Source organism: Dipodomys spectabilis, unplaced genomic scaffold (assembly GCF_019054845.1).
Source record: "Dipodomys spectabilis isolate Male_0828 unplaced genomic scaffold, ASM1905484v1 ptg000197l, whole genome shotgun sequence".
Classification (NCBI taxonomy): Eukaryota; Metazoa; Chordata; class Mammalia; order Rodentia; family Heteromyidae; genus Dipodomys; species Dipodomys spectabilis.
The window spans coordinates 732910-980302 of NW_024870874.1; the positions used below are offsets into that span (position 1 = coordinate 732910).

Below are 247393 nucleotides of genomic sequence, written 5' to 3' on the forward strand. Positions count from 1 at the left end.
TATCCTATGTGTAAGTAAAGACACAAGTTTATGATTGTCTGACCTTTCTGCAGTTATCTGGCCAAAAGATTGGGGGACTCTGTGTATATACTTATGAGTGATTCCTGGCATCCTGGTTGTTACTTAAAACTTCTTAGTGTTTTCTCATTTTTTGTTATCTATCTTTTGGGATGTGCCCTTTTGTTGATTTCTTGTAACTACCTTAAGGAACCCCCAGGCCAATCTGACCCTCTAAGAGTGGAAGATTGGGGTGATATCTTCATTTTAATCATCTCCCTCAGTTAAACTCATTCCTCATCCCATGATGGCATTGGGATACTAATTATTTATGTATTTATTTTTTCTTTGGAAGTCATGGGGCTTGAACTCAGGTCCTACGTACTGTCCCTGAGCTTCTTTTTGCTCAAGGCTAGCACTCTACCACTTGAGCCACAGCTCCACTTCGGTCTTTTCTGTTTATATGGTATTGAGGAATTGAACCCAGGGCTTCATGCATGCTAGGCAAACACTTTACCACTAAGCTGCATTCCCAGCCATGGGTAATTATTTTTTAAACAATAATCTGAGATTCTGCTGCAAGAGCATCTCTTCATCTGTTGCTCTGGAATCTGCTGGTCAGAACTAGCAACTCCAGTCCTTTTTGCTTTTTTATTATTTTTTAATTGTCTTGCTTTTTTGCCAAGGATGTTCTGGGCCACAATCCTTCTATTTATGATTTCAGCATAGCTGGAATGACAGGTGCATCCCACTTGTACAGTTTTTTATTGGTTGAGAGGGAGGTCTCATAATTTTTTTGCCTGGGCTGACCTCAAACTGCAATCCTTTCAACCTCAGCCTCCCATGTGGTTGGATTATAGACATGAGACACAGAGCTTGGCTACTTCATTTTTAATTAGATGTAATGTTCTCTCAAAATAATCAGCTTTATATCCTCTCATTCAAAAGAGAAAAACAAGACTTTCCCTTATTGTTTAACTTGTATGAGTTGAAAATGTTTTCAAATTGATTGCAGCTATACAATCACCAAGGGATGTAGTACTTCACAGTAAAAGTCACATCTGTGAAGTCAACACAGACATTTTTTTTTACTATGACCCAGTAACCAGGAAACTCGAGCCAAATCAGGTAGTATCTCCTAGCTTTGATTTTTTTTTAGCTGAGAAAGGATGGATAGGGATACTATTAAATGTGAGAAAGTACATACAGTTCATAAGAAGTCTTCCAGAATGGTATCTATTGTTAAGGCTGGTAACTGATTTGGAAGCTATCTTTTTTGTAATTTAGTTCCAAATAAGTTACAAAATATACAAAGATCAGTTTTTCAGATTTAAATATTTTCTCTTAGTTTCCCAGTGTTCAACTAGATTGTCCACGCAAGTTACTTAGGATAATAAGATATTAATTAGTTAAGAGGGCTAACAGTACTGTCAAAGTAGTCTTAATAATGGTCTTATTTCAGATATTTTTGCCATAACATTTCTTAACATATTATACTTTATCATCTTCTTGTCATTGGGATTTATCGTATTTCTCAGTATTTTGACTATTTAGATTTTTAGGGATAACATCTAGTTACTTGTCTTGAGTATATTTTCAGAAACTAGTAGGTCAATCTGGCTTAACATATAATTAGAATGAGTCATAGTGAGAAAAGAACCCTAATTATCTTGAGAGTTGCCTATTCCTAAACAAATCTGTCTTTAATTTTTAATAGGAAATTTTCCATGCATATTAGTATTTTCCCAAGCAGCAGAACCAATATGGAAATATATTTATATCTATTCATCTATCTATGTATATGTAAATATACGTAGATGTATATATATACACATATATACATATGTGTATATATGAGGGAATTTGTCATGGGAATTAACTCATTATTACTAAAAAGACTAATGATATCCCATGACATGCTATCTGCAAACTGAAGAATTAGACAGTGCAGGTAATTGTGTCTAAGTCGGAAGTACCAGAGAGTGAGGGCATTGGTAAAAGACCTGGAGTCTAAAGGCCTGACAATCAAGAGCTGATGTCCAAAAGCAGTGTAAGATTGAAGTCTCAGTTTAAGATAGGACTCACTTTTCTAACACTTTTTTCTTCTATGTGGTCATACAAATGGATTGAATTATACCCACCACATAAGGATGGATTAAGGTACATCATCTTTACTCCATCTCAATGGATTACTTCCACCCACTGTGTGAAGCTGGATCTTTAGCATTTAAATCTTTACTGATTTAATAATTTAAATGCTATATTTTCCAGAAACACCATCACAGACACACCCAGAAATGATGTGATAGCTGTCTGGGTATCTTTTAGCCCAGTCAAGTTGATAAATAAAATTTATCATCGAAACACGGTACCAAAACCCAGGAACAGAAAAGGGAACAATATAAAAGGAAAAAAGATTTCTTTTCATTTACTATCTTTGAGTTCCCTTACTCTGTTCTCATGAAGTTTGTGATACACTGGAAAGATAGACAAGAAGTATGATTATATATTAAGTCTTCCGATATCAGTGATTTGTGGGTTCCCTGATTCAGAGAGAAGTGTTAGAATCCTAGACTGGGAAATTTTGATCATGAGTTTTTAATGTTTGCCAAAGAGAGAGTTAAAAAGATTTAGAAAGAGCTAGCAAAACAAACCACCACAGATGAAATAAAATGGTTCCTTGGCCTATTTCTCTGGACTGTCTATATCACTTATCACCTATGTGTACAGCAAGTTCCTGGAAATTATTTACTGAAAATGTAATCTAATAAAATTTAGGTTAATGTTACTTGAATGTAACCTAATGTTAGCCATGGTCACTTCTCATTAAAATATGTGGATTAAAGGTAACAGTAATACTTCTGTCTAGACACTGAATCTAGCTAAGAAGATATTTATAATTATTGAATGAAATTGTAATGTGTTGTTAGAATTATATGTCATGCATATTGTATATTTGTTTTACAATATTGCTATGCAATATAATTGCAATTTATTTTATTTTTTTGTCGGTCATGGGGCTTGAGCTCTGGGCTTGGGCTCTATCCTTGCGCTCTTCAGCTCAAGGCGAGCGTTCTACCGCTTGAGCCACAGTGCCACTTCCAGTTTTCTGTGGTTTATTGGAGATAAGAGTCTCACGGACTTTTCTGCCCGGGCTGGCTTTGAACCGTGATCCCCAGAACTCAGCCTCCTGAGTAGCTAGGATTACAGGCGTGAGCCACCAGTGCCCAGCTGTAATTGCAATATTTTAAGATATAGATGAAACTTATGATTTTACCTTTATGAGAAGTTACAGAATTGAATAGATTAAGTCTTGTACAAAGTTTATAAAGCCCATTAAAATAATGGTGGCTGAATTTTCCCATCAATACTTTAGGCATTTCTCCTAAACAAACAAAAAAATCAAAACCAAAAATACGGTCTACTTTTCATGAAAGTTATTTACCATACATTTTTTTTTCAGTTTAGTCTGCAATCTTTGTTATAAAACCTCCATGCTGCATAAGTGAGGTAATCCATTCCTTGTGCAGTTGGAAGGGAAATGCTTTCCTGTACCACTGTAATTTGCTTTGAACAATCATTGCTATTTGTAACCATATCTTGTGATCACAAGACACATGTAGCTGAATTTAGAATCTGTTGAGAACACAGAAGGCGGCAGTACTGTTTCTAAATGTCACTGACTTAGTGATTTTAACTCATAAAAATGTTAAGTTTAAATCAAAATCATCCATTACTAAATTGTACTCTAGATAATAAGAGCTATTTTTATGTGTTATTCCATTTCCCATATTCCTGTGATCTCTTCACAAATTTGTCAGAAAACTGTAGACCCTATTCTTAGGAATTACCCAAGCCAAATGTACATCATGTATTTCTCATTGTTTAGGCAGTCATACCTAGATGCACATGGTTGCCTTTACATACCTTTAACTAAGGAATCATAGATGTGTACATAATGATGCCTTAGATATAATGTATAAAATTTTTCTGGCATCTTTTCTGGAATTTTTATTTTTTTTAAGAACACGGACTTACAGATTAAGGAGTAACATTATTTTCATTTAATCACGTTTTAGATTCAGTTTTAGAGTTGATATACACTCACCATGTATTTTTCTTTGACCCACTTAAAATGTATTCTTAAATGCGTTTAGGCTATACTCAGACTAAAGGAAAAAAAGCCACATAGAGCATAAAAATATTCCTCTTGAAATGTTATTTTTATTTTCTTTCTAAAGGTATAAAGCAGGATAATAAGTGACAATTTTAGCAGACAAATGACAAATGACAGCAATGAATTGCCACATATACCATCCACTGGTAACTGAAGTTTATTTGGGAAATATGAGAAAATGGAAAAGATAGAAATCTTTGCAGCTGTGATAAATTCCTTTTTGGAAACAAGAACAGTACAAGAAATATCACATCACATCATGAATTGTTTTCCTGACTTAACAGTACTGTTGAGAGTGAAGGAAATTGCCTAGAGGACCTATTCCTTGAGGTCAATGGTTTCCAATAGAATAAGTTTACAAACTCTCCTAATTTGGAAGCAATGATCTCTAATTCCTAATTCATCCCCAGGTCCACACTATGTTCATCTGGAAAACATTTACTTATTTCTGAGGAGATTCCAGAATGAGGAAATCCCTGGGTCCACTATCTGTCACTCATAAAAGGTCAAATACTTTGACCAACTAAAACATTCAATTTCTGAGACATATGGAAGAAATAAGTGACCTGAAGGAGCTCTGATAACTTCAGGTTAGATGCACCTCTAAAACAGAAAAGTGTGTTCTCTCCTTGGACCCAATGTTTTCACAAGGCCTAAGGCTTCTCAGAAAATAAGGAAAGTGTTAAAAATATTTCAAAGAAATGTACTAGTTTTGATTGTCTGCAGGTATGTGTAAAATGTAGTTGTCACAATTTAGCTTTAAATGATCACAGAGCATTAACTGGAATTAAAGAAATGATAATAAGCATTAAGATCTAAATAAACCTATGATATCTAAGGTAAAAATTATATTAAATGATGTGACTTTTAGTTAACTATTATTTTTCAGCAGAATTTCTCTTTGCTGATTATCTTCCAAAATCCAGGTAACAAGATACTGTAATCTTTCAATGAAAACGAATTTAAAACTGTCATTATATGTTTATTACCTTAAGGTTGTGTGGTATAAGATTATTAGAGCCACAGTCATTAGCTTCTCTTCCTAGGCAATATTTCAGACCCCTGTGAAAAATTAATAGTTGCCTTTGAAGGGAGGCTAATGAAGTCAAGAGTGTCATCTATGGCATTGTCCCAAACTGCCATTCTATATATACTTCCTTTTTCCCAGATACAGTACTTATGATTTTCTGACAACTGTTAGGAAGCTTTATCTGCTCACCCTCCCCAATAAAGTATTTTTTATTATGTAAAAACCACTGTATTTTTGAAATGAGGAAGAAATACTACAGAACACAGTACATAGCTGCTGACATTCTGTAATATGCCAAGTTGAAACAATAGCATACTAACTAGTTTTAATCCTAGCAATCAAGACAAACAAATTGCATTACGTTTGTAAGTCTAGGCTCTGGTCTTGATTTGTCATCTTATAACCCAATGCTGTAGGTCAAATAGGGTCATAAATAACATAGCTTACTTCAAACAACATCACTCTTGGGAAGTAATTTAAAACACATGGTTTATTAGTACTCTAGATTTAGCATCTTCTTCATAGGAAAGACAACTCGTGACACTAGAATTCCCTGTGAATTAAATGAGGAAAAAAAACAAAACTGAGTTTCAGAAACTATAACTACAGAATTTGGTTGTTCTTAATCCTACTGGCTTTTTTTCTTAGACCACTTAAATATTACACAGGTAGTAAGAGATGATGCATCTTTTGAGATTATGCTAGAAAGCTGTAGACTGAGATTTCAGAAAGCCAGGTTTTGTTTGTACATATCTTTAGCAATCAGTCTAAGATGACACACTCAGAGCACTTAACTCATCTTTGAGATGTTTTTGAGTTGTGTATAATTCCCAGATTGCCAAGTGAAAATAAAGCAAACATTTGAAGGTGTCTTTAAAATAGGCACTTTAGATAACCAATTTACAGTTCATCACCCCTCCCACCATAATATTCCTTTTATAGTTTAATAACAGGAAAATATTTGATTTTTCTAGTCAACTGAAGCATATTGATTTTTTTTTTTTTTTTTGGTCAGTCGTGGGGCCTGAACTCTGGGCCTGGGCACTGTCTCTCAGCTCTTCAGCTCAAGGCTAGTGCTCTACTACTTGAGCACAGTGCCACTTCCGGCTTTTTCTGCTTATGTGGTGCTGAGAAATCAAACCCAGGGCCTCATGCATGCAACGTAAACACTCTACCAGAGCCACCTTCCCAGCGGTATATTAAATTTTTTTCCCTAGGTTTTTCAGAAAGACACAGAACTAAATTTAATGCCTAATTATATTTTGTATACTAGGTGTTTTTGTAGTTATTGCCTCTTTTCAACATGTTTCTCATTTTTGTAGCCTAATCCTATTTTAGAAATAATTATGCTATGTACTAAATGTTTTATCCATCTTTCATTTTTAGCTCCAATTATCCTTTGGGCTTTCATTGTTTTAAAGTCATTCTTTGTCTTTCATATTTCATCAGTCAACAAATATCTATTAATTCCTAGGTGTCAGGCACTGTTGTGATTCTTCTGATTCAACATTTACTGTCATTCTCTTTACTCTCTCTCCCTTCTGCTCTGTCAATCTCACAGGGCCACTGTGATTCTCTCATTGCTTCTATGATTTTCTTACTCTGTAATCTGTCCTATGGTTTAGGAACAAAGTCTTAGTAGAAACTCTTGGGACCAAATGTGCTTCAGAATCCAGAAATTTTGGATTTTAGACATATCATGTTTCTTCACAAAAGGACATATCCACTATTTTAATTTGAATCAAAAGAGAGTCACTGTCTCCCAACTCATTGGCCTCTTTTTTGGTTCTTGGTGATGCTCAAGCATCATCAGTGAGTTTTATGGCATCAGACAATATATTGAATTTGCTTCCTATCCTTGCTACACCTATTACAATTCAGGTCCTTTCTCTCTTCTTGGTTTTTGTAGCTTTTCAAACTAGACTGAAGTGACTTAACCATGCATTATGTTAGAAACTGAGAAACAAAGACATTCTTTGGGTTTCTTATCTACAGGACTTCTTGGTGGGAAAGACTAGAGGATTGGTTAAATGAATTAGTAAATAGAATATTTTTATAACCATTAAGAATGATGAGTTTTGTCTGCTAAATGCTAAGACATATTAAGGAGAAATGTGTGTTGCAGAGCTGTTGAAGTCCCATAGACAGTTGGTATAACGCTATGGAAAATACATATCAAACCATAGCAGTGCTCTGAAAAGATACTGGGAACCTTTATTTTGATTTTTTTAAATGTTTAAATAAAAAACTGAAATTATGTATCTTAGTCTGAAAAAATAAAAGGAATGAAAACTGGTACGCTTGTAACATGAATTCTCAAACATTATGCCAAGTGAAAGAAGCAGTCACAAAAGAACACATAGTATGATTCTTTTCCAAATCTAGAGTTAGAAAAGCACAATACACCCCCCTTGCCTGAAGAGGAATATACATCAAGACCCTTAATAGATGCTAGAAACTGTAGATGTACACACTGTCATATTGTCAGTAGATGAGAGAACTAGGAAAACAAAATGCTAACAAATAGTCATATAGAATGGACAAAATAATTCAGTCCTGGACAGACTAGTCCAAGATGGCCTAATATATATCATCACACTACTTAGAAAAGGGAACAATTTAAAACTTATGAATACTTTAACTATTTTAGTATTTTGAGATGGTAATTGAAACCCAATGTGGGTAAAGGAGATCAATGTAGGTCAGTGATAGATTAAGGTTTGGAAAAGGATAGCAAGGCAGAGGGATTGAATTATTATAGTTGAATGGTATGGAATTTCCTTTTTGGAGTTAGAAAAATGTTCTAAAATTGATTATGGTGATGGGCATACAACTAAAAACCACTTAATCTTATGCTTGAAATTAGGTGCATTGTATGCATGAATTATATCTCAGTGAAACTGTAAGAATAATCTGGAACATGTGGCAAGGGAACTATACTTTTCAAATATTATTCAAATTGCAGTGCTGGTAAAACATCCTGGTTTAGATATTGACCAGCTCACTATAGGGATGGAATCTAACAGAAACAATTCATTCATTCAACAGAAAGCAAGATCCTAAATTCATAACCCAGTTTACTAGTACATAGTAATTCAAGAGGGCTGGGAAGGTGGCTCAGTGGTAGAGCGCTTGCCTTGCATGCCTGAGGCCCTGGGTTCGATTCCTCAGCACCACATAAGTAAAAAGAAAAAAGCCGGAAGTGGTGCTGTGGCTCAAGTAGGTAGAGCGCTAGCCTTGAGCTTAAGAGCTGAGGGACAGCGCCCAGGCCCAGAGTTCAGGACCCACGACCAGACCCCCCCAAAAAAACAAAAACATAGTAATTCAAGAGGTTTAAGCAACCATACTCCTAACTACTCAGGACAGTAAAGTTAGTCAATTAGTCAGTAAAATGCTACACTGGAAATGTGGTTCACATGGCCAGAACACTAGCCTTTAGCAAGCAAGCTGAGTGAGCGCCGAGTTGAACCTTTGGTGTTGGCATAAACAAACAAACAAAGCAATAATTAACATGTTAGAATTTGTGAAATGTTAAGTAAATTCTTAACATAGCTGACCCAGGATTTTACTTGGTATACCTAAGGCTTATGAAGTTTGGAGTTTGTGTTGAATACACAACTGAAAGAAAACGAAATGAGCAGTAGTATATACCATTTAAAGCTTTATTAACAAAACAGAAACAAACTCAAGACAACTGTTTTGTTCTTGCTTCTTATCTGACCCTATATTGACGAGATTTTTTTTGTTAATAAAATGACTTTGGTTAAAAAAATCAATATTCTAGTTTCATCAAAAACAAACTTCAGATGAAAGTATCTACAGTTCAGTAAGTGAAAGATTTACAAAAGCATGTCAATGAAAACTCAGTTCTTTCCTTCAAACATAAAGATGAAGCCCCTTCAATATAACTCACTTGAAATCATAAAACAACACAAATCAAGATCATGAGTGTTCTATAGCCCCTATTGGAAAAAACTGAGGAAACTCATGGATAATTTTCAAAGCTTCGTTGTAAAGTCCAAGATCTGAAAGAAGCATAGAAGTAGACACTTAATTTACAGTGGAAAGCTGCATCATCTATCATCTAGAAGTTTTCTACCTATTTCTCTTTTAGAGTTTATTTTCACAATTCAGTTTCTATAACTGAGTTAAGAACCATCACTTTAATTTTACTGTGGCTCCCAGACCAAAAGAAGGCACGTGGGAATACATGATCATCCACTTGCCTGTATGTGTATTACCTTACCCCAGGCTTTCGTGTATCAAAACAAAAATCATTAATATCCTATTTTGAAACATTTTTCTTTATATCTACAAAGACCTTTCAGAAGCAGGACAAAATATCCTCATATATTTCTTTGGGATCGGAAACCTCCTATAGAAAATAGGAAACCTCTATTGAAAATATGGGTAGACTGAGAGTTAAGACCAATACATACCAAATTAATAAAACCATTGTTCTCATAATGACATAAAATCACTGAATACCAGAAAGATTTGCTTACCAAAAGGAAGAATATCCTCTTTAAACTGGATGAAAGATGCACACATGATTGTTGCCTTGGGGGTTACTCTTCCAACTACTTCCAAGACTCCAGAGATTTCTTCAGTAAGCTAAAACATTGAACAAAATGTCAACTTATTATCTTATTTTTAGAATTTGGAAAATGACACATCTTTCAAATGATTTCACTTTACCAAATTTCCATGGGAAAAAAGTAACTTTAAGATTTGACAATACTTAGGGCTGGGAGGGTGGCTCAGTGGTAGAACACTTGCCTTGCATGCCTGAGGCCCTGGGTTCGATTCCTCAGCACCACATAAACAAAAAGAAAAAAGCCGGAAGTGGAGATGTGGCTCAAGTGGTAGAGTGCTAGCCTTGAGCTGAAGAGCTGAGGGACAGCGCCCAGGCCCAGAGTTCAGGCCCCATGACCGGACCTCCCCCCCCCCCCCCAAAAAAAAAAAAAAGATTTGACAATACAAAACATTATACAATTCTACTCTGGAAGACAGTGGGACTCATAGGGAACTGGAAGTTCATGTCTTAGGAGAATGAGGGCAGAAGGATTGTTGTTCAAGGCCTGACCTAGCAGAAAAGTTTACAAGAACCCTTTCCAACCTGTAACTGGGTAGAAAGCCTCTACCTATCTTCCTTAAACATGGAAATACATGAAGTAAAACAGGCAGACTGCGGTCCAAATGCCTGCCTGGGCAAGAAGCAAGGTCCTACTCAAAAATAAAAGGGAGGGGCTGGGAAGGTGGCTCAGTGGTAGAGTGCTTGCCTTGCATGCATGAGGCCCTGGGTTTGATTCCTCAGCACCACATAAACAAAAAGAAAAAAGCCATAAGTAGTGGTGTAGCTCAAGTGGTAGAGCACTAGCCTTGAGCTGAAGAGCTGAGGGACAGCGCCCAGGCCCAGAGTTCAGGCCCCATGACCGGACCCTAAATAAATAAATAAGTAAATAAATAAATAAATGGGAGAAGAATGGCTTAGCTGTTGAACACCTGCTTGGTGAACCCTCAAGTTCAAACACCAGTACCTTTACAGAAAGGAAAAAAAAAAAAAAGCTCATTACTTATCTGATAGTCTATATAAAGCTTGTTACCTGTATGTGTGTGTGTGTGTGTTTGTGCCAGTACCAGGGGTTAAACTCAAAGCCTCATGTTCTCTCTCAGCTTTCCTGCTCTTGGCTGGTACTCTACTAGACCGATGCCTTCAGTCTGGATTTTAACTATTTAAATAGAGAATCTCACGCATTTTTCTGTGGGACTGTGATCCACATCTAAACCTACTAGGTAGACAGGATTACAAGAATGAACCACTTGCAACTGGAAAGTCTTGTTACTTTTTTTCCTAGTAGCTTCCAGTCCAAAGTATCAGTTAAACATTTAAGCTAAAGATCAACTCAAATGAACTGGGAATTTCTTTCTTTCTTTTTTTGTCAGTTGTGGGGCTTGAACTCTGGGCCTGGGCACTGTCCCTGAACTCTTCAGCTCAAGGTGAGCATTCTACCACTTGAGCCAGTGTCACTTCTGGTTTTCTGGTGGTTAATTGGAGATAAAAGTCTCATGGACTTTCCTGCCCTGGGCTGACTTTGAACTTTGAACCTCAGGTCTCAGCCTCCTCAGTAGTACGATTACAGGTGTGAGCCACCAACTACCAGGGAGAATGGGGATTCCTGTAAGCAGTTTAGTATTATTATTTTTGGTGTTCATCATAGAGCTTGAACTGAAGGCCTGGGCCACTGTCCTAGAACGTTTTTTGCTCTAGGATAGCACTCTACTACAGCTTTCTTGTCCAAGCTGTCTTTGAACTATAATCCTCAGATCTGAGTAGCTAGGATTATAGGTGTGAGCCACAGGCTCCTGGAAGAAATTAGTTTTTAAGGACTCTTGAGAATGACATGTATAAATCTATTTACCAAATAGCATATGGAATTGTCTGCATGGAAAACTAAGAAAATATTTTTCAGCAAATTAAGCATAAAATACAGAAATAAATGACGCGTAATAAAGACAGTATTAGAATAGACCTATAGTGCTAGCTGCTTAGGAGTCTGAGCAGGAGAATCTTTTGAGCCTAAGAATCAAAAGACCACTGGGTAACAAATCAAGACTGTCTCAAAAGAAGAAAAATAGAAAACTCTTGAAAAAGGAAGGAGTAATATGAAGGGATTTTTCTCATGTAATTTTTCTACATAAGGATGAAGATTTTTGTCCATCCAACCACTTAAGGGATACACTAATAATCATGGAGCCCACAGAATCATTGGTTAAGAGATATAAAAAGAAATATGATATATATGACAATTTTAAAGTTCATTTAAGTTTTACAAGCACATCCTTTATATATTCTCTCCAAAAATCAGAAATAGCAACAATGCAAAACAAGATAAAGAGACCTAATACTTAAACATACTGGCTCCATCAACTCAACGTTCCCAGTTTTCCCTTCTCCATCTGACAGAATAAACATTTTTCCAGAGGGATGAATCTGAAAAAGAAAACATAATTTAGTAACAAACAAACAAACAAAAAAACAAACAAAAAAACCCACATGAACCTTTAAAAGTTTCAAAATGTGAACTAAAATGAGCAGATTGACCCTAATTTACTTTAGCTTTGAATAAAGCAATCGTTTTCCCAACGGTTTATTTGGTTCAAATCACCCTATTATAAAAACAAATTAAAGGAGGCCCAAACTATTCAATAGTGGGAATGTGCTGGCCCTTATGATTTAGGTAGTACATAGCTCCTTGAGGGAATGTTTTAAAAATGGAGTAAAATAAGTGGCTGCTCCAGGATTTGGGTTCTGTTCCAGGGAGGCACCTGCAAGCAGCAGTGGTTTGCATGCCACTTTTGCTCTTTGCTGTAGTGGAGCATTTTAGTTAACTACCACACTCTGGCTCAGTCTTCCTATATGGAGTGGGAATAACATTCATTCCCTGTGGGGGATGTGTGGTAGAAACGAGTTACTAAGTGAGTCTTTATAAATGCTGTTCTTTCTCTTGGCTTTCTCAATCACTGATTTTGAGTTGAGGCTTTGGCCTGTTTCTCATCAGTAGGATGAGGGGGTTTGGGGCAAAATAGGTAGTTACAAGTTCTGGAAGGGATGATGCAGAAATGTTTTCAGGAGACGTGAATACGAGAGAACGAGGTCTCAGAACAGAGGCGACCGTAGACAACAAAGAGCAGCCTAGCTGGCATCGGTCACGTACTGTGAGAAACGCAGAAGGTTATACATGGGGGAGTCAGCGGTACAATTCCCTTTAGCTAAACAGAACGGGCGAGGGGCACTGGAACTTCAGACTCCAGAACATTCGAGAACACTTTTCTGTGCTATAAAAAAGGCGCGAAAATACGGCCGCAACCACTGAGGTATGGGAAAACTCTCCTTGGACAAGATAAAGCCAACCGGGAGGGCAAAGCGGCTCTGAGGCTCTCCGTCCTTCACCCACCATCGTCTACTTCAGGTCACCGGGGCCCCCACACCGGCTACAATCCGGGGGGAGCGGAGGGAAACCGGGAGCGCGCCCACCTTTTCCAGCCGTCCTACGAAGCAGACTGGCCGGTCGATAAACTGAGGTACCATACTGGCGTTGATGCGCCACTTGGGCATTTCCATTAGGTCCACCATGATAGCTCCAAAAGCTGTGCACCGATGAGCAGCTGGTAGAACCAGAGCAACTCCGCGGGATAATCGAGTTCCCGGCGCCTTCCTTGATTGGCGTGCCCGTTCCACCAATCAAAAGGGAGAAACTTCTACCGACCTCACGTTGCCCCCTCGGAGGCGCCCGGAAGTGGGAGGTGACGGTTTTGTGACTCGCGGCGTTCCGGAAGTTTCACGGGTGCTAGGCAGATCAAGCGAAGAGGGCGGGACGTGGGCGGGGGAGGGCGGGGCCTGAGGCTGAACTCTGCCGGGATTTTGGGTGTCCCTGAGGAGGCCGTGACCCCGGAAGTCGGGCGTTGGACTCGGGTGCCAGTGTGGCGGCGGACGGCGGCGCGAACCCCAGGTACCTCTTCTCGCGGGAGTCGCCGCTGTTTCACCGCTTCATTTTCCCCCTGCGGACTGATTGTCAGGGCCGAGGCGGGAGTCGGGCGCCGGCGGCGGCGGGGCGGTCCGCGGGCGGACCAGCTGTGACAGTTCCCCCGCCTCCCCCTTCCTGGCAGAGCGGGGCGCGCGGGGCGGGGGGGGGGGAGCGGGCTGCCGGGGGAACCCGGGTTCGGGCCGCCCGAGGGCGGGAAGGCGGGGCGCGTAGTTGCCACGGCTTTCTTCAGGCCGCAGTTGCCTGTGGCCGAGCGTCTCTTCTCCCTCCCCCTCCTCGCGCCACTGTGACAGTTTCTCCGTCGGCTGCTCTACCTGCGATCCTTTCTAGATCCTTCGTAACAAGGTTTCTCAGACCCTAGGCGTTAGCAGCGTCGGGTTGGCCCCGGAGCCCCAAGCGAAGGCTACGTCTTGCACTCCTCTATCCACCGAACGAGGTCCGACGAAGTGATCTCCTGGGGAGGTATAACGGACTGACTCTTTTTTTTTTTTTCTTTAACCCCGGACAGTCTTTGTACCGTTACTCTTACCCCCAACACTCTTGAAGGGGCACAGCTGGAAGAGAATCTATTCCGAGAGGATTGGGGGAGGGCAGTATTCTCGAATCTGACACTGGCTCACCGTGGGATGTGTAGCTGGGTTGATTTTTGGGGTTTCCTCTGCCAGAATTGGTACCTACCTTGTCCAGGAAGTTTCCGAATGAGTGCTCATTAAAAAGAAACAATCAACAAACCCAACTCTCTCTCTAAATATATATATATATACTCTCTCTCTCTATATATATATATATATATAATTAGGTCTTAACCATTTTATGGAAACCGAGTCTTGTTTTTCTCCAAATCTTTTTTCCAAAGGAATTGTTATGATTCATATTCAGGTACCTCCCTGGAGTCTCCCATTTAGTCCTGAAATTACCTTAAGCCAAAGAAATTTGAGATTTCATATAAAAGATGTTTTGAGGTATTCTATATATGATTGAAATATGATAAATCCTTTGAATGATAGTATTTAACACTTAATATGTCTTAGTTATGTTGTCACTGAAACAATTTCATTAAATGTGGGGTGTATTTTGTTTGGTGTAAAGAAAAAATGTTGAGGGTACAGGTCAATAACGTCTATTTTTGCTTAAAGTCGTTTGCACTTCAACATTGTTTTGGGAAGAAATTTGATGTGTATTATACATGGTAGGAGGCATATTTTTAATGTAATAACTACTTTAAAAAACAGCCTGAAGACTAGATGTTTACATCTTCTTATTACAGTTAAAACAGCACTTTTAAACAGACATTAAAAAAGATAAGCAAGAGAAAAGTTTAAACAGCTTTTTGTGAGGAGGCTAGGGCAGGAGGAGCATGAAGTGAGGCCAGTTAGAGGAGATGTCTGTCTGTCCATCTGTCTATCTAATCTACCTTCTTACTTACCTACCTACCTACCTATCTATCTACTGTATGAAAATTGTTCAGAAACATTAAACCAAGCCAAATAACCAAAAATGACTTCAGTTTGGGGGATTTTTTTTGCCCCTAAATTTTATTATGAAATGGATGTCTAAAAAAGGTTTATACTGGGGCTGGGAAGGTGGCTCAGTGGTAGAGCGCTTGCCTTGCATGCATGAGGCCCTTAGTTCCGATTCCTCAGCACCACATAAGCAAAAAGAAAAAAGCTGGAAGTGGTGCTATGGCTCAAGTGGTATAGCGCTAGCCTTGAGCTGAAGAGCTGAGGGACAGCACTCAGGCCCAGAATTCAGGCCCCACGACCGGACCAAAAAAAAAAAAAATATCTATCTATCTATCTATCTATCTATCTATCTATCTGATAATGTACTTTTGAGACAGTTTAAGTGAACCAATGTGAATCTCTCATTCATCTTAAGACATGAAAATACGGTTAGTGGTTTGCACTTCCCAGTTGTCTCTTCCTTGCTAATCTATTTTAAACGCTTAACCTTGCAATCTGTACTAAGCTTCTTAAGATGTCTCCACAGTTAAATCACATGTAGACATTTCTAAATGGTATACTGATTAGCTTTGTCAGTCTTTGACCTTTATATGAATGGAATCATGTATCATTGTTTCTTTGGTTGTTGATTAATGGAGGCGAAGTTTATTCTTTTTATGCCTTTTTATTCTTATTGACAGTGTATTGCAGTTCGTTTCTATTGTATACAGAGCCACTTTGATATTCTTGTACTTCCTTGTGTGCTTGGCAAATGCATACCAGTACAATTGCTGGAACATAGGATGTGAATCTTCAGCATTACTACTAAAAGCAAATGATTTACTCAAATGCTGAGACCAATTTATCTTTTAGACATACAGGAGAGTTAGTTACAATTGACCCACATTACTGACAATCCTTGATGTTTTTCCATCCTAGCATGGGGATATTTAGTAGTGCTTCCACCAGATGAGTGGGAGTTTGTTGTTTCTTGAATCCTGTTAGTTTTTTCGTAACACCTAATGTTTTGGATTTAGCATCCACTTATCAGGGAGACCATGTACCATTTGTCTCTTCGTTCTTGGCTAACCTCGCTCAACAAGATTCCTTCTAGCTCCATCCATTTCCCTGCAAATGCCATTATTTTGTCATTTCTAATGGCTGCATAATATTCCATTGTGTATAGATACCACAATTTTTGGATCCATTCATCTGTGGTGGGGCATCTAGGTTGTTTCCATATCCTAGCTATTGTGAACAGTGCTGCAATAAACATGGAGGTGCACGTGTCCTTGTGTATTGGTTCCTGTTGTTCAGGGTAGATGCCTAGAAGTGGTATGACTGGGTCGTAAGGGAGGTCAATCTTTAGCTTTCTAAGGACCCTCCAGACTGCTTTCCAAAGTGGTTGTATAAGTGTACATTCCCACCAGCAGTGTAATAGGGTTCCTCTTTCTCCACATCCCCTCCAGCATTTGTTGTTGGCTGATTTGTGGATGTGGGACATTCTGACTGGGGTAAGGTGGTATCTCAGGGTTGTCTTTATTTGCATTTCCTTCACCACCAGGGATGATGAACATTTCCTCATGTGTTTCTTTGCCATTTTTATTTCTTCATTTGAGAAGTCCCTCTTTAGTTCCCTTGCCCATTTAGTAATTGGTTTGTTAGGTTTGGGAGGGATTAGTTTCTTGAGTTCCCTGTATATACAGGATGTTAACCCCTTGTCTGATATATTGCTGGTAAATATTTTTTCCCAGTTAGTTGGTTGTCTTTCTAGCTTAGTTGCGATAGATTTAGCTGTGCAGAAGCTTTTTATTTTAAGGTAGTCCCATTTGTTGAGTCTCTCTCCAACTTGTTGTGACCCTGGGACTCTGTTCAGGAAGTTCCTTCCTGTGCCTATTAGTTCAAGTGTCTCTCCTACTCTGTCCTGCAGTAGTTTCAGAGATTCAGGTTTAATGTTAAGGTCTTTAATCCATTTTGAGTTGATGTTGGTGCATGGTGATAGCTGGGGTCCACTTTTAGTTTTCTGCATGTGGCTGCCCAGTTTTCCCAGCACCAGCGGTTGAAGAGGCTGTGTTTCTTCCATTGTATGTCTTTGGCTCCTTTGTCGAATATCAGCTGGCTGTAGGTCTGTGGATTTATTTCTGGATCTTCTATTCTGTTCCATTGGTCTTCGGGTCTGTTTTTGTGCCAGTACCATGCTGTCTTTGTGATTATAGCTCTGTAGTAGAGTTTGAAGTTCGGCATGGATAGCCCTCCCATATTGTCTTTATCCCCTAGAATTGTTTTGGCTATTCTAGGTCTTTTGTTGTTCCATATGAATTTTTGGACTGTTTTCTGTATTTCAGTGATGTACGTCATTGGGATTTTAATAGGAATTGCATTGAATTTGTATATTAGTTTTGGAAGTATTACCATCTTTACTATATTAAGTCGGCCTATCCAGGAGCATGGGAGGTCTTTCCATTTCCTAGTGTCTTCTGCAATTTCTTTCTTTAACTTTTTATAGTTCTCATTAAATAGTTCTTTTACATCTTTGGTTAGGTTAATTCCTAAATATTTTATTTTTTGTGAGGTTATTGTGAATGGGGTTGCTCCCTTTATTTCCCTCTCTTCCTGTACATTATCAGTGTATAGGAAGGCAACTGATTTTTGTGGGTTTATTTTGTATCCTGCTATTTTGCCGAAGTGATTTATGATTTCTAAGAGTTTGGGGATGGAGTTTTTGGGATCGTGGAGGTATAGTATCATGTCGTCTGCAAAAAGGGATAGTTTAACTTCTTCTTTCCCTATGCGGATCCCTTTAATGTCTTTTTCTTGCCTTATTGCCCTGGCTAAGGGTTCTAAGACTATATTGAAGAGGAGTGGAGACAGTGGGCATCCTTGCCTTGTTCCTGATTTTAGGAGAATTGGTTGTAGCTTTTCCCCATTAAGTATAATATTGGCTATTGGTCTGTCATAAATGGCTTTTATTGTTTTTAGAAATGTTCCTTCTATTCCTATTTTCTCCAGAGCTTTTAGCATGAATGAATGTTGAATTTTATCAAAGGCCTTTTCTGCATCTGTGGCGATAATCATGTGATTCTTGACCTTGGCTCTGTTGATATGTTGGATTATATTTATTGACTTACGTATGTTAAACCATCCCTGTGTCTCTGGGATGAAGCCTACCTGATCATAGTGTATTATTTTTTTTATGTATTTCTGGATTCTGTTAGCTAGAATCTTGTTAAGGATCTTTGCATCTGTGTTCATCAAGGAAATTGGCCTGTAATTCTCCTTTTTGGTTGGGTCTTTGCCTGGTTTGGGGATGAGTGTGATATTGGCTTCGTAGAATGAGTTTGGGATAGCTCCCTCCTTCTCTGTTTCTCTGAAGAGCTTGAGGAGTATGGGTATTAGTTCTTGTTTAAAGGTCTTATAGAATTCTGCTGTGAATCCATCTGGTCCTGGGCTTTTTTTTGTTGGAAGACTTTTGATAGCTTCCTGTATCTCATTATAGGATATTGGCTTATTTAATTGGTTAACTTCTTCTTTGCTCAGTTTGGGCAACTTGTATTTCTCTAAAAAATGCATCCATTTCCGCCAGATTTTCTTCCTTTAGAGAGTATAGCTTTTGAAAGTAGTCTGTTAGAATTGTTTGGATATCTTGGGTACGTGTTGTGATGTTTCCCGTGGCATCCCTAATCCTATTAATATGGGTTTCCTCTCTTCTTTTTTTAATTAATCTTGCCAACGGGCCATCAATTTTGTTTATTTTTTCAAAGAACCAGCTTTTTGTTTGGTTTATTTTGGTTATGGTTTTCTGATTTTGCTATTGCTTTTAATATAGTTACATTTTTCTAAGTCTAATATAGTTTAAGAAGTCAATTGAAAGCATTAATGTATCAAACCTTTAAAGTTATTCTTTTTTCCTAAATTTTTTTAACTTTGGTCCTCATATGTAGTATTCCATGTTGTTAAATAGGTACTTGCTTGCATTTTCTTTTTATTTCAATTGTCTCATCCTTTGTTGACTTTATCAGCTTTTGCCTCTAAGTTTAGAGGTATGTATGGAGTCTATTCCTGCCTCTTCACCTGTATGATCTAGTTTTCTATCCCTGTACCACTGCCCATTTTCTTTAATGGTGTCCATAGCCTCATCCTAATTTTTGAGGTCTGACTTTCAGGAAGGTCTTGTTTTTTTTTTTTGCCATTCTATATTAATTTTCTAAGGTCTATATTTACTTTTCTAAGTTCCTTTGTTGGGATTTTGTTTACAATTTTACTGAGTCATTAGGTCTATCTCAGGATGAGTAATAATGGCAACTATTGCTATTCTTAATCAAAATAAATCTTTACCCTTGCTGTCTTTTTAAAGAGTATAAAAATTTTAATTCTTTTTGTTTTTTGTTTTTGTTTTTTTTTGGTCCAGTTGTGGGGCTTGAACTCTGGGCCTTGCCGCTGTCCCTCAGCTCTTCAGCTTAAGGCTAGCGCTCTACCACTTGAGCCACAGTGACACTTCTGGCTTTTTTCTTTTTGCTTATGCGGTGCTGAGGAATCGAACCCAGGGCCTCATGCATGCAAGGCAAGTGCTCTACCACTGAGCCATTCTTCCCAGCCCAAAATTGTAATTCTTATGTTAGATATATTCCTTTTTTTTTGGGGGGGGGGTCCAGTAGTGGGGCCTGAACTCTGGGCATGGGCGCTGTCCCTCAGCTCTTCAGCTCAAGGCTAGCGTTCTACCACTTGAGCCACAGCACCACTTCTGGCTTTTTTCTTTTTGCTTATGTGGTGCTGAGGAATTGAACCCAGGGCCTCATGCATGGAAGGTAAGTGCTCTACCACTGAGCCACCTTCCCAGCCCCTTGTTAGATATTTTCCTGAGTATATATCTTGTTTTTATTAGTTATTAATAGTATCATCTTTAATTAAAAATTTTAACTGATTGTTGCTAGTATTTAGAAATACCAGTTAAAATTCTTATTTAAAATCATTTTCAATGAGATTCTTGTGTTTGAGTTATTGCAGTTTTGTTTATTAATAATTCTTATGTACTTATTTTTCTTGCCCACATTAGAACCTCAAAGTTCTATTCTGAATAGAAACACTTTCAATTAAGAATGGGTTTGTTTGGGTAAGTAAAAGTATCATAAACACAAAGACTTATTCTCAAAGAAATCCAGAGACATACAGCTCAGAACTTGTGTGGTAGTGCCTCTAAGATTCTAAAGTCTCTAAGAATTGAGAGATCTGATTTCTAGAGGTTTGCAAACATCAGGGTTCCAAATTCAAAGGCTTCTGACTGTAGGCTGGGAGAATTACAGGCTTTGGGCCTTAAGCTTTGAAACCTGGAAGTTTGTTACTTCTGGGTCAGTGCTCAAGACAGAGGCTTATAGTGCTCTCTGCTTAGAATGCTAACATCCAAGCAGCTACAGTTCCCAAGCCCTGATTTCAGAAACCTTTGCTCTAGAGCCCTTGGCATCTCTCTCAAACTCCTATAGCAGCAAGATCTTGCAGTCCACTTATCTTCTCAGTCTCTTTGCCATCTCTTTTTTGCCTCAATACTTCTACCCATCCCTCTTGGTTTTTATAGCTTCTTGTACATCTGGGATAAACTGTCCTTCTTTTTGTGTTATCTCTGCTCTGTAGAAGTGCTTTTGGTGAGATTTTTCCTAGTAAACTGCCAGTTTGGCTATTCTAGTCCTCAGAAGATAATTGTATTAACCTGTTCATGGTATAGAATTTTAGTTCATTTCTCTCAGAACTGTATTGAAGTGATATTTTGTTCTTGAGGCATTTGCTTTCTTTTGTTGTGATAACTTTTATTTGTATTCATTACCCTTAATTTCTCTTTAGTGTTCTTTAATTGTGGTATACAGCAGCCTGATATGAATTTTTCTTGTTGGTAAATACATTGTGCCTTGAGTCTGATAAGGCTTGTCTTCATTGCTCTTGGATTGTTTCCAAATATTATCTCTTTGAGTTTTGTCTTTTTCCCCATTCTCTCTGATTCCTCGAATTCCAATTAGATGTAAAGAAGGACCTCACTCGTTCTTGACCTTTGTTTTCTCATTACAGTGCTTTTGATTCTATGTCCTCAATTCTAAGTATTTTTCATAGATTATAATGGTGATAATAATTCCTTGTAAGTGCTCTTCCTAATTTAAAACTTTTATGTCTAAGAGCTTTTTATTTTTTTTTTGTTTTTTTATACAAATCTCACTAATTCTCACTCATAATCTCTCTCTGTTTTGGTATGTGTCACATCTCTATTTCTTCATCTGTAACAGAATATAAAATGTATATTTATATTTTGCTGTAGTTTTTATGGGTCTGATTTCATAAAGTTCTTGATTCTAGTGACTATTGCTGTGGCTTTTGTTTCTTCATTTACATGGTAATTTAGAATTGTGAATTCCTGTTTCATGGAATTTTTGTTGATTTCTTTGAGGTTTGGTTTCAGAGTGTGTTTCTCAGGAAAGGACTTATGTTTCCTTCTTCCCACAATGTTTGGGCCCCAGGCTTTTTGCCTCTTCCTTGTGGGACAGGGATCATTAAAACCCAGGCTTTTATCCATTAGAAATCAGCAATGGACATAGGGAAAACATTAGTTCTGGTACTCATACCCTGTAGATTTGTAGATCTTCCTCCCTTTTAGCTTCTGTGGAATTTCTTTATCTTTTTTTGGGTTGGCCATACTAAAAAAAAGACACTTAAAAATACTTAGTCTAGCATTTTTAGATCCTGAGAGTGATTTCTTGAACATCTGATTTGCTCTGTTAACCAGTAATGCACATTCTGGCTTTTTTGGCTGTTATTGACTTTTTGTACAACTGTAAGAGAACTAGTATGGGAATTATGCTAGTTGCTGAAGATAGCAAATCCGGCTATGTGCTAACCAAGACTTCCATGCTAAGTAGTTCAGGCTTAATAGTAATGCTATAAGAGAGACTAGTTGGAGAATCATCAGTTTCACATTCTAAATTCAGAATGAAGATTGACTTGGAGTATCCCAGTGTAAGTGCTTTTGGTAAGAGTTACATTACCACAATTTAAACTTTTATTAACTTTAATAATATATATGTAACCTAAGAGTTAGCATTTAACCATTTGTAAGCAAACAACGTAGCAAACTATGTACAATCACATTGTGTGCAACCATCATTACCATCTATCCAGAAGTCAGTTTCTCAAACTCAAACACTGTATCCAAATGAGAGTATAAGGCCCTGACTTCAAGCCCAAGTTCCAATACCAAAGAGAAAAGAAAGAAAGAAGAGAAGGAAAGAGAGCCGGAAATAGGAATTGATGAACAAATAGAGAAAATTCCAACACTAAGTAATATATTTTATTTATTCTAGAATCCCTTGTGCTGTGGTTGTACAGAGGTATGACTTCACATCAAATGACTTTACTCTCCCTTAGGGCATTATTGAGATGTGTTTATCTCACTGAAGATAATTGTTTTATGCTTTTTGTTTGAGTTTTATTCGGTTTTCCCCCAGATTTTTACTTAGAGTTTCAGTGTTGAATCTCACTGAAGATAATTATTTTATGCTTTTTGTTTCAGTTGTGTGCAGTTTTTCCTCAGATTTTTACTGAATTTTAGAGTTACAGTGTTGAATGGATTAGGTAGTATTGTACTGATTAACAATAAGCACTATTATAAATGTAAAATAGTTTGTTGTTGGCAGGTAGAATTATACAAGTTTTTTAAAGCATAAAAATATATTATTGCACTACAGATTTAGAAGAATCAGGATGATATACGTGCAGTTTGATAGATTAGGAGAGATTTGCTCAGTGGTTAATACTGAAGGATTCCTTTTCACCTAATTCTTTGGTTCTCAACAAGGGCCAGTTTTGCTTACTAGGGAACACTTGGCAGTATCCAAAGACATTTTTGGTTGTAATAGCTGGGGCTTTCCTTTTTTTTTTTTTTTTAAACAGGTGGCTTTAGTTTTATGAAGGCTTATAGGCCTGACAAAAAACTTGGGCAGATGTTTCTTCCTTTCTTCTTTCCTTTCCTCTAACTAGTGTTTGTGTTATGTTTAGTGGGTGAGATCCTTCCAGATTCTAGTGTTACCTGTTGATTTTGGTTTTCTGTGTAGGGACTTGTTGAATTATTTTCTGAAGCTTCTGAAACTGAAAGGTTCATTATAGACTTTAAGGTATGGAGGATTTTAAACAGTGAGTCCATGTACCTTAATTTCTAGCTTTGTCTTAGGATGTTCATAGGAAGCTCATGGTCCTAAGTTGTCAATATAGAAGCTCATGGTCTTAAGTTATCAATATAGAAGCTCATGGTCTTAAGTTGCCAGGACAATTCCTAAGATTAGTTACTGTAATATTTTAAATTTGGCTTTTTACTAAAAAGGGTAGACGTTTTAAAGTTTGTGTTTCTGTTTCAGATAGCAGCAGAAGCTACAATGTTTAACTTCTTCCGAAAGCGGCCTGAGCCTAAGAAACCCTCAGTAGCAGAGACAGAAGCAGATGGATTTATCTTTATAGGTAAGTCTTCTTAAGGAGTAAAAAAATTATATGCATTGTTCCCTTTAAAAATTACTTGGTAATCTTATGATTAATTTTTAATTTCTTACTAATGTCAGAATGACTTTATATGTATAATTTAAAAAAAACAAACTGTAGAAATAAAGATCAGCAATTATTTGTCATCAGATCTGGATCTTACATTTTGGTTTGGTTGTATAGTTCTCATTCTTTTTGTAAATCACCAATTTTTACCTGTGGAAACTAAAAGTCTTAAACATTCCTTGAAAAATGTTTTCTCTTACTAATAGTATCACCCTGGCTTTGTAAATTAAATTAGGTCACATGAATATTTGCTGAAAAAAGGACTATTTTAAGTATGAAATGGTTAGTGTTTCATGAATATTTGGTTAGGATTTATTTTATATTATAAAATTAAAGTTTTAAAGAATTTTTAATTTAATCTAATTTTAAACATTTTGATAGCTGTTAAGTTTCTTCTTTCAATCAAATACAGTATAGAGTATGTTATTTCTAAAGGGAATTTTGAAAAATAGAATTTCCTTCATGTCACTATATCTTTCCCTCAGAGAAGAGATTTGCTGTCTTGGAATGTTCTTTCCAGATGCCATCTCCTGAGAAGGGTGTTTCAGTAACCAAAACACAGTATTTCTTTCTTATGTTCTTTCTTATCTACTCTGGGCCTTCTCCCTCCAGATTCTGACTGCTCTGAGAAGATTTGCATTAACTCATGTGGTGGTCACTCCCTAGGATGTTTCTCTGGGTCTCCTCTTGCAGGTACTGATTTCTTTCTTTTTTGTGCTGATTCTGGAACCTGAACTCAGGGCCTTCCTTGTGTGTTCTTTCTTTCTTCTTTTTCTTTCTCCTTTCTTGCTTACAAGTATCACTCTGCCACTTTGAGTCATGAGTCATGCCTCTAACCATATTTCTAGTTAGAGATGGAATCTCCCACACTTTTCTATCTGAGCTGGCTTTGAACTGTGTTCTCCTAGATCTCGGACTTCTGAGTAGGAGTGGAGTAGGTAGAGTGGAAGCCTGAGCTGCTGACACCTGGCTACAGGTTTTTATTGATTTCTTACCTCTTACTTCATTTATCTTACTTCATTTAGCAGACTAGGGTCTGCTGGTTTCAGCCAATACTCTGTATGCCTTGACAAATTAAGGATGGTTCTTTTAGACTCAATAGTGATCCTGAATTTTCAGCTTTGGCTCTGTTTTGGTTGCTGCCATCCCTGTCACAGCTCTGATTACTACAAGTTTAGTAGAAGTAGGTTTGGGTGGGTCTCCTCCTCATTAGCTCTTCTCTGTAGAGCTGGCTTCTTCACCGAGGACAAATGGATTTTACTTATCTGGCCCTCTTGAGCCTACTCTCTGGGAGACTACAAAAACTTTCACTTCAATAAACTTCTCCACAGAGTATTCCACAGCCAAGTTCTGGCAATCAATGTATAATTCAGATTCTGTCTCATATAGTATAGGCCAGTGTGGTGGCTAGGATAGTCAGTTATTGTAGTCCTTGAGTATTGTGGTCTTTGAGCAGAAATGGCAGCTTATCTAGATGCCATTCTGAATGGAATAAGGTGAAGTATGATGGGTATGACTGCCTATCTGAAATTTTCTTTTCATCAGAAATTTGCTCCTAGTTTTCAAGTCAGAATTGGCTCTGTCAACCTCAGTGTTAGTTCCTGAAAAGATGCCAATATTGTCTTCCTTCCCACTCCTGATTAGCCTACCAGAAAAACAGATACCTTCTCTTTTCTTTTCTCCTCTTTTCTTTTCTTTTCCCTTCCTTCCTTCCTTCCTTCCTTCCTTCCTTCCTTCCTTCCTTCCTTCCTTCCTTCCTTCCTTCCTTCCTTCCTTCCTTTCTTTCTTTCTTTCGTTCTTTCGTTCTTTCTTTCTCTCTCTCTCTCTCTCTTTCTTGTGTGTGTGTGTGTGTGTGTGTGTCTAGGATTACAGGAGAGTAGCTAGGATCATAGGTGTGAGCCACTGGTGCCCAGCTAACTGCCTTTTTTCTTTAGGAGTTTAATCTTTCTCATAGAAATTTGTTCCAACAATGAATGCCTAGTTTTCCAAACCCTTCTATATTCCTTATTTTAATATCTCTGTGGAGTTCAGATGTATGTAGAGAACTTTGTTCGTTTTTGTTGTTATGTGATTAGAAATTAATGTTATTCTTTTGCAGTATAGTCATTTAAAGAGTATGAGTGGGGTGAACTGGCATCACACAATTCCTGATGCTAGACTTCAAATATACAAGAAAATATACAAGAAAACTCTTTAATATACAAGAAAAATATTAATATGTGTATATATGATTATTTTACTTTTTAATATACAAGAAAAATATTAATATGTGTATATATGATTATTTTACTTTTACCTCTGTTCTGCCATTTGGAGAATTTCAGAGGCGAGCTTCGGCCATAAGCACAGTAGATCTTCATGCTGATTTTTCCGAGTTCTCCAATTTGTATTGCAGATAGTCTTGACCATATATTATTCTATTTTCTGTTTTATACTGTGGGCCCTGGTTTTAGGGCCTTGTGCCTCAGCTGGTGAGGTTAGCTGCTGAGGACCTTCTCTCTTTTACCAAGAAAGATTTTAATTTGAAAAAGTGCTTAACTGAACCTCAGAAGTTTCACATATTTCCAGTTTCTGTTCTATGACGAAATTTCCATTTTTCATGCAGTCAGCACCAGATGCAGATTCTTTCTTCATTTCTTCTTTCTCTCTCTCTCTCTCTCTCTCTTTTTTAATCCTACCCTCTTCTTTCTCTTTTTATCAGTCATTTCATCTCCTTTCCTCAATACTCCTCTGATACTCCTGAAATAAAAAGTGCTAACTCTAGAGTTAGACCCCTTCAGTTGACATTCTGGCTCCAGAGGTTTCTGTGGGGAAGTTATTAACTTCCTATATGATTAGCTTATCTAGAAAATTATCTTCTCATTACTATCTATTCTATTTTTTTTGGGGGGGGAGTCCGGTCGTGGGGCCTGAACTCTGGGCATTGGCGCTGTCCCTGAGCTCTTCAGCTCAAGGCTAGCACTCTACCACTTGAGCCACAACGCCACTTCCGGCTTTTTTCTTTTTGCTTATGTGGTGCTGAGGAATCAAACCCAGGGCCTCAGGCATGCAAGGCAAGTGTTCTACCACTGAGCCACCTTCCCAGCCCCTACTATCTATTCTATAGGATTTTTTTTTGGGGGGGGGGGGTCCGGTCGTGGGGCCTGAACTCTGGGCCTGGGCGCTGTCCCTCAGCTCTTCAGCTCAAGGCTAGCACTCTACCACTTGAGCCACAGCGCCACTTCCAGCATTTTTCTTTTTGCTTATGTGGTGCTGAGGAATCGAACCCAGGGTCTCAGGGCCTCAGGCATGCAAGGCAAGCGCTCTACCACTGAGCCACCTTCCCAGCCCCTTCTGTAGGATTTTTGCAGATATTAAATAAACTAATGTATGTAAAACATCACCATCTGAGGTAGCACTATCTCTACAGAGGATAGGAGGACTTAGCTTGTCCAGGCTCCTCTATTTAACATAATGCAGATTTGTAATTAGTCTAAGCAACTGATTCTAGAGACTGTCCTTTTAACCATTAAGCTATCTATCTTAGGAGGTTGTTTTTGTTTTGGAAGTCACATTGTCAGGTTTAATAGTTTTATACATATACATATATGTGTATTTAATAGTTATACATGTGTATATATATGATAGCTATATATGCATATATTTAATAGTTATAAATATGTAACATGTATATGTATATGTGTAGACACACACAAACACACACACACATTTATTAGTGCGGTTTGAGCTTAAGGCTCATGTCCTTGCCTGGCAGATATTTTAGCACTTGAGCTATACTCCCAGCCCCACCTTAAACTTTTACTATTATTTTAAATAACTTCAAAATATTTTTTGAATGTAATTTCATTGTTATTGTTAAGGTGGTGTATAGAGGGATTACCATTGCACAATTCAAGAAATGTATACATCTTTCTTTTGGACAATGCTACCTCTTCCTTTGTCTTTTACCCTCCAAGGTATTTTAAAATATTTCAAAAAACTGTAATGTCCTTGAAGTTGAGGATGATGGTATAGATTAGTTATACTTTGGGCTTTTTCTGCTTATGTGGTACTGAGGAATCGAACCCAGGGCCTCATGTATGCAAGGCAAGCACTCTACCACTGAGCCACCTTCCTAGCTTTAGTTGTCTGGTTTAGCATATCATTTTGTTCTGCTGAGATGCTCTTTTATATATATATATATATATATATATATATATATATGTATATAATATGTATATATATATGTATATAATATGTATATATATGTATATATGTATATAATATGTATATATGTATATAGTATGTATATATATATATGATTCTATACCAACGTATATATTATCTATAGTCATAGAACATATTATACAAAGTATTTTGGAAAATGTCAACTAAGTTCAATACTATACATGAAATACTTTTAAAGCTGGTATGGTACCATATTTGCATTCATGTATTTTGAATTGTGTATGTCCACATAATTATTTTTTAGGTCTCATATGCAATGAGCACATTAAAGGGAAAAATATGATTCATTTTGTGTCCTTATCTGTTGACTCCTTGGTGACAAACCTAAATACTTAGAGTTATAGTTATATTTGTAGCATAATCTTGTCAATATGGACTCTGCTAAATCTGTTAAATTATTTCCTTCTGTGACTTTTATAACTCATCTGTAAAAAGGTCATAGGAGACTACATTGTTGAAGCTATAAATGATTTATTTTTTTCTACTTGAGAATACCCTGAGGCCAGTGTTCCTGTTTAACACAGTGTTTCTGCTTAATGTTTTAGATCACAGTTATTAGAAGTGGCATTGTTGAATTGATAAAGCCAATATATGAAATTCAAGGTTCAAACCCAAGGAAGATTATAATAGATAGTATACATTTACCTCATTTACCCAAGTGTTTTTTTTTCTCTGTAAGATATTTAGTGTGTTGAAGAAGAATAAAGAGAAAAAAGCTTAGTATGAAAACATTTTTCCCCGTGTAGCCAGTTTCTATTTACACAAGGTAATAGTTATTTGTTCATTCAATAATGAAGTTGAATAATCCTCCAGGGTACTCTTTTTACACAAAAACAAATTGCAGTTTTCCTTTGTGTCACTGGGTGGCGATTTTTCATAGTCTTATACTTCGGTTAAAAAACCCAGCAAGCATGGAGCTATTTGTAATTACCAGGGTTTTCTTCTGTTATGACATGTCTAATTGTACTTTTAACACATTATCTTTAAGTTGATTATAAATGTTGTACTATAGTGTGCAATCTCAGTTATTTTAAATTAGGAAAGTGTATTGCCTAGATGTTGGCATATCATTCCTTCTAAAACCAAGACAAAGGCATGAATTAGCTTATTATGTTAGAGGAAAATAGCAAACATATACATATAACTATGTATGTTTATGTACAAACACATACATATATATGTAATATATAATGGAAAAGAAATAACTAACATTGTTGACCAAATACTGAACGTAAGTTTGAAGCAGGAAGAATGAAATGGGGCAAGATATTACAGAGATGAAAGGAATTGGGTTACAGTATAACTGAAATTCATCATTTTTCAGAATATGCAGGTGTTTCTTAAAGTAGGACATCAGACTTCCAACTTCCATTAAGTTAATTATTTTGTAAAACTCTCTGACTTTAGAACCAGCTTAGTAATAACAATATTTAACAGATTTTATCTTTTAATTATTAATATTTTGATATTTCAAGTTATGTATTTTATTGGTATTAAAATATGCAATTTAGCTCTGCTCCCTTTATTTTCTAGCCTAAATGATGAGTGACATTTTTGAAGATAGGGAGATATTTTAAAGATTCTTTCCTCTTTCAGTCTTAGAATCAAAGAACATATACATATATCAGCTAAACAAATGTATTTTTATTTGGAACTTTGCAAGGTCAACTTTTCATCCTTGTGTTGTTTACTTTATTTGAAAAGAGAAACTTACCTGTCTACAATGGAAATTTACATTTCAAAGAATGAGGGGCAGTGAGTAATTTGGAGAGTTAAAGGTTTTAATTAAAACAACACCAGAATACTGGAGGTTTTCAACATGTGCTTCCTATTCTACTCCTTGTTCTTATAAACAAAATCTACCAAATCCTAGGGGGAACAAAGGGGACAGCATTTCATTTTTGAGAGAATAAAGAGGATGAAACTCTAAAACGTGCAAGTATAAACATTATACGAAAGTCATTCAGGTAGTGTTGGAAGGCCTAAATAAGTTCTTCTGTAACCTGGATAATCCTCTGTATATGTGAATCAAAAATGCTGAGAAAAATTACATTTGCACTGAATATATACAAACTATTTTTCCACATCATTACTCCCTACAATACAGTAAGACAACTATTAATATGACATTTGTATTTACTAGGTACTATAAGTAATCGAGAGGTGATTTAAAAGTATATTTGAGGTATATAGCACCAGTGGCTCAAGCCTATAATCCTAGCTACTTATTAGGCTTCTGGAGGATGGGGGTTTGAGGCTAGCCTGAGCAAAAAAGTCTAAGAGACTCCTTCTCCAAAATAACCAGCAAAACACCAGGTTAGAGATGTGGCTCAAATTGTCAAGTAACAGCTGATCAAGCATACCAAGCAAATGTAAACAGCAAGTGCAAGGCCTCCAGTTCTGGCAAAAAAAAAAAAAAATGTATGTGAGGATACATATAGTTTATATAAAAATATGCCATTTTATAAGAGAACGTGAATATTTGATGATATCTTTTGGGAGTCTTGGACTCCCAAGCCCCTTGGACTGAGACAAGACTACATCAAGTAATTATTAATTGCTGCTCCATTCTGGTTATCATTTAAATTTTGAAGGACTGGGTGGTAGAGTGCTTCCTTAGCATGTGTGAAGCACTGGGTTTCATTCCCAGTGTTACACAAAACAAAATGAAACAAGTTTTTTTTTTAACTTATTAATAAGTAGTTGTACAAAGAAGTTATTATTATTTACTTATTTATTTTTTGGTGCTGGTCCTAGGGCTTGAACTCAGAGCCTGAGTATACTGTCCCTGAAATTTTTTGCTGAAGGCTAGTTCTCTTGAGCTACAGCTCCACTTCTGTCTTTTTTGTGATTAATTGGAGATAAGAGTCTCATACAGACTGGCTTTGAATTGTGATCCTCAGCTTTCAGCCTCCAGAGTAGCTAGGCTTATATGTGTGAGTCATCAGTGCCTGACAACAAGATTAATCTTTTACAATGGTATTTTCACAAAAATGGCATATACATATTATGGTATATACATATTGTTAATGACAGTTAAGTATGTAGTATTAGTAATTTAAATAATTGTTCTTAATTGTTTTTAGTATTTTAAGTCAAATAGCTCTATAAACTTATGGAATAACTTATTTTTATTTCTGGCACCTATCATTTCCTGATGTATGAGCTAATAATATGTTTGGCAGCACCGAATGAAAACTAACCCTTAAAATAGTTTGTTGATGAATTGCTTGATCAAGTTGATAATTGTAATAACCAGCCATTATCATGCTGTTATTGTTACGGTAGGTTTCTTAACCCAAATCAGCTTGGGGAGCTTAGTGGAATATTGTGCAAAGCTCTGAAAGTATGTTTCTGGGAAGAAGAATTTACATCAGATTCTTGAAGTTCTGTGATCCCAAAACTGTTTAAGTATTACTTTTCTAGATGTTAATATTGTTTTCTTAATCACTTGGAGTATAATATTATGTTAGACAATTTTCTGTTTACTCTAATAATACTTAAGGTAATCAATTTACAGAAAAGAAAGGCTTATTTTTTCAAGAAAAAAACCTCTTTTTTCCATTTCCAGGAGGTCATTTTGATAAATATTATTTTATATGATCAGAGGCACAGAGGCCTTGTGCCTTTCTTTTCCTTCCCTAAGAGAAGGCTTATTTTAGCTCATAGTTTTGGAGGTTGTGGTCCATGATCAATACTTTAAGCCTGTGATGAAGCAGCACATGAAATGTGAGCCTGTGGTAGAAGACAAATGCTCACCTTACTGCTAGGAAGTGAAAGAGAGGTGAGGCAGATGCTAAGGTCCCACTGTTCTCTGCAAGTATGCTCTTATAGGTGCTCACAAAAGTGATCTGAAGACACTCCGTCTGAAATCTCCACCATTTCCTAAAAGTACCAAGGATCAAGCCTTTACTGCATGACCCTTTAGGGGACATTTAAGAAATACACTAATTGGAAGTGGCACTGTGGCTCAAAAGTGGTAGAGCACTAGCCTTCAGTGAAAAAGCTCAGAAACAGTGCCCAGGCCCTGAGTTCAAACTCCACGACTGACAAAGGAAACGTACTTCTTAATTTCTGTTTTCAGAAATAGGTTAGTGAGATTATACAGCTGATTCTGTAGTAATTTAGACCAGGTACTTCATTAGGTTAGCAGTACTGCTAATGATAATGTTGTCTTACCTAGTATCTTACATATTCCCCACCTGTCTTTATGTGTTGCGTAATTAGAAGTGTACCATTTGCAAAACCTTTGGAGGCAGTAGATAAAGTGTCATAACCCTTTGTAGCATGGAAATTTCAGAGAAAAATAAGTTTGTCACCTTTTGTCACTTCTAAATTTGTATTTCTAAAGTCACATTTGTATGGCTTAAACTAAGCCTGAGGGGCTGTACTCAAAGGAAGTGTTCTACTGCTGAGCCACAGCTCCACTTCTGGAAGTTTTCTGGTGGTTAATTGGACATAAGAGTCACATAAACTTTTCTGCTGGACTGGCTTGGAACTGTGATCTTCAGATCTCAACCTTATGAGTAGCTAGGATTATAGGCCTGAGCTGCCAGCGCTCTGCTAAAGTTCCTTTTCAAAGTTTAAAATGAGCTATGTATTTTTACTTGAACACTAATAGTGGTCACATTCTAAGAAAAGTATGTTTTTACAGCTGATAACCTATTTTAAAATATTTTTTCAGTACAAATTGAAGTACAAAATTTTAAAAAGTGTAATTTCTGTTTTCTTTCCTTTTTTTTTCCCTAGTCCTGGGGCTTGAACTCAGGGCCTGTGTGCTGACCCTGAGCTTCTTTTGCACAAGGCCAGCATTCCACCACTTGAGCCACAGCACCACTTCTGGCTTTTTCTGTTTATGTGGTGTTGAAGAATTGAACCCAGGCTTCGTGCATGCTAGCTGAGCACTCTACCACTGAGCTACATTCCCAGCCCTGTAATTGCTAAAAAAGAAAGGAAACAAGTTGCCTTATAAACAGTGCCAAATTGTGATATGTACTGTTTATATTTAAAAATTCCCTCTCAATGAAATAGTAATGCCTTTCTTATCTATAAGTATCTTTTTATTACTAAAGTTAGATTAAATATATCACTGTAGAAATTTAGCTATGATTTATACCTGTTAAGAAAATATGCTAATGCATTAATACTCTTAAGTTCACAACTATATAAATATTTTCCATTCCCTAGAGGATATTTTTTTCAGCTCTTTGAGGTTTCCAAGGTCTCTTGGATGCTCAGGGTGGTACAAACCTGTACTTCTCAAGTTATGTTCCATGTGCACCTTCCTAGAATTGCCAGAAGTGTTATGCTGCCAAAGTTGAGTAATAGTGGTGTTTTCAGTTTGTAGGGAAAAATAAGCAACTGGTAGGAACATGTTCATGTAGTTTTTCGGAAAGACAAACTAGCAATATATATGTTAGAAGCTTTAACATTGTAGATTACTTTTACTTTAGAAATTCTATTTCTTGCAATGTATCTTCCAAACATAAGCAAATACTACTTCTAGGATGCTATATTTAAAATGAACTTTTTTTTTTTTTGGTCCAGTTGTGGGTCCTGAACTCTGGGCCTGGGTGCTGTCCCTGAGCTCTTCAGCTCAAGGCTAGTGCTCTACCAATTGAGCCACAGTGCCACTTCGGCTTTTTTCTTTTTGCTTCGGTGGTGCTGAGGAATCGAACCCAGGGCCTCATGCATGCAAGGCTTGCTCTACCACTGAGCCACCTTCCCAGCCCTAAAATGAACTTTTTTCTTATATGTATTTTATATGCCTACCATATCTCTAGAAGGAAAAACATATGTTTACCTATGGTTGCAGGTAAATTTTCTTTTCTTTTTCTTTTTGATTACTTATATTTACTTAATTATTTTGTAGTGAGTATGTGTTATTTGCATAGCCATCAAGTCAAAAGGATCCCTAAATACACATACTCCTGAATCCTTGATTCTCTCATGAAAGTTGTAATTCTCCTAAAAGAGTAAGTGTATTTCCTGCCAATCTGAGATTGGTTATATTTTTTTACTTCCATTATAAATTTCAGTTCACAAAATCATTTACTGAATGACTATAAATACTGTTTGCTTCTCTCAAAATTGTTACATCAATGTTTGTAAATCTTTTGTTTATAAATATTTAAGGCCAGTATATATTATAGGAAAATGTTATCCTAGACTTTTTGCTTTCTTGCAATACTTTAATGTTAAATTTTAGTATTTCCACAAGGAGAAAATGTGTTGGGAAAGATCTTAACTAATATTTAATTTGGATTCTCCCTAATGTTTTCCTGGGTGTTGATAATCCTTATATTCCCAGAATACCTACATGAGACTTGAACTTCCTATGTATCAGGAGGCATCTTTAAACAGTAAGCCCAATTTTAAGGTGAAATTTCACTATATTTAAAAAATGCTTATTTAAACTGTTATTTTGTGGATTAAATGAATGTATACCATTTACTTTTTGTTAATTTTTATCAGTTTCAATAATTTGACAATTATAATAATAGAAATGTTAAGTTTTATATCCCTTGCAAGATGTTTCTTTGAAAATTTAAATTTAAATATTTAAACTCTAATCATAAACCACAAGTAAATATGACTATCTGTAATTACTTTACAATAGATTTTGAATTGACTAGTCAGTTACTAAAGTAGAAATCACACATTATTTTTAAATGCTGCATATTTAAAAGATTTTTAAAAATAGTCATTGATGACAAGTTTAGGAGCATTTTGCCCTGTTCATTTTGTGTACTCGTGGTCAGCTTATGTAGAGCATAGAAATAAAGGTTGGGCTGGGAAGGTGGCTCAGTGGTAGAGTGCTTGCCTTGCATGCATGAGGCCCTGGGTTCGATTCCTCAGCACCACATAAGCAGAAAAATCAGGAAGTGGTGCTGTGGCTCAAGTGGTAGAGCAGTAGCCTTGAGCTGAAGAGCTGAGGGATAGCGCCCAGGCCCAGAGTTCAGGCCTCACAACCAGCACCAACAACAACAAAAAAAAAATGAGGTGGACATTGACCTTTATATGAGACTCATAAACGCTACAGTGTGTATCTGTGTCTTATTGATATAATTTGTTTTCTGCTTGGACACATATGAGAACTTTTAGAACCCAAATTGTTAGGTACTTTTCTTGAGACAGCGTCTTTTTGAGATACCTGAGGCTGTTTTGGAACTCATTGTGATAGCCCAGGCTGGCCTGAAATTCCTGATCCTTCTGCTGTGGCCTCCCAAGTGTTGGTATGACAGACTTGGCCCAACATGACCAGATTATTTGAAGTATTATAATAAAAAAAATTTTTAAATGGCTTGAATTTATACTAGATATACCTTAGTATAGAATTATAATCTAGGAAAATTTTTTAAAATTAATTTTATTGTCAAGGTGATGTACAGAGTGGTTACAATTACACAAATAAGGTAATGAGTACATTTCTTGTCGAACTTGTTACCCTTTCCCTCATTTTTCTTCCGCTTTTCCTCCCCCAGTTGACCCACCCTGAAATGTATTTTTAATAAGACTTGCGCTTAGTGTCAGAAACTTGCCTTGATGCCTGATTTTGAAATAAATAACTTGTATGAAAAGTAAAGTTGTGGAAATTCAGATGCTGTGTAGCCATGGGGAAACATATTTCTTCCTACGTACTAAGCAGTACTATCTCAAGGCTCTTCACTTGCTGCCAGTAGCTCTCCCTCATACAGAACAAATTACTCACAGACTATAGCTAAATAAAACACTCTTTAAAGGTTTTCTGCCCTTAGAACTGCTCATAGTTCTGAATAATGGATACTGATTCTTGCCAACTGGTTTACCCATCTTAACTCCGTGGATAGGGCTCTGTCAGACCAGACTCAGATGTAGCACTCCTACCACCAAATCCCCAACCCCCTTTTAAAGACTACTCTTTCCAGACACTCCATCTGAAATCTGTTAACAAGTAAGACTGGTCACAGATTTATTGATTTTTCCTGGGCATTTGACTGTGTGAAGTGGAACCAGCTATGATCTAAGCTAAGCAAGCTCAGTAAACACTCTCTACTCCAAGGTCTGTATAAATTTCATCTTAGTACATGTTCTAAGTGATCTGGTGGTAAATCAGATGATTTTCATTGTGAGTAAATCAGATTATTTTACTTTTTTAAAATAAAAACATTTAACCTTTTAAAACCCTAAGAAAGGTATACCCACTTTCTGCAGTCCATGTGCCCAAACCTTAGATGTATCCAAACAGCCTGCTGTTTTTATGTTTTTGTTTATATATTTGTTTTGATTTTTATAGAGCCTTATTTTCTTAATGTACTGCTTAATGTTTGTTGCTGTGATATAAAACTATTCTTCCAAACAAATTGTAACACTTAATTTACTTACTTCTAAAAGACCTATGAATGAAATGGATAACGTATCCATTTTCTCTTGAAGGGGTATTTGCTTAAAATAGGTATTTTCTGCATTTCTGTTAAAGATATAAAAAATGAGTAATGTAAAATTCAATTTGAAAAATCAGTGTGGCTAATCTCTCTCTTATTTCATACTACATTATTAAGAAATAAGCAAGAGGTAGCCGGGCGCCAGTGGCTCACACCTGTAATCCTAGCTACTTAGGAGGCTGAGATCTGAGGATCATGGTTCAAAGCCAGCCCGAGGAAGGAAAGTCCATGAGACTCTTATCTCCAGTAAACCACTAGAAAACCGGACATGGGCGCTGTGTCTCAAGTAGTAGAGTGCTTGCCTTGAGCTGAAGAGCTGAGAGATAGCACCCAAGCCCAGAGTTCGAGCCCCACGACAGACCAAAAAAGAAAAAAAGAAATAAGCAAGAGGTCAGGCACCAGTGGCTCATGCCTGTAATCATAGCTAATCAAGAGGCTGAGATATGAAGATTGCAGTTCAAAGCCAGCCTGCAAAGGAAAGTCCGTGAGACTTTTATCTCCAATAAACCACCAGAAAACTGGAAGTGGCATTGTGGTTCAAGTAGTAAAGCACTATCCTTGAGCTGAAGAGCTCAGGGACAGCACCCAGGCCGAGTTCAAGCCCCACCACCCACAAAAAAAAGAAAAAAAGAAGAAATAAGCTAGAAAGTATACCTACTAGGACTGTTCAAAAAGGTAGCTAGCTTCAAGGAATTTTTGTAAACTGATCTTATATGAATTTTGTATAACTATGGTTATGTTAAATTAAATAAGTTATGAAGCAAGAAACAGTTAAGTTCCATGATAGGAGATTGGCTATGTTTTTCCTATATTGCGATGGGTTTTTCCCATGCCACTGTACTCCCAGTAGATACCATTTTTCAGTTTAATTATAATTCAGATTTCGTCAGTTGTTTAAATGACTTTTGTTTAATGATACCAGAAATGTTTTTTGGGGAAAGTTTTTATATTTCTTCAGCTCACCTTCCTGAGTGCTATAAAAATGCCTGAGTTTGGAGACTTTCTTTTTTTTTTTTTTTTTTGGGTCCAGTTGTGGGGCCTGAACTCTGGGCTTAGGCGCTGTCCCTCAGCTCTTCAGCTCAAGGCTAGCACTCTACCACTTGAGCCACAGTGCCACTTCTGGCTTTTTTCGTTTTGCTTATGTGGTGCTGAGGAATTGAACCCAGGGCCTCAGGCATGCAAGGCAAGCACTCTACCACTGAGCCATCTTCCCAGCCCTGGAGACTTTCTTATATTGGGTTCTTTTCTTGATGACACTGTTCATTTGATTGTTAGAATGTATAATTCTTTTGATTAGTAGTAGAGAACTTCTGCACTTTGGGTATTGGTTAGATAGTATGCTAAGTATTTTGTTCAGTTCTTACCAAAATCTCAGTAGCAAGCAGTAATATTAGTATTAGTATACCTAAAAGGTAATTCCTCTATAACTCACATTGTCTCACCTTAGATATGGATTATATGATAATCTGATGAAAATTCTCAGCTATGCACAGGCCCAGTATTTTACTTACAATTTAAGTCATTTATTTAATAAATGTCTGTTGAGTGCCTTCTTAAGTGCTAATTAAATGTCCATGAATTAGACACCATGCTGAGAGTCACTAAGAATAAACAGATGCTTCGATTTCTTGTGTGATTTTTATCGTGAACTATATACACCGGGCATTTTATGATCTTAAGATAGGGCAAATTTATTTCTATGAGAAGAGTACAAATATAACAATTATTATTTAAGTAACTATAGCGGATTATCTCTATAATTTAAAAAGTAACAGCTGGTGTTGGTGGCACACACCTGTAATCCTAGCATCTCAGGAGGCTGAGAACTAAGGATTATGGTTCAAAGCCAGCCTGGGCAGGAAAGTCCATGAAACTTTTTCTAATTAATATCACAAACATACACAGAGTAGTATGTGCAATTTCACCTTCATTTCTGCCCTCAGTTTCAGCTAGATTATTTAGAATTTAAATGAGAATTGCCTGTAGGTTGACTTCCTATGTTTTCAGAACATGGCGTCTTTCTTGGAAATCACTTCTTGAACCAAATATACCTCACTTAACAAAAATTGTTTTGAGGTTGAACCACTGCAGACTTTATTCAGTGGGAGCATTTTTCTTTCTTAATAGTATAGCACATAACTAGAGCTTCTAAGCTGGCAGTTCATGGCAAGCTTTTGACTGTCTGGGGCCCAGTTGCACTGTGGATTATTACAGCTTCAGCTTCACAAGTTCCATTTGGCACAACCTTCAACTTGTCTCTTCCAGCTCTCTTTATTATTATCTCGTCTTCCTCTTTACTGATCACTTAACAGTAAGGCTATAGGAATTTGATTGTAAAATGAATTCACCTCCAAGTTATTTGGAGCCAAATACTAGATTATGTAAATGGTGAGTTCTGCAGATGTAGCTTTCCCTACCTCTTCAGGAACACTGACTCTGTGGATTATGGAAATGCAGAACTTACTTGTTTGTTTTTTTGTTTATGTCAGTACTGGGGCTTGAATTCATGCCTTGAGGCTTGCTCCTCTTGGTTGTGCTACTGGCGCTCTGCCACTTCAGCCATGCTGGCTGATTTTTTGCTGATTGTTTTGGAGATCATCATGCACTATTTTGCCCAGGCTTGCTTCCAACTGTGGTTGTCTGGATCACAGTCTGCTGAGTAGCTAGGGTTATAGGCATGCCTAGCTTCAGAATAATTTTTGTTTGTTTTTGCCGGTCCTGTGCTTGAACTTAGAGCTTGAATGCTGTCTCTGAGTCTCTTTTTGCTCAAGGCTAGTCCTCTATCACTTGAGCCTCAGTGCCACTTCAGGCCTTCCCTGAGTGGTTTATTGGAGATAAACATCTGTTCAGGCTGGCTTCAAATCATGACCTTCAGATCTCAGCCTCCGGAATAGTTAAGATTACAGGCATGAGCCACTGGTGTCTGGCTCAGAATAATAATTTTTTTTTTTGATTGGTTGTGGGACTTGAACTCTGGACTTGGGCGCTGTCCCTGAGCTCTTCAGCTCAAGGCAAGCATTCTACGGCTTTAGCCACAACGCCACTTCCTGTTTTATAGTGGTTTATTGGAGATAAGAGTCTCACGGACTTTCCTGCCAGGCTGGATTTGAACTGTGATCCTCAGATCTCAGCCACATGAGTAGCTAGGATTACAGGTGTGAGCCACCACGCCCAGTTAGAATAATTCTTTATAAGCTAACAGTATTAGGTTTTAGGCCTCTTAAATTCTTTTTCCAACAATGGTGTAGAAGTTAAATATATTTATGCTTTAACCATTCATAAATTTGAACTTCAAATAAAAAGTTTAGCATCTTTAATTTTTTAGAGTTTTACGGAATGTATGAGCTTGAAGCACAGATTTGTTTAGTTATTATTTGTACTAAAATAGGAAAATCATTAAACTGTTTAAAAATAGTAGAACCAAACAGAACTAATGGGAGAACTGAATCTGTAGGGTAATTTGTGGATGTAATGTTTTAATTTGTAAGGTCATCTTAGAAACAAATTTAGTTCTAAGTTTAGTCCTAGACACAGCTACTTTATTTCTCCAGGCTTATCACATTTAGCCCCAAATCCCTGTTGAGAGAGAAAGATGTATATTTCTATCTACAACTGTTAGACCACCACTTTTCTAAGACTTTGTACTTCTGGAGTTTATATAATGCCTTACAAATTTTATATATTCAGTAATTATTTGTGATGTGTGAATGATAGATAAATTTGTATGACAGGAGTTCCAAACTGAGCTCAGAGTTAAAATTTGTATCACTGGAGATATTTTAAAAAATTTATCCATAGTCAAATTATATCCAGAAAAGTACACTTAAAAATAAAGGGAAGGTAAAAAGTAATAATATACTTTCTTCTTGTTGTCTTAAGTATAGTAATATTTTATCCACTTGTAAATGATTCAGATATTTAAAGATGCTCACTGAGTAAGTACTTCTTTGGAAGATATTAGTGTTTGTTACTATAACTATGTATTGATAATCATTTCTCATAATTCTAAAGGCTGGGTAGTTCAAGGGCACGATGGTGGCAAGTTAGCACTCTATACATTTGTGGTTCTCTCTGGTAGAAGGGGCATATAGCAGCTTTCTGGACTCTTTTTCATAAGGATATTCATAACATTTATAAGAGCTACACACTCTCAACACCTAATTACCTCTTAAAGGCCTCCTAATACAATCACCTTGGAGGTTAAATTTCAATAGGAGAATTTGGAGGAGGCACAAATACTTAGTCCATAAAGAGGGAAAAGCACCCAGAGTCCTTTTACTTAAGTAAAACTGTTAGCCAACGGTAGCTCACACTTAGATCTCTATAGATTTGTTAAGTGTTTCAGTTGTATCTCAGGCATTTAATTATATGTTCAGTGTCTTCACAGAGAAAACAATATGAGGTATATATATATATATATATATATATACATAATATATAATACTATATTAATAACTACTATATAATAGATATGAGTTAAAATAGACTAGTCTCTATATATAACCTAGTCTCTATATATATGCACACATATACATTCATATATATAAGTAGTTTTGTTGGGCAGAGAATTAATGCTATACAGTCCAGACTAGAACTCACTATGTAGGCCAGTCTGGCCTGAAACTCATGATTCTCCTGTATCAGCCTTCTAAATACTAAAATTATAGGCATGTGCCTCTATGCCTGGTATATACATAGAGTTTTATAGGAATAAATATGTGATTTTTTTCTAATGCTGTGGGTCTTCAGGCCCTAAAAACTCACATGAAGATGAATTTTGATGAAGTAACTTAGGATCTTAAGATGAAACCAAGGTTGAGGACCTTAAGTTGGAAATATATCTGACATTTTTTGTATTGGGTGAGAATAAACAATCCTCATTAAACACAATCTGTGTGACATCTTAAATTGGTGATACTGAAAGTTGTACTGCTTCATTATAATCCCTTTTTTGGTAGAGACTTTCCTAGATCCCACTGTCCTACATTTAGATTTGGGCAGCTCTGATGAAGATAAAGTAGTTATGAAACAGTATTTTTCTATACCTCTTCTATTTTTGTGCTCTGCTCCCTCACCATACTCAATGCCCCACCCCTTTTTTTTGTAGTTCTGGGAGTTAAACTTAGGGTCTCTACCACTGGGTTGTCCCTGTCCCTTTTCTGATTTTCTAGTTCTGTTTCTGGTCTTTGAGAAGTACGATTAGGAGTCTGATTAAGAGCATTAATGGACAAGAGATCATTTTCCTCTGCTTAGTCTTTTTTTAAAATCTGCCCTTCACTATATCTAATTTCTTTAGTTGTAGGTCTTCCTATAGGAAGCTCTTTTGCTTGAGCCTCTGACTACATACTGATGCTATTGTGGCATGCTTACTTTCTTCTATATCTTTGTACGTTTGCTAATAATCCACCATAATTGTCTCTACTACTATTAATCCTTTGCCATCATCCTTTCCTGTTCTGTTCTTGAACTCTCTTGCTATGTTTGATTGAATTTTCCCAATAAAAGAACATCATTATTTATACAAAGAGACTAAAATTCTTACTAAAATTCAGGCAGGAAAAGTATACAGAAATATATCCATATACAATTGAATTTTATGGGTGATCTCAGGGTCAGAAAGAGATGACTATATATATTTAAGTAATTATCTCCCATTTCTATTATTTTTGTGATTGAAAGTTAGATTTTAGAATGATTTATTTATAGTTTGGCTTTAAAATACTGCATTTAATAATACTGGCTGTTTTACATTTTAAAACTATCAATCTTTACTAACTAGCTTTTTCACATGTATAACATTATTGATATTCTTCTTTGGAGTATGGAGTTGCCTTCTAGTTTTCAAAGAAAGATAGAACTATGTTTAACCCAATTTCAGTGTTGTAGTTTTGTTAAAACTTACTTTTTTGGGGGGAAGGGGTCCGGTTGTGGAGCCTGAACTCTGGGCCTGTGCGCTGTCCCTCAGCTCTTCAGCTCAAGGCCAGCGCTGTACCACTTGAGCCATAGCGCCACTTCCGTCTTTTTTCTTTTTGCTTATGTGGTGCTGAGGAATCGAACCCAGGGTGTCAGGCATGCAAAGCAAGCGCTCTACCACTGAGACACCTTCCCAAACCTAAAACTTTTTTTTAATTGGTATTTTAATGAGTCTTTGGAAATAATGAGAAAATTTTAGGCTGGGAGGCAAAATTCACTTATAGCTTTATATAAAATTCAGAAATTAATTTTCTTTTTTTTTTTTTTTGTTTTTTTTTGTTTTTTTTTTTTGGTGCCTTCTCTGAGGCTCATTTTCTTTAATACTTAACATAGCTAGTTGAATTTTAAATAATTTTATTCTCTATATTTTATCCTCATACTTAACATTTTTCTTATTACCAAACAAATGGTTTGTAAGAATGAATTTAAGTAAAAGGAAATGTTTCTTAATGTATTATAAGTACATTTATATAAATTATGTGTTTTTTCTTTAAACCAAATCTTATTTTTTCCAGTGATACTTGTTATAATTTATGGATTGTTCCCATGAGTAACCTGTATTCTTTATTTGTAAAAAAAAAAAAAAACTAGTTTGAGGATCGGTAAATAGTTATTGCTATACTTACTGTAAAATGTCATTATCTAGGTAGAAGAGAAATGACTTTTTTACTTGTATCATTCTTCACTGTTGTGGAATATTAATTTATTATGTGTTCCTTGAAGCCCTAAAAACAGCCACAGCAGAATTTTAGGAGAATGCCATCAGCTAGTCTTCTAGTTAACACTTTACTGAATTTACTGCCTACTTTTAAATTCTTCCTTGCCAAAGTTTCACTGAACGACTCTTCTTATAATTGAGTACAGCTGTAGTTTATTTTACTTGCCAGAAATGCTATTTCCCACTTAGATGGTGATTAAGATCCACTTGATGTTTGTAAAAAAATTTTTGCAGAGATTTTGGAAATGCACTTAAAAAGGAGACTTTTATATAATAAAAATCATGTAGTTCTTTCAATTATTGAGTGTGTGTGTTCTTTAAGGTTGCTGATATAACTGATCTTTAATCAAAGCTTAAAGGGAAAAATTGTGAATTCAAATTATTACAGTGTAGAATTTTAAACCTTGTAAAATGATCCATTTTATTAGTACTCTTATTTCTTATTAAGTAAAAGGAAACTAAATTTTGTTCATAGATGTAAGAGCCTACAAAATTGCAAAAAAAAATTGTGTTATTTAAAGAAAAAAACAACAAAAGCATTTTTCTAACTCGTATGGAAATCTTAGGCTCTGACTTAGGATTTAAACTTCAAAATATGAGAAATTATATTTCAAGGTATGCCAAAAGCTTGTTCTAATTAATTCAGGTCCCCAGGTTCAGTGCCTACTTTGGCCAGTAGTGTTTCTGAACTGTGACACATTGGTTTTTCCAACTCTCACGGAGATACTTTGATTGAGCTCATTAATTCTTCCTCTGCTTTGTTTGTATATCAGTATGTGAGGCTGGGTTTTCTTTAATATGCTTTAGCCAAATAGCATCTGACAACAAGTTGGTTGGATGCAGAAGCAGATAATAGAAGCCACCTATCTTCTATCATGCCAGAAATTAAGGACATTTGCAGAACTGTAAAAACCATTCTTTTCACCACATTTAAATTTTTTTTCATTAAAAAGCATTATTTACACCAACATCACTTTAAATAAATTGATGAATACATATGATAATCAATAGTTATAACTGACATAAGCAAAAGACCTTAGAACCCTCAACAATTTTTGACAGTATAAATAGGCCTTGAGGACACAGGATATGAGAAGTCTTGCTCCCAAATTCCAGTCTAACTTACAGATTATTTTTAATTGTGAAATGTTCCTCAGTTGAAAAAAACTGATGATGTGAGTTTTCTTTCAGGGGGATTAGAAATAAATTAGACAAGGAAGATGGTGGAGATCTGAATACTTTCCATCATCTCAATGAAAACGTATATTCTAATTAACTCAGCATATAACTGCAGATGAAAGAAATGGTGCCACTAAATGAACCATGATGATTCTTGGCACCCATGACCAAGAGTACTAACATTGTTGTTTTTTTTTAATAAGTTTTTTATTGTGAAAATACTGTACAGAGGGGTTACAATTACATGAGCAAGGTAATGAGTACATTTCTTATCAAGCATTGTTGCCTCCTTTGTTTTTCCCCTACCATCCCTGCCCTCCCATGTCCACAACTATACTCCCTCCCTCCCCCAAGTTGTAAAGTTCGTTTTTCGACATAGCATCTTGTACATCTCGTTGCAATGGGTCCACCTGTATCCCTATTTAAACAATATTTTGCAGATGGAGTCTCAGATGTGAGCCACTGGTGCTTGAAAAACTATGGGTTTTTTCCTCCTTCCTTCTCCTTCTCATCTTTCTCCTCTAGCTCTTTTTATTTTATTTGTTTTTGAGGTATAAATATTTGAACTCAGGATTTCACACTTGCTGAACAGGTGCTCTATTGCTGAGCCATGATGCCTCCTACCCACAGTTTTAAATATATATATATATATATATATATATAATTGTCCAGGTACAGTGGCTCTCAACTGTAATCCTAGCTGCTTGGGAGGTTGAGATCACATCCTAGTTCAAGGATTATTCAGAAAAAAGTTTGCGACCATATCTAAACAGAAAATGCTAGACACCATGTCACCCCAGCACCAAGTATAAATAGGGGATCAGTATCCAGGCAAAAAGTGAGATCCTATTTCAAAAATAAAGCAAAAATAACTGGAGACATTGCTTGATTGGTAGAGTACCTGCCAACAAAATGCAAAGACCTTAGTTCAAACCCCAGTAATGTGCCTTCCCCTTTCCCCCAGATGTCTATGTATGTATATATGAAATTGGATTAGGTCACTGTTATATACAAACTGTACCCAGTGTTCACATTTCATGAGTTACCACAATTACTTGATAGCTATTTTATATAATCAGCTGGCTTTCTGTGCTATACTTAAATAATCCATATTTTTTTAAGTCATGACTATTTCCATTATAAGGGCAATATAAATGATTTTAATTTTAAAATACAGTTGTTAAATTTGTTAACAGAACAATATGATTGAGGATTTTAAAACAGAAAAATGATTATGGTTCTATGATGGTAGATGCATGTAGTTATTAATTTTTCTAAAGTCATAGGAGATACCATAACAAGACTGAACCCTAATCATAATGTGTCAGTATAGATTGAACAATTGTAACAAATGGATCACTGGAGTGGAAGTATTGATAAAGGGGAAGGTCATTATTCATGTTTGATGGTAAATACTTGGAACATCTATTTGAACAGAATATGTAGTCTGTAATCTTTTATGAGAACTCTTTTTTTTTTTTTTGGTAGGTCGTGGGGCTTGAATTCTGGGCCTGGGCACTGTCCCTCAGCTCTTCAGTTCAAGGCGAGCGCTCTACCACTTGAGCTACAGCGCCACTTCCGGTTTTCTGGTGGTTTATTGGAGATAGGAGTCTCACGGTCTCCCTGCCCGGGCTGGCTTTGAACCGCGATCCTCAGATCTCAGCCTCCGGAGTAGCTAGGATTATAGGCGTGAGCCACCAGTGCCCGGCTTATGAGAATTCTTTGCGTAGAGAAAAATCAGATAAAATCACTATTCTCTATAATAATATCTGAATCACAACCTTTTAACAAAGAAAATAGAGGATTACTTTGTCTGGTTTTTGCTGCTGTAATTGAATACCTAAGACTGGGTAATTTAGAAAGATAGAGACTTAGGGCTGGGAAGATGGCTTAGTGGTAGAGCACTTGCCTTGCATGCCTGAGGCCCTGGGTTTGATTCCTCAGCACCACATAAGCAGAAAAAGCTGGAAGTGGGGCTGAGGCTCAAGTGGTAGAGCGCTAGCCTTGAGCTGAAGAGCTAAGGGACAGTGCCCAGGCCCAGAGTTCAGGCCCCACAACCGGACCCAAAAAAAAAAAAAAAGAAAGATAGAGACTTATTTCTTACAATTTCTGGAAGCTTGCAAGTCTTAATGTTAAGGAAGTCTTAATGCTGAGAAGATTTTCGGTGAGGACTTCTTGCTGCATAGTCCCATGTCAGAAAATGGAAGAGAAGGTGTGTGTGTATGTGTGTGTGTGTGTGTGATTGAAACTAGTCCCAATAATAAACCCGCTTCTACAGTTAAGCCATTAACTCATGAAGCCCTTATGATGTAATCATCTCTTACTAGGCCCCATCGCCTAATGTGGTTGCACTGGGGATTAAGTTTCTAACACATGAACTATGTTGCATAAGAACAAAATGGATAGCTGTTTATTGAGGGAAAAATATAAATTCCTAAAATTCATTGGTTTAGGTTTTAGGAAAGGCTAGAAGAGTGTCTACTATGTTATCATCCCAATTTGGCTTTGCTGGTTAAAATATGTGTATACAGAGAAAAGAGAGACAGGTTAAGGAAATAACATCACAACATGGATGTAATGCTGTATTTCTGATTCTAATAAGAAAAGTAAAAAACATAATAATGTCAACATGTGTAATATATTAGGTTATTTTTTAGATAGCTTAAAATCTCATATTTTGTTTGAAAATGTTAAATATTGTTACTTTGAAAGTTGAGGAAAGGTACACTAAATCTTAAGTAGTTCATCCAATGGCACAAGCCTCTTAGTAGACAATAGTAAATATCAATTTTATTTGTATGACAGCATTAAGAGTATTATGTTTGAGTAAGTTGAATCACTTGTCAAAGATTGCACAGTTAAGAAGTGACAGAGCTGAGATTTTTAAACTAGATTGCCTGTTTGTCCTCTTATAGTATATTCTCATCTTGCCTGTTGTTTTTATATTTTTACTTAGGTTTAAAATAAAATACAGTACAGTGCAAAGACTTACAGTGGTGGTTAAGGTCCTAGTGGATCACCTAGGGAGGTGACATCTAGTCTTTCTAATGGTAGAATATTCTCATTCCTTCTTATTGCTGATATTAAATCTAAAAAAAAAATCTAGTAGTAAAATGACTGTGAGGGCACTAATTAATTAGTATTGAGGAGTAGTTTTCTGATTGCAAGTACTTAGCTATTGCATTAGCATTCTTTGGTAAGATTGCTTTGAGAAGTTGGAATAAAGAGGTAGAAACCAGTTTCAGCAGCTGTGTGAATACTGGTATGTACAACAAATACTGTATCTGCTATAGTACTAAACTCGTCCTGCTTGCAATATTAATAGGGAATAAAGCTTATCAATTATAACAACTTGGAAGCATGAGAAAAGATTGTCATGAGTATCAAAAGTAAGTTTGTAATTATGGCACTTTTTCCTTAAGTGACTTCCTTGGAAGCCCAGAGCCTGTGTTCAGTTTTTAGCACTATCATCAATGTTACCTTGGGTATAAATCATTTCAACATGTGAAACGTATGTTCTGTTTGGCAATGGGGTTGCCATATGTTCTCACACTGTTTCAGTGTGAATTTTTAAAAGTGAAATTATTTTTAAATATGAATACATAAAGTGATTGTATCACTTTATGTTGTACTGTATGCTTCATGAATCTAACAATCAATAAAATAATATTTTGGAGCTTAAAAATCCTCTTTAGTTTTCTAGGATCCAGAGTTCAGCTTAATTTTGCCTTAAAGCCATTGTTAGTCATTTTTAAAGATCAGCCACAATATCATTGTGTACTTAAATTCCTTTCAGAAAATGTCATTAACTTGAAATATAAAGATGCTTTCTAAGGAAACTGGGTTGCCTAGCCAGGTCTTTTAATGTAGTTATTTTGCAATGTGAGCTGTAAAACCCAAACATTGAGCTATTTTGCACAATGCCTTGTTGCCCAGACAGTGATGTCATGTTTTAAGCATGTTTAGTTTGCAAAGGTCTTGCTTTTGATCCTTTAGTTGTCACTTTTTTTAATGCAGCTCCTCCTGAATTACAAAGGTTCTGAAAGTAATTTGCTTCTTTAAGGTCTGTTGCTGACACTGTTGTATTTCATTCATCATTCTTCTCCTAGCCTCCTTCATTAAGACCTTATTCAAATTGGGATCATGGCTCCACTGAGACATCCATGCCATTATCATCTAAATAGCAATTACATATTCAGAAACAACAGCTTCTCCTTAACTGTCTGTAACTTAACATTATACATATATTCAAGTGGGAATTAAGAATAAAATTAATCTTTTCTTTGTGATTTACAACACTCCTGTGTCACCCTTGATTTACTAGTTAATGTTGAATAAGCTACTTGTACATGAAGACAAAATTGATTGCTCAGCTTTAGATTTGTAGATATATAGCTTGTTTCTGTATTGAAACCCATGTGATAGTAACCTTGTTTCAATCACCTATATATTTGTTAGATAGCATTTACCATTTTGGATATAATGATATCAGGTTTTAACACTCTATTAAGAATTTTTTAAAAATAATGAACCAGTACATTATAATTTGAAATGTTTAAAGGAAACCTTTTAACATGAGTCAGTCCTTTGTAGGACAGACCTCAAAAATACAAATTGTACCATTAAAATAGTAATGTACTTTCCATACGACTGTTTTAGCAATCTTAAAATTATATCATATATTGAATAAATACTAAGCTGATGACTGAAATCAGAAACTATGGTTACTAGAGATAAAGGATTTTAACATCTACAGTGGTCATTGTAAGGTCCGCTCCTGGATGGTTAGCAGACTCCACCCTCCTCGCAGCAAAGTCTCCACCCAGTACCTGCGTTACCTAGGCAACTGGGACACCTGGAAGAGGTCACATCTGCATCCGCTGAGGTCACATCTGAATTTGATGTGGCCACACCTTTCCCCACCCATACCCTAGATAAGGCCTAGCGCAGGCCCAGGCTCTTGCTCTGTGTTCTATTCTAGCTCTCTCTCTATTCTATTCTAGCTCTCTCTGGTACCTAGCTCTCTCTGCCTTTTTCTAGCTCTCTCGCTCTCTCTGTTCTTTTCTGCTCTCTCTCTGTTCTCTTGCTGCTCTTTTCTAGCTCTCTCTGCTCTCTCTCTGCTCTCTCTGCTCTTTTCTAGCTCTTTCCTCTCTTTCCCAGCTCTCTCTCATTCCCAGGCCTTTCTCAGCCACGTGGAGTGCCAACCTTGCCTGGTCCCAGCAGGTCTACTGAATAAACCTACCCTTTACCTGAATACTACATGTGTGCTGGTGCAGTTCTTACTCGGCTACCTCCTTTTAAAAACCTAACAGTCATAACTATTACAAGTTTTGCCATTATTTTGTGGCGTAAAGATACCACAAAATGGCACACCTGTTATTCTAGCCAATTGGGAAGCTGAGATCTGAAGATTGTAGTTAAAAATCAGCCTGGGAAGAAATGTTTCTGCCTCTTATCTGCAGTTAACCACCAAAAAAGTCAGAAGTGGAGCTGTGGCTCACATAGTAGAGCACTAGCCTTGAGCAAGGAAAATTTCTCAGGGATCCTGCCTATGCCCTGAGATTAAGCCCTGGGACCAGCACAATAAAAGAGATAGTACAAAATACCAAAAACACATTGTACATATACAAGCCTAGAAATTCTTAGCCAGCAAAGCTTTATTAGTGTTTGGGGTAGGAGGAAAGAGATGGATATAGAGTAGAGGAAGAGAAGGAGGAAAAGAGATAAGGTAGGAAAATAGAGGAGAAGAGGGAAAGAAGACATCAGAAGAGAGGAATATTGTAGTTATTAAAAATACTAAATGGGTTGGGAAGGTAGCTCAGTGGTGGAGTGCTTGCCTTGCACTCATGAGGCCCTGGGCTTGATTCATCAGCACCACATAAGCAGAAAAGGCCAGAAGTGGGGCTGTGGCTCAAGTGGTAGAGCGCTAGCCTTATCGAAGAGCTGAGGGACAGCACCCAGGCCCAGGCCCAGAGTTCAAGCACTGTGACTGGCAAAACAAAACAAAACACAAAACAACAAAAACCTAATTAACTGTCATACCCAGTTTTTTTGTGCCTTACGTAATGTTTCCTTACATCTCTCCCCTCTACACACCCCCTCCCCGAACTAGGGCTTGAAATTAGGGCTTGGGCACTGTCCCTGAGCTCCTTTTTTGTTTGAAGCTAGTGCTATAGCACTTGAGCCACAGTGTCTCTTCCAGCTTTTTCTGTGATTAATTGGAGATAAGAGTCTCATAAACTTTCCTGCCCAGGCTGACTGCTGACTTCGTACTATGGTCCTCAGCTTTCAGCCACTTGAGTAGTTAGCCATTGGTGTCGAGCATTTCCTTATATGGTTTGTAAATTTCTTCATGATTAAGGAATTTTGACAGTTGCTTGAAATGACTTATTATTTGTTTTTCTATCCATGCTCTGAAATATTTCTGGATTATTTACTTATTATATATGAATAATTGTATAATAAATTGAGATAATTCTAACATGGATTTGTAGTTGTAAGCTATTTTTGTATAGATAAGAATCTTAATGACATGTCCAATTATGGATCCTCATCTAGAGTCAGAAGATTCATCCTTTGTCCTCTTAGGAGACAGGTCCTATGAATAAGCTGGAGAGGTCAAATGTTGGTGTTCATTTCAAGCAGTATCAACTGAAGAGAGCAGAATGTAGCAGAAGGCCCTATCTAGAGAAAAGGTGAATTTCTGAAAGGTTTGGTGTTGAAAGGAAAGTCAGGTACTGAGCATACAAGGATAAGTGAAGCTTGTGGTGATGACTAGGGTTTACTGAAAAAATCATCTTCCCCTAAAGAAGGACCTGTTTGATGTTACCCTGTATTCTATTTTTGTAGTGCTTTTTGTCTTATCATGTATTATTTTTAGCTCTTAGTTATGCAAAATCATTTTTTGTCTGTATGGTGCTAGAGCTCAAACTCAGGGCAAATGTAATTTTTTTTAGGAAATGTTAAAAATTTTAATAATAGAAGGTAACCAGAGAGATCAAACTTAGGAAAAATATAATTTAAAAAAAAAAAAAACCTCGTTTAAAGGTTTCAAAAAATAACATGAAGGTATTCAGGATGGTAGTATAGTAAACACTTGCATGCTCACCTCAGTTTATCAGAATTTCCCGATGTCATTACCACTAATACCTCAGAGGTAAAATTCTTTCTCTCAATTCTATATGTCCCATTTTCCTTTTAAATATTTTCCTTGTGTATACTTGTTTGTAACTCCAGTTTAATTTTATGCTTTAGAACTACATAGAAATAGAATCATAATCACAATGTATATATAATATTCTTCAGCAGTTTAGTTTACTTCAGGAATGCAATATTTTTCAATATTAACTCATAACACTAATAAAGGCAAAAATGATTTAGAGATGTATCTATTTTACTTTCTTGATGAGAGTTGTAGATCTGTTATACCATGTACATGCAGCAGTTTTTTTGAAATGATAACAGAAAAGTCAAGTGTGTGGCAAAAGTAAAAAATAATCAGAAGGAAATATTAGAATTGCCATAGACAGCAGTGCACCTAGAACTAAGCTAGGATTTTTGTTGTTGTTATAGACAAATGTACGAAGCCTTATGTTAAAATACATTGTACATTTTTTAGTTTTTTAGTAGATGCAGTTTGGATTATTTAGTTTTCCCCCATTAATAATATGCCTTCACCATAGCAAATAATTTTCTTCAACTCTATGAAGAAACAACCATGCTCCCTGCAGTAAATTTCTTAATATTCCCTTGCAAGAGCACCTGGGACTGGATTTATCAGTGAAATTTCACTAGTGATCTTGGTGAGTAGTGAGCCTAAACTTTATAGCTGTTAGTATAGCAAGCTTAATGAATTTATCCTAAATCAGAAACTTGAAGTTATTGACAACCAAAGTTAATTTCCTGATAAGAAGGCTGTTATTCCAATATATGCAAATACCTCCTTATTCCAGTCCCAATACCAAGCTTAGGCAGGAGGATTGTGAGTTCCAGGCCAGCCTATACTATATTAAAAGAAGTATCTTAGAACCTTTATTTCATTGCATAGTTTTTTTTTCAGTAAGAATTTTATTTCAATAAATTTTGCATTCATGAAAATATGTAATTGTTTATACATTCAAAGGATGAATACTTTCTATTTGCTAGATAAACAATACAAACAAGATTTTTGTTTTCATTTAGTTAAGGTTAGAGATTTTAAGTAGCAGCTGTTATTTTTTAAAATGGAAACAAAGATCCATCAGTTTCTAGGAGAAACCGTAGTTCTACTTATTGAATTTATTGAATGTAATGTCCTTGTTTTGATCTGTGTATTGGGATTTTAGAGTACTAAGAGGGAGGGAGAAGAAGGGAAGGAGAAAGATAGAAGGAGCTAGAGCTAGAATAAATATACATACATGTTCTATAACATAGATAATATTTATCAGACATTTAAAAATAATATAGTGATCACAGAAATCAAAAAGTTTTGGTGTAGAAATGAACCCACAGACCTATAGCCATCTAATATTGGATAAGAGAACGAAAAACACAGATTGGAAGAAAGACAACCTCTTCAACAAATGTTGCTGGCAAAATTGGCTAGCCACATGCAGAAAAGTAAAGATAGATCCTTATATATCACCTTGTACCAGAATCAATTCAAAATGGATCAAAGATCTCAATCTAAGGCCAGAAACCATGAAACTATTACAGAAAGGGATAGAGGAAACATTAGGGCTCTTAGGCACAGATGAAGCTTCTTAAGTAAAGATCCTGAACCAAACAAATTTTAAAAAGACTGTATAAATGGGTTTGCATCAGTCTTAAAAGTTTCTGCATGGCAAAGGACATAGCTAGCAAGATAAATAGAACATTCACAGAATGGGAGAAGATTTTTTACCAGCTATGTATCAGACAAGGGCCTACTATCCAAAATATACTTAGAGCTCAGAAAATTAAACCCTTACAAAATAAACCTTCAAGGAAACAAAACCCAGTTGATAAATAGGCTAATGACTTGAAGAGAGACTTCTCAGAAGAATAGGCTAATGACTTGAAGAGAGACTTCTCAGAAGAAGTAAGAATAGCCAATAGACACATGAAGAAAGTGTTCAATATCTCTGGCCATAAAAGAAATGCAAATGAGATTCCACCTCCCCCCAGTTAGAATGGCCATTATCAAGAAAACTAACAATAACAAATGCTGGCATAGATGTGGCCAAAAATGAACTCTGTTACACTGCTGGTGGGAATGTAATCTTGTTCTACCACTCTGGAAAGCAGCAGTAGAATGGAGGTTTCTCAAAAGACTAAACATAAAGCTACCCTTTAACCCAGCAATTCCACTTCTGGGCATTTATCCAATAATACACAAACAAGGCCACACTAAAACTACCAGCACAACGATGTTTATTGCAGCATTATTTACCATAGCCAAAATATGGAATCAGCCCACATAACCCTCAGTGGACGAATAAATCAAGAAAATGTGATACACATACACACACACACACACACACACACATATAAGGAATGATATTGTACGATTGGTAAGGAAATGGAAAGACCGGAAAAAGTGATAGTAAACTAAATCATGGTTTCCTTCATTTGTAATAGCTACAATGTTCCTATAAATCTACAAGTACACACTGGATGTTTAATTTATGTATATATATATATATATATATATATATATATATATATATATATATATATGCTGGGACATGATATATTATACAGGTCTGTAGGCATTCACACAGTTGAGACCAAAGGAGGATATTCTTAGGAGAGGAGCACAAAGGGGCATCTGATCACACTGATCACATAAAATAGTGTTTATCTAAATGAACTTGAGCGAATGGAAATGAGGTTTCTTTTTCTGTTTTGTTTTCTTTTTGTCTTGTTTGTTCATTTATCTGTTTTTGAGAGGGAAAAGGGGGCACAGAAATTGTGGGACAAAGGGTGAACAAATGTGTCAGTGGTACTCACTAAATACTATATTGAAAATGAACTATACAACTTGTGGGTGGGGATGGGAGGGAAAAACTGAGAGAGGAGGATGGGTGACATTGTTCAAAAACAAATGTACTCTTTATCCAACTTATGTAGCAGTCACCCTTCTGTACATCACCTTTATAATAACAATAAAAATGAATGGAAAAGGAAAAAAATTTCAGGTGAAAACTGTGACTTAAGAACATATGAATCACAAGGAGTTAATGAAAAACATAGTTTGTTGCTGTTTTGTACTTATTTTTAATTGAGGTAAGATGAAGACTGTCAGAAACTAAGTATGAATCTAAGTATGAAGAAGGGGAAAGGAGCAATTTAGAGATAAAACCTCCTATCATGGTTACAAATGTCCTAGAAATAGTCTTTTGTTATATTGAATAGTAGACTGAATAAGAAGTAATATTACAACACGAGAAGGAACATTGCTGAGGAAAATGTTATTTCTTTCATATAATTTCAAGTTTACATTAGTAGATGAATATAATTTGTTTTGAATGAACATAAAACATTTAAGATACATTCATCCTTTTTATGGTTTTCTACATTAACTGTGTTTTTATTAAGTGAAGAAATAGTTCAGTCACATCAACTAGAATGGCCTTTACTTAATTCATCAATTTTTTCCCTATTTTAGGGCATAAATAATACAAAGCATTTATAAGACAGCATGTATTTTTAAAAGAAAACTTACAGTTTAAATAGATAAATTAGTTTGTAATCAGTGATTTAGGAACTGTGGTCTGGGTGAGTGTCAGTTTGAAAGTTTGACCTCAAGATTTTGTATAGATCTTAGTGCTATTGCTTATGCTTGAGCTTACAATTGCCCATCTGTTACTATCTACTTAATATAATCTGCTATGAAAATGTGTGAAGTAAACTCTATTAATTAAACATAGTGTTTGGTTATTTTAGAATATTAAGGAAAATGAAAAATACTATTGATTCTCTTTCATGTAGTTATATAAGAATTTAATACTAGAGGCAATCCAATTTTAGCTTTTTAGCTAAAAGGGTATTTAGTTAATAAGACTTCCAGAAGTCTATGAAACTCTCACTTCCAATAATCTACCAAAAAGCTGAAAGTACAGTTGTAGTTCAAATGGTGTAGCACTAGGCCCTGAGTTCAATATCTATGACCAACACCAAAAAAAAAAAAAAAGTAAAGTAAAATGTATAATTTATACTTAAAGGATGCCTATAATACCACATTTGTAAGTTAGTTTGAGGAAGCAACTACTTTCAAGAAATTGAAATAGGTACCATAAAATTAAGACTATATGAAATACACATTGTACTCTCTTTTTCATTAATTCTCAGAATTTTATTTCTTTGGTTTTAAAATTATTCTGATTATCTTTTTTTAAATAAACATCATTCTTGACACACATATTAAATATGGGCAGATGATAAAAGTGTCCTGCGGAGATAGGCACTTTTTATGACTCAACAGGACTAGGGTAGAGCTAGGAAAAGGAATGTATGTATATAAAAAAGGTTTAGAAATGAATGATTAGAATTAATTTTCTTAGGTTTTGTTAGTACATTTAATTTCAAGCAGGGAGAAAATGGGAATTTTTTTTTCAAATATAAAAGAGGATTTTTTTAGAGATGACATACCTTCTCTTTTATTAAAAAAAAATAAGAATAATTTTTCTTGCCCTATTATTAATTGACATGGTGAATCATAGCTAAAAAACAACTTTGAAGTAGATTTAGAAGATCCAAAAGATACAGCAATGAAATGTGATCAGGGAGCTTTAGGATAGGATCAAAGTGTGTGATTTTGAGGTCTTCATTTGAAAGTAACCCAGTCTTGAGTTTGATCTAATATATAGTATGCTATGAATAGAAAGATTAAATGGGAACAATATAATTAGGGTAAACCATTACATCTGCACTTGTATCGCAGCAACTGAATTTGAAACCAGCTGCAAAATGGTGACTAATCTCTTTGGCAAACCCGCAGGAGAGTGTAGTACACTAAGCCAGCTTCAGCTTCATGAGCACATGTTTCTTCAACTTGCCTCTGAGCAGGTGATGGTGATGATGCAATCTGATTATACTTTTGAATGTATTCTAACCACAGTCAACAGTTGAGTCTCACAGGTATCTCACAGAAAACTTCAAATCTATTTTTTTTCAGATAGTTTTAGCTAGAGAAGGCCATAGAAATAGTATTTTTTCCCACTACAATAGGTATGTTCTTTAACAGTACCTTACAGTCTTAAATTGGAAGGCTTTGGTTTTCACATGTAAAATAATGAAGAAAGAGGCTCTTATTCAGAATTGTTTATAACTTACAATGGTTAAAAATAAACTGTTCTGACTCTAATTCTGTGCAAATAAGAGATGGTAAATCAACATGCCGTTTGATGTTTAAGTGGTATACTAACATTTCAGTATTCAGAGATGCATCTTCTGGCCTATTAACCTGTTCTGATGAGGCGTTATTTTAAATATCTTAAAAGTGTTTAAATAATCAGTTGGACTTGGATTTGAGCCATTTTTTTAATCTTTGAGAAGAATAATAGTTTCATCTTCCAGTATACTTCAGGGACTTGGTGAGAATAAATAAAGCCATCTGTTCGAGAGTATATGTCATCTTTGGAAAGAGGTGTTACCACAGCTAAGATGTAGTCACAAGTATTCTTTCCAATGGGTAATTCAGAAGGAAATACTTAGAAATTGCTTATTAATCTTAATTATAAATGCCCCAAACTATATGATATGGTTTTTAGTTTTTTTTTTATGGACTCCATAAGACCATTAATATAGAATTTGGAAATCACTCCTGAGAATAAAGGGGGAAACAGTATATAAAAGAACAAAAACATCCCCCATGGTATAACCCCTGTTTTCACTGTATTTGATATTGGTATAATTTGTGGAGGTAAAGGGAAAAAACAAATTGTTTAAATAGGGATACAGGTGTACCCATTGCAACAATGAGATGTACAAGACGTTATGTCAAAAAACAGACTTTACAACCTTGGCCAGGAGTCGGGGGAGTGGAGGTGGGAGGGGAGGTGGGGAAGGGGGGAGGGGGGAGATGGGAAGGGATGGAAAGGGGAAACAAAGGAGGAGGCAACAATGCTTGATAAGAAATGTACTGATTACCTTGACCATGTAATTGTAACTCCTCTGTACGGTATTTTCATAATAAAAAAAAAGAACAAAAACAGTGAACAAGCATAAATCTATGAATAGATACTCTTTTTCATTTCCTTAGCTTGGGTAGTCACCAATTGATATTCATGTTGAGTAAGTCTACCTGAACAACAAGCTCAATAGTCTGTGGTGACAGTTAACTCCCCAAAATGTGAAAGAGCACAGGTAAAAATTTCCCAATTAAATGTTTTTCACAATACTGTAGCTAAGATATGGAACCAACCCAAGTGCCCTTCAGTAGGTGAATGGATCAAGAAAATCTGGTGTGAACACACACACACACACACACACACACACACACACACACACACACACACACACACACAGGAATTCTATGCCTCCATCAAAAAGAATGACATTGCCCCATTGTTAGGAAATGGAAAGACTTGGAAAAAATTATATTAAGTGAAGTAAGCCAGGCCCAAAGAATCATAGGTCCCATGGTTTCCCTTATTTGCAATAACTAGTATATGTCTAGAGCAAGCAGAAGAGGTCAAGAGCTATGTACCTATAATCATATAAGATGATGCTAAGTGAAATGAACCCCAAAATAGGGACACAAGAGGTTTTTATCATTCTTGATGCTGTTTCTAATGTATTTATAATATACTATGTGATTTTTTTTTTTGTTTCTTTTGTATGTTCTTCCCCCACAGTATAACCCGTTTTCACTGTATTTGATTCCGGTGCCCTGCATCTCGTATATACATTTTTCTAATTTGGGGAGGGGAAGGGAAAAGACAAAATGCTTAAATAAGGATACAGGTTGACCCATTGTAACAAGGAGGTGTACAAGACATTATGTTGAAAATGAACTTTACAACTTGGCGGGGGGTGGGGGGGTGGGGGGGGTTGGGGTAGAGGGAGGAGTTGGGGAGGTGGGGCCAGAAGGGATGGTAGGGGAAGAACAAAGGAGGGGGGGTAACAATGCTCAATAGGAAATGTACTCATTACCTTAATCATGTAACTGTAACCCCTCTGTACAGTATCTTTATAATAAAAAATATGTGGTTAAAAAAAGAATTCCCAGTTAAGCGTATAAAAATATGGAAGAGAATAATGTTATTTTATGCCATCAAGTGGGGTACAGTTTGTTACACCATAAAAGATCAGACAGTGGTAATAAACAAAAAGGAAAACTACCGCCTACATGTATTCATGGAAGAATTGTAAGTTGAAGGAAAATAGAAAATATTTTAAAATAAGAATAGCTTTTCTTCTCTCCCTGCTTCTTTTTCTTTACAGATTTATTGGCTGTAGTTTCTTAGTGATGGCAAAATAACTGGGAAATATATTACTAGGTGATTAGGTCATTATATGTGAACAAAATAGAATGTACTTACTGTATTTGGCCTCTTGATGCAGCCAAGAGATGTGGTATACTCTAGATAATATAATTTGTTGTCAGTATAGTGCAACACACTGTTTCACAGCAAACATGGTTTTTCTAAGTAGAAGTGTATACTCTAAAATAATGATATGAAAATAAAATGGCAGCTGTTTTATGAGTGAGCTTTCAGAGAATAGGAAGTAGAGCTTCCAGGAAGTTAAGAGTGACATTCAAACTGGTATTACATGATTTACAATATATTCCATTAGCCATAGTAGAATCATGGTGTTCCCAGATTTAAGCATATAGACTAATGCCAGCTCTTAATGAGGAAATAGTGTAGTAGGAGATGTTATTGTGTCTAACTTTGGAAAACAAAATTTGTCACAATCAGTGAATATAAACAGGTAAAGAGGTAGGTGATTTAAAAAGTAACCCAACATTTTCATAACATTAAAAATATTACATTTTATTTTAGAGTAATTTTAAATGTAGAGAAAAATGGCAGGGATTATAGGTAGCATTTCTTTCTATTCTTCCCCCAGCTAGTGTTAAATTCTTACCTAGCCATGGTAGATGTCAGTACTAAGAAATTAATATTGATTAAGTACTGTTAGTTAAAACACCAACTTTATTTGGATTTTTACCGATTTTTTCATTAATTTCCATTTTTTTGCAGAGTCCAATTCATAATACAATTACATCAAACCACATATTTTAAAATGCTAAACAGTCTATCAGATTAAATTTTTTTCTCCCTGTTGTATAACTCATTAGGAAATAATTTACTTTCAAATATTCATCTTTATAGTTGTAAAAGCTTAAAAATATTCAAGACATTTGGAAAATTAGTACCTCTAATATATATTTTAACCTTTTTTAGATACTATAAAATGTTTGCTAATGGCTTAACATGAGTCTTCTAAAATTAGAAAAATAACATAGTTTTTCATATATATGTATATAGCATCATAGACATTTTAGATACTAATTTTTTCCATTTAACTTTAATCATTAATGTATGTTGTATTTGTAGAATAAAAATTTAAATGACTGGAATCAGTATGTGCAGCATTTTAACACTGCAGTTTAAATTTATAGGCTTCAACATAACCACCATTTTTTGGTGATCCAACATTCAGTCTGATTTTCCACCTCATTGAAAACATTCTCCAGCTGCTGCCGAGTGATTTCATAAATTGCATCCATGATTCTGGCTTGAAGTTTCTTTAAAGAATGTGGTCTGGATGAATACACAGCAGTCTTAACACAATCCCATAAAATATAGTTCACTGGGATAGGTCAAGTTTAAAGTTGCACAAGCATTTCATAAACACCCTGACTATATGGGCACTAAAACTTTGAATGTGTTATGTGGAAAAACCTTATAAATGGATGGCAGTGTTCCAAAAGTAGATTAAGTTGGTCATCTATGAAACAATTATGGTTCTTAATAGTACCACCTGCTAGTTCTTTCATATTAAATTGTGTGAAATAACACATTTTGTAAACTGATGAACTACTATTTATTTAATATACACATCAATGAAAGAAACCTCTGTCATAAGAAATAGAATTATTTATTAGGCCCCAAAGGTCTTAAGCTAGAAATGTTAGGCATTTTTGTAGACAAAAACTATTGTAATCTAGCATTTTTCCCCAAAGAAACAGCAGTGGTAGTGTACTATACTTAGTTGGTATATTTGTCATTTATTTGGCCAGAAACTCTAGAATCTCAGGGTGGTCAGCTGTGCCAAGTTAAACCCAGAAAGACATCAGCAATCTTGATGTATTCTTTAGATACCACAAAGTTATAAGTATTCATTTTGGGTACTTTCCTGAAGGATTTTCTTTGCTGAGTTTATTTATTGGCTTAGTGAGAATATCTTTCACCCAGCCATAACAACTGCTATCCTAGAACACAAAACAAAACAATATAAATCTGATACGCCTAAATTAGAATTTTAGTCCCTTGTTAGAATAGATAATGCCCATGTTTTGAAATGAATATGATGACATGAAATGAATGATATACAAAAAAATTAGTGGCATGTGGTAATTGTGACTATACAAGATGTCATCAGACATTGTGTAGAATTAATCTCAAGGCAGTTTTTAATCCTGGCCAGTCATGAGTTGAATATTCTGTTAAAATACATTATTGACTTTTAGCTCTGTCACTGAACTTTTCTTTAAATGTTTGTGATAACATCAGTTTATACTTAGGTATTTTATATTTCACATACTCCATTTGTATTAGTAGCATGATGCTACTAATACAATACATACTAATACTAATACATACTTGACACACTTTGCCCATGTATTTGTAAAATTAATTATAGACAAGCATCATGTGTAGAACATCTTGCTTTAGAGAAGAAAATAGGAATTTTAATTTTCTTGCATTCTTTAAGGATTACATAAGCTCCCTTTTCATTTTTTGTTAAGAATTCAAAGTATATATTTTCATTCCGAAGTATAGAGTTATTGTTTACCTCTATTTAAAAATATATAATAGTTTTAATCAATGGTATTAGTGAATGGTATTACTTTTATAATAATAAAAGTACTGTAGTGCTATATTCTAGAACTTTTCCTTTTTTTAATGGTACAGGGGATTGAACTCAGAGCTTAGAATTTCTTTTTTTTGTTTGTTTGTTTTTTGTTTTGGTCGGTCGTGGGCTTGAACTCTTGGCTTTGGCGCTGTCCCTGCACTCTTCAGCACAAGGCGAGCGCTCTACTGCTTGAGCCACAGCGCCACTTCCTAGAATTTCTTTTGAGGTATTGTTTCTAGTTTGGTTGTCTTGGCTAATGAGTTTCTCAGTGCTTTGAGTCCCCTGTAAAATTGTTTGGGGACATTCTAGGCCATGGATATGAATCATCTGTTCAGAAATTCTGTAGTTTCTGTAACTTGGGTTTGCACCTGACCTTTTTTTTTTTTTTGTCACTCATAGGGCCTGAACTCTGGGCCTGGGCGCTGTCCCTCTGCTCTTCAGCTCAAGGCTAGCGCTCTACCACTTGAGCTACAGCACCACTTCCGGCTTTTTTCTTTTTGCTGCTTATGTGGTGCTGAGGAGTCGAACCCAGGGCCTCATGCATGCAAGGCAAGCACTCTACCACTGAGCCACCTTCCCAGCCCCCTAATTTAAGTTTTTATTTTTTTTAAAGGACTCTTTTTATTGTTTTGTCATAATTATCATTAACTAATGAAATGAGACAATGCATGAGAGAGCTTAAAATAATCACCACAAAATACATGCTTTATGAAGACATCAAGTTCATTACCTATGCGTGGCTGATACGGAGAGGCTTTTAGAAACTGGAAACTTATTCAGTCCGCAGGTGATGTGGAGAATGTCTGCCACGCTTTCAGGGATCGAAGAAGAGCAGCTCCCACTCGCCGGCTGTGTGCGCCGTGCCAGGTAATCTGCGCCACGCGAAGTTTTGTGTCTCACAACCCCTCAGTCTTCATGGCACCCCTCTGCGGTGGGCACCGCTGTCACCATCACTGTTTTTGCAGATGAAGAGATGGACATCCTGAGAGATCAGGTGACTTCTCCAGGATCACAAAGCCAGCATGCAATTAATTTAGGAAGCTTATACTTTTGAAATTATTATCTAATTTTAATCTTTAATTAGTCTTTAATAACTAGCCCAATAATATTTAGTACTTTTGCCGGGCGCTGGTGGCTCACGCCTGTAATCTCAGCTACTCAGGAGGCTGAGATCTGAGGATCGCGGTTCAAAGCCAGACCGGGCACGAAAGTCCGTGAGACTCTTATCCACAATAAGCCACTAGAAAACTGGAAGTGGCACTGTGGTTCAAGCGGTAGAGTGCTCGCCTTGAGCTGAAGAGCTCAGGGATAGCGCCCAGGCCCAGAGTTCAAGCCCTACGGTGACAAAAAAAAAATAGTGCTTTTACTTTCAATTTTAAAGCTATCTGTATTTCATTTTTATTCAAATAAATTTAGAATATTTGTTATCCTCATATTTATAACTAGACTTACATATATAGACTTAAAGTTTCATCATAAATATCAAGATCGGTGGAGAGCTGGGCATCAGAGGCATATGCCTATAGTCCTAGCTACTCAGTTAGGTGAAATATTGATTAGAAGCCAGCTAGGGCAGAAAAGACTTCGAGATACTTTCTCCAAATAGCCAGCAATACAAGTAGACTAGGGATATGGTTCAAGTGATAAAATCACCAACCATGAATGGAAAAAAAGTAGTGACAACAATTGGGAATTTCACAAGTTCCTAAATTTAAGCCCTGGTACACACAAAAGCAACAGCATGAAAACAGTTGTGAATAGAATGATAGTTACTAGAGACTGATGAGAGTAGAGAGAGGGAAGAATGAGTTTAGGTTTATTTATTCTAAGTTGGAGTTATATAGGGAAAAGAAACTCTGGTGTTCTCTTACACAATAGGATGCTTGTAGATTATGCATTGCATTTTTTTAATCTATAAGAAGGTATTTTAAATATTTGACCATAAATTAATGGTGTATGTTTGAAGAGATAGTAATATTTACCCTAATTTGAACATTACACATTACATACATATATACATATCTATCTATATATCAAAGTATCATATAGACATCATCCAAAAGGAAATGTCTTCATTAACTCACTATGTAATTGTAACTTTCTATGCATTACCTTTATAATAACAATAAGAAAATTTAAAAATAAACATCACATAATACCTGAAAAATATATGTAATATTAATATATTTATGTTACCCACTATACTAAAAAAATTGAAAAAGTTTTATTAAAATCTTGTATGTAGGGTAAAATATTTGTGAAAATATTTATCTAAATATATGTAATGATGGTTTAAAAAGATTACAAAGATTATTAAAATAACCATACCACACTAAACCATACTTAAATCAGATGTCTAGTCTAGAAGATACCTTACGATTTACATTTTTCCTAAATTGAAATTGTTATATATCATTCCTATTAATTCGCTTTGAGTACCTTGTGCTATATCTTTGGTCTTTAAAAGCAAAATGCTATCTCACTTTTTCATTTGTTAAGCAAAGTTTTAAACTCCAAATTCATTAACTAAAAATGTTTTGCAGTTTCCCACAATGTTCTTAAAATATTTCAGATTATAACTACTATAGAAAAAAACATTTTTGTTCAATCTAAACTATACATTTGTAAATATGGTATATTTGGTAAATGCACAATTATAATAATGTTCCATGTACACTTTTAAAAATGTGCTTAATAAAAATTTTGTAGACAAATGCTATTTTAACTAATTGTGATATGTTACAGTTGGGTCTCACAATATCAATGGTGATGTGCACCTCATATAAATAGAACAGCCGATAAATTGTTTAAAATAAGAATGATTGTGCCGGGGCTGGGAAGGTGGCTCAGTGGTAGAGCCCTTGCCTTGCATGCATGAGGCCCTGGGTTTGATTCCCCAGCACCACATAAGCAAAAGGAAAAAAGCTGGAAGTGGCGCTGTGGCTCAAGTGGTAGAGCGCTAGCCTTGAGCTGAAGAGCTGAGGGATAGCGCCCAGGCCCAGAGTTCAGGCCCCACGACTGGACCCAAAAAAATAATAAATTAAAAAAAAAAAAATGATTGTGCCTTACATCCATATTGTTGCATGGTCAAAGAGAAAAGTTAATATAGGTACTATAGCTAGAAATAACACATCATGGGATTAGATTAGAAGAAAAGTAATTTTAATTTATTTTTCCTAGAGCCTCTCACATTCTAGGCAAGCACTTTACTATTGAGCTACATCCCCAGGCTTCAGGCCAACAACTTAAGGCTATAATGTATGTGAATACACATACAGAAAACTGCAAATTTTTAACCCAAGTGACTACTTGTCATACATATTTTTGAAGAGGCAGTGTGGGAAATCCCTCACACTCATTCCAAATATTGGTATTTTCATAATTAATTTATACGAAAGCAATTTAAATTGTTTTGCTCTAATACTTTTAGTTAGGGGGACTTGGGAATGCCTTTGATTTACCTTCCATAGAATTTTTTTAATTAATAAATTTTTTAAATTGTGAAAATACCATACAGAGGGGTTACAATTACATGAGCAAGGTAATGAGTACATTTCTTTTTTTTTTATTGTGAAAATACTGTACAGAGGGGATACAATTACATGGGCAAGATAATGAGTACATTTCTTATCAAGCATTGTTGCTTCCTCCTTAGTTTCCCCTTACCATCCCTGCCCTCCCAGCTCCACCGCCCTCCCTCCTGCCAAAGTTGTTAAAGCTCCTTTTTCGACATAATGACTTGTACATCTCATTGTTGCAATGGGTCCACCTGTATCCCTATTTAAACAATTGGTTTTTTCCCTTCCCCTCCCCAAATTATACCAACATCAAATACAGTGAAAACAGGGGTTATACCGTGGGGGAGGGACATACAAAGCAACAAAGAAATTATCTAATAAAGATGTTAGAAACAATAGCAAGAAAGAAAGACCATTTGAGCCCATATCTTGGGGTTCATTTTGCCTCACATCAACTTACCTGACCATTTCTGCTTGTTTCAGACATTTACTAGTTATTGCAAATAAGGGAAATCATGGGACCTATGTTTCTTTGGGCCTGGCTTACTTCACGTAATATATTTTTTTCCAAGTCTTTCCATTTCCTAACAAATACCTTCCATAGAATTTTTACTATTCAAGTCATATTCCTGAAAGTTTGTTATTAGGAATGGATTTCTCATCTGTCCATGATTAGAGAATTGTTTTCTCTGATAAAATATCTTTACATCTATTAAGCTGTGGTATTTCTTACAATACTTTTCTATTTGGTGAGAGAAAGCAGGGGATGTCTTTTGAACATTGTAGTAACATGGATCAAATGTGTGCTGTTTCCCAATGTTACATGCATTCTCTTGCGAAGAAGATTGATTGCCATTGGGAATTTCAGCATTCATAGTTCAAGCTGCTCTTCTTCTCTCTTTAGTTCCAGTATGGATATTGCTTATTAAGATCTGACAAGCTTAGTCTTTGGAGATATCTACCAGTAAGATTCTCTTGCTGAGATTGATCCCTTCTGGTTTTTGTTGTTGTTGTTTTATTTTGTTTTTGTTTTCAGCTCTACTTAGAAACTGGCTACTTTTCCTCTTTGTAAGTTCCAGCTTTTTGTCTAAAGTAAGCAATATTCAGGTTTCCACCTCCCATCTGATGTGGATGTTCATTTCTCTTCACCTGCTGAGCATAAGGGAAGGAGTCTTGTTTAAGAGTACATCTGTTCTCTAGTTCCTTCAAAGAATCAGTTGTCTTTATCCATCATATCCCAAATGTATTTGAAATTATCTCTTATAAATATAGACCTATCAATACACAAGAACCCTTGAAAATGTATTTTTGTTAGTTTCTATCAATATTGCATCTAAAAATCTTTTCCTTTGAATCCTATAGTTGTACAGTGACAGAGCAGCACAGAATATGAAGTAACAGACTTCTTCCTTAGTGTATTGAAAAGTTAGTTAATATTATGAGTTTTTCCACAATATAATGAGCTACCAGTGTCCCTATAGTGGCTTGAGGCAGGCTTCGAGTGCCTACCTGCAGAACTGGCCACTTTCCATCCCCCAGGGTTAGGAAACATTCTGAAAACAGCCTGGGTAACCAGAGGTGATATGGCCCCTGTTTCTTCCATAGAGCTTCTCCAATCTTACTGGCTGTCTCTCTTCTTCAGAGGTTTTCCAAGGGGTTTTCCTGCCATGGCTTGTGTACACTAGGTTAGCTAATGGTGTATTTTTAGAATCTTGTCATCTTTAGGAGACAAAGTAATTAAGCTTACAGAAAACATATTTTTTTAAAGGACCCTCCTCATTGTTAACTAAATGAGACATCTAAATCTGAATCTCAGTGCTGCTACATGCCAGCTGAGATTTTGATGAGTTAATTAACCTCTCTGGGCTTCAGTTTTCTCAGCTGTGAAAAGAGGATGATGACATGGTCTTAGTAGGGCTGTTGTGATGTTCTTAGATCTGATAACTTGTGTAAATAGGTATCCTAGCACTGGACACAGAAAAGGAATGGGTTATCAATAGAGTTTCCTTTGCTCTAATAGAGAGCTGAAGTGTACCATTAGTTTTTAAATTTGGATTCTGTTTTGTGCAGTTTTTAATTTCCAGAACAAATAATGTTTAGTCATGTTGTGGATTCAGGGCCTGGAGAAAACAAACAACTACCTCAGCTTAGGTAAAAAACTAACTCACTAGGAAAGACTCTGCATTACTTTATTAATTTTAAAAGTAATAGTTTTATTTAGTTTTTGTTTTTCTGAAATTCGGCAATACTATTAATATATCTTAAGGCTTAGGCTTACCCTCAATATTTTTGTATATCAGAAAATTATTGATTTTGCTTTATTTACCTAAGCAATTTTGTTATTTCTCTCCCTGAAGCTGTGTATCTTGTTGTTTTATGTAGAGCAAAACAAAAACAAAAACAAGTAAAATACAGGCAAGTAGCATGATTTCCATTAGCTACATTTTGAGACAGAGAAACATGAAAGTTGGTGCTTTTTTTTCTTTTAAACTAACACAATACATTTTCTTTTTTATGAAATGAAAAGTGTTTTCTCTTTTTTTGATGTTTTTTTTTTATTGTGAAAATACCGTACAGAGGGGTTACAATTACACGAGTAAGGTAATGAGTACATTTCTTATCAAGCATTGTTGCCTCCTCCTTTGTTTCCTCTTACCATCCCTGCCCTCCCATCTCCCTCCACCCCCCCCCCCAAAGTTGTAAAGTTCCTTTTTCAACATAATGCCTTGTACATTTCATGTTGCAGTGGGTCCACCTGTATCCCTATTTAAACAATTTGTTTTTTTCCTTCCCCTCCCCAAATTATACCAACATCAAATACAGTGAAAACAGGGGTTATACCGTGGGGGAGGGACATACAAAGCAACAAAGAAATTATCTAACAAATATGTTAGAAACAATAGCAAGAAAGAAAAACCATTTGAGTCCCTAACTTGGGGTTCATTTCGCCTAACATCAACTTATTTGACTGTTTCTGCTTGTCTCAGACATATACTAGTTATTGCAAATAAGGGAAATCATGGGATCTATGTTTCTTTGGGCCTGGCTTACTTCACTTAATATAATTTTTTCCAAGTCTTTCCATTTCCTAACAAATGGGAGGATGTCATTCTTTCTGATGGAGGCATAGAATTCCATTGTGTATATATACCATATTTTCTTGATCCATTCATCTACTGAGGGACATCTGGGTTGGTTCTTACAACTATGTTTATTGCAGCATTATTTACCATGAAGAGTGTTTTCTTGGCTTTTCTTTCATCTCTTTTGAGTGCTTTAAATAAGAATCTATAGATTTTATTTTAAAAACTCATTCTGAAGTTGAATGTAAATATTTCTCTTTGAAAAAGAAGTGTTTCCTCAGGTGCTTTCTGCTTTATAAGAAAACTTGAATAATCTTTGTTGAACCAAAGCATTTCCTACAGGTTTTGTGTGGCAAATTACCATGCAAGAGTCTGTTAAGAGCTATATAGATTAGTACCCAGGAGCATGGCCTCTGGAACTTGTACTTTTTTAGTAGAGATCACTCTGGTTCCCAAGATACTAATTAACTGTGCATCTTTGGGCCAATCAGTTATTGTATTTAGGCCTTGATTTCCCCATTTTCAAAATATAATAATAATTCACTTAATTTTACAATTAAGTGAAATATTTTATCAAGGCATAGACCTGCACTTGTAGACATGTTGGTCAATAAATGTTAGCAATTATTATGCAGTGAAAACTTTGTGTTACTAAAACTTTATCTTACTGATCATCTTAAGACAATGACATAAGCTAGTTTTTCATATTATCAGTTAAGAAATAGATTCTATAGACATACTAATAAAAGTACCATTTTGATAGCACTTGGTATATAATTGTTTTTCATTGATTAAAAGATTTATGTAACATGAACAGCAGTTACTTAGCAAAAGAATTAATTTAGTTTCTTTTTTTTTTAATCTTTTTTTTTGGGGGGGAGTCCAGTCATGGGGCCTGAACTCTGGGCCTGGGCACTGTCCCTCAGCTCTTCAGCTCAAGGCTAGTGCTCTACCACTTGAGCCATAGTGCCATTTTCGGCTTTTTTCTTTTTGCTTACATAGTGCTGAGGAATCAAACCCAGGGCTTCAGGCATGCAAGGCAAGCGCTCTATCACCGAGCCACCTTCCTAGCTAATTTAATTTCTTAAAGGTATTTAATATGGCCAAAAATCAGTTTAGGTATTGAAAGAATTTAGTATACTTTATTAAGTTTTCTATTATGGGTCTGACTTGCTGAATTGAACGTGAATCAAACCAAATGGAGGCTTGTTCTCCCTGTACTTCTGTGCCAGAAAATCAATCATTGCTGTATTTATCAAGTTACAAAGTTTAAATCATCTCTGTTTGAGTTGGATACCTTACTGTAGTATTTAGTGTTAACCATGGTACAAGCAGGACTTGGTGATATTTAATGGACTATTGTTCAAAATCAGTTAACACTGAGCTAGTAGATCAAAATTAATGTATTGAAATTGAATATTGTTGTTTAAAAAATATGTTCCATCAAGCAGTAACTGTAAATGAACTTTATTTCTCCTTCTAACCAAATACTATATACATCAGTTTTGCTTTTTTTGGAGTTTATTTCTATAAATATTTTATGATCAGAGATAGACAGGCATTGCACCTTTGTGTTCCTCCCCAAAGAGTATCCTCCTGTGGTCTTTTATTGTATGTGAATGCCTAGAGTCCTGTCTAATTTATCATGTCTTAGCATTTTGTTTTTGCTTTAGCTTTACCACAAATTTGTTCTTTTACAGGAACAGCTTAGGCTGTGACTACCTAGGTATGAAATATTTAGCTAATTTTTAATGGGTTTCTCCTGCTTTCTTATTTTCTGAAGCATCCTCTCTGAGGATCCAAATGTCATCCTTTCTGAGATGGTGCTGGTGTCTGAAAGTTAGCATTGCCTTTCCCTTTGTCAGTGAAACAGCAGTTTACAGCTGCCATGCCATAGGTACATTTGGAAGGTAGTTGATAGCTGGAAAAGGTTGAGCCATTAGCTGTTCTAAGTCCTAGGTGAGGTACAGAATGGGAAGAGGGTGAGAAAGGCAGGATAGCAGAAGTAAAGAGTACCGCAGTGAATGGAATTTTGTTTAATTCCTGAAAGAACAGGCTGAAATTTCAAGAAAAACAGTGAGAAATTATTTTAATTTCTTAGTGTCATTATTTAGGCACAATATTTAAACAACTTACAAGCTTTTAAAACAAAGATATTATTTCTTGTTACATTTTTATCTTTTAAGTAGCTTACATTACCTTGCTGTATGTAGGAAATAGCATAGTTTTTTTTGGGGGGGCGGTCTGGTCGTGGGGCCTGAACTCTGGGCCTAGGCGCTGTCCCTCAGCTCTTCAGCTCAAGGCTAGCACTCTACCACTTGAGCCATAGCACCATTTCCGGCTTTTTTTTCCCCTGCTTATGTGGTGCTGAGGAATCAAACCCAGGGCCTCATGCATGCAAGGCAAGCGCTCTACCACTGAGCCACCTTCCCAGCCTGAGCATAGTTTGTTAAATCAAACTTTTAATTGGATAGATCACAAATGAGGACACAATAAATACTGTGTCCTGTCAGCAGCAATTCAGACTTAACCATTCAGTTTGTTTTCTGCAATAATTTTACTTATCCTGTGACCGTTTCCATATTTTTAGTAAATTGAAATAACAGGTAAGATTTGGCTGAAACCCTTCTAATTCTATTTTCAGGCTGCTTTTTGGTAAGATTGTTCTAAAATGCAGTGAGAAATTATTGAAGGATTTATAAGTACAGGATATGTTTGTTTCTAAAAGACCTCCCTGATAGTTGGAGAGGAGAAACAGGTAGGAAGTGGCTTCCTAATAATAAGTATGCTAAGTAATAGATGATGGTTAACACTGACTACAGACAGAAGAACTAATGGAGTTTATTAATTAGTCCAATACTTAGGACCTACCATTTAGGAAAGTAAGTTTTATGATTGTCAATTAAAAATACTAAAAATATGAATAATCACATATTTGAAGTTCTGTACAATAAGCTTGACTGATATGAAAGTGTCTGTTTGATTTTTTTCTGGTTTCTGATATTGATGCTTGATTTTTTTTATAAAATACCATTATTATAGGATATTCCCAGCCGGGCACTGGTGGCTCAAGCCTGTAATCCTAGCTACTCAGGAGGCTGAGATCTGAGGATCGCGGTTCAAAGCCAGCCCGGGAAGGAGAGACTGTGAGACTCCTATCTCCAATAAACCACCAGAAAACCGGAAGTGGCGCTGTAGCTCAAGTGGTAGAGCGCTCGCCTTGAGCTGAAGAGCTGAGGGACAGCGCCCAGGCCCAGAGTTCAAGCCCCACGACCGACCAAAAAAAAAAAAGGATATTCCCTATTTTCTATCATTATACACAGGGTTTAAACCCATCAAAGTACTATCTACTCAAAATAAAACCATATTCAGTTAGTCATTCTCAATATGCTGAAAAAAAGATTAGTGGAGAGATTTATTTTATTGTAAGGGTGATATACAGAGGACTTACAGTTACATAAGTAAGGTAACAAATACATTTCATGTGAAACATTGTTACCCCCTCCCAGGAAAAATTGTTCTTATAAAGCACATATCTTTTATAGTGCAAATACTAGGTTGGTCTTGGTGGTCGTATGTTCATATGTGTGTTTATATTCTTGTTGAACTTTGAAGGAGATAATATATATGTACTTATATATTAGATATTACTTTAATTCACATCAGCATGCATTTTTACTTGTTTCTATCTAGAACTGGTTGATAAATAGAATCAAATTTTGTTTGGAAGACCAAAATGAAATGTATACAAAAACATATTCTTGCAATAAGTTTCTTTAAATGAGATTAAATGTAGCATGAAGTGTTTTGTGAAATTCAGGAACTGGGTAACTAACCAAGGGTAGTAGGAGTGCGGTTTGTTAAAACTTGCATTGTAACAATCAATTAAATTCCTAACAACTAGAAATAGCAAAGGAGTTAACAAACATCATCTATCAAAAAAAGTAAGGCAGCCTGAAGAACCAGATATGAGTTTATAAATTGTAACATTGAAAAACAATATTGGGGGGGTAGGATGCTGGGAAGGGATGTGAAGGGTAAACAAAGCTGCAATGCTTGATAAGAAATGTACACATTAACCTGCTCATGTAATTGTAACCCCTCTGTACAGTGTGTTCACAAAAAAATAAAAATTAAAAGAAAAACAATATTCAGTAGTATTTATTTTGATATTCATTACAGGTTTTTATTATATACTATTTGATTTATTTTAATACGTTTGCGAAAATTATTTTTATTTTTTTCTTCCTGTTTTTGTACAGGCTTCTAAAATCTTTTTGAAAATTTTTCTACTTTGAACAAAGTAAATCTGTTAGAGAAAGAACCTACTCATAATTAAAGCTGGGTCAACTAAGCTTATAGAAGCCACCACTTTCCCAAACAGAAGCAGTTTAAAATAAAACTCCTCTTGAGATAAGGTTCATATGTAAAATATACAATTCAGTAGCTTTTAAGCTGTTTACATAGTGGGATAGCCATTACTGTAGTCACTGATATAGTTGGACATTTCAATCACCCAAACACACACACTTGGGCCCATTATTAGTGACTCCCTCCCTACCCTAGTCAACCACTCAAGTGTTTTCCATCTATGAAGACAGATTTGCCAATTCTGGGTATATCATACTGAAATCATACACTATGTGATCTTTCACTTTTCTGTTTTTAAGATACATCCATTTTGGAGCACATATCCTTACTGTTGCTCAATAGTAAATTGTATACCTACACTACATTTTATTTATCTGTATATCAGTTGGATGAACATTTACAGTCTTCATTTTTTGGCTGTTACTAATAGTACTGTCTTAGTAAGTAACCATAGTGGCTCATTTGTAATCCCAGCTCCTTAAGGCAGAGATCAGGAAGATTGGAGTTGGAGACTAGCCTGGACGAAAAGTTAGCAAGCATGGTGTTACATACTTGTATTCCCAGCTATGTAGGAGGCCCAGGTGAGAGGATCACAGTTTGGGGCTGGCCTGGACAAAACAAAAGACTCTACCTGAAAAATAACTGAAGAAGAAAAGGGCTGGGGAGTAGTGGGTCAAGTGGTAGAGCATTTGCCTAGCCAAGTACAAGACCCTGAGTTCAAACTCTAGTGCCAATAATAATGATGATGACAAAGACAACAACAATAACAATATTGGGCAACATTGTTTACAAGTTATATTTAAATGTTTTTTTTTTCCATGGGTATATAACTGCAAGTGGAATTTCTGCGTTATGTGATGATTCTGTTTTTAACAAGCTAAGGGATTGCTTGGGTGTTTTGTAAATGCTCTGCCCCATTTTACAATCCCCCAGCAGTATGAGGGTTCTGTTTTCTGTACATCCTGGCCCAAACTAATTTTTTACTATTTCATTGAAGTCATCCTAGTGATTTTGATTTTCATTTACCTCATGATTGCTGATCATCTTTGCATTTGCTTATTAGCTTATTTTCATTGGTTACATGTCTGTTAAGATCTTTTGCTTCTTTTTAATTGGTTTGTCTTTTTACTGAGTTGTAAGGATTGTGCGTATATATTCCAGATAGAAGTCTCTTATCTCTTATAGGATTTGTAAACACTTCCTGTTCCTAGGGGTGGCCTTTTCATAATAATTATTTTTGGGATTCTACTCTTTTTTCTGATTTTTAATTATTATTGTGATTTTATTTTGGGTAACTGAACTCCTTAGGGGACCTATCCATGACAAACTTGTGTGTTGGTGTAATCCATTTCCTTCTTCTCTTCTTCAGTATTCAAGAAGCATTTGTTTTTTAGTATCTCTGAGTGTGTTAGACATGGAGCCATGTCTGGCGATATAAGATGCACCCCATGTTCAGTAAGCTATTCTGTAGTAGAACAGTTGGAAAAAGTTGAGTTGTCAGAATAAACACTATATCTTCACATACCATACAGAGTTTATTATATTTATGACATAAATTTATAAAACTTGGGATCATTTTATGATCTGTAAAAACTAGTCTAGTACAGTGACAAATGGCTGATTTTTTCCACATTTCCCCCATTTTCTACTTATGTCTGTCTCTCGAGGCCATGTCTTATATCCAGTCATCATTCTTGTTTGCAGAGCTGTTTCTTTTTTCTCCACCTATCTAAGACTGGCACCCAGATTTACCTTTCTGATGACTTTATTGTGTCTTAACTAATAGCCTCAAAGTTTACATGTATAATAGAGTTTGGACTCTTCTTTGGGGCACTGTATGTGGTAAAAGGTGTTTCTTTTCTAACTTTGCATGTTCAGTTTGAAAAGTGATACAGGGAAGTATACTCTAGGCCAAATCAAAGAAATGGATTAAGAGGTTCAGGAAATAAATAAAAGAATAAAATGAGATAGATAAATAATATAATACAACAATATAGGATATATTAATATATAATTATAAAATAAAGAAGAGATTCAGTGAAATAAATCAAAGGAAATGCTAAAGGCAAAGAAAACACACAAATGATTATATTTTAAACAATTTAAAGTTTCTCCTACTCTTCTAGCTCCCAGCTCTTTCATTGGCATTTTATTGTGTTAACTTGGAACTCAAATAGATTTAAAGTGCTCAATTACATGTTCCCTAAATATGTGCACATAGTTTTTGCTTTAGCTACTGACCTAATAAAAGCCTCTTGTGAATGCTTATCACCTTGTAAAGTAGTTACCAGAGCTACAGTAAAATTTGTTTGCAAGTGAAAAGGCTTTGACTTCCCTAGAGAGAGAGAATAAAAAACATATGAGACAAACAGCAGTAACTGAAATTATCTAGTGTAGGAAGTGGCAGAATGCCAACAAATGTCCTGTCCCTAAAATGTTTTATACTTTTTATCTCAGCTTGCTAAGAAAAAAAAGCCACCTTGCTTAAATAACTTCAGTTATAACTTGGAAATTTATCTTATATCTCTCTTTGTTTACATAGATAATCCCTTACCTTATTACTATTGTCAGATATTAAAGTCCTATAGATTTAAGTGTTTTAAAAATATCTCTATTCCTTTGAGGTGAAGTGTGTGTAGGGGGGACTGTTTCTGAAAGATACTGCCATGGTTATTCTGTATTTCACATATCTAACTAGAAATATGTCAACTGTTAAGTAGGCAAAATGGCCTTAAGTGCATGGTGAGAAATAGAAATGAGACACTAGCTATTAGACTATTGTGACTTTTCTCTAAATAATGGACAGAGATGAGTCTGACAAATCCTGGTATTGTTTTGGAGTTGTCACAGGAGAACAGACCATATTACATAGTTATGTTTTGATACCTATCCTAGGGCAGAGGAAGTGTACCCTTATTTTTCCTCGAGTGTTTATTGGAAGTTACTGTTAAAAAAAAAAAAATCTACTCTTTTTATTTGTATTTTTTTAAATTCTTAAGATCAGAGAGATCCAGACGGCGTCCTTAGGGTTAGACAGCATCGTTAGGGTTAGATATGTGTTATTTCTAGGCGTGTGCTCTAGCACTTTGAGGCACTTTCACAATCTTATTTCTATAATTATTGTTTTTGTTCCTCTTAATAATACTTTGTTTAACACTTTTTGTATTATAGAGTATTTCTCTGATCCTTTAAGAAATCTCTAGAACAATGTGGGATAAATATTTCATCCTAGTTTATGAATAAGGAAAAATGAGGCCCAGGAATATGCAGTGACTTAGTCAAGGTAACAAGTTATGAAGCAGAGGATGTTCTCTTCTCATTATAGAACCATTCAAAAAGTCTCAAATCTTGCATGATTGTGGCATCGAGCAATTAAGAAATATATTTTCCCAAGATAATAAACCTTTTAGCCAATTGAAGATATAAAGTCTGCCAAAACAGTAACTCAACACAAAACAGAAGTGGAGGGTTTGGGTCCTTCCATCTTGATCTAAGCCCAGTGAATGAAGATTTTAGAAATTTAACCATCTTCATAGCTGCTTTCTAAATTGTGGAATTTCTCCTTATAACAAAAAACTTCATTATTTTTAGTTTAACAAAAACTTTTCCTTGAAGAAAACAAGTTTGCCTGTAGTCATTTGCTAATGCACAGTATGTTTTAGCTTTCATTCTGTGATTCATAAATATATTTGACTTACGCTTATGATTTATTATTTAGTTGTATCATAAAATTATATGACAATTATATATAATTCTTTATGATAATATCTATTCCATTGATTGGAACATATTGTAAATTCAGCATCCATACATGAAAGAAAGATTTATAGGAATATAAACCAAATAACAATTTTATTTTGAAATTAATGCTGCTATGGCAGTAGATTGCTATTCCCAGAATGGAAATCTAGGTTAATCGTTCAATCTTATTGTCAGAATTTCTTTAAATATAGCAGGAATAAATGAGGTAGAACCTATTTTTTTTTGTCTAAGATTCACTGTTTCCTTTTTGTTTGTTGTTTTGTTTTGTTTTTGGTAGTCCTGGGATTTGAACTCAGGGCCTGGGCACTGTCTGTGAGCCTTTTTGTGCTCAAGGCTACTAGTGTTCTACCACTTGAGTCACAGCACCATTTCCAGGCTTTTCAGAGTAGTTTATTGGAGATAAGAATCTCATGGACTTTTATGCCCAGGCTGACTTTGTACTGTAATTTTCAGATCTCAGCTGCCTGAGTAACTAGGATTACAGGTGTGAGCCACTGTTGCCCAACCCTAAAATTCACTTTTTTTTTTTTTAATTTTATTTTATTTTATTTGAGAACATACTGTACAGAGGGGTTACAATTACATGGGCAGGATAATGCATACTTTTCTTACCAAGCATTGCAGCCTCCTCCTTTGTTTACCCTTCACCTCCCTTCCCAGCCTCCCCCCTCCCCCCCCACCCAATCATACCCCCCCCCCCTCCACACCGACATTGTAAAGCTGGTTTTGACATGACATTTTGTACTTCTCATTGTTGCAACAGGTCCACCTGAATCCTTAAACGACTTGTTTGTCCCCGTCTCCTCCACATGTTATACTGACATCAAATACAGTGAAAGCGGGGGTTACACTGTGGGGGAGGGACATACAAAGCAACAAAGAAATAATCTTATAAATGCCTTAGAAACACATGCATGAAAGAAACAAAAACATTAAAATACATATTTAAGGGTTCGTTTTCCTAACATCACATTATCTGACCTTTTCCGCTTGACTCATACCTATACTAGATATTGCAAATAAGGGAAACCATGGGACCTATGTTTCTTTGGGCCTGGCTTACTTCACTTAATATAATAAAATTCACTTTTATGGCAAAGATAATCATCAATTTTTATTAGGTCTGATATATCAATAATGTGGTCATAATGGCTACTCACTCATTTACCAAATTTTATTAAATATTACTTTTTTCTGTTAAAATTATATACAGTATGTTGCTCTTTTGTGAATAACAATACATTATGTACATTTAAATCTTTATTTTTAGAGTTGTGGAAAACAATGTAATATTTCTCAATATTCTTTGTAATCTTGCTCTATCAACATGGAATTAAGTATGATCACCAATAAACATAGGAACTGCCAAACTTCTCACACTACTCATGCCCCTTTGCTGCTGTACTGGAGACATCGCACTGTACATGATAGTCTCCTATGTGGAGTCCTCTTTACCTCTATTAGTGTTATTTCCTCCATATTTTATTTGGTTCTTTTTCAAAGATTTCCTTCGATAGTTCTTTAATAAGGTAACCTTTCCCTGGATGCTGGGGCTCACACCTGTAATCCTAGCTACTCAAGATACTGAGATCTGAGGATTGCCTGGATGAAAGTCTATGAGACTCTGTCTCCAATTAAGCATCAAAAAAGCTGGAAGTAGAGCTGCAGCTCAAGTGGTAGAGTGCTAGTTTTGAACAGCAAAGCTCAGAGATAGTGCCCAAGCCCTATATTCAAGCTTCAGGACTGGCATACACACAAAAAAATGGTAACCTTTCCATACTGATGTTGAACCAAAACTCTTTGGGATTATAAGGTAAATTCAGTTTATCAGTTACTTATTTTTAAAGTATAAATAATGGCAATGAATACAGTGAAGTTTAATACCCTAAGTTACTTCACATGGTCTGACTCCTTTTCTTTGAAGGACTATTCTGGCATTATATAATCTCACCAAAGCGATGATACAGTAAGGTTCAGTTACTTTCCAACAGTGTACTCTGTCATAGCCACCAGTCCAATTTAAAGCCATGTATCTTCTTTGGGTTTGTTTTTACCTAATCTGTGGAAAAATATTTGAGGGACATTAGTTAATGCATTTTCCAGTAGTAGGAGTGGGCAAGCATTTTTTATAGCTTATGGAATATTTAGCAATTTCATTCTAATATTAATTTTATAGCATTCTCAGTACTCGTGGCAAAGGCTTCTTACAGAACAGTAAGAAATTATGTGAATTCTGTTTTTGACATGCTTAGGAAGAGACAAGCCATAAATCTTTAGTTTCATATTTCTATGAAATAAAACTTGGCACTGATACTTGCTGTGACCTAGTATACAGATATGATGAAGAGATTAAAAAGTAATATATTGAAATTTTTGAAAGTTTTTATAAAAGATGCTATATATTATACACAGAAAACATCTAAGAACAAATTAATGTTTTCTATGATAGTTTATCTAAGTTCTATAAAAAATTTAACAATGTAAGTACATTTTCATTTATAAATAACCATAAAGCATAATTTTCACTAATGTTATTTAGTCTCAGTCAAGGGCAAGGTCTGACATTGATTGTTTGACAGTCTTAACAAAAGTGAATAGAGATTATAAATTTTCTTAATTATACTGCTAGAATGGTGAAGGGCAGTGTGGCCTATAGTATATAGCATAATATGAAGATATTCACTACTGTTTAGTGAATATCTGCTAGAAACCAGTGCATATATATGTATGTTTTATATAATTTTAATAGATACCTTAAGAAGTCAACTAGAATTACACCTATCTGCCCATGTCTTGAAACTGAGGCTTCAGGCATGCAGCTAGGGTTCAGGACATACAGTAGGCTTCACCAGACCAAGCTTATGAAATGTTTGTCCACCCTAAGATCAAATAGATATGGTACTAATGATGTAAAAATTTGTTTGGTTTAGAACTGTGTTTGTGCTTTTAATCTGAATAAACTGTTTTTCACAGTTTGGTATTTATAACCCTTGCAATGGAAAGTACTAAAACTCTTCTCAACTTAGTAGGAATACTACATCTCTGCATTTTGGCATCTTTGGCCCCTCATTTCATATTGCACATAGATTCATATATTTCTCATATTTAACATAGTGTGTTAACATCCCTATTATGTTTCAGATCCCATTCTTAAATATTTGCAAACATGAATTCATTTAATCCTCATAGTATATCCCCATGATGTAGATATTATTTTAATCTCTATTTTACAGATACATAACCGAGGCACCTAGAGGTTAAGTGACTTACTCAAGATTATAGAACCAAAAAGTAGCTAAGAATTAATAGGTTGGCTCCAGAGTTTGTGCTCTTAATTGCTTATGTTCTTACGATTTTACAGTATTTAAAAGCAATAATTATTCTAATCCTATTGCTGGAGCTTAATAGTATGAGAGAATAAATGGAGATAATAAAGAGTATCAATAAAATACTTAAGATGTAATGACCTTCAGCAAAACCTTAAAATTTTTTTTGGTCAAAAATAAAAGATAAATTGTAAAAACAAACTGAAACTCAGCTTTAACTGAGTTCAAAGGCAGTTGAGACTCATACTTTATAGACATGCTTGATGTTCCTGAGGCAGGCTTTCCTCTGTGAGTATAACTGAGCAGTATGAATATAATATTATTTGCCTTGTTGTTCCACAGGTTACATTTGTTCAACTTATGAAGTACTGAGCCATGTGATAAATATTTCTCACCCCCCTGGTTTACATCATAGGTTTAACGCATATTTTGTAAAAGAGAGAATATTTGATATTTATAGAATCTTTACATTAAAATAAGCTGAAATTTTCCTAACTTTAAGGAGAAAAAGGCTAGGTTTGCTAATCAAAATAATGGACTGGTGAAGTTGAAACTGGAGATGTTTCTAAAGCATCAGAAACTTTGGGTTAATTAAGATTACAATTTATGAAAATCTCAATCTGGCAGAAATTGAGTTAAAGCAATTTTACCTCTACAAGGTGGGAAAGTCAGGGAAAGTAAATTAGGGTTTATAGTAGCATTTCCTATAAGTGTACTTCAGCCTGAAATTGAATCTTTCACATAGGCTAGAGGGACAGGTGTAGAGAAATACCCAATTCCTCTGGGATTTGAGCTAAGTAATTTGGGCTTAAGTAGATCTTCTAGCTACTCTGTTTACCTGTAATCAGAGGCAAGTTGACCAGACATAATTTACTGGGACTTAGGTTTCAGAGGCTTACAGAAGCCCACTTGGCTACCCTGGGAGGACTTCTACCAAAGTCTTCACATAGGCATATAGTTTTGCAGAATTTGAAACATTTTAAAATATTTAAACCACAATTGGTTAAGACTACTATCCCTTTTCTATCCTGACTTTCCTTCTCTTACATTTCCAAACATGTGATTGCTTTGGAATTATCAAGGGCATTTTGGATCTGGCTAAAGGGAAATTGAGTTGGGAATACATAACCTTAACTGACTTTGCATTTATTAATTAAAGAACTAGCAAAATCCAGATTAGGGAAAATTCTGGAATTAAAAAGTATATTGTGGAAAAAAAAAAAAAGGAGCCAGGCACAGTGACTCATGTCTGGGATCATGGTTTGAATCCAGCTGAGGCAGAGATAAGAGTCTCAGAGAAAAAGTTGCAAGTGTAGCTGTGGCTCAGGAGGTAGAGTGCTAGCCTTGAGCAAAAAGAGGCTCAGGTACAGCATCCAGGCCCTAAGCTCAAGCCCTCAGAACAGTGCATGTACGCTGTGTACATACACAAAAAGGTATGAAAGTACATTGTAGTCAGGCTCTGGTGGCTCATCCCTATAATCTGAGCTACTCAGAAGGCTGAGATCTGAGGATCATAGTTTAAAGCCAGACAGACAGGAAAGTCTTTGAGACTCTTATCTCCAATATACTACTCAAAAAAAGCTGGAAGTGACTCAGCTGGTAGAGCACTAGTCTTGAGAAAAAGAATCTCAGGGACAGCACCCAGACCCTGAGTGCAAGCCCCAGGCCTGGCAGCAAAAGACAGACAAACAAAAAGTACATAAAAAGGAAGGAAGGAAGGAAGGAAGGAAACAAGGAAGGAAGGAAGGAAGAAGGGAGGGAGGGAGGGAGGGAGGGAGGGAGGGAAGGAAGGGAGGGAGGAAAGGAGGGAGGGAGAGAAAGAGAGAGGAAGTGTCAGATTATACCAACAGCAAGTCATCAGAAATAGAGAAATTATAAATAAAAGTAATAAGTAAGATTAATTTTATTTGAAAATCTAAGCAAAATATTTGGATATATTGAAAAAAAGATTTAATTTTCTTGTTCATTTGACCATCAAATACTAATATGGAGAAAGATGACAATAATTTATAGCTACAGTGAGCTTTATAATTGAAGAATGCTTTCAATTCAGAATATTTACATTAATTACCACATAAAAAATTTGGAAATGTCTCAAAAGTTTACAGCTTATAAATGAAAAAAAAATTGAAATTTTCTGAAACTTGACAGTGATCCTAAAAGTTAATTGGATATGAGTTGTAAAAGTCAAGAAAAGCTTTCCTAAGCAAAATATTTCTAAAATTTGTTTCCATATCATAATTAGAAGAAACATTACTTATTATTCATTTTATACTATGAAAATTAATATTACAATATCATTTGTTAAAATATGAGTAATAAAAATTTTAAGAGAAATTTTTTTGGGGGAGTGCTGGACTCTGGGCTTGAGCACTGTCCCTCAGCTCTTCAGCTCAAGGCTAGCACTCTATCACTTGAGCCACAGTGCCACTTCGGATTTTTCTGCTGTGGTGCTGAGGAATTGAACCCAGGGTTTCATGCATGCAAGGCAAGCACTCTACCACTGTGTACCATCCCAGCCCAAGAGAAACTTTTATAGTAGCTTGCCAGATTGAACTTCAGAGTGAAGATCTTTTTCTGGATTTCATAGTATCTATCTATGATATTCTTCAACTATTTAAAGTGCCCAGTTTTATCTAAATTCTATTTTACTTTTTCATCTAATTTTATATTTATAATTGTACACTTTCTTTAAAATCTACATTGTTTCAGATCCCTTACAACCTGGACCCAACTTTGTGGTTAATAGCTTTGATATGAATATGTGTTGTGTATTTATATAGTTTCATATATATATAATATATAATTTCATAATAATATAGCACACATATTACAGAATGCATAAAGTGAGAAGTATCATCCACACTTATTTTTAAGCCTAAACCAATCCTTCTTACAAATTTTCTGTAACATTTTAGATCTGTTTTGTTTAATAAGGTAGTCACTAATCTCTTGAGACTAGAGAACTTGAAATATGACTAAGGTAATGAATTTTAATTTATAATGATTTATTAATATTTAATTTTAATTCACATAAGTTTAAACTAATACCAAGTTTTGTTATTAGAAAACACTTGAGTGTATTTTTTAAAGCAACTAAGATATGAGAATTGCTTTTCAGCTCTAAATTTTTCAAAGGACAGAAGTAGTGTGTTATCCATGTTTTGTTGAGAAAACCATAGTCTGCATGCACTATACTGTATTTTAGCTTTTCTTTTACTGTATGGATTACACATCTTTTCATAACAATATATTATTTATTTCTTATGTTAATTGTTTATGTAACATTTATTTGAACCGTCTTTTCACACAGCTGATTTTTTAAATGAATAAATGAGAGCATGTTCTGTGTTCAGAATCTTAATAGAAGTTTCAAATCCATCTCCAAATTAAATCCTCAGGTTTAGTATGCACCTAAGGCCTGCTGATCTGTTCTCTCACTGATATTTGACTCAGTTTAGGGTAGAGTGGAAATATATTCATCTGTAAAATAGGAGTTGGACATGCATCATATTAGCCTTTTAAAAAAATACAGAAAGGTTATTAGTAAAGCAAAGTCTCTCCATTTATGAATTTAGTCTTGCTTGGTTTTTCACTTATCTAACCTTCTTACTTTTAAAGCAAAGATAGATATACAGTTTTACCATCAGGAGTTACTAACACTCATCGAGGTACTAAAACCTTGTTAAGCAAAGTAAAAAAATGATGTAGGCCCTCTCTAATCAAGAGCACATTGAAAGGAAGAAACAGTATTATGACAGATAGCTATAGTCTACTGTGTCTTAAGAATTGGTTCTTCTTCATTGCTAGATTGAATTTCAGAATTCAGAGTCTAAATTTTCCCTTTCACATCTGGTGGTACTTTGTTTTTTTTAATCAGTGTGCAAAAGGGAGAAAAATCTGTTTATCTTCTCCCTGTGCCTCTCCCTACAAACCATCTTATGCCAGGCTTAAGGAAAAGGATTTTGCACTGGCAAATATATTCCAAAATTGTTTCCAAGCCTATAAAAGTAGAGATTTACTGACATTTTTAAGAATTAAGAAAAAACTGGAGTAGTAGGACGTAGGAAACTACTTCAAAAACTAAACAGTGATAACCAGGCTGTATCGACTAAGTTCATGTGTGATGTTAGTGTCTCACTGTTACTGCTAGTGCAAGACACATCCTTGTATCTCCTACAATTTAAATTTCAAAAATGTAGAATTGTATTTCAACTGGCATTCCATGACACATACTTGGGAGTCCTAGCTACTCAGGTGATTTAAGTATGCAGGATTGAAGTTTGAAGTCAGCCTGAGTAGAAAAATCCTTAAGATTCCATTGCCACTTAACCATCAAAAGGCTGCACTGGAGATGTGGTTCAAGTAGTGGAGCTCAACTTAAACAAGCAATCCAAGCAAGTTTGAGGCCTTGAGTTCAAACACTAGTACTGGCAAAGGAAAGAAGAAAATAAAAAGGAAAAGAAAAGAATAAAAGTTAAACAAGAGAGTAAAAGTAAAAAAAAGAGAGAATAAAAGAAAAGTAGAATTTTATAGGATTTAAGATTGCTTGAAACAGGGTTCATGACCAGTAATACTGGCTACTTGAGATGCAGAATGCAGAGTTTGAGGGGGTCACATTTTTTAACTGTAAAACTACTGTACAGAGGAGTTACAGTTACATGAGTAAGGTAATAAGTACATTTCCTATTGAGCATTGTTACCCTCTCCTTTGTTTTTCCCCTACCATCCCTTCCTGCCACACCTCCCCAACTCCTCCCTCCACCCCACCCCCCCCAAGTTGTAAAGTTCATTTTCAACATAGTGTCTTGTACATCTCATTGTTAAAATGGGTCAACCTGTATCCTTATTTAAGCATTTAGTTATTTCCCTTCCCCTCCCCAAATTAGAAAAATGTATATACAAGATGCAGGACACCAGAATCAAATAAAGTGAAAACAGGGGGCTATAACATGGGGGAAGAACATACAAAAGAAACAAAAAAAAATTCACATAGTGCATTATAAATACGTTAAAAACAATAGCAAGAACCCCTATTTTGGGTTCATTTCACTTAGCATTATCTTATATGGTCATATGTAGATAGCTTTTGACCCTTTCTGCTTGTCCTAGACATATACTAGTTATTGCAAATAAGGGAAACCTTTGCGCCTGGCTTACTTCACTTAATATAATTTTTTCCAAGTCTTTCCATTTCCTAACAAATGGGAGGATGTCATTTTCTGATGGAGGCATAGAGTTCCTGTGTGTGTGTGTGTGTGTGTGTGTGTGTGTGTGTGTGTGTGTGTGTGTGTGTGTGTGTGTGTGTGTGTGTGTGTGTGTGTGTACCATATTCTCTTGATCCATTCATCTACTGAGTGGCATCTAGGCTGGTTCCATATCTTAGCTCTGGTGAATAATGCTGCAATAAACATAGTTGTGCTGATAGCTTTAGTATGGCCTTGTTTGTGATCATTTGAGTAAATGCCCCAAAGTGGGATTGCTGGGTCATAGGGGAGCTCTGTGTGAGTAAATGCTGCAAAGTGGGATTGCTGGGTCACAGGGGAGCTCTATGTGGAGTCTTTTGAGGAACCTGAGGGAGTCACATTTTGAAGCCAGCACAACCATAAAGTTTGCTTCAATCAATGATTGGGTGCAGTTCACATCTGTCATACCAGCCACAGGGAACCCAGAATGGTTGAGCATATGGGATTGACCTGTCAACCTCATTGACACCAAGAAGCATAAGCACAAGAGGGTTACAGCCCAGGCTAATAAGGACATAAAGTGGAACCCTACCTTAAAGATAACCAATATAAAAGAGGCTGGAGGCAGGACTGATAAGTAGAGTGCCTGTCTAGCAAATATAAGGGCCTGAATCACGAGTACTGCCAAAAAATAAAAATAATGAAAGTCTAAGGGGTTGTGATATATGGTATGTATGAATGGAATAAGTGTGTTAGATGAACAAATGAGTAAAAAAGTAAATCATGCTGTTTTGAGTGTATATAGTTGTTAGAACTTTGTGCCCAGGCAGCAGGGGACTAGAGAAAGCAGAGAGGATTAGCCAGAAAGAAAGGGTTATGTAGTGATGGCAGAAAAGCAATAACCACTAAAACTGAGATAGTGTCAAGTGGACCCTTGAGGTTGAAGACAGTTATTAGGAAATTAAAAGATCACGTTTTGTGTGAAATCAGGAGAGTAACAACCTCAGTTTAGATTTACTAGTACTTTTTATGGTTGTAGTGTTACTGAAATGACAAATGAGGAGATGGTGGTATGGGCCTCGTAGATTTACCAGAAATGCAAAGCTTGTCAATATATTTAGAGGAGTTGACAAAGTAAATCCAAACTATCACATGAAATTATTAATGAAGAAACTGACAGAGAAACTTCACTTAAATTTGACTTAAAATGAATAGGAATAGCTAACAGAATAGTCCTTAATTGGGGCAGACTTTTAGAGCATGCTTTGAGTTGAGGTTCCACGGATGATTCAGAATCTTTCTCTTTGCTCTCCCTTACCACTTTGTATAGGCCTGATCTTCAGTTTGGCCAAGATGGATGACTACAGCAGCTTCTTATCTGTTGGTCATTTTAGTTTCCCATATTGTATTGTTTTCCCGTGTTACATGGATCTTTTGATGTATAAAAAAGTTTTTAATTTTAATGTTGAATTCATCATCTTCTCCTTTTTGGTTAGCACTTTCTAGGTCCTGTGCAAATCATCTGTCTGACCCCAAATCAAGAAAACACTCCTTTATGTAATCTTCTAGACACTTTTACTGTTTTACTAATCACATTTAAATCTATAGTCTGCTTAGATTTCCTTTAAAATTTTCTGGCTGCAGAGTTGCAGATTTTTGGCATCAATGCTAAAGAGTTTTCCTGAGATTTCTGAGTATTGCCCTAGTATGAAATGTCTTCCTATCTCAGAGGAAATGATAGAATCTCTGCACATTGATCTGTTTTGCCATACATTAGTGTACATTTCTTTGTTTAAATACACGGGATTTTTGCCTTTCTTTGGGATATGTGTTACTACTTTTAAGAAGAGAGGAATGATCTCAATGTGTTAGTGGTTGGAAAAGGAGAAAAAAATTAGGAGACAACATCTATTTATAACTAATTATCTGTTACATTTTATATTCAGGGTGTCCTCTTGAGTGTGCGATTCTGAGACTGTGAACTTCAGGATTCCTTGATCCTTTATTTTTTACATTGTCATATTTTGAGGTAACCAAAATGTGAGAAAAGTATTCCAGATGGTATTTCTTTTTTCGTTTTTTTAGAATGTTTCCATCTAATCCTCTCCATCAAAAGAAAAATTCCTCTTGGAATTGCCTCTCTTATTATTTGTATTCACTTTTAAACCTTGACAACCATTTGAACATATTGCAGGCTTTTTTTTTAAGAGAGTGAGGTATTAGGTCAAGTTCTTTATGCTGTGTTGCAGAAAGGAAATTTAGATTAACCAAAGAAAAGCTATTTTAAACCCCTTCATATTCCAAAAAATAAAAATTAAAGTATTCACATGTTATAGAAAAGTACCATGCAGTCTGATGTGTGTGTGTGTGTGTGTGTGTGTGTGTTTTCTTTTTTTTCAGTCTTGGGGCTTGAACTCTAGGCGTCGGCCCAGTGTTCCTATTGTTCAAGACTAGTACTCTACCACTTGAGCCACAGCATATTTCCATTTTTTTCTGAGTAGTTTGTTAGAGATAAGAGTCTCAAAGACTTTCTAGCTCAAGATGGCTTTGAACCATGATCCTCAGATCTCATCTTCTGAGTAGCTAGGATTACAGGTGTGAGCCACCCATGCCCAACTGTGTTTGGTTTTATACAACAGATGAATTTAGGGGAAGGGCTAGTCATTCAGTGGGTCTTTTTTTTTTTTTTTTGGTCAGTGGTAGGTCTTGAACTATGGGTCTGGGCACTGTTCCTGAATTCTTCAGCTCAAGACTAGCACTCTACCACTTGAGCCACTGCTCCACTTCCAGTATTCTGGTGGTTAATTGGAGATAAGAGTCTCAGGGACTTTTCTGCCCAGGATGGCTTTGAACCATGATCCTCAGATCTCAACCTCCTGATTAACTAGGATTACAGGCATGTGCCACCAGTGCCTGGCTTCTTTTTTTATTGTAAGATTGGAGTACATCTTTTTTAGCTCAAAAGGTACTACTTACATGATTGGTTAAACTACAGTCTGAATGGATTTTGGTATCAAGATAACGTAATAGTCTCATTAATGTGTCTCTATAGTAGATTATGTGAGATATGGGTTTTCTCTTCAAATTGAAAGTCCCATTCTAAATTTTCTTACAAAATGAACCAGATTTTATTATGGCACTTGACAATAAATTATAGAAATATGGCTTAGTCAGAACAAATTCATGTTTTATAGGTGAAATAAAATGAGGGGTGTTTATATGTTTTATTTTGATGGGGGAGAGTAGTAGGGTTTGGATCAGTAGCAAACATTGGACTTCTCCCTCTGGTATTAGTTGATGGTCCACTTTTTGTACTCTTAACTGTTTCAGTGTTAAAGTGTGACTTCATATTCTCTGACACTCTCCCTTGAAAAGTTTTGTCTCTGTCCTCTCCTTTTGAGTCCAGACAGGTTTATGACTGTGTTACCCAATAGAGTATGGTAGAGACTGACTGACAGGGGTTAGTGATAGATTCTGGCCTGTACATTGGAACATTTACCCTTAGGACCCAGAACCATCAAAGAGTCTCAAAGACTTTCTAGCTCAAGATGGCTTTGAACCATGATCCTCAGATCTCATCTTCTGAGTAGCTAGGATTACAGGTGTGAGCCACCCATGCCCAACTGTGCTTGGTTTTATACAACAGATGAATTTAGAACTCCTAACTAGCTTGAGGTTCACATTGCTGAGGACCATGTATGTAAATGATATGGGCTGTCATTCCCCACTGAGCTCAACTCTATTCTGTCCATTCATTGCCTGTATGAATGAAGTTTTCTTGGACTCTCCAGATCACTTATTTGTTAGCTGAATGGTAAATTTCACCATAACCTCTCACATCAATAAAGAGAACAGTACTTAGGTATGCCTGAATTTCTGAACTACAAATTTGTGAGGTATGATTAAAAAAACAGTCATTGTTTTTGAAGTAGCTTGTTATATACCAATAGTTAATGGAAATACTAACCAAAATTAGAGGGAAGGATTGGGGTTTGCTACTGACAAAATTCATTTATCCAAAACATCACCCCTAATGTACTGCTGAATATAATTTAGAGTTTCTAACAGGAAGATAGTTTGGAGATAATTCAGAAAGAAGAAATCGTATGAATAAGAGTAGAAAGACAAGGTCAGGTGCCAGTGGTTCATGCCTGTAATGCTAGTTACTCAAGAAGCAGAGATCTGAGGATCACCGTCAGCCCATTTAGAAAGTCCATAAGACTCTTATTTCTAATTAAGTACCCAAAAGCCAGAAGTGGAGCTGTTGCTCAAGCAGTGGATTGCTAGTCTTGAGCCAAAATAAAGCTCCAGGTCCTGAGTTCAAGCCTTGCCACCCGCATAATAAACACATAAATGAATGAAAAGTAGGAAGGATAAGGCATATATAAGACAGCGAGTAATTAGATTTGAATGTAAGTATAGGGTATCTTTAGTGAAAGATTAGATGAAAGAGAAAATTAAGAACATAGTATCCAAGACTTGAATGTTGATTTGACAGAATTCTGCACTTGGAACCACTAAAGACTTTTTGCAAAGAAAAGTTTGATCCCTCTTTCAGTGTTTTGTTTTTCTTTTTGGCCAGTACTGTGGCTTGAACTCAGGGCCTGGGCACTGTTCCTGAGCTTTTTTGCTCAAGACTAGCACTCCACCATTTGAGCCACAGTGCCACTTCAGGCTTTTTTTGTTTATGTGATGCTGAGGAATTGAACCCCAGGCTTAATGCATGCTAGGTACGCACTCTACCAGTGAGCCACATTCCTAGCCTTTTTTGGTGGGTTTGTTGTTGTTGTTGTTTTCAGAGGTTTGTGGGATAGGATTTAGGAAAGTGCTTTTTTGTGACATTGTTGTTATATTATTAGAATAAGACACTTGACTGCCATCTGCTGGAAAGTGGTTAAAACAAATACACAACATATACCTGTGGTGTGGATGCTCTTCTCAGATGTAACACCCTTGTGTATTCCAAAACAATTTATTTAGTAAACAATCTGTAACCCTAGTTACATATAGTTGAGAGTGTTTGGATTTGTTAACAAAGGGGAAGGAAGAAACTTCAAATCTGTGTGATAGCAAAATTGATAGTAACCTCAATAGAAGTAGAACCTCTTCTTTGGGAATAGGTTTACAAAACAAGAATCGTTCCTAATTCAGGCATTTCATTAAGCTTATCATTTTGTTTTTTTATTCCAATGCTTTTCACTTATCTCTTCTAGAATCTCAGCTCTCTACCCATTAGGACATCTGGGAATGTTGATAGATTCTTTTGTGTTGCATACAACTTCTATCTTTTTTAAATTTTAACTTTTAAAAATTTTATTGTAAAACAAGGGGGTTACAGTTACATAAGTAAAGTAATGAGTACATTTCTTTTTAAATACTGTTACACCATCCTTCATTTTCTCACACTTACTACTTCCTTCTATCCTTTCCTTTATCTGTGAACATTACTTCTTAATCTCATTTGTAGGTACTCAGATCTCCATGCTTACTCTTTTGTACACATTAGTTACTTAGGAAATATACATTGATTTGAATTACAAATTGTTGCCTTTAAAAGATCATTTTTCAGGTTTTCCAGGAGCTATTGGTGTCCAGAGCTAAGGCAAGACTGATCTTAAAAACATTTGTTTTAGAGTATATTTTCTACACAATGGGTTATCTTTATTGGAGCACCTATTCTGGGATTATTATAAATTATTTACCATGTCTCTGTCATATGGAAGCATCTCATTCAGAAAATACTTTCAAACAAAATTAAAGCTTCCCAGCCTCTAAGTTAGGGAAGAATAGACAAGTTACTTTTTCAAATGAACTATACAATTTGTAGTTGAGATGGAAGGGAAAAACTGGGAGAGAGTGAGGGAAGATGTCACATTGGCCAAACAAAATATATTCTTTGCCTGACTTATGTAACTGTAACCCCTCAGTGCATCACTTTTACATAATAACAATTAAAAGAATAAAGTAAAAATTTAAAGGTTACTTTCTCTTTTTAAATTTTTATTTTGAAATTGGTTTAAGTAAATTAATTTTTTCACATTTTAATATTTTCATTTGATGTTACTTATAACATTCTAACTACTACAATTCACTCATCTAAGTTAGCTTTTTTCCTTATTTGTGGTGCTGTCTATCAAGGCAAAGTTAAGAACTTGGCTCTTCTGATAATTTGACATTGTATGGGTACTTTGTGCAAAGTGCTATGAGAGGCTTCAGGCAAGATACAAAGGGTTTAGTTTGCTTCTGCCTTACAGAAAAAACTTGCTTAGTAGAAGTAGACATATGTAACTGCTTCAGGGCAGGCGATGACAAGGGTCATAATATAGTACAGAACCAGGAGTCCCTATGTAAACATCACTCTATACTGGCCCACATACATTTACTTGCCATATTTCTTTCCTGAAATGCACATTTAACTCGTAACTTTCCTAGGTTGTATTAGTGTATTTTTTCTTCAAAGGTTGTTTTAAGTCAAAGGCACACAATCTGTACTTATATTTTAATAGAATATAGCTTTAAATGCATTGAATAACATTTGATTTAGCGTGTTTGATTTTTAAAATGCTTTTAAGCTAGCACAATCAAAAGAAAGCAGAGTGATATTAAATAAACAAGAATATAAAACAGTTTTATGTTTATGTAAATTCAATATTGAAGAAATACATATCCTGAAATTCCCTAGCCAAATTGTGTCTTAAAATGTTTTGAGCACAGGAAAGAAAAGTTATAAACAATCTAGTAAGATTTTTTTTAAGTATATGTAATGTTCATAAGTCCAATTATGTAGTAATTAAAATATTGAATATGAATCATTGATAATTAGAATTACTTTTTATTCACTTAAAACCTGATACTTTTGTAGTCATTGGAAACTCAGTGTTATTAAAATGTTAATTTAAATATGTATTTAAGGTCTGATGTTTGAATTAAAAAGCTACTATTGCTTCTTTTTAAACAATCATTATCTATATATTAGTTTAATCTCAAAACCTGAATAAAGAGATTGTAATTGAGCCAATTATACACATCATATAAAATCAAATGCTACTGGAAAATCTTGATGTTTGCTTAAAGCTGGACATAAAATTAGTAGTATTGGGTGATGTGTATAATAAATAAACCAAGCTTACTAACCTATTAATGATGATTTACTATAACTAAATAAATACACTCTTACTAAGTTGAAGCAGCTTTTTCCTTACTGTATATTTTCCTTTATATCTTCATTAAAAGTAAAAAATTAGAAAGGAAGAATGTCATTCAATTTACAGAAAATAATAAAGATGGTATCATCTCAAACAGGCAAGTGAGAGAAGTGTCCAATGATGCTGAGAAGTGTTTAGATATACTCTAGGAAATACTGAGATTCATTCTAAGAAAATGCAAGCTAATACACCAAGGTGCAAACAATGTGAAATTGATATTCAATAAGAAAAAATGCTTTGTAATGTGGAAAGGGAGCTCAGGTAATATCAGATAGCAAAGTAGACAGGAGGTTGCAATGGGATATGGCAGTCACAAAGAACCCTTGACATTTGGGAGGTCATCTTGCAAACTCATTATAATAAAGTAGAAAAGCAGAAGTCGTTAGGAATTGTCAATAGTAAGACTATGTTTGTCTTTTACCAGCCCAAGAACTTGCAAACCAGCATTTTGAGTAATTTGGAAATTGAAATTATAGTATTTGGAACTTAGGGTATGGCTCATTGGTAGAACATTTGTGTGGCATATGTGAAGTTCTGGGTTTTTGTTTTTGTTTTTTTTTGTCAGTCATGGGGTTTGAACTCTGGGCCTGGGCACTGGCCTCAGCTGTTCAGCTCAAGGCAAACACTCTACCACTTGAGTCACAGCTGCCACTTCCAGTTTTCTAGTGGTTAATTGGAGATAAGAATCTCACAGACTTCCCTGCCCAGGCTGGCTTTGAACTACGATCCTCAAATCTCAGCCTCCTGAGTAGCTAGGATTACAGGTGTGAGCCACCAAAGCCCAGTGAAGTTCTGGGTTTTATCTCTAGAGTTTTATCCCTAGAGTACTTCAGTAACTGCCAAAAGAGAATAATTGACTTAATAAAAATAACATTTTAAAGTGAGATTTTTTTTTTACTTTGGTTAAGAAATAAAACTATACCAAGTTATTACTTAGATACAAACTCTTTGAGACAGTTTGCTTAGATTAAGATGAGCAACCTTGGAAGGGTGGGATAGTATGAACTCTTTCATAGTAACTAGGCCAATTGTACACATTGTGAAATTGCATTTTAAGGCAACGGTGGAAACTGGATTACTTGAAATAATTTGGATTTCATGAAAAACTCCAGTAGGTAACAGTGCCACAAATGATTGGAAACAGCGTGTTTTAACAATGAGATCATATTTCTACTGTTGTCTGTACTGGTTAGATTACTCTGCCTCATTGTTTACAATCTGTGGCTCAGTGTATACACTCAGGAACACTCCAGATGTCCTTGCCAAGGAACTCTGCCCTTTCTCTTAGCACCCCTTTTGATCTAGGCATCTAAAATTTCTTTGACTGTGTTACCTCTTATCTCAGCAACTTGCCTGCTGTTTGTTTTCAAAGCACTTCCTTCCCTGTGTATACCTGCTATTCTGTCCTGGTGTTGATTGTACTTATACTTCATCTGTCACTGCCTACTAGTGATGACATTTTTTTGCTCTCATTCTTAATATGACTCTTATTTTTTTATGTATAGATAAACACGATGTTTTGACTTCTCACATGTAGGTGATTAAAGTCCTATTCCTAGTGTTCCCTACCAACAATTTAAAAAAAAAGCAACAAAACACAGATTTCTTCTTAATACCAGTGAGGACAACATTCTTATTGATCAAAACTGGAATTAAATTTAACTCTCACTCATAGCCTGTCACTTAACACTTTACTATTTGTTGGTCTCTCTCTTTACCAGTGAAATACGCAACGGGTCTTAAAATCTTTCCCTTGAAATACTCCCTTCAGTGCTAGCAGAATATTCTTGTGCTAAATAATAATATTTAATAAAATCCTGATTGTCTCAGAAACTAATTTAGATAAAATTTACATTCTGTACTAGTTTATAAAAAACCTTATGAAAAGATATAAACTATAAAGAATATTTAATAATTTTATAATTTCATACTAAAACCCTAAAATTTGCCTCTTTAAATTAGAGACTGTAGTTTTTAAAGTTTTATTTATGTACTCATTTATCATTTCTTAAAAAAATATATATATATGCTGTACAGAGTGATTACAATTACATGAGCAAGGTAATGAGCTCATTTCCTATCGAGCATTGCTACCCCCTCCTTTGTTTTTCCCCTAACTTCTGTTTCTGTGTCAGGGTTAGGCTTGTACTGAGGACTGTAAATGAGGTGTGTGTGTGTGTGTGTGTGTGTGTGTGTGTGTGTGTGTGTGTGTGTGTGTGTGTGTGTGTGTGTGTGTGTGTGTGTGTGTGTGTGAGAGAGAGAGAGAGAGAGAGAGAGGTTTTCCAGTACTAGGGCTTAAATTCAAGGGCCTAGGGCTCTTAACTGAGCTTTCTTACTTATGGCTGGCACTCTACCACCTTGAGCCATGCCTCCAGACCAGCATTTTGCTGGATGATTGGAGATGATGTTGAACCTCATAATTCATAGTCACAGCTTCCTGAATAGCTAGCATTACAGGTATCAGCAATCAGCACCTAGTAAAACTCGCATTCTTGTTATGAATAACAATTATGGTTGGCTGATAATTCATATATTTCATAAATATTTATTGATCTGATTCTAAGCATTGTGCTAGAGTGTGGGAATATAATATGTAGTAAGCAAGATAGATAAGAGCAAGCAAGATAGAGAAGAGCCCTGTCCACATGGCTTTCAATTGTCTGAGACTGATTATAACAGTTAAATAAAATGGAAGTCCAGAGGTGGTGTACATTTAACCTAACAGATGAATCCGAGGAAGGAAGTCAGTAGCAACATTGAAGAGCGCTGCAGAACACAGTGTACTTAAAGCAGAGGAGAAAGACTGGTGTGAGTATCCTGAAGATCTGGTGGTAGAATAGAACGATGAGATGAGCTTCTTGAAGATAGGAGAGAAAAGGAGCTGCTAATTAGAAGTGAGCCTGGGATTCTTACAGGCGTATTCATCCGTACGTATCTATTTTATTTGCTAAAACTAAAATGTCCTTCTAAAACTTTAGAAGACTTCCCCTCATCCATCCCCGGGATATTTTTCTTTGGGAACATACTTACTAAACTTAGCCAAGGAAATTCTCAAGCATGTAATAAATGGTTGAACACCAGTCTCCTTAGTTACATATCATTCTAATAATAGAAAAATAACTTTAGTCAGATTCAGAACATTTGTTTCAGATAGACTTTTTTTTTTGCGGGGGCAGGGGGGGGGAATGGAGGGGAGAAGTCTGGTCATGGGGCCTGAACTCTGGGCCTGGGAGCTGTCCCTCAACTCTTCAGCTCAAGGCTAGCACTCTACCACTTGAGTCCCAGCACCACTTCTGGCTTTTTTCTTTTTGCTTATGTGGTACTGAGGAATCGAACCCAGGGCCTCAGGCATGCAAGGCAAGTGCTTTACCACTGAGCCACCTTCCCAGCCCCTCAGATAGACTCTTAAATTAGAATTTAGATGTAGTAGTTAGAACTCAACTGTGACAGTTTTCTTACTTTACTAAAATTGTGACAGTGAGTGTGCTATGACATGGGATTATACTGGAGCAGGAAATGGAAATGAGTTCTTTTTGTTTCCTTTTTGTCTTGTTTGTGTATCTGTCTTTGGGAAGGTATGGGCAACACAGAAATGGAGGGACAAAGGATGAACAAATGAAGCAGTGGTAGTTATTATAATGGAGCAACCTTTCAAATAAGCAGCAGACACTTTTTTTTTTCCTCCAGAGGGACATAGGTGATTAGTTCCATCAATCAATTTTCAAAAATATATTTTAAGTTGTTGCTTATCCAAGACATGTCCCTTGACATAATATTTATTACTTACATTTTCAGGCTATTTATACTTGGAAATAAAACTTTTACTGTTTAACATTAAGTTCATTTGATCAATAAATTGATATTACCTCAGGTTTCAAACTTGGTCATTGTTAGGTTTTTAAAAAGAGTTAGCCGAGTAAGAACAGCACCACACATGTGGTATTCAGGTAAGGGGTAGGTTTATTCATCGTTCTGGCTGGCACCAGGCCATGTTGGCCCTCCACATGGCTGGGAAAGGCCTGGGAATGAGAGCTGGGAAAGAGAAGAGAAGGAAAGAGCTGAAAAAGAGCTGAGAAAAAAGCTAGAAAAGAGCATCTAGGCCTGGGCTAGGCCTTATTTAGGGTATAGGTGGAGAAAGGTGTGGCCACATCAAATTCAGATGTGACCTCATCGGATGCAGATATGACCTCTTCCAGGTGTGCCAGTTGCCTAGGTAATGAAAGTAACTGGGCGGAGACTTTGCTGCGAGGAGGGTGGAGTCTGCTCCCCATCCAGGAGCAGACCTTACAGTCATGAATAAAATAGGTTCTCATGTAGTTTAGAAGTAGTATACCAGGTGCAAGTGCAGGAAACACTTGCTGTTACTGCATAATAAAGGAACCCCTGCTCCCCTTATAATTTATATATTCATAACTGCTTCTTGTTGAATTGATTATTCTAAATGGTGCAGGTGCGGCTTTGGTGGAAAACATGTAATTCTCTTTAGGCAATCACCACCAGCTTCTCTAAGGTGCTTAATTTTTTCTTTCCTTTGATACTGTAAGCTGGTTAATATTGAGAGTAAACTCAACATTTCATTTGAAGCTCAAAGATGTGATTGTTTTGAAAACTTTCCTAACACTCATTTTTTCATTACTATATCTAGAATTTCCTATTTGATCATTTGTATGTTTAGACATTAATTTGGAAACACAATATTTATATTATGCCTTGTTTCAGGCACAGACCTAGATGTTGGTGACACAATGGTGAACAGGACAAACGCCTTCATTTCGCTTACTGGGGTTCATATTCTAGTGGATTCTATAGGCCTGCTTCCTCATTCTGCTTTTACAGAACCTCTAGATTGAAGAAATGTTTCAGACAAATGATTCAAGTTGTGCCTTTCACAATCCTTTCACCCCCTAAAGATGACATGAGTGTGTATGGGCATGACTTTATTATGAATAGTGAGCATTCCAAGAAATTAAGCTCTTAGCCAAAAGTAAGATTAAACAATCTGCATTGCTAATATTTATTTTACCTTCAACTCTAGAGCATTAGTACTGCACAACAGCATTTTCATAGAGTTAATAAGTAGCTAAAGATTTTTTTCCAGGAGATCCTTAGAGGCTAATATGGATACAGTACTTAGTCCCAGGATATAATGGCAGTGATGACCACTGCTACTTCAATAACAGTTAATGCTTATGGGCAAAATACTATTTTTAAGACCTTTGCATGTATCATTGAGTTTAACCGTCAAAATGTTTCTTTGAAGTTGATGATGTTATTGTAACTCCATATATAAAGGAGCTGAGATTAAGTCACTTGCTCAAGATTCCAGGAGGCAATGTTAAATGAGATCTCAAGCAATCTGGCTGACAGCCTCTGTCAGGCTTTCTTGCCTTTTTCCACTTTTAGTAATTTGCTTTCTTGTAGATATATTAATTTCTGACATACACATTACATACTATGAGTATTAAAGGGAACATGCTGGCGTTTATTTTGGCAGCACATATGCTAAAATGTAACAATGCAGAGAAGATTAGCATGGCCCTTGTGCAAAGATGACACACAAATTTGTGTCATATTTAAGATAATAAATATTATTTTTGTGTGGGGGGGTCCAGTCGTGGGGCCTGAACTCTGGGCCTGGGTGCTGTCCCTCAGCTCTTCAGCTCAAGGCTAGCGCTCTACCACTTGAGCCACAGCGCCACTTCCAGCTTTTTTCCTTTTTGCTTATGTGGTGCTGGGGAATCGAACCCAGGGCCTCAGGCATGCAAGGCAAGCACTCTACCACTGAGCTACCTTCCCAGCCCTACATAATAAATATTTTTAAAAGAATTAGAAGAAGCAAATAAAAGGAAAGAAAGAAAGAAGAAAGGAAGGAAGGTAAGAAAGAAAAAAGAAAGGAAAAAAGGGAAACATACATGCTGACTTTTTTCATTATGATTTTTTTTCCTTATTCAGAACTAGTCTACCTTCAAAATACTTTTTCCCCATTAAACGTAATTCTGACATATAGTGGCCTATGTATTAATTTGTTTCAGTTCTTAATTTTGTTTGCTTACTTACTCGTTTATTAGTTACCTAGTACTTGGCAGGTTCATCCAAATTAAAGTGAAATATTAGTCAAAATTATTGCCTACAAAATTTTATTTTTTTTAGAAAACAAAAACACAAAAGTGGCCTTCATTTTTTTTCATAAAAGAAAACCTAATTTTTTCGCCCTCACAGTTTTAGAAAGATTTTTCTCTTTTCTCAGAGTCTAATGGAAGGGCATTTGAGGTAGTATCACCTCCATCTTCCTATCTCTGCAGTTTGCATCCTGGACATACACTACTATTCTTCTATTGCCCATAAATTTCTGTTCATCCTCCAAGGTTCAGCTGAATTGTCTTGAGGACTCCTGCCCTCAGTTTTTGTTTCATTTTGTTTGATCATTTATTAATTCAGCTCTTTGATATTATTTTTGTTGTTTCCATTTTTTTAATTGCTAGGTCCTCAACATAATGGTTGAGTGAATGTACAAATGTATTAGAGCTCTTACTATGATGTATTTAATAATTATGTACATATTTTAACGATGCTTTCCTCTTTCCCCAGACTGTGACCTTCTTATTTATTCATCTTTGTATTTCCTCAATATCCAAAAATTTTAATTTATTAGGAAATGTTTATTGAATTAATCATTCAACAATTAATTAGTTCTTTTGCATCTGTGTGTACTGGATGGAGCTGATTGGAGTGTGAGGACTGAATCAAGAATTGCTGAATGAGTAGTGATCTTTTACTGCTTTATCCAGAAGTTTAGCATTTATGTGTGCGTAATTTACACATTTGGGCACACCAGTCAGAATGAATCTCAGACACTTATTTCAGGGCAACCTGGTAAGTGAAATAGTAGACATAGTGAACATTCCATACATCTGCTCTTTTAATTCAGGACTCTTTTAATTCAGGACTTTAGCTTCCACAAACATTTCAAAAACAAGTGTTCTTTATGTTGTTTTTGTTTTAAGTTTATTTTCTATTTTAGAAATATTTTAGAGAACTTTAGAGAATTGTGTTTTCAATTTTAGAATGGATGTGTTATGAAAAGGACTTCATTAGTAATATTTCACATTTATTTTATTACACACAGTGAATACCTATTGTGCCTTCCTCTTCACTTGACTGAGAAGCAGATCAGGGTGGGTTTTGCTTTGTTTGATCCCTTCCCCAAACAAATGCTTATGGAGTGCCTACTTTGTACCCAGCTCATTGGTGGAGTGGCTGATCAAGTGAGGAGAAACAAGACAAGCATGAGGTATATTTGTGTTGTGTTCACACACATGTGTGTTCACATGTGTGTAAAAAATGATTGTTTTGCTTTTTGCAAAAACTGGTACAAGTGGTATTTACTCAGAATGTATCATTTGCATTGCCTTTTATAGGGACTGGTTAAAACAAGGAGCTGTTACTTGGAGAACTCTTTTGTCTGAAATACATATAGCTAAGGTTTCAGGAAAGAATGGATTTGTAGATGTTCTAGGAAGGTAAATTATCAGCAGGTGACTTATGGAAAAGGCCAGCATGGTTAGAGGGTACAGTTACTTGAAGCAGCTTCTAGATGTTGTTTTCATAAGGAACCTATTTGTCGTTTAGGTGATTTTGGTTGTGGTTTTGAGGAACCTTTGGCAGCTTCATATCAGCAGTTTTTCATTGAAGTAAGGGAGGGACTTATAGACCTGGTCTTTTTGTTTTGTTTATTTTCCTTGTTTGATAACATTTAAGTTCCATTGCAATCCTCATTATGAGTCTGAATTAAAACTATTATAAATTTTATATCTTTAGTTTTCCACGAAAAATAAAACTTTGATAGCAAAGGTAAAATTTACAGAATCAGTATTCAGAGAATGTGAATGAAAGAATTCATCCACAGGCATTCAAGATATAGCTTGGCACTTAGGATGCACATGGGTGGGAAGGAAGGAAGTGGTGTGCCAGGAGCCATTTGAACGTACTTTCTAGAAATGTGCAAAGTCTTAAAACCTTTATTGTGAATTATTTCTAGTCCATTCTTAACAATTGTCTACTTTCACATATGTTTCAAATGTGTATTACATATTAGTACAGTGCTCATGTTTGTAAGTAAGCAGATTATGTATGATTTATGTAAATATAGAGGAGTAAGTATAGGTGAGACATACTCAATATTTTTAATTGCTAAGTATATGATTAAAGAAAAATACTTTGGAGATCTCAAGTTTAACTATTGGAGCTAAGTTGGGAGCATTTAGAATTTCTTAACAAAGCTGTATCATCAATTATTTTGACTGTTATCAGATTTCAAGTGTTTTAGTTGCAAAATGCAGATGTGTGCCTTGACCTCAATTTAATACTATGGATTTTAGTAGAGACTGTTACTATACAAGTTCAAAAACCATTTGTTGCACTTTCTGTGAACATGCTGAAGTTTCTCATGAACTACCTAATGCTTCCCCACATACCGTATGTTCTTTGCAGTCATCCTTTAGTCACAGGCAGTTTAAGCTGTTAAAGAGTATCTTGCTTTAAAAGGTAGGCTGATGGCGTTTCTATCTTCTGGTACATCTGGTAAGTTAATATATACAGTCTGTGAGTATCCTGCAGGGACCTGTTTTTACATGCATACAGGGACGTTTATGTAGAAATCAAAGGCCATGAATCAGAAGAACACAACTCTTGTTTCCAATGTACTGGAGGCTTAAAAAAATTGGCTTTGAAAAATTGAAAGTAGTGTGGTTTGTTTTTATTGTGGAACCGATCAGGAAGAACAATTTACAGTCATTGCCATTCTTCACAGCTGAATGGACTAGAGGTGCCTGCCTCGTGAAATGGAGCAGCTGCACCCGTTTTCTCTGGGCTCACAAAAACCCTTGCTTTTTAATCGAGAACTTTAGATGGTAGGGTACAGTTTGTTTTCATGATGGAAGTAGTCAGTTGTGCCTTACCAGACAGCTGTAGTGTAATTAAGAAAAACTGTGTGAAAGTGGGTTAAATATAACAGAAGCTTTATTTTTAAGAAAAGGTTTCACCTTCAATGTATTCATTTTTAATACTTAAAATCAGAAATATTGTTATAATTCTGGTAGCAGGATTTTGCTTTTTCGCAGTATCATTTTAGCTCTAGAAAAACATGCGATGCTCTCTATAGAATAAGTCTTTGTTTCTGTAAGAAGTCCAGACTATAAAGTCCAGTGTTTAAGATGATGTAGCTTGTGAAAGGTCTGCTTTCAAAATAATGTTTACAATGACAAATTGTACAGTTATATTTATGTTAAGTTTAATGCAATAAGCAATTTAGTGATCTTTAGGATCACTTTCTATATGAATCACTTTCTATATAAATGCTAGAGTATTGTTGTTGAAACTGGAAACTATAAGAACTATAATTTTACATTTTTCTTGATAAGTTTTAAAATGTATTAGTCAAATAATAATGAAATAAAGCTGCAGAAGTATAGATTTGTTGTAGTTAAAAGTGCAACCAACATTAGATTGTCAGCTGACTTTCTTTTGGGGGGGGGGGTCCAGTCATGGGGCCTGAACTCTGGGCCTGGGTGCTGTCCCTCAGCTCTTCAGCTCAAGGCTAGCACTCTACCACTTGAGCCACAGTGCCACTTCCGGCTTTTTTTTTTCTGCTTATGTGGTGCTGAGGAATCGAACTCAGGGCCTCGAGCATGCAAGGCAAGCGCTCTACTACTGAGCCACCTTCCCAGCCCTGTCAGCTGACTTTCAAAAGCATATACTTACTTTATGCAGCAGACTGAAATAAGAATAGAAATGCCTTAATTTACATCACAGTCTACAGTAGCAAAATAACAGTTTCAAGGTCAGAGAGCTGAATTAAAAAAAAATAAAACTAAACAGTTATATTCACAAATAATCAAGATTTATTATTAGACACTTAACCATTGTGAGTTTTTATACTGGATCTTCAACATACTTTAAAACAAAAGTTTCATGCTAGGCAAAATAAAGGTACCAGTTTCAGGTTTGCTGAAACCCTTTATCATAGACTGGTTTTCTCCCACTCCTTCTTTTTCTTTTTCTTTTGGACAGTATTACAAGTCTAGGTTGATCTCAAACTCTATCCTGCCTTTGCCTCAAAATGCTGGGATTGCAGGTATGCAGCACCAAACAACATACTATATGGATGATTTTCTAAAGGAGACTCTAAGACTTGATTTCAGATAGAGTTTAGAGAGCTGGATGAAGGGATGAGGTGTTACTGCTTAAATATTGCCACTCTTTCAACCCCAACCTGGGAGGCATTATGGAAGAAGGATCCTATAGTGGACTGAGGTTTTAGAAAAGAATTGGTCCAGCTGTAATTTCTTTGACTCTTGGGCTGATTCTTTTCATCTTTCTTACCAGAAATCCTAGAAAACAATTGATCATCAGGCCCGGGTTCATTCTAAATGACAAACAGGACTTCAGCTTGTTACTTGGTTCCTTTTTAAATGACTCTGATGGGCACTAAATTTTTCTTTCCCCTTTCTGAGCAGCTGTGCAAGTTTGAAGCCATTCTGTGACTTCTGCATAGACCCCTGAGTCTGTAGAACATGGACAAAGTAGTGTACAAAGGCGAGTGTGGGATGGATTGAAAAGATAGAATAGTAATTAAGGAATTGGTTTGGGTCAGGTTTCAGGGTAGCAGTGGTGGAAGACAGAAGCACAATGCAGTGGGAGTTTACTGGAAATCCTAGTTACCAGAATTAGAATACAAAGATCTGGATTCAAATCTCAGCTAGCCGAATACTCTAGAAGAGCTATTTTCTCAGTCTTTGTTCACGTGTAGAGTGGAACCAGTTTTACATACAAACAAAGAAAGACAGTTAAATACTACATAGTTATGGTGCTGCTTGGCTCATTTGCTTTTCCCCCCAACCCTTGGCAGCTAACGAAAGAGAATATAGCCAATATTTAAAAATTAAAAGAGATTCTTTGTCTGTGAGTACTACAAAGCTCCTTGATAATCCTATAATTTATCTGTATTTATTCCAACCCACCACTTTCCTACAAGAGTAAACCCAAACCTCTTTACTCTGGCAGACACCAGCCCCAGTCCCCTCTTTCTTAGACACAGTAGATAATCTCCTACTGAGTTTTGCCAGAAAAGGTGAGCTTCCTAGCTTCCTTGAGCTTCCCTAGCTACCATCTGACACTGTCTCCTGTGCCACTTCATTTCCTTCTCACCTTTACTTTCTTTCATCACCATCCTTGCTTTCTTGTGATGCATTTCTGTCTTCTTCATTGTATTGAAATTCATAGGGCAAAGCTATCACTAACCTCATTGTCAAATCCAGTGACCATTGCTTTCATAGTAATGATCTCCATGAATACTTTTTATATCATTTTTAGTGGTTCTGGGGTTTGAACTCACGGTCTTGAATTGAGTAAATGTTCTAACACTTGAGCTATGCCCAACACCCTTTTTCATTTAGATACTTTATAGGTAGGTTCTCAAGTTTATTCCTACGTAGTTTGTACAACAATCTATCCACTTTTAATTCGTGAACAGCTGGGATTACAAGTAGATACTGTCACTCCTCGCTTGTTCTTTAAGATAAAACATTGCTAACTTTTTGCTTAGGCTAGGTTTCAGCCATGATGCTCTTCTTTCCCAGTAGCTGAGATTATATGTAGGCATGAGCCACCATACCTGGCTCCTATATGCTTATTATGACAGCCTATATGCAGTCTCTCATTGCCTGAATTGTCATTACTCAACAAATGACTGCATTAATAAGTTTTTAGTCAAGCGTTAGTGGCTATATAATATCCAATTATATGGATAAATAATTTGTTCATTTAGTTATTTTTTGCCAGATTTTTGCTTTTAGAAATAACTGTATAATTAACTTCTTTGTATAAATATTTTAACAAATTTCTGACCTTAGCTTAGAATAAATCTTAAAATTGGTTTTGCTGGTAAAAGTTTATAAACCCTTCAAAGTTTCTTAAGATACACTGCAACATTTCTATCTAGAAAGACGTTGTCATTTAACTTTTGTACTATTATATCTTCCTACATACTGTTCATGTACTATCATATGTACTAGCATATTCATATCCTCTTTAATTTCATTGATCTTAGTTGTCATTAATCCTTGTTTGAGATTTTATCTACTTTACTTACATTCAGTTCCTTTGTTGCAGAATTGTTGTTGTTTGGGGGAGACATATTTCCTTGTGTCTTCATTTTACTAATATTTTTACACTGGGACTTAATATATCCAAGTGAAAATTTTTGGTTTGGAGGGAGAGTGGCTCAGTAGTCAAAGATTTGACCTCAAGACTCTGGGTCTAGTTTCCTACTCAACTCAGAGAGAGACAGTCTAGAGTCAGCTGTGCTTAGTGCTGGGCCTTTATGGATAGCCTTTGATAGCACTCTACCAGTCCACTGCCAGTGCTCTCCAAGTCCTGCCGCTAGTGCTTTTCAGTCCTGTTTGTCCCACTGCCTTCTTGTACTCGTCTAGTAAGATATATTGTGTATGATAAAATATATTGTGAATGATGAAGCAAAGCACACATTAAACAGCAACAACAACAAAATGACATCTTATAATATGAAAATAATTTCTCACATTTGGCAAAGTAGTTATTAAAACAACTTCATTTGCTATCTTTTAACTTTTTCATTTTTTCATTTTCTAAACTTCTCTCTGATTATTCTCCATTTTTGCTTCTCTATTTTTTTTTAATTTTTTTTTTTTTTGGGTCCGGTCGTGGGGCCTGAACTCTGGCCTGGGCGCTGTCCCTCAGCTCTTCAGCTCAAGGTTAGCACTCTACCACTTGAGCCACAGCGCCACTTCCGGCTTTTTGCTTATGTGGTTGGTGCTGAGGAATCGAACCCAGGGCCTCATGCATGCAAGGCAAGCGCTCTACCACTGAGCCACCTTCCCAGCCCGCTTCTCTATTTTTTTTTTTCTCAGAATATAATAGCTTGGGGAGAAAATTTTAAGATATTAATGAAAACTAAACATCAAGGGAAATGAGGGGGAAATACTTTCATATTTGTTTTCAGATATTTTTCTCTTATATTCCTATGTGCCTTCTCAATCATTCTTTACCACTTATATTACTTACTCATCTGAATACCGTTGCTTATGTGTACATGTCTAATGTTTTGTCATATATTATCTATTACTTTCTCAGAAGTAAGAAAATACAGCTAAGTCATGTATATACATGCTATTGTATATATATAATAAAAGATTTATTTTTCTTTACAGAGTTTACTTATGGTTTTTAAACTTTTGAATGTATTGCTTTATTTTCTTTTTATTAATTTTAAATTAAACTGATATTTTTCTTTAATCTTAAACATGATTTTTAAGTACCTAGAAACTTGAACCACAAATTTAATCAGAAAATAATACTTTAATCCTAGTTAATCCACATTATTGACCTTCTGTGCCTGCAGCAACAACAATAACAATGTTTAGTGTATAATCTCTTGTGTAGACTCACATACTAACTGGCAAAGTCTTATCCAGAGATTAACTGTTCTCTTTTGGGATGGTAGTTTTGCTGATTTTTAAGAAGTGACTGTCTAGGGTCTCATTTAATCCTCCTAAGAGACAGCTTGTTGTACCCATCTTGTCTAAGTGTGAAATGAATCTAGGTCAGATCAATTATAGAATTTTTTTATAACTTGCTCTGAATGGCCTAAAACCATGTCTTGTGGATATTAAATACATTTACCCTTGTCAAAATAAAAAGAATATAGTATCTGTAGTGACCATAGAATGGAATATAAAAACTTGAAGCTCTAGTTATTTTTTGTCTTTTTAAAAATGTATACTTCTTTAATTATATAAATAGGGCTTTAAAACAATCATATTTAAAAGAAATCTGCATTTTTACATTCACCATCAGTGAGTTCCTGACAGGAAAGGCTGTGCATGATAATACACAGCAAGGACCCCACTGAAGGACAACAGTTGCTCAGGAAAGCACCATTCATTTGAGAAGCAGTAGGCAGGCTCTAACACTCCTGATGCACTGCTAGCAATGGGAAGTCTTAAACTTCTTCCTCCACCAAGTCTTCTTCAAATTCCCTTGTTCATCAGCAGTGGCATCTTGGTACCGCTGGTACTGGGACACCAGGTCATTAATATTGCTCTCAGCCTCAGTGACCTCCATCTCATGCACTCGCCCGTGTACCAGTGCAAGAATGCTTTGCGCTGGGACATGGCAATGAACTGCTCTGAGGTGCGCTTGAAGGGATCCTGAATGGCCGTGTTGTTCATGATGAAGGTGGCTGACATCGTGAGGCCATGCGGAGGGATGTCACACACAGCCGTCTTCACGTTGTTGGGGATCCAGTCTGCAAAGTAGCTGCTGTTCTTGTTCTGCATGTTGAGCTTATCCACCTCCTTCATGGACATGTGGCCTCGGAAGATGGCAGCCGCTGTCAGGTAGTGGCCATGGCGGGGATCACAGGCGACCATCATGTTCTTGGTGTCAAACATCTGCTGGTGAGCTTGGGCACTGAGAGAGCATGGTACTGCTGGCTGGCACTGCTTGTCAGGGGCGCAAAGCCAGGCATGAAGAAGTGCAGGCGGGGGAAGGGCACCATATTCACCACCAGCTTGCACAAGTCTGCATTCAGCTGGCCGGGGAAGTGCAGGCAGGTGGTGACCCTGCTCATGGTGGCTGACACCAGGTGGTTCAGGTCTCCATAGGTGGGCGTGGGCAGCTTCATGGTGTGGAAGCAGGTGTCCTACAGGGCCTCTTTGTCGATGCAGAAAGCTTCATCTGCATTTTCCACCAACTGGTGGACAGACAAGATCATGTTGTAGGGTTCCACCATGGTTCTGACACGTTGGGGGAGGGCATGACACTGAAGGTGTTCATGATGTGGTCTGGATACTCCTCTCAGATCTTGTTGAGAATCAGGGTGCCCATGCCTGACCTGGTGCCACCTCCCAGGGAGTGGGCCAGCTGGAAACCCTGGAGACAGTCACACCTTTCTGACTCCCACCACACTACATCCAACACCGACTCCACCAGCTCGGCTCCCTCTGTGTAGTGGCCCTTGGCCCAGTTATTGCCTGTCCTGCTCTGGCCAAATATGAAGTTGTCTGGCCTAAAGCTCTAGCCAAATGGTCCCGATCTCACTGAGTCTAAGGTGCCAGGCTCTAGGTACACCATGATGGCCCGAGGAACATATTTGTTGCCAGCTGCCTCATTGTAATACACCTCTATTCTCTGCAGCTGTAAGCTGCTGTCTCCATAGTAGTTGCCAGTGCAGTCAATGTTGTGCTCATCGCTTAGCATTTCCCAAAACTTTGCGCCAATCTGGTTGCCACACGGGCCTGCCTGTATGTACACAACCTCCCTCATGGTGCAGGGCTGCAGAGCGGTTGGATGTGTGTCCTCAGCAGTGGTGTACACAGAGGCAAACAGGTAGGGCTGGGAAGCAGAAATCTGACACAGTGAACTCAGATCCCATTTATACCTCTGGTTGTTACAGGGGCCAAAACTCTAGTTTTTTTATGGTGGGATATACACACATATACACAAGGGTATGTTAGTTATACATATATGCACATATATTCATACATACAAATAGATGTATGTAATTTGGAAATACATATGCCACAACAGATTTTTATAGGGCTTCTTTAATGAGTTTTATTAAAAACTTTGCACCTTAAAACTAAGTATAAAGGAAACATCAGAGCTAGAAATAAACACTTCAACAGCATACTTAAAAGCTAACATCAACAAAGCATTTTCTTGAATGAAGATGAGATGGGATGGGGAAAAGTGTTCACTGCAGAGAGCAGCACACCTTGAGAGGAAGCATGTTGAGTCTCTGAAAGCTGCTTTATGATACAGAGTTGGAGATGAAGAGGTGAAAAGGGAGGAAAGACTTATAGCTGAAAGGTGAAAAAGAAAAATCAAGGGCCAGATCCTGGGCATGAGGGAATTGGACCTTTTTCCTAATCACAGTGGGGCCATAAAATAGTTGAGCATTGAGAGAATGTCTCTATCTGTATTTAAGAGCAAGCAGGAAATGGATTGAAGGAATGGGAAGCCTGAAGGATGGGAGACTAGACTGTATGGCTACTGTGCAATCATGACACATAGTACAACTTTCAGATGCTTAACTGTGCTGCCACTCAAATGTGCTGTTCTCTGCCAGGAACACTTTTCCCCATCATCTTACCTCCTTTCAACTTAGTACACAGTGTTCCAAGAGGTACTCAATTGAACAAGTAGATGAACAATAAGTTGAATTCATGTAGGGTCAGTGACATTGGAGAGCTTTTGGTTTGGATTGGTGGGTTAGGGAGCTTGTGAATTGTATTCCTATGTCTACCAAAATACCTATTTCTGTACCTATCTCTTTTATATCTCTTCTAGTCATCTTTTCATTTCATTTATTTATTTTCTGTTTTAAAATAATTTCATACTTCAGTATAACAACATGAACATGGAGTTTTTCAAAACTCATTTGGAAATAACAATATATGATTAATTTTGAATATTTAATATGTATTTTCTAAAAGAACATCTGTATCAACCATAAAAATTTAACTATCAAAGCCCTGTTTATGTTTTATCCTAAAGCAAACCAATCTAGTTCAGAATCATGTATTTGGTTTTTCAGATATCTCTCTATCCCCCTGCTTCTTTCTCACACACACATACATTCTCTCTCTCTCTCTCTCTCTCTCTCTCTCTCTCTCTCTCTCTCTCTGTATAGAATTTGGAACGCGCACACACATATTGGATTTTTTTTGCTGAAAACTTTCTATTAGACTTTTGGATGGAAAGGGATGGATAGTCCCATCATGTAGACTTTCTGCTTACTGGCTTTGTGTTTGGACCCAGTACATCATGTTTTATGCTTGTCTGTGATTCTGAAATCTGGCTTACCTGGCTCCACCAAGAAGCCCAAGCCATAGATACTAATGTTTGGGTCATATTCTATCCCCAGATCAGCGTTTTCCAGTACTTGAAAAGGTATTTTTTTCCTCCTACATACTTCTGCATCCTTAAACCTTTTTCCAAGATTTCTTGGCTTTGGCTCCAGACACTGAAATAGATGATACTCTTCTGTCTTGATACTGAAGGATCTGATAGTGTACTTGGAAAGCACAAGGTATCTGTCTTGTTAGCCAGCTTGACACCTGGGTTACTGAGACCAATCTCTCTCTCCTTCAGGATATGTTGAGGCAGAGCTTGCAGATGTGAAGCTCTCCTTTTTACCCTAGGCTGTCCCAGGATAGAAAACAGAAAGAGCTGTCACAATTCCTTAATCCCTATTCTCTTTTTGTTACGCAGTGTTCCTTGACCTTTAATGCCTAGATATTTTAAGATTATAGGCCAATTATTTTGTAAAATATTTCTCAATTTGAGGATTTCTAACATGTTCTTATAATTAGACTGAGATTATGATCCAGGAATTTTTGTTAGGAATTTCATGGAACTAATGTGTTCTTGTTTCATCCTGTAAGGTAACACAGTTCCTATTACTACATTATTGAAAGTGTTAACTACGGCCATTTACTTAAGGTCATGTTTACCAGATTGCTCCACTGTAAAATTACCATTATCTCTTAATTATCATGTTTTGGTGGTGGTATGATGAGACTATATAATAACTTATTCCTCATACACCTCTCACTCATTTGCTTTAGCATCTATTTATATTTCCTGAATGAAAATTATTATTATAGTAGTTGCCAACTGGTGATTTTATAATTTCATCCATCCTTTTTCACTCTTCATCAGTTGGCTATCTATTACAAGGAAGATGTTTCTCCTCATCTATTTACTCATTTTAAAAATTTATATCATTAGATGTGTTGATTTCTGTTTAATAGATTATAATGTTAGAATTATGTTTTGTTTGATGCTTAAAATTTTCCAGTTTTGAACAGTGGGAATCCCTTCATGTTGTCCTCTTCATTATTTGAGCACCTCTTGGCATAATGACATGATCTATGCTCTTCTGTTCCCTGTTTGTGGTAGGCTAATAAGCTGATCTAGACTGTTGGTACCATTCTTTCCCCATGTCATTTTCTCTCTTGACTCCAGCATCCTGCTGCCTTCCTTGTTAGAACTGAATTATTCAGGAAGTGACAGCGAAAGAAGAATGACAGACATAAATAGACTATATTTTTTGAACATTCTCTCTCTTGCCATATATGATTGCACATTCATATGTACACACATTAGGAAATAGGAACAGCTTATAATCTTGTAGAGAAACAGATATTTGGATAACTAGAAATAATGAGTGCACACCAAGTAATCTCCATTTACAGTTTTAGCTATACACTAAAGTATATAGCTTTTCATCTTACTCCCAGTCTGAAATTGCCAATCACACCATTTGCTATAAAATCTTAGGGTCAGTTACTTACAAAGAACCATATACTTTATCCTGTACCCAACTTTTGGTAGGAGATAGTAAATGGATGTATGGCTATACAGACACCTAAGCATTCAATATTTCTCCACTTTGGAGGCCACATTGGGAAAATACTTTTGCTCTTGCCTTAGTCCCAGGAGGCTCTTTCTGTTGCTACTGTGTGCTCTGATCTCCAGGTACTTTGCTCATCTCATGTTGATGTGCTTTGTCACTGCATGAAGAGAGAGAACCTGACAGCTAGAGAAGGTTTGCTTCCTTTTAAGTTCACACATGAGTGGAAGAAGAGAAAGAATTTGCCCCAGACAAGTTGATTTGACTGAAGCAGCTACTCTGAGCCAACTTTGCATAATAGAGCTGCTTGGTGAATGTTTCTTTTTCATTCTCATCCTACAAATGGTAAAAAAAAAAAAAAAAAAAAAAAGAAAAGAAAGAAAAAAATGTTATAGAGATTGGAGTTTTTTAATGTGTTATGCAGTTAGGTGTTTATACAGTTGAATTTAGAAATCTGCTAAATTCATTTGAAATCAGAGATACGATGTTACTAATACATAATAAGAATTCAATTAAGAACTCCAGGGTTCTTATTTTGCTAAGGGCCATTTGGATATGTAGAATATCATTATATGCAGGCAGATGAGCACCAGAAGCTGAAGAGAAGCATTATCTGTCATATATCTGGGGGCCATATATTCCCTTCTCTGGTTTGAGTGTCTAGCTCACAAAAGCAAACAATACTATGGAATTTGGTGGTGATAATTAGAAATTTATGTTTAGGTACATAAGCCACATACAATATGTATAAATTTAAACCAGTGTTGTCACATTTAACCAGACTTGAAATTAGTAATTCCTTCTTTACATACTAACATAACTCCAGATTAGTAGTATAGATGTCTTTGAGTTTAAAAGTACTACAAGTTTGCTGGGTGCCAGTGACTCACACCTATAGTCCTAGCTACTCAGGAGGCTGAGATCTGAGGATCGCAGTTCAAAGCTAGCTCAGGCAAGAAAGTCTGTGAAACTCTTATTTCCAACAAACCACAAGAAAACCAGAAGTGGCGCTGTGGCTCAAGTGGTAGAGTGCTAGCCTTGAGCTGAAGGTAGAGCACTAGCCTTGAGCTGAATTGCTGAGGGACAGTACCTAGGCCCAGAGTTCAAGCCCCATGACCAAAAAAAAAGTACTGCAAATTTGTTGTTATGTATTCCTCCTTTTTTCCCCCATTAGTGGTATTGGGGTTTGAACTTAAGACTTTGCACTTGCTAAACAGGTTCTTTACTAACTTGTATTGTTAGCATGTTTTTCTACCATATATAATTGGATGGGGCAGTACTGAGGTTTGAACTAGGAGCACTTGCTAGGCAGTCACTCTACAGCTTGAACCATGTTTCTATCTCTTTTTGCTTTATATTATTTTGTTTTGTTTTTGTTTTATGCCAGTGCTAGGTTTTGAACTCAGGACCTTGTACTCTGTCTTGGCTTTTTGCTCATAGCTGGTGCACTACCATTTGAGTTATACCTCCAGTCCAACATTTTTCTGGTTAATTGGACATAGTCTCATGGGCTTTTCTCTACAAGCTGGCTTTCAACCTCAATCTTCATGTCTCAGCCTTCTGAGTAGCTAGGATTAAAGGAATGAACTACTAGTGACAGCTAAGGGCTTGCTTTTTGTGCAGGCTAGTCTGAACACCAATCCTTCTGTTTATTCTTCCCACTATAGCTAGGATGATAGGCATGTATACCAAGTCCAGATATTGGTTGATAGGAGGTCACATTAAGTTTTTGCCTGGGCTAGCCTCCAACTGTGATCCAGCTGATCTCTGCCTTCCAAGTCTGTGGTATTTTTCTTAGTGTTTTAAAATTAGTCAAATACATATTCATAGTGAACTAAAAAATATACCACTGTTATAAAATAAAAATACTTAAGCAGCATTCTTTTGCTGTCTCAGCCATCTTTGATGTTTCATGGAATCATCTAAAACTCACTGTAACTAAATAAAGCTCAGCAAAATCTTTTCACCCCATTATTTTTCCCATATATGTAGAGGCCTATCAGTTTTCCTAATGTAATGTCAAGGTCTCCATTGTGTCCTTGCCCTTTTTTCTACCCTTCAAAACTTGTGGGAAGTGTTTCTGTGTCTCTTACTGCCGCTTTTTATTGCAGAAATCCTGTCCAAACCTTATGTGAGAGCGATTATTTGCCTTTAGTGTAGTCATTGCCTTTCACCTAGTGCAAAGCACTATTAATAAACTCATCTCCTTTTACCAGTCATAACATATCCTCTTCAGCTTCCCTCATCTCACTCATAGTTTCATCAGAAACTTATTTTCCTGTCTTTTGACTATGTTTCCATTTACTGCAATGGAACCACCAGAAAAGAGCCATTTACTAAGAGCCTGCCATATGTCTACTTGGTACCAGCCATTATCCCAATTCTGGAAATAATACAGCAAATAAAGTAATCATGCCATTGTCCTCATGAAACTGATAGTCTAGTGGGAACAGCAGCAGTGCAGCAAGTATAATAATTAACTAAAGGATGATCTCAGATGTCTGAACTGTGTTAGAGAGGTATGAGCACATATAGGCATAAGTAAAAGGGGCATGAGTTCTACTAGGGGCTGGAAATTATAGAGTTGAGGCTCACCTGTGAAGATTAACTACACATTAGTTTATTGTGATCGATTAAGGAGCGTTTGGGTTAAAGGTTAGTCCTTATTCTATTTTGACTTTCCACTCTGTAACTAAGCAAATTCTCATACTCCTTAGCCTTGCCACATGGGCTCTTATCAGGCTACCCCTCTCTTCTTCAGGACCCAGGTCTTTACATCTTTCTTCTCAAGATTCTTTCTTTGTAGGGTCAAACTAGTTGGAAACTCCTGACTCAATTCATTTCAGGGATGCAAAGCTGGTTCAGTATATGCAAACCAATTCATATAATTCCTCACATCAAAAAAAGCAAGGATAAGAACCACATGGTTATCTCAATAGATGCAGAAAAAGCATTTGATAAGATCCAACACCCCTTAATGATGAAAGTTCTGAAAAAATTAGGAATCCATGGAACATTCCTCAATACAATACAGGCTGTATATGACAAACCTACAGTCAGCATTATACTTAATGCTGAAAAACTAAAGCCATTTCCTCTAAATTCAGGAACGAGACAAGGATGTCCACTCTCTCCACTTCTCTTCAATTTAGTATTAGAATGCCTAGCTACAGCAATAAGACAAGATGCAAACATAAAAGGTATCCAAATAGGGAAAGATGAAGTAAGACTCTTCCTCTTTGCAGATGACATGATCTTGTATTTAAAGAATCCCACAGACTCCATTCCAAATTACTCAAGCTGATTCAAAACTTTGGCAAAGTTGCAGGGTATAAAATTAATCCTCAAAAATCAATGGCTTTTCTGTATGCCAATAAGGAGAAGAGTGCGGCTGAAGTCAGGAAAGCAACTCCATGCTTAATATAGCCCTACAAAAAATAAAATACCAAGGAATTAACTTAACCAAAGAAGTGAAGGACCTCTATGATGAAAACTTTAAAAAGCTGAAAAAGGAAATCAAAGCAGAACTTAGAAAGTAGAAAAACCTTCAATGCGCCTGGATTGGAAGGATCAACATCATGAAAATGGCAATACTTCCTAAGGTTATCTACAAATTCAATGCAATACCTATCAATATTCCACCCTCATTCTTCAAGGAAATAGAAGAGGCAATCCAGAAATTCATATGGAACAATAAAAGACCCCGAAAAAACAAAAACAATCCTTAAAAGAAAGAACAGTGCTGGAGGAATATCAATACCAAATTTCAAACTCTGCTACAAAGCCATAGTAATCAAAACACTTGGTACTTGGACAAGAAGAGATCTCAGGACCAATGGAATAGAATTGAAAACCCAGAAAGGAACCCACAGTCCTGTAACCACCTAATCTTTGATAAGAGAGCTAAAAAAATAGAATGGAAGAAAGACAGCCTCTTCAGTAAATGGTGCTGGCAAAATGGGTTAATCACTTGTAGAAAACTAAAGCTAGAACCTTATATATCACCCTTTACCAGAATCAACTCCAAATGGATCAAAAACCTTGGAGTCAAAGCAGACACCCTGAAAACATTACCGGAAGGAATAGGAGAAACCCTAGGTCTCCTTGACACAGGCAACACAACAGATCAAAGAAAGGTTAGACAAATGGGATTGCATGAAGCTGCAGAGCTTCTGTATGGCAAAGGACATAGCTAGCAAGATCAATAGAAAGCCCATGGACTGGGAGAAGATCTTCACTAGCCATACAATGGACAAGGGTCTCATATCTAAAATATACCTGGAACTCAAAAAATTAAATCCCCCAACAACAAATCCTCAAAGAAACAACTGCCCAATAAATAAGTGGGCTAAAGACTTACAGAGAAACTTCTCTGAAGAGGAAAGAAGGATGGCCAATAGACACATGAAGAAAATGTTCAACCTTTCTAGCCATAAAAGACATGCAAATCAAAACAACACTTAGATACCACCTCACCCCAGTTAGAATCAAGAACTCAAATAACAACAGATACTGGAGGGGATGTGGGACAGAAGGGAACCCTACTGCATTGTTGGTGGGAGTGTAAATTTGTTCAACCACTTTGGAAAGTAGTATGGAGTTTCCTCAAAAGACTCCACATAGAGCTCCCCTATAACCCAGCAATCCCACTTGTGGGCATTTACCAAATGATCACAAACAAGACCACACTAAAGCTACCAGCACAACTATGTTTATTGCAGCATTATTTACCATAGCGAAGATATGGAACCAAGCCAGATGCCCCTCAGTAGATGAATGGATCAAGAAAATATAGCATATATATTCACAATGGAATTCTGTGCCTCTATCAGAAGGAATGACATTGCCCCATTTGTTAGGAAATGGAAAGACTTGGAAAAAATTATATTAAGTGAAGTAAGCCAGACACAAAGAAACATAGGTTCCATGGTTTCCCTTATTTTCAATAGCTAGTATATGTCTGAGACAAGCAGAAAAGGTCAGATAAGATGATGTTAAGGGAAATGAACCCTAAGATAAGGACAAAGTGATTGTTTTCTTTCTTGCTATTGTTTCTAATGTGTTTACAAGGTGAGTTCTTTGTTGCTTTGAATGTCCCTTCCCCACTGTATAACCTCTGTTTTCACTGTATTTGATGTTATAATTTGTGGAGGGGAAGGGAAAAAACAAATTGTTTAAATAGGGATACAGGTGGACCCATTGCAACAATGAGATGTACAAGATGCTATGTCAAAAAACGAACTTTACAACTTTGTGGGTAGCCGTAGAGATGGGAGGGCAGGGATGGGAGGGGGGAAACAAAGGAGGAGGCAACAATGCTTGATAAGAAATGTACTCATTACCTTGCTCGTGTAATTGTAACCCTCTGTACTGTATTTTCACAATAAAAAAGAGCTTCCTAGTAATTAAATCTACTAATGAGTAGATTCTCAAAAGTTTAATTATGACTCTCCTTTTCCTTTCCTCTATTCCTGAAATTTACTTGCTTGCTTTCTCTCCTTCTCCTTCCTTCCTTCCTTCCTTCCTCCCTTCCTCCCTTCCTCCCTTCCTTCCTTCCTTCCTCTCTCTCTTTCTCTTTCTTTCTTTCTTTCTTTCTTTCTTTCTTTCTTTCTTTCTTTCTTTCTTTCTTTCTTTCTTTCTTTCTTTCTTTCTTTCTTTCTTTCTTTCTTTCTTTCTTTCTTTCTTTCTTTCTTTCTTTCTTTCTTTCTTTCTTTCTTTCTTTCTTTCTTTCTCTTCCTTCCTTCCTTTCTTTTTTCTTCTTTCTTTTCTTTCGTTTTCCCTCTCCTCCTTTCTTTCCCTCTTTCTTTCCCACTTTTCCTCCCTCCCTCTCTCTTTCTTTGAATCCTTCCTTCCTTCCTTCCTTCCTTCCTTCCTTCCTTCCTTCCTTCCTTCCTTCCTTCCTTCCTTCCTTTCTTCCTCTCTTCCTCTCTTTTTCTCTTTTTCTCTTTCTTTCTTTCTTCTGTTTAAACTCAGTGCATCATTCTTGCTAGGTAGACACCCTACCACTTTTTAGTTATTGTTTCAGATAGAATATCCCATTGTTGCTATAATCTTCCTAAATGTGTCTCCCACATGGGATGATAGATGTGAGCTACTATTCCTTGCTTCATTGTTGAGATGGAAACCTCACTAACATATTGCCCAGGCTGGCCTTGAACCAAGATCCACCCCATTTCTGCCTCCAGAATAGCTGAGATTACAGGGGAAATCCACCTCATCTAGCTATTTTCCTATGAGTTCTACAGGAAAGGAAGGAAACACAAGCTAGCAGTGAGACCTTACAATATTTGTTAATATTTAATCTCTTCACAAACACCTCAGTTTCATTGTTACCAACATCTTCTTTCCATCCTCGTGACAGGATGACTTAAGAAGATTGAAACATGTCTCTTGTTCTTTAGAGGATGTTCATATTAGCTCTGATGTTTTACATAATCTAGAGCTGTGCTTCATCTGTATATTCAGTGTTAAATACCTTATTTTAGATTGCTTGTTTTAATTTTCTTAAAAACTTCCATATTTTGTAACCTTCATTTTAAAAAAGATTTTAAAAGGAAAAGCATATGTTTATATTTAGTATAAATAGCACTGTATTGTCACTGATAGTGTAATGCAAAGCAGCAGTCAGATAAACAGAAATGTCAGTGTGTGCTGTCATAGAGTTACTAAAGTGTGCTCCTTGATATTGCTTATAGTTTTGTACTGCAATGCATACTAGCTGGGGAGCTGGGTGAATTATTTCTTGTAGCCAGGTGGAAAAGCCAGTACCAATTTTGTACCAGAAAGTAAATACATTTTCCTTCGCTTGACTTTTCCTTTTTTCTTAAATTTTCTTAAAATTTTAGCATCTGTATATGCTACTACACAGTTATTAATGTTAATTGAAAAAAATAGATGTGCTGATGAATAGTAGACTTACACTGTTTTATTACTTTAAATGGAGGAAAACACATCTTTGTTAATATTTATATTTACTTGTAAAATATATTCATAATGTAGGGTAAATTTTTTCAGCTTTCAAAACTATGGCTGTACCAAATATACAAAAGACTCTGTTCTCCCCTCTCCCTTACCTGCCCAACATTCAGCCCTTGGCTACCACCATTCTGCTTTCTGTCTCTGAATCTTGGTATATTATGGAAGTGGAATCACATAGTATTTCTTTTTTGATGGGCTTACTTTAGTAAGGCTCGACCATGTTATAGCATATATACCTGGATCTCTCCTTTGATGGATGAATAATATACCAATGGGGTTTGTGTGTGTGTGTGTGTGTGTGTGTGTGTGTGTGTGTGTGTGTGTGTGTGTGTTTGATTCCATCATTGTGAATAGTGCTGCTATGAACACAGATATACAAATGCACTTTTGAGACCCTGATTTAAATTCTTTTCTGGCCACTAATGTTATGGAGCCCAATCATAATATAGAGATGTACATAGTCTATAAATAATTAAACAAGATAGGAAGAAGGACTGAAGGAAAAAAGGGGACAATTATGCTAATGTAGACATAATATTCTTTCTATATTTAATTCTACATATATAATATTCTAGCTATTTAAGGCTTTCAGTCAGCTTCAGTGTTCTTTAAAATATTGTCTTCGCTCTAGAATCTTTTGGAATTCTTGCTAAAAATTCAGAATTGTGGGCCCTTCACCAGACTTCCCAAATCAGGATCTCTTTGTGACACTCAGGACTTTGTAGCCCAGGTGCTTCTTAGACAGTGAAATATGTGAGTGGTGCTATTACAGTGGCAACTGCATGCCTCTGCATTTGCCTCTGTTTATGCATGTGAATGCCTGGCTCCCTGCTACCTCCAGCCCCTTGCTTTGTTTCCCTTTGGGACAGAGACATCCAGGCCATCCAGTGACTTTCACTTTCTTTTTCACTCTGCATATTATGTTTTACATAAATACTTCAAAGGAGGCAGGTCTGTTTGCAACCCTAAACACTGTGGTGGACCCATTCAAGTGCTTCTTCCTGAGGAAGCTTGTTGGTGATTCCCCATTGCTGTTTCTAGAATGGCCTCGACTTCCTCCCTGGACTTGGGTTCAGGCTTACCTGTGGTGTTGGTGGAAGCCTCTTCCTCCTCCTCCTCCCTCACTTCCTCTGTTTTCCTATCTGTAGCTTTACAAGTACTGTCCTCAATGTCTAGTTTGTACCTAAGATATTAAAGGAAAGTTTGTTTCCTTATGTTAATATTTTAAATATGATACTGCATATTGTAATCCTCAGGACAATAATTTCACACATTCAAATTATATAACTGAATGACAGGTCTTCTATTTTTAATAAAGCCAACCTCTTTTGCATTTTGAAATTGAACTTCTTCATCTAGTTATAATGTCATGCTTCTCATTATATGTGACATGTATGGCTTTGCTTCTAATTGTGATATGTGATTTATGACTTTTTGTATCAACTTTTCTTCAGTGTTGGAATATTTTCAGAAAAATCCTCTGATAACTATTGTGTAAGGAAAATGAGAGCCCATAATTTAAAACTCTGTTCTATTGGTTGAAAGAAATTAAATATTGAGTTACTTTTTTCCCTATAGACTTACTTTTAATTGAATATGTTAATGTTACAAAGTTCTTGCATTGCCAAATCATACCTGAGAATCCAAAGAAAGTAATGGTAAAATGGACATGCAGTATATTAAAACTTAATTCATATACCTTTTAATAATTTCACAATCTTTTAAAAAATTATAGCAAGGATTGGAATTCACATCTGTTGCAGGTCTTCAGGTCTGCAGTCTGAGTGATTTGGTGAGCATTTATCTATAACCTGTGTTTGCATTTTTGCTGTTTGCTTTCATCTTTGCCATTCTAGGGACAGCACATTGACTCTGTCAGAAACCAGAGAACTGGTGGAGATAGATGAACTTACTCTTTTTTTTTTTTTTTGAAAATTTAAGCTTCAAGCTTAGTACACTACACATTTTTTTGTATATCATGTTTGTTCTCAGAGTAGTACAGTCCACAGAGACTAATCAAGAGAAGTCCTCTGCAGAGCTTTCTACTAGTAGTAGCATTTTGGGATGTAGGCTCAGTAATAGTCCAGATTACCTTCTTAGTACATAAATTTTTAGGGAAGACAATTAATAACATTTATAAAGGTGTACAAACTTTTGAAGCAGACTTATGCAGCATGATAAAATAAGTGGAATTATATAGTATTTCTTTTTTGACAGGCTTACTTTAGTAAGGCTCATCCGTGTTGTAGCATATATACCTGGATCTCTCCTTTGATGGATGAATAATATACCAGTGCACAAAATTAATTTGGTCTTTTCAAGTTTTTCATTTTCCAGTCTAAAAGTAAGAATGCTTACAGTTTACCTAGTATTAAACATCTTAATTGATTTGGGGATTGCTTTGAAATCACATGGAAATAAATGGTCATTCTATAGCTCCACATAATAAGTTAGATCTCAAAGCCACCTTAATATCTAAAACAAATTAAGAGCAGAATGGCTGGGCTCATCAGTGGGTGTGATCTTGGTTAGATTTGCTTATATTCTTACATCCCAGAGTAAGTAAACTATTTAGGGTGACCCTAAGCCTGTAAACTAGCAAGCAAGATTTTACTAGCACTCATGAAGATAGAATCTAATATGATGTCTAAATTTTTAATGGAAATGCACCACTTTGCTTTTCTGGTGGAGCACTGAAGATAAGCGTCTCATGGACTCTCCTGCCTGGGCTGGCTTTGAACCCCCATCCTCAGATCTCATCCTCCTGAGTAGCTAAGATTACAGGCATGAGACACCAGGGCCCGGCTTGGAAATATATATTAAAACTAAAGTCACACTAGTATCTTTTAAAGTAGATTGCCTGTTCTATTGAACCCTTAGTTTAAATTGTTCTTTGCATTTTAACAGTTATTCTCTTTATAAGTCCTTAGTGAATGTGTGTGTAGAATTCTTTTCTTGCTGTCCTTTCCCACCTGAACTCAAATCAGCAGATGTTTACTGAGCATTACATTGTTACTATTAAAGTGGCAACATTCTATCCTTCACTGATAATAGATGTTAATTTTGAATTGCTAATGTACTTGGTGTTGTTTTAATTTGATTTTCTTTAATTCTTAGCTTGAACCTATTCCTGTCTTTGTTTCCTAAGTGTATCCCTTCTTTTGTGATTTAACTGTTCATGTTCTTGGTTTATTTCCCTCTGAGGCTCCTGATCAAGCCATGTCTTAAGTAATTAGCACTTTTTCTTTATATCCATTATAGTAGAAAACAGGGATTAAATTGGCAGGAAAGAAGTAGGAGATTTAACTTTATATTAAATTTAATCAGATAAATTAACTCATGTGTTACTAAGTAAGGAGAAGGAACAGGTATTGAGTGCTTTAACATCTTCAACAGCCTTGGGTTATACTACTATGTTTGCCCTCTTTAAATGGATGTAATAAAGCTGTCCGAGCATCCGAGAGCTTCTTTTGTCACCCTAAAAATCTTAGTCCTTGTGGGCTACTATGCTATCTCAAAATATCATAAACCAGGTGGCCTGTAAACAATAGAAATGTATTTCTCAAAGTTCTGGAGGCTGAAAATTCCAAGCTCAAAGCGCTAGCAGATTTGGTATTTAGTGCCTTCTGGTTCTCAAAACTGCTAGCAATGTCCTGGTATAATGGAAAGAGATAACTGGTCTTTAGCCACTTATAAAAACATTAATCCTATTCTTGGCCAGTTATTTACTAAAGGCCTCAGCTCCTATTATTATCATAGTGAAGGTTAGCTTTCAACATAACAACTTTATCGGGACTTTATGAAGAAACAGCAATAGCTCTGTGACAAAGGCAGAGCAGTAGTTGATACCATTGCTACAACACCACATTTCTCTTGTCTCTAGTCCCTTCCTTTCCTCTATATTTAGTGTTTAACATTTTCTCATTTAGTCTTTGTAACATTCTTCCCATTTTTCAGATGAGGAAATAGAGGTTCTGAGAACTTAAGGTAACTTCACAAGGTCGTAGATGTGGTAAAAGATTTGGGTTGAGTTCTGACAGATTTTAAAGCTATTCTCTTTCCACTGTGCCAGGGGGCCTGGTATAATGAGTGTGACTGAAGATTGAAAAGGAGTTAATGGTGTGGCTATTCCACTGTTCTTTCCACTACTTCACATAGTGAATGACTAATACGAAAACACTCCCAGAGGGTATTTGCATTTTAAAAGAGGAGCTCATTAACTCTAATGAATCCCTAATTGGTTGAATTTGTGGGGGAGATATTTTTAAGTAGTAGGGATTTCTCCTACGTCTTTAAGATCCTGGCTATCCTTTCCTCCTCTGCTGATTATCAGCCACTATGAAATCAGAATTCTGTGGTAGAATATAACCACTTACTGCTAGTCTGCCCCGCAGTGCAATAGAATGAGTTAATAGGGAGTCATGAAAAAAAAAATCTTCAAAGGAAATAAAGTGTGTCTTAACCCATTACAAGTAAATGTTCAAAAGTGAATAAATTTGTCCATATTGAGAGTCTTCTGAAGAGTCAGTTAAAATATTTTATAATCTTCAGAAATATTGAATTAGGTCTTACCATAGAGTATTCATGAGACGCTGAAAGATATTTAATAGGTGCCAGGTGAATCAAATACTTGAGAGCCAAATACATTGTAGAAAAAACTTTTAGATTTCCTTCCTGTAGAATTTCTCAGATGCAAAAATGAATTTAAAATCAACAGAAAGAACTCATGTTTTGCAGGTTTTTCTCATACTTTTGACTATAGAAGTATTTTTTTCCCATGTGAAATCCTTGGAAGCAATGTTTTGTAGATTGAATTCTCAGATATGGAGTTCTAGATAAATCCTCTCTATTGACAAAAGAAGAAGAAACAGCCATCATGACATTTTGCATGCAAGCATGGCTCCAGCTTCATCCACATGAACCCTTTCCTGATGCTCCTCTGCCCAAGGGCATGCTACTCACTAATATCATCCCCCTTCTCAGATGAGAACTGGTCGATTTAAAAGAGTAAAAGGGGACTAATGGAGATCAAATATTGCCTAAACAAGCTTTCATGGAAGAATGTAACTTAGATCTGGGAGAAAAATGTATTTCTTAATCTGACTCCCAGAATTAGAGTGAGTTTCTCTCAGCTCTGAAGGACTGGAGCAGGAATCCCTAAATAGGAGGCTGCTGAAGAGGATTAGAGTAACAAGTTCTGTGTGGCCTTCCATTCTTGAGAGAAAGAGAAGGGGCAGAACCATATGCACCTAAGTACTCCCGAACTCACCAATCCACAGACAGAGAAGTGGAGTGAGATAAGGAATAAAGTCAATAGAGCATAAACCAAGGATTCCCTCACCGAGACCTCCAGACAAGCCTTCCCTTTGTGACCTACAGAGACATTCAGATTGACTCCCATGCCTGGGAATCTTTTCTGTTTTCCCTTGCTCCTAGTGCTCACTCTTTATGCCACCATTTCTCCTCTCCTGCCTTCCTTCTGCACCAAGTAGAATGAGATTAAGATGATAGTCATTCAATGACTGTCCGTTTTTCATGTCCTTATGCAGCTCAAAAATTATCCAGTTTTTTAACCCTAGTGCAGTGTATATATTCCTCTAAAACAGGGTTTGGTAAACTACAGTCTACCACCTGTTTTTATAAATAAGATTGTATTGGATCATAGCCATACTTACTAGCTTACATATTGTCTGTGGCTGCTTTTGGCTACAATGACCGTGTTGTGAAGTTGTGACACAGACCATATGGCCTGCAAAACCTAAAATATTTACTGTCTGGCCTTTAATAGAAATGGCTAACTCTTAATCTAAACTCTTGGAGAATTTTACTTTTGTCTTTTAAATTCTAACAGAATTTTATTAGTATATATATGTCGCCTTTGTCAGTTACCTAATCCTTTAAATAAAACCTACATTTTAAACAAAATTGCATACTTATAATATAAAGGGAATTTTTTACTTCATTTCTGTTCTTACAAACTTTTGAAAAAATATTAAGGAAACTATGTTTATTTGAAAAGACTAGAAGGAAAGATAGAGGCTTGCTCTGGGCAGAAGTATTTGACATCACCTCAGAAAGGGAAGAAAAGTTAAGCTGTGAGGAGTAGGGTGGCAAAAAGGAATGGGGGGAGGGGGCAGTTCTGGAGTGGAACCAGCACCAAATCCTGCCTTCAAAATTTCCTTTCAGAGCTGTTGGCTCTTTTCTTCACACTCTGACCTTTAACTTCCACTGATCGTAGCTCTCTTCATCAGACCCTGGAGATGGGTTCTGCCCCAATGTGACTGTCTTCTATCTAAAAGACCTTGGCAGGTCACCAAGTGCCTCTGACCCCTGATGGTTCATTTACCTGTTAACTAGGGGAGTGGGGGAGACATTACTGCCCAACAGTAACCAACTGTGATGTTTTTTAAAACCTATGCAAAGTAAAGTATTGTGAAAATATCAGTTAAATTTTTTTAAATGACTGCAATGCAAATGAATTTTTTTAGTCCATCCAACATGTAAGCAAAAGTTAAGGCTATTTAGAAACTAAAGTACCTTGTTTTACATTCCTTATATCCCAAATTGTCTAACTTTTATGTAGGTTATAGAAAACATAGAATATAAGTGAATTTTCCTGTGATAAAATAATTCTTCAGTTGGAAAACATTTAAGCACTGTATTTTATTGTGACTTATTCTGTCCTTCAATCATTTGTTCTGCTTTCATTTTGTGCCTTTGTTTATAGAGAAATAATCTTGCAGATGGCAATTTTCCTTGTAATCAGTTACTGTCTTATCTGAGTCATCGCCAGACATGGCATTTCAGTAAATAGTGATTCTGCATTGCTTCCAGGCAGATGTGTTGTATGATGTCAAGAATACTGGCTGATAACCTTCCTGGTTGTTCAAACAGTAGGGAAAAAATGGAGAAAATTTTGTGTAGATACTCACCTTGAAATAAGAAAATAGCAAAGGAAGCATAGATTTTGTGCTAGATAATTTAGTCATATACAGCGTTTGTGTGCCTGTGTGACAGTCAAATAGTAATTATTTTAAAGAGATCATCTTTCTTAGGCTGTGACTTTAATTGTGAGTTATACATATTTTGTTATGTACCACTATGTGGGGGAGGGGGGGTTGTTAAAAATATCTTTAAGTAGTTCTACAAAGGAGTTGCCATTCACCAAAGCAGTTTGTGAATACACTGAATCTTGATCAGATTTTCAAATTTTCACTCACATGTCCCAACCTATCTCTTCCCTTACTTTTCTTAATTTTCAGGTTATGTCTCCCCACGTTTAAATAACACAGAAGTTATGTAAATGCATCTTGATCTGGGTTATCACTTCCAATATCTTCACCCCACCCCACCTGCAAACCCACCCCTTCCCTTTCTCAATTCTGTGGTATACACAATGAATTCTTGCCTCCATTCTCTCCTTTTCTCCTCTTCCTTGTTCTACTCCTTGCCCCTTGGCTCCACCCTCCTCTCTTGCAAGTACCCATTTCCTGGTACTTGGTAGGCTTTGACTTAGTTCTTTTTAAAGAATTACATTATTTGAGTTCTCCTAGAATCTAATAGACACTTGAAGAAATGTTCAACATCTCTGGCCTCAAAGGGTCCTCTTTTTTCCCCGTGTCATTAAACATACTTTGAGTTATTATGCAGACTATATTTCTTTGGTTGTCTGTATCCTTACTTAGCAAACTAAACTTTTTGTACTTTAGTTTCTCCATCTGCAAAGGTTTCTCCTTCTGCAAATTAGAGATGGATATCATATCCTTAACTGACAGAGACAATGGGGATTTCAAAAATAAGGCTCCTTTTCAACTGGTTGTAACTGATCAGTATAAACAGTGACTTAAAGAGTCAAGTTATTTGACATCCTGAGTTACAAGAGTAAGTTGATTTTTTTATGTAACAATAATTAACTTTGTTACCTATATGCATAACCCAAAAGTTCCCAGTACTTTCCTATTAATAAGTTTAAAATATAAGTCATGCCATAATTATGAATCACTAGTAATAGTATTTCAAAGTGGTATTCCATAAATCTGCCTTAAAGCCTTACTCTATGCTCAAATACAGTTTTTTATAAAATACATTCAAGTCTTTTGTGACAGATTTATAGGTGAGAAACTATAAAGAGAAATTTGCTAATTTATTGAACACCTTTTCTGGGTCTTGCATAACAATAATAATGTTACAACTGTGAACAAAGCTAATGACTATATTATTTTAAATATTTAGGGAATCAAATTGTCTTTAGTTTTTTCATGGTTTTAGGATTTAACAGAATTTTATTTATGACTTTGAAATTTTCACAGGGCTCTTCCTCATCATAGCCACTGACAAACTAAACTTTTATGTTTCATACAAAACCATTACACTCAATGAAGTTTTCTATGCTTTATCCACAATCATTACTCTTAATACTGTGCCCTATATAGAAACCTACTTCTGACCTGTAGTGTCAACCAAACTTTCATCCACAAATTTGGTAATTTTCTCTCTAGTAGACATTCCTAATCCTGTTTCATTTTTTGTGGGAAGAACAATTTACAAATTGCTAAATTAGCCTTTTATTAAAGTCTAAAGTAGTAGGCTAATTGATTGTATACCTATCACATGTTAATTACCAACTGTTAGTGATAATTAAATTGAAATAGGTCATTAGTAAATCAGTTAAGCCTATATTAAACTTGTTCAACTATGTTTATACCTGTCCTGTTGTCTTTCAAATCATCCTAATTCAAATTAATTTATTAATACCACCCACCCAGGCACCAGCTTTAGGATTAATTGAAAGCTAATCAATGTATTTGTTCATTGTCTTTTTCTGCCAATAACTATTGAAAGGCATTTTGGTTCATTGATACATAGAGATTCATTTCTACACCAATGAAATCCAGAGACAACATTTATAAAAAGTAACTCATGTGAAAATACTAATTTGGAGGACAATTAATTATACATATCATAAAGAGCTTTTATTTTAAAGTAAATTGCCTTCTATTCAAGCCATATCTAAAATATGACATGATATGTAAAATATGAATTTGTTTTATTTTTTCCATTGTAAACCTATATAAAGCAGAATATATTCTGATTTATGTTGTAAGTATATGTGTTTATGGATGATTTATGAGACCTATACAAAATTGTCATTCTTTTTTTTTTTTTTTTTGGTCCGTCATGGGGCTTGAACTCTGGGCCTGGGCACTGTCCCTTCACTCTTCAGCTCAAGGCCAGCACTCTACCACTTGAGCCACACACTACTTCCGGTTTTCTAATGGTTTATTGGAGATAAGGGTCTTATGGACTTTCCTGCCCGGGCTGGCTTTGAACCATGATCCTCAGATCTCAGCCTCCTGAGTAGCTAGGATTACAGGCGTGAGCCACTGGTGCCCGGCTTCATTCTTATAAATTATTTATTATGCAGCAAGCAGTAGTGCTTGCTTCTGTTGATATGGAATGTATAATGACAAAAAATTCAAATAAGTAGAAAACAAAATAGTATGGTAAAGTTGTTTTGTTTCTGTTTTTTCTTCTCAGGAGATACAACAAATGAGCTACAAAGTAAAACTTCTGAGGTAGAAGGCAACCAACCTTCAGAGGTGAGTGAAATGCAGTAAGACTTCTCTGGAGTAAAACTAAACAAGTCACTTACTACATAGTCTTCTGAGAATAAACAGTAGCTTCCACTCTTTCCATGCAGACTGGTGCCGTTACCAAGAAACAGGTGATCTGCAGAAAGTCAGGGGATACTAGAACCAGGAATGACTGTCCAGTTGCTAAGATTTTCCTGTTGCTGGAAGTAGAAACTTTCTGTTAAAAAAGTGCGGATGGGAGATGTGTGGATAGAGTGCAAAAGTTAAAGCATCTGGACTATTTTTTTTAACACAGTTGACTAAATAGATAATATATGAACCTATAGATAAAGGCTTGAAAAATGTATTCAGAATTATTTTTCCTGTGTAGCACTTGACATTGTTCTGTAGAAAGATGAAGGTATTTTTTTTTTACATGAGAAAGCTATTTGCTCCTTGAGGGTACTTGAAAATATCATCAAGATGCTTTTGCATACTATATAGAAATATATTAACATTACTTATCCATTGAAATAATCATCTTCAAGAGAAATGTTAAGTATTAGGGTGGGAGAGATATCCATGGATTTTGAATCTTTTGACAGAGTGACATCCTTTGTAGCCAACCTTTGGAAGTGAGTGAAATGCAGTAAGATGTTCTCTGGTGTAAACTAAACAAGCCACTTAATGCATAGTTCTCTGAGGATAAATAATAGTAACTTCTACTCTTTACTTGTGGACCATTTCATGGTCGCAGGGGGGAGGGTATTGCTACCTGCAACCAGAGAGAGGGGGAAAGAGAAAGAGGAGAGGGAGAGATAGCAGGAACAGAGAGAAGGAAACAAAGAGAGAAAGAGATAATTAGTGACTCAGACTGTTTGTTTATTGTAGTATCCCCATATACTTAGCAAACTTGGGCAGTCAAAAATGTTTGTTAAATGAAAAAATTAGTACAACTAGGAGCTATCGGTAGAAAGTAACAAGAGATTTTTATTTTTATATTAATATTGTTTTCACTGAGCAGATATTTTGTAATTGGGAAAAACTTTAAAGATGTAAGAAAAGATTCATGAAAAGGAACAAAAGAATCATATTTTTCATGAAAGTGTTCACTTGTTTACTCATGCATTACAGTAGTTGTTTATTAAGCTCTAATTGAACTAAAGGTGTTGTGTAAGAACATGAGTAAGTAGGGATGGAAAAAGATAAAGATTCAAGGACAAAGAAAAATTTGTCTTTTACAGTGAAGCATCTTGATCTCTTATTAATTCACTTAATGAGTGCTGACCCTGAGTAGCATCTTTGGTAGGAAATATTTGATTATTTGAGATTAGACCAGCAGGATAGTTCAGAAATCAGCCATTATTACCCAAGTTCAATACTTAGTATCTTACTATATTCAAGCTGCTATAATAAAATATCATACAATGGATAGCTTAGAAACAACAGAAATTTATTTCTTAAAGTTCTGAGTGCTGGAAAGATTGATGTGCAAGCAGATTTGCTGTTTTGTAAAAATCTGCTTTGGTTCACATTTGATGCTATTCTCATTGAGTTCTCACTTAGAACTTTATTTAGTGTCTTAGCCTCTTATAGAGAAACCAGTCACACTCACAATTGCTCCACCTTTGTGGCCTAATTATGTCCCTAAAGCCATACATCTCAATACTACCATGTTCAGAGTTTGGTTTTAACGTATGAATTTGAGGAATTCCCTCCTATTTCCCCTAACATTCAGACAATAGCATACAAAAATAACCAATACTGGTTATTTTTCAATGTCGACCCATCGATAGAATTCCAAGATTATTTCTTAGGGAGAAGAGCTTTTTAAGTCATAGTCCTTAAGAGATTTTAAAGTGCCTCATTACTGTACTATTTTCTAGATTTTTTTATTAATTAATAAATTTTTAATCATTACAGCCAGATGTTTATATTTTTGCTATAAAAAATGCTTCAGAAGTGCTTTCTGAATAGCTTCTTGGCAGTAGGGGACGGATAGTGTTTGCTGTAAGGAAGCTAATTTAGATAGCATAAAAAATAGAGACCTTGTAAAGGAGACTGCAGAATTAAATAATACTGCAAGAGTATAATAATAAAATATTTTAGATAAACATTTAGATAAACATTTACCTTGACCTTAAGTGTTTAAAATGGAAATCATTGTTTCTCTTTTAAAAAGTTGCTTCATACTCTCTACCTCATATTTATTGATATAGTCAAGATGAGTCTTATTTAGTCTCATGGCTTTAAAGTTTTTGTAGAATTTAAAGAATTTTCCACGCAGACCTTTCTCCCAATTTCTATATGTATATCTATCTACTTATATTTTACTTAGAAGTTTACTTGACCATAGAAGAACTATTCTTTCCTGTCCCTGTCATCCTGAATAATTTCTCTATCTAGTTTTCTCTTTTCAATATCTCTCCCTCTTTGTAGTGGTTTAGAACTGAATCCCATGGATCACTTTTGGCTCTTCTGTTCCCTTCAATGCCATATCTGGTCCATCAGCAAGTCTTGTAATCTTAACCTCGTCTAGATTTCGACCACTTCTCCACATTGTCACTGTTAGAACAATCTAATCTATCACTTTAACCGGGACTCTACCTCCAGTCTTCCTCCTTAGTGTGACAGAAGTAGAAATCAGATGACATCATTCCTTTCTTAAAATCTTCTAACTACTCAATCACTGTAAGAAAAATAAATAGGGATCTCAGTCGTCTCTAGTTTCATTTCTCTCTCTATTTTCATTACATACCCCCACAAAACACTGCCTTCCTATTCTTTTTTGAGATTACATTGTTTTTGCTGTCAGCCTTTCTGCTTGGTGCCCCACCCCTTTAAACCAGAGCTTCACTTATTTCCTCTATTCTCATTTAAGTGTCAATTCTTATGACAATCTTTGATAAAGTGTCCCTCCCCCATAGTCAGCATTACATAACTTCATTTTATTTTCTCCATTACCTGTTTTACTATCTTAGATTATTCACATGTGTACTCTGTTTTCTCTCACTAGAATGAAAATAGACCTCATCTGTTAGATGTGAGTGTATTATACATAGAAGATATATAATAAAAACTTGTTAACTTATGACTTAGATTGCATTTAATGTCATCATCCATCTGCCAAATCAAAGGCTTGTCATTTGGATTCATTCTTCTCACCCTCTCATAAAATCTGTGTACCTACCAATTATCTTCCAAATCTGCTTTCTCCTGCCCCAACTTTATCTCTTTACTAGACTATTATTAGAACAGCAGTTTCTTCTGAAATATTATTCTAAAAATGAACAGCAGACTGTTACTTCTATACCACAAATACCCGTAAGCCTAAAAAATAAATCTTAGACCCTGAATTCTGTTTTTGTTTTGTTTTGTTTTGGTCAGTCGTGGGGCTTGAACTGTGGGGCCTGGGCACTGTCCCTCAGCTCTTCAGCTCAAGGCAAGCGCTCTGCCACTTGAGCCACAGTGTCACTTCTGGTTTTCAAGTGGTTTATTGGAGATAAGAGTCTCATGGACTTTCCTGCCTGGGCTGGCTTTGAACCATGATCCTCAGATCTCAGCCTCCTGAGTAGCTAGGATTACAGGCGTGAGCCACCAGCGCCCGGCTTTAGACCCTGAATTCTGTTTAAATGTTACCTCATTTATGAGCCCTTTATTCTGCTCCTTCAGACAGGGACATCCCCAGTGTCCTCTTACTACTTACATTGTGCTTGATGACTCCAGTGTGAGTTACAGGGAATTATACTTTCCTAGCCTCAGAACTTTCATACTGTTTGACATATGTGATGTTATGTAATGCCCCACTTGTAATTTATGGGTGGGTAACTGAGTTAATAAGGGATCACTTATGAGTAAATATTTTTATTAAGTTTTTTTATTATTTTTTTTAAGTTTTTTTTTCTGTTTTATATTGTTACACGGCTGTATCTTCTCTCACTGTAAAAAGAGTTTTTACTTAAAAATCTTTATTTTTGGCACTTTTACATCAGTTACCTTGTAAAACATAAAGACATGTGAGTAAGCAATTATAATTATTGTACTACCACAGTGGTTTTTATTATTTTAATAATAAAAAATCTAGAAATATTATTTATGAGAACAAAGTTGGTAAGTTAATAGAGGTTCTATAAAACTGAACCATGAAGCATTCATAGTTACCAAAATATAACTTACTTTTCTCAAGACTTTTACTATACTAAAATAAGGGTTTTGGTAAATTCAGATAAACATACATGCCTACAAAATTCCAGGGATCATGTTAGACACAGGGGTGGGAGGACATAAAAATATGTAAAACTCAAGAATTCTGACTTACAGGAATTCTCAGTCTATTCATGGAAAGTTAGAAAATTCAACATTACTACAATTAACACAGAACAAAATAAATTCTTTAAACCCCATGATCACAAAGATAGATGTGGGAATTCAGTGGAAGAAAAAGTAGTATAATGGCGAATTAAGAAAGATTTCATGCCTTAGATGAGCTGTCAGCCATTAGCAAGTTTTCTGTAGTTACTTACATGTAGTACTTCTTGAAGGTTGTTGGTTTCTTTTTCATTCCCTCTACTAACATAGTTTAGGATTTCCTTCAGAAATGAGTTGATTTAGTTAATGTTTCTACCTTGTAGTTGCCTATGTATGATCCTAAGATACTATCACCTAAAATAGGATTCATTAAATATCATTGAAATTTGTAGTCATTAAAACATAATTTTCTCAAGTTGTACGTTATTTAGACCATCCTTTAAAAGTCATTAGTAATTTAACATAGTTCATAATGTTTTGGTATATAGTAAGGTTTCCAGTTAAAACCATGTTTGGGCTTATTAAAGTCATTAAACTCTAGTATTTGTAAGAAGAGTTATAATTTGAACTAATTATCCAGTTAAGGGATTTATCCACATCCTTCTGTTCCTTCTTTTTCTCATTACTCTTCTGGTTAGATTTTGATAGTAAATTGTAATGATGTTCTATCTACTTACTGCCTTCTGCTAGTCTAACAAACTCAGAGGAGGCCCAGTTTTGAGTTGTTGCCATCATGATTCATCTCATAAGAGAATAAACACTGCAAATACATAGTTACTCTTTTCTACAGTGCAGTCTTGAAAAATAGGAATTATATTAGCTGCCAATGAACTTACTGTTTTTGTTTATGTAGATACATTTTGTGGATATGTCAGTTTTTGATATAATTATGAAGATAATTTTTAAAATTTACATTTTGTTTTTTGCTCTCCAAGACTGAGGAATATTTTATTTACTTACTAGCCTAAAGATAATAAACTACAATCATAAAAAACCTTCCACAAAACCATAATTCTATTTGTGTATTTATCGTGAGTGATAACTGATTCACATATGTGTGTGGTGACACATAAAATAATAACTAACAGATGGTATAGCTGCACAGTAGGATTTATAAAGATTATTATCAGTTGGTGGTATTGCAGTAGTCCTGTGGTTATACTGACAGAAGACACAAAAATAGTTTATAAGAATAAACTTTGGCATTAGTACCCTCAACTTCTGTTAACCAAAGTAGCTTATTGCATATTTAATATAAATTTCTCATTGAATAGTTAAGCCAATTCATAGCTAATTGTACTAGGAAATTTATAAGCAGTTGCGAAGTCTATAAGTAAGTGAGTAGAAATAATAAAAAAATTTTTCTAAAGTTGTTAATTACATGATATTAGAGTCTCTGGAATGTAAAGATATTTTGATATGTTTACAATGTTTTGAATGATTAAATCAGATTAATTAATAAATCTAACATCTCACATGCTTTTTTCATTTAGTAATTTTGAAATATACAGTGAATTATTTGTTATAGACACATTCTATATAATAGTCATTAAAGCTTATTTGTCTTTGTATCTGAAATTTTGTACCTTTTGGTAAAATCTCTCCTTTCCTGTATATCCCCTTCTCCCAGCCTAAACATAACTTTTTGAAAAAAAAGTATAAAATATACATGCTAGTAAAATATGTTCAGTTTTCTTCTTGTGTGTTTCATTTATCTTTTATCATTTATCTTTTCTTCTTGTGTGTTTCATTTATCTTTTATCATTTATCTTTTCCTAGAGATGTAGGAGCCTTCAGAGTCTCTAGGCAACTAATTTTCCTCACTTTTTATTTTAGATAGTTGTTTAAGTAATGAAAACATCTATGGCTTTGTGAATTCCATATGATGTAAACTTTGGTTCCAACCCCTGTGGGAGCAGAATAAGATTATCCCATTAAAAATTAGGCTCTGTTGTCTAGAAACGAATTGGACTTGCATAATATAGGGGAAAAGGGACTCAGGATGACTCCCAAGAACAGTTTCAAACATAGAAAACATTCATCTAAGAATGTCAAGGTTTCAGTTTTAACTTTTTTTTAAGTATTATGTAAGTATACAAGTGTGTAAATTCTAAGTGTTGGTGGTACAAAGATGATTATGAAGCTGTTTATTCTCACAAGATATTCATAGTTCAAATACAGATATAATGGATATTGATACTAAAGACAGTTTAAGTTGGTACAACTATTTTTGGAAAATATCTTGGCAAATAGTATGAAGAGCATGAAGATGTTAATATATTTTGACAGTAACTCCATTTTTAACAGTCTATTCTGAGAAAATAGTCATCAGTTTCATGTGCAGTAGAGATACTATATTCAGAATAGAGTATTTTTCAGTTTCATAACACATTGATGATGAACTTTTGATAACATATAGAGATATTTGACTTGCTAATTTCAGTTAAGATACAATATATAATACTATATATGCACTATAATTGCTTCTATGTAAAAATTAAGAAGGAAGATGATATGATACATAAAAACACTAAAAGTCGTTGTACTTGAGCTGATAGGCTATGTCATTCTTTCCTGCATTTTGATTTTCCAGTTTGTTGATAGTAATACATCTGGTCTTTTAAATAATAGTAATATTGTAGCTGAGAAACCAAGTGTGTTCACTCAAAGGTATTTTTTGTTTATAGGAAGAATTACTTTGTGTGATAATAAAACTGAAATAATCTCCTATTGAAAATGATTTTCAAGAAGATATGTTGGCACTTTCTGCCTAGCTCATTTGGGTTTAAGATCTCTTAATTAGTTGATCACAGAGGCACCACATCTGATCATATTTTGTCCAAACATTTGTCCCCCATCACCCAAGATTTTCGAGCAGGGAGAAGAGTAAGGTGACTTGGAGGTTATTCTTCAGATCTCATTTGAAGTAGCATGGATTAAACTTTTCTTATTAATCAACTCTAATGTCATTAAGTCACTTTAAAAGGCATATTATTCCCCAGTCACCCCACCCCCACAAAAAAAACTTTACAGCAGTTTGTGGAGTACTTGTTTGAACATTTATTTACCTACAACTCTTCCATCTATGATGCTGAGACTTTGAGTTTGAAGATATTAATTTCTACTTTTATAGTTACTTTAAAAAAAATACAACATTGCCAGAGAAATGCCAGGATCTTTGTTCCTTGTTTCTCTTAACATGTCTTTCAAATTTATGATTTCTTTGAGAAATGGAGCATAGGTTGATTATTACCTTGTAATTCAAACAGCAAATTTTATTCTGTAATACATTCATATTCTCATCCATATACTTTTTTAGAAGATTTTGTAGAATAGCAACCTTTATTTTGGATTGCTTGGCCATGGAATAGAGAAGAAAGTATACTTTTGCAGGACTCTTCTGCTCACTAAAATTTTGAACACTGCTAAGCTTCTTTTCAGCTTTGATTCTTAGTTCATGAACTAGGAAAGTTAGATGCCCTGTCTGAGATCTCTTCCTCTCCACAAATCATGTCTGTTTTCCTCTTGGAAATCAATTTGAAGTTTTACCACCAACTGATAACTTATACTCTGCCCACACATTGCTCCACCCATCTCCTGTGCTGGAGACCAAATCCAAGACCTTATTTGTGCTGGCCCCCAAATGCCAATCTTTGTATTACTGTTTTGATTAGAGTGGGTAAAGATATAGGGATTTGATGTGTAATACAGAGATTCTAGGAACAGACTAATCAAGCTTTGTGCTGATTAAGAAGAAATACTTTAGTAATCCTTGCAGGTAAATTATCAGACTACCAGAATTACTAAAACAATCATTGCTGTCACTAACATATTCTATATTGTGAAATGATAGATTTAACTACTTGTACTAAAGAATAAATAACATTATTATTTGACTTTATAGACTCTTGGTACAGAATATTTTTAATTGTGTTACTAGTGATCAAATCCAGGGTCTGTGGACTGCACCCTCAGCCTAACTCTATACACTCTTGGGTTTTATGTTTGGATATGACTAGCTAGATTATTTGTGCCAAACACTGTGAAGATGAATTAAGCCAACACCTTTGTCTCCAAGCTTGTAAAAGTCTTTTCTATAACTTCAAATTTGCATGTTTTTGTTACTACTGCATCTGTTTTCTAATTTCAATTTTACTGGAAAAAATTACAATAGAAAATTCTTAATTTTAGTGCTTTCTTCTGGCTTCCATTGGGGTTAACTAGCAGCATTATGCTCATTCATCATACTAGTAGGCCTAACCATGTGAGGTGTGTGAGAGCTGACTGTTTCCATCCAAAATGCACATATGGTATGGGTAAGGCAGTAATATAAGTTTTACACAGTGTTTCTGCTCTTGTATACAATCTGTTACTCAGCACCAATTATTCCTTGCCAGAAACCTGCTAACCTGCTGCTTTTGTAGCTCTGCTGATAAAACTATATAGCTTAAAATGACCACTAGGATCTTTATTTGACTTTAGCAATCTTTGTTTTGTTGAAGTTATATAGCTTTAACTGCCTACCTTGTCTTCTGACTGAAAATATACTAAAGAATTGGAACCTTGTTACTGCATTACATGGAGCTAGATCCAATATATGTGTTAAATATATAAGCTTAGAAGGAAGACTTAAAATGTGAACATACTACTGGCTTTTTACATACCAAATCTTATTTTCTATCCAATTTATAAGTTATCATCTAAAAACTTTATAAAATGTTCTGTTTCTATTCAAAGTACTCACCTTGTTACTGTTTCTAGTTTTCAGTTTTGTAGGGTTGAAGCCACAAAATCAGCAAGATGAGCCAGGTCTATGTTGGGAGAACAAATGTTCCCTATTTCCCATGGCTGTCTTTTTTTCCTATCCTGTTTTTAATTAGTAGCAAATGATCACTATTTTGTCCTACTTTGGCTCATATTATAGTTGCAGCTTCTTGAGACAGCATCAATAGAATTTGAGTTCAGTACAGCCATATATGTGATATCTTCACATAGCTTAGAGATTCCTTCTTTAGGCAATGGAATGGTAGCATGCTAATATGTATTTGTTCTAATTGGTTTTATCTAGATATTCCACTTTTTATCTTTCCAAGAATTCTTTTAGTGATAATACAAAAATATTCTAGCACAAGTACATAGGAAAAATTAGAATTTAATTAATTTCAATTACATTTATTTTGGTTTTGCCTTTCATTTCAGATTTAGCAGGTCCTATTCCTTACTGACTTGGATTTTTATTGTTGTTGTTTCATTCCTGTTTTGTTTTTCTTTTTAATGAATTTAGGTGTTCTCACTATCCTGTTGAATAACTGAGATTAATTTTCACCCATACAATAGGACCATTTAAAGTCTGGTTTGGGATGGCATATTCTATGAAACATACGTTCACACATCATCTTTTAATTTAGTTATATAATCATTGTGAGAGTGAATTCATAGATTTTTCCTAAAACCAAAATGCATCCATGTATTAGCACCTTCTAATAAAAAAGCTAAAGGCCATAAATTTTTAAACTAGTAGCAACTTATATTTTCTTTCCCTTTTATGCCACTTCTTTAAGAGGGGAAAAAGACTGCTATATAATATTTATAAGAGCACTCCAGAAGTAGACCTGGATAGAAGTACTATTTATAAAAAGGCTGTGAAAACTTTCCCAGAATCCACAAAGGGTTGCATGACCCTACTACTTTAGTTGATTTCTATCAGAGAATAGTTGGGAGAGCAGGCATTTGTTGGTTCACCGTTCACCAAGATGTTCTGGGATTTATTGCTACCTCAAGCCAGCCCATTGGAATACTGTATAATTCTACTGCATTGTTGTGGTCCTATGCAAATTTCCTTCCCTGCACTATTCATTAGCTTGACTGAGAAGCTCTTGTGTGGAATATACTCTGGCATTATTACGGAGGTATTACTAAGACATGGCCTGCCACATTCGACAGTTTCCCCTGTGGGAAGTGCCTCTTAGGTCCTTTGCTTTCTTACTGCTTTCTTTCTCCTAGAGGCAGTAGTTGCCTCATTCTCATCGATTTTGTGAATATTGTACCTAATCATTTTTTTCCATTTTATTTTGACTAGGATGAAGCTTAGATGTAAATTTACAGCTGACTTTCAGGAATTATTTAGGATCCAATGAAATATGCATGTGCCTACTTCATTTTCCTTTTTGTTCTTGTTCTTATTCTCTATTTTTCCTGAAAAGATTTTTAAAATTAATGTGAATCACTGTTAGGTGCTTCAGATTGATTTTGTAAAGGAAAGGTTTAAAATATGCGCATATATTTATGAAATGCTTATATTAAATCATTATACTTTTAAGTATTTATTGATGTATGTATTTCTTTTTGAGACAGGGTGACACTATGTAACCTTAGTGGGCCTAGAACTCACTGTGTAGCAGAGGCTGGCCCCTAAATCTCCATCCTTCTTCCTCTACCTCCTAAGTACTGGGGTTATAGGTATATTCTTCCATACCTGGCTTATTTTAATAACTTATAAGTAAGTTGCATATCTTCCAATGTAGTTTTCTCTTTCTTTAAAAAAAATGAAATTAGGGCTGGGAATGTGGCTTAGTGGCCTTGCGTGCATGAAACCCTGGGTTCAATTCCTAAGTACCACATAAACAGAAAAAGCTGGAAGTGGCTCTGTGGTTCAATGGTAGAGTGCTAGCCTTGAGCAAATTACACTCTGGGATAGTGCCCAGGCCCTGAACTCAAACCTCAGGACTGGCAAAAACAAAACAAAACAAAACCCTGAAATTACATATACATTTATAAGTGTGTGTGTGTGTGTGTATGTGTATGTAGACACAGATGTATTTTCTTTTTACTGTGAGAATGTGTATGACATTGGACACCTTACTTAACCATGCCTAAATGGGGTCTGGTTTTTGGTCACATTGACCTCCATTCTAATAGGATGATTGTAAGATACTGGTGAAAGGAGCCAGGCCATTACCTGGATCCAGCTGCTCTCAGGCAAAACATAACCCAGGAGTCTGCAACTCCGGCCACATCAATCACTTGGTTGACTCCTTCTTTATACACTAAAAAAAAAAGAGTTGATGTAGATGTATGTTTTAGATGGCTTACAAGTTGGTTTTAAGTCAGTATGGAAGATACAATAAAAGAGACTAATTTACAAAGAAATTACCTTGGAAATGATGGTTTATGTAATATCTATGTATACATCTTCTGATATATGCTGGACATTCAGTAACTCACTTCAAATTTTCATATTGAAAGACAATTATGGTTGATGCCTTGAAAATCTTGTCAAAATAGGCTGAAAGGACTGAATATTGGAAGTTATATACAGCTGTGAGTTAGGGAATTGAAAGGCAATTGTTTTCTTTCCTATGTGATAAGAACTGTAGTGGAAAGTGTTTGAAGAATTTCTTGCTTCAGGAGCTCAGGAATATGAAAGCCAACATCCACTTGAGTCTTTTTCTGATGGTTGCAAGATAGTTATTATAGCTCTAGTCATTGTCTCTACTTTCCAGGAAACAAACAGGAAGACATTAAAAGGAGAATAGAAGTACCTGTGTTTAGAAAGTTTCCCCTCAAATCTCTGAGTCTTGCCGTATTGAGTCACAACTCCACCAATCCCTGGTAGTAAAGAGAAGAGGCTGGTAAATATTTTCTTGCTTGGCATTTGGTATCCCTAATAAGATCAAATCCTTACTAGTAAGGACAAAAGGGAGGAAGAATATTAAGAAAATTGCAGTCTCAATCTGTTTAGTTTGTAGGAGCTTTCTTTTTTTCCCAAATTTTTAATTGTGATAAAGTAGTCACATAATTTCCCAAATTTCACAGTATTGTGGGATAGTGAGCTTAGTTAAAGTCACAAACACATTCTAACTTTCATGAAGCAAATTGTCTATCATGGTCTATAACATTTATGAGTTCTATGAGCTTTGTAATACAGTTATTTCTTCCACATTGAGTGATATGAACATTTCTTTTGTTTTGCATAGTATTAGCTGTTCCCTCTTTCCTACTTGTTCCCTCCCTCCCATCACTGCCATTGTGTTACTTAGTTCATTTTGGTCATTGTCCAGTGCAGCTGATGGGTCCCGCTGGTATATGTTTTTCCCTGATTCCCTCTAGTTCTGTGTTGTCCTCCTGGTTTCCCTCCGGTGTGCACATATATACCATACATGTGATCAGCATCATGGGGTTATTTAGTAGTGATTCGACCAGATGAGTAGAAGTCCTTTGTTTCTTAAGTAAGAGCTTTATTTTTCCAATAGTAGATACCAGTAAGGATAGAGGGATAAGTAGAAAGAAGTCTGAGTATTCAGAGGTGAATGAGATATGGAGAAGGATAAATATTTCATTTTTTAAATCTCTAATAAGCTAAATACAATGCTAGTGTGACCTTTTACACATTTTATAAACTTCACATGTAGGTAACAGTATTACTTATATATTTTATAGAGGATGCACTTAAGGCTCAAGAATATTACAGGAGCTAGGGTTTATATTTGCACCTTATTGATCACAAAGCTTTTGCTTTGCAGTGTGTTATGTCCCTGCCTTCACTACAAAAATAACCCTATTAAACCTGCTCTTGCACTTTATTTCTATTTTCTATAGTGCTTTGTGCCACTGAGATCCATGGTAACCATATATTGATTTATGTGGTATGTATTTAGAAATAAATGGAGCATTTTTCACAGGCTTGCTGCTTGTGGTTACCAAAGATATAGAGAGGAGTGATAGACATAAGTAACACTTTTCTCTCATTATCACCATTGACTTGCTAGGGGATACCATTTCTGTCTTACTGAGTTCGTACTCCTCAGGACATTCCTTAGAACAGAGGGACTGTGGCAAAGAACAGTGAATCATGTCATCCAAAATCCAGAATGGAATGCATACTAGTGTGGAAACAGATGGCGTTTTGAGTCAGTAGCCTGGAAATGAGTTGTCCTTGACTTTTTTTCAGCTCTCAGTTGATCATTTCTGTCTTCCCATTGCAGCTGTATATTGTCTCGCACATGGCCTCTTGCAAATGTTTCTATAAAAGTTCCCAATCCCCAGTCATACCTGTAGTCAGTCCATTCACTCGTAAATCTGATCATGTGGTTGCCTTAGTTTGTAGCATCAGAGGCTTGATAGATACATGATTGCTGATATTCATGGCACATTATGATCTGGTCCTGCTCCATGTCTGTTCCATGTACAGAGTTGCATAGCCTATCTTCCCCTTATGCCTTTCTCCTTAGTTCAGCCATATAGTTTCTGTCCTTTTCCTGGAAAGCTGCCTTTATGTTTACCCATTACGTTTACTTGTAAAAATCCTAATTACTCTTTACATCTTTGCTCAAATGTCTTTTTTCAATGCCATTTTTGTCTCACGTAGGCTGAACAAAGCCCTTTGTCAGCACCTTGTATGTATTTGTTCTCTATCTCTGTGCATCATGACCAAGAACATCATGAAGTAGAAATCTAGTTTGGCTCATTGTGTTCCCTGTGTGTGGCATGTGTCAGCCACTCAGTAAATGTTGAATATTTGATCTGTACAAGGACATTTAGCATAAGGCAAATAACTTGTCTACTTTAATTGCTAACCCTGAGAATCTGTAACTTTGGACAAATTCTTTACTTACCCATGTATCAGTAGTAGGAGTTTATAAAATTACTCCATCTTTCTGAAGTGAATAATTCTCACATTTCTTCACAGCTTCAGTTAATATTCCAAGAGAACTTGAATAATTCCTATTATGTTAACTCAGTGTTAATTCTAATTCTTAAATCTTAAGGTGTCATTTACCTCTTGTCCAGTCTAATCTGCCTCAATTATCTTGTATTGGTTATATATATCATTAGTAAATACTTAGCTATTTTAGATTTTTTCCCTTCTGTATAACTCTTTTGACATCCATTCTTGACTTGGATACATTTTAAATGGTATTTTAAAATGATTAAAAATGTTTTTTTTTCTTACTTTTAAGCTGTGACTCCTAAGGAGCTTTATGTATGTGTATTGCCCCATGGTACAGTATTTCTTTCACAAAAATTAAGAACTTGACTGATAAATAATCATTGAGGGATTTTTCTTCAAACCATAAACTTACTGCCTTTCAAACTTTACCCCCACCTTTATATATCACATGCTTGCTAATCAGATACGCTACCACTTGAGCCATACCTCCAGTCTTATGATGTGATTTCTGTGGGGGCATTTGTATGTATGTAATGGGTGCTAGAACTATAAAGAAATAACACTTGACAAAAAGGTCATTGGACCAGTTTGAAAAAAGGAAAGCATTTTTAGTTGGATAATAAGTTATTTTGTTAGAAGAATACCTGATTGTTAGGTTTTTAAAAAGGGGTTGCTGAGGGCTGGGAAGGTGGCTCAGTGGTAGAGCACTTGCCTTGCATGCATGAGGCCCTGGGTTCGATTCCTCAGCACCACATAAGCAAAAAGAAAAAAGCTGGAAGTGGCGCTGTGGCTCAAGTGGTAGAGCACTAGCCTTGAGCTGAGGAACTGAGGGACAGTGCCCAGGCCCAGAGTTCAGGCCCCATGACTGGACCCCCCCCCAAAAAAGGGGGGGCTGCCCAATAAGAACCATATCACCCATGTGGTATTCAGGTAAGGGGTAGGTTTATTCATTGTTCTGGCTGGCACCAGGCCATGTTGGCCCTCCATGAGTCTGGGAAAGATCTGGGAAAGAGCGAGCTGGGAAAAAGAGCATCTGGGCCTTGGTTAGGCCTTATCTAGGGTATGGGCAGAGAAAGATGTGGTCACATCAAACTCAGATGTGACCTCTTTCAGGTGTGCCAGTTGCTTAGGTAATGCAGGTACTGGGTGGAGACTTTGCTGCGAGGAGGGTGGAGTCTGCTCTCCATCCAGGAGCAGACCTTACATTCCAGCCTTTTAATAATCATGAAATAGGGCGCAGATTCTCTCTGGCTACTTCCTGCTGGCAAGGGGCATCAACATTAGGGGTTAAAAGCTAGAATTTGGTCCCCTCCCAGAGAAGGCAGCGAGCAGCAGCTGTCCCTTGGTGGTGTGAGTCCTTAGATGAAGTCTGGAGAAAGTCTCATGAGGCATTGAGGGACTGGAAAAAAAAATACTAGAGAGCAAATAAATGGCAAGAGGAAGGACTTGGGGCTGAAAAATGTTGGTAGAAATGTCCCTATCTGGTGACAAGGTAGAGGAGAAGTCAGGTAACAAAGTCAAGAATATAAATTGCTGTCCAGTTAATAGGCAGACAGGTATGGATGCTAAATGGGCAGGCTTCTTACTTCTATTGACCTCCGGCTCTGGTTAATTTTGAAAGGGCAGGCACAGAGTTGCTGATGTGAGATCATCTCCTCTTACTCCTCTCCATGGTCCCTTGTTCCCCAGACTGGCTGAGTCTAGGTGCTTGTTGCTGGGAAGGCTTGCCCCAGTTGGTATTCAAGGAGGATTGAACTCAAGGCCTGGGCATTATCCCTGAGCACTTCTGCTCAAGGCTAGCACTGAACCACTTTGAGTTATAGTACCACTTGCAGTGTTTGCTGGTTCGAGATAACAGTCTTGAGCCACACTTCCAGCCTGGCTCTTTGCAGATTAGTTGGGAGATGGAGTCTTAGGGATTTTTCATCCCGGGCTGGCTTTGAACTGCAATCTTTGCCACGAAAACCGTTTATTTCCAATTAAAGCAACAAGGAGATCAAATAGAATAGAGCTTACCTGGTCCTTATCAAGAATTGGCCGAGAAATATTCTGCAATGACAAAACTCATTAGATGTGAGAATCTTAGCACAGATATGCCCAATATTTTAGAATCATGTAGTCAGTACTAGAGTACAACACAAGACAAAAAAGGCAAAACTCAAAACCTAAAATTTTGACAACAATGTTTAGACATCTTTGTTAACAAAGCACATCAGATGATTGGGCCTCAGTTACCAGCCAGGGTCTGTGAAAAGAGCAACTTGTTAGCAAGGCACCTTAGAATAGATGGATGGAGGGAGTAGTAAGCTTGCTGGAAGGGTATGAGTCAGATGGGGCCAAGCCCTTAACCCACCATGTGGCCGAGATGGCGAACTCAAGATGGCAAATTTCTGAAAAAAAAAAGTGCAAAGAAAGCCTGAACAAATAGATCAAGCCTACATTGGCTAGCCTTTGAGAGGGAACCTAGAGGGGGTCCCCGGGACCCAGCCTGCATCGCACTCTTCATGGCACAAGCCAAAAAGTTGTAGAAAAAAGGAGAAAAAGTTGGACATGATTAACAGAGTGAGCAAAAAGAGCCTAAAAGTAAACAGACTTCTACCCACGTACCATTGCAGAGGCAAAAATTGTCTAAATCTGAGAACAGCATAAAAAATTAGGCACTCTGGCTTTCCAGGGAGCCCAGGAGGCATTTCAGGGGGGTTTCACAACACTGGAGTGACACACAGCACCCCATTAAAGGCATAGGAAAGAAAAAATTAGTGAGTGAAGGAGGGCTTATCAGATGGAAGCGGCATCCCAACTTGCCACGGAGCCCTCTAGGGAGGAGTGGCCAAGCAACCAGAGTCAAGAGCCCTGGTGACCGGCCTTTCAGTTAAAGGCCTAGCAGGTTCTCCGGCATGGTACCACATCTGAAGAGAGACTGAGCGACAGAGAACCCTTAGAGAGTAGTTCACTCACCAAAATATAGAAGCTTGGAGGTGGATGCAGAGGCTAGCAGTGGTATTGATGTGCTGTGTCTGTAGTAGACAGACTGGTTCGCAAAAAGGCCGTCAGAACTATGGGTATTCCTCAGAGCAAAAAAGGGGGGGAAATATAAAAGAAAAAACAAGAAAAGAAAAACAGAGAGGAATCCCACCTGTTCTGACTTTAAGCCCTTCCCGGGTTTTGGCACCATCTATGTTAGGTTTTTAAAAAGAGGTTGCCGAGTAAGAACCACACCACACATGTGATATTCAGGTTAGGGGTAGGTTTATTCATTGTTCTGGCTGGCACTAGGCCATGTTGGCCCTCCAACATGGGAAAGACCTGGGAAAGAGCTGGGAAAGAGAGAGAGCTGGGAAAAAGAGTGGCCCAGGCTAGGCCTTATCTAGGGTATGGGTGGAGAAAGGTGTGGCCACATCAAATTCAGATGTGACCTCATCGGATGCAGATGTGACCTCTTCCAGGTGTGCCAGTTGCCTAGGGAACGCAGGTACTGGGTGGAGACTTTGCTGCAAGGAGGGTGAAGTCTGCTCACCATTCAGGAGCAGACCTAATACTGATAAGTTTTTCATTTTGTCATCTAACTAAAACCTGTTTAGCTGAATTAATAAATTATAATTTTCTTGCTTCTCATCCATGTACTTTTTGAAATATCAGAACATTCCCTTCATTGCAACAAACTTTCTGAAATATCTGTTTTAGACAAAATTCTGTTAAAAATTGTTCCATTTTTGAAAGGTTCTGGGTTATTATTCTACCAAAGATGGTGTGGTTTAAAAAAATGCTTTATACTTCTAAAACTCATCAAGATCAAGCAAGACAGATGACCATGATTGAACTTCAGGATTTTGAAACCTATAATGGAGTCTTTTGTAAGTAATTGTCAGTCAAGAAAATTTTAGGGAATCACAGGGCTAACCACTCATTAAATCAGTTAACAATCCCACTGTTTTCTCAATTAAATATTAAGTTTCTAATGCACAAAGATGGCACATGAGCCTATGAGATAGGAGTATGATATATTGTGAGAATTACAGACAAATTATATATGAAAGCGTATTATGGTAATGAGTTTTTCAACATTTTTAACTATGTTACTTAATCTTATTTTCTGCAATTAAGGTGAATAATCTGCTTGCAGCTAAAGATCTTTTTAAGTGTTTTTATTTAAAAAACCCCCACTAAATTTGTGTTTTCTATACCTATAAATCAATTGAAAATGCAAACTTGAAATTAAGATTTTTCTAACAAATGAGAAAACTGGGCTATCATTTATTTTTTAGCTTTAGTCTTTTAAATTGTGATTGTTCACATTTTAATTTATTAAACTATGATTATTCAAATTTAAAAATACTAACTTGTAAATATTCAAATACGAGGATGAAATACTGGCATCGCTGTTACTTATTTTTTGTTAATGATCATCTCTGAATTAACTCTTCAGAATGGCCTGTTGGGTATCAGTTTAGCTTGCAAGTCTTTAAACTGTCTTTTGTACTTTCATAAGCCACAAAGAGCTTGTTAGTCTGGAATTTAGTGTGCTCATTTATTTGTAGTTATTCTTGTGATTATTTTCAAACTATTTTCATGAGGAGAATCCAGAATTCTTACCAGTTAGTCATAAGCCAGTTTGGTTTTAGGGATTATGTAATTTGCTGCTTTAGAATATTGTTTTAGTCAAAAAGCTAACAAATGAAAGATGGGAATATTTCACTGAATATTGGACAATGTGGCCAATTAGATCCTCAAAGAAAAATGAAAATTTCTGAAATTCTGCACAATTAATAAATGGCAAGTAAACAAGCAGTTTAATATAAAGTACTTGTTATTAATAAAAATCAAGCATGGACTTTTTCTGATTTAATCCCTGTTTTTAGTGCTTTATACTTTGTAGTCTACTGTGTTCATTAACACAAAACATTAAATAACTCTCATTAGTGGTTCCAAGTCTGATTCATAAGTAAACATTAAGTAGTATTTAAAGTAAGACTTCTTTATTTTAAGTTTCTGAAATTTTACCTAGATTGCCTGATACATTCACTACTTGAATCATGTGGCTACTAAACTCTTGAAATGTGTCTAGTGTACATTCATTCGTAAAACATATACTGGATTACAAAGATTTGATATTAAAAAACCTCAACATTTTTATTAATTACAAGTTACTATGATAGTGTTTCTGATATTTAATTTTAAAAATAGAACATTAAAACTAATTTTTCTTCTTTTAATTTTCTTAATGTGGCTACCAAAAATGTTTAAAATTACATTTGACATTTAGTTTTATAGGACAATATCAATTTAATAGGCCTTAAAATTTTAATATGCCTAATAAATGTTAGCAATAGTATATTTGATTCAGTTTTGTACTCCTTACACAGTCAGTTGTTTTGGAAGTTTGAGACACTTTTTCTCTTTTCAAGGGCTACAGGTTGAAGCAGATGTTCTTTGGAATTACTGGCCCTGATTCCATTAACTGATAGCAGTTGATAGGTAGTTATGGAAAACATAAACTAGGCTGTTGTGAAGTCAGATGATTGAAATGAACTTGCTATACTTCAGCTATTCACCTCTTCCCTTGAGAGCTATCATGCATTTTTTTAATATCAAGTGATGTTTATGATAGCAAATGTAAATGAATACAAGTCTGCAGAGACCTAATTTGTACATTAAAATATACTATGAATTATATCATTGATTACCAGAATTTAATATTTCCTCATGACCTCTGAATAACATTCTATTACTATTTTATTGTATATTATTGATTAAAATATCAGTGTTCCAAAATGAGATTTTTTAGGACACTAACCAAAGCAGCACTACATGTTGTAAGGACTAGGAAGCAAGCATTTATACATAATCTGCTTCTCTTTCCTAGTCAAGATTTTTGCACACAAAAATCTGTGTTTTTTTTAAGATGTGTGTGTGTATGTGTGTGTTTGCACACGTGTGCACACACGCATGCACATCTACTGCTCCTGAAGTTTGAACTCAGGGCCTAGACACTGTCCCTGAGCTTGTTTTGCTCAAAGCTAGCACTCTATCACTTGAGCCACAGTTCCACTTCCCACTTTTGTGGTAGCTAGTTGTAGGCAGACTGCCTGGGCTGCCTTCAAAATGTGATCCTCAGACCTCAGCTTCCTGAGTCGCTACAATTACAGGCATGATCCACTGACATCCAGCTTTATTTTAAATTCGTTAACTTGTGAATTGTTTGACACTAACTTAAAGGTTCTATAACACTGAGATTAGTAGACGTCACATGTTAGGCAAAGAGCAGTTGGAAAATGAAGTCTGTAAAGGTCATTCTGTAAAGATAAATGTAATCCTTGAACTAGTCATCTACTTGCTCTTTAAAAAAAGTAATAAGCCCATCTGTTTCCTCTACTCCCCTTTCCCCCCACCCCCAAGACAAAACCCTAACCTGATCTTTTTCTTTCCAATGCCTTTCATCTTGGGCAATCTTTTTATGTCATGAAAATGACCATACAATTAGCATGAAATGAGAGCATGCTTTTTAAAAATTGTTATTATAAAAGTGATGTACAGTGGGGTTACAGTTACGTAAATCAGGTAATGAGTACATTTCTTTTTGAACAGTGTCACCTCTTCCCTCATTTTTCTCACAGATTTTCTCCTTAACCTCCTCCCCTACAAGTTGTATAGTTCATTTTCAACATAGTGTCTAGTGAGGAGTGCTTTTCACTTTTATGAATAACAGCTCCTTTATCTTAGGCTGATGTATGTATGCAAGGTGGAAATCTGAATCCCAGTAGAAAGGTCTGATATCCATCCTATAAGTAGACTCAATTTATATCTGTGCCTTAATAATGAAAGGGTTCTAGAAGTAATGAAAGTAAGCTTTAAGTACATTTAAAAAAAATAACTGTAATGCTTTAGTGTAAATGTAGTATGATTCCTAGGTTGAATGACTGGAATTCTCGCCTTGAATTCTCACTTCTTTGTCCTAGATTCCAATGCTACTCTACTCTGTTTTTTCCTAGAGACCAATTAAGGACATAGTAGTTAAGACCCCAGTGAACATGCAAACTGTTTTGTGTGTTTTCTGACATTTTTCATACTTTGCTCAAAAAATATTTAGTAGCATGTCTTTAGAAAAAAAAATTTATGAGCCGGGCGCTGGTGGCTCACGCCTGTAATCCTAGCTACTCAGGAGGCTGAGATCTGAGGATCAAGGTTCAAAGCCAGCCCGGGCAGGAGAGACCGTGAGACTCCTATCTCCAATAAACCACCAGAAAAACCGGAAGTGGCGCTGTAGCTCAAGTGGTAGAGCGCTCGCCTTGAGCTGAAGAGCTGAGGGACAGCGCCCAGGCCCAGAGTTCAAGCCCCATGGCCGGCCAAAAAAAAAAAAATTTATGTTCCTATATTCTTGTGGGCTGTTTGATTGTTGTAGCACTCATAATCTGTAATAAATATTATTTATTATTTCCTAAAAGGGCTCATATGTTTCCTTAATGAGGAACCACTCCTCCTCAATGTTTTAAACAAGATACAATGCTTAAAGCATAAGAACTCAATGTTGTTGGAAAAGGTTTTATAACATAGTAGGCATTTATCTTCACATTTTTATATTGTGCTTTATAATTTCCTCATATGTAGCTAATAACTTTCCATTACTGTATAAAGGGAACAAAATTGCCACAAAAAATAAATACATTATTAGCCTGGCTAACTTTTCACCTTAGGACACCAGACATTTCTAGGATTACCAGATTTAGCAAATAAAAATAGAGATGTCCCTTTAAATTGGAATTAAAATAATAGATGTTTTAGTACAAATTTATCTCATGTAATATTTAGGTCACATTTAGACCAAAAAATTATCTGTATTTGGTCTGGCAACCCTAGGAGCACTTCTGAGTCGGGTAAATAAATGTTAAGCTGAGCTCTTCTACGCTATGCTGTTTGTTTTTCTTACCTCACCCAGTACTTAGAGGTAATATTAAGTGCTGCAAGTATGCTTTCTCATTTGTACATTATGTTGGGGATCTAGAAAGGGTAGACTACTTATTTTCATTTTTTAAAAATAAAGGGAAATACTTCCTTAGGAAACAATAATTTTTATGCTTAGAGTTAAGAATATAACTTCAGCAAAAATGCTTCCTTTCTTCACATGCCCATATTTTTGGGTCATTTAGTATGAAATTCCAAACAGTATAATCACAGATTTAAAATATTTAAGAATGCATTTGAGAGACCATGCATATCCGGTGTGCTTTATAAACAATGTTGAAGACAAGTGGTTAAGAAGTGACTCATGTATAAAGCGAATTCTGCCATCCAGGTGAAAGTTTTTAGCTTCCTTTGGCTGGCCCTCCCATCCCTCATTCCCCCTACCTCTTCTCTACTTTTCACCATGAGAACACCTTGTATAACTTGCACATCCTTATCTGCCATCATTAGGATTATTACTAGGGTTTTCTGGGTGATATTTCTACTCTACCTCACTTCTTTCCAAATCTACAGTCAATAGAGAGTTTTTGAGTAAACACTATTATGCCTCTGGTATACCTTTATAACTACTTATCAGATGAAGTCAAGCTCATTAAGATGGCATTCTATATACTCTTCCTGGTCTGGTATGACCTAATTCCCCCTTCTGTTAACTTCTTCCTCAGTGTTAACAATGCTGTAGCAACCACAAATATTTGTAATGACTCAAACATTTATATCTTCAACTTTCTATGCATTGTTCCTCTGACTGAAACATATGGCCTGTCTTATCTGCTTTTTAAAATCCTGTTTAGGTATCATTTCCTCTGTGATTTTTTTTTTCTTGGCCACCCTTCATCATCCTTGAGTTAATTCTGCTATCCTACCTCAACTTACATTTATGATCTCATACATCAGAGTGTGTTGTTAAAGTTTGTTTCCAATTCTGTCTCCTGGAGAAGTCTGGAAGATATCTGAATATAGGACATTATTGTAACAATCACTTCAAATCTCTAATATCTACCATAGAATCTGACAAATAGAAATCATTACTCTTCTCAGACATTTGCATTTTAACAGTTTTCAACCCCTGTCTCAAGGAATGACTAACACAGGCATGATATGCTTTATAGTACCAGGAAATAAAGGTGTTTTTGAGGATCCCGGCAACTTGTAATCACCCCTTAAATAGTATGGTACTGCCATGTAATATATGTAAATATATAGGTAAAATCAGAAAATATAGTTAACTGTGAATAATGGACAGTCCTAGATTGGTAACTTAAACCATATTTTTTGTCACTCAAAAAGTCCCAAATTAACCAGTTCAAAGCTGGTATGAGTAACTTCATGATAGTATCAGTGACCTGGTCTTTTTCTGTCTGTCTTCACAACTTTTAATGTGTGAATATACCAGATTGCCTTTTGATTAGAAGATAGCTGTTGGATCTCCAACCCAGCCAAATGGTGAAGGGGCGAAAACTACCTCACTTGAAGTGATTTTTTTTCCCCAAAAGCTCTATTACTGATTTTATTTGCATCTCATTAGCTACCATTACCAACAAGGAAGGCTGGGAAATGTTACCTTAGACATATTGCTATTCTATCATTATACTTATCTGTAATTAAGGGGGAAAGTGCTTTAATATGCCACTGGAAATCTTAGACCTACTCAAATGGGAGCAATTTTAGATCTTTTCTTTATGGAATTATTTAGTTCGTATTATTTGGAACATATATGTATATGTATATATATATATATGGGGCTTGAACTATGGGCTTGGGCGCTGTCCCTGCACTCTTCAGCTCAAGGTGAGTGCTCTACCGCTTGAGCCACAGCACCACTTCTGGTTTTCTGAGTGGTTTATTGGAGATAGGAGTCTCACAGAGTTTCCTGCCCGGGCTGGCTTTGAACCCACATCCTCAGATCTCTGCCTCCTGAGTAGCTAGGATTACAGGCATAAGCCACCGGCGCCCGACATTATATTTAAACTTAATGTTTTTATTTTTGTCAGTTATGGCCTGGGTGCTGTCCCTGAATTTTTCTGCTCAAGCCTAGTGCTCTATTACTTTGAGCCAAAGCTCCACTCGTTTTGTGGTGGCTAATTGGAGATAAGTATCTCATGGACTTTCTTGCCTGGGCTGGTTTCAAACTGGGACCCTCTGATCTCAGCTTCTGAGTAGCTAAGATTATAGGTGTAAGCCACCAGGGCTTGGCTGAACTTGTACTATAAAACAATGTTCCCAAGGATACAATTTTTAAAATCAAATTACAAGGAATTGTAAGACTATTCAGAAAATATTTATATCTCCCACTATCTGCAAAATGCTATGATCAATGTCAAAGGAGATGTAGGAATTGTTTTTAGCCTTTGAGTATTTTATTCATGTTTTATTTTCTAGACTATCATACAAATAGACATATTTATGTGATATAACATGCCCATATAGACAGTATAGTAAAAACTAAATCATGTTTGCATAAACAAGAGTAGTTCATATTCTGCAGGATAAGTTCAGAATACAGAGAGTGATCACAGTAGCTAAAGCGAGTAAGAAAGACCTGTAACAATAAAGAAATGAATAGAGTTGGCAGAAAAGCAAAATAACAAAGCAGACACTCCGCATTCATCTTATATCACCTGTTATCACATTCATTTTATATCACCTGTTATTTTAAGATATTAATATATTTATATTAAAATATTTTAGTATTTGAAATACTATTTGAATTTTTAGTATAAAAGATTCTTATTTTAACTCATATTTATGCCATTATTAGGCATGTAAAACTGATTTTATTTTCAAACTAAAAGGTAACTTTTAAGAAAATGCCAAGCTAGTAAATTTTTTAAATGCACCAGTAACAAGAAATAAAACTAAACCTAAGTCAAATCAGTGGGGCAAAATGAGTAGTTTGTAACTAGTTATTATAAAAGGCTATTTGGCTTAGTGACACTTTGTTTAAGACAAAAGATGATTCTACATTCAGTGAGATGTTTTTGGCTCTTATTAATATTATTGTTAACCAGCAGCAAATTACAATTTGTAAATACTTTCTCTCCTAGGCCATTTATAGAATCAGTTCTTGACCCAAGAAAACCCATAGATGACCTTTTTGTTGTTGCTGTTCAAAAAGCCATTGCAAGGCCATTTTCAAAGACAATTTTCTTTAATGTGTCAAGTTATTGGATATTATTCCAAAAGCTATGGAATAAATGAGACTTTGCCATTCAATATTGCTATTTTTGGTTGGGAAATACTGATAAAAACTTTTCATCATATTGAAAATATTTTCACTGACTTCATTTGAGTTTACAAGTGAGCATTTCAACAGTGAAAGGATTTTTACTTGGTTAAATGAGAAATTAAGTTAGAACCCCTGGTGTTCTAGGTCTGGTATTCAGTAATAATAATGAAGTATTGATCTTCTGTGGTTAAGTACTATGCTAGATGCACTACATACACATTATCATTTAATTCTCCCCATTTTATAGTTGAGAAAACTGCTACTCAGAAAATTTAAATGACTTGTACTCAGAAAATTTAAAGGACTTGTACAAAGTACATATCTTATATATTCTTCAAACTCAAATCAAATGGACTCAATCCAAGCATTTAACTGCTACATTACTGAAGTAGAATTGAGTGGAGGGGATAGAGCTCTATTCCAGGCTTTTCAGAGTTCAGGTACTTGGCTTCCTGAACCTACTCAGGCCTTGGAAACTATATCTTTGATGTTCTCTGTGTGAACACACACATACACTTACATGTGCATAGGCTAAATGGCTGCCACTAAAGGCTTTGATGCAGAAAAGAAGACTGATAGCCCCTGACCTGCCTTGCCCTTGACCTTGTCATTTGTTTTCTGACCTTTCCCTACCCTTTCACCACTCATAAAGCTCTCCTGTATCTAGCTCCCAAGCATTCCTCCTGTTCCTGTGCTTGTATAACCAGTTGTTCTGTCTATGTCTTAAGAACCACTCCCAAGGGATAAGATGAAATTAGGACAAGAAAAGTGATTGGCTCTGATTCCTTAAGACTTTGGATGTCAAATTTAAGTTTGAATTTTGTGTTACATGTGATTAATTAACTTTCTTGACAGTAATATTATCCTTTAACTAGATTTTTTAAAAATCAGTGGTTTTCACCCCAAATACAGCAATTACAAGGGATAAAATTTTTAGTTAAGGAAAAGTTATGAAGAAAATATTGCAATATCTCCCAAGCATTTTTCTCATACATTTTTTTTTTTTTTACTATATCAGTTCTTAGCTCTAGCTTTAATAGAAGCTTGGCCATAGATTGAGCATCTTTTTCATAACAAATTTGGAGACACGGTGAATCATTTAGAAAGTAGATCTTTCTTGATGAGTATTTTGAATTGTTGTTGATTGAAGAACAGCAATCACTTGCACATTTGCATTCTACAGATAAGCCAGTGCTAACAGCAATAACTGTAGATTTAGGGAACAGATGATTTGTTTGACTTAATATTTTTTTAATTTATTCTGCAAGTAATTTTTAAGCATCCACTTGGATCATAATTTTGTGTTCTTCCTGGCAACATGAGGGGATAGAATATAAGATATTTTGTGTGCACAAATCATTTGAGTCTCTGAGAATGAATGAAAGCTCATCTTTCTTTTTTAAATATATATATAGAAAAGGAAAGTGTCAAAACCTCAGCTAGACTGTAACCACATATAACCTTAAATCATGGCTGAAGTAGCAAATTTTATTTTCATTTTGAATGAAGGCACATTTCGTATTTGGATATAATTTTGGATACAATGCATTTTAAAAAATTTATAAATGAAAAATATGTATAAAATGAAGGTACAATATTTGTTCATTTTACTAACAGTAACCCCAACAAAGCATTAGAAAAAAAATGTAATAATGGCTACCTGGACCTCTTTAGTCATGTTAGATTTAGAGGCAGCCTTTAGCCATAAGGCAATTCATTTTTTCCTTACATTTACTTATTTGCTACACTGTCAGAAAATTCCTTATTTGTTCTCTCTTTTACTCCTATGCCAGGACCAGCAATCAAGCCTTATAGTTTCTCATGTGATTTATTGCAGAGCCTCTTGACTGATTTTTCTTCCTCTTAACTTTCAACTTTTGGCCTATTCTAAGCATTTTCTAGGGGAAAAATTGTACAATTTTTTTCCTCCTGCCCTTTGAAACAATGTATTTTCTGATATGACCACAAAATAGTTCTGTAATTCTATAAGATAAATCAAGAACTGCAACTATAGCTCAGTAGTAGAGTGCTTGCCTAGCACACACAAAGCCCTGGGCTTAATCCCCAGTAGGAAAGAGATGGATAGAAAAAAATAAGGGAGAAAGAGATATCATTAAAATGTATTTTTTGTTGTTAAAGATACCATACATTTGATTTTGATTAAGATAATATATGTTATGTAAAAATACTAATAATATGCTTATGTACTTTAATGCTTTGCAGTAGGTTAGGTATTTTTGTATATTTCAGTATGTTGGAAACCCCTGACTAGCAATTCAAAGTAAATCTACCTCAGTTAGAAATGAGATAGGATTAGTTTTACTTACAGTCCTTTACTCCTTGTCTTTACATTCAAAAGGTCCTCCCCTCACAGCTGCTAAGCTAGGATATTACAAATATCCATCTCTTACATATTTTTGAAAATGTCATTCATGGGTCATGTACCATATTACTTTCTGTATCTTTTAAAATCATCCCATTTGACCATAAAATCAAATGAAGGACAAAGTTTTACTTACTAGTTCCATTCTTTCAAGTCTCTTTTTCTCCCTCCCTGTACTTTGAATAAAAGAAGTCAAAGTGATTTTTAAATCACAGGCTAGTTTTCACTGTTCTGAAATTGGATTACTTAGTTCTGTGTTGCTTTTGAACTCATTTCTGTGGATTATGTGAACCAAACCTCCCTGGTGACCTTAGCTACTGTTGAGGGCCGGGTCTGGGAGCTTTTTGACAATTACCTAACTTTACTGTATTTCCTCATTGACACCATTGGGTTAATCGTCTTTCATACCTCATAAGGGTATTGTGAAATTAATTAATGTTTGTAAAGTGTTTTCAGGATCACTGATGAAAGGTATTAATTTGTAAGCATGTGGTATTATTATAATTATTAGTAGTAATAGGGATGGTTGTTTAATGCAAATTTTCTTCCAAGTGTAATGTCATATTTTCAAAGGACAACCTCTTTCTTTATGGCCAGATGTGGATACAATTAACCCTTTACCCTTTATTTTGAAGATACAATTAGCCAATTGTGTGTGCAATTAGACATGTATGCAGTTTTGGCCTGAACAACTAATTACAGCTTTAGTAAAAAGTCCTTTTGAAAATGCTGCCCTTTTGAATCTTGACTGTCCCTATCTTTGTAGTAAGCAATTGTGCAAGGCACATTTTGAGGTTGTGGAGCCTCCTGAATATTGAAGAATTGCTTTTGCTGTTACTGGGAAAGATTTTATGTTCTTGAAGCCTTAGCTTTGTATTTTGCCATCATGTCTAAAAGGCCTTTTACATGGTTCTTATTTCAAAGGTTTTATTGATTTTTCTCAGTCTTGACATTCAGCTGAAAGGTTTTCCACTGACTACATTTTGTGAAACAGGTTTTTCTTTTGTAATTTTTCCTTCCTTAAAAAACCCTGTTTCCTTTCTGTCTCTTAATTCAAACATGTTGTTTCATATTCCCTGTATTTACCACAATGAGAAAGGAACAGATGAGTACTTACTCTTTAGTCTCAGATATATAGCCCAGGAACACTATTTTTTCAGAAGGACATTTAATCACTATAATGTACTTCTATTTATATGAAGGGTAGAAAGAAAAATGAAGAGATCAGGAAGATTGTGTTATATCCATTTGTCTCCGCTGCTATCCTAAGTAAAAGGAGAAACTTATGATTTTAATTGATAAGTTTAGTGACGGTCTCCTTTAAGACATCTATTCTAACAGTTCTTTACACTGATGGTTCTTAAGCCCCACTTTTATATACAGACCACCAGGGAGATTTGGAGATGAGCAGAGTAGTGTTAATATTCTCTAAGAGCCTGGAGTCTAGAGACTGCAGTGAGTACCATACAAAGTGTAGACAGGTTGATTCCAGACAGTGATCACATTGATCAAGAACATAAAAAAAGCTTCTTAGAAGAAGTTACATTTCAAATAGGACCTAAAAGATAGGTCAACCTTTGATAGAAAAATTTGGTAGAAATTAGGGAACATTTTCATGTCAGTAAAAAACTACAGAGCTCTTAAAACATGAGCAGGTTCAAGTTACCTTATAAAGAAAACGATAGGAGAAGAAATACTTTCTGTTGTTATTAATTTACTTTATTGCTATTATAGAGGTGATGTACAGAGGGATTACAGTTACATGAGTCAGGTTATGGGTACATGTCCCTTTAGACAGTGTTTTCTGTTCCCTCATTTTCTCCCAATCCCTCCCTCCTGTCTCCACCCATGAGTTGTATAATTCACTTTCATCGGTGTCTAGTGAGCTCCACTGCTATACTTTTTCACCATTTATCCCTCAAGCTCTGTATCCTCCCCCAATCCTTTCAATGATGTACACTTCCATATCTTGGAGTTCGTTTCAGTATATATATTATTTTATATAAATATGAGGAGACACTTACACAATGAGTCTTTGTATTTCTCTCCTAAGAGTATCCTTTTTTGGTCTTACTTGTGTGTGTGTGTGTGTGTGTGTGTGTGTGTGTGTGTGTGTGTGTGTGTGTGTGTGTGTGTGTGTGTTAATTTGTCATGTCCCAGTGTATTTTAGGTCAAATTTCCACATATCAGAGAGAACATGTACCATTTGTCTCTGAGCTTGGCTTACTTCACCTAACATGATTTGTTCATTTCCCTGTAAAATACCTTATTTTATTTTTTGTAGGCCATTGTATACAGGTACCATACCACATTTTTTGATCCACTCATCTATTGTGGGGAATCTGGCTGTTTCCATTTCTTGGCTATGGTGAATAGTAAAACAATGAACATGGATGTATAGGTGTCTTTTCATACTCTAGCTTATGACATTCAGGATATGTCAGTTTAAATCTGTAATTTACTCCAGATAGCAATTTGATAATACCATGTCAATGTGAAATATAGTTTTATATATTATAAATCCTAGTGCAATGATTCCATCATAGTTGCAAAGGATGGAATTCCACATAATACATTTGTGTCATTCTTTCAAATTAATCCAGTGAATTGAGCTCCTATAGCAATTTGATACATGACATCATCCATTTTAAAATATACTAACAAGCTCTTTATCAATTAAATTTTATATCAATCCTTGTTTGCTTGAACTTAAATTTCTGTCCACTTCCAAAGCATTGTATTCTTTATCCTGAAAGCTTTATTGATTATACTTTTAGTCTACTGTGTGATTCTGTGACAAAATATTACAGACTAGGTAATTTGTAAAGAACAGAAACTTATTTCTTACTCCTCTTAGTGGCTAGGGTGTCCAAGTTCTGGGCACTAACATCTGACAAAAACTATATATCTATATCTATATCTATCTATCTAGATGAAGAAAAGAATTTGGGGCACTGGTAATATTGGATGGGGGGGTTACAAAGTCTATTAGAGTTAAAAGCTACCCACAAAAAAATAATCCTTTTAATTTCATCTAAACATAATAGATAAAATAAAATAAAAATTTTAACTTCTGTGAATTTGTGATGTCCAAAAGTATTGGACAAAAAAAATGAAAATATTTCTTTCATTAGTCTGATTATTTAAAAAGTTGTCAGAGCCAGAATGTACTCATTTTACCCAAACAAATAATTTTGATCTATCATAAGTAAAAATAAATTTGTCCACCCAGCCTCTTTTCTTTGCCTTTAGACCAACTTATGCTGAGTACTTCATATCAGTAAAGTCATATTACGTGGTCTTTCTGACTGGCCTCTTTCTTTTTGGCATAATGTTTTCAAGATCTCTCATGTTGAACCGATATGTCATGCCTTTTATTTATTTATTTATTTATTTATTTATTGTCAGTCGTGGAGCTTGAACTCTGGGCCTAGGCTCTGTCCCTGCGCTTCTTCAGCTCAAGGCAAGTGCTCTACCAGTTGAGCCACAGCAACCAGTTTTCTGGTGATTAATTGGAGATGAGTGTTATAGACTTTCCTGCCCAGGCTAGCTTTGAACCACGGTCCTCAAATCTCAGCCTCCTGAGTAGCTAGGATTACAGGCGTGAGCCACCAGGGCTTGGCTCCTTTTATTCTTTTAGTGCTGTAGAATATTCCGTTATGTGGCTATAGCATGTTTTGTTTATCTGTCCAGTTGATGGGCAGTTGTTTCTACTTTTTGGCTACTGTGAATAATATTGCTATGAACATTTGTGTACAAGTATTTATTTGAATATATTTTTAGTTCTTCTGAATACATATATATGTAGGAGTAGAATTTCTGTTTAACCATTTGAGAAACTGCCAGAGTATCTCCCAAAGTGGCTGTACCACCAGCCATGAGGGAAACTTCTAATTTCTCCACATCCTTATCAACAGCTGTTAGGATCTGACTTTTAAAAAAAATTATAACTACAAGGTATAAAATGGTATCTTTTTGTTGAGGTGCTGAGAATTGAACTCAGGGCCTTGTACATGCTAGTGTACATACAAGTCTTGTAGCTATTTGCTACAAGTCTAGCCTGTGAAGTGGTTTCTTATTATAGTTTTGGTTGGCTTTTCCTTGATGACTAGTGATCTGAAGCATATTCTCATGTGCTTATTAATCTTTTCCATGTCTGCTTGGGCAAGATGTCTACTCAAATCCTACGTGCTTATTTTTAAATGAGGTTTATTTTTATTTTTGTTTTTGTTTTCCTTTCTACAATTATAAGATTCTGTCTGTGTGTGTGTGTGTGTGTGTGTGTGTGTGTGTGTGTGTGTGTGTGTGTGTGTGTGTGTGTGTGCTTGCAGGCATGTGTGCGTGTGCATGTTGGTCCTCGGGCTTGAACTCAGGCTGGAACTGTCTCTGAGCTTTTGTGCTCAAGACTAGTGCTCTACCACTTGAGCTACAGGTCTTCTTCTGGCTTTTTGGTGGGTAGAGTCTCATGGAATTTCTGGTTTGGGATGGCTTTAAACCATGATCCTCAGATCTCAGCCTCCTGAGTAGCTAGGATTACAGATATGAGCTTGAGAATTTTTTGTTGTTGTTTTTTTAATAGTTTCTAAATGCATAGATCCTTTTTCAAATATGTGATTTGCATTTTTTCCTTTCCTTTCAGTTTCCTTTCAGTTTTATACTGCTCTTAGAAACACAAAAGTTTACAATTTGATTAAAACTAATCAGTTTTTGATTACTCATGCTCAGAGTGTCATATCTAAGAATTCATTGCTTAAGCTGAAGCCTTGAAGACTTAATTCTCTTTTCTTTTGAATAGTTTTATAGTTTCATTTTTATAAACCTTTTATTTATACTGTGTTAATTTTTGTGTATGATATGAAGTGTAATTTTTTTTGCCTGGTTTTTCAGCATTATTTGCTGAAAAGACTGCCTCCCCCTCAAACTCCCCATCAATAGTCTTGGCACTCTAATCATAAATCATTCACATTGGACTTATTTTCAGATCCTTAATTCTATTCCATTAATCTATATCTCTATACTTATATAATATTCTTCTATTACTGTTTTAAAATCACAGTGTATCCTTCAAATTTGTTCCTGTTTCAGAATTGTTTTGGTGATACTGGATCCCAAGCAGTTTCAAATGAATTTTATGACCAGTTTGTCAATGTCCACAAAGAAAGCAGCTGGAATTCTGATAGGATTTACATTGTAGTTCAAATTGATGTGTATTGCCATGCTGCCTTCATTATCTTTTGCTTCATAACATAATATTTTTTTCTATTTAATTCTTCCTGATCTTAGGAAAAAAGGATCTAGTTTTTTACTGTTAGAATATATACAACTTAGATTTCCCATAGGTAAACTTTGTAAGAAATTTGTGAGAAGAATTGTGAAATAGTATTCAGTATGTCACACATTTTTTCTGAACTTTTTGAAACAACTATTTGAAATGATCATTTGGCTCTTGTTTTATTGATGTAGTATGTGTATCACACTGATTTCCCTTAAATTTGTGTAAACCCTGTTAGGAGACAGTACAAAACTCAGGCTGCACAATAGTGTATACTGTACACTGTTGTCCATACAAGTCTCTTCAAAAAGCAGATTAACTTTTAGATTGTGAAAGGAGATCCAAACCGATAACACCAATAGGTACATTTTTGCTCATGAGGAAGATTCCTTTTTTTTTTTTCTTAGTAATCGTCTACTTAGCATTTTAAAGTTGTTTTAAACTTGGAATTCATTTTACTTTTTCTAGTTTGTGATCCCAGCTGTTCCTTTATAGCTATTTAGCAATCACCATGAAATTCCTATTTTAAACTATAACACTTTTAATCAATTTTGTTTAGGTTTCAGTTCAAAGCAATTTAATAAATAGGAAGTGAAATGTACTTATGGGCCTTTAAGAAATCAACTGTGCTCTTTGAGCATGAAAGCACCACTTTTATTTGTGCTACTTTGGGCATAAATAGTGATGATGTACTTCCTCTTTTTTCCACATTCAAGGGTCCACCCAGAGGCTTGCCACTATATTGAGTTCCGGAAATGTTCTCATTCTCTTTTCTAGACTCTGATATAATCTCTTAGCATAGTTCAGAATCATGTGATGTGAGTACAGATCTTGTATCAGAGCCCATTAAAGGAAGGTATCTTTTTGTTTCCTAAGAACAGATTGCAGCCTAGGTCCCAGCCATCTGGCAACTTCTTGCTATTGCTCCCCAAGTGTTATAGGCTGGAGAATGTGGGCAATATAATACAGTCAGTGCTTGTCACTGGGCAATTGACCACAGAGGACCAATCTCAGGAAGAGTCATTCTCATGAACCAAGAGCAGCATGTTGTTACTTTAAGCTTTTAAATTTAACTAGAACATATTTGGTAAAGGTAAAACAGTTATTTTAAAAATGTATTATTCAGGGAACACAACAGTGCTTTCAGGGATTAAAATAGTCTAAACAGTATTTAATTTTAGGGTTTCTAAGATCTGCATAGAATTAGCATATCCAGCTGGATATAAAAATGACACATAATACAACACACAAGGTTTTTTCTGAACAAAATTGGCTTCCTCCACATTCCATGTGCTTTCTTTGTTTGATTTTGATGGAAAGAGAAAAGTATTTTGCAATCTCCTCTGAAAGAGAAGATCCTTGTCTTGTCCTTAGAAACAACTGAAATGCATTTTAAAAAGAATGAACTAAGGTTTCCTTAAACGGTGTCAGAGTTGGGAAGCAGCAAAGAATAGTTTTTAAGTTTATGATGTCTAAATTATACTGTGTAGCTTCTTTGCACTTCTCCATTCCCTATCTGCTGAAATGGAGAGGAAGATAGTACCTACTTTATAAAGAAAAGGTTAAATGAAATAATATATAGAACTTAGAAGAGTGACCAGAAAGTAAGTGCTCATTCATTCAGTAGGCTAATTCTACAAGTCAGCTATATGTTAATGAATATTTCTGTTGTCTTTACTTTCCCACTACACTGTGTGTTTTCCTTTGAGAAATGCCAGGTCATTCCTATAAAGTTTGTTGAAAGCATAATGTTAAATTGTTGAAAGCATAATTTTAAATTTTACTAAGCTATATAACCTTTAGGGTTTTTTTTTCCATGATTTTTTGGAAACCATTGTGACACATACTTCTCCCTGATTACCATTATTCACACTATTTTATTGGGTAAACTTTCCTTTAGAGTAGGTAAAGACATCTAGTCCCCTTATAATAAGATAAAGAAGAATTCTGTAGAGTCTCAGTGTAGATGAAAAAGTAATTATGGGCTGTTTCAAACAAGATTGAAAGTGTTGAGTATACTCAAATTTTAATTCACAAGATACAAAGTTGACTTACTTTATGATTTTTAAGCCAGACAAAGTGTGCATTATAAAAAAATAAGAATAAATTTGATATAACCAGACATATTTGTGATTCAAAGTAAGTGGAGAACCATATTTTGTGTTTCCCTCAGTTCAAGCTCTTGCTACTTTAAGTTCTTCCATATACTTTCATTCTCAGCTTTCCTTTTATTCAGTGAATCCTGAGAGTCCTATTGTAATATTTCCCAGCTTTCCCATGTAGTTAACTATATTCTAAAAATATTTCTGAATATAGCAAAAGGTGGAAACAATCTAGACATCAATATATACAATGGAATATTAGTCAACCTTAAAAAGGATTAACATTCAGATACATGTTACAATATGTACGAATGGACTTGAAAACATTTAGTAAGTGAAATAATCCAGGCAAAGAGAGACAATTGTATAATTCCATTTCCAAGAGTATCAGTTACCTAAAACAGGCAAATTTATAGAAACAAAAAGTATCATAAAGTTAAGAGGGAATCAAGAAATATAAGGAAAGAATGGAGAGTTGTTATTTTATTGATTGAGTTTAGGTAATGGTGATAATTGAACAGCATCATGAATGTACTATATCACTGAATTGTACACTAAAAAATGCTCAAAGTGTCATTCTTATGTTGCAAACATTTTACAGTGATTAAAAAAAAATACCTTCCTAGGTTGGCTATGAATGAAATAAAAGCATGTTCTGAGTGTGTACCAATAGATTTAGCCTCTGGCCATTCTGAATGGCTCCTACTTTCTTAACACTGGAGTGGAGAAAACACAGCTGTATTTACTTTTCCAACCCCATCTTCTATTTTGAAATATAACCTTTTCGCAAATGAAAGCCAAGGTCAAGTGACACAGCTTTCTGTTCACCTCTCCATTTCAGCAAACAGTTTTTCTAGTGGGGTTTTGGGTTAGCAAGTATGAGTAATATTATCACTTACATACTCTTTGAGTGGAATTTAATTAGCCCCCTTCATAATTTCTAGACTCAATTGGTATCATGTATTTCCTTTCTGTGTGTGAAAACACACAATTGTGTATTCACCAACAGTAATGTTTCAAAGTGTGTGGACTAATTCACATATCCAATTCAAATTACAAAGAAAAAGAAATCTCTTTCTCATCTAATTGTCTTATTTCTTGAAGAATTACTTGTTTTCTGGGGTTAGAGAGGTTTATCTGCAGAGTGAACATAAGATCCTACTGATAATTATCTTTGAGTTCTGGCTGTGGGCATGACAGGTCCAACATACATACCTTTCGAATTATATATTTATGTTTGACATAATAGTAATGAAAATGATGAAAAAGCATAAAATTGTCAATGTAAATTTAAGATCTACGTGTTTCAAAGCCAGCCTGGGCAGGAAAGTCTGTAAGACTGTTATCTCCAATAAACCACCAGAAAACTGGAAGTGGCACTGTGGCTTAAGCTGAAGAGCTCAGAGACAGCACCCAGACCAGAGTTCAAGCCCATAACCTACAAAAAAAGAAAAAGAAAATTAAGATACATTAAATAGACTTAACCATTATCAAGCTATACCCAAAGCATGAAATAATTACATTTATCATTATTTATCATATGAATGTTTGTTTATGATGATATATTTAAATATAAATATAACATAGAAATACACACATACATATGTATGTATGCATATCTATTATTTAGGGCATAAGAATTTCAAATGCTCAGGCTGGGTGCTAGTGACTAACGCCTGTAATCCTAGCTACTCAGGAGGCTGAGATCTGAGGATTGCAGGTTGAAGCCAGTCTGGACAGGAAAGTCCCTGAGACTCTTACCTCCAGTTAATCACAGAAAAAGCTGGAAGTGACACTGTGGTCCGGAGCAAAAGGAACCCAGGGACAGCGTCCAGGCCCAGAGTTCAAGCCATAGGATGGGCAAAAAAAAAAAAAAAGAAAGAAGAATTTCAGACATTCATTCTGTTAAAATACACTTAAAAGAATACCAATGTGTACCTATTATTCAAGATAATTAGATTGACCTTTTTTGTTATTTTGACTATATTTTATGTTATTTATTTCTATTCAATCAGTATCACATAAGTAATAGATAGTTTAATGTAAATAAACTTTCTTTTGAACCTTAAAAATAGGAAGTATCAGGGCTGGGAAGGTGGCTCAGTGGTAGAGTGCTTGCCTTGCATACATGAGGCCCTGGGTTCAATTCCTCAGCACCACATAAGCAGAAAAATAGGAATTACCTATTCCTTTTTTTTTTTTTTAGTTATATATAACCTTGTTTTGTTTACCCAATCTTTTAAAAATCTTTTTAATATATATTTTTATTGTAAAGATACTATACAGAGGGGTTACAGTTACATGAGTAAGGTAATGAGTACATTTCCTATTGAGCATTATTATCCCCTCCTTTGTTTTTACCCTACCAATCCTTCTCTCCCCACCTCCTCAACTTCTCCCTCCCCCCACCACCCAAAGCTGTAAAGCTCATTTTCAGCATAGTGTCTTGTACACTCATTGTTACAGTGAGTCAACTTGTATCCTTATTAAGCATTTTGTTATTTCCCTTCTCCTCCCCAAATTAGAAAAATATATATACAAGATTCAGGGCACTGGAATGAAATACAGTGAAAACAGGGGTTATACCATGGGGGAAGAACATGAAAAAGAAACAAAACAAAATCACACAGTACAAGTACATTGTATATGCAGACAATTGAAGTGCTTTATTGTTTTATAAAATGAAAATCATTCATTTGAGAAAAACTAATATTCAGCACTGTGGAGATGTTCAAGATCATTTTTCATTGTTTTCTTTTGAATTTGTCTGGAAAAATATGGTCTAGTTACCCCACATTCTGAAGAAGTTGAATAATACTAAAAGTAAATAATGCTATACAAATTGAAGTTAAGTAGAATCTGGTATAACTAATAAATGGTATCAAATACTTCAGACACATGTTATATCTGAGAAGCTTTAATAATATTTGCATAAAATTCTAAGCTATTCAGTAACCTTTTCTGTGGTCAGATACTTCAATCTTCCAAACATAGCCTCATGTTGTACTCAATTATGACAAGATGCTTAGTTGAACTATTAATTTGGACTAGACAGATTACTTTTGTAGTTATTTCCCTTCACAATGGGCTTTACTAGAAGGCTTTAACTCATCTGGCTCAGTTAGGTTGAATTATAGATTATTTATAATTATAGTCCAGTAAAAACATTTTCATGTGAAATTATATTACAGTACATACATTTTATTGTTGCAGACAATTTTGGAAAAGTATTAAATTTGGCATGAAATTCAGGGTAGGCAAGGAGATAAGCTCCAAGTTTGGACCATGTTGAATTAAACCTCTGAGATATTCAAAAGGGAATGAGATAAACATAAAAAGGGGGCAAGGGTACAATTAAAGTGAACATATGGACCAGGAGTCCAAGTAAGAATCTGGGCTATGTGTGAACCTGAAGGAGTAAAATCTATGTCTATATTTACCTTCTGAGAAGTAGAAGAGTAAAGGAATAGGCTTCGTAGATAACTTTTCCAAAAACAATTTCATCCAAAACTGTGTTGAGATTAAGAAGAATAAAGGAACAGAAATGAAACCATCATTATAGAAATAGGCTAGAAAAGAGGGCAAAACTAAAAAGTAGCACAGAAGCCAAGAAATCAAAACTCAAGAGAGCCTTTCACTGTCACTAAATGCTACAAAGGGATGATATTTGATTAGCACTTTCAGACATGTTCTAAATATGGCAAGAGAGTGATTATTAGTGAAAGCAGAGTTGGTAAAGGGGTAGATATAGAAGGCACATTGCAATGAGTGAGGGGTAAACTCTCCATAGCCAGTATTAACAACTGTGCCAGCCTGATATGGAAAAGAGTAGAAAGATAGAGTGGAAATTAAGTAGGTAATATGTCAATGGGCAATTTGGACTAGAGGAAAATTGCTTTCCTGTAAGCAATTAAATAGTTAATTAATTGCATACAGGAAAGATGAGCAATACAGAAGTGCCTCCTAATTGATGAAGCCCTGTCATTGAATCATGGGCACAGGATTGATGTGCAGTGCCAGTGAGAAGTTAGCTTTAATAGGCCAATGGATTCAAACTCAGAAACATTTTTGGGTGGAGCAGGGAGCGGAGAGTGTCAACTGATTTTTTGTTTTTTCAGAGAAGCTGGTGGCTTTCTAGCCACCCCCAGTGAAGAGGAAGGTGACACACTTGCTGTGAATAATGAGGGCAGAAGTCCTATTGGGGAATGTGAATTGTCTTAAGGTTAGAGATCATGTAGTTCTATAAACCAACTTTAAATCCATTTGAACAACAACAAAAAATCACTGGGCTAGCTTTTGTACTTTCAAAACCAGTACTGAATTCTGATTCCACTTTGAACACACTGTTTCCTGCCTATTCCTTTCCTAAAATGCTTCTCTCTACCCTTTCTGCTGTTCACCTAGTAAAGTCAGTATTCCAGCTTCAGACAAACCACATTTCCAACAATACATGGAACAGATTATAGAAGCAAGTGACAGTCTGCTTATTTCCTCTTCTTCACTTGTGTTCATTCAGCTAGAGTACTGAAAAGAGGAAGCCAGGAGAACATTTTTAAGTCTTTTTTTTTTTTTTTTTTTGTCGGTCATGGTGCCTGGATTCTGGGTCTGTGCACTGTCCCTCAGCTCTTCAGCTGAAGGCTAGCACTCTACCACTTGAGAGTCAGCCCCACTTCAGGCTTTTTCTGCTTATGTGGTGCTGAGGAATCAAACCCAGGGCTTCATGCATGCAAAGACGAGCACTTTACCACTGAGCCACCTTTCCCAGCCCTTAAGTCTTTTTTTAATAGAAAGATGGGAGAGGCCCAGATAGGTGGAAATGGCAAAGGGAAAAGAAAGAAAAGGAAACAAATACTACAAGCTAGAATGTGACCTGAAGTGATGTCAGAGAGAGAAAATGTCTTCCTTCTAACCTAGCCTCTTCGTGTGCTACACAAATAGCTTCCTTGCACTTACATTCCTCCTATAATGGAAAACTTACACCACAGCCACAGGGGAAACAGAGGTCATTTGTGAGTTCATTTTCTCCTGACTAATTGAGCTGTATCTGTGACTATGTGTTCTCAGCTTTTAATTGTTTATTTGGCCTAATCTGTTAATTTTTAAATCAAATCTGGGCTTGGGTGGAAACCCAGAAGTAGAACATGCGCTTCACACATGCTTGGGGCTCTGGTTTGAGCGACACTACCAAAAATTAAATAATAATGAAGTCAGTACCTAGAGTAACTGAAAAACAAGAGGACCAGATTCAGTTTAAGTTCAAAAACACTAAGTGAGCACTTACTTTGTACAGATACTATTCTGGGTACCAATGATTTGGCAAATACATATGTGTGTATACATAGATATATGCATATATATATATATATGAAATAGTCTCTCCTTTTGAAATCTAATTTCTCCAAAATGTAAGGAGATTATTGCGTAGGACATGCTTAGGTGCAAAGACCATGTCTTCTGAGTCACCATGTCACAATGTTTTTCTTAGGAAAAACATTTTAAGGCTTGACTACTATGTGACATAGCCTGTGTCACCTTCACCTAACCTCTGTCCCCTGATGCTTCTAACTCAGATTTGCCCTTTTACCTCACCTCACAAGAAGCTGATGTAATGCAAGCAGATACTAGCTGAACCCAGAATAGAATGGATTGTTATCTGGGGAGATAAAGTGACAGTGTTGCTTGTTGAAGCTATTGTTCAAAGAAGCATGTCTTTTATTTATAGAATTTAAAGGCATAGAAAAGCAGCCACTTACATTGTCTTTTCTTTTCATAACTTGCTTTCTAGAAATATGTTTGATACAGCTTTCTTCTTTGCATATAAATTGAATGTGTTGGATGGGTGCTTTTTACCTGGTTTCAAGTCCATTTATGGTTTCTATTGCTATTTTGGTTAGGATTGGTTTCTAAATCTTAATGCATCAGTATTTTCTTCTTATAGATTTTATTGGAGACATGAGTTGCAGGGAAAAAAAGAAGGCTTTAAAGAGCTATCAAATATAGTGTTGTCATATTAATAAAATATCCATAAGTTATATAGATATGGCTACATAGATAATGTCTTTATTTCTTAGTAATTTTGTAAATTTGGAGCCTCCTAAAAGGTTTTAACAGATAGATAGAATTTCCTTGCTTTCAAACACCCACTAGTGAAGTTCACAAGGATACCACTAACCTTCTGTTGCTCTGGGGAAGTGACTTCATTTTTCTAGGCATTTACTGAAAAGTGTTAGATGCCTCATATTCTTGGAGTGTTTTTTTTTTCTTCAATCTCTTAGAAGATTTTACAAATTGAACCTCATGAATCTTTAGAGCCTCTGTAAGAAACAGGTATAATGCCTGCAAACCTCTTTGAAGTAAAGATAATTAGAATGTAAGGAATTTGAATTTGTATGGCCTGGTTTTTTTTTTTTTTTTTTTTTTTTTTTTTAAATTTTATTTTATTTTATTTGAGAACATACTGTACAGAGGGGTTACAATTACATGGGCAGGATAATGCATACATTTCTTACCAAGCATTGCATCCTCCTCCTTTGTTTACCCTTCACCTCCCTTCCCAGCCTCCCCCCTCCCTCCCACCCAATCATACCCCCCCCCCCCCCCACCGACATTGTAAAGCTGGTTTTGACATGACATTTTGTACTTCTCATTGTTGCAACAGGTCCACCTGAATCCTTAAACGACTTGTTTGTCCCCGTCTCCTCCACATGTTATACTGACATCAAATATAGTGAAAGCAGGGGTTACACTGTGGGGGAGGGACACACAAAGCAACAAAGAAATAATCTTATAAATGCATTAGAAACACATGCATGAAAGAAACAAAAACATTAAAATACATATTTGAGGTTTTATTTTCCTAACATCACATTATCTGACTTTTTCCGCTTGACTCATACCTATACTAGATATTGCAAATAAGGGAAACCATGGGACCTATGTTTCTTTGGGCCTGGCTTACTTCACTTAATATAATTTTTTCCAAGCCTTTCCATTTCCTAACAAATGGGGCAATGTCATTCTTTCTTATGGAGGCATAGAATTCCATTGTGTATATATACCACATCTTCTTGATCCATTCATCTACTGAGGGGCATCTGGGTTGGTTCCATGTCTTAGCTATGGTAAATAATGCTGATATGGCCTGGTTTTTGACAGAGTAACTGATGAACAAGAAATTATTTTTATACAAACCTGAAAACATGTTATTGTAAACTTTATTGTAAAGATACAGACCAGGAAATTTATTTTCTCCTTAAGATTAACCAAATTCTGAAGTGGTATATTCATATTAAAGTCATGTAAGGGAAAGCACTAATTTGAGAAAGAAGAAGTAAAGTTAGATTACATAAAGGAACTTAGAACTATTTTCATAGTATTTTTGTGCTTTATGAAGTTTTTTTTTTTGCTTTATGAAGATAATATTTGAAGTAGTTCTCTAAAATTTGGCTATTAACCAAAAGGTTAATTGATTCTTTTCTTCTGCTCCATTGTGGTTAACATACTAATTCTTCTTATTAAAGACCCATTTTATTATGCAAATGAAAAAATCACAAGATGTCATGTCTAAGAGACAGTTGTTTTTTGCCCAGAGTCTCAGGCACCTGCTTCAGATCTCCACCCCCACTCCTGCTTCCAGTGGCTGTCATGCTAGAGGCTTAGTGATCAGGTTTAGTGGGTGTGGGGTCCTTGAATTCTGGCCCACATTTTCTTTGTGATTATACTCTTGTTTTGCCTTATGATGTTTCTCCTTCCAGCTCTCAGCATGCCAACAGCAGCTGCATCATGGCACTCACTCTGCTGCCAAGAGGGCAGGCAGCCTCCTTGGAGACTGTAATGCTGCACTCCAGCCAACTGTTAAGGAGCCAGCTGAAATTCAGATCATTCTAGAAAGCATTTGCTAGAACACTTTGTCCATGTTATTGATAAACTAAGTAACTTAAAACATTTATTACTTTTGTTTATGAAAACTTTCAAACTTAGGCAAAGACAGAAAGAATACTGTAGAATGTCCTCAACCATAGGGAGGGAATGTCCAGTCCTCAGGCTCCTCAAACACATAAAGTACATGACCTGACTGAAATATATGCTTTGTTAATGCTGTGGCTGCCTGTGGCTGTCTGTCTGTATTGATAATTTTGTATGGACTGTGAACAATGTTATAAATATTCAGATGGCCTTTGGCAGAAAAAGATTTTTCTACCCCTGCATGTCTGAAATATGTAGCCTTTAAGAGCACATTGGGCTTGATTCTGTTTCATCACTGATAAGCAATTGAACTAGAACAACTTCTTTAACTTGCTGTGCTTCATTATCACTGGTCATTAAGTGGGGGCACACTTACCAGGGCTGTTCTAAGACTTAGTGAGTGGATACATTGAAACAACTTAGGTATAGCCTGGCACAGGGGAAGTGTTCATCATGTTAGTGGCTATCTTTATCATGATCAGCAGCAGCAGCAGCAGCAGCAGCAGCAGCATCTTTTGTCCCTCATCACTCATTTTTCAAAATAGAGGGCTGAGCCCCAGATGAGTGAAGCAACTGCCTTTAGGTCAGATAACAGTTTTATCAGGAGAACCTGAACAAGAAACCACATGTTTCAGATCCTTTATTGTACAGGATATGTCCTCAAGGAATAATGCTCTGGCAGATAAGAAAGATTTGTAAAGGAAAGGAAAAAGGATTAACAAAAGCAATAACAAAAGAATAAATATTGCTGCTAGAGAGATAAGCCTTAAAAATTGTGTGTTTAGAAAGCAAAACATTATGGATAATATACCTCATCTTTAAAGAAGGGAATGATTTGGTCATGAAAACTGGATAGCATTCTGTGCGTAAGCAAAAAGAATTTTGCATACAGGATTTTAGTAACTGATGTGGGGAAGATTTGTTCCTGAGATTAAGATGAAAGGCAAGAAAAAGATTATTTGAACATCAGTGGATGTCAAACACAAAAGGGATTCTAGACTGCTCTAAAGCCAAGTAGGATCTGATATTTCTAAAGTTTTAATTCACTTCCTTCACTATTCTTGTCTGTAAATATTACTTCATTTAATCCTCATAACCATCCCATGAAGTAGATACTATCATAGCTCTTATAAGTCAGCTAAAGATACTAAGGCATGAGAAATTAAATAACCCAGGCTATTTGTTTATTAAGAACTGGGAGACCTAAGATTTGCACCCCATCCTTTTGACTAGAATTTTGCCTGTTCCATCTCCCTGACAAGTAACCTTAAGGTTGGTACGCTGCACCTAAATGTTGCTTCGTTTTCAGTTTTCCTATAGCAGCCAGCTCATAGAAACACTATTTACTTAGGTCGCACTGAGTTTGAGCACAAGGCCTTCTGCATGGTAGATAAGCACTTTACCACTTGATGTACCCAGAGCCCTTTTGCTTTGGTCATTTTTCAAATGGATTTTATGTTGTTGTTGTTGTTGTTGTTGTTGTTTTTCCCTAGGCCTTGCCTCAGACCTCAGTCTTCCTACCTATGCTTCCTGAATAGCTGGGATTACTGGCATGCTACTACACTTGGCATATTGTTTGTTCTTGTTAACTTTTGCTAGCTTCAAATCTTGATCCTCCTGTTCTGTGACTCTGGAGTAGTTAGGAGCCATCCTACTGCCTAACAGCTCCACTTAATGACTGCTAGGTACCTCAGGTCTTGAACACTGAATTCCTTCTTAATTTTTTTATTCTTTTTTTTTTTTTTTTTTGGTTGGTCATCGGGGCTGAACTCTGGGCCTGGGCCCTTCCACTTAAGCCACAGTGTCACTTACAGCTTTTTTCTTCTTACGTGGTTCTCAGGAATCGAACCCAAGGTCTCATGCATGCAAGGCAGGCACTCTACCACTGAGCCAACTTCCCAGCTCCTTTATCATCTTTACGTACTTATACAAAGGAGTTTCAATTCAGCTTGCTTATGTTTATGAGTACAGTATACCTTGACCATCAGAGAACCATCTTTCTGCTCACACTTGCTCTCTTGGCCCTCTTTCTCATCCCTATGAATGCTGACTCTATCCTTTTTATTGCTTAGGCCAAGTACTTTAAACTTATCCTCAACTATGCTATTGTTCATGTATACTACCATTTAGTCCATCAGCAAACCATATTGGTTTACTGTTGAACTCTATATAAGATTTAACCATTTCCTCTCTCACTTTTTCTTTCATAACCCTAATCAAATCACAGTCATCTCTGTCCTTAGCATCTTCCTGCCTCCTTTTCTGGTCACCTATCCCACTGTCTACTGTTAACACAACGACTAGAAAGATGGTAGAAATCGGACAGAATATATCTCCTCAGAAATAATATGTTCTTTGAGGTTTTTTATCTAGTATGCAGCAATATCAATCAATCTTATACACATAATATTTGTTGAAAGAAGCAAATCACTTCATACGTCCTAGGAAGAAACCTGAAGTAACCACAGTGTTCTAGGGACTGTGCAATGAATAATGTATTTTTAAGCATATACACAGAACTGTGTTTTTGTACACTTAACATCTATGCATCATCTTTGCTCTTTCTTCATCTGAGTAATGGTTAGACATATAAGTTTAGTTTCTGTCTGAATTTTGCACTTCACTAAAATGTTTCACAAAAAATGTTATTTCTCTTATGGGAACTTATAGCCATTAGAATATAAACTCTGAGTAGGCAAACTTCTTGTCTGTTTTCATCCATTCAATAAACATATATTGAGCTCTAGGACCTATCTAAGTATTTACGGTAAACTTTCTGAAGGGTGATAAAAATAAATCACATAGAATACGGCAAGTTGCTAATGGTCTGTGGAGAGGCAGAAAGCAAGAGGGGAAGATGGGGAGTGCACACTGAACAGGTGAGGGAAGAATATGCGGCGTTAAATAAGATGGTCAGGAAATGGGCCAGTACTTGGAAGGAACTGAAGGAAGTTGCTCTTTGTATGTCTAAGATAAGAACTTCCCATGCAGAGGGAAAGAGAAGCAAGAGTCTTTGGCAGAAATAGGCTGGGAGTGAAGTAGCCACAAGGAGGAGGCAGTAGGAATGGAGAAGAATGAAGGAGAACAGGCTTTTTGGGGATAAAGATAGGAAAGTACCAGAGCCAGGTCTGGAAGGGCTTGGTAGGTTGCTATACAGAAGCGGGGTAAGGATTATTGGGGTTTTGTTGAAAGAGGATCTTACTATGAAGCTCAGGCTATCTTAGAACTCAAGATCCTTCTGCCTCTGTCTTCAGATTGCTGGGATTACAGGTTTCAACCACCACACTCCACTTTTTTTTTTTTTTTAAATCATTTTGAGTTAGAGCTCAGCTACTTGTAATGAGAGCTCATTCATTTTCATGAGTATAAAGAAACTTTCATTTATTGTTCATTCTGCTACTGATGGGTATTTCAATAGTTCCCAATATAGGACTTTTTGATGAGACCTGTGTAATGAACACCCTTGTACATCTTTTAATAAATAATGTTTACAGGAGATATCAGTTTGAAAGGAATTGACAAGTATATCAGTTCTTTTTTGCATATTTGTGACATGTTAGATCATGTAAAAGTCCATCTTTATCATTATGGTATACACTAGAGATAAAATATCAAGTAATTAGGATAAAGCAGGAAAGCCTGAAAGGTAGGGAATTAAAGATGTATCAGTTACATTGGAACCTGGTGTCCAGTTAGAGATCAAACCTATGTTTGATCAAAAACACATACAGGAAACATAATGTTATGTCCAAGGCTTATTTCACCATAAGCATTAGGAAACAGAAGCAAGCAAAATCACTTGGAACTATGTAATACAACAGTCTACAGTGTTGCTGGACATTCAGCAGAACCCCAAAGCAACCACAGGATTTGGAAAAGCAGAGTCAAGTTTTGTAGACATTATCTGGCTAGGAAAATAGCAAGAATGCCAGTTTGTATATAAGGGAGGTATGGATGGCCAATCTGAGGAAGAAGGGGTGTTTAGAATTCATATAAATCCTGGCCGAGATTTGGGTGTATGTATCTCTCAAACGCATGAATAGTTTACATTCAAATCTGGAAGTATTTCTGTATTCCACACTAATCAATCTTTGTGATACATTGATGCCACATTTACCACTGCTAAACCTTGCAGCTCATATGGTCTAAATGTTTTAAATGTATATGTATTTTTAGACCAGCAAAGAAAACTCATCCAGTATGACTGTAGCAAGCCCTGAGATGGAAAATAAGGCAGGCCAGATGCTGGAGAACAGCTCACTGATGGTAGAGCTCCTGAGCGACGTACCCTTCACCTTGGCCCCTCATGTGCTGGCAGTGCAGGGCACCATCAGCGACCTTCCTGACCACTTACTCTCCTATGATGTCAGCGAGAACCTGTCACGATTTTGGTATGATTTCACTCTTGAAAACTCAGTGCTCTGTGATTCGTAATCTTCATGTCTGTTTGTACCTAAGCTTTAAAAAAACAAAAAAAATTACCTATTTTATTGAACCTGTTTGATGTTCTTGACAGTTCACTCTTTAAAGGCCTACAGACAAGCAAGGATCATAAAGCCAATAAAATAGCATTATTTTCAAAGCCAACTTGTATAAAATTTAACTTCAGTTCTACTTCTGTCCCCCCATGTAATAAATATAAAAATGAAGCTATCAAGGTTTTATGAGAAGAATAGGTTGCTACAGCTGCTCTCTCAAAGTACTGTGAATGTGACTTGAAGCTTTTGCCTGGGTTATCACAACTTAGCCTGAGCTTAGAATGAATGGTAAGTCTTTTCTGATTTTGAAAAAAGTTGAGTCTGTTATTCCATTTTTTTCTGCCATAGTGTCTATGAATGAGTTCAGAAAGTTTCCCTTTACTTCCTTCAGTCCCAAAGTAGACAAAGTGATGTGGAAACTTAAAACCTGTCCTAAACACAGTTACAATGTGCCAGCATAGGACTGTTCTAAACCATTTGCAAGCTGTTTGTTGAGTGGCACATTTCCATTTTCTTAGACCCAGAGCAGCCCTTCCCACCTGTGTGATTCTGGCCTTCTTATTCTCTGACTTTCCACCCCTTCCCAGCATGCTTTCTCACCATCCTTCCAAAGAACTTTGCTTCTGCCTCAGTTGGCATCTGCTCTCCTTACCACATATGTTTCTAGTTTGTGGAGGAGCCACATTTCCTTCAACCTCTCAGCCTCCTAAAGAAAATCATCTCAGAATGATACTTATTATTGCTGATCATTATCTATAAATTTTTTGGCCACAATGCAGGTGGAAAGATTTTACTAGTATACATACTCAACTCATTTCCAATTAAAGTGTAGGCAAAACACCTAGGTAAGACTTTTAGTTTTTATTTATTCCAAGTAAAACTGAGAGTTGCCATTGGTCAGTAAGCTTAAAGGGAAGATTGGCATATTGTGATAGGGAATTTTCTATGCCATGGAAAATATAAGTTGCATTTATTTAATTAGTAGAATATGATTTGCTGATTTGGTGCCAAACTTGTAAGCATATTTTTTCATAAAGAGAAAGTGCCATAACAAAACTAAACATTGTGTATATAGGTACATGAATTTTAATATGTTATACATGCTTGTTTAATAAATGTTGTATGGTCTTAATAAAAATACTATATTATGTAAAGTTAAAGGAATATTTCTATTGACAAAAATAGACTTCATTTCAAATTAATGATTAAATTAATTCTTATATAGTTTTCATAAAATATCAGTATAGGGAATATGACTTATCACTGACATAAATGTGCTCTGTATTGTGAAGATACACCTTCTAATATTCATGTTAATGTATTTTTAAAATAATGTGAGCAACATAGTCAACTTGTCTAGAATATGTTAAATTTTCTCTAAACTAATAACACATTTTATTTATATTTATTTCTACCATGTTTATAAGTACTTATAAATATTTGTTTACAAAATTGTTCTATTTAAATAAATGTGAATTAAAATAAATATTTTGATTATTTTAAGATTCATAAAAATGTTTTTCTTTGCATTATTTATGTTTGAATGCAAGTATAGATTCTATAGGAGGCAAATAGTTAAGGCATGCCAAATGCTGTAGTGAGAGAAAAGAATTCTTATATATAAATTTTAAAGAAAAATATTGGAAGTAGTAAGGTCACTAGTCTTTACTTAATCAAACTAGAACAATTCAAGGGGAAAAAAAATCATGAACATCTAGAATGATCCACATCATCAAAAAACTTGGTAAGACTATTACTAATGACTTATTTTTTACAAAAATAACTGTGATATGTTCACTTAAATGATCTTATCCTGTATGAAAATCATTAATACTTGAAACCCAAAAGAAACATTAAATATCCAACAACTCCCTTTACTCAAGGAAAAAGTAAAGCCTAGAAATGTTAAGTGATTTAATGAAGCATCTTGTTAGTCAGGTGCTAGTGGCTCATGCAGCTGAGGATATACACAGTCTTCTAAGACATTGCAAAGGACCTCTACTAATCATATGGCTTACAAATGTATAAAAAAATAGCTACCTATATTATTTGTAGATTCTCTGTATCCCAATTTTTTTTTTATCAAAAATAGTTCTGAAGTATGCTAGTTGGTCTTCCTTTAGGTAAAAATGTTGTAGTGAACCACTTTTTTTCTCATCAGGATTTTTGTTCTTTCCATTTCTGCTATTATAAATTGTTCTAAAGTATATGAATTACTAAATTGGAGGGGAGGGGCAGTATTAGGACTTGACCTCAAGGCATCATAATTGCTAGGCAAGTGCTATACCACTTAAGCCATACTCACAGCACTTTGTTTTCATTTGTTTTTCAGACAGTCTTGATCTTTTGCCTGGCCTAGCCTCATGTTGTAATTCTTCTATCTCCACCTCTGGAATAACTGAGATTATAAGTATTCCATCATGACTGGCAGTTTTTGTTTCTGCTTTTGTTGTTATTGTTGATGATTGGTTAAGTTTTGGTTTTGGTTTTTTTGAGACAGGGTCTTACTATGTGGTTCCAGTTGACTTGGAACTCACTATGGAGCCACGATGGCCTTGAACTTGAAATCCGCCTCAGCCTCCTGTGTTATGCCATTACAGATTTATAGCACCCTGCCCAACTCTAAACTTTATTTGTAATGCTAATATGTATTCAGGAAATTATATGTGTTTGCTTATTTTTCAACTTTCTATAAGGGCTTTTGCATTATTTCCTAAAAATAGAATTATAGAAACAAAATTCAGTACAATTTGTTATTTGGCTGATGATATTAACTTTTAAAATTATATCATTAAAATTTTAAGCAAAACACAATTGTTATTACCAATTCTAGAAACACACACTAGTTCTTTTAAGTAAACATTATTGACACCAGTACTCTTTTATCCTCCTGCAAATAAAATAACAACTTGTAAACAACAGGAAATAAATTATATATTTCCCAAAGACTTTTAAGGGAATAATTTCACTCATGTTCTGAAAGTGTGTTATATCAGGCTTCATCGTCTTTCCTTCTGTGATTACAATTGATCAGTAAGTGAACACTGCTAGCAGTAATCTAACACTGCATATGTTACTTTCAGAAATGAATGCATTACCTATTAATCATGTCCTCAATAATAGTAACACATATATATATATGTATTCAGTAGATGAAGCTACTGAGACATTTGGGTTTGTAGATAGTATGTTTGGGCATTTGTAGCATATTACTGAGGGCATGACCTAAATATATTGGGAAATCTAAGACTCTCAAAGTAGATCTGGCTACATTAGCTTTACAGATGAAATATTCTTACGTTTCAAGAAAATGATTCATTGTGCCATATGGTTTGGTGGATAGATGCGTGTAAGTAAGAGAAAAAGAGAGATGTATTGATTGATGTATAGGAACTCAGTTACAATCAATATAGCAATAGGTTAATCATCTGTTGTTAATTGAAATGACCTTTTTTACTTTCGAATAGTGTGGGCTTACAGAAAACTTAAGAGTGTGGAGAGTTCCCTCACCAGTTTTTCCTTCTTTGTCACAGGAGTCAACATTGGTACATTTTAACTGACAACATTGCTACTTTTAACTGAACTCCATACTCTATTCAGATTTCATAGTTAACCCTTTATTATCATTTTTTCTCTTCTAATATCCTATCCAGTATTATATTTAGTCATCTTATTTCTTTAGAGTCTCTTGTTTAATGACTGTTTCTCCCAGACCATTTTTTTTTAGGGTCTTGATAATTTTTGTGGAATAATAGTCAGGAATTTGATAGACTGACCCTTCGATTCCTCCACCCTCTGCACCCCAGTCCTGGATCTTGAACTCTGGGCCTGGGCCCTGTCGCTGAACTTCTTTTGCTCAAGGCTAGGGCTCTACCACTCGAGCCACAGTGACACATCTGGCTTTTTCTGAGTAGTTTATTGGAGATAAGAGTGCCATGGATTTTACTGCCTTGGGCTGACTTTGAACTGCAATTCTCAGATCTCAGCCTCCTGAGTAGCTAAGATTACAGCACCTGGTGTTTTTGTTTTTTATTTTGTTTTTTATCTGGTTAAACTGGAGTTGTGGGGTTTGGGAACAAATTATAGAGGTTAAGATTTCTTTTATGAAATCATATCATATCAAGAGTTTATGCTAGCCACACTCCAGTGGCTTTTGCCCCTGTAATTCTGGCTACTCGAGAGGCCAGAGAATTACAGATTGAAGCCAGTCCAGACAGGCAAATCTGAAGTACTCTTATCTCCAATTAACCAGCAAAATCCAGAAGGGGAGGTATGAGTCAAGTGGTAGAGTTGCCAACCAGGTGTGAAATTCTGGTTGAGAGCCCACAGCCTAGAGTTCAAGTCCCAGTTCCAGAACATACACACACAAAAAAAATACATGCTAGAGCTAGATTTAGTGGCTTACACCTACTCCAAACTATTTTGGAGGCAGAGTTCAAGAAGGTCAAACTTTGAGGCCAGAGCTAAAAGTTAGGTGAGACCCATTTCATCAAGTAAACGGGACATGGTAGGGCATATCTAATGTCAACTACACTGGAGGCATAAACTGGAAGATCATGGTCCAGGATGGCCTGGGAGGGTGAAGCCCTATTCAAAAAATATCTAAAGCAACAAAGGGTTGGGTGGCTCAAGTGATAGAGGGCCTGCCTAGCCAATACAAGGCCTTAAGATTAACCCTCATACTGTCATGTTTCTCTGCTATGAAGTCATTTCTTCCAGCCCTCTTTTTTTTTCTTTCAAACTCTACTCTTTGGAATTAATTCTCAAAGTACAACTCATACTTTCAGGATAGAAAATTAAACTCTACCTCCTTGTATCACATAAATTATTTGGGAACCTTTTACATAGATGACATGTCTATTGCCCCAATCATACATTAGCATCAATTTAAATATTTAAACTTTTAACAAGTTTAAATCAGTGACAAAGACATAAATACATTTTTATAAAAGTTAAGAAAAATTTGAAACATTTTACATAATTTGATGTTAGATATGATGTTAGGTTGGAGATGATGTTACATTCAGTAGTTTTACCAGAACTCATCATTCTGTAAATAGCAGATATATATATATATATATATACATATATATATATATATATATATATTTCTTCTTTAACTTATATGACTATAGCTGCATAATCATGAGTCCTATCACAACATTTTGGCCAATAAAAGACCACATATCTGTATGGTGAGCCTATAAGATTATAATGGAACTGAAAAATGTCTATTGCATAGCATTTTGTTGTTGTTGTCAAGGTGATGTACAGAGGGGTTACAGTTACTTAAGTAAGGTAGTGGTTACATTTCTTGTCTAATTTGTTATCCCTTCCCTCATTTTTCTCCCTCTTTCCCTCCCTTCCAACTCCCCCTCCAAGTTGTACAGATCATTTCCGACATATTGTCTTGTGAGTATCGCTGTTGCATAGGTTCTGCCTTTGTCCCTTGTCACACCATTTTGTTGTTCCCCTTTCCTTCCCTAGTTCAGATAAATGTATATACAATACCCAGGGTACCAAAATCGAATACAGTTACAACAGGGGATAAACCATAGAGGGGAGGAAAAAAAAGAAAAAAAGAAATCAAGTAGTACATTGAAAACAGAAACAACAAGGAACACCTCTTATGTCCATGTCTTGAAATTCATTTCACTTAGCATCATCTTAAATGCTCATATGTACATAGCTATTGAGCTATTCTGTTCATCTTCTAAGATTATCCTAGATGTATACTAATTATTACAAATAAGGGAGACCATGTAATCTATATTTCTTTGGGTCTGGCTTACATCACTTAATATGGTTTTTTCCAAGTCCTTCCATTTCCATGCAAATGGGGTGATGTCATTGTTTCTGATGGAAGGATAGAATTCGTGTGTGTGTGTGTGTGTGTGTGTGTGTGTGTGTATACATATATATATCACATTTCTTAATCCATTCATCTACTGAGGGACATCTGGGTTGGTTCCATATCTTAGGGTAAATAATGCTGTGATAAACATAGTAGTGCCCATAGTTTTAATGTGGCCTTGTTTGTGGTCATTTGTATAAATGCCCAGAAGTGGGATTGCTGGGTCATAGGGGAGCTCTATGTGTAGTCTTTTGAGGCGCCTCATACTGCTTTCCAGAGTAATTGAACAAGTTTACACTCCCACCAACAGTGCAATAGCATTCCTTTGTGGCCACCTCCCTGCCAGGATCCATTATTATTAGTTTTCTTGATAATAGCCATTCTAACTGGGGTGATGTGGAATCTCAATGTTGTTTTGATTTGCATTTCTTTTTTTTTTTTTGGGGTCCGGTAGTGGGGCCTGAACTCTGGGCTTGGGCGCTGTCCCTCAGCTCTTCAGCTCAAGGCTAGCGCTCTACCACTTGAGCCACAGCGCCACTTCCGGCTTTTCTTTTTGCTTATGTGGTGCTGAGGAACTGAACCCAGGGCCTCAGGCATGCAAGACAAGCGCTCAACCACTGAGCCATCTTCCCAGCCCCGATTTGCATTTCTTTAATGGCCAGAGATGTTGAACATTCCTTTATGTGTCTGTTGGCCATTCCTATTTCTTCAGAGAAGTTTCTCTTTAAGTCTTTAACCCACTTATTAATAGGGCGGTTGTTTCTTTGAGGACTTGTTTTGGGGAGATTTAATTTTTTGAGTTCTAAGCATATTTTAGATATGAGGCCTTTGTCTGTTGTATGGCCCAATCTGTGGGCTTTCTGTTGATCTTGCTAGCTATATCCTTTGCCATGCGGAAGCTCTAAAGTTTAATGTAATCCCATTTGTCCAACCTTTCTTTGATTCGTTGTGTTTCTGAGTCTTTCTTAAAGAAAGTTTGGCCTGTGCCAAGGAGCTCTAGAGTTTTTCCTATTCCTTCCTGTAATGTTTTCAGGATGTCTGCTTTTACCTCGAAGTCTTCGATCCATTTAGAATTGATATATCATGATCTAACTTTTCTTTTCCTTTCTTTTCTTTTATTCTCTTTTCTTTTCTGGTCCTGGGGCTTGAATTCAGGGCCTGGGCACTGTCCCTGAGCTTCTTTTGCTCAATGCTAACACTCTACAGTCACAGCACCAGTACTGGCTTTTTCTGTTTATGTGGTACTGAAGAATCGAACCCAGGGCTTCATGCATGCTAGGTGAGCTCTCTACCACTGAACCACATTCCCAGCTCCTAACTTTAGTTGTCTACAGGTGTTTAACCAATTTTGCCAGTACCATTTACTGAAAAGACTGTCTTTTTTCCACCCTGTTTTTTTTTTTGGGGGGGGGGGGCTCCCTTATTAAAAATTAGGTGGCCATAGTCTGCAGGGTCATTTCTGGGTCTTCAGTTCTATTCCATTGGTCCTCAGATCGGTGCCAGTACCAAGCTGTTTTGATTATTATAGCTTTGTAATGGCATTTGTAGTTTAGTATTGATATTCTTCTACCAAGATTTTTTCTGCTAAGAATTGTTTGTGCTATTCGGGGGTCTTTTATTGTTCCATATGAATTTTTGGATTGCATTGAATTTGTAGATAGCTTTTGGCAGTATTGCCATTTTCACAATGTTAATCCTCCCAAGCCAGGAGCATGGGAGGTTTTTTACTTCCTTAGTTTGCTTTAATTTTCTTTTTCAGGTTTTTAAAGTTTTCATCATAGAGGTCCTTCACTTCTTTGGGTAAGGTAATTCCTAGGTATTTTATTTTGGGGGTTGGCTGTTACAAAAGGAGTTGCTTTCCTGATTTCAGTCGCACTCTTCTCATTATTGGCCTACAGAAAAGCCATTGACTTTTGAGGGTTAATTTTATTTTATTTATTATTTTTTGGAGGGGGGGGTCCGGTCATGGGGCCTGAACTCTGGGTCTGGGCGCTGCCCCTCAGCTCTTCAGCAAAAGGCTAGCACTCTACCATTTGAGCCACAGTGCCAGTTCGGGCTTTTTTCTTTTTGCTTATGTGGTGCTGAGGAATTGAACCCAGGGCCTCATGCATGCAAGGCAAGCGCTCTACCACTGAACCACCTTCCCAGCCCCTGAGGATTAATTTTATACCCTCTACTACTTAGCCAAAGTTTAAGATCAGCTTGAGTAACTTGGGAATGGACTCTATGGGATTCTTTAAATACAGGACCATGTGATCTGCAAAGAAGGAGTTTTACTTCATCTTTCCCTATTTGGATCCCCTTTATGTTTTCATCTTGCCTTATTGCTCTAGCGAGGCATTCTAATCCTATCTTGAAGAAGAGTGGAGAGAGTGGATATCCTTGACTCGTTCTGAATTTAGAGGAGATGGTTTTGCATAGTATTTTTACTGAACCCTTCTGTACTCAGGTATGTTCAGACATATACTTACCATTATTTATACTACCCTTTAGTATTCAGTAGGATAACATGATTTTCAGTTTTGTGACCTAGGAGCAAAGGATTATACTATATATCCTTGATATATAATAGATGTGTACAATCTAGGTTTGTGTAAATACATTGTGAAGTTCTCAACAAATTCACTTGATGAGTCTTTTCTCAAAATGTGTTCTAACCTGTGCTGAACAGAAGACCTTTCTTGAAGGGCTATGAACATGTCATCCTAAGAGGAGCCTCTTATCCTCCCATCCACTTTACAAAGATAGCCGCATCTTACATTTAATGCCATTCTTTTGCACGTGGTATGGAAGTGAGACTAAATGTAATCATTACCTTCTTTAAGGAACCAAAAGAATTCATGATATGTTGATATGATTATTTTTAGCAATCATAACAATGATGTTATGGCTTCTTAGTGTCCTAGAGAAACAAAAATTTAATCTTCAGCCTATAAAAATTAGTTTTAAGAAGTAAACTCAATACTTCTTAGGGGAGTGGTGCCCAAGAAACGATTTTACTTTGGATTAATAAAAACTCACTCTGCATACTGAAACAAAGTTGAACTCATCAAATTTTAATTAGGAATCAAAAAAGAAACAATCGAAGCAAAAAGCTTCTTATTTTGTCCTTGGAAGAAACCTGAATATAGTTGCATAGTCCCCAGTTTTCACTCATAGAAAGGAAGGAAGTTCCTTATAATTACAGGTAAAGGAAAAGATAATTGCATCCAGAAGCACCCATCAGCAAGCTAACTCTGAACTAGCCTCAAGACAGCTTGTTACTTACCACAGAGGCCAGAGAGGGAGTCAGACAATAAACCATTTCAGAGTTAGTTAGGGAGACAGGCTTCAACTTAGGAGTGCTGCCAGAGAGGTACAATCCAGTATCTGACATCTGGGTTCTGCGGCTGCCAAGTCTGCCCCTTGTGTGGCCACAGGTGTTGGATATGACTCCAAAGCATGTGAAAGAAGGAATGGGGTGATGTCAGTTTCATTGTACCTGTATGTTTGTGTGTGGTTTTCTTTTCAATTTTCTTTTTTCAAAGGGTACATAATTTATTTTGTTTTAAAATTAATTTATTTCTACATAATAGCTCAGAGAAGAAGGTAGAGCTAGAGAAGAAGAAGGTTTTGTTTGAAAAACAAGGGCAGAACAAAGCTGATTTCTTACACCTCGCTGCAGGGTACACTGTACACTACGATGCTAGGCATAACATTGTTAGCTTAGTCATTTGAATAGGACTTCTCAGGACAAAAGAGAAACAAATGGAAGTTGAAAAGCAAATAGGCAAATGGGTCTAGAGTAAAGCTCCAAACATTTATTCTCTCCTGTAGTCTCATTCTCGTCCCAATTTTGAATGTATGTTATCCATACATAATTATGGCTTATGTAGTCTTCTGTCTCACATCATACCAACTATAGCCATCAGTTAACACAGCTTAAAACAGGAAGACTAAACTCTCTTCTTCTTTCAGAAGGAAAATCTGGAAGTTTTGACCTCCAGTAGATATTTGAGCTTCTCAACCTTTAAGTTGTAGGAACTATAAAGAACTAATAGTCTGTAAGATTTTTTAAATGTGTCTTTGTGACTTTAACTAAGCATCACTATCCCACAATACTGTGAAATTTGTGAAATTATGTAATCACTTCATCACAATAAAGAAAAAGAAAGCCAAGGGAGAGCATGAGTACTTGAGTTCAATCTCCAATACCAGAAAAATAAATAAATAAATGTGTCTTTGCCTTCATAATTAAGTATTTCCAGCCTCTCTTTAGAAATTGAACTCAATGGAGGAGGAAGGAGTTGTCAACTTTTATCTTTATATTGAATCTCTTCTAAAGAGAAATGGTTGAGCTCTTTAAGCCACTATTTTTTTTTCCTATTTTACGTATTGTACTGTCTTTCTCATTGTACCCTCCTTGTATTTTACCAGCCAACAGATTTTTGTCAAGTTTTACTTGTAATGTTTTTACACAGACAGCAGGTAAACTTAATAAGCTTTTTTAAAGTACAGCCCTCATACTGCCTTCCAGTTAAGAATCTGTCTCTCATTGAGAGTCTACTGGATTCATACTTTAAAACATATAGTAACTCCTCAATCAGTTGAATGAATGCGTGAGCCAAATAAATACGTTATTATTAAATTACGTATAAATAGATTTCCCAAAAGCAGCAAAGTAGAATTGCAAACTTTTTGTAGTTTGTCTGGCCTCAATAAGGGCTTGTGTTTCCTTACCAAGTCTCTATAAATTGTGCCTTTTGTCTGCTTAGAGCATTCTCCATATTTTCAGATTATGTTTTCTTCTGCCCATAATGACTATGCATGTCCTCATGTTAAAAACTAATTCTAGACAATACAATATATTTCAGTGCTGAGGACTGATTCATTTCAGAATTTTTTCTCTCTGCCAAGTTTTCCTTGTGTGTTCTGGGTTATGTTTTCATATATTCCTATCCCTGCGTTTATTAACCCTATCTGACCTGTCCTTGAAAAATGCTTTCTCTTTCCCAATACTTTTTTTGTTCTTAATATATATTTTTATTGTAAAGATACTGTACAGAGGGGTTACAGTTACATGAGCAAGGTAATGAGTCCATTTCCTATGGAGCGTTGCTACCCCCTCCTTTGGTTTTTCCCTAATATCCTTTTCATCCCCCCCCCCCCGCCCCCCGCAAATCCTTCTTCCCTCCCCCACCCCACCCCACACAAAGTTGTAAAGTTAGTTTTCAACATACTGTCTTGACATCTCATTGTTACAATGGGTCATCCCATATCCTTATTTTAGCATTTTGTTATTTCCAAATGCTTTATGCAAGTATTTTAAGTGATCTCATTTTAGAAATACTTGTTTTTCTAGAAGTAGTGTGCTTTTTTTTAGTAGTCTTCCTATATTGTATATCTTCACATTTCCTACTCTATCAATTCCTTTGTGATATGAACACCTTTAGATCTTTCCCATTCAACTTTAACAATGAACTCATTTCTCTTTACAGTGATCTTCTTGAGAGAATGGTCTGTATTGTTGTTTCTAAATCTTTACCTTATTCATTTAATCACACATTTTCACTGGAAAATCAAGTTGTTTCCCATCCCTGAGAAAACCTTCATGGAGTTTGTTCTACCTCAATAGCCCACCCTATGTCTGTTTCTTTAAGGCAATTATCACTATTGATCAATCATAATTTCTTGAAATTATCTTCCATCCTTGATTTTGGATACACTACTTTTCTAATTTTCCTTCCATCTCTCTAACTTTCATCTGAGACCCTTAGAGACTTCTTTTCCTTGCTCCACTCCAAAAATGCTGGTGTTTCTCAGGATTCTATCTTTGGCTCCCTTCTCTACTTTTTCTATGCTCTCCCTATACAGTCATATCTATGTTTATCTGCCACTGTTGGCATGCAAATCAGTCTCCATCCCTAATATTCCATATACATACATTATTTTGTATATATATATATAATATAATATATACTTGCTGTTATATATCCTCTTGGCTTTTACTAATTTATATAACTGCTCTTCTCATTTCATTAACTCTTTTTCTCATCTCCTTTCCTTTGCTCCATGTTTTTTGGAGGAATTCCCTCCTCACTTTATGAGGTTCTGAGTAAGAGCTATCTTAGCCCCTTGTACAGTTCCTTTACACCAAGGTGATAAACACCTACGTGGTATGGTCCACTCAGCGTTTTCCCATCAATTACATACAGATTTTAGAACAGCAAGAAACCTATGAATCTATTCATTTTTCCTTTTCAACTCTATACTCAATCATAAGTTTTTTACTTTTTTAAAGAAAAGTTTATTTGAAAGTGAAAGCTGTGAAAGTAGCAGAAACTCTCCATCTGGAGAAAGGGACTGAAGTGAGGTCTTGATGATAATTGTACACCATAGGTTCTCAAATATGTACTATGCCTTCTTAGTCACAACTTCAGTCCTACAGCCAGTTAAGGCTCTCTTTCTTATCCTTTACACTAAAAGCAGATGCAATTTATTAAGGGATATAGCTTATATCCAAGAGTGGGGTCTCTGGAGAATTGAAGAGTCTTAAAGCAATTGTACGAACTCTCACCCACCTTTTCACCCTCAACATCAGATACTCCTATTTGCGTACTTCATTCTTTCTCTATTGAACAATGTCTTGCACTAGTTAGTAGGCATTGCCTTCTCTCATCATCTTTATATTAAATTCTATTCTACTTGTTTAGGATGTTCTTGCCTTCCTTTTCTACTTATTTAAATATACAAAGTTTTGTAAGATATTGTCCCCTCTGGAAAGTCTTACCTTATTCCCCTAAACTGAATTGGATGAACTTCCACACTTCTATACTATCCCATATTCTCCTCTTCCAGATCTTTGTTTTTGTTTGTTCATTTGTTTTTTGCCAGTCCTGGGGCTTGAACTCAGAGTCTGGGCACTGTCCCTGAGCTGCTTTTGCTCAAGGTTAACACTCCACCACTGAGTCACAGTACCACTTCCAGCTTTTTTCTGTTTATGTGGTACTGAGGAATCGAACCCAGGGCTTCAAGCATGCTAGGCAAGCACTCTACCATTAAGCTGCATTCCCAGTCCTCTTCCAGATCTTTGAATCACAGAATTGTGATTGTTTGCAATCTTATCTACTCTGTAATTTTGAATGGATCCTGACATATACTTCCATATGCTTACAGCTATCCTGTGGCCTTGGAGGCAACCATCATACTTGGTATAATTCCTGCACATCAAAATGATAGACATATAGCCTAGCCTTGGCCAATCCATATCTGTCCATCAAACTGATAAATAGATTTGGGGATAAGAATGCACATCTTTTGCTAGTGACTCCTGATAGCCATCGTGGGATTCATAACATAATGCTACCTGACATCTAGGGTGTTCTGAGTAATACTTCATTGAAAAGATTAAATAATTGAATCACTATTAGTTGAAAGAAGATAGCAGGTTTGTCCCTACTACACCAAAATTTGTTCATGAGTCTACACTAAAAGACTTTAGGCAAACTTTTAGATGTCCATACTAGAATGTATTATATTTCCTGAATGCTCCCATTTTTTAAATTTTTTTATTATCTTTATGTGGTTGCACAAAGGGTTTGCCATTAATAAATCAGTTTATGAATACAATGTATCTTGATCAATGTCACCCCTTTCAACATTCTCCCCCATCTCCACCCACTCCTTCCCTCACTTTTTTTTTAAAATCAGTTGTAGGGCTTGAACTTGGGGATTGGGCACTGTCTCTAAGCCTCTTTGTGCTCAAGGCTAGCACTTTACCATTCCAGCCACAGCACCACTTTTAGGTTTTGAGTGGTTGGAGGTAAGAATCTCACGGGGACCTTTCTGTCTGGGCCAGCTTCAAACCATGATTCTCAGATCTTAGCCTCCTGAATAGCTAGGATTACAGGTATGAGCCACCAGCGCCAGGTATTTTGCAGGATGTACATTAGGTTCTTATCTGCATCTTCCCCCTCTTCTCCTCTTCATACCCCACTCCATTTCCTGACATTGTATTTTGCTGAACTTTGATTTTGGTGTTGTAAGGAATATTACTATCTTTTTGACATAATGCATGCTTTATTGGGGGTAAATGATATAGCTCAGTGGGTGGAGGCCTTCATGAGTGCAGGGCTCACCACTTATCCAGAGGACCACTATTCTGGATGTATTAGACTCCACAGCCATCAGGGAAATTAAATCTCCTTTGAATCTACTATTTTAGTTAATACATTTGTATATACTTGCATACCACCCAATGTATTTACTGATGAGTTTGTAAGCTAACTCTCACTTCCTCATATAAGGGGAAACATGGAAGGATCTTTTGTCTCTCTAGGCCTGACTCACATCACTTAACATAATTTTTTGCCAAGTCCGTTTCTTTACAAATCATACAATATCATTCCACCAGCACAACCATGTTTATTGCAGTACTATTCACCATAGCCAAGGTATGGAATCAGCCCATAACCCCGCAATGACAAATGGATCAAGAAAATGTGGCTTATATGCACAATGGAATTTTGCTCATTCTATTTTTAGATAAGTTAGCTTCTTAAATTTTTCATTTGATTAGCTGTACCAGCACTAATTTGGTAAGGATAATTTTGTATTTATTGCGTACCTTTTCAAACAGAGTTGATTAAGTTTTTAGATTAAACAACTGAGATATAAATCATATGAATGAATATGAATAAATATATTTTGCCATGCATTTTGCTTTTTGGTTTTCTTTAATATCTACCTGGAAGGAACTTTTCTTCTGTCTTCTGTTAAAGCAGCATTGATTAGCACTTATTAAATTACATGGCTCCCTAAAAATCATGGGATTGTATAGATTTGTATGTATACTATAAAATAGAATGCCTGATGTTTTAATGAGCTGTGGCATTTTGTTTTTATGTAACCTAGCCTCATTGAAGAAATTGGAAATATTAACTCTTTTGGTGGTTGGCCCACATTCTTTTTTTTTTAATTGTAACGATGCTATACCGAGGGGTTACAGTTACATGAGTAAGGCAATGAGGACATTTCTTGTTGAGCATTGTTACCCACTCCCTTGTTGTTCTCCCTTTGGTCCACATTCTTTTTTTTTTTTTTTTTAAATTTTATTTTATTTTATTTGAGAACATACTGTACAGAGGGGTTACAATTACATGGGCAGGATAATGCATACATTTCTTACCAAGCATTGCAGCCTCCTCCTTTGTTTACCCTTCACCTCCCTTCCCGGCCTCCCCCCTCCCTCCCAACCAATCGTACCCCCCCTCCCCCCCCCACCGACATTGTAAAGCTGGTTTTGACATGACATTTTGTACTTCTCATTGTTGCAACAGGTCCACCTGAATCCTTAAACGACTTGTTTGTCCCCATCTCCTCCACATGTTATACTGACATCAAATATAGTGAAAGCGGGGGTTACACTGTGGGGGAGGGACATACAAAGCAACAAGGAAATAATCTTATAAATGCGTTAGAAACACATGCATGAAAGAAACAAAAACATTAAAATACATATTTGAGGTTTTGTTTTGGTCCACATTCTTGAGGAATGAGCTCACTTTATAGGAAAAACAATTATCGGAAGAAGAAAGACCATCTTTTTTTATTTTTCATATAGTTGAAGAAGGTTCTAAATATACGAGGTCCTCTTATTTCAACTTTTTTAATTTCTGCAATGAATAATAATGGTGTTATACAATATTAGCCGATGGAATACTTAACCAATATGGTTGCCGTATTCATTATTGGAATAAAAAAAAATTCTCATCTTCACTGGCCCTCTTCCCCTCTCAATGCAAGGATGCAGATCTTCATCATTTTCAACACATGGAGAAAGCATTAGTAGCCAGTCTTTCAAGACTCAGTCTAAATAAAGAAAAAGAAAAAAAAAACAGCAGGTTAGTTTATAAATTCTAATTTTCATTATTTAAATAATAACTTGAAAATACTTTATAGCATCAAGAAGTCATAAAATATTTTATTAGATAAGATTTTTCAGTACAAATAGTCTCTAGAATTAAGCCTGAAAGTAATTTCTTTGTGTTTATTACCTTCCCATTCTTGATTAAAGCATTGTGTTAAATGAGTACCAAGGGTCAATAGTTTCCTTTTTTCCCTAATTGAAAGACTATCTATTGAAACTCTCTCTACCCGTGTTAGGTTTACCACCTTAGTAATTTTAAGTGACTCTGAGTTTCTACACTTGGCAGTACACTACTATTGCACAGTGTAGAAATAACACTAGTTAGGCAAAGCAGTGTTTTCTGGGTGTACATGATCTCCATTCAGGCTTTTTCTAGCGTTTGTGGAGGTAGACTGGAAACATTACTCTGTTTCATGTGGATGGTGATAAGGGCCTCTCTACCCAGTGTAATCTATCACCACCCTACCCATGGGAGCCCACTGGGCTTGTTTTTGTTTCATGGAAGGACAGCAGATGTGATATCCTTCAGCTTGGGTGTGTTTTGTTAAGCTTGCTAAATACAAAGTGCCAGAAATGTACCTTGCACTTGACGAAACATTGAACACAAAGACAAGACTCCATCCTTACCACTTTTTATTTCAGAGTAAAAATTTCAGATAGCAGTAACAGTATCAGGTTGCCCACCAAAACAGGTTTGATGAAATGTCAGGTAAGTAAGTCGATTAGAGGAAAATCATGGGAAGAGATGCTTCAGAGAACAAATTGTGGTTATTCAGAGCACCTGCAGGAAAATGTGTTCAGACTAGTTTAGTTCTTTTGGAAAGGAAAAATGACCTTGCCTAGTATACTCTGAAACAACAAGAAGACATGAAAAGAGTAGCTAGCATGATGATAATGATGGTGGTATGGGGGTAGTGATGGTGGTCCAGCATATGGATCAGCTACAGAAGTGAAATGAAAAAAGGTTGTAATTTTGTGACTAACTGTAAATACGAGCTACTTCCTACCTATGTTGTCTTGGGTACTAGTCTCATTATTGAACCCCATTTCTCAAGGGCCCCATCAGGCCAACATCTTTCCTAACTTCTGTACCCCTCTCTTCCTTCTGGGGCTCTGTAATCCTTCTTTTGATGGTATTTTTTTTTCTCAGAGCTTGTGCTACTCACTGCTCAGTTTAGTTCACTTTCAAGCTTCTTGATATTCTCCACGAATGACATTTGCATATTATCTCAGAACACAGAGCACTCTGATTTCTCACCATTCCTCTTTGTTTTCTAATGCTATTATGTGGTAAACACCACTTCTCTAAATAACTCATGAGATGCATGACAAGCTAATAACTAACCTGTATTAGGAAGCTTCAGTGCTCAATGAATACATAACTTCGAAACAGATTTGTGTTGTTGCATCTCAAACACTAGTTTGAAAGTATTTATCATCACCAGTCCGAAAGGGGTGATCACCTTTTCTTCTCCTACTTTGCCATCCCTGGTTTAAGTGTGTTCTTGAACATCTGCTCCATCCCCCACATCAGATCCTCTCTCAGAAATGTGCTTTCTGCCTGTGGAAAGGTTGGCCTCTGGTACTCTTTCACCATGCACTTTTTTCCACTCCTCTGCCTGAATGGAAGTTAACAAAGTACTCTTCCAGTAACAATCAACAGCCAGTATATGGAGCTTTTGTTGTCCGTCCTCATAAGTGAAATATTAGTTGCAAAGGATGGAAGTCAATATTTATGGATGAATTTTAAAAAATACTTTGCAGCCTGAGAATTTCTTAAACTGGGTTTCTGCTTCATTGACATTTTGGTAGAAAATACAGTCAGAAAAAATTTGAAGCTCATAGTTACAGAACTGTTTTATCATCATTAGAAATGTTAAGTGCCCTCCTTTTCTTCTTTGTCATTTTCAAGAATTTAATCATGTCACTTCAGCTTAGATTTGAAGCATATGATTTCTTTCACAGCATATTATGCATATTAAGTAGTTGCTTAATAAATTCTGAATACGTGGGCTGGGAAGATGGCTCAGTGGTAGAGTGCTTGCCTTGCATGCATGAGGCCCTGGGTTTGATTCCTCAGCACCACATATGCAGGAAAAAAAAAAAAAAAGCTGGAAGTGGCACTGTAGCTCAAGTTGTAGAGCACTAACCTTGAGCTGAAGAGTTGAGGGACAGCACCCAGGCCCAGAGTTCAGGCCCACAACTTGACCCACCCCCCCAAAAAAAAATAAAAAAAAATAAATTTTGAATACATGGTCAGATGGATTGGGTGGGTAGATGGATAGATGGATGGCTGGATGGATATAATCAGCCAAACTAAACACAATTGTTTTTTCTATAAAATAGAATTTCACTGAAGCAAAGGAGTACCTGTGTTGGCACATATATTCTGCATAATGTGACATAATCTAGAATAGCAGCTGAAGAAATTCATATGTTTTTGTACAATTCAGTATCTCACTCTCATTTAGTTATTCTCAGTCACTGTAATTGAAGCCCAATGCCCCTGGGCTTCAGAACATGCCACCTTAAGGTAGCATCTTCCAGGGTTTTTCCAGATGAACCTTTTAGAGGGATATCTCTCCTTTCTTTCCTTTCTCTCCAGCAATAGTGATCTTTGCCTGCTGGTCTTCCATTTAGAATGACAAAGCCTATTTGTCATTCTAAGAATAAAGTTGAACTTGAATCCTAAAGCAGTTAGTCTCATCAGACATACAAATATGCAGAAAAAGAAAGAAAAAAGATGATTCCACTAAACTTAACCAGATAGGAATTGCCCTACCACTCCTCATATCTCTATACTGTGCTCTAGATTCAGTGGGCCATATAATTAAGATTCATCTCTTAAGAACCCAACCAAAACAAACCTCATACATAGGCACTACTACATAATGCTGAAGTAAAATGTGAGTTTATTTTTCACTCTATACTGTCATGGCTTATGGTGCATTTTATCTACTAGAGAAATTTAATAACTTGTTATAGTGTCTTATAAGGACATTTAAAAATTTATCCTAATAACTCCTTTCAAAGGAAATGACAGCAAAAATTCCTTTAAATGTTGCCTGGCTAGTGCTGAAGAAGCTGACATGGAGGTTTTTGTGTGGAATGTGCTTCTTTCCAGAGGCTGCCCCATGTGCAGACTTGGCCAAGAAGGAGTTGGCCAGAGAAGCTTCTCCAGCAACTCAGAACAGGAGGAATGGATGGGTCAGTGTAGGCATGGATCAGTGAGAAGAGGAAGAGGAAACCAGTTGATTTCATGCTCCTCTGGCTTGTGCACAGCTCAGGGATGCTCTGGCAGGGCCAGGAGGCAGCTGGATAGATAAAAAAAGGCCTTTTGTCCCTGCCATTCTGTAGCAGATCATGTTTGGGGTGACAGATGTAAATGGACAGGCATGACTTCAGATAGGTCCAAAAAGGTCTTAATGTCTTCCAGCTTAGCCTTGGTTGGAAAGCTTCATGTTATAATTGTTTGGAATTTTTAGACAGAAGTGGATGGAATTTCATCCTTTGGATGTACAAATGAGAACTTTATGCTTCTCCCCTAATAAAACATTTTATCTCGTACTTAATACATAGTGTTAAATACCTATTTTGTCTTTCTTTCTTTCTTTCTCTTTCTTTCTTTCTTTTCCCTTTCCTTTTCTGTTTTTCTTTCTTTTCTTCCTTCTTTCTTTTCCTTACTTTCTCTTTTTTCTTTCCTTTTTTCCTTCCTTCCTCCTCCCTTTCTTTCTTTTGTTACTTTCCTTCTTTCTTTCTCTTCCTTCCTCTTTCTTTTTTTCTTCCTTCCTCCCTCCCTCTCTCCCTCCCCTTTTGTCTTAATTTTTTCTCTCTCCCTCCCTCCCTCCCTTCTTTACTTCCTTCCTTCCTTCCTTCATTTATCTCTTTCTCTCTGCCTTTCTTTCTGTCTTATTTTTTTTTAAAGAATTGTCATTATAAATGTTAGCAAAGAAATCTGGGGGAAAATGAAATCTTTTAAAAATCTGTTTTTACTGTGCTTCTGGAAACAACCACGTGATACAGGAAAAAATGTGACTAAGGCTGATGTGGAAAACTTCAGCATTAAAAATAATGTCTGGAGTAATCCAAAAGGGAAATTAATTTTTCACTTTGAAGGTGTTCACTAGCATAAACACTAAAATAATGAGTAATCTGGGTCTCCTGAGAAAATGCCACCTGGCACCTGCTGCTTCCCGGTGGGCTCTGGGTGTGAAAGTCTCTGCTCCCACTTTTGCCTCTGTCTTAAGATGTTAAAGGACATTTTCCAAGCAATTAGAAACAATCTATTGTTTAATTAGACACTGCTTCTACCATTGTTGAGTCACTGAGAATTGGACAGTTTCTTTAATAAGTAAAATTATCATTGTTATTAAAAAATAACAAAGTCACAGACATTTGGAGCACAAATATTTGTACGTTGCTGGTACCGTGTCTTCTAGCCCTGTGGGAGCACAGATGAGACAGGGTACCCACTTATTTCTGGGCTAGCTCTTTGGAAATTCTGCACTTACCTGCAGGCAATGAAATAGATCAGTGATTTCACTCTTAAACTTCCTAACAGATTTAAAGTATGTGTAATATAAACCATTTAAATTATTCATCCTCAATAATGTTTCATATTATTATATAAATACTTAAAGTTGAAAAGAATGAGCCAATGCCTTGAGCAATTCCTTAAATAATCATTTAGTAAATTATAACAATTGCTAATAATTAGGAGGTGACTGAGGGAAGACCATTTTACAGACTTGCTTGCTGGAATCAGCTTCTTCCATATCAGTGTGTCCTAGCCTTCCAGGTGACCAGACTGCCACTCCGTGCTCCAGCCTCAGCCCCCACTCAGAAACTCATAAATTCCTTCATCTGTGCGTGCTTTGTAAAGTAGTAGCACATGTAGCTCATGCTGTGAACAATCTTCACATAACAGATTTTTAAAGGTTCACAATTCTCCAAAAAGAAAATCCCTAAGTACAGTCATAGTCAAACTTATTTCTCACTTGGCTGAAATAATATCTATTTCTAAGAAGTAGATAGAGCTTCATGCCAGAGATTTTAGAGAGGTAGAATTGGGGTATAGGAAGCAAAATATAAAAAAAGGAATGGGAAAGAAAAAGAAGGAAAAACATCCTTCCTTTTGTTATGATATGGAAATAAAAATCGAAGACACTAAAATGGTCTTGGACAGTCTTCTGGAGAAAAGAAAATCAATGAAAATTTCAAAAAGAGATGTTTATGGCCAAGTCATCTAAAAAGAACTTTAAGAAATACCCCCAATTAGATTTTAAAAAATCTCTCAATTGGCAAACACAAGGTCCTGATTTTAATCTCTAGTTCCACAAAGCTGGGGGGGGTTGGGGGGGGGGGGACAAAGAAGAAAAAGAAAAGTGTCCTAATTAGTTCAACTTTGAAAGGCATAAACATAACAAAATGGAAAAAATTAAAAGTGTCAAATAGTTATATTTAAGAAGTCTACTGTCACTTTTAGCAGCTATTCATAACTTTGGAGTGCTGTATCATAATCCATTCCTCTCAGGTTCTCTTGACAGCAAGATTCCCTGCATTGAAATGTCAGCCTTACTGATTGCTTCTAATTTTCTCCCTTGCTCTCTCTGGATTATATTATTAATTTTGTGTTGGTAGAGACTACATGCTGACAGATTTCCTAGAGAACTCTTGACAAATAGTGCCCATAAGAAAACTCACCTTATGAAAAAACGAAATGATTAAATAAGGATACAGGTTGACCCATTGTAACTATGAGATGTACAAAACACTATGTTGAAAACCAGCTTTGCAACTTTGGCAGGGGAGGGTGGTAGTTGTGGAGGTGGGAGGGAAGGGATGGTAGGGGAAAACAAAGCAACAATGAGCAACCTTGCTCATGTAACTGTAACCCCTCTGTACAGAAATTTTCTTTTTTTTTTTCAAATTCTTTATTGTGATTAAGTGATTGCATACTTTCCCAAATTTCACAGTATAGTGGGATAGTGATGCTTAAAGTCACAAACATATTCTAACTTTCATGGGGCAAATTGTCTAATGTGGTCTATAACACTTATGAGTTCTATGAGCTTTGCAATACAGTTATTTCTTCCACATTGGGTGGTAAGTACATTTCTTTTGTTTTGCATAGCATCAGCTGTTCCCTCTTTCCCACTTGTTCCCTCCCTCCCATTGCTACCATTGAGTTGCTTAGTTCATTTTGGTCAATGTCCAGTGCAGCTGATGAGTCCCGCTGTTGTATGTTTTTCCCTCTAGTTCTGTGGTGTCCTCCTGGTTTCCCTCCTGTGTATACATATATACCATATGTGTGATCAGCAGCATGGGGTTATTTAGTAGTGATTCAACCAGATGAGTGGAAGTTCTTTGTTTCTTAAGCCTTGTTAATTTTGTTGTATCACCTTATGTTTTGGATTTAACATCCACTTATCAGGGAGACCATGTGCCATTTGTTTCTTTGCTCTTGGCTTACCTCGCTCAGCATGATTTCTTCTAGCTCCATCCATTTCCCATTTTGTCCTTTCTAATGGCTGCATAATATTCCATTGTGTATAGATAGGACAATTTTTGGATCCATTCATCTGTTGTGGGACATCTGGGTTGTTTCCATATCCTGGCAATTGTGAACAGTGCTACAATAAACATGGAGGTGCATGTGTCCTTGTATGCTGGTTCCTGTTGTTCAGAATAGATGCCTAGAAGTGGTATGACTGGATCATAAGGGAGGTCAATATTTAGCTTTCTGAGGACCCTCCAGACTGCTTTCCAAAGTGGCTGTGTAAGTGTACATTTCCACCAGCAGTGTAATAGGGTTCCTCTTTCTCCACATCCCCTCCAGCATTTGTCGTTGGCTGACTTCAGGATGTGGGCCATTCTGACTGGTGTAAGGTGGTATCTCAGGGTTGTCTTTATTTGCATTTCCTTCATAACTAGGGATGGTGCACATTTCCCCATGTGTTTCTTTGACATTTTTATCTCTTCTTCTAAGAAGTCTCTCTTTAGTTTCCTTGCCCATTTAGTAATTGGTTTGTTAGGTTTGGGAGGGATTAGTTCCTTGAGTTCCCTGTATATACTGGATATTAACCCCTTGTCTGATATATTGCTGGTAATTATTTTTTCCCAGTTAGTTGGTTGGCTTTCTAGCTTGGTTGCTATGTCTTTAGCTGTGCAGAAACTTTTTATTTTAGGGTAGTCCCATTTGTCGAGTCTCTCCAATTTGTTGTGACCCTGGGACTCTGTTCAGGAAGGTCCTGCCTGTGTCTGTAAGTTCAAGTGTCTCTCCTACTCTGTCCTACAGTAGCTTCTGAGATTCAGGTTTGATGTAAAGGTCTTGGGGGGGGGGCGGGTAGTTGTGGAGGTGGGGAGGGAAGGGATGGTAGGGGGAAAACAAAGGAGGAGGCAACAATGCTCAATAGGAAAATGTACTCATTACCTTGCTCATGTAACTGTAACCCCTCTGTACAGCATTTTTCAATAAAAAACGTACCAAAAAAACCTCACCTTATTCTCCTTATTGACACATTCATGTTATTATAATTTTACCCTGGAATTAACTCAATAGACAAATTATTTAAAAGGTTACTTGAAACCTAGTATATACAAATCCAGACCATTATTTCTCCCCATATCTCTCCAATGTCTCTCATATCCCAAGGAATCATTTCTCTTGTGCACAAACACAAATGTTTCATGCACAATTATTTTTATTTTTAAAGACCATGTTTTTTAGGGAAAGATTAGAATTCTACATCTACAGCTTTTCTAAGTGCTCTTAACATATCTTACTTATAGTAATGCTTTTCTATATATTGAATAGTGTTTATAAAAGTTGCTCTATAGGCCTGGATATATTTATGTATATAAGTAATTATACATGGAAAGTTGTGCTAGACTTGATTATGTATAAATATAAAATTAAGGAACTTGATATAAACAATTTTAGGTGGAATTTAACATAACATGCCTTTTAAAATCAGGTCTAATTAGTATTAAAAGATTTTGCCATGGGCTGGGAAGGTGGCTCAGTGGTAGAGCGTTTGCCTTGCATGCATGAGGCCCTGGGTTGGATTCCTCAGCACCACATAAGCAAAAAGAAAAAAGCTGGAAGTGGCGCTGTGGCTCAAGTGGTAGAGTGCTAGCCTTGAGCTGAAGACCTGAGGGACAGCGCCCAGGCCCAGAGTTCAAGTCCCACGACCGGACCCACAAAAAAAAAAAAAAGATTTGCCAGGTGCTGGTAGCTCATGCCTGTAATCCTAGCTACTCAAGAGACTGTGATTTGAGGATTGTAGCAATTTGAAGCCAGCCCAAGCAGAAAAGTCCCTGTGAGACTCTTAACTCCAATAAACTACTCTAAAAAGCTGGAAGTGGTGCTTTGGCTCATGTGGTAGAGCACTAACCTTAAGCACAAAGAGATTCAGGGACAGCTCTTGCTCATGCCCTGTGTTCAAGCCCCAGGACTTGGCAGAAAGGAAGGAAGGGAAGGAGGGAGAGAGAAAGGGGCTGGGAAGGTGGCTCAGTGGTAAAATGCTTGCGTTGCGTTGCATGCATGAGGCCCTGGGTTCAATTCCTCAGCACCACATAAGCAGAAAAAACCAGAAGTGGTGCTGTGGCTCAGCTAGCCTTGAGCTGAAGAGCTGAGGGACAGCACCTAGGCCCAGAGTCCAGGCCCCACAACCAACAAAAAAAAAAAGGAAGGAAGGATTTTTTTTTTCTAAACTACCAAATTGGACATAAAACAGTTTCTAGTCCCCCTTTGTCATGAGTTGGATGAGTCATTTTGTTTTTCTCAGCCCAAGTTTGGTTATTTTAAAATGGAAAATACAAAAATAATCATAGATCTTGACCCTTTTAAATCATAACAGTGTACCATGTGCTGGGAAAACTGAGACCAAATGACTTATTTTTTTTAACTTCACAAATTAAAAATAAGTCTTGCAAAGCTGGATGCTGGTAGCTTACACCTATAGTCCAATTGAGATCTGAGGATTGTAGTTCAAAGCCTGCTGGAACACAGAAAAGTATCTAAGATTCTTTACTTCCAATTAATCATCAAAAAGCTAGAAGTAGAGGTGTGGCTTAAGTGGTAGAACACCATCCTTGGGCAAAAAACAAGTGAATGCAAGGCTCTGAATTCAATCTTCAGTACCAGCACCAAAACAAAAAGATTAGGTCTTCCATTTCCAATGGCAATGACATTTCTGAAGGAGTGCAATTAGACCATAAACCAAACATTTCGTCTTGTTACTAGACTCTCTAGAAGTATATAAATAAGCTCTAATCCCCACCTCTAAAAAAATTAAATTACAAAGACCAAGTAAAGGCAGGTTAGAGTTTGAAACCATGAATAGATAAATGTACTGAGCAAGAACTGAGCGACAATCCCTGTAGGAATATTATAAATTGCAATTTGGATCCTGAGTTTAGAGTCAGCAGCCAGGAGAGAGAACTGAACTTGACCGTGGCATTAAGCCAGTATCCTCATGGAAAGCTAGAGTGGCCAGAGGTTGTTTGTCCTTCCAGCAACTAGCACAAACTAAATCTTTATAGGAAAGCACCCTGTAGGCTACCCCATCAGATTCCACATGCATAATCATGCGCACAGTAGTTCACAAAGCCTACAAAGCATGTGGGAAGTAAGCTGTCTTAACTGTTAGATGTAGAATAGCTGTTTATGAAGACTTAAAGAAATAACATATAGAATCAAAAGAATGAGCAAGAAACAGAAAACTACCAGGAATGGTAAAGCAGTTGTTATAAGTAACTAAACTTAATGTCTTAATATAAAATCTATAAATATTGAAAATAAGCCCAGAAGTGCTAAAAAATTTTTATAAAAAGCATCCTTGAAAGACAATTCGTGACTAATATAGTCATTTGCTACATTCTAGTCTTTCACTTGAGGCCAATATCTTTTCTTTGAGAGTGATTACCTGATTGGAAATTCTCATGACCACTTTTTTCTTTTTGCATGAACTATACCAAGAAGGCAGTTTCTAGGATTTTCAGTTTCAATTTTTTTTTTAATTATAACAAGAACTGAAAGACATTGAGAAGGACTCTCAGTTCAAAGTCCTTCTATATTCCCTCTCAGTATTTTACCATTGCCATGTTCACACCTGGTTGAATTCAAATTTTGAATTCCTTTATATAGATCCACTTTTTCTAACATACTCAACCTAATGTTTATAGAAGCAAAAATTTCTTCTTGCATTCATATTTTATTAGTTTTCATAACATGTAACTAACTTATGGGATTGAAAAAATAATGGCTTCAAGCCTAGCTAACTCATGGAAAGTTTCCAGCTACCCAGCTGAATTGATAGGACAGACTTGTGAGGGCATTTGGAAATCTGCTGCTCACTGTGAGCACTTTAAGTGAAGGGTGTCACTTACAAAGTGATCTGGCAAGTTGGACATTCTATTTAGTAGATTAAAATTAGCATGTATAGCTGAGATGGTTAATTTTGTGTGACAACTTGACTAGGCCATAGAGTGCTCAGACATTTAATTGAATATTGTTCTGGGTGTGTCTATGAGGGCATTTCTTGATGAGGTTAGTATTTGAATGGGTAGATGCGTAACATAGATTGCCTTCCCTAGTGTGGGTGGGCCTCACCCAATCCATTGAAGATAGGAGCGGAACAAAAAGGCTGAGTAAGGGCTAGTTCTTTTTGCTTGACTGCCTTGAGTTGGGATGTTTTGTTTTGTTTTGTTTTCTGACCTGTCAGATTGAAATTACACATTAGCTTCCCTGGGTCTATACTTGCTAACCACAGACCTTGGGATTTCTCAGTCTTCTTAATACTGTGAGACAATTCCTTACAAAAATATTCTTATATACAGTATATAATGTAAGTATATTATATATAGATGTGCATTAATAAAGATCTAAATATGTAGTTTTATTGTGTATTACAATACTGTTACAGTAATATGTTAACAGTAGAGGAAACTGAGTAAGGCATATACAAAAACATTATTATCATTGTGAAATTTCTATAAATCTAAACTTACTCCAAAAAGTAGCATTTTTAAAAAACAGTACATATTATATGATCCTTGCTTCTGAAACTATTTCTGATTATTCTTTTTTTTCACTTGTGCATTTCTGTCCCCCAAATGTGAACAGAAAATAATTTTTCCTTTGGAAAAAATTACTTCTTTCTTTGTACTATTCTGTATTACTTAAATTGTTTTTTTAAAGGTATATATCTCCATTTTACTAAACTAATGGAATTATTCTTTAAAATGTTTTAGTTTCTTTGACAAGGTGATTTCTGTCCACCTCCAAAATCACTATGGCATTTGTGTATAAGAGAATTATCTCACTTTAGATATCTTTGTATGGACCCAAAGATGATTTTCTGATGAGGCTCTAAAATTAACAGTATGCTAAAAGACTAGAAGATTGTATTAGTATTAGAACATATGTTCCTGGCTGGCAGCTGGTGGCTCATGTCACGGATAATCCTCGATACTCAGGAGGCTGAGATCTGAGGCAGGGGCAGAAAAGCTAATAGTACTCTATCTCCAATTAACCAGCAAAATGAAGAGTCAGCCGTAGTAGAAAAAGCTGAGTGAGAGTACAAGTTTCTGAGTTCAAGCCCTAATAGCATCGAGCATGTGTGCGCTCTCTCTCGCGGTCTCTCTAGCGCGTGGTCTCTGTCTGTCTGTCTGTCTGTCTCTATCTCACTCTCCCTCTCTCTCCCTCTCTCTCCCTCTTCTCCTCTCCCCTCCGCACAACACACCATGAATAGCTAAATGCCCAAAATTTGATGGTATAAACAACAGAAGTCCAGGATCAATGTGCCAGCTGATATAGTGTATTTCCTGGCTCCTCAAAAAAGAAGGGACTAGGAGGCTCTCGGGGACTCTTTAATACCAACACTAATGCCATTCATGAAGGCCCCTCCCAACACTTCCCCAAGTTCCCAGCTCTAGAAACCCTCATAAAGGGTTAGTGGGGGTAGGATTTTAATGTAAGAATGAGGGTGGGGTCACAATCAGCCCTATGCACTAACTTAAAGGTTTATATCTCCGTTGCTTTTGCTTTTCACAGCTGCACGATATATAAATGAAGGGAAAGCTGTGAATTATTGCTCGATGGCTCTGTCCAGTGGAGAGACAAGAGAACAAAGAACTGATCGGATTTATATCTCAAATCAAAGCAGAGCTTGCTAGGAGTGATGAGAAGAATTAAAAGAATGATTCCTAAATGTTTTTAAAACTTCAGTGCTTACTTCCTATTCTTTCTCTCTCTCTTTCTTCTCTCCCTTCCTTCCTTCCTTCCTTCCTTTCCTTCCTTCCTTCCTTCCTTCCTTCCTTCCTTTCTTTCTTTCTCTTTCTTTCTTTCTTTCTTTCTTTCTTTTTCCTTGTTTCTTCTTCCTCCACCTTCTCTCCTTCCCTCCCTCTCTCTTTCTCTCTCGTTCCCCCTCCTTCCCTCCTGCCCCTCATCCTTCTCCCTTAATATCCAACTTCTCTTTTGACTCTGTTGTAAATTTTCAAGGGCGCCGTTTCCTTTCTTCTGTTACTCCAAGTCTGTGAACCCTGAAGTTGTGGGGAGAATCATGTCACCTAGCAAATCTCATTTCCAACAGTCCAGGAGGCTGTTGAATGCATGTCTTGATAACAGAGGCTACATACTTATCCCTGGCTGGAAATGGTCCTTCTGGGGTTTTCTAATTCCTCCTACTAATCAAAGTTGTGTCTCATCACTATTGTTTCATCGCTTTTTAACTTGTTTTTAAGCAAGTGATAATCTATACAAGTGTTTCTCAAACTCTACGAGGTATCAAAATCAATTGAGTAGCTTACTAAAGCCAACTATTGGGCCCCTACTCTGCATTTCTCATTTAGTAGGTTAGAGTGGGGCTGAGGATCTGCATTCCTAACAAGATCCCAGGTCATCCTGCTGCTGTTGGCCCAGAGACCACACTCAGGAATCACAGACGTATAGAGCACAGAGATGCTAACTGCAGTCTATCCCTCTTACAGAAAAGAAAAACAGACATGTTCCATGTCTAGAACTTATGCAGAAAGTAAAACTGACAGGAAGAATATGATTGTTTTGTTTTGAGATCAAGGTGTAAATAAATAAAATAATCACTTCTCAATTTAAATTATTTGCATAGACCATGAATAATTTAAAAGTGCTAAGGAGGAAAACTATTGGTATTTCTATCAGAGTATATAAAAAGGTTAATTATGGCATGTACATCTTAAAGATCTGGCTTCTGTGAGCCATCTCCAGAAATACTTGCCATAGAACTGAAATAGAAATGATTATCTGAGTAAATTATCACCCACACTCCTTGCATGCATCATTTCATACCACAAGACTTTTCTCTTTTCAAGGAATAATGGTTTTACATTTTACTTTGTGATGGCACTCTAATTGCTAAATATAATAGGGACATTATGTTACAAAGTTAAAAGATTCCAAGTGAAAAGATAAGTCAAATATAGTAATCTCATCTACCAATGATTCTTTAAGTGTGCTTCCTCCCTCCCTGCCCCCCTACCCCAACTGTCTCCCAGTTGTGAACTCTCACCGTTATTGGCAGAAAAAAAGCTAGTCCATGAGTTTCTAACTATGACCCACTGGCCAATTCTGGTCCCCTGCTTGTTTTTGTGAATAAAATTGTATTGGAAAATAGATATGCTGGGAATTGGGAATCAGCCATGCCCATTTGTTTATATACTCTGTGACTGTTTTTGACCATAATGACAGGGTGAAGTAGTTGCAACACAGATCTGTGGTTCAAAGCCAGAAATATTTACTATCTTGCTCTTTACTCAAAAGTTTACTGACTCCTGTCTATTCCAACGTACTCTCTTGGCAAGTGATTAACATATCTGGAAAGAGAAAGAGGGAGCTCAGGTTTACTCGTTCAAATAGAAATAGTATTGCAAAGGCCAAATATCACCTGTAACAATTTTTCCCCCACAAAAGAGCCAGAGCTGTAGAGAAGAGGACACTGATTTAAGTTCACATTACATCTTAATTGTCAAAACTCTTCCAAATCACAGCAGCCCCATTGTCTCTCCCTCCCCCGCAAAAGTTGGTCCAAAAACTGTAGAAGGCTTTTTTTCCCCCACATACACATTAGTACGCTAATACTTAGGGCCTGTTTCTAATAATGAAAATAGTACCTTTTCATTCATGTAAGAGATTCAGTAGGATCTCATTTCTTTCTGAAAGTATACTAACATTGTGTTAGTCTTCTCTAGAATGTCCAGAGCCTATAAGAGAACTTTCTGGGTGCTGTGAATTCTTATTTTTCTTATTATATTCACCAAGTAGTCAAAAGGTTATAATTAGGTAATTGTGTGTACGTGTATGTGTGTATGTATATGTGAGAAAATATACATCTTTTAGTTTATATATCCATGTCTAAAATGAAATTATAAAATAATGCTAGGTGTATCCCAAGTTCTCTTATTTACATCTTATGATCTATTCTATTATAGACCTATTCTAAACAAACAGGAACCTAAATTCTGTGGTTTGTGTTAGTGCAGAATTGTACAATCAATTAAGAAGAAGCATTTTCTTTTTTTTGGGGGGGGGGACATCTGGTCATTGGGCCTGAACTCTGGGCCTGGGCGCTGTCCCTCAGCTTTTCAGCTCAAGGCTAGCACTCTACCACTTGAGCCACAGCGCCACTTCCGGCTTTTTTTTCCTGCTTATGTGGTGCTGAGGAATTGAACTCAGGGCCTCAAGCATGCAAGGCAAGCACTCTACCACTGAGCTACCTTCCCAGCCCAGAAGAAGTATTTTCACAAAAAGACCATTATTTTGTTTGTTTATCCTGCACTTTTTTATTGAGTATCTCTTCTGTGCCAGGAACCCACTGTGCTAAGACTGAATTAACACATCATGGCCAAGTAGATCTCTGTCTGGTGGGGAGGTTGTCACATAGAGACACCTAGTACAATATCTGCAAACTCTGTCATGGAGTGGGTTTTGAGACACATTTGAGGGGAACCCTGGAATATGAATGGACACTTTCCATGAAAATATGCATATTTCAGGAATTGGAAACTTAATTTTCATGTTATATTTCTTTGGAGACACTCTTGAACTCTTTATATTAGATATCTTTCTTCTCTGTTCTTTTAGCTCATTTTAATCACAAGACTTTCATTTCTTCAGGAGGTATTCAGTACATGAATGGATAATGAGTAAAAGAATGAATGGATGAGTAAGTATGTGAGTAAGTTAATGAATGTGCAAAAGGCCGAGGTATGGACCTCTTTGACCTATTTAGAAAACTCCTCACCTAGCTGGAAGATAAGCCATGTAGGTAAGGGTCAATCTTCCAGCTATATAAGGAGTTGGGAATGTGGGCCTATATAAGATTACAGAGTACCCTGCATATACCACCCTAGATATTATTAGACTGTAGTAATTGTTTCAGCATTTCCATGTGTGGTCCTGGGCAAGATTTGGCTCCTGCATTTGTGGAGCTTACTATGTCACTGAAGCAGTGTTAATTATGGATATGAGATGGGCTATGAAGACCATCTGCCAGGTTCTAGCTTTAATTTACTCCTTGCTAACTATGTAGTTTTCAATTTCTCAGTGCTTCAGTTTTATTATCTGTAAAAAATGGATTAATAATAGAAATGAACTCATAGTGATTGTGATGATCAAAATGAGATAATGTATTTAAAACTGCCTGGTAGTACTCAATGAATTTTAGACACTTTCATGATTGGTTAAAACAGACATTGAAGAAATAAAGTGCAATACAGAGTTGTAGAAGATGAGGCTTGAAGCGTAATGGGTAGTAATAGTGGGTAGTAGTGAATAGAGTATGGACTTCTCTTTCACAAGAATGAATAGAAAGCAAGGGAGAGGCAGAATGCCACAAAGCCAAAGGAGGGCATGATTTATCTAAGATTAGGGCTCTTCCCATGGACTGAAAGAAAAAAATAGCAAAAATGGACAAACACACCAAAAGGTGGGGGGGGGGGGGGGGCGGGAAGGTAGGGGGAAGATTGACAAGGCAAGAAAAAGCAGAAATGCTACTTGAAGAGATAAACAAATCAGAAGGGCCCCAGGGCTGAGGTTAACCTAGGGGTAGAGTGTTTGCCAAGTATTATAAGACCTTGGATTCCATCACCAGTACTAGGAAATAAAATAAAATAAAATGGATCCAAGTTATAGATAGGATTCACTTCTTTCTAAGTCCCTATTTCCCTGAGGCTAGATGTAACAAGAAAGTTTGCTGGCAGATAAATGTTCACATCCTCCAATACAGCAGTTAACTCCATGTTTCATAAATAATCCCAACTACTGTGTGATGTGTATTGAGAGTTGGCCTCTGATTCTTTTATGAGCCAAGAAGAAGCGAGAAAGTAAAATGCTCACCTATATCAGGAAAATTGATTTACCAAAAGCACCATCTGATAGATTAGTTGATTTACACAGAGAAAGCAGGAGGTATATATGGAAGTGCATTAACTCTTTAAGGCCATTTGAGACAACATTAGTAAATCATTGCTACAATACTAAATGGTTCCCCTAATGGCCCAAAGAGTAAATGAATCCCCCAAAGAGTCTCAGATGGTCCCAGGTAGTCATGATGATTACAAATGCTTCTTAAGAGCTAGGTCAGTGGCCCAATTCCCAGTTTACAGATAAGGAAACTGTAGCTTATTCTAGGCCACTTGGCCAGTTAATGACAAAGCTCAGGTTAGATATTAGTTAACTAGAGTGGCAAGCTAATAATTAGCTTTGCTGTTCAGGTACCCATAAGCATTCCAGGGATCATCTCCGTAAGCCTTGGTCATTCAAGTTCACAGTGAAATAGACCATTTTCAATCCCAGGAAGTAGGCAAGTGTTGCAGAAAGATTGATTTAAATGGTCTTTTGCACAACACCTTCAGTTTTTGGCTTTGTTGTTGTTATTATTAGATGGCTGTTAGTTGTAGAAATAGAAAAACTCAAGTTGATAAAGGAGATAGGAAACCTTTTCACAATAGATGTCTGAAATTTTGTGTGTGTGTGTGTGTGTGTGTGTGTGTGTTTATCATGAATGAATTGGATTACCTAGGAGGTGTTGTTTAACAAGCCATAGGTGTTTCAAAGCTAAGAGGGCCATAGAGACCCTTGAGTCAAGGGTGCTTATTTTACAAAAATGAGAAAATGCAGCAACCTAAAGACATATGAGAATTGGTAGGACTCTTAGGCCCTCAAGTCTGTAGGCCATTTTCAGAGGAGGGGAGAGAAAGAGCATGATGCATGGTCATTATTATTATTTGGTTTATTTTAGTTTATTATAGTATTATTATTATAGGCCACTAGTTGCTAGTTCTTTAATGTGTGTAGAAAAGATGTGCAATAGAAAAAACAACAGAAGTGGCGCTGTGGCTCAAGCAGTAGAGCGCTCACCGTGAGCTGAAGAGCACAGGGGCAGAGCCCAAGCCCAGAGTTCAAGTCCCATTACCGACCAAAAAAAAAAAAAAAACTCAAGGTAATTACCAAATGGTTAAAAGAAAGTGAAACCTGAGAGAAAGAAGTACTGTTCCAGAAATTATCTTACTTGGAGGCTCTAAGAATCCCGGCTTGTCTGGCCAAGGGCATCTAATCTAGGAATTGTGTGAGAATATGTATGGTGATTTAATTTCTTTAGAAAGAGAAAAAAACCTCAATAATAAATTATACTCTGTAAGCACAATTAAATCCTGATAGTTGCAATGATGTTTCTCTGTATATTATGAATGTGTAATCATAAAGCTTACATAGAAAAACAATGATCTGTGTAATTCTTGCCTAAAATGGTAGGTTTTTTTTGGTCAGTGGACCAAGAATTAAGGCAGCTCAGAGTTCTGAGGTTACATGAAATGGGACATTGGTTTTGTTTATTTTGTTTTGTCTTCAGTCTTATCTTCAGTGATTAGATTTAGGACATAAGTGCCAGGATAGTCCATTTTAATCAACATTGGGACCTCCTTGTTGAAGTCGTGGCTGAGTTCAGTGGCTTGAAAACATAGGGGAGGAACAAAACTTGAATACAAGGAGAAGGGGAATCTGCAAAGGTTATTCAGCTCTTTCACCTAAATAAGAGATGCATTTGCTTGTTAATTCAACTATAAGGATCAAATCATTGCATTCGACTCTTTAGGAATTTGCAGCTATTTTCATATCTCTGAAAAATAGCTATTAGTGAATCCATTCCTTTAAAGTAATATACAACAAAGGTGTTGTATATTACCTTACACTTTACACAGTTATTTCACCTATCCAGACCTGCTTTGATGTTCACAAGTGGGAGGTGGGCAGAGCAGGTAATCAGCCCCATGTAAGGTAAGCAATGGAGGTAAGCAAATGGAGGCTTCAGGTGATTCAGAGCTCTTTCCATAGGTAACACTGCCTCTAAGTCCTGTCAGCAGTTCCTTCTTCATTTGAGTGAGGGCTGGGCCCTCAAAGGTGGCTGTCATTTCGAATAAAGCTAATTGAAGTTGTGCCCTGGAAATATAACCAGCATGCCACTGACTTATCTTTATGAAATTCGAGCAGACTATCTTTTTTTGGCAATAAAAATAGAAATAAAGTAAGAACAGCACAGATTAAACATATGTTTTTCATTGATTGTCAGAATACAAAGAGTGTCTTAATTAATGAATTTGTTAATGGTTCTTCCCACTTTGCTCAATGCCCAAATATCAATGCCAATGAGTTTGGGAGTTGGGCCATAACATTTCTCTATTTCTCCCAAAGCCATTTTTCTCTCATACTCAAGCTAAGTTTCCCAAGTTGAGCAGTGCACCTTTGCCGGCCGGGTAGTGGTTCTGAATGCCTCCACACCAGTACTCCCTACGAACTGTAAAATGCTCTTTACATGCCAGCTGTCGTGCGCCTTTGATCCCCCAATTTGCATAAGGCACATTACTGAACAAGAGAGTTTTTCTTTCTATTTCACCAAGGGCAGGTGTGCAGTCATTCCATGAGAGCTCTCATATTCAGCCATGTAAATTGCCCCCTAGGCCTCAGGTCTCAAAATAATTTAGCTTTTCATAAAGACAATAAAAAGCCACAATGTTTGTATGTTCCTTTTTTTTTTCAGTGTTCTGAAAGTCTTCTTTCTGCCAGAAGCAGCCTCACAAATGGCATCAGTCACTGTGGAAGGGGTTGGCAGTTATTTTTCTAGTCTGTGTAGGTTTGTAGAAAAAACATTTCCAGAGCCACAAATAAGTAATGAAAGGTACTTGTTATAAAACCTACCAAATTTCTTCTTTATATTTGCTTGTTAAGTCTTCCCAGGTACTTAAGAATTCTTGGACTCTATCTTTTTAAGCATTGAGTTTTTTTGGTTTGGTTTGTTTGGTTTGGTTTTGTTTTTTTTTTGCCCTATAGTCATTTTCTATAATGGGAACTTTTTCATGCCAAGAACACAAAATACTCAGGTAGAAACCTAGCTTGTCTTCCTCCTCCAGATACATTTATATGCATAGATGTCGACTGGAGTAAATTAAAGATACCATGGACCTGTAACCATTATAGAAAATTTAGACTTTAAAATATGGACTACCTTTCATCTTATCCTATGTGCATATCAGACCCTGATAATAATTTACCACTTAGTTCCTTTAAAGTGCCAAAAATCATATTACATGTCATGTATTTTTAAAAAGTGTGATTTTCATGCATGCTAAGAATTCCATGATTATATTCACATTTTACTCATGAGCAAATACAAGATGTCTTTGAACAAATTGTTTCTCAGTAAATTTAAATAAATTAAATTTTATTGACATGAATTAGTTCTTTTACTCCAAATTTTCAAAATAATTATATGAGTATGTGATGAAGTAAACACAAATACTGTCTCTAACACTTAACTTAAGCTTTTCTTAATGCTTTGGTTAACTCTATGAAAGAAAAAAAGGAAGTCTTTCCTTGTTTAAAATAAAAGAATAATTAACTTTTTCCCACATTGTGTGGGCTACTGGATGGGTCATTCTTCTGGATGTTTCATCAGCAGTCTGTGCTAATCGAGGTGAGAGTCAGACAATGAATTTACATACCAACTTTAGACTTAGAACACTTGAGAGGATCATACTCTAGGCTATTATTTTGTGCCATAGACATGGGTAGTTTTTCCACATTCTTCAGTAGGCCTTCTGATCAGCTCTATTTTCTATTGGCCAGATTGGGAGAAATAAAAGGAGTCTTGCAAAGCATTTGTCTTTAGGGAAGATTGCATTACAGGTTTGAAATTTTAACTCCCTTACCTTTCCCTAAACATACCAAGTCATCTTCCTTATCTCTTCTTGTCTGGAATACTCCCACATTCTTGTTATACATTGGGTCTATTTCTTATTCACTTAAAATGGCACCAGTCTGCTTTCTCCAACAGACTGTTGGTGCTAAATAATCGGTGTAATTTATAGGCATGAAACACCTACTTAATCCTGGTGAACCTTGTATGATGTTAAGGCTAAGGAACACATGGTTGACTAGCAGTGATAATGACTGAAAATGAGGTGATAAATTACCATGAAAATTCTTGATAGCTTCTAATTGTCTCAAAAGGAGGACATTTCATAACAGAGCAATTCCATTTAAATAAGAATAATGGTAGCATTATAGACATATAGGACTGTATCTGACTGATTTTTTTTTAATTTTACAATAACCTGATTCATAAAACACAGGAATATGAAACTTAGACAAACACTTCTGAGGCCAAGGGCCATAGGAGGTAAGAATTAAGATTGTGTTTGCTCTTTCTTGAATGTAGCATTGTTCCAGGATCTATAAGCATACTTTGAGACTCCACCAATGTAAACACAAAACTACCTAGTTATGACCTTGTATTTATACAGCCTGGATCAAAAGCACAGACACTGGCTCATTTGCATTTGCTTGTCCAAAATGTCCTAATTTTCTTTGAAAAAGAGCAATAATTCAAATTATGATGCCATTTATTCTCAGGGTTAATTTCTATTTACAAATTTTATAAAAGGCTTCACATTCTTCACCACGTCTCCAGCACTTTTCTTTTCTTTTGGGTTGCATTGTTCTTTTCTAAAGAACTGATTGTGCGGCAGATCCTCGGATCATTGCAGGGAGCACAGATGAAAAGCCTGTTATTCCAAAGGATTAAATTACAATTCTTAGTGAACCATTGCCAAACTATTTTTTTCCAAACCCAGGGAGGATTGGAAATAGGAAATGTTATGGCTTGAAAAGGGGTGGGAACGGTTGAGTGGATGAGGATGAATAGCCATCCTAGCAAGTGTTATTGTCACAAAGCAAAAAGAAGAAGATAAAATCGTCAAAATATCTAGGTGATAGAGAATAATAACCCTGAATTTGTAAAGAAGTACTGATACCATATGACATATTTTTATTGAATTCCTAAAACTGGGTAAGGAAAACCATACATTGATGTGGCATGTGCACATTAATAAATAAAACAATTACAATTCCAATCTCACTTTAGTCTCTTCAGGATTCAAGGTTATGGGAACAGAGGACCAGAGATTTGCAAGTCACTTGACTATGCATTCTCCTTGGAAGGATTATAAAATGTATTAGGAGAAAAAAGGAGTCTCTGTATTAGTGCAGAATTAACATGTTCCCAAAGATCTGAAATGAAAACCAGAAAACAAATTAGTCCTGGTCAAGGTCCCAAACATGAGGGAAGCCTAGAAGGAGACAAGATAAGTGAATTTAGGGATGAAAGCACTATAAAGAAGACAATTCAATTCTCAGATGTTTGCCAAGGAACTCCAGGGAAGATACAAGTCCAAGGACTGGAGAAACTGAGGTCAGGAGAGAAACTGACCATTATCTGTGTGATCACTATAACAGGGAATCTTTGGGATGCTATTATGTATTACAATGAGAATCAGGAACAAACTCCACATGAAATACTGTAATTAAAAGGTTAGAAACATGCTCTATGGGTGTCCCATGTTTCAAGACAAATGAAGCATCATATATGGTACATGCTTGGACAAAAGATGGGTGAGAGACAAGCCCTGCTCTCTGAGAGTTCACAATACTTTGAAGAAAAGACTTATACACAGCAGATGGTTACAGTAAGTCATAGGAGCAGATCCTACAGAAAATGTAGTGGAAAAGAAGTTGAAGAACTGTGACATTTTTTTGTTTGTTGAAACCAATAAATGCTTTGAAAATTGGGTAATGTTTGAGTTGCATCTTGAGGAGTGAGGAGTTCTCCAAACACAAGGGAAAATATATGCAAGATGATGAGTTCAGGGTTCATGGGTGGGAGAAGCGAGAAAGAGATGAGGTTGAGGGTGGGTGGGATTAGACTATGAAGACTTTTTGCACTTGAGGAGTTTGGCCTTCACCAGTTAAATGAAAGAATGCTAGTCGGGCACCGGTGGCTCACACCTGTAATCCTAGCTACTCAGGAGTCTGCGATCTGAGGATCTCAGTACAAAGCCAGCCTGGGAAAGAAGTCTGTGAGACTCTTATCTCCAACTAACTACCAGAAAACTGGAAGTGGTGATGTGGCTCAAGAGGTAGAGCACTATCCTTGAGCTGAAGAGCTGAGGGACAGCATCACGGCCCAGAGTTCAAGCCCCATGACCGACCAAAAAAAAGAAAGAAAATGAAAAAGAATGTTACCAGCCTTAAAGCAAGAAAATACCCCAAACAAGGGTGTGGGTCAGAATGGAAATTTTGGTGTGAGGTCTAGGCTGAGACCCAAGTCTTCAGATAGCAGTCACAAAGTCACTGCAGTGGTGACAGAGAAGAGATGACAGATTTTATAGTTTAGAGCTGGTACATAAAGAGATTCATGAACTATTAGATGTTAAGGGTGAGGCAGAGAGAAGAGTTGAAGGGACTTCTAGCTCCATGATGGTGAACTGACATGAAGAACGATGTAAGAGCTTGTTCAGATTCCAGCTTCTCCTCCGCCATCTTCCCGGAACTCCCACGATGTAAGGAATAAATATGTCAGTAGCAGAGTAGCATGGGGCAAAAGAGAGGGCTGATCTATGAATAAAATCCCCTCTGTACAGTGGAGAGACTTCAAGAGAATTGCCACATCCTATTGCATCTTTGTAGAAACTCAAGGGAGCAGAAAACATCCCTGGAATTTTACTCAATTTTTAACTATTGCAAAAGTCTATTATTCTGATACAAGTACAATATACCAACTACAGTATCAGAAGATCAACAACACTGAACTTGTCTCACCAGGTAAACTGTCCTACAGTCCTAGAAAAATGAGATCCTTTCTCATTTATGTAAATGGAACACAATATACAAAGATGACAGGCAACTTCTTTAAAAACTTATATTCTTTCCATTTCCAACAGCATACCTTTTGCTATCAAGAACTAGGGAAGGAAAGGGAACAACTCGAAATGGCAAGACAAAGGACAAAGGGGAAACCTATGCAACAGTGATAGTCACAAGACAAAATGTTGAAAATGATCTGTACATCTTGGGGGGAGGGGGTTGGTGTTGGTGGGATGGAAAGAGGGAGAAAAATGAGAGAAGTGGTAACAAGCTAGACAAATGTGATCACTATGTAATTACTTATGTAACTAACACGTCTGTACATCACCTTGACAATACAATAAAATTTTTAAAAAAGAACAAATCTTTATTGGCCATTCTTTCTTTTTTTTTTTTTCCAGTCGTAGGGCTTGAACTACTGGGTTGGGCACTGTCCCTCAGCTCTTTAGCTCAAGGTGAGCACTCTATCACTTGAGCCACAGTGCCACTTCTGGTTTCCTGGTGGTTAATTGGAGATGAGTCTCACAGACTTTTTTGCCCTGGCTGGCTTTGAACCGGATTCCTCAGATCTCAGCCTCCTGAGTAGCTAGGATTATAGGCATGAGCCACTGGTGCCCAGCTCTTATTTCTTCTTGGGAGAAGTTGTTCTTTAAATTTTGAGCCCACTTAGAAATGAGATTGTTTCTTCTTTGAGGATTTGGTTTTGGGGAGTTTAATATTTTTGAGCTCTAAGTATATTTTAGATATGAGGCCCTTATCTGCTGTATAGTTAGTAAAGATCTTCTTTTAATCTGTGGGCTTTCTTTATCCTGCTAGCTATTTGTCCTTTGCTACACAGAAACTCTGCAGTTTAATGCAGTCCCATTTATCCAGCCTTTCTTTGATTTGTTGTGTTTCTGAATTATTACTTAGGAAGTTTTGACCTGTGCCAATAGACACATAAAGAAAGCTTCAACATCTCATAACATTGAGATTCCACTTCACCCCAGTTAGAATGGCCATTATCAAGAAAACTAATAATAACAGATACTGGCAGGGATGTGGCCAAAAGGAAATACTACCAAACTGTTGGTGGGAATATAAATTTGTTCAGTCACTCTGGAAAGCAGAATGGAGGTTCCTCAAAAGACTACACATAGAGCTCCCCTATTACACAGCAATCCCTCTCCTGGGCATATACCCAAATGGCCACATACAAGGCCACACTAAAGCTACCAGCACAACCGTATTCATTGCAGCATTATTTACCATAGCTAAGATATGGAATCAACCCAGATGCCTCTCAGTAATTGAATGGATCAATAAATGTGATATATATATATAATATATATATATATATATATATATAATGGAATTATATGCTTTCGTCAGAAAGAATGGCATTGCCCCATTTGCAAGGAAATGGAGAGATTTAGGAAAAAGTATATTAAGTGAAGTAAGCCAGACCCCCCCCCCACCAAAAAAACCAGGCTGCACAGTTTTCCTCATTTGAAATAACTAGAATATGTCTAGAATATTCTTAGCCAAGGATCACAGTGGCTCCAATACCTATGTGCAAATGACCATATAAAATGATGCTAATTGAAATGAACTGCAAGAAATGGAAACAAGAGCTTTTTTTATTGTAGTGTTTACAGTTACTTCTTTTTTCTTTCTTTTTCTTTGGTTTATTCCTTGTTGACACGCTTTTTTATTTCTGTACCCATTGTCTTATGTATGTTTATTTGATTTGGGGAAGGGAAAGGATGGTAAACCAATGCAACAATGATGCTCTCTAAACACTATCTTGGAAATGAACTTTACAACGTGGGGGTGTGGAAGAAAATGAGGGAGGAGCTAACACTGTTCGAAAAGAAATGTATTCATTAAATGTAACCCCTCTGACATCACATTACAATAATTTTTTTTTTGTCGGTCGTGGGGCTTGAACTCTGGGCTTAGGTGCTGTCCTTCAGCTCTTCAGCTCAAGGCGAGCGCTCTACCCCTTGAGCCACAGCACCACTTCCAGTTTTCTAGCGGTTTATTGGAGATAAGAGTCTCATGAACTTTCCTGCCTCGGCTGGCTTTGAATCGCGATCCTCAGATCTCAGCCTCCTGAGTAGCTAGGATTACAGGTGTGAGCCACTGGTGCCCAGCTACAATAATTTTTTTTTAAAAAAAGAAAGAAATCTTTATATTGTTCAAGCAATAGGAAATCATAGAAAGAAATTGGCTGCTGAATCTCATCTAAGATGAAAATTTCCATAAAAACTCCTAATTTTAATGTTAACTTTTGGTATTTATCAAAAATCTCTATTTTTGTAACTTGTTGAATTTTCATAATTGTGATAAAGCTGAAGTATTAAATGTTTACTAAAATAGTCTCGTTTATTTTACTTTTTGGAGGTTTTTTGGTTTTTGTTTTTGGAGCCTTTGCTTTTTATTTTGTTTTGTTTTTGTAGTGTAGGAGTCATGTTCCAAATCTTTTTTTTTTTTTGCTTTTGTTTTTCAGGTAGGTTCTTGTATTTTTTATTTTCACTAAAGTTGACCTCAAACCACAATCTTACTACCTAAACATGCTCTACCATGCCAAGCTTGTTGGTTGAAATGGGGGGCTTGCTAACTTTTTGCCCAGGTTGGCATGGTGCTGTGATTCTCTCAAGATGACAGGCTTGTGCCACCATGTCCACTATACATTTTATGTTTCATCTTATGGTATTGTGATTCTTCAAAGAGTGCTTCAGAGAAGGAATTTCATTCTGAAAAAGTTTTTAAAATCCTGTTGGAAAGGTTATTTTATACTTCTTTGTAGAAAATTTTATTTCTTAGATTGCAACCTACCTTATGAGGTTGTTTAAAATTCTCAGTCTTTGGCTGTCTTTGCACACATCCATATTCTTCCTGTTCTCCTATTCTCCCCGTAAGCATGGGACTCGTGCAAGACAGCAACAAGAATAATCTGATTTGACTACACAAGCATCAAACAGAATATATCTCCTATTTTTTTTTGGGGGGGGGGTCCAGTCGTGGGGCTGAACTCTGGGCTTGGGCGCTGTCCCTCAGCTCTTCAGCTCAAGCTAGCGCTCTACCACTTGAGCCACAGCACCACTTCCGGCTTTTTTCTTTTTGCTTATGTGGTGCTGAGGAATCGAACCCAGGGCCTCAGGCATGCAAGGCAAGCGCTCTACCACTGAGCCACCTTCCCAGCCCTCTCTCCTATTTTTTATACTACTGGACCACAACACTATCAAAATACAAGACCAGAGAATTGTTTTGAAAACACCTGTACTGTTATGACTGTGTGGCAACTTCCTCTGTCAATTTTATACTTTTATTGAAAAAACAATGCCCTGACAGATTCTGCTAAAATATATTCTAAGCAATTAGCATTATAATTGTGGAAGGATAAAAATGTACATTAATATACTTATTTTTTCAGTTGATAAAATCTTAGAAGAGCAATGATTAAATATTCTGTCATATAAAATTTGAAATGTGTTATCTCAACTTCAGCAATAGCTTGTTGACCAACAAGAAATAATCAGGCTCCTCCTAAGTGTTATGGAGACATCACACGCTCATCGTAAAGAGTAAATGGGACAAAAATGACTAATCACATTAGCATATTTTAAAGATGAAGAGCAAAAATAGCCACCTCCCCAAGATTTGTAGTGAAAGCATACACACAGTAAGACTGAAATGGTTTATTATATTATTGGCTTGCTTATATTTATGTGCCTGGCAGAATAAAATCATGAAATTGCCATCAATGAGTGGAGAAAAGAGCTTCTGAATTTAAAGTATATGAATTTATGATAAATATGCACAAAAATGCTATAACAAACATCTCTTGTTATCCTGTTCAGTCCTCTCAGGACCTCACGAAATTCAGTTTCATTGTACACTTTTTAGTAATCTACACTTTTCATTTCTCACGTAGGCTGTAAGTAAAGTTAACAATTTATTAGCCAGTTTCTGCACTTAGAGAGTTGAAAGAAGAGTCACTGCCAGGGATTTTACTCTTCGAAGAGGGAACCCTCCCCTAAAAACCAACCTTAGCCTTTTTCATAGCCACTTACACATAATTTTTCAAAAATCTCACCACTCAATGTGTTCATTGATGGGTTCAATGGGTATGAATTTCTGTCAGGACGTTGAAATATCTGCCTTAGAGTTGAATTATTCAGCTAACTACTTGTTCATTGTTGCCAGAGCATGGTCTTCAATGTCGTCATGAAAGTATCAAACCAGACCTTTTTTTTTTTTTTTTTGTGGGTCATGGGCTTGAACTCAGCGTCTGTGTGCTGTCCCTGAGCTTTTTGCTCAAGGCTAGCACTCTACCACTTTGAGCCACAGCACCACTTCAGTTTTCTGGTGGATAATTGGTGAAAAAAGTCTCACAGACTTTTCTGCCTGAGCTGGCTTTGAACTGCTCTCCTAGGTAGCAGATCTCAGAGCTCAGTCTCCTGATTAGCTAAGATTACAGTCATGATCCCCCAATGCCATATTTAAACCAGGACTTTTTCTACAAATCCTTATGATTTCCTAGGAGAAGTAAAAAGGAAACATATTTTAATTACACTATGAGAAGTCTGCCCTAGAGGAACTAGTAGGTAAGGCTTCCTGGTGTAAAGTCAATGTGGACACCTGGAAAGTAAGCAAGAGTTTATGAGCAAAAATGTTATAGGACTGTTTTAAGACTGTTATAAGCTGATACAAGACTTAAAGGAATCCCTTACAGCCCAGTGCCTGTGGCTCATGCCTGTAATCCTAGCTACTCAAGAGGCTGAGATCTGAGGATCACAGTTCAAGGCCAGTCTGGGCAGAAAAGGCTGCAAACTCTTATCTCTTATCTAAGCCACCAGAAAACCTGAAGTGGCGCTGTGCTCAAGTGGTAGAGCACTCACCTTGAGCTGAAAGCTCAGGGACAGCGCCCAGGCCCAGAGTTGAAGCCCCATGACCGGACCCCCCAAAAAAAAATCTGGGCAAAGAAGAAGGATGTAGATGTTGTGAAATATTTAAGGAAGGAAGAATGTTCCTTAAACAATTGTGAAATAAATATTGGCTGCATACTGCTAAGTCCTGAATTCTAAGAAAACATATGCAAGAGATAAATCTAGAAGTATTTAAAGGTTCAGATTTCTCTGCTTAAATATTAAATATTAAAGGCTAAGGATTTGTCAGTATCCAAGCTACTTGTGGTATGTCTAGTAAAGAAAACAGGCAAAACTAATTAACCTAAGAATACCCAGTTGGAATAAGTGCAACAAAGCAAACAAGGTTCTAGGAGATATAACAAGAAGAATCTACTTTAAATGAATCAGAATAACATCTTCAGGCATAGAGAATGGAAGGATGAGATGATCGGCCTGGGTGAAGCTTGCCAGGGAACTGGAGCTCTATCTTGAGGATCAGCTATGTTTAAAAGTTCTAGATTGGGGAGAAAGGGAGAGATGTAGTCAGCTTGTTTCAGGTAAGTCACCCCAGTTGCTGTGCAGTGTATAGAGATGAACAGCAGGCTGGGAGACCAGTTGGACGGCTTTTCCAGTCATCTGTGTAAAGTTTCTGAGTGCTGGCATATCTTGATCACAGTGTCATTAGGCAAGGGAGATAGTAAAGCACTTAACAATTCCAAAAGAACTGTTGAGAACTACCAGGTCTGAATGGTCCCTCAGAATGGATGCTAGTCCAGGGACTTGAGTCGGGTCTTTGCAGCGCAGCTCCTTACAGCAGATATGTAGGACGGGGCTCAGACCAGCAGCTCTTTGCAACCAATATGAAGGGATTGCAATATTAGACTCATGGCTGCAACTGCATCAGCCTGGGATTTAGGTGAAGGAAGTCAGGGGAAAAGTCAGAAGATGATTAGGAAGGAGAAAGAGTATATTTTGGTAATGCAAAGGGGCGGAGTTAAGTGATTAGACTCTCATTTCTGCTAGGGTAATTTATTTACCCAATTATATTTTCTCAGCACCTTGTGTCTAAGACACCTGAGAGACTGATTATGAATTGGGAATGTGGATATAAGAGTGAGGAACCAGGGGAAGGGACTGGGCTGAAAAAATACACGTCATTTAAAGTGACAGGGCAGAGGCAGTTCCCTATAGAGAAAGGAGAGAAGCTACAGAACCCAGGCAGAGCTCAGATCATTGCCAACATTCAGAGCGTGTAATGTGGAGAAGCATGTGGTGCTGGGGATGGAGGGGCTAAGGTGGCGATTTTCTTCCAGAAGGAGGGAAGGTTGGCTCTGTCCATAGCTGTGGAGAGATTTAGAAAGATGGAACTAAAGTCTCCAAGGCCCTGAGCCAAGATGAAGATTATTGATGAAGTTGATGAAGACTGTTGTGGTAGGTGATGAGCAAAAGTTGTACAGTCTAACACTGAAGGTAAAGTGGGAAGAGGGGAAAGAGATGATGAGCACAAAATAACACTTCGCAGTGATAAGGTATTGATCATCATTATTTACTGCTAGTTTAAAGAAGAGATTTAAGCAAGCCTAACAGCAAGTTGGTGAACCAGTACAATGATTTAGTACGTTCAACGGGCCAAACTGGCCACTGATTCTTGTTTTGACAAATAAAATTATATTGACACATAAGCATTCGTATTTATTTATATATTGCACATTTTTTTCTTTAGTGCTACGATGACATAGTTTAGTAGTTGTTTGCCCCAGCCAGACTTATTTACCCATTTTACAAAAAGTTGGCCAATTCCTCTGTGAAGCTAAATTTGCATACATAAACTCATTTATTATCTTCAGGAAACCAAATAAGTATATTCATATATAAATGCATTAATAAATATATAAACCAAACAAATGAAATCTACTTTCCAAAGCCAAAGCTCCTTGAAATTCTCTCAGGTCAGCTTAGAAGTTGAGTAACCTCAAAAGCTAGGGCAAGTATTGCTTGCTGGTGGTAATTTGTTTGTTTTAGACAATGCAAATAAAGCACATTTCACTCCCCAGTGCCTCTCCAGTACCTGCAGCTGAGATTGCCTGACAAATGATAGGTGACTAACATACACCCGACGAAGGAAGCAGGAAGGGAGACAGAATCTCCTGAAGTAACTAGTAGGGCTCTGTTTTAGACTTAGGAAAGTAGCAGAGGAGTCCCTGGGTAAATGAACCTGTATGAAATATTCCATTTGGAGCCTAGAGTAAATCACATTCCTCTAGAAATAATTTGGGGGAGGCAGGTTCGATATCAAGCTAAAGCTCATTTCTAGAGCATGCTTGACATGAAAATAAAAACAGACCCAAAAAGCAGCTTGTAGCTCTGCAGAAGGAAAGGCCTGTTTCCACTGCCCTGCATTGGTTATTATGAAACAAAAGAAACGAACTGAATTTATGTACAGTTCCTCAGGAAATAAGACCAAGAGTTGGTCTGTTCAAAATAGGTTAGAGCAAGAAATTTTTTTCCATATATAATTTTATTGTAAAAATACTGTACAGAGGGGTTACAGTTACATGAGTAAGGTAATGAGTACATTTCCTATCGAGCATCGTTACCTCCTTTGTTTTTCCCCTACCAGCCTTTCCCTCCCCACCTCCCAAAGCAACAAATTTTTTTAAATGCCATTTTCCACAAATACAACTGAAAGGAAGTTCATGGCTTCAATTGACCAATCTTTTGACCAGTCATGAGGCCTATATTCTGAACACAGAGCATCAGTCTTGAATAAAGCATTGCTCTAATACATTTACTAAGACTTCAAGCATGGATTTCTTTACAGCAGAATGAGAACTTACAGATAAAGGTAAGCAATCTGAGCACAAAATCCTAGAATTACCCCTTCAATGTTTTCACTTACTTTTTGTGAAGAAAAAAAACAAAACTTTAACTCATTTTCACAGAAAGCTCTTTTCTTCATATTCCATTTAGTTATGTAACATTTAACGAAATCACATCATTCTACTGGAAAAAAAAACAAACATTGCTGGAATAACAACTGTGTTTCAGGAAGCATAGAAGTCACATCAGTGCATAACCTGGGAACTCTCTTCTATGCCCAGAGCATTAACACAACAAGGGAACTGAATCTGTGATTTTGGTAAGGCTGGAAAGGAGTTAGGTTAAGGATGTTTGTCATCAAGGCTGGCTAGCATCTTATAGGCCCCAGCTGGTGCCCCTTGAGTCACTGACAAAGCTGCCAGCATGTCTGGGTCCCCTGAATACTGACTTGGGACAGCTGTCCCAAATCATCCTGCTCTGGAGACCTTGGAGGATTGTGTGTTGGAAACCACACATTAAGCACTTGTTTGAGCTGTCTTCTGGAATGTAGTATGTGGAATAATGCATATGTCCTTCTAACAATGCAACTTCAGAGAATTATAACTATGGGAAATCAGCCTTGCATCTCCCATTGCAGATTTAGCTCTTTAAGACACACTTATAATTCTCCAACAGCTGGATTTGTAGACAGAGATAGTAAAACGTAAGCAAATTCTGGCAGTGTGTTATCTGGTAACAAAGAACACTCAACATAGGCAGAGATCACTGAGCAATATAAAAGTCAGGAGTCATGGTGGTGGTTAGTCTATCACTGTGAATTGGGGAGCACTCTTCTCCAACAGATGGCCGATGAGCATCTAACCCTTTGTATGCTAAAGTTGGGCTCACAGAAAAGATCCTAATTTTGACAGTCAATGTTTTGAGGAAATTATTTACCATAGCTAGAAATTAAGAAAAATAAGATTATTCTCTGGGAGTTAACAATCCAGAATATCATTAATTGAAAATACAAATGTAATTACTGAAGAAAAGAAACAGAATATTCCCAATAAACGAACGCTTACAATATTAAATAGTCTCCATTGGAACATTACATAAGTCAGGTAGTAAGTACATTTTTTTTAGGATTATGTCATTCTTTCTCTTGCTTCTCCACTGAAATTTAAATGGTAGAAGTTGAAGGGGACTAAAAAGTCAATGGCTTCTTTAACAGATAAGAATTTTAAGACCCAGAAAGGCTACATAAATTGTTCAAATGCCCAAGGCCAGGTATGAACTAATCTGTTCCACAGTCCAAATCTCTCAGCTCATAGTCTAACGCTCCTCTATGTGGAATTTGATGAATAGCTCGGGGTCTCTCGATTTACCCCATAGCTCAGCGATATAAAGCTTAGATATATTATCTAAGTCTGTGCATCACGGATTAGGACAGAGAACATTAGGGATAACTTGATTCTGGTCTCTGTTCCAAGTCTTAGCTTGGATCCTCAGAACAACTAGGGACATGAAAGGCTTTGAACTTGAACATCTACTAATAGCCTCATTGTGTAGTCTCAGCTTCCTCACAACATGGTGACTGACTCCAAGAGTGAATATTGCAGAAGAGATCCAGTCCATGTTGCTAGTTATCATGCATCTAGAAATGAGCATATGACTTCCACCCTATTCTTTTTGCTCAGGCATAAAAGTTAAGCACAGTTCAAAGAAAGGAAATATTTTAACTTTTCTTTTTGTGGTATTGGGGTTTCAACTCAGAGCCTTGTGCATGTCAGACAGGTCCTTTACTTCTGAGCCACGTCTCCATTCTTTTTTCCGATGGTTATTATTGAGATGAGATTGTCTTCCTTGGTGTACTTCCCCCCCTCCCTCTCCTCCCCCAACGTCACTTGCCAGGTAGACATTCTATCACCTGAGCACACACCCAGCCCTTTCTGCTTTAACTATTTTTCAGATATGATCTTATACTTTTTGCTAGGTCTGGTATCAGACTATGATCCCTTTACTTATATAGCTGGGATTACAGGCATGTGTCACCACATACAACTTGTCTTTCCTTCTTTTTTTTAATTTTATTTTATTTGTGAACGTACTGTACAGAGGGGTTACAATTACATGGGCAGGATAATGCATACATTTCTTGCCAAGCATTGCAGCCTCCTCCTTTGTTTACCCTTCACATCCTTGTCTTTCCTTCTTGATGGGAAACAACAAAGTCTTGAAAAAGCATATGGACTAGAATTATTTTACAAATTATATTCTAAGCTGTTCTTTGCAAGAAGTAAACTGGAGATTGAGCTGTGAGCAGACGCAAAGAAGGAAGGTTCAGGCTCGGAGCCTGCCCTGTCTCCCTGCCTGGCTAAAGCTGGTGGATCCCGGGGCTCCTCGGCTTCCCAGTGTCTGCTGGAGGTTGTGGGGCTGCCGCTGTGGACCTGGCCTCCCTCTCTAGCTGGTGTGGGCCTGCTGCAGCCACTGGTGCCTGAAGGATCTTCAGCTTCCCGCGTGGACCTCCACCTTCCTGCTCAGTGTGGGCCTTGCTGCGGGAGCCAAACCTGGAAGACCCCAATTCAAGCCACACAGTGTCCATGGGATCTGTGGCTTTCTGCATGGATCTCTACTTTGCTGCTCAGTGTGAACTCTGCTAGAGGAGTCACCCCTCTGGACGACCCCTATCCATGCTGCAGCCCATGTTGCCTGGTCTTGGTTCCTGAGGGCCTCTTCAGCTTCACCACAGACAGATCTTATGTGTGGGTCCAGCTGCAGTAGCCACCCTTGGACAACCCAGATTCAATGTATTGTCTGGTGGTTGTGGGGCTGGAGCTGTGGACTTTGCCTCCCTCTCAATTGGTGCTGTGCATGCCACAGCTACATGGAGTCCAAGAGATCTTCAGATTTCACCAAGTAGTCCTCCACCTTCCTGCTCAGTGTGGGCCCAGATGCGGGATCCAAACCCAGATAACACCAATTCGAGGGAGGTCATGCTCAGTGGCCTGTTCTTCACCCCATGGTCTATCATCTTGCTATTCTGGGCCTCCTGGTAGGCCCCTGTGCCAGTGCCATCTGAGATGATCAAGTTTCAAGGAACTACAGAAGTCATTGGCTTACTGGACTCTGAATTTGAAAGAACTTCAAACTATGAAGGCCAACCTGAGCCACATATTACAGAGAAGGACATGATGTTGGCAAAGGAACTAATAGAATGTTTGCACAGAACATGGGAGGACCTCGCCTGTGAGTCAGCCAGCCATCTGCCCACAGGAGGCTGCATGTCCCCAAATGCCAGTGTTAGCAAGGAGCTTTAATTTCGTTAAACTTGAGGTACTTTTCGGCAGAGTCCATGGTCCTCAACTGTCCCTTTACATTCTGTAATTTTAGAAGGCAGCAACATGCTTAAGAGAAACATTCCCTGGTTTCCACAACACTGAATGCTGCACACTTTTAAGCAACTTTTGAAAGCAACCTTAATTAGGGAGAAGAATGACAAGGATGGGTGTTGTGGGGCTCAGGTCTTGTTTGGGTAGATGGTGACAAGGGTTGTCTATTGTGAGAGGCCTCCTCTGGCCTTGCTTGGGCAGCCGCTCATCTGAGCCTGGCAGCAGGAGTCTTACTGGACTCCACTAAGCATGGGGGCACTAACACTGTTACCTTCATACACAGGTAATCATGCTCTTACTTACAAGAGCTGGGATTTTTAATCTTTTAGAAGCTGACAGATCAGCTGCTCACTTCTACTCAGGAGAGAGTCCTGGTTAGAGTATTAATAGTTTATGTCAGTGATAAAATTGAAGCAAACTAAGACTTCAAATAATCTTAAAGATTTTTAAGAACATACATTTCTGTGGAAGTGGCAGTGTGGCTCAAAGTGGTAGTTCACTGTTCTTGAGCAAAAAATTCTAGGGATAGTGCCCAAGCCCTGAGTTCAAGCCTCACCATCAAACAAAAAAATGAGCATGCCATTAAAAGGACAAAGTATTTTGTCATCTCTTTTATTTTAAGGTTTTATACAAAAGAAAGTGTTTGGAATAATTGAAAAGTTCTCCAAAATTAAGGTAGAGCAGACTGTAGAGCCATTTTGAGATTAATGAAGAATTCTGGGCTATGAGAGACAAGAGTTTTAAAAGCTAAAAAAAAAAATACATGTCAGAAGAAAGCAAAAACTTGGCTTTCTAGGGATAGACTTTCAAGCCTTTTAAACACATGAGGCTGGATAAATGGTGCTACATTTAGTAATTTTGCTTCACTCTAAAAGAGTTTAGGGAGGTTTTGTGTGTAACAAGAAAATCCCTTTTGCTTTCCTGCTTATGAAGTGCATATTAAAACTTTAGCAAAGGACCTTCTGTGGCCCATTTTTAACTGGAAGTACCTCAAGATTTTTAAGAACTCATGATCTTTTTTTTTTATTGTGAAAATACTGTATAGAGGAGTTACAATTACATGAGCAAGATAATGAGTACATTTCTTATCAAGCATTGTAGCCTCCTCCTTTGTTTCCCCTTCCCATACCTTCCTATCCTCCCCCCAATCCTCCCACCCCACCTCACGAAAGTTGTAAAGTTCGTTTTCGACATAACTACTTCTACATCTCATTGTTGCAATGGGTCCACCTGTATCCCTATTTAAACGATTTGTTTTTCCACTTCCCCTCCACAAATTATATAGACATCAAATACAGTGAAAGCAGCGGTTATACTGTGGGGGAGGGACATACAAAGCAACAAAGAAATAATCTTATAAATGTGTTAGAAACAATTGCATGGAAGAAAAAAAAACATCAGAATCCTTTTATACTGTCATCTAGGCCAGTTTGCATTATTTACTTTTAAATTTATTAGAGTAATTCATTTAATCATATAAGGAGGAGAATCTTATGCTGAAGTCTGTTTGCTGAAGTTGTTTGTAAGCAATAAAGCATTGGGTATTTCGGGGTTAGCCTGTGTAGAGTAGACTGGATTGAGGTGGCATTTCCATGATTTGCAAGCAAAAGCTACCCTGTACCATGAGAAGTGTGGGATTGAATGTGTGATGGGCATTAGTTTAGGGTTTCTTTTCTTTTGCTATGTATAAATTCTCCATCAGGTATGTGCCTTTAATTTTCCTGATGCATTGTATTATAAACATTTGATTTTATGCATGATATGAATTACAGTTTTTAAATTAAATAAGTGAGACATTGGCAAAAAAAAAAAAAAAAGAAGTAAACTGGAGGGAGAAAAGAAACAAGAAAAAAACATACCTGAAAGTTGAGTGTATCTGTTCCCATCATCCCCATTTTTACCCTTTAGGAACTTTGCAATCCATGCCTGTTGCAAATAGAACAGGAGTAAAGCTTTAACGTAACACTACTGAAGCTTTTATTTTATTTAACTGTCTAGTTTGGTGTGTTGGGAAGGATCTATCCCTAAAATAAAAGCCTTTACGATGAGAAAAAAATATTTTAATTGAAGAAAAAAATTTAAAAATAGATCTTGTACTAGACTGTAGAGAAAACATCAATAAATCTCTTAAAGCACAAAGTACACAGACATCTCTGACCACAGAATAATAAAACTACAAACATTTAAAAATGTCCCACCCACTTGGAGATTTAAAAATACCCTTCTACATATCTTTTGGGCATAAAGAGGGAAATATAATTGTAATTATAGAATGTGTAGAAAAGAATAATGGGGCTGGGAAGGTGGCTCCGTGGTAGAGTGCTTGCCTTGCATGCATGAGGCCCTGGATTCAATTCCTCAGTACCACATAAGCAGAAAAAGCTGTAAGTGGCACCATGGCTCAAGTAGTAGAGTGCTAGCCTTGAGCTGATGAGCTGAGCAACAATGTCCAGGCCCAGAGTTCAGGCCCCATGACTGACAAAAAAAGAAAGAAAGAAAACAAGAATAATGAAAATACTACAAATACAAGTCATAGGATATGCCTAAAGTTATATTTAATGGGCATCTAAATTATAGAGTGAATTATGATTATGGCAACAGCTGACACTTCATGGGCCACACGGTGACCTTCAAATTTCAAATGTATAGGTTCATTGAATCCTCAACAACTCATTGGCAGATACTATTTCCTTCACTCCCTTTTGACTGAAGAGGAAATTGAGGCACAGAAGAGATGAATAATCTGAAGATCATGTGATTAGTCCCAGGTATATTCCACAGTACTCCAAGCAATGGACTATAGGATGGCCTAGGTGGGCAAAGTCTTGTTTCCTACTGGGCAAATTAGAAGTTCTGGGCCCCACAAGGCCTCCATTGATAGCTTTCCAGCAGGGAGGGGTCCAGGTACATTAGTACTCACATATGGTCTCCATGTGTGATAAGGAGGCCTCACTGTTGCTGGTCATGGTAAAGGTCCCAGAGCTCCAGTAGGCCTCCTCTAATGAAACTCCAGCTCGGAGGTAGGAGGAACCTTGCTAATACCAAACACAAGTGGAAGTTCCTGTGTACCTGGTGTTTATCAGAATGGGTGTCTACTGCCTGAAAAGGATAAAAATCTCAGCTGCCTATTCAGCATTCTCTCATGTCACCTTGCCAGGTGTTCTGGAGCATGTTGGCTGTGACAGCCTAGTGGAGGGCTGAAGTCTTGCTTGCTTCTTCTCTGGGCCCTCCTTGGCATGGATGTGAGTGGCTGAGTAACAGAGGTTACTGTCTAGTAGTTTTCTGTTTTCCTAAGTTGAACATTTCCTTGTTCTTTGACAAGGCAGAACAGGCTCAAGTCTGCTTGTTTTTTGTTTTCACCTTTTGGTGTTAGTAGATTGCTGGTTTACTTTGCTCACGTCTGGGGTATAAGAATCAAAGGAACTAAGTATTGGGTTGTTCCTTAGGTCTGTAAGTCCCTTCATTTTCTCAAACTGTCTATATTCTTTTTTATTAATTGTGAAAATACTATACAGAGGGGTTCAAACTGTCTATATTCTTATGCTTTCTTGTTAGGTAATGTCCACAGCTTTCTGGTTCACTTAGCTAGAGAAGGGAAAAGTATATCTACTCCAGAGCTTCCTGGATTAAAAAAAACTACATAATCCAACATGTGCCCATTTTCAGAGAAGAAAGAGAAGCATATGGCACTCATTTATAGGGGAAAGAGATGCGATAGGAGGGGCCTAGACATGCAGGTAGCTCCTTCCAAGTCACAAGAGGAAAAACTGAGAACAGATTACGAATTCTGGGAGTTTTGTGGGTATTTGGTAGGAGCTGGTCTCCATGAAATAAGAAACCAAGAAAGGAGAGGCTCAGGAAAGGCAGAGGATTTTCCTACTATTTTCAGTTGAAGAATGATACAGGGAACTGACTAGAGAAACATGGTAGGATTGCAGACTATACAGTTCGTAAAGAAACTAGTTGGTATCCTTGCTTGTTTTCCTCAATAACTAGGTAGGGAGTAGGCACGTATATTTGAGTCTAATTAATAATTTTCAGATTAGGCATTAGGAGTTGAAAAGCATAAGGACATTGAAGGTATAAGGAAGTGTGTTCAGGGTGACTGAGGAAAAGAACACAAAATCAGTTTCATAATAGTGCACTAATTCAGAAAGCACTGTCTATATCAGGTTTGCCTTATGGTGGCCTCCACAAATTTTACTCTGAATAAGGGTGAGCTTAAGAAGGTGGACAGTAACCATTTGGCTGTGATTGAATTGGCAGCCCTAATAGGTTGGGAAATTGCTGAAATGAACTGGTATATTAGAGAAACTTGAAACGGGAGATGGCTCGAGAGTGGACATTGGTAATGGAGATTTTGGTTGTAGGACATATTAGAAATGAAAAGGTCTAGGCTTTGAGACAGAAGAGGATGAATGGAAGGTTGTTGGCAAATTTGAGCTCCTTACTCACCCTCCCATTGAAAATGATGAGTAAAACACAGAAATATATTTCAAATGCATCCAAATCAGGTCCAAATGAATTCAACTCACGGTCCAAATGAGAATGAATTCAATTCAAGGTCTCAAGACAAATCTGAGGAATCCTGAGTTTCAATTTCTCCCTACTTGAAAGATTCATTTAGCGGATCATAAAGCCCAAGACCAGCCCAACAAAAGCAGTCTAATATCCCAAGCAAAACTTCAGAGAACATGCTAGAAAATAAATGGCCCCCACAGCAGACAAGGAATTTTGCTTATCTAAAATTCTGGCATTGGGTGAAGGAAGAAAAAACCCTTCCTGAAAGTTTGTAAGTACAGCCAGTCCTATGTTTTGCTGCTTGAGTTTCACTACCTGGGTGGTCTGGGTGGGTGGGGGGGCTATCAAGCTGAGAATGTAGTGTAAACTGGCCTTTCTTTGGTAGTATCTGTAGGCATGTGGTAGAAACAAATGCAAATCATCTTCAAATGAACTCTTTCCAGTATAGCTTCAAAGAATCCCCATAGAAATATGAATACACAGTGAAAAGCAAAAGCCCTATAAATGACATCAAAAACAAATGATGAGCAATGAGTGTACCTCACAAATCCTTAATCAGGTATTGGAAATATTGGATGGCACCAGTTTTGTATATAGTTTATAAGTGTGACAGGTAGAAACTAGGGACTTGTCATTTGTGGAGGATGAGCTGTTTTATATAGACAATACAATATAGTACAGTACAGTATTTTATATAGACAATATGTAAGTTAGCATTAAGTCTTTTAAGCAGAATTGAAAGGTCAACATTTTGAAAATGTATTTCTATAGTACATACCAGCAAAATTGGCTAGAATATATGACTTAGACCAGATATTATTTATAATACAAAGACAAATATTAAATATCTAGAAGTAAGTATAACAAGATAGGTAGGATAGAAAATCATAAAATTATTAAAAATTAAAGGATTCCTAAGTAAGGAAAAAGACACTGCTATTTACGGATAGGAAGATATGATATTTTCACCTTTGTCTTCAATTGACACATCCATTTCCAACACAGTGGGGGATTCATTGTTGTTTGGGGCTCTATGTTTCCTAAGATGAAGGCTGGCATGAGATTTGGCAAATTGATTCTCGGGTGTATCAGAGCTGGCATTGAAGATGAATTAGAAAAGGATTTAAATAAGGCTGAGAAAACTTGTTATTCATATATAATATCTATGAATTTTGAACCCCTATCTCATCCCATATGCCAAAAAGCAATACCAAGTATCTTAATGACAATGTTGAGCTTTAAAACATAAGAGAATACTTTCCTAAATTAAAGGAAAGGTTAGGTTTCTGAAACTAGGCAGAAAGGCATAGATAGTGAAGGAAACTATATTACAATCAACAATATTAAAATTTAGAACTTATAGCCAGGCACTGGTGGCTCAAGCCTAAATATATATATGTATATGTATATAGTTTTCTTAAGCCTGTTGTTGGTCAAGTGGTAGAGCTCCAACCTTGAGTAAAAAAACACAAAGGGACATCTCCCAGTCCCTGAGTTCAAGCCCTGGTGCTGGCATTCCTCCCCTTCCCCAGCCACACACTTGTGTTCATTAATAGATAACTTGAGAGTGAAAAGATGAGCCATAAAAATTAGGGAAGATGTAGAACCACTACATTCTTATACATTGTTGGTGGGAGTGTCCATTTTTTTCTTTTTTCTTTTTTGTCAGTTGTGGGGCTTGGACTCTGGGCTTGGGCGCTGTCCCTCAGCTCTTTAGCTCAAGGCTGGTGCTCTACCACTTGAGCCACAGCGCTACTCCTGGCTTTTTCTGCTTATGTGGTGCTGAGGAATTGAACCCATACAGCCGAGACAAGCACTCTACCACTGAGCCACCTTCCCAGCCCTAATTGTATTGTTTTTGAAAGATTATTTAGTATCATCCATTAGATTGAAAATGTATTGCCCTTTGACCTAACATTGTACCCTTTAACATTTGACATGAAGAAACCCTTTTTCACATGCACTATGAAACAGGTACAAGAATGTTCATAGCAGCACTATTTATTTAAGAGAAAAATCAACAGTAGGATGATTACATTAAGGATACATTGAATACTGTACAGCAGTAAAGATGGATACATTTATTGCGAAGCACATGATCTACTACTGAATTACATGCTCAACCTCTGTACTCAATATTTAATTAAAATAAAAATTTTAAGTTCTTTGGAGTTGAGTAGGTCTAAGAGGTTTGTTGTAACATTTTTCCTGTTGGAAAGTTGGAAATAGCCAAGGTCCCATGAGACTGACTATGTAAATGAAGGTGCATTGCTTAACATCACTATCTACTGAAGTGAAGGGTGGTGCACTGCAAGAAAAAAAGAGAGAGCAACATGGCCTCCATTTATATAGGAACATGTAAATAAGATACATATTTAAGAATAAATAGGTACACATACATAAGGATAAAAAATGAGTGGTGCTGTGGTTCAAGTGGTAGAGCACTTGCCTTGAGCTGAAGAGTTGCAGTTCAAGCCCCATGACCGACAAAATTAATTAATTAATTAATTAATTAATTAATTAATGGTCAGGTGCCAGTGGCTCTCACCTGTAATCCTAGCTATTCAGGAAGCTGAGATCTGAGACCATGGTTCAAAGCCAACCCGGGCAGGAAGGTCCATGAGACTCTTATCTCCAATAACTACCAGAGCACCTGAAGTGGCGCTGTGGTTCGAGTGGTAGAGTGCTCACCTTGAGCTGAAGAGATTAGGGACAGCACCTAGGCCCAGAGTTCAAGTCTCACAACAGACCAAAAAAATAAAAAATAAAACATAAAAAAGTGTAGACACAAAAAGAGTTTAACGATGTTGCATTTTTTTTCTTCTTGACTTCTATTTTTCTACCATAAACATGTATTATTACTCCAGTACCAGTACAGCCTTTTAACCTATAGTTTTTACCATCTACAATGGTCTTACCTAGCTATATAACTCCCTTTTTCCTTCATGGTTCAAGCACCATTTCTTTCAGGATGCTTCCCCTGATTTTTCCAAGTATAATTATCCTATTTGAGCTCTCATGTATTATGTTTCTTCCCTTGTATGATCTACCCACTAGCAGCTTACATTCATTCCCTTAGACTTTCAAGTAGTGTGTGAACTGTGACCAATCCCTTTCTAGGCTATAAACTTATGAAGACCAAGACTGTGACTCTTCTCTTCTCATTTAACATATTGCTAGTGCATGGAGTCTAATACCTGCTATACCAACACACATATGTACTATTTAGTGACTATATAAAAGTAAGAGCAATTTAATATACACAAAGAAAAGCAGTGATAGATTCAGTAGGTTGGATTTCTTTTCTGTATACCAAGCAAGCATCAGGAAGTTCAGGATGATGGCATGCACTCATAATCTGCAGTGGCAGAATAATTGAGTTTGAGGCCAATCTAGACTACGTAGTAATTTTGAGCCCAACAAACAAAAGTCCCTGGGACAAAAATGATTCTGACAACTTCTTATGCGAAAATCAAACTGACCCTAGCACTAAGGAAATATATTATTATCTTCCATTGCCAGAAAGTCAGGCTGACTTCCCTCTGGATAACAGGATGGTCCCAGCAGCAAGGAAGGGCAATAAGCTTTCTCAGTCCTTCACACCCATCAGAAACGTGGAGTTTCTTAGCAGCAGAGTCTAAGTATTAACTCAACTTCGGACTAGCCTGGGTCAAATCTCCTGTTAGAGGACTATTGCATTGTGCTTTTGAACCATTCACTAGCAAGAGAGATTGGATTATCATACTTGTTCACATTAATCAGGGTCCACTCCTGAAACCACACTGTTGTTGAGTCAAATATAGCACTCACTGTAATGACCCACAATCATTAGGAAAAACCACTTGGGAAAGACCAGTAAGTCAACTTCAGGATTGGGAAAGACACTAGAAAAGTAAGGTAGCAGTGAGCCATGTTTAACTCTCATACTGAAAACTTTTTCAGACTTAACACTACTACTCACTGAAAATGGACTCTAAATTGATTTAACCTTTCTGGAAAGCAATTTGGTAACATATGAAAACCCCTTAAAACATTTATAACAAATCTTGGAAAGCATATGTTTATATAGAAATAAGAAGGAAACACAAGAATGTTCACATGTTTGCCATTTGGTGGTAAGTTTATAGGTGATTTTTATTTTCTTTTCAGTGCCTTCCAAGTTCTTTTTAAGTCCAAGTACATTTATTTAAACACAAAAAACATATAGTGACAATATTTCAGAACATGGACAACTTCCAGTCAAGAATTTCCTCTCGAAGCTTGGGTAATGGGAAAAGAAACTCTTTGGCTTTCTTAAGATGGTTAAAAGGAAATATCTGAATCCAAGAATCCAAGTTATGGTATTCTCCCCTCTAGGGCTCTAATTCAGCTCAGTTAGTCTGGGAATTCAGGGGAAAAAAAGATAAAAGCGTAAAATACCACAGAAAGATATGTAGTTACAACAGAACCTTTAGCATTGGGTTATTTGTTCTTTGGCCTCTAATTCTGCCCATGGACCCTTTCCTGCTGTTGACTGGACTTAGCTTGATTTACTGTCTGATTAATTGAGGAGAGTGGATTGGACAGCTTTTGAAAAACATGAGCAGAGGAAAATATCTGCACTCACTCTAATGACTAGTTTGAATACCTAGCATAAAGGAATGTGTGTTACTGAAAGGGAATTTCCAGTGGATATTTAACCCAGTGTCACTCAGTGGTAATATTCTTCCTTCTAATTTAATTCCATGAGTTCCACCATTGATTATCAGAACATACCTTCAATTCTCTTTCTGCCTTGATTAACCTTGGCTCACTTAACCTTTGCTGCATTCCTTTCTGAGAACTGACTTCTGTGTGTATTTCCTTCTTTCTAAAATTTTTTTCTTCCTTTTTTTTTTTTCAGTCATGGGGCTTGAATGCTGGGCCTGAGTGCTGTCCCTGAGCTCTTCAGCTCAAGGCGAGCACTCTACTACTTGAACTAGAGCACCACTTCTGGTTTTCTGGTGGTTAATTGAGATAAGAGTCTCATGGACTCTCCTGCCTGAGGTGGCTTTGAACCATGATTAGCCTCCTGAGTAGCTAGGATTACAGGATTATAGGCATAAACCACCAGCATCCCGCTCTTCTAATTTTTTTTTTTTAATATATAGTACCAGAGCTTGAACTATGGAACTTAAGCTTTGGCAAACAAGTGCTCTATCACTTTAACCATACCTCCAGCAACCCCCCCCCCCCATATATATATATATTTTAATTTAATTTAATTTAATTTTTTTCTTGTCGGTCATGGGGCCTGAACTCTGGGCCTGGGCACTGTCCCTCAGCTCTTCAGCTCAAGGCTAGTGCTCTACCACTTGAGCCACAGTACCACTTTGGGCTTTTTCTGCTTATGTGGTGCTGAGGAATCAAACCCAGGGCTTCATGCATGCAAGGCAAGCTGAGCCACCTTCCCAGCCCTCCCTCTACAATTTTTTGAGATAAAGGCTGGTAAAGTCTTTGGGGCTCTATGCATTTAGATTGAGGTTAGGCTCATGAGGGGATATGATATTTTAAGCTTCCTTTGAAAGACTTAGAAACAGATCCTTCACCAGGAAGAGCTGGGAATATATATGGTTACAGCAGATTCCACTGTTAGCCTTCCAACAGTTACAGTAAGCCAGCAGCTCAGCCTGTGTGAAACTGGCAAGTAAGGACAGCCAGAGACAGGAAATGAGGTTAGGTTGATTTCCATCAGCAGCTTAACCCAGCATGCAGGGCAGCTCACTTTCCCATTGGCTACAGCTGCTGAGAGCAGCAGGCTGAAGGTTGACCTATATCTGTCCTGTGTAGGTCTAACCCTGAATTTGTTTGTAGTAAACATCAGTCTTCCAGAACATTAGGTTTAACTTACCTCCCACCACATACTTTTTTAATCAGGAACTGAGATGTTCTACACCTGCAAGGAGCTGACATCTGTGTGTTTCCCTGCTCTAGGCTTGTTTTTTTTTTCCTCCCTCCTGTCACCATCTTGCCATTTTTGTCCCCTCTTTCTGTCATCCTCTGGGTGAGAAATGTGGTGAAGGTCACAGCTGTGTTCTTTCTAGTAATCACAGGGACTCCAGCCTCCTCTGCCTGTCCCAGTTTCCGCCTGACGATGCTATGCTCATTCCGTTCAGTGGCAGTTGTCATCCCTAGGTTGGCTCCGTCTCGTGCCCACATGCGCCCTCTAAGACATCGCAGGTTTCAGAATGTGTCAGTTGCCAGTTACAACTCCAGCTGTGAGCAGATCTACACAGAAACACACGCAACATGTAGGTCCTAAAGGTTCTACCTGGTATCTCTAAGTATTTTTTTTAATTCTTTTTATGCTTTAAGTGGTGGTACAAGAGAGTTGCCGCTTCACAAAGCAGTTTCTGAATACAATCTATTCCGATCAGTGTTACCCTTTTCAACATGCCCTTGTCCCCCTGCTCAATCTTCCCTTGCTCTTCTTAATTTGGTAGGCTATTTATTGGAATCTTAATTGCATTCTCCCCCTCTTCTTTATTTTCCCACCCTTTTCCCCTTGACCCCTCCCTACTTTTTTTCAAGTACTCAGTTCCTGGTGTTTTATTTTTACTGAACTTGGACTTTGCCTTTCTAAGGAATTAGACTATTTGAGTTCTCCCTTGAATCAACCATATTTCAGTTAATTGTTCCTTGGTAGTTTTTAACACCAAATTATGTTTTTCTCTTTGTGTCCTTTTATTGTAAAAATAGTGTACAGAGGGGTTACACTTACATGGCTAAGGCAATGAGTCCATTTCCTATCGAGCATTGTTACCTTTGCTTTTCCCCTACCATCTCTTCCCTCCCAACCTCCCTAGTTTCCCCCTCTCCCTCCCCCCAAGTTGTAAAGTTCATTTTCTACATAGTGTCTTGATAGACTTGAAGCTTTTGGACAACTATTTATCTACATTGGACAACAAATTACTTGAGCTTTTTTTTTTATGCACCTTCTATCTAAATGTGACCGAAAGCTCCTTTCCCTTTCTGTTGAGTCTGGATCAAGATGTGTATGTGGTCTTGGGTCTCAACTGGTATGCCTATTTCTTTACCCTAAGGTCACAGTGGGTAACTGATCCTACTCAGTTCTGCCTTCACATGAAAGCATCACTACACTGTTAGTTCTGTGTAAGTACAGACAATGCTTTCTATTACCTGTGATCATTACTTCACTGATTCCTCACAGTAACAGTAAAGCAGCCCAGATGATGGAAAACGTACTCTAGCAACCCAGGCCCCCATGCACATAGCCACATCACAGTAATTTGAGATGGAAATAACCTACTAAGTCATCTCACTATGTCTCTGAGGGCATGTAGTGGTTTTCCCCTCTCCAACATACTCTTCTACTTTTTAGTGTCTTTCCCTATTGCAAATGGCACAAGAGAAGGGGCTTCCACTCCTTCCCCGGGGAAAGTTCTGCAAGATCTGTAATAGAACTCTCCATTAGGGCATGTGACCTGATGGGCTGTCTAAATCATCTTTGTTTTGACTTTCATTTCCATCCCTCCTCCTGTTCTCTCCTTGGACCACATTAAATAATTTCTCTCCTTCCCTGCTATTTACACCCTTCATGTATTTGTGGCTGATGAGACAGGCCAGGTTAGTTAGAGCCTGGCAGTCCTGCTGGGAGACTGGTCTCTCTCATCTTCCCTTGGAAGACAGTTACCTTCAGACGTATAAATCATGTTTGTTGCTCTTCAGTGAATGTCCCTCAGTTCTCAATAATTTGCCTCATTTTTTTTTGTCACTCACACAGTTCAGAAACAAATCCCCTTTGTCTTGGTTACTATAAAAGAAGATGATGGCAGTAAAATCTGTTTACAGAAAACAGGGCTCTTCAGCCACCAGGTATTTTCCTGCCTCTGGGACAATGGAGTCATCCAGTCAGAGATTTTTGACTCTAGACTGCTGTGAATTGCTGCTAACAGGAATTTAAGTATGCAGATGGAGACAGGAATAGTTGATCAGCATTTTGGAAGTCCTGCCTTTGTTGTGGGGGACTTTATTAATTCCCATTGGTTGTTTAAATCATACTGTGCTGCCCATATCAGCGTCCTCAGGAACATGCTAACCTCCTCCTTTCTGCTCACACTCCCATGTTTGCTGACACCAAAATGACATCAGCAACCAGAGATGGAGAGGATGGCGAGGGAGTTCCTTTGCTATGAGGTAGAACACGTCCTTTACTTTGAGCAACTGGAATGGCATCATAGAGCAAGACAACTTTGCAGAGATTTCGTAATGCCTGTGTGAACAGTATTCAGCCTGTTCCTTCCCCAATTAATGGAGCAACAGCTAAAGCAGAAGATCCAACAGAGTCCCAGTGTTCATGCAATAACACAAACACAGGCATTACAAACTGTTTCTACCTAACTATATTATCCTACTTAATAAATACAAACACTGTGTAGGGAATCATCACTTTCATTTACCAGGGACACAGAGGTTATTTTTACAAATAACTAATAAATTCTCCTTTTGAAGTTCTTTTATTCAGTCTCTGAAATCACTGGGAAAAATGACTTTCTGAAAAATTGCTACCTGCATATAGGTTTCTAAAATCACAACCGTGTTGGCCATGCTGTTTCTTTTTGTGGTCTTCATTAAACAAATAATATCTCATGCATAGTTTGATATGAGCCTGTTTATCCATAGGTCAAATTAGTGTTATTCAATAACAGAAAGATATTAAAACTTGTAACATATGGACAGCTATCTCTTTCTAAATAAAAATGTAATATTATTGGGCCTGCACTAAATGGGAGCTTATCTTTTCAGATACCAACTCAGACTGTAAAGGTATCCGTTTTCTCTGCAAAGTTGATGAGATTATATAAGCAAAAGATAAAAAAGAAAAGAGGTCTATTCCAATAAATGACAATAATATGACTTGAGGAAACAAAAAGCCTGAAGAATATTAACTTTTATGTATAAATAATATAAAATGTGGAAATATAATTTTATACCTCCACATGGATACAAGGAAACAAAGTATCCTAAAATCTGCACCAGCACCTAAAGCCTGTTTCACCCATTGCCTCAGTTATTTGCACATAGTGCTTATTACTATTTTTAATTTGGCACAAAAGTGCTCACAGTAAGAGAGAAGCCTGTAGAATATGCTTTGAGGAGTTGAAGCAACATCCAAATAAAAGTCAGAATTTAGCCAGGCAATGGTGGCTCATGCGTGTAATCTTGGCTACTCAGGAGGCTGAGATCTGAGGACTGTGGTTCAAAAGCAGCTGGGACAGGAAAGTCCATGAGACTCTTATCTCCAATTAACCACCAGAAAACCAGAAGTGGTGCTGTGGCTCAAGTGGTAGAGTATTAGCCTTGAGCTGAAGAACCTAGGGACAGTACCCAGGCCCAGAGTTCAAGCCCCACAACCCACCAAAAAAAAAAAAAAAAAGAATTTTAAAGAAAATTATGCTTTTAAGTGAATTACTTCCTTGTGTGGCCTGGCTGGGGAAGACAAAGTGTGTATGGCTGCATGTGACCACAGGAAATGCAGAAGTTCTCATCTATCAATAGGGAGCACAGGAATATCCATTCTGCCTAAACTTGTAGGCCCTGAGGTTGCAGGTATGGCTAACTCTAAATCACACTCTGTGACTTCTCTGGATGGCACCTGTAGCTTTTAAGGAAGAAATGATTAAGCAAAGTCATCCTTGAAGTCACATCTTAAAGATGCTAGTTATATTTTTTAGGACTCATTGCTTCATTGTAAAAAGGGAAAAACCTCTTTGGCTTTTTAAATTAGTATAAATGCAAAACATGCCCATTGCAGCAGAGCTTAGAAATACAGGTGAGGAAACCAAAACTGATGGCTTTCATACAGGAACAGTAAGTACTCTGGGCATTCTTTAGCATTTCCCAGATTACTTTTAACCCACAAATACTAAAATACCTCTTAGAGCCTCAGGACTTAAGACAAAGTTTTGATCTTTAAACTGTACCATCTGACACCATCACAAGCTGTACCACTATTTTAAGTGATGCTAAGAAAAAGTTGCTGCGGGGGGGGGGGGGGGGAAGATTGGGGGGGGGTAGGGGGAGGTAGGGAAGGAATGTGAAGGGTAAACAAAGGAGGAGGCTGCAATGCTTGATAAGAAATGTACGCATTATCCTGCCCATGTAATTGTAACCCCTCTGTACAGTATGTTCACAAAAAAAATAAAAAATAAAAAAAAGAATGTAGAAAAAGTTGCTGCTAATTGAATATGCCATTTCTTTTAACTCTCATCCACATTACAGAGGGGCTAAAATGTGAATGAGTATATTTAATAAATGAATTAGGGTTGAGGATGTACCTCACTGGTAGATCACTTGCCAAGCATATGCAAGGCTCAGAGTTTCATCCCCAGCACAAACAAATAAGTTATGACAATTTACGTAACACCTACACGTTGCATAGAGAATATTCAGTCATGAACAAATTTCTGTTATTCATTATTCAATTAACTACATATGAAGTTCAAGTTAAAATGCACATTTTTGACATTCATTTTTCAAATTGACGTAAAAGCAAAATGCTCATATTTTAGCATTCCTGTTTCCAGTCTCAGAACAGAGCAGAAGCCATGCCTGTGATCTTGATTGTCTTTACCTTCTTGTCCTTGGAGATGATGGCTTCCAGTTGGCCACTCTTACGCCTCAAGAAACATGGCTGGGTTCTTTCCTTTCATCTTCAAGCTCCCAGTTAGTTTCTTAATTTAGTTTTAAAAATTCATCAGGCATGGGAGATGGCAGATTAATTCCAATTTATGAATATTCTATCTTTTGCTGGACCAGTTTAATGACAAAATTTTAAAGACGAATAAAGAGAAATAACTCAGTCACATATTTGTCCCTCTTCGTTCAATAGATTTATTTATTTGACTAGGAAATTCTGTCAAAACCAAGTCCAATGCTTGTGACACTTTCTTTAATCTTATAGGTCCATATGTGGCTTTCAGTTGCCTGAGAAATCTGTTTTCTGGCAAGTCTTCTGAAATGGAAATTCATCATCTTTTTAACTGTTCTTTCTTGTATTTGCTGATAGTGTCTTTTGCTGAAACCCTGTAGTTTTTCCCTGGAGAAAAGAAAGAGACATCCCTATTTATCCAGAAGAGTAGTCTCTTACCTGGAATATAAACACAGAACCACTGTTCAGTCAAATATAAATTAGCTCTAAGTGGGACAGAGTAAAGAAACAATATTTCATAGGCCATTCTTTCCCCTTTGAGTTTTACCTTGAATTCTCATTTACTTGCTTTAAAATCAATTAGCTTTAAAGTAAACAATAGAAGCAGAAATAAACATAAAAGTGAAGGTTTAAAATATGAAATTTTAATGAAATTCTTTTTTTATTGTGAAAATACTATACAGAGGGGTTACAATTACATGGGCAAGATAATGAGTACATTTCTTATCAAGCATTGTAGCCTCCTCCTTTGAATTTCTTTTTTTAATCATACCTCCTACATGTAAAAAAGTATGTGAATCTCTCATCTCTGGTGCAGTCAGTTAGCCTGCTGTGTACTGAATGATGCTGATTTACGGAGCCTTCTCTAGTTTCCTCCCTTGCCTTTCCTTATTATTTTGTCTCCTGGAGCCCAAAGTCAATCTGTTACCTAGAAAACAAGCTAGATGAGGATGAACATAGATTCTAGATTAGATTCTAGATTATACAGAACCATAGATTATACAGAACCAACTTTTCCTGAAAAAAAAAAAAACTGAAGCAGCCTGAGTAACCATAGGAAGATGAACCCTTATTAGCAATGGCTCTGGAGGGAAACATAGGAAGGCTTCTGAAAAGTAGTCAGAGAGTGATAGAAAAAGGCAGGTTTGATATAAGACTTATAGTCCCTAATTGTAGTTTTGAAATGGTTACAGTTGACATGATATATCTCATTGAGCTCAGTGGTAAAGCCTTTTCGTAGCAAGTATAATGCCCTGAGTTTGATCCCTAGTACACAAAGAGAGAGAGAGAGAGAGAAAGAGAGAGAGAGAAAGACAGACAGAAAGAAAGACAGACAGACAGACAGAAAGAAAGAAAAAAGAGAGAGAGAGAGAAAGAAAGAAAGAAAAGAAAGAAAGAAAGAAAGAAAGAAAGAAAGAAAGAAAGAAAGAAAGAGAAAGAAAGAAAGAAAGAAAGGAAGGAAGGAAGGAAGAAAGAAAGGTCAAGTCCCAATGAGAAAACTTTTATTTCAATCTTAGTAGTACACAAAAAATCCAAGTTTAAATGTTGAAAGTTGTGCTTATATTTCTTGTCAGTTATAATTGTAACATCTTTAATTGTTTTAATTGTTAATTTTGTTATATAATGATAAATACTAAGCCATAGTCTTTGAAATTATTGGCTTTCTATATCCTCATTTAGAAAAATGACCCCTTACAAAATGTGAGACTTTTAAACATTCTAGTTTTAGTAGATGTAGAAAATTTTAAATATATTTTAAAGTGTGTCTCAAAATGTATGCTGATATTTTCATAGAAGAAATTTACATGTGCTTTCTGTTTTGTAAAAGTAAAAGACATACCTAAAAGCACAACTGCTTATAGAATCCCAAATATGGGGCTGGGAAGGTGGCTCAGTGGTAGAGTGCTTGCCTTGCATGCATGAGGCCCTGGGTTCGATTCCTCAGCACCACATAAGCAAAAAGAAAAAAGCTGGAAGTGGCGCTGTGGCTCAAGTGGTAGAGTGCTAGTCTTCAGCTGAAGAGCTGAGGGATAGTGCCCAGGCCCAGAGTTCAAGCTCCACAACCGCCCCCCCCCCCCAAAAAAAAGAATCCCAAATATAAAGTTTAATTTTTTTAAAAAATATAGAATATTGGAGTCTTTATTATATAGTTAACAGGCTGCAGGTGGCCAGTTGTTACAAAGGCCTGTAGCATGCAAATACACATAACACAGCTAGGAAACATGCTAGAGAGGAAAGAAAGATCAAGAACAATACCAACAAGTCAATTCAGCTCCAATGGAGAGCTGAATTGGGATGTCATCTCCATGACTGGAGATGAGCCAGGACACAGGACACAGGACACAGGACACAGGACACGATCACAGAGACACACATGGCATCAAGTCAGTTTAATTATTTTTGATAATATGAACACAAATAAAACAATTAAGGCAAATCTGCATTATGTCACAACTTCACTTCCTGTTTTCCTTACTCATTAAAACCTTGATAAGTATAGAGGATGAAATGAACTCTATAATTACCATATGTCAAGAATTCCTTTGGACACCACCTTTAATTGAAGGCTATTTTAAAAGACATATGTATGCCAAGTTGCTGATAAGTTTTAAGACCAAGACCGTCTTTTTCCATAGAATTCTTGTCCTTAACTCTACAATAAAGAGCATAAATGCCAAGATAGCTAATAGTATTGAGTGTTTACTATGCTCTAGGCACTGTACTAGGAGCTTTAGAAATCTGCTTCACTTACAGCTTATCTCCATTTTTTCACACTTGGTAACCAATCAGCAAACCCAAGCCTTTTTGCTTTACCTGGCTAGCAATCATGGGTAGGGAAGAGTTCTTTCAGTACTGGCAATTCTGGGCTATTTAGTACCCAAGGTGTGTGTCTACACTATCAGAGAGGCTTAGAGCTCCAGGCACTAGTAGTTAGGGGCCCAGTGCTTCAGAATCATGTCTAGGCATTTAGGTTATGTCATGCTGCTCTGGGCTGTAACCACTGACATCTCCAGCACTTTTCAAAAAACTGTTTTTATAGAGTTGATAACAGAGGGGTTACAGTTACTTGAATCAGGTAATGAGGACAATTCTTTTTGAACCATGTCTTCCCTTCCCTGGCTCTCTCCCCGTTTTCCCCTCCACAAGATGGACAGTTCACTTTCCACATAGTGTAGTGTGTGCCACTGTTGTATTTGCTCATCTCTTCTCAGACTAGCTTTTGTAATCCTTGGTTCCAGTAGCAGTAGGTGGTGGCAACAGAAAGCAACAGGCAGTGGCTTCTAGTATCACAGCTCACAAGCTCACAATGTCTGAGATTTGGTTTCTTTTTGATTTTTAAAGGTGGTACTAGGATTTGAACTCAGGGCCTTGTGCCTGCTAGGTAGCTCTCACAGCCATTCTACCAATCCTTTTTTGTACTTCAGTGATTTTTCATATAGAGGTTCATGTTTCTGCCCAGGCGGGCACGGATTGCAATCTTCCTGTTTACACAACCCACATAGCTGAGATGACAGACATGCCCTACCACACCCAGCTTTTGTTGGCTGATGTGGTAGTCTAAACTTTTTGCCTGGGCTGGCCTCAAAACACGACCTTCCTAATCTCTGCCTCCCAAGGATTACAGGCATGAATCACTGTGCCTGGCTAGACCTTTTGTTCTTAAGCTTTGGCCTTTCCAGTGATCAGAGCTTGCTGTTTCTCATCTTTACCTCATTATCTCCATTGCCCCTGCTACCTGGAACTTCTGACCTGCCAGTTCTCTGGAACTGTTCAGTCACTGAACAGTTCAATACTGCAGCTGTTATCACTGGGTGGCATGGAAACAGCTCCTGCTGTTCTTGCCTAGCTACTTCTGCCAATATCCTCCTTGTGCTACCAAGTCAACCTGCTTTAAAGATGAAGATCAAAAGTAGGCAGGAAAAATCCACTCAAGAGAAGCCTAAGGCCAAAACATTAGGGGCAGCACAGGTCTCAGGAAGATGTCTCTTGGCTCATAAGCAGAAAGAGGGTGTGGCAATCATGGCAGTCCTTCCGCAAGTGAAGGATTGTTTGCATCAATCATGATACACAGTCCCTCATGTGAATGAAGGGCTGCGATTGTAATAATCACAGCAGTACCTCACACAAATGAAATACTGTGTTTGCACCAATCACAGGACTTCTGCTGGGCCAATCGGAGACATGCTTCCCTTTTGTTCTGCATGGAAATGACTTCAAGGTCATCTGTAGTTTGCCTAAGCTTGTGAAGGACAAAAACCCAGCACAAACTATTTGTATTAGAGCTAATGTGCTTTGGTTCAAACAACTTGCTTCTGTGTAACTTCCCAAAGGTGTCTATGGAGGGTTAAAAATGGCTAGTGATACAACGAGAGTAGTCCAACGCCTGATCCTATGCTCAAGGCAGCAGGAGCTACCAGGAAGAATCTAACAGCTGTCAATTAGGGAATCAAATTGTCCCAACTTCCATCATCTTCTCTTATCTATAGGAAAATAAACATTAAAATGGGTGTTACGCTGAAGATTTATCACTAAGTTTAACAGTACTTAATAGTGCTCTAATAAGGCTTGATTTCTGCCCCGGAGTCCCATGGAGAGGTAGGTCCCTCTAAGCTGTCTCAACAAGTTTATCTGTGTGTTTTCTGTGTGCCTTCTGAATAGAATTTTATGTAGGGACCAAAGGAACTCTGGTAGCTATATGTAGTCATTTTAACATAATAAGAAATATGTGAAGAGTCAATGTTGTTTCCAGTGCTGGATAGAGTGGCAGTCTGCTGCCAATATAATGAGCTTCATGCCATTTAATATATTTTCCAATGCATAATTTTATTCATAATACATTGTTATTCCTTTTATACATTTTGAAACCTGTGCAGAAAATTGGTATGTTTGTATGTGCATGTGTGTGTGTGGTGTTTAAAGCATTTTTCATATATATGCACACATATATGTGTGCATATACATATGTATATATATACATCTATACATAGATATATATGTTTATACATTCATATCATATTTATTTTAGAAAAATGTGGAGAACCTTAGAGATGAAAATGACTTGCCAATTATCCAGTATCCACAAACAACCATTGCTAATGTATTGGTGTATATTCTTCCAGTTGTTTATATATATGCCATGTAAAAGTGTATTTAAATAAAATTTAAAACATACTTTATAGTGTGGGTATATTTTCTATTATTCACTTGATAATGTCATGAACATTTTCATATGTCATTTAAGTTTTACCAACTGATTCTAGCCATAACTTAGAATCCCATTATTTGATTCTGCTCTAATTTATTAGCTGAATTACTTATTTTTTATATTAACTAGGTGAAGAAAACTGTAGATATAAACATCTAATGTCTTCCTCATGATATAAGAACCAGTCCTTTAGTGATTAAAAAAAAGTAAAGTGTATGCCCAGTAAAAGTAAAAGCCTTGGGTTAGATCTGTATCAATCTGACTTTTAATCCAAAATTACAAGACTGAAGGCAACCTCACAGGAATTTAGTCCATTTTCCTATTTCTAGCTAAGAGTGTATCACTATCCTAGATGTGTATCTTTAAAAGCTATTCTCAAATTTAATGAACAGTTAAATGAAGAAGATTCCACAGCCTTACCCAATACAGTATTATTATGACCTAATGTGGTTGTACAGGCTTTGGAGTTAAGAAGGCCTTACTACCAAATACCAGGTAAGGAACTTAGACTTTGACCTTGACTTTAGTACTCACTCTCATTCTCATACAAGATTTCTGAGATGATTCCTTATGGCAATGTACATAGTATTCAAGGCACAGTTCAGAGCTAAACATATGCCAGTTCCTCTTATATTCCCTGTCTGTCATAATGCATACAGTACTATGAGTTCTTCCTATAACAGTAATTTTTGAAAACATCTAACCACCAGTATTTGTTGCTCTAAGCCCTCTTTTGAACTGCTCAGGCAAAGTAAAAGCTAAGACCTTTGATTCCTTTTAAAGTCTACTTTTAGAATTTCTTAAAAATTAAGACCCTCTTAGAATTTGGGGCCCCAAATTGGACAGGCTACATTACAGTTGATCTGATGATTACAGATGGCAGGAGATTCAAGTAAACCACACACACACACACACACACACACACACACACACACACACACACACACACACATACACACACACACACACACACACACACACACACACACACACACTTGTATTGAGATTACTATAGCAAGAACTTGCTAAAAGGAATCTATTGTTAACATAGTTCCACTTGTAGACTACCATGACAATGATGACCAATTCTTTATGCTTTACCCTCTTTTTTGGGTGTGTGTGGGGGTTATCCAAGACTGAGACTTCAACTTGTTACCTTATACTTTTGCTCATGGGCTGGTCCCCTTCTACCAACTGTGCCATGCCTTTAACTTATTTCTTGATATTGATTCTTCATCTTGCTTAGAGTCAGTTTGTTGGTTTCATTAATTTGGCTTGGTTTTCAAATGCCAAACTATTTGAGTTTAATACTGTGGTCTTATGTACTTCACACACACACACACACACACACACACACACACACCCTTTTTAAAGTTACTGACATTAAATTTAGAGCAAATGATTTTGTACATACTTCCTCAGATAAATGGGAAGGCAGTGTACTGGGGAAAAGTATAGACATGATATAGGAATGGAGGCTACTTTGTTTGATAGCATTTTTAAAAATGTAAGTCCAGTAGCATTAAAAATAATTCAGACTTACAAGCCTGAATAGATTTTAATATGTTATCTATATGGATTATGAGTTTGTAGGTTTGGGCACTGATGCCTGTAATTACCAATGTTTGAAAGACACTTGTGAGGGTGAGGATATGGAGAAGGTAACCAAAAGGAAGGTATATAATTACCACACCCTGCCTTCCTATCAGGAACTCTGGATATTTAAAGTAAATTAGGACTTTTATATAGGCCTTTCTACCAAAGGGCATCTCATATTGCCCTGAATGTAGATAATCAATCTTGCAACCAATAAGTATCTTCTGCTACATGAATTATTAGCTCATAGGTCTATCAAAGACCAAAGTGGAAAAAGATCTATGCTTCCCTGTTCCAGGCTGATCACATCCCTGGACTCAGGCTACAGGGGCAATTTTTATAGTGAAGGGAAAACACTGGACTAGACATCAGAAGACTTGGTTTCCGCTTCCAATCTTTCATTTACTTACTCTGACTCCAGCCAAGGTTGTGGGCCTCTGTTTTTCTGTTTGTATAATGGAAATAGTATACTTGTTCTAATTGCATCCTAGAACTGTAGTGTGGCAAGATCATTGATAGGAAAGTGTTTAAAAAGTCCTATGAGGTTTCTATAAAATCCAGGAATTAAGAAGAAAAAGGATGTAGAATCACACAATTTCCTTGGAATTTCAAACAGTTTCTGTATCCATCTATGGCTAACTACTGAACATATGTTTTCATATTAATGTAAGTATTAAATGCATAGCTATGCTATGAATAGCTATGACAGCAAAGTGTTGAAAGAACCTTTAAGTTCCTTTGATAATTAACAAGGGAACTAATCCTTTCAAGGTAAAGGCAGCTTAGACTTGTCTCACTACTTGTACTCTGCCTGACTTTCTTGAAAGAAAAATTCTTTTAAGAGTTTTCTAAGAACATGTGCAGTAAATTTGGCCCTTGAGCAAGGAAAGTAGGCAGCTCAAGCTTCTTTCTTCAATAACAACTTTAAGGGCTTTGTTTATCTTTGTGTTATTAAGGGACACTTGGATAAATACTTCATTGAGTAATGGTGCTGTGGCAAAACTAAAGTTTATTTAGGACACTGCTCCACCCAAGGTGAGCAATTAAAACAGGTGTGTAAACCCAAACCCCTTGGCTCTCCCAGGAAACCCCCTCCATAAGCAAGCAGTAGTAGAAATGAAAAGGGGGTTGGGACACGTGGAATGAA

General features: G+C 36.6%; 2 protein-coding genes and 1 non-coding gene across 6 annotated transcripts; 2 read left to right on the forward strand and 1 right to left on the reverse strand.

Annotated features, from left to right (window-relative positions):
• Window positions 1-8842: 8842 nt before the first annotated feature.
• On the reverse strand, window positions 8843-13434 carry Rpa3 (replication protein A3). Its single transcript, XM_042696027.1, has 4 exons — window positions 13243-13434; window positions 12124-12198; window positions 9710-9818; window positions 8843-9229 (listed from the first exon to the last, which is right to left on the reverse strand). Exons 1-4 carry the CDS (start codon window positions 13339-13341, stop codon window positions 9147-9149), a joined length of 366 nt encoding a protein of 121 aa, XP_042551961.1. The 5' UTR covers window positions 13342-13434; the 3' UTR covers window positions 8843-9146.
• Window positions 13435-13577: 143 nt separating this feature from the next.
• Umad1 (UBAP1-MVB12-associated (UMA) domain containing 1) lies at window positions 13578-175185 on the forward strand. Of its 4 annotated transcripts, none has more exons than XM_042696022.1 (5): window positions 13578-13717; window positions 23580-23679; window positions 24376-24456; window positions 126753-126814; window positions 173852-175185. In XM_042696022.1, exons 2-5 carry the CDS (start codon window positions 23598-23600, stop codon window positions 174107-174109), a joined length of 483 nt encoding a protein of 160 aa, XP_042551956.1. In that variant the 5' UTR covers window positions 13578-13717; window positions 23580-23597; the 3' UTR covers window positions 174110-175185. The 4 variants fall into 4 exon arrangements, with proteins under 4 accessions (XP_042551956.1, XP_042551959.1, XP_042551958.1 ...); XM_042696025.1 differs by lacking the exon at window positions 24376-24456 and adding an exon at window positions 70637-70642 and having other exon boundaries at window positions 13579-13717; window positions 23580-23683; window positions 126766-126814; XM_042696023.1 differs by lacking the exon at window positions 13578-13717 and adding an exon at window positions 13994-14212.
• On the forward strand, window positions 97262-97367 carry LOC122121897. The gene has a single exon (XR_006150050.1). It is a non-coding gene; the product is annotated as a U6 spliceosomal RNA (small nuclear RNA).
• Window positions 175186-247393: the final 72208 nt, after the last annotated feature.

Coding starts and splice junctions, on each gene's coding strand:
- Rpa3 (XM_042696027.1), bottom strand. CDS start 13,341: ATGGTGGACCTAATGGAAATGCCCAAGTGGCGCATCAACGCCAGTATG. Junction 12,199..13,242: donor TCGTAGGACGGCTGGAAAAG/GTGGGCGCGCTC, acceptor TTTCTTTTTCAG/ATTCATCCCTCTGGAAAAAT. Junction 9,819..12,123: donor ACGTTGAGTTGATGGAGCCA/GTATGTTTAAGT, acceptor TCAATGTTTTAG/CTTACTGAAGAAATCTCTGG.
- Umad1 (XM_042696022.1), top strand. CDS start 23,598: ATGTTTAACTTCTTCCGAAAGCGGCCTGAGCCTAAGAAACCCTCAGTA. Junction 24,457..126,752: donor CTCTGGGTCTCCTCTTGCAG/GTACTGATTTCT, acceptor TTTTCTTCTCAG/GAGATACAACAAATGAGCTA. Junction 126,815..173,851: donor AAGGCAACCAACCTTCAGAG/GTGAGTGAAATG, acceptor ATGTATTTTTAG/ACCAGCAAAGAAAACTCATC.